Raw genomic sequence first — 276,170 nt, 5'->3', positions numbered from 1 at the left:
TACCATGTATAGAGCTTTGAGTGCTTCTGTGAGTTTTTCACTATATATTTTCTCATAATTCCTTTTGTGGGGGTTTTGATACAGAAATAAAATAAGGGTTTGCATTACTGCAAGGGTCATTTTCTCTTTGGCTCCATGTTCGGTGCTCTGCAGCACCAAAATATTCTATATTTCATCTGTTCTATACCAATGTAAATCTTTTGCTCATTTAAATCAGCTAATTGGATCACATAGCTGTATCCAGCATTTTTCAAATGTAAGGTATATCGATTGTGATCAGAGCTATTATATTTGGCCTTCCAATGTTCGATTTCAAGGTTTTACTTTCAGTTGGTACGTATGCATATATAGGAAACAAGGCAGAAGCAATTATTATCTCAATATTTATCAATACCCTTTTTTATCAACAAAGAGTGATTGGAGGAGATTTTGTTCAACAAAAGAAAAAGGTGATTGGTTGCTACATATTTAAGGTTGAAGGGTGCTGATGCTTTGCATAAGCAGGGTTTTATACGCTATTTTATTAGTAATAGTAAATTTTAGAGATATTATTACGAATAGTATAGGTGATATTTGAGCTGTAAAAATGTTAAAGAGTTATTCGTTATGTATCATTTAAAATTAATTATATTACAAATAAATACTATAGTAATTAATAAATTAATAATTCACATATCATATTATAGATTTTAAGTTTAAATATCATATTAAATATTTTTATTATAACTCAGAGAAACAAAATCATATCTCTACCCCTAATTTTTAAGTCGGAACAATTTATAGGCCCATCAGACCCTCATCCGTATTACTAAGTGGGCCAACCGTTAGCCCGGATTTTTATTTAAAAAAAAAAAATCAGGAAACGTTATGCGTATTAGGTCTCAGGCCAATAAATAACTGCTTCCTCCATTGCCATGCACTGCAAATAAAATTTCTTCCTTCTTTTCATCTTTCCAGAAGAACTTGGACGTCATTCGTTCCGTTTTCTTTTTGCATTTTGCCGTCAATTTACTCAAGAAACTACTTCAAGATTGTTCCTCTCCTGGATTGCCGTCACCTGGTTAAAGAAACCCTCCTGGATCACCCAGGGGTGAGGCAGTGACAGTTACAGTGACAGTGACATTTGCTCGGTTTTAGATAAAGCTAGCGATGGAGATAACCCCTTCCATATTAAAGCTACTCGAAGAAGAAGAGGTTTCTTTTCTTTTCTTTGATCATCTCTCCACCAAATATCTATGGAAATTGCTTAGAGATTGTTTATCTTTATTTCTAATTTTGGTTTGATAAACGAATGATAAAAAGGACGAGACAATGCATTCTAAAGCTGACGTGGACGCATACCAGGCCGCCTTGAATGGTGATATACAAGGCCATACCTCCATTTCTGAGCCGTCTCATTCAAATTCCGGTGATCATTCTCAATTTCTTTTTTTTTTTTTGGGTTCTTATTCATTTTGCAAATGTAAATTAAAGATTTTTTTTTTCTTGAATATATAGAAAGGGCGTACGTTTTAGGAATGATGAAATATTATTTAGAAGAAAATTTGAGTAAAAAAGATTCTTTCTTTTTGTTGCTGTTTGGCTTTTGTTTTTTGTTTTTTGTTTAAATGGGTACAGTCTTTCTCCTGGAAAATCCATGAATGCTTGTGATTTCAACGTTTTAAAATTAGAGCGAGTTTTGTCTCAAGGAAACCATCAAACCGTTGACCAAGATGGAAGAGCTATCAACTTACATAGTCAACAAGCTCTTCAAAGTGCCCAGCAGAGACAGCAGAATTTGCCGGAAATGGAGCATGTGCCTCATGGATCCATTCCTGAGAATCTGCAAAAGCAACCAATTGATGTACCTGAAGGACTCAACTGGCTCTCGATACAACAGAAACAATCCCAAGATGCAGGACAAATTGCTGGTCAGGTTTCTCAAACTACTGGGATGCTGACTTCTCAATGGAATGCTATCCAAACACCTGTATCAGACAATGAATCACAATGTTTAAAATTACAGAAGGTGGGTAACCAGGAGACAATTGGTGGAAAACAAGTATCTTTTGCTGTATCGATGCCTACTTCACTGCCCCAACTTGATAAGGACAGAGCCATGCACTTGGACATCGAATTTTTATTTTTTTACAAATTCTCATGTTTACTTATATAAGTGATGCAATATGCTGGATGAATTTGTATTTTCCTGATTATTTTAACTACTTTTTTCTGCTAGAGAAAAGAAATGAAAAAAGAGGTATTTGTTCGGCCAATGAGTGATATTGTAGGAAATGAAAAGCTGAGGTTGGCTGTTCCTAACAAGCTTGTATAAGCAGGGACATGTTTTCATTATGATGAAAATTGATGCTTGGTAGATTATACATGAGTGTCAATATCAAGCTAAAAAATATCCATGATCTCAGATGAGTTCTAATCAATTTCTATTACATTCCAGGCCTCAGCACAGCAAAGAAATCCGAGGATGCCATCGATTACTGGTGGCATCTCACAGATCGCTGGTCATCATTCATTTTCTCAGCTGCAAAAGAAAACCCTCCAGGCCTCAGCACAACAAAACAATCCAAGGATGCCATCGTTTACTGCTGGTATCTCACAGATCGCTGGTCACCATTCATTTTCTCAGCTGCAAAACTACCCTGCCAACTCATCTCATGCTCACTCACCAGTGGTTTCTGTGCTGACTGGTTCAAGTTATCCATCATTTGTAAACAATGCTCAAAATTCTCGAGAGATGGATAACCAATCAGGTTCTCGCATTGGAGTACTAGGAAGCCAAATTTCTTCTTATAGTTCAAGCGCTGCAAATCAAGAGATAGATTGTGCTTCAATTCCTGGGCAAGGAGTTCACAAGCAGCAACAACGACATTTGGCTTCCTATTCTGAAACAGATGTGAATACTTCAGGATCCTCTTTTATGTCACAACGTCATGATTCGCAAATGAGGCAACTTACTCATCATCAAAGCTTGTCAATTCCTGTAAGAGGGCCAATGCAAGCCATGAACATGATGAATTGGGCAAAACATGAGAGGCAAAACTCTATTAATGACACAACTAGGTTGCAGGGTGGTTCACTTAGTCACGTTTCAAGCAATCCGTTTCCTTTTCAAGTTTCAGGTAGTAAGGAGCTGAAGAATAGCCCTTTGTCATCAGTGGCATATATACAGCAGAAATCTGTTGATCATGGTGCTCAGCTGCAGCCCAAGTTGCATTTATCTGCGCCCCAGAGACCATCTGTTGCACAGGTTTTTCAAAGAAATGCAGTTCCAGCAACTTCAACGGATAAGCCTTTAGAGAAGCAGCTGATTAATTTTGGCAATATGATGCCCATGAATTCAGTCTCTCCTTCATTGTCGTCTCAGCTGGACCATAATGTCCTGGCACTCTTACTTTAGCCTTTGCTTTTGTAATTATGATGTCTTGATGAATGATTCTTTATGTTTTATTGACAAATTCCCTTATGTTTATCAGTTAAGCTCTCAGAATCTATCAGTTACCTCTCCAGCTGATGCCAATGCTAGAAAACCTAGGAAAAAGCCTTCTGTTGGCCAGAAGAAACCACTTAAAACTCTTGGTTCATCACCACCTCTGCCAAGGTTAAACAAATCCTTCTGTTGTTGTATGATATCCTGACTCCTGAGAATGATTATCAATGGTCAATTGAAAGCTATTTGATCCATCCTTGATTTTAACCATTGGTACATCATTTTTCATATATATTTAATCGGATTCCCCACAGTAAAAAGCAAAAGGTATCTAGGGCCTTTTCTGACCCGAGTATTAAACAACTCAATGATGTCACTGCTGTTAGCGGAGTCAATCTTCAGGTATGATGTCTGATGGTCATCTCTGCTACTCTGCATATTGAATTACTATCTAGTTACAAAATATCCAAATAGGGAAGTTCACAAAATTTTGACATTCTGCCCAAACATAGGAAGAGGTGGAGCAACTATTTTCTGGGCACAAGGCGGACGGTCAAGTTTCAGAAGCATCTAGAAGGGTTGTCCATGAAGAAGAAGAAGAAGAAAGAGGGATTCTATTGAAAACTCCTTTGCGGATTAAACTGACTGAAATTAGTTAATATTATTATACCCTTCTTGTTGATTCATAAGATCCTGCAATTTCATGTGTTTAGATTCTGCTTTTTTTTTTTTTTAAGCAATGTTCAACATTTTGTTGATATCTAGCTTTCTTTGTCTTCTGTTGATAGTTGCCAAACATGGTTTGAAGAATATAAGCAATGATGTGGAGCGGTGCTTATCATTGGTGAAATGCTAGTAACTTGGTCCTTCCTTTTGTTTGTAATGAATTTATACACTTTCTTATGTAATTGAATTGTTAGAGTGTCAAGGAACGAATGCGTGGACTGCTATGCAATTTAATCAGACTTTCAAAACAGGTCAGCTTCGGTTCCTCTCAGTTTAGTGTTCTTTCATATGATCTTTCTGATTTTGAATGTATCTTTATAGAGGGCTGATGCTGAGAAGCCTATGCACCAGAAGCTTATCACATCAGATGTTCGGCAACAAGTCATTAGATTAAACTGCAAGGCGAATGAAGAATGGCATAAAAAGAAGGTTGAAGTGGAGAAGCTCCAGAAACTTGATGAGGTGGATGCTGTTTGTGTCTGATGATGTAATATCCATGATGCAGAGAAGAATCCACAATGCACACACAAATAGACATGCATGATGCTTGTCTGCTCACTAATTTTTTACATAAAAGAAGTTTTTAATTCTTTGGTGCTATCCAGACAAACAAGAAGGATGATGACAAGATGATGGCCACTGCTGCAAATGTTGCTGCACGTGCTGCTGCTGGGGGAGATGACATGTTGTCAAAATGGCAACTTATGGCTGAACAAGCCCGCCAGAGACGTGAGAGGGGAATAGATGCAGCATCCAGTTCTCAAGCAAGTAAAGATGTGAACCATAAGTCTTTCTCAACATCTAGAATATCTGTAGTCAATTGTTGAATTTATTTAGCTGGTTAATATGGTATAAGGTTTATCTATTTCTATTGTCACTTTAGATGGAAACTAGCTATATTTCCCCACGGAATTAATTCATTGAAATGCCCAAATTATTATATGCTGTAAAGATTATTTTCTTGTTTTAAGGTTTGTTCCCTTCACTTAGTTAATCAGTCCTATGCAACATATTGTTCCCTGTATTTGCATTCTTTTTTACCCAACTTTCTTTCAACAGGAGCAATTAGAAAATTTGGCCAGAACCAAGTGATCGTGGCTCGAACTATTTCTGTTAAGGATGTAATTGCTGTATTGGATAGGGACCGCCAAATGTCTAGGTCAACACTGAATTATCGCTTGCATGAGAGAATCCGCTCCATGGCTTCCGATTAGGGATCAAGGTGCTTCTTATGCTGTATAGTCTAATGTTTTCCATCAGGGCTCCGATTATGGAATTGGATTGGGATTTCAGATGTCTTAGCTTGCATGCATGCATCTTTATTGCAGGAAAATTTGATACAACAGCTGGATAGCTAAATTCAAAGGTTTAATGTGGAAACCATTAAGGTTTTCTAGTCAGATTCTTTTGGTTTCTTGAACATGGGATCTAATAGTGTTTGTTAAGGTGTGCTGTAAGTGAGAAGTGAGAACCCTGGCAATTGGCCTTTTGCTCAGAATAATGCCAAAAGGAAAGGAAAAGATACACAGTAGAAAGAGGGTAAAAATATTTCCTCTGCAACTGTTAATCGTGGACTGCCTGACTCGTTAAATTAAAATTGGTTAGCAAATTACATGCAGTGTGAGCCTCGCCTGGACAATGGACATAACCACTCAAACAGAGTGATTTAACGTTACCCTTTGCCCCTTCCCTTCAAACTCTTTGAATGCACAAATTAAAGAAAGAAAAAAGAATGAGGCCAAAAAAAAGAAAAAAGAACGGACACATACAACCAAAGGCCAATTTTAAGTATTAACATTTTAATTACACTGACCCAGAGTAATCCCTCCTAAACGAAGAACATCAAATCCAAAATTCACGGGGTAGCAAATCTGAGAATCAATACATTGCGATTTGGCAAAACTACAACCAAAACCCATTATCTATACCGAAAACCCATGTCTAGCTCGTGACCATACATCCCTTGACTATGGCCAGCCGCCCCGAAAGGGTTAATCTGCTTTGAGTTTGATCTGAGTTCCATCTCAATAAGCCTTGGCAATGCCTCTGGATGATGGCTCCCACTGCCGATGTCATGACCTGAAGATCAAGCAAAAAATGTGCATTATTGCATATAAAACAATTTAGATCTAGATGGAATACAAAGAGATGCAGCAACATGAGTGCAGGGAAAGGCCCTCCATCATTGCAATCTTTTCTTTTCATTTTTCCAGCCAAATAGAGCAATAGAGTAAACAATTCAAAATGATGCGCAACAAGTTTTGGCATGGGGGCATTATCACACTTTTTAAATTACCTTAGGCCAACAAAACAGTCCATTACATCAATTGTAGATATTTCCAAGAATGAAATAGGGTGGGCCGGTTTTACAAAGTTTAAACTGTCAAGGATAAGAAATAAACGTGATATATATTAAGTACTTTACCTGGAGGCATTCCAAGACCAGCAAAGTTGGGCTGGGGCTGCCGGTGACCATGTCCAAATGGAAAACCATGCATTGGATTCACTTCCTGTATGAAACCACTCACCTGATTATTTGAATGAGGCAGTGGTGGACCTCCGTGAAACCCTCGCTGCAAGTGGGGTGGAGGAAAGTTTCCAGGCATAGGCATTTGTTGTAACATAGGATGAATAGGGTGATGCATTGGAGGATCAAATCCGGTTAGTTCACTGCTAGGGTGATGGAAAGGAGGGCGAAGCATACTTGCAGGAAATTGATGATTTGAAGGGGCATCATGATGGATGATACCTTCTGGAGCGATGAACTTCAACTGAGAATTGATGTTAGAAGGATGAGAATCGAATGAATGAATCAAAGGACCTCCGTGATTCAATTGAGGATGAAGCCGTGGAGAAGACGGCTGCACATTTTGATTATGAAATGGAATATCTAGCTCTCTCATATCATAGGGACCGGGAAGAAAAGGTGAACCTTCTTGCCCTCCTACAAAAGGTCTTTCATCCCGGAGGACAGCCTTCAAAGCTGCTAGTTTCTCAGCAACATCAATCGATGTCTCTTGGGAGGCCAATAGCTCTGCTTTTACTTTAGCAGCCATGAAGTTCTGGAGTTCCACAGGATTACTGACACCAATCAAACCATCCTCTTCAGGAAGCTGAATTTCAACAGATCCGTCAAAACCACCGAGTTTAGACCCGAATTCAGCTTGGAGATGTGATGAATTCACTGCAGAACGAGCATCATTATAGCCTAACAAATGCTCTTCAATGCCATCAGATTTGATCTGGTCTCTTTGAGTAAATGGTAAAATATTTGTTTCAAAAGTAGTCCTGTTTGGCCCAACGTGAACTGTGGATGGAAGAAGACCATCATCTGTGACATGAAGGGGAAGCCTGTTAGATTCCAATACATCAACTCTTGCAGACTCTACTGAGCCCCTCTGAACAGAAGCTGGTGCTCCAACTGATTGTAGTTCCTTCATGAAAGCACTTCCAAAAAGTGCTTCAAGAGTTAGACTCTTCCCTGAACTGGAAGCATTTTCTGCATTTGCCTCTATTGAATCATGAGGTGCAGAGTCAACACTTGTTGATTCAATATTTTGTACTCTTTTTGAAGACCTAATATCTAGATTGGTAGATGATACTATACTTTTCATACTCGTTTTGTTGTGTAACAATGACAGAAGGTGCTGGGAAGCATGATCATCGATATTAACTCCTTGCGTATCACTTTCAGTATCAACAGTTTTCCAGCCTTCAACAACAGGAGGCAACATTGGATCATTTTCAGTACTTTCTGACAGAATGGACTTTTCAAGATCCTCACATGTGAGGACAGGTGGAACTGCTGCTGGTTTGTTAACATCATTAATATTGCATGATTGTTCAGAGTTTTCAATTCCAGAAGACGTCAAATTTGAAATAACATGCCTGTCTGCAAGTTCAGAGAATTGGAATGCAAAGTTTGAGGCTATATGCTTAGTAGCTATCCTATCAGAAACAGGGGAACCACCTTTGTCACCACCCTGAATTAGTGAGAGTAAGTCTTTTGGCCTGCCAGTGGAGAGATCATCTATTGGTTTCTTCTCTGCAATAACAATATAAAAAGAAGAAGAATATCAGCTTATACTGTATTACTTGAGACATAAGCAGATTCACTTAATGCAAGATTAGTTGTAATGAACAACAACAAACCTTCATCAAGAAACAAATGAGCAAACTTAGAAGAATGGGAAATGTCGGGGGCCCATGTCTCATCTGCTTTGCTGTCATTAAGCTGAAGAAAGAACAAGAGATATTAAAGGCTATCAAATATTTCATCAAGGAAAACGGGAAGTGAAAAGATTAAAATAAAATACCTAGATAAACCACACATAAATAAGATATATAGTTCATTGAACAACCTAGTTTTAATTACATTAAGGGAATTAGAAATGATTATTTAACTAAAGTCATTCAACATAGGTGTCTTCTATATACATGTGTTTGAATGCAATGTCGCTAAAATCAAAATAATACCTCAGTGAATTTAGTGGAGCCACCTCCATTCGGAGTTAAAGCACTACCTAAAAGCTTGTCTAGAATTGAAGTTGAACTATCCTGGTTGATTTCAGTCAAAATTGTATCTGGTAGCAGCTTCTTGGAATCAAGTTCTGTAACTTTACTGGTCCCTGGGGCTTCAAAGGCTTCTGAGAGACTAGAACTCTTGTGTAACTCAGAATCCACACTTATTGCCTCATTAGATTTATCTAAAGCTGATGAGAAATTCAAAGCCTTCCCACTCTTATTATTGGCTAAAAGGTGAATGCCTGTACTTTCAAGCTGCTGCTCACTCAAAGTTTCCTCTCCATACTGTTTAGACTGTTTGCCCAAAAGATCATCTTTAGTCCCATTCAACAGAAGGCTGCCCTCATTTTCAGAACCCCCAACCTAGAGAAGCACAACAGAAGAAATATCATTAATCAAGTGTAACAGCCAAGAATGTGTGCGACAAATATGAACTCAACATTGGTCTTGAAACATGCTCTATCCTAATAGCATCAGCATTGAGTTACACAATATATTCAAAGTACAACTACTGAGTGAAAACCAAATGCAAGCAACAACCGCCAGCTAACAATACCCTATCTTTCAGCACTCAGAAGAATAACGTCTCTTTAAAGCAGCACATAATGCAACCTTATAAAATCTATTGTTCCAATAAGTAACATTCAAAAAGATATCATCTCCGTTAATGTCTCAGTTATGCATGTGTACCATTGGGAACATATATAGACTTCTATTAAGTATAAAACTATAGGTGTCTGTGCCAGTCAAATCCAAATGAATGAGAAAAAGAGAAATTTTCCCCCAAAATGCTCCCACTGAATCATTTATATACAGATGGCCACTTTCATGCACTGATCTTAAATGATAAAATTGTTCCTTTCTCCCCATTCCAACCAAAATAATGGAAAATTCCATATTGCCTTCCATTACATCAACTGATTCCCAATTTATTCCTGTTACATTACAAATTGAAAAGCAACCAAATTTTAATGGTAAGGTTGCTATTAGAATAAAACTGGAAGTAGCCAGTACATAAAGATTAAATAGTGGTAACAAACCAAGATTATGCGATGGCAAAAAGATGGAAAAATTGTGAACCAATGATTGACACTTCCAATCAAAATTACATACCAAAAGGTACAAACAACATTATAAGGGGTGTTTTAAATTCTGAAAACAAATGTAAGAGTTACCTGTGAAGAATAGGAGTGCATTGAAGTTTTGGTTCCAAAATTCCGTTCCAAAATTGTGCTTGCAAAACCTGGCGGTACAAGTGGTCTGGATGCAGGAGTTTGTGAGGGAAGAGAAGATTTGTCGGAATCAATATTTGATGCTAGCATAGGTTCATCTGATTCCTTGCTTTTATTTGGAAGTCTTTTATCATCTTTGGAGTCCGCTAGCAATTCAGAAATATCAAAGTTATCTTTACGCCTTTCTGGATTAATCTTCTTCTCTTGAAATGCTTTCTGCTGTTCCTTCCTCCATGACTCAAAGGAAGCTACAAGGGAAAGTCATCATGCCTTAGCTTTGATTTATTGATAACAAAAACAGAGTAGAGGAAGAAGATAAAACATAAACAAAATAAACAACAATCAGCAGGCAGTCTTCTAGATCAGAGAACCTACCTCTTCTCTTTCTTTCCTCTTCTGCCCTATCCTCACTAGTGCATTCAATGGAACCAAATGTTTCATCATTAAATGAGTCATTAGTTTCCTTCCTTGAATGTGGTACAGCCTGAAAAAAAAATCAGCACACATAAATGACATCTATTAAAATAGTATTTCCATTGCTACTGCATCATTTTGCAATTCCCAGTAAATATAATTTTAGCATGAGATGCATTTCTACACTAAATTGAATATAGCTGCTGTTGTGGTACTGCTCCCAAAATTGTCCACAAATGACCACTAAAAGCAAAAGAGTACCTTATAAGGGCGTGGTGGATGGTAAGGCTCATTACTCCTATTTAGATGGTATTGATCATTAGATCGAAACTTTGGAGCTGATGTTCCTGCTACATATCCAGATGGTCGAGGAAAAGAACCACTCCCCAGAAGCCCATCATGCTCAGGACCTTGCCAAGACCGCCGGGATTGATAGCGTCTTCCAGAATCTGTATATTCAAAAGAGTCATTCAATTTGCAAAATAATACAATTTTTCGGTTGCTCTACACAACACAAAAATGAAGTGGATAAAACCCAACTACAATTGTAGCCAAAAAAATACTAACTACAAGAATGGCCTTAACAGACATTCTTGAGGAAATGAAGTGGATTACCCCATGCTTTAACAGAAAGCACAACGCATAAAGCACTCCATATGAGCAGAAAATATAAATCAAACTATTGATAGAACAAAAGAATCACAAACATTACCCGAGTCCCAATCAGATTGGGAATCGCTGTCTCTATCACTCCTTCCACTAGAGCGACTGTCCCACCGTCCATGCGTTCCCCGAGAATAGTTACCTGAATCCCCTTTTGTAGGCGGTGATGAACCATATTCAGTACGCCTTAAACCCAACAAGGTGCCGGGAATTCTTTGCCGGTCTTGCGATGTATCCTCCAATTCACTGCTCCAACCATATAATTAGGCAATGAATACCAAAAAGATCTAAGTTTGACTTCATCTTTATAATTTTACAAAAAAATACGTACCCCATGACCATAAAAAAGACAATCTCACCTCAAAAATGATTGATTGAATCCAGGAGGTAACTTCTTGCAAACATCCAGTTCACTCAATGATAGCAAAAAATCTCTGGTATACGAAATTTTCGATTTCCTGAAGCATTAAAAAACAAATTGGTTATCAGCCTCACTCAATCAAAAAAATAAGCAAAACACTAAAATAAATAATTCTTCAGCCGAAAGAAGTGATTACTTTTGAGAATCCTTAATGGAATCCGAGGGCTGATCTAACGAATGTTGTTCTTCATTTTCTAGGCTCATTTCTGCAAAAATTTAAAGAAGAGTATACACCAAATACTCTTTTAACTCTAGCTGCAACCCACGAAATACACTACTCAATGACTCAAAACTTTGAATCCGCTAAGCAATTCTCATGTATCTTATCACCAACCAATTTCTACAATGTTCCCTAATCACTGCTTTACCATCATTAATTACCAACTAATCCAAAACTCCCCCAGCTAGTATAAATGAAGATAAATCCGATATTAGGCTATTCCATTCTTTGATCCACCTAAATCTACAATAAGATCCCAAACACTAACAAAATATTACAATATACGCCCCCAAAAATATTCTATCCCGGAATTGCCAAAATCAAACACGATCCTTTTTCTCAGACCTGGGACCAAAAGTATATTTACTCAAAAAGTAGCATCTCCCGAATCTAAATCGATCCAAATATTGAATCAACGAAAACTCCTAATTGAGATCGAAAAAAAATAATTTCTAGGGTTTTGTGCTAAGCTGAGGAACTTCAGGAAAAAAAAAACTAGGATTTTGTTTTTTACATGAGAAAATAAAATTGAAAACAAGCTGCTTGGATCGAAAGAAGTGTGCAGATAGAGAGAGAAAGTTAGGGTTTCGATCTGTGACTTTTTTTTCTTTTTGTTTTTTTTTTTTTTTTCAATCGATCGTTGGGAGAGAGAAAGAGAAAGCAATTTGATTCTTTTTTTTTTTTTGAGAGAGACTGGCGATGAATCTCTCTATTTTACTGTTGCATAATGACGTTCTTCACCTTTCACTTCGCTAAACAAACGAAAATTAAAAAAAAAAAAAAAAACCTTTTGAAAAAAAAAATAGAAAATTCCAAGTAACCCAACGTGTAATAATCTCTCGTATTCTACACGCTCGAATTTAATTGGATCTCCTATAGAATATAGATTTTGTAGAAGAGTAATATTCTTAAGGCGAGTGGGAAGATAAAATTTTTTGATGAATAAGATAAAATAAAAATGAAATTTAGAAGCGTAAAAAATAAAAATAACAAAGGGGTCCTTTAATTTTCAATAATATACAGACAGGTATGCCGTTTTTGTCAATTAAATAAAATGATTTTATTTTCTGTTGGCAAATCATGGTCGTCAGCTGTGTTAAAAAATTAGTACAGTTTAGTAATAATTAATAATTGGCTAAGTTTAAAAATAAATTTTGAATTAGAATTAAACAATTAAAATAAAATTTTATTTTTTATTTGTAATTAATTAAATTTTAAAACATATATTTTGTTTCAATTAAATCTTTATTGATTGAAATTTTGTGAGAACTTAATTATATGAAAATAGATATTTAAATTTTTAAAAAAATTTTAAGAATTTAGTTAAATAAAAATAAATGTTTAAATATTAATAATTATAATAAATTTAAAATTTTTTGAATAATTATTTTATTTAATTCTTTTTTTTTTTACATTTAAAACTTAATAACTAATAATAATGCATAATTTCCATTTCTTTTTTATTTCTTTGATTAGCTGAAGGTTTTTTATTTGTCTTCTTCGAATTTTAGCATTTTTTTAAGCTATATGTAAATTTAACATAAATTTATATTGAAACTTATAATTATATTTTGGTCGATGGTCACTATGATTCAATTTAATTCAAGAGATTAAAGTCAAAGCATAATTTATTTTTATTTTATCTAAAACATTTCAATATTCGATAATTATTTTGAATCTCAATTATTCAATAATCAAATTAAATTAGACCTATAATGAGAGTCAAGATTTTTTAACATCTATTTTCTCAATTTATAAGATTCAAAATAAAAATTTTATTTTAAAAAAATTAAATTTTTTATCGTTCGAATCAACAAACGTTGATAAAACACAATTTATTTAAACATTAATCATTGTCAATGACCCGAAAATAAAATATTTTCTTACGGTGAATTTTTTTTCCAGTATGATGATTAATATCTATATTTACATGGGTGAGAGCCTACACTTGTCACTTTTTTTGCATTTTTTTTTTATTTTCTTTCCACATTATTTTCAATACATAAAATAAAACAAATATATATTAAGTTTATAATTAGCAAATGTAACGTGTTCGTGTTTAAATGGTTTAACGTGCAATAATTCTACGTGAATAACAGTAGGTTATTTAAAGAAAAAACATATTGTTCATGTTGAAAAACTTTTTCTGCAACCTCAAGTAAAGTGAGAGTGCATTGATAAGAAAGCTGATTAGCAGTTCAATCACATAAATAACAGTATATGGTTGATATTATTATTGGTAATAAAGATCTGCTGACCAAACTCTTTTTATTTAAAGGTAAAATGGAAAGCGATAACTTTCAAATGGAATAACAATCAACAAGATCTGAAATCTATTTTTTTCCTTACTTTATTGCTGTTTTTCTTTTAAAATCATGTCCAATATATGCATGTGATGCTTAAAACTCAAGTTTTCCTTTTGTAAAAGTGATGATTTTTTTTTTTTAAAGGTGAAGTTTTCTTTTTTTTTTTTTTCAATTGTAAAAAATTGGAAACAAGGTATGCATTTAATGTCACATTATTTTTAGATAAAATTTATATTTAATACATTATTAACATATAAAATTTATATATTATAAATGAATCAAATGATATCATTATATTAATAAAACGAATAAGATAATATCATTTTATTTTAATGATTAATATTTATTTATTAATGATATATTATTATTTGATTCATTTATAAAATATAAATTATATATATTAACAATATATTAAATATAAATTATTTTAGATAATGTCAAAGTTTAAGAAGATAGATAAAAAATTAAGTTGGTAGAGTTTCAATCTATCCAATTAAAAGAAATTTTGATATTAAAAATATAATTTTGTATTAAATAAATATTAAATGCATCAAATATTTAATAAAAATATATATTTTATTCAATGAAATAATCATTGAAGAATAACTTAGTAGTCGAACCTGTTCAAATTTACAGTTACTAAACCCAACTTTATTTGTAACAAAGTTGAGCTTTCAGCGATTGATAGAACAAAGTTTGAGTGTGTTTATAATACGTTTGGGGTTTTGGATTATTTGTGCGTACTGTTTGGAAAAGTGCTTTGAAATGCGTGATATAAAATATACCTTATATATAACAAGGAAAATGATGTTAGCTCTATTAAAATAAAATCGATTATCAAATATTATTTTCTAATTTAAACCTTATTATATACATAAAAAATTAATCTTATCAAATTTTAATTTGAAATTAAAGTCTTGACTTTTTGAAGTTTAAGATTGTCACCATGTTCACTTGTTCTGACTTCGTCGTCATAGAAAAGGATTTTATAAACTTATTTTGATTAGAACAAAATAAGAATCAAGTCGAGGAAGGAAAAAGTTGGGAAACTTTTTTTTTAAAATAAAATGAGAAAAAACTCATTATACTTATAAAAAGGATATATTCGATCATAAATGAACTATCATTAAACATTTATTAAATAGATGTTCGTGCGTTATTACATGTTAAATTTTTTTTTATTCATTATTTTTATTAATTTTACCTACTTTAAAGGTAAAAAATAATTTTTTATTGGTATATGATCCACGTAATATCAAGTTTTTTAAAAAATACATTTATAAATAAAAAATTAAATAAATAATAAAATATATACATTTATATATATCAATGTAATTTGAAAAAAAGCATTCAAAAATTACTTTTAATCCATCTACGTTTTATTTAAAAAAAACTTGACTCTGATTGATTCGATATTTTTTACAAAAAAAAAATCATACCATATCAAGAAGAATAAAAACTTATTTGATATTAATTATTTTATCATATTTATTAATAGTTTCATTTTGTTGTAAAATTGATTTAATTAAAAAATTAAATAAAAAATGAAAACAATGAACAAATGGAGATGCTTTGTGGAGACTTACCTTAAATTTGTTTAAAAGATTATGATTTAATTAAAAATTAATAAATAAAAAAAGAAAAAGCAAACATTTTTTAAAAAACAAACCGAATGGGATTGAAACAATAAAATACAAATTGTTTTACGTATCAATCAATTATTTTTATTGGAAGATTTATGTAATTAAAAAAATAAAACAACATAAAAATCAAATTAAGGGTGCCTCAATCGAGGTTTTTTAAAAAATAAATTTATCTAAATAAAAAATAAATATAAGGTGTCCCAATAATATATTGAATGAGAGTTAAACAATAACCAAAATAAATAAAATTTATAAAATGAATGGATTGTATATTGTATAAATATAAAATTTTTTTATTAAATAAAATATTAAATAATAATTTTATTAATATAATATATATAAATATAAAACAAAATAAATAAATATCAAAGTAAAAAGAGAAAAATAATGAAATAAGAAAATAATATATATTTTCAATAGTTAGATCACATGAGTCCCATTTTAACAAAAGTTTTAAATTATTTTAAAATATTAATCTAATAAAAAGCAAATAAAAAATGTAAATAGAGAAAAAAAATAACGTGACACTGATACACCTTTAATATTAAGTGGGTCAAAAAATTAAGATATAAATAATTATTTATTAAATATATAAAAAATAAAAAAAACATGTAGCATATCATTGATATAAAAAAAGATTTAACACAAAAATTTATTTTAAAAAAATTATTAAATATTTTTTAAAAAAGTAAAAATGAAAATTTTGAAATCAAATGAATTTCATAAAAAATAATTAAAAATATTTATTTAATATAAAAAATAAAAAGTAAAAAGTAACAAAAAGACCAAAAAAATTGAAAAGAAAAATCAAAGTACCAAAAGTTTTTAAAAAATAAATCCACAAAAAAAAAAGACGACGACAATGTGGAACCTGGTTACATTAAAAAATTTTAAGTAAAAAAAAAACAAACATTAAACAATTTATTTACATTTTCACATTTGTTCATTCCGTCCTCCTTATTTCATTTATTGCCCCCAAACTTAGCAGTTTTGGCTTCTACTTTTTTTCTTTTTTTTTTACTTCTTATCCACTCTCGTTCACAGAAACCTCAATTCAAATAACCGCCCTTCAGCTTCCCCCCCAAAATTACGAAAAAGGCTAAAACTCATACCAAGCACTTTCAATGATTGGCATTCTCGTAAATAAAATAAACATAGATGACATTTTCCAGCACACCAAAACCCCTTGCGGTGAAGTTCCACATATAATATAATCGCCCAATGATGGCGAAAAAAACCAATCCATTCTTTTGTCATGGCGTGTCCTTCGCTTCTACAATCTACAGCGTCCTCGTTTCTCGGCCATTCCCCTTTCTTTTCGCCTTCTTCGTCGGCGCGCCTGCCGTACCGCAACCGCAGAAATGGATACGGCGGCGTCGTTTCCGTTAAGGCGGCAGGCGAGATTGTGTTGGTGGAGAAATCGGAAGCGGAAAAACCCTATCGTCTGAAAACTGCTTACCTAGAAAAAATTGTCCCTTTGCTTAAAGAAGAGTTCAACTACACCAATATTCACCAGGTAATAAATAATGATTTTAAATTTTTTTTTGGGGGTTCGATTTTGGTTTACATACTAATATTTTTGAGTGGGGATTCTGGGTTAGGTTCCAAAGATTGAAAAAATAGTAGTGAATTGCGGGATTGGAGATGCTGCCCAGAATGCGAAAGGTTTGGAAGCGGCTATGAATGAGATGGCAATGATTACGGGGCAAAGACCTGTGAAGACGCGAGCTAGGAATTCTATTGCTACTTTCAAGATACGGGAAGGCCAGCCACTTGGAATTGCCGTTACGCTTAGAGGAAACGTATGCAAGCTTGCTTTATTTCCCAATATTTAAATATGAATTTATATATATATATATCCTCTGGAGTATTTTCGTTTTTTTGATATGTTTCTATTTCACTCCTCTAGCCGATGGGAGTTATGTGATTCAATTCCTGTTTATGTGTCGAAGATTGTGTTGGTCGTGAGGTAATCCCCACATGAATATTGTGTTAGTGATTTTACAAGTATTAGTTGGTGGTAAGCAATAGCAGTAGTGAACAGCTGATGGTAATTGCAGAATACATCAGGGAAGAGCAAAATTGACAATCAATGAAAGAATTTATGTTCCGTTTGCTTAAAATTGCTTTGGAACACTGGTACTGAATGGCTTGGAAGATATTTTGAATTCTTTAGGTGATAAATTGTGGATATTATCATGACTGTGATCATTCATATTCGTCTACGTCAGACACATCATAGGAGGGGTAAAAAAGAAATAAGGAGATCATAACTATGCTATGCTTCTTGATTTAACCTACCTGAAGATGCGGTTTAAAGACTTTGTTTCAGTTATATATTTGTGTTAATTGCTAGCCATTGCCACCAGAATATCGAGATTTCAACTTAGTTGTGCTGGTGTGGTTCTCATTGTTGCATTGCCAATTTGCTATGTTGGTATCAAATTACATCTACTCCTTTTGCACATTTAAATACTGATATCTTTTGCTGTATCTTTGGTGGTTAATTTGTCAGGTGATGTATTCATTCTTAGATCGGCTCATTAACTTGGGGCTTCCTAGGACTAGGGATTTCCAAGGTTTAAATCCTAATAGTTTTGATGGACATGGAAATTACAGTATTGGAATTCGTGAACAGAGTGTCTTCCCTGATATCAGAGTTGATGCAATTGGTAAACCCAGAGGAATGGATGTTTGCATCAAAACGACGGCCAAGTCTGATAAGGAAGGTCAGAAGCTATTGGCCCTAATGGGTATGCCTTTTAGAGAAGGAGATGGTCCTGTAGTCCAACAACGCAAGAAGAAACTGAAGCCTCACCACTTTCAGAAGAAGGGTGGCAAGGGCCGGAGATGAGAGTTTTCCCTGCTATAAGGCAGAGGATCTTTGTACCATTTTGTTGTAATTGCATCATTGTCAGAAGGTAATGCCCTAAAGAATGATGTTAAATAATGCCAGATAATTTGGTTGTATTGTATCATTAGGGAAGTTTCAGTCAGGATTCAATTCTGTAGTCTTAACCTCTGAATTCAATGTAAAAGAATATTTGTCAATTTTTTTGGTCTCATTTCCATGGAAGAATGGTTTCAGCTGAACTTCAGGGTGCTTTTCCTGTTTTTAGCCTTGTTTCTGTTCCGGTCCAATTTCAATTAATGTTGGTTTGAATTGTTCCAATTTCAATTAATTTAACTCAAATCCACCCCTTAATTGCAATTGTATAGCTTGAATTAGGAAATGCCATTCTTTCTCTGTTGTGTTGAGATTAAAAAAGAAAAAAGAAAAAGTTGAAACAAAAGATAGAAAAGGGTCAAAATGAAAATTTTAAAAGTCAAAAGGTAGAAAGTACGAAGATTTAACCCAAGAGATAGGACCCACGGTCCTTAGTTTCATCGCCGTCTCTCGTAATCGTAATCATCGCTAATCAAAGTTAATAGACAGAACAGGCTGCCGTCGCTAAATTTCGTTTTTTGTAGATTGAGTGACGCTTGAATAAAAAAAGGACAGGATTCGCTTTCGCTGCTTAAAAACGGGGAAACGGGGAAACGAATGAAAGAGCTTATGAAACAAAGATGGTTTGCTATTATTATCATATAGCGGCGTCCGTTGGGGCACGGTTTTCGATGGCCAACCCTTCGGCGTTGAGAGCCGAGCATTCCATGGCTCCTGATCTGTCCTCCGACCATTCCGTTTTCCGCGGTGGTTCCTCCTCCTCTCCTATCCGCCGTCGCGATCTCGTCTTCGTCGTCAATCCCCGAGGTTTTTCTTCCTCTTGTTTTTTTTCTCTCTTTTTACTTTTTGTTTGTTTGTTGAGAAAATCTTTTCCCTACCGAATTCTTGCGCTTGTTTGAATGATGAATTTGGAGTAGGTGCTGATGGGAGAACCGGTAAAGAGTGGAAGAAACTGCTTCCTTATCTCCGATCTCGCCTGGCTAGTGATTATAGCGTGAGTTTGCTTTTTCTTTTCGATTAATTTTTGCTCATTTAATTGCGCAATTCATTGAATCGTTCCTTTCTTCTTAGATGCCGTTTGGCATTAATTCTTTTTTTTTTTGGTCAATGTCTTTTAGTACTCAAATGAGAGTTCAAATTATATTCTCTGTTTCTTTTTGGGGTGAAATTTCCAGCATGTATTCCAAATCTCTGTAAATAAAATTGCTTAAACCAGGTTAGTTTATGTCGTGAAACTAATAAGAATATTTTTTTGTATGTTGTGGCAGATATTTGAATCTTTGACTTCGGGTCCTTCTCATGCAATTGATATTACTAGGGAGGTAGGAATTAAGGGCCTCTTTTACATTTTTTTCAATTGAGACAATGATATTGAACTTGGTTTAGGTTAGCTATGGAAGACTTTGAGTTAATAGTCCCTATATTTATCGTGTAAGTTAATAGATAATGGTTTACAGGCTATAAGGGAGGGCGCTGATGCTGTGATTGCAGTTGGAGGTGATGGAACTCTTCATGAGGTGCAGATTTTTTTTTTTTTTTCATTTTAGCATATATAATCAAATATGGTTCTGATATACCACCAGTAATCTTATAGTATCTTTTATTTTCTCCTTTTTTTTTTTGTGTTTGCATACTTGTTTTAGAAGAGCAAATGATAAATTGACTTATCTATTTTGGCTTGTGATAAGCAGGTTGTTAATGGGTTCTTTTGGGATGGGAAACCTGTTGCTAATCAGAAGATAGAGGCTGTTCATTCAACTGCACTTGGTGTATGAATTACCATTAAGCTCTTTTTTTAAGCATCTCTCTCTCTTTTTGTTAGGATTGTGGTTAGGCTCTGATGAATGATAATCTTGAATTTATGTATTTCTTTCTCTTTAATCTTCATTTGCAAGCTGGAATTCTTTTTTGGATTGCTATTTTTTGCATTTTTCCAAAGAAGATATAACCATATTGTACCTTCTTGCAGCTCATTCCCTTGGGGACTGGGTCAGATTTTGCCCGAACATTGGGTTGGTTAGTTTGTGCTAATCCAGTCTGGATTCATTTGTTACCAACTTTTATGATAAGATTGCTTTGTCTCAAGTGTTTGTTGTTTTATCTTTTCTCAGGAAAAATGACCCCTGTGAAGCCATAGAACGCATTGCTAGAGGTATTTTACATGCCTCTTTCTGGATCCTTTTCTCCCCATGTTAATTTTTAGTAAATGCAAACTGGAGAAGCTTTTATTTTCTTAGGATTTGTTGATGCTGCTGTATCTTAGGGGTGAGATCACGAATTGACATTGGTATCATTAGCAGAGAAGGGGAAGCATCTCATTATTTCATAAATGTTGCTGATATTCATCTGTAAGGTTAACTTGGTTATTTTTAGAATTAAGCCTCGATAAAACATAAGCTCATCTTTCTAGCATCACTGCTGTCTTTTGTGGAGTTTTGCAGGAGTGCAAAGGCAGGTTATTATGCTTCAAGGTACAAGAAATTTGGCAACTTATGCTATGTTATTGGTGCATTGCAAGCTTTTATTGGGCATCATAACCAGGACCTTAGAATCAAGGTCAGCATTTTTAGAGGTCTGAAGATTAACAGTTCCACTTCTGAAAGTTTTCTATTTGCTGATCCACTGGGTTATGCTGTAGCCCTTATCATGATTATTTTCAGATGAGAGCTTTAAGAGTTTTGACTTCATAAAAATAATTTCACATCCAGGTGAATGGGGGTGAGTGGCAAAAATATTCTCAAGTGACAGCCCTCTGTATTGGAAATGCAAAGTACTTTGGTGGTGGCATGAAAATTACACCAAATGCTGATCCTCACAGTGGAAGTTTTGAGGTGAAATAGTTTTTCTGTTCATCTCACAATTTGATTTCTGGTTTTTGATAATTCTGAGGTGCCATGATGGTTTTTTTAAGTTTTGCTTTATACTTTGCAGGTAGTCATTCTTCAGGACTTCAAGTGGTATGACTTCATTCTAAAACTGCACAAGCTATACAATGGAACACATTTGTCATTGAAGAATGTGACATCAAGAAAGTAGGCGCTCTATCTTTTTGGTCTTGCTGCATTATTCAAGTATCCTTTCCACATTTCTTTTCCCTTTTTTCTGATTTAGGTGGGTTCTCTTTCAAGTAACTCAATTGTTCATAATCTTCTCTAACATTCTTTTTTCATGTTGGAATTATTCTCCTCCTAAACACTTAATCACCATTCTTGTTAGATGGTTTTCCACTCAAAGGTTATGGAGTCACAAAAAATTTAATTACTATATCAAGGTGTCAATGGTCTTTGCACGAAAGGAGCAAAGAAGGATTATATGCCGTCTGTTGAATTTGAACTGGAGCTTGATGTCATTTAGTTTTTTAGGCGGCAACCATCAAGAGATGGTATGCAATATGGTTGCTTACCATTGAAGCATTTTTCTTTTGTTGCAGCGTATATACAATCGAAGTAGATGACATTTCAGGCGGTGGCAGCATTTTCATTCAGTCTGATGGGGAACATTTAGGATTTCTTCCGAGGAAGTTATCTATTCTACCTGCTGCTATTGAGATGATATGCTGACATGAACCCTGGAAAAACCACTGTTCTTGATCCAAAACAATCCATGTTACCAATTTACTCTAAAATTATGCATCTCCATGCAAAAAGTTGAGTAGGACAAGCAAATAACGCCATCAACATAGTAACGGAGATATATGGGACAGAATACCGGCAGACAATGATAGGGATGAATCATTGAGTGGGTTCCTTTTCTTTTTAGTATCTTTCCATTTGTTTACATTCAGTAAATTTTGAGACAAGCACAATCACTTATCGGTGCCTGGGAACTTGTTTTACATTTGTTTCGTGTAATTTGTTGTCTTGCCAATGTTGACATCACTTTTGTTACAATGATGTGCATTTTTATTACCGGGAACTTAGGTGCCTATAATCAAAAGTAATCTCAAAGGAGATTATAGTTGATAATTTCCGCCACATTCTCAATAGATAAATAGCCAAGAAAAGATGAATCCCCATGGGTGCTTCTGGTGGCAAGGGGTGTACTCTAGCATAATCGAGCATATACAATTAGAAGTTGAAGGTTGAATTTGATTTGAAATTCACTATTTGAAATTCGATCAAATTTTGATTGACTTATAATTTTCAAACTTGAGATCAATTAGAGATAAAAATTAAGCGATTTAAGTTTACTAATTAAGGTTTTAAATTTGATTATTTGTATTTAAATTTGAATTTAAATTAAAATAAATAAATAAAAATAAAATAATAATTTTTTAATATAAATAATAAGAAATATATATTAAAATATAAAAATTCTATTATACTCATCAATTACCTAAATTAAGTATTAAGATGTTTTAATTTGATTTATTTGATAAATTAAATTTCTTAAATTTGAATTTAATTTAATATAATTGAATCGAATTTAAATTTATTAAAGATGAATTTAAATAACTTATAAATATAAATATTGATGTATTATTTTAGCCCTTGGAACTAACCCGAAATACGGAAACCAAGCGCCCAAGCCCTTGATCCATTGCCTTTAACGGTTTGAATTAAAAATAATTTCTGTTTACTGTCGTAATGACCTTTGTATTAATATTCTTACAAATTATTTTATTAGGGAATTTTAAAAATATTTAATTTATCTTTAAATTCTCTTACCATTTTGCGTTTAATCTTTCGAACCCGCATCTTTCTAGTCTACTGTCATACACGTAAAATGATGGTCGGGTCAAAGCGGGTTTTAAAACCCGTACCCGTCTATCCATTTATATGTTGCCGAAGACCGTAGCAAAACCCCTCCTCTCTCTCTCTCTCTCTGGACTCGGCATTCTTCATCGATACGACATGGCGTTTCCGTACATGGAAGCTGTTGTTTGTACGCTCTTCTCTTTTTTATTCGCTTTTAAGCTTGAATCTACCCCTTTACTTCACAGATTTATTCTTACTTTTCTTGCTAAAACCTGTTTTTTTTTTTACTATTTCTCACGATATTAAAAGTTTCTGCTTGCTTCTTTTTTTTCTTAATTTTTTTCTGGTTTGGATTTTAATTATTCAAGGTTTACGCTGTCATCTGGGTTTTCCATTTTTTTTCTTTTGTGTTTTCCTATTTATAAGTTTCTCCTGTTGTTCTTGAAATGAACTGCAAAGCGCTTCTTTTTCTTTTTCTTTTTTTTTTTTTTGTTAATTTTCATAGATTAGTTATAATATGCACACGAATATATTTTCTACTTGATTGCTAGTGATTGAAAAATCTAGGTTTTGAAGCTGGATTCTAAGCATCTTTCGAGTTATTTTTTTAAACATTTTTATACAAAGAGAATATGCGGAAATGAGTTAAATTATATCCACAATTTCGGTAAAATGTTTTGTTTAGTGATTGATGGTAGGGGCCAGGGTCGATCGACTAACCAAGTAGCTTACATGTTGCAAGTAACTGTACAATTATGATGATGAAGCTTTTCCTATGAAAGAATCAAAATATGTTACTTGCACTTACGCCATGTTGAGACGTTTTATGTATTGAGTTCTTGGGTTTTAGAAATGATTGCATGCTTGTGTTTGTCTTGATATACTTATTTTGTTTGTATCTATTTCTTTACCGTTTATCTTCCTGTTGGTTGGTAAAAAACCTGAGGAACAGAAGTAAAAGGACAATTCCAAATCTTTAGGCTTATCTTGTTGCTGGAAACTGAGTGTTGAACTTAAAACTCATTGGTTATGAGGTCCAATGATTTGTAAGGGAAAAAATTTCAATCTCTGAATATGTTTTCTTTTCTTGCAGTTCTCTGCAATGCAATCTGTTTGGCTTTCACTTCTTCTGTTTGTAAAGGCATATGTTGTGAGAAAATACATGGCATAGATTTTGAGACTTTTTCATGTCTCATTTATTTATGTTTTCGAAGACATTTGGCTTCTTGTGCTTTTCAGCCTGGTTGTTATGTCATTTAGAGTTTGTAAAAGTTCTCTGTCTCACTTAGCCCTGTTGTTTACAGGTTTTATGATATTAATGTACTTCTTTGAGACTTATCTGGATCTGCGCCAACATGCTGCTCTCAAACTGCCGACTCTTCCAAAAACATTGGAAGGAGTAATCAGCCAAGAGAAATTTGAAAAGTCTCGAGCCTATAGTCTTGATAAGAGGTTGGTTTTGTTATTTCTATTGATAATTTACAAGACTTAATATCATTAGGGGACAGTCAAGCTTCCTTTTAACTTGACTCGACATTGTCCATGATGTCTCTCTCTTAAATTTCAGCCACTTCCATTTTGTTCATGAGTTTGTGACAATCTTGATGGACTCTGCAATTTTGTTCTTTGGTATATTGCCTTGGTTTTGGAAGGTGAGTGGCTAGGTGTTTAAGTGGATCCTCCCGTTTGTTGATTTTTTTTTATCATATTTGTTTTTTTAATTGTTTTTTACTGCAGAAATCAGGAAATTTCTTGCCTTTAGTTGGTCTAAATGCAGACAATGAAATACTGCATACCCTTGCATTTTTGGCTGGTGTTATGATATGGTCACAGGTAAATTTATGATATTACCTTTGACTTCTGGATCCTCTAATACATATTCATTGCATTTGTGCAACTAATGATTTTATGTGATACTCCTTTAATAGTCAGATCAATTGCATTGACTGTTTCTTTTGTGATTTTTATTATGCAGATCACTGACCTGCCCTTTTCTCTCTATTCAACTTTTGTAATTGAGGCCCGACATGGTTTCAACAAAGTTGGTATTCTTAATCATAAATCTCTTCCCTTGCTGTTTTGTTTCGTTGATCACATTTTGTTTTGGAATGTTTGTAATTTTAAGATTACACTTATCTCGCTGTTCGTAACTATTTTCCAATGTTTTTTTTTCAGCAAACAATATGGTTGTTCTTTAGGGACCTTATCAAAGGAATGTGTCTTGCAATTGTACTTGGTCCACCCATTATTTCTGCTATTATTGTGATGGTACAGGTAAAATTGGTTACATTTTTAGCATTTGGTCTCTGTTGGAGAATATTACCGGTATTTGCTATAAGAAATTGAGAGTAATTGTTAGCTTAACTTAACTGCAAGTTTTTACTGCCTTATTTTCTCTCTGGTCTTTTTGCTATTATGTAATCCTTTTGTCATTATGCTGAGTCTTAATTTTTTTGATTGCAGAAAGGAGGTCCGTATCTGGCTATCTACCTTTGGGCATTTATGTTTGTCCTTTCTCTTGTGATGATGACACTTTATCCTGTTCTGATAGCCCCACTCTTTAACAAGTTCACTCCTGTAAGTATTTCTAAATCAGTGTCTTAGTTTCATTCAAGCATCTTATTTTTCTGAAATCTAATGATTTTTGTTTTGTCTGGTATGATGTTGTGAGAAATAGCTCCCTGAAGGAGAGCTTAGGCTTAAGATTGAGAAACTTGCTTCCTCCCTCAATTTTCCTTTAAAGAAGTTGTTTGTTGTCGATGGATCCACAAGATCAAGCCATAGCAATGTAAGGATTCCACTCTTGTATTGTACATCTGTTGGTTCTCTCTCTGGATTCCTTTTTCTTCTCTACGCCCTTTTGATGTAAACTTTGGAATTTTTTTTTCATATTGTATCACCTAGGAATACATTGTATCCTTCCTTTGCAAAAACAAGTTATGGAAAGATTTGAACTGATAGTCTGGTAGTGATTACTTCACTCTTCTTACTTTAAACTCATGGCTGCTATATATACTAGGAACAGTATTGTCATGAATTGGTTAATATGGTGGATGACAGTAAGGGATGCAACAAACTATATATATTTCAATTTGATAATATTCATAATTTCAATCGCATTGAGACTGATTTGCAGAAGTGCTTTCGTCATCCCATTTATGATTCATTGTTTTAAACATCATGCAGGCCTATATGTATGGGTTCTATAAGAACAAGCGTATTGTCCTTTATGACACATTGATTCAGCAGGTATGGATCTAATAATAAATACAATTTTGTTGTCATCTATTTTGCTTATCCTTTCCTTTCTTTGGTAGTTGTTGCAACTTATCAGTGTCTTTGTGTTTTGATTCAGTTGGACGGTTAATATTATTGCCTATGTGCCTTGATAATTTTCTTCATTGTGAGGCACACAAGACCTTCCCAGAAGATAGATTTTTGTCTTCTAATCTTCAGTTCAGGGTCAATTTCTTTGCAATTCTAAACCTTATTTCTTCTCCTGTTGAACACAATGGCTTTTATGAGTCTGACCGTAATTTGTGCCTTTTGCGTTGTGCATGTTTTATTTTTAGAACAAGCATATTGTCCAACAATCTCAGGAGACTTGCAGTTTATTTTATAAATAATCTAATGCCTATGCTAGTAGATTTTCTCTCACAGCAAACAACTTTAGTGCTTATATATGACATTATATGTAAGTCAATAACATTTGTCTTGATTTTGATGACTCATTTTGACTTAACACAGAAAACTACCACAGAAAGCATTTTTTTCCAATTTATGGAGGGAGCTGTGCAAATGATAAATTATCTCCTAATTGCCTGTTTAGTGGATGCTCCCTTAACACTTAGGAAAGGTCTTATGTAATCAGGTATTTTTTTCAGTGCAAAAATAACGAGGAAATTGTAGCTGTTATTGCTCATGAGCTGGGGCATTGGAAGCTTAACCACACAATGTACTCCTTTATTGCTGTGCAGGTATACTGTGGTTGTTCTCTTGTAAGCTTTTCTTCTATGGAGAAGAAAAAAAACAAACTCTAAGCACTGTTTTTTTTATTTATTCTTTGAATGAGTGAGGACCTTCTTATGACTATCTTATAGTATGTGACTCTTTGTTCAGGTTATAGTGTCACAGCAGGGTGTCATTAAACATGATTGATAAAGCAATTTTCTGTTAGAACATAATTTTTTGTTATTGTAAGTTTGAAGAAAAAGTTGTTTAGGTGTTCTTGGCGGCTAAGCTTACAGTTACTTTGGGCTCTGAGGTTGAAGCTCTCAAACCTTGTGATAGTGCTTGTCAGCAAGATGATCCCATATCCATTCTCTGGCACTAATAGATATAAGGAAGATGAAATATCGAGACATGTCAATGAGTCACAAGTCAACTGCCTAAGCTGCAAAAGTAGCAATTTGCTACTTAATGTAAAACATGATCTATTAGTGGCCTGGTTGTCATGTTATGCTAGATTTGTCATATTTAATTAGAAGTGGGTGTTTCTAATTTCTTGCTTCAGCGACTAGTGTCTAATGCCCTACCTTTTTTTTTATATGTTTATTTCAATTGCAGATTCTTACATTTTTGCAATTTGGAGGCTATACTCTGATCAGGAACTCAACTGATCTTTTCCGAAGTTTTGGGTTTGACACACAGCCAGTACTAATTGGCCTTATCATATTTCAGGTACTAAAATATCAAAACAATGTACTGTCAATTGAAATACCTAGTCTAATAATGGAATGTGCTCCATGCATAGCTAATCTCTTATCAAGGCTGTAGACACCTTGTTTAATCTGTTCCATGTAAATAGGATTGAAGGCTATGATTCATTGCATTGTTATTCTTTTATCATGGAATGGAAAAGAATCGTTTGCCATATAGCTGTTAACCATTTTCTCTGACCTTGTGATACGCAGCACACTGTAACACCAATCCAACACCTTGTAAGCTTTGGTCTTAATCTTGTAAGCAGATCATTTGAATTTCAGGTAACTTCTCTTTGCAGAGAATGATTGGTTTTTAGTTTTGGTGCGGTTCTCTCTCCCTTTCATTAATCTTCTTTAGATTGATATTAATCTACTGTATTTTCTTTATGTAGGCTGATGCCTTTGCTAAGAAGCTTGGCTATGGATCTGCTTTGCGTGCTGGTCTTGTGAAGCTGCAGGTGAATTTCTAGTGATTTTAACTTTCCTTTGAATTGGATTCTGCTACGCTATTTCAAATACAAAGTGTGCTTCATTCCCCTTAACTTCGTGCGAAATATTTCTAATAATAATTAGTAACTAGGACACGTAATTTGTGATATACAAGTATGCGAAACATTTCCTTCATCAATTCTTATCATTCCTACTTTCTTCATACTTGAGTTTCATACATTTCAGTTTTGTGATGGTTCCCTTGTTGCTAACTGATATTACATCGACATGTTATACAAGTAATATGCAAGGTTACTAAATTAGAGTTTTTCGTGTCTTTTTTCAGGAAGAAAATCTGTCGGCTATGAATACAGATCCGTGGTACTCTGCTTATCACTATTCTCATCCTCCCCTTGTGGAAAGATTGGCTGCAATTGATGAACATGACAAAAAGGAAGACTGATATGGAGGAGAAACATCTAAACTGGCTTTGGATTATTTCATTTCACTGTAATATTTCTTGATCTGTATCGAGTTGCATCCAGGCGCTAAAAAGCACACTTGTTAGTCAGAAACCTAGTTTACAGGAACTAAACAAAATAAAAAAAGGGAAGAGAAAGTGGTTGGAAAAAACATGGAATGCAACAAAAGCAAGCTTTGACTAATATGTTGTGTTCTATTTCTCCAGTCTTAAGAGTTTTGTCTGATCTGCAGGTCTATTTGAAAGTGGGAAAAAAAAAATCATGTTTTGGGGGAAATACTTAATGTATTATTACTATGAAAGTTGAAGCTTAATTGATGGTTTAAACCACTTGTGTATTTTTAGTTTCCTATGATAATTTGATTACCGTCATAATTAGACTTAAAATTTTGTGTACTTTTGTTATATAAAATATTACTAATTTGCGTATTCTTACATGATTTTTTTAAAAAATATTTTATATAAAAAAGGTATTATAATATTTTGTTGACATAAAAAATATAAAATATATTTTTTATTTTTATTAAATTTATATATAATTTATATTAAAATTTTAAATTATATTATTTTTTTATATATTTTTTCAATCATTTTTATATTATATTATTGAATTATGTTTTAAATTATTAAATATAAATATAATTATACGCCTCTATTATTGTTGAATAATAAAATCATAATACTATTACTAAAAGGCCTTTTTACGTGATTGTGAATGATAGATTGATAGTGCAATAATGGTGCGTTTTCTTTGTTCCTAAAAAGCTTCTTAAAGAATACTGTCTTTGAAGCGGAAGCCCCACACAAAACACTTATAATAAATCATTTTCGAACCATTTTAACAGAGCTTTTTCTTAAACTAAGGTATTTAAAAATCTTTATTCTCAATGTGGGATACTTTTATTCTTATTTCTTGAAACAGGATATTTTTATATTTAATTGCCATATAAACCTTTGACTTCTCCCCTTACCCTGTTTTTCCATCTTTTTTGTCTTTTTTCGCCTGCTTTTTTACCCAGACTGATAAAACCCAAAAACATGCACTACTTTTATTAGATTGCCAAATCCTTCACAAAGCCAACCTTCAACACAATTCACTAAAAATTTATTAAATCTCACTTGAATCTAACTATCCTTTTCAAAATCCTCTCCACTAAACCACCCAAAAATGACAAAAATAATTCTAGGAATGATGGTTGGCAAACAGCTTGGCCCCCTGACATTTCTCTCAAGAATAGAGCCAAAATCATCTAAATAGAAGTAGAAAGAGGAAGCAAAAAATGAGAGGAAAAACGATGGTGGTGGTTTGTATAATTTGAAGAATTTGAAGAAAGACTATAGGTTGAAGAAACAGAGAATCCATATTGAGTTTTTAGTTCATGTTGTTATTATTTTTTTTTAACTAAATGGGTTAAACTTGGAAAATACATTTTTCCGTGTCGATCTTTATGTTAAAAAAGTGCAGTTGAATTGTTGTGCTTCATTGCTTAAAAGAATGTAATTTGTCAATTGACTTTAGCTTGAAGGCTCAGCTTTGGTTTAATCTGTTAGCAGTGTTTGAGTTGTCAAACGTAAAATTAAGACTAAAGTTCAATAGATAAGGCAACTGAGAAATGAAAGAAAAAATGGAAGGAGAAAGAAAACCCTTCAGCGAGAAGTCAAGCACATTTACATGGCAAAAATTATCCTTTTTTAAGAAATAAGAATAAAAATAAAGATTTATAACCACCTGCATTTATAAGAAAAAACTCCATTTTGACATCCCATTATGTAGTGCTTGAATCTCTACTATTTTTCTTCTGTTTTCCTTCTCATCATCGAATTTCTGAACTCCTTTTACGTGGGTCCTACTCAAGGTTGCTTCGACGCACACGCCACATGAAGATCTGATTATTTCGAATTGATCTTGAACGTTTAATGACATACACCCCCTCCTTTGAAAAGCTTAATACATCTGCATGTGTCCTATAATTTCCCTTTAACGGTCATCGCCGACTCAAATTTATCCACACTTTTTGTCCAAAATAGAAAAAAAGAGAAAACAAAAGGACAATCTCGTCATTTCAGTTGATTACACAAATCTGTAATCCAATTCCAGCTAGACAATTCACAGTAACATTTTAAATTTCCATTAATTTAAGGAAAAAAAAAAAAAAAACAGAGGCAATCTTGTTTAAAAGTACAGAAGATAATAAAAGAAGAGTTGCAGTAGTGGCGAGCATAAAAAAAAAAAAACACTCTCTTCTCTTTCTCTCTGTTCCCATTTTGCTTTAAATATTCTTTTGATTCTTTTTTTTTTCTCTTCCTGTTTTTGATTCCGATTAAAACGTCATGTTCCCGGCGAAGCTTATGTAGCCGGAATCTTAAACTGTTTTGGAAAACGGAGAAAATCCCCCTCCAAAAAAAGAAATGTCTGTGTACGACGCGGCATTTGTTAACACGGAGCTATCAAAGCCGACGTCGATTTTCGGGTTAAGACTATGGGTAGTGATAGGGATTCTTCTTGGTTCACTCATAGTCTTGACTCTGTTTCTTTTCTCACTTTGCCTCACAACACGCCGCAAATCTCGCAGACATCAACACCTAGACCCCACGCCACCAATCTCCAAAGAGATCCAAGAAATAGTCCAACACCCGCCCCCACCAGATCTCCACCATAGCGCCCCTCCGGTGCCGGAGATTCAAGTGGACTTGGGAAAAGTGGAGCACAGAGTGGTGTTCTCCAGTGGGGAAAGTAGAGGGCCAACGAGTGCGGGTGCGAGTGTGAGTGAGACGGCGTCGTTTGGGAGTGGAAGTGTGGGGCCGGAAGTGTCTCATCTTGGGTGGGGAAGATGGTATACTTTGAGGGAACTAGAATTAGCCACCAATGGATTGTGTGAAGAGAATGTGATTGGTGAAGGTGGTTATGGAATTGTCTATCGTGGCGTTTTAACCGATGGAACTAAAGTTGCTGTCAAGAATTTGCTTAATAACAGGTGCCCCACTTTTTATTTTATTTAATTATGGCTTTTTTGGGTTAATAGGTATGCGATTTTAAGAAATTAATGTTCATTTCAGGATTCTCTATCTTTGATTTGGTCAGTTTTGTGTTATAGTAATTAGTTTCAGCTTAATTTGATTGCTAAGAAACTAAGATCTTTTTCCTATTATGGAATTGATAAATTCATGCAATAGTTAGCTGCTTCATTGGTTTTTTTTTTTTTTTTTTGTGTTTAAAATTCTTGCCTTGTGTTGGTTAGAACTTGTGCTGTAAAGTGTAAATAACACTGCTTTTTGAGGCAAAGAACTCATAATTAGGCCTGGATGATAATGTTTTCTGTTAGACTTTTGTGGAATCTTTTTTTTTTGTTTTCTTTATTACTTTTTTGTTATAGATTTACGTTTCATCAAAGTAATCAATCGATCTTTCAGGGGTCAAGCTGAGAAGGAATTTAAGGTGGAGGTGGAAGCAATTGGGCGTGTACGACACAAGAATCTTGTGAGATTGCATGGGTACTGTGTTGAAGGTGCATATAGGTAGTGCAATAATCTTCCACTTTGAGATTGAGGGCTTCTTTTTTCTACTCTTTTATGAATAGTGTAAAGAGAAGTGACTTATCATCTGGGTTTGCTGTTCAGGATGCTTGTATATGAGTACGTTGACAATGGGAATTTGGAACAGTGGCTCCATGGCGATGTTGGGAATGTCAGCCCTCTTACATGGGATATACGTATGAATATCATATTGGGAACAGCAAAAGGGTACATCTGTTAGAATCGTATTCTTTAGTTCATGTATATTTGTTTATAAATTCTCTATTGATTTGTGATGGTTCTCATTCTGGTTGTTTTTTGCTTTATTGTTGCAGTTTAGCTTACCTTCATGAGGGTCTTGAACCAAAGGTTGTCCATCGGGATGTAAAATCTAGCAACATCCTACTTGATTGCCAGTGGAACCCCAAGGTTTCCGATTTTGGGCTTGCTAAACTCTTGTGTTCTGAAAGGAGTTATGTGACAACTCGAGTGATGGGAACATTTGGGTTGGTTGATTTCCACTTTGCAGTATTGCACCTTTTTTTTCTTTAATTAAAGAGTAATCATTATGAACGCATACATGTTCATTAACTGATGCTGTGTAGTTTGTTAATCTAAAGTGGGAAAATCACTATTTTTTTCTTAATTTCCAGCTATGTTGCTCCAGAATATGCTTGTACTGGAATGCTGAATGAGAAGAGTGATGTCTATAGCTTTGGTATTCTTATTATGGAGATTATTTCTGGGAGAAGTCCTGTTGACTATAGCCGACCACAAGGAGAGGTTAGATTTATTAAATTTCCTTCTTCAGTAGTCTAGTGTCACAGCTTCTAATGTTGCTAAGTTGGAAATGACTGAATAATTGCAGGTGAATTTGGTGGAATGGTTAAAAACCATGGTTGGAAACCGAAAATCTGAAGAAGTAGTTGATCCTAAGTTACCTGAGATGCCTTTTTCAAAAGCACTTAAACGTGTACTATTGGTTGCTCTTCGATGTGTTGATCCTGATGCAACAAAGAGGCCAAAAATGGGGCATGTTATCCACATGCTTGAGGCTGATGATCTCCTCTTCCGTGATGTAAGCACCATTTGCATACTATCACATTATTTTCTTCACAAAACGATCTAAATTACCTTTATCTTGTTTTGTAGGAACGTCGAATTGTAACAGAACCTTCCAATTCACATTCCAGTGATCAGCAAACAAATCGCATTGCTAAAAAATTAGGTGATAGACAATTTGATGGGGCCTCAGCTTCCGATACAAGTGAAGGTGATAGCGGGAGGAACCATCACCAGCCATCTAGGTGGAGATAAAGCTATCAACATTTGGTGACTAACAAATTTAAGCCTCTTTTAAGTTTTTGAAGCTTTTTTTTCTTTCTTTATTTATTTTTCTATTAGTTCCCCAGTATTTTGTTGTATCTCCAATTATGAGAAAAGAATAATCTGCATTTATTTTATGTTTGGATGAATTTGTATAAATTGATGAATTCATAACTCTTATACCAATTGTAATTGATTATCTTGATTTGTTTGAAAGTAAAAAACTTATATTAGGATCACGATAAAAAATTAGTTTTCCTATCAATCTTTTCTTCTGTTTGAAGATCAGTTAGATATTTTTTCCCCCTAAAACTTTGCCATGGTTTTTGCAATGCCTGGCTTTCCAATTCTCAGCACCATCATTGTTAACCCTCAAATCAGATGGCATAGTGGTCGTGGACCATTTATTCTGATATTTGCATTTGCATCTGCATCAGTGCCAATTCCAACATCGGATGGACCCAGCGACAGGCTAATTTGATGGAAACGGCCGCTTTATTCATGTGGCTTTTTCTAATCCCTGTTGCCTTGGTGGAATTAGTCCGGCTTTTTCTAATCCCTGTTGCCTTGGTGGAATTAGTCCATCTTGCTACGAAATACAGGATGTTTGTGTTGGCTTGTTAGATTGGTTTCACCGTCAATGCCAGAGCATGCTTTCGACCATAGAGCCTAATAACGACATTTGGCATGATGGAGTTAAGCTGGTTTTGCATGTTTCTGGTGGACCCCTTTGCCTTTGGTGGCATTTCGACAAATCTTGGTTGGTTTCATACTTTGATCATCTCTCGGGACCTGGTCTTATCCAAATGTTCTATTGAACCTGTCTTCTTATCCTGTTTAATCACAACTATTCGACTAGTTGTCCTTTCGGCTCGTTGGCCCCATTCTTTTATCAAGTAATGTTCTTTTGCTCTGTTTCGATTCTTCAGCCCATCTTCCACAGCTAAAAACTAAAACCTCCTTCATTCCCTCGACCATGTTACGAACTGACACTTTCTCATTTCATAAATCTTATTCGGTTTAAACCATACTTTAAAGTCGAAACTTAAAAAAAAAAAAAAAAAAAAGCTTATTATAATGATTAAGATATGTAGGGTTTGCGGGCAGTTATGGTTAAACAAAGTCTTAAATTACTTGACGCATTATCTAGCTTGTGATCTAAATTTGGTGTGCTATCATGTGATGTTTGAATGGTTATGGGGAAGCGTATTATTTTGCCTATAAACAATTATAGGGACGAGACAACGATTTTAATGTTCAAAACCCTTCGCAGGAGACATAGGCAGAGCTTATCTGATGAATTATGGGGTTATTGTCTCTGACTATAATCTATTGATATTTGCATCCAAAAAGGCATAGATTTTCATTTCTTGTTCTTACTTTTCATAGTTACTGATCTTAATACTATAAATTGCCATTATTTTATACAGTAAGTTTAGAGTTTAGATACTAATATGCATTGCCAATTCAGGCAAAATTCTTTGGATAGTAATTTACGCATTCAGTGGAACTAAAATAAGGGGTTCGTTTTAAAATTTTACACGTGATTGTGTGTACGGCAAAAATTGGTTGTCGATGGATGTAAGTGACAAATCTTTCTTGAAATTCACGGCTTAATTTGTACAAAGTCTTTTTTTAATTTGATTTTGGATCTGCTGATAGAAAAACTTCCGAATGACTGACCTTGAATTAAGATTCGAATCATCATTTTATTTTAAATGATTAGTTGAGTTAAATTATTCATTTTTAAAGTTTAAATTCGATTTATAAATTTAATATAAATTTTTGTTGAAACATATGCTATATTTTTATTATAAAATAATGTAACTTTTTTATTTAAATTTTTTCTTATAAAAAAATATAAAATAAAGAGTTATGCATCAATTATTAAATAAATATTGGGATGCTTAAATTGTTTTTCCTTCGTACTACAATATTATTTGTATGTTTTCAACTGAGCAATTTTCAAACGGCTCTAATCGAAATAACTTAAATTTAGCAATCAGTGAGTATCATTCTTCTTTGTCAAGATAAAGGTTACAGTTTGAAATACACTAAAAATAAAGTGACAATGAAAGAATCATTGATTAAGGGAACGAAAATGATAAAATGAAAAGAATGCTCTCTTTGATTGCTTTGTTCTTTAGAATCTTCACTGTGGATTGTCGTTTCATCCTTTGTAAATTCGTTTATGATTTGTGAACAAAAAGAAGAAGGAAAAAAAAAAAAAAAAGGTAGAGACAAGGTGCGGCAATCCTGACTAAAGCCGTGCTTCAATGGCTAACCCAAAATAATCAGTATCAAAGAACCTACTCCAGCCGCTAAGCTTCACTTTCAATTTTGAAGCAACCCATAAAAGCGTTTCGCTACCTCCGTATGTACAGTACTCTTTAATAATAATAAATTATAAGCTTTTATTAGAGTTTCCACGGCAGCTTATTTATATCCGTTGGATTTGTGCCGAGTCCTGATTGATTTTTGGTCGTTGAAATAGTAAACGGGTTATAGGGCTGACGTCTGTGCCATTGGAAAATAAATCCAAGCCGACCGCGCTTTAATAATGTAAACGGAATTGACAAAAAGAAAGACGAAAGAAATTCTGCTATCCGTTATCTAATGTTATCTAATGTCTCCATTCATCGTCCTCCACGTATACATTCTGTGACCGAAAGCCCGTAACAGGCAGTGAATCCATCAACACTCTCCATCTTCACCTACTCCACAAAAGGAGAAAGACAACCTAACCGCACCTTCCAGATATGAAATTTCAACGCAGCCCAAATACACCACACGTTTGAAGCATTCACCGAAATTTCCCAATCCCTTACGGGCGCTAAGTTAGGTACAATCCCTTCATTTCTACCTTTTCAAGTCGCCGATCTTTGTGCGATTCTGAAGAAAACCAAATCTTTTTCACTTTTTTCAATAATATTTTTTATTTTTATTTTTGTAGATGGAGATTATTAGTTATTGATTCTTTTTTAGCTTTTGATTTGTGTTTTTATCTTCAGTTCTTAACAATCTGTGGAGAATTTTTGTCTCTGCTTGGTTTCACCAGTAGTTTGCTCTAACGATCTAAAATTTAGGTAAGTTCTTTTTTTTTTTTTTTGGGTATATCTACTTTTAGATTTGTTTGACTTTATGTCTTTTGATATCTTTTGTTTTAGATTCTGTTCAGATTCATCAGATCTGGTTTTAGTTTATGTGTTTTTCACTTTGGATGTTAAAGATTTGTGTTTAAAGATGTAATTTTTAGTGTTTCTTTGAAATTTTAGGTTTAGCAATGATTTTAATTTGTGTCGAAATGACTTGCCTGTTTCTCTGTATAAAGTTGACCTAATATTCAAGGAGAAAATCACGTGGAATTAAAGCAAAGATGGAGTGGATAACCGGAGAGGAAATGAGGGCAATTGAGGAGATCTGGGTATACTGCCTAGATTGCTTTCTTTCCATCTCTCCTTGATTTTTGGTTACATCGAATGTTTCACATGTATTCTCGTGATTTTGGTGTTGAATTTATGTCCTTCACTGCCGTCAATCATTTGGTTGAAAATTCAGCTTATCTAATCTATATCGATGATTATGAGGTATTATTTGGTTAGATCTGCTGCGTACACTATTGGAAAAGTGTGCAAGTTAATTTCCCTTTTGATTAGAAATGAGAGGAAGATATAGAGAGGAACACCCTAGATATTGCATATTATTGCGGGGATGATAATTTTAAAGCTTTGCTGTGTTTTTGTATGTTATAAAGATAATTACTTATGGAAACTTCAGGGTGTTTGATGTCTGTCATAATCCATGGAATTCTTATCATGATTTATTTTTGAAGTCTGGATTTCCTGATGATTTTTGAATTTGTTCTTCTGGATCTTGCAGTAAATACATTAAAATGAGTCGTCCTCAGGAGCCACATCGCCCTTTCTTTCATTTTGGAAATCTTTTCCGTAACATATCACCCAAGGGTTCTCAGTTGTCTCCTAGACTTCTTTCTTTATTGAACGTGTTTGAGGCCACCTTGTCAGAGAGGCTGCAAAAACTTGTGCCAAAAGACAAGGATGACATCCTTAGCTTGTCATGGATGAAACTAGCCATGGAGTCAGTTTCTGAGATACACTGTGACATAAAAAACCTGATAACCGAGCTTGAGCTCCCTGTGACAGATTGGGATGAGAAATGGATAGATTTGTACCTAGATATCAGTGTGAAGTTGCTTGATATTAGTATTGCTTTTACCTCTGAGCTCGCACGGCTCAGCCAAGGCCATCTCTTGCTTCAGTGTGTCTTGCATAAGTTGGAGTCAAACTCCCCGGAACAGTTCATGCGATCTTGTTCCTTGCTTGATAGCTGGAGACAGCACATTGGCTCAAAAAATCCAAGAGTTGAAACTTGTCGGCCAATCCTGGACAACCTTGTGGAATCATTAAACTTGCCTAAGGTTAAGAACTCTGCTAAAGGAAAGGTGTTGATGCGTGCAATGTTTGGAGCTAAGGTGGCCACTGCATATATCTGTAGCGTCTTTGCTGCAGCTTTCTCTGGTTCTGGCAAGAATTTGTTAGATTTAACTGTTCCTGATACGCTACCATGGGCACAAGTTTTTTCTCATGTGCAAACTACTGTTAATGCAGAAATTAGAAATATATTTTCCTGCGGAAAATATACAGTTCTAAGAGAACTAGATTCCGTTGATGGAAGTGTCAAGAAATTGTATCCTTTGCTCCAAGATGGGTTGGGTCCTATTGAAGGGGAATCATTCAAGAATTCTGTTTCAGATCTGAGAACAACAGTAGAGAAACTATCGCTAGGGCTAGATAATCTTTCAAAAGTAGTAGATGGCTTTTTCAAAATAGTTTTGACTGGGCGTGATGCTTTGCTTTGTAATCTTAGAGCGGGTGGTGATGTCCCAAATTTAATGCTAGGAAAAAATGTAGAAGAGCAAGTTGTAAGGTCATGAATATAATGAAGCTAAGCTCCTCTCTATGCATATGGTTTAGGTATGAGTTCTGACAGGTAGACATATACAACCATGTTTGGGTTATGCTAGTATGTGTTGTGTGTGTTGTAAGGTGTGTTACAATACTGAGTTACTTGGTTGTACATGTATTCGTAATATCCTTTGTCAAAAGTTATATATAAAGGGCTCATATTTGTTTGCAAATGTTCAGTACTTATCAATGTAATCATTATCAATTATCATCCCCCTAGGATATCAGTTATTGATGTTTAGAATATCTTTTGTGTGTCTATTGCTACTCTTAAAGTGGAAAAACATTGATGAATCTTTCTGTATGATTAAAGATAGGATGTGGGTTGCAGGAAAAAGTCAATTCCCATGTGTTTTCCCGTGCAGTTTACCCATCTGATATGGATTCGGATGACCAACCAACACGTATGATGGTAACTAAATCTTTTATAGTCAGGAAAGTCGTTGGAATTTCCAAATTTATCAGATTTGATGAAATTTACAATTTGATGTTCAATGTAGATGGTATCGTGGAAGTGGCAGGTGAAGCGAGAAGGCATTTTCGTGGTACTGTTATTTACTTTAATCATAGACTAACCACCGTCCATGACATGGTGCCTAACGCTTATTGGTCCTTGTCTTTATGCCATCGGCGCATGGCCTTCTGCATCGAGTCAAAAGACTCGGAGCCCAACTTGGATGCTATTATAAGGCCTTGGGTTTGTGGCTGTGGATTTAGGAGTGGCTTCCGATTTTGGAAGAACTTGTAAGGGCCCCAGAGACCCAGCTTCCATGACATCTTTTCAGCTCTACTCTTTTCTGTTACGAATTTTTTAATCGGAAATTATCAAATTACTAATATTAAAATTATTTTACGATTATTTGCAGAGGAAGCTTTTTTGCAGGACTGTTTTTTAGAACTGATGCTAGGTAAAATTGAAGGCCTTAAAGTGAATATTTAACCTTAAAATTTAAGTTTTAATATTAAGATATCATTATAAAAAAAATATAAATAATTTCAGATTCATCATCGAAAGAAATTCGAATATTATTATAAAAAAATATAATTCAAGCTTTAACATTTGAATATCATCGTTAAGAAGATACAATTAATTTTGGATATCGTTACTAAAAAAAATTTGAATATCACCATTGAAAAAATACAATTCAATCTTTAATGTATAGATATCACAACCGAAAAGATGTAAATTATTTCGGATATTATCATCAGAGAAAACTTAAATATTGCTATCAAGAAAATATAATTTAAGTCTTAATACTTAGATATCATTATCGAAAAGATACAAATAATTTCAGATATCGTCACTAAAAGAAACTCGAATATCATTATTGAAAAAATGTATTGCTATCAAAGGAAATTCGAATATTATCATTGAAAAAATATAATTCAAGTTTTAATACTCGGATATTACTATCGAGAATATGTAAGTAATTTCGGATATCGTCGAAGAAAATTCGAATATCAACATCGAAAAAATATAATTCAAACTTTAACACTCGAATATTATCACTAAAAAAAATACAAATAATTTCAGATATCGTCACAAAAAAAATTTAAATATCACCATCATAAAAATATAATTTAAATTTTAATATTTAAATATCATCATAAAAAAAATGTAAATACAGCAAACAATCAAGTTGGTATTAGTGTCAAGTAAACTATTGCACAAGCGTGCAACCGGCATGACATGGTCGAAGTTGGTCAGTGACATCAGGAAGAAAAAAGAGTCATTGCTCTGGAATTGGACTTCCTATATTATGCCAGAGCCAGACGTGGAAGAAAAAACTAAAATACAAGTATGATCCAAATTCCTTTACTTTGCCAATCTGCCTCCACTCAGAATCGCTGAGAAATTGCCTCCACCTTCTTCCTGCAACTTTTCTGCGTTCACCAGGCGCTGAGTTTTGAAGGCCATTTTTTTTAAAGGAATTTTAACTATTGATTTGCAAGACTTGACCCAATATTTCTGTGGAAAATGATTCTAATGAATTCGAGAATAACTTTGACCATTAAGACTTAGACAAATCTTGTCAACAAGTTTTCTTAAAGCAGGTTTGTTCTGCAAACTGATAATTAGAATGGTCAAAGCATGCTAGTTATCATATTTCATAAAAAAATACATTATGAATGATTTTTGAATTATAATGAAATATTTAATATAATATTTAAATATTTAAAATTTTTAATATAATATTTGAATAATGAATATATTAATTAGAGAAGAGATTAAATTATAAATTTTTTTTATAATTATTATAAGTTTTAATTAGTAATTTTAATAAATTTAAAACAAAAGAGATAAATAAAAAATAAATTAATTTAATTTTTTAAATTTATTAAAATCAATAAATAAAAAACATGATATTAAAAAGTTTTATATCATATAATTTGATTTTTTTATTAACTAATGATATTTAAAAAATTATTTATTATCACATATTATTATTTAAAAAATATCTTATCAATTAATAAATAAATAATTTTAATATTATCAAATATCTCATCATTCGTTACATTAACAAATTGAATTGGCAGTTGAAGGATTCATTTGGCTTCCCCTGCCATCATCGAGGGGCTAGCCACCTTGTTTCTATCTATCATCTACCGACTTCAACGGTTCGACCCCGCATTATTATAATGAATAATTCCAACTTTGAATATAATAATTTAAATCTGACACATCAAGAAGTACGAAATGGGCCCCCACAAGGAAATTTTCCACCTCGTAAAAGGATTAAACATCAACATTCTACCATAGAAAATTCACAAAATTTGCCTTGGAGTTTCTAGTTTCTAACGTAAATCCTAACTTCTTGACTTGGAGTTTTGTTTTGTCCCAGGTCCACCAATCGGAAGATACTCCGAAATTTTGAGGGATTTCATATTAAAAGATGAAAATGTTATGCTTTACAGCATGGCTATCTATCAGAAAGAAAAAGATAATAGTAATGCTAGTTTCAGTTCTAGGTCAAATATATTTGTTAAACCTGATCTAACCGTCATTTTGACTAGGAACACGAGATCAACAACAACTTTGACTATGAAAGGTTTAGACAAAATTCACATCTTATCCAGAAAAGGAATTCAAAATTTTACCATGGGCAAAGGCAGGCGATTGCTTAGAAACCTGTAAGAATCCTTGTAGTTTCCTTGGAATATTATAAAATACCCGTTTCTCTTGAAAGCCATCAACAGAGAGATTAGAGGGAAATTTAGAAAGAAAATGAAAGAAAAGAGAGAAGGTAGGTGTATCTGAAAGGTGGAATCTTCACGGGTGACTCAAGCTTTTCCAGTTCAAAAGGTTCACACTCATCTTTGAAAATAATATTACAAGCAAAACCCAAGACGAAATTAAAAAAAGAAAAAAGAAAATAGTAAGAGGGGAACTTTACACCTACCCACACGCTCTCCCAAAATTTAGCCCTCATTTCCTTGCCCTTTTCCTTCTCTTTCTCTCTGAATTTTAGGTGTTATTATTGCAGAAAATCTTTCTTTGTTTCGGGTTGGAGTTGGGTCCGGGTTATCCAAAATTCGGATCCGAAAGCATGTCAATAGAGTCGAGCTGTGGGTCTGGGGATCACAGCATGAAAGGAATACCAACTCATGGTGGACACTATGTTCAGTACAACGTTTATGGTAACCTCTTCGAAGTTTCCAGAAAATACGTCCCTCCTATTCGCCCCGTTGGCCGTGGTGCTTATGGTATTGTCTGGTAAGATTTTTTTCTTTTTTCTTTTTAACTTCTTTTTCTTTTGACTTTGTTTCGATTAAAGTTCCCCTTTTGATTTAGTTCTTGTTTATTTCATGATCTGAGTTTGTCTTAGTCTTGAGGTTCTACATGATAGTTTTTCAAGAATTCAAGATATGATGTACATTTTTTTGTTGTTGTTAGATTAAGTTTCTTGATTTTAATAAGTTATTTACGTGTTTTGATTGGAACTTGATAATATTAAGGCCTGTATTTTTAGATTATCTTTTCAATTCAGATTAAAGATTGTTATTGACTAGGATGATAATACAAGCTAGGTAGCTGTTCTTTGTTTCTGTTCTGTTTTTTTCTTTGTTTGAGCGCATTGTAATCACACTTCCTGGTGAATTTGTGATTGACCTTTGCATTTACGGCAGATAGGATTGTGAGTGATTGATACTTGAGTATGGCTGTCATTAGCATTTTTAGATGTATTTTGCTTTGTGATTGATTTAATTAAAAAATTAAGCTGCCAAATTTAGGGGTCCCATTGAAGTGAATTACTCTAGGGCCTAACTTCCTTCTGAGGCGATTGAAATAATGTGAAGCTAAGATATGATCCCCCCCCCCCCCCTCCCCTTTTTTCCTTAGTGCTGCTGTGAATTCAGAGACACGGGAGGAGGTTGCTATCAAGAAAATTGGTAACGCATTTGACAACAGGATTGATGCCAAAAGGACATTGCGAGAGATCAAGCTTCTTCGTCACATGGATCATGAGAATGTAAGTTCTGTTAGCTTAAGTTGATAGACCCCTAATTATTAGGCTCCTTGCTTACCACAATGGTCAGGTTGTTGTGGCCCTCTAAACAATCCGTGGAAATGGGACAGTTCCTTTCTTTCCATCATGTAAGGCTTTGACCATCCTTTAGAAAGGGAAAAAAACAATACCATTTTTTTGTCCCAATTTATGTAATTATAGGAATTTGGGCTAACCTTCCTGTTGATTTGAGTTCCTTGGGAAGATCATCTTTATACCCAAGTAACTTTTAACCATTGAGCAAGGGCCAGTCATATGATATTGTGCGTAAACCTTCTATTCATTTGCATGTTAGAAACTCTATCTAACCCAACTTTTCCTAAATCTTGTAGAAAATGTTGTTATTAGTCTTTTTATTCTTTGATGAAATTGGTGGGCATTTGATTTTGCCATGTGAACATGACCAACTAAATTTTCATATTAGATTTTTTTTTATTAATGCTTTTATCATTGCAACCAACAGAGGACAGGTTTTGTGTTAGTTTCTTACTCTTAGGCTTGGGTAATAAAGTTCCTCCGCTTGGTGTATCTGCATCTTAATAATGACATGAGATTCTTCTAAAGTAGTTAATCCCTGATTGTGGAATTATAATTTAATCGGTCCTTTTTTTCTTCAGGTGATTGCCATTAAAGACATCATACGGCCTCCACAGAGGGAGAACTTTAATGATGTCTACATTGTTTATGAACTGATGGACACTGATCTTAATCAAATCATACGATCCAACCAATCATTGACAGATGATCATTGTCGGGTTGGTTTCAAATGCTTTTCCCTCATGTAAAATATGCTGGGATTTTCCTACTGTTTGTTGTCCTGTTTAATTAGAAACATAGTATGATTTCTGTTTAGCATCTTTGAAGCTGGAACCATTGTTGATTATGCAGTCTACTCTTGCAGTACTTTCTCTATCAGGTTTTACGAGGGCTCAAATATGTACATTCAGCAAATGTTTTGCATCGTGACTTAAAGCCCAGCAATTTGCTTCTGAATGCAAATTGTGACCTTAAAATTGGGGATTTTGGGCTTGCAAGGACAACATCTGAAACTGATTTTATGACAGAATATGTAGTTACTCGTTGGTATCGGGCACCAGAATTGCTTCTGAATTGTTCTGAATACACTGCTGCAATTGATATTTGGTCGGTGGGTTGCATACTTGGTGAAATGATGACTAGACAACCCCTCTTCCCTGGCAAAGACTATGTGCATCAGCTGAGGCTTATCACAGAGGTATGTTTTCTAGAATTTTCTCACAAGAAACTAGCAAAAAGCTCTTTAGATGGCCCATTGCTGTTGGCCTTTTCATTGTGAGATTCTTAGATGTATTTTGCTTCCTTAGTGAAATTGCATAGTCTTGACTTCTAACAAGGAGGTCAAACCGGCAATATTCAGGGCCTTCTAAGACATGTTACCTCTGAACAAGTAGGTTAGATGGTTCAGCATTTAGGCTGTAAGGTCTAGATACAAAATCAAAATCTCCCCCCTCGTTTTGACTCTCCTCCCTCTTTTACCTTTGGTTGGTTAGCTGTTTGTAATTCTGTAAAATTGACATGGACTCTGCATTCACGTGCAATCTTTATTTGCTTGTTCTTTTATTAGTGGTATTCCGTTGACAATCGTGTCCTAAGAAATACTGGAGATATTTTTCCTATCCCCAGAAAACTAAACAGAGTTCTTCTCGATGCATAGAGGTTTTGCTTATCTTGATGGAAGTTGAATGAAGTATGCTAAATATGTACATAATTTCCTTTTCCTTGGGATAGCTTATAGGTTCACCTGATGATTCCAGCCTTGGGTTCCTTCGAAGTGACAATGCCAGAAGATACGTTAGACAGCTTCCACAATACCCAAGGCAAAATTTCTCTGCTAAATTTCCTAACATGTCACCTGGTGCTGTTGATTTACTAGAGAAGATGCTTATTTTTGATCCCCATAGGCGCATTACAGGTATAATTAGTTGCTGATTTCTTTCTGCTACTTCACAGTAACTTGTGATACATTTAAGATTCCGATAGTTCTAAGTTTATTTTAAGAAAAAGTTGCTATTTTGTGCTTAATTTTGAACAACCATTGGGATATTTGCATGGTGCTTATACTTTAAACCAAATCACCCTTTCTGTCCACCTTTCCCTACCCATTTTTTTCTTCTCCACCACCTTAAGATCCCTTTTCTTCATTTGCTAACAACCTTATATTTGTTTGTTGCAGTCAATGAGGCTCTATGTCACCCATACTTGGCACCTCTTCATGACATCAATGAGGAGCCTGTTTGCCCAAGGCCTTTCAGTTTTGATTTTGAGCAACCATCTTTTACTGAAGAAAATATCAAAGAGCTTATCTATAGAGAATCTGTAAAGTTCAATCCAGGCCCAATTCATTAAGGATTATGTGTCCTATATACCTGGAAGTGTAGCCAGTGGCTCTAGTTTGCTGCAATATGTGTAGGACGCATCAGTCCCTTTATTAGAAAGATAACGACACTCTTAGAATACTTTTTAAATAGAATGAGAGTTTATTCAACTTTCATTTCACATCTCTTGCTGCCTGCAGCATTTGAATTTGTGAGGACTTATAGCGTGATATTCCCTGCTCTTCAGAATGAGCTTCAACCTCTAGTCGGATGGGGCTCTTCCTTTAACTGTAGAGAGATTATTTATTTGAGCCAATGATACTGTTTTCAAGCAGTTTTACATCCATATACGAGAGTGCATTTACTTTATATAATATAATGCAACCCTTCATAAGATAATTAAGAAACAGAAACATTGAGGACAGGCTCAAAAGCTCCCAACTACTAGAACTCTGACTACATCTAGTAACAAGCTTAGTTTTACTTTGCTGGTATCAGTCACTAATAATTCACCCTATAAGTGCAACTTTTGAGCACCACCTTATCAATGGACAATTGCTCTGCCGGAAAGTCGCACTCTCTGAGTTTCTCCGGCCCTTGATCGGGTAATAGGTCACATGGCCGAGGACTTACTCCACTTGTGATCCCCTCAACGTCAGTGCAAGTCCATTGCACCTTCTTAGCCTTTGCTGCCATTCCAATTGTGGCATTGGAGATGCAGATTTGGGTAAATGGATCGCCTTCAATTCCTTCCAGTCTGGCCGCCATTGACACATTATCCGCTACAATGTCTCTATAATTGATCCCCTGAATCACCGGCAATGCATTGGGATCATAGTGATTATCAGCATGTGCTTTATAGTTTCCTGTCATCCAAAACACCCATTTCATGGTATGCAGAGTCATTCTTTTCACGTATATGTCTTTAACGAATCCACCTCTTCCTCTAGCAGTCTTGATCCTGACCCCAGATTCTGTATGGACTGCAGTGATGTCTTCTGCTCTCACATCCTGGATTCCACCTGACATCTCGCTTCCCAACGCAATGGCTGCGCTGTATGGAGAAATGCATGACAGCCTCCTGATGACTAACTGTTTGGTGGGCATTCCAAATGAAATTCCATATTCATCCCAACCACTCTTCACTGCTATACAGTCATCCCCTGAAACTATGTAGCTGTCCTCAATTCTAACATTTGTGCAAGAATCTGATCACCAAATTTAAACAAACAATAATTAGAGATCCACAACTTTATGTTCTTGAAAATCACTGTCGGCTTGAAATAAAAATTAATACCTGGATTGATGCCATCCGTGTTTGGAGATGTGATAGGAGCGATGATAGTGATGCCTTGTACAAGAATATTACTGCATCATCAAATAAACAAAAACCATGAATTAATCATGTCTCTCTCTCACTATTGTTTTCCACGTGGACGGATGTGATTGAAGAGAGCATAAAATCTTTACCTGCTATATACTGGATGAACATTCCATGATGGGGAATTAAGAAGCGTTACATTGGAAATTTGAATATTATCCGAGAACATGAATTCGATCATGTAAGGTCGGGTGTATTTCAATTTGCCCTTGTGGAAATTTTGCCACCAGAATGCACCTTGACCGTCGATTGTACCATTGTCCCCTGATAATTAAGCACGATTATAAATTTAGGGCCCATTAATTTGCTAAAAATTACAAAACTTTGTTATTATATACTTATTATTATAATTTTTTTAGAATTTACATTTAATCACTGAAACTCTACCAATACACGCCACCGTTTGCAATTATTATTATGACTTTACGAGCTTGAAATCAATGCTGAGACAAAAACGTTGTTTAAAATTTTACCTGTAACAATGACGTCAGTGAGATTAGTTCCAAATATGAAGCTGGTAAACCTCCCAGCAGCTGCATCCCTTCCTCGACCATACGATGGTAAAGGCTTCAAAACAGGCCATTCGTTCATATCCTAACCCATTTGGTTAGTCATAAAGAGTTAGTAAGATTGGATAAAACATGGACCAAAGCTGTTGTTTTCAACTTTGCTTTTTTTCGTTGTTGTCTGGACTACCTAATACTATCATAATTCAAAATAAGAAAAAAAATACTATCATAATTCAAAATCACCTACCAACTATTGGTAAGTAGAAATTAGTGGAGCGTGATTTTCGTGCATAGAATATGTTTATAGCACTCATTAAATTGTGATAATTTAAAATTTAATTCAATTAATTTATATAATTATTATTAAAAATAATATTAAACAAATTTAAAATTTAAATTTCAGCACTTTTATATCATTTTTTCCTATCTCTAGTTTACTATCCTCTTTGTAAAAAAATTAAATTAACATTCAACAAATTTATTCAAATGTGTTTGTAACACTAATTAAGTGAGCGTGAATTTAAAACTTAAATTTAGTCGGTTTATATTGTTATTATTAAAAAATAATATTTAATTAATTTTAAATTTAAATTTCTATACTTATAATTTTTTTTTATTTTTAAGTTGCCCTATTTTTTTTATAAAAAATAAAATAAAATAAAATAACCGAATAAAACTGTCTATGTTTTACATTTCTGAGTCTTCGCTGGATGCAAGTTCACTAGACTAATTTCAATTTTTATACTAGTTGATCTGCCAATTTTAGTTGAAGTGACACCTGGTAAGATACCAATATCTTTGATGCTTTTGAATCTAAACAGAACCTTATATCCCAGCAAGAAGGAGTACATCGGACTTCTAGCACGTTTATAACAAAATTAAAAGCATAGGAGGTTAAAAACTTGGAGCATGAAGTTTAATGCAACTTTAACCCCAAAAAAATGATGTAATAAATCAAACCTGAGAAGCAAGAAGAACAGCATCTTTGTGAATATAGAGAGTGAAATGGCTGGTGAGGCTAAAGCTCCCAGTCAGCCATTGTCCTGCAGGAACATATAGCTGAGCCCCGCCATCAGATGCATATTGGCTCAGATTATTAACTGCATCCTGAAATGCTTTAGTATTTGATGTTTTCCCGTCACCAACTCCTCCAAAATCTGTTATTGATGCAGTGTGTCCTCTGCAACTTATAGCTGTGTACTCGAAGGAATCCAGTACCCTTCCTTTCCTGGCCTCAGCAGCTCCTCTTAGACCCAAGTTTAGTGCCACTAAAACAAGAACTGTGGCTATCCTGGTCACCTGCAAGGACAAGAAGGTAACAGGGAAGAGACAGTAAGTACCCATTGGAAAAACTCATGAGGAAATGAAGAGCTTATTAAATTGTCTTGTATGAATTTTATTGTTAAGGGGAAGTTAGAAGCTTGATTATGAACAAAAGGGAAAATGGCAGTACAAAAAGGAGCATCTCATGGAACAATGACTATTTTAGATTAAAATAAAAAAACATGGTAAAAAGACCAGAAACAGCTTTCTTTTTTATTCAAAACAAGAATATATGGAAGCAGAGAAATGGACTGTCGAGTGATAAAATACCACCTGGAATCTATAACTCTAGTACATTGTTTTGATTTGAAAAAGCTAGAATGCATTATTTGTCTTGTTTGAAAATGAATGGAGGAAAGAAAAGAAGAACTGGGGAAAAAGGTGTGGAGGGAATTTACTTGAGTTCTCATTGGACTCATCCCTAACAACTCCATTGTTGGAAAATGAAGAAGACTAGAACTTGCTTTGTGAAGTGCTAGAGAGACAAATGATGTCTATATAAGGTGAAAGTCCAACTGTTGAAATTTGGATAGGTTCACTTTTTCGGCAATTGGGTTTCTTGTCCTGCTTCAAAGTGAAGCATTGTTTATCATGGTTGTTCTCTTAAAATTGTTCTGCTAATAAAATAAAGAAAGTAATTTCTTAAATATTTGATTATTTTCTTAATTTGAGAAAGGAAGTTTGTGGATAGTTAAATTTGGAACACCATTTTCTTCATATGATTTGTAGTTGATGGACAAACATGGAGCACTCTTGTTAAAGTCATTCGCCTCACTAATTAGTACACAAGCATAATGAGGGAGTGAGAAAATTGTCACCAATTCCCCACACCTAAAATTTGAAGTGACATAACATTCCAAATTGTTGTATTATTTATTATTATCATCTTTGTTCTTGCCTGCACTATACCTTTATCTTCACGGGGTTAATCTAAGTTGCTGGCAAAACTACTTATATTTCCAAACATGGCTGATTTTCTGTACTCAAAACTCATAGGTTATTCAATTTCTTAAAGTTTGTCTCTTTAAGCATGATAGGAATTAAATAAACATCAGTCACTATCCAATTCCATCTACCCTTACCGCCCTACCCAACAAACACAGCGCTAGGGAAACAATGATGATAGACCCATCGAGGAAAGCGCGGCTGTAATTGGGGCTATCATAAAAAAATGTTTACATAGGCTTGTGACTTTTTTTCTTATCTTGTGGGCACTAAAAGGGGTCGTTTTTTCGCTGCTTGGCCAGTTCTGTTAGAAAGTAGTTAATGGGTCCCCCTCTTCAGTTCACTTTCTTGATCTCGTGATCCTCTTGGCCCCTCCCTCCATCGCCGACCCACTTCACGGGTCAAAAAGCAATGAAAATATTGGTGGGTCCCTTCCTCAATCTCTTCATCATTACTATTAACCCAAGAATATACCATCTTTCTCGTTTCCACTTGGATTTCGTTGGTTGGTGTCTCTAGTCAAGTGGAGGTCTCCGACGTAAAAGACACCAGGTGAGTGAGAAATCATGACTTCCTAATTGTTAAGTAGACGATCGAAGAATTTCATATCAATAAGTTGACGAGAATGTTGATAAATTGAGTGGAAGAAAATATCATGATTCAATTTTACATAGGATTACGATCAGATAGAGGTAAAGAGAGAGTCGATTAATATCTTAATTTAAAATATTATAATAAATTTTGATAACATAACTATAAAAATTTTTAATTTCTTTGTAAAAAGTGAGCAATTAACGAATTATTAAGTTATTTCACCAATTAAGGTACATATTGAATTATTTATTTAAAATTATTTTTTTGATCTTGATAATAATGATAAACTCAATATTCTTTTTATAATCGTTGTAACTTTTTTAATATTAATAAAATATATACATATTTTTTTTAGAGGTATAAAAAATCAAACTTATGTGTATTTATTATGTCTGAATATTTTATTACCTATCATCAAGATTAATTTATGATTTGCTTATTGTTTATTTAAATATCAAATTATTTTAATTGATTTATGTGAAAGTATCTATTTAAGTGTCACACGAGCTATTATTCTATCAAGAAAAAACTTAATCCGTAACATGTGATACTTTATAATAAGTATAATAATCTCAGGGTGTCATGGTTCAAGTTCCTCTTCCTTCCAAGTTTCATCCGACTCACTTTCAAAATGTTGTTGATTATTGTTTAATGCAGTCGTATAAACAAAAAATTTGTATTGCTTTCACGTAAACATACAAAAATAAATGGTTTCGATTTTCATTATTGTTGTTAAAATTTGCTTAAGTGAATGTCCCTCCCCTCAAACTTATGAACAAGAATCCAATTAGTGGGGCTCTAATGGCTGAAAAAAATAGCCCCTTTTGGCCTCTTCTTATATAAAAGCGCACTTCACATGAGTCCCATTCTGTGTAAGAAATGCGCTAGTCTCTTCCAAGAAGCAGTTTCTTTTTCGGCTTATTTTGGCCCATGTTGAAAACTAAAGGGGTGTGAGCGGCAATTAAGTTGCTATTATCCTAGGCATGTGACTGGCAATGTCGGATGATGTTTGGATTTTGGAGTTTTCCGATCCAATCAGCAGACTAGGAATCATTTGAATGTTTGTTGTCCTGTCCTACAACAGACGACCAATCAGGGGACGGTATGTCTATATCTTTATTAAGGACTATGGTTCTTCCACTGTAATGAGATTGATGGGACTTAAAAGTTTGAATTGAAAATCTTATCATTTATATAATTTTTTCATAATAATTATATAATTTGTTGATAAGATATTAAATTCGTTGATAAAGTCCTGTTTAAAATGGCCAGAAATCTTCATGTAGTGATGCTACCATGGTCTGCCTTAGGGCACCTGATACCATTCTTTCAACACTCAAAACCCAGGCCAAAGTTGGTGTAAAAGTCTCATTTATATCAACCCCAAGAAACATCCAACGACTCTCTAAAGTTCCTCCAACTTTAGCAACTCTAATAGATTTAGTGGCTTTACCATTGCCAATCTTTGATGAAGAGCGCTTGCCAGATGGTCCAAAGGCCACGAAAAAATTCAATACATAAAGATTGCATATATATGATCTCCTCCAGCACCCGGTCAAGCAATTCATTTCACATCAACAACCAGATTGGATACTCATTGATGCAATTCCTTATTGGGTTGCTGAGGTTGTCCGCGAGAAGCAAATCCCTGTCACTAATCTCTCTGTTTTCATTGCTTCTACATATGTCTTCTTTTTGCAACATAAGTTTACCGTAGCTGATGCCCCAGAAGGAATAGAGCCCTCTCCTAAAAGTTTGACAACACCACCTGAGTTGGAAAAATGTTTTTCTCGTTAGCTTATCAGAGCTTGGAGGCAACTACAATGTACGAGGTGTTGAGCAAAAAGCTCAAACTCTATCAGACATCCAAGCCAATAGAAGAAAAATTAAACAATTAATTAATCACAAAAAAAATAATAAATTAATATGATTCGATTTAACTGATTTACGTTTACAGATAAAAAATTTATTAATTATAAAGAATTACAAACATACAATTAAATTAAACATTCACAATTAATATTTATAAACCCTTTTAATCTCCTCTAATCTTATGAAGTATTTTCAATCCAAACATACACATATCTATGCGCACTTATATTTTAAATAATTATGTTTGAATAAAAATAATTATTATATAATAAATGATCATAATTATTTAAATATAAATAAATTATTATTTATGAAGGTTATGATTATATAAAAAGTTATAATTATTTGAATAAAAATTTATGTTTGTTCATTCATTATAAATAGATATTTTAGTAAAACAATTTTTATTGCTTTTATTTGGAAAGTTTTGAGTCTTTGTTGTATATTAAATTTATAATTACCTTTAAAAAGGTATTCTTTATGCCTTAAAGTTAAAATTGTTTTTTATTATTTATTTTTTCTAATAGAGAGAAATGATGATGGATCATTTTGCAGCGACGGCATAGCTAAGGCTCTATGACTGGCCATGGTATCCAAAGAATGAGAAATTATATATAAGGGTCCAAGCTAAAGAAGCATCGGATTAGACTTTTGAGAATCGAAACTAGCAAGATATTTATTTTGATAGTATTAAGATATTTTTAGATCCAAAGAGTAAATTGATGTTTTTTTTTATTAAAAATTATTAATAGATAATTAAAAGCATTTTTCACTTTTGAGAACGACTTGACATAACATATACAATGTCATGTCAATTCGGGTACATTATTATTATATCCTATAAACCTTTTAAATGGAGCTACAACTGATCACAAGCCATAATAATCTTCCAAAGAAAAAAGATTATGAGCAGTAAATTTCTTTATCTTTTCAACTATTTGCAAACTTTAAAAAAGTAATGCTGCATTCAATAATCAGCATGTGCCAAGCCTAAAGAGTCAAGTGTGTTACAAACTTATTCAAATAATTAAGGTTTGGTTACTTTTGTATTGGACTAGGTAATAATGTGTACCTAATGATATTTAAAGGCTTGTAATTATGGTTTTAGGTTGAGTTTTTCATCTACAAAAAGATTTAAGTGAAGATTTTTAAATAAAATTTCTGAAATTTTTTTATTAAAATCAATTAAATAAAATTTAAAAATTAAAATTGATAGAATGAAAATTCTTATTACATAAATCAAATATGTAAATTTTAAAAAAATTTTAATAAATTTTGATATGTTTTTTATATAAACATTTTTAATTAAAATTTTATTAGAATTTTTATCATTAAATAAGTATTGATTAAATTTAATTATAAATGGCATTTTCGATAATTTTTTTTTACATATTATTGATTTTCTTATTAAACTCTATCAATCTATTGATTTAAATTTTTTATTAAAATTTTTATTAAATAATTTTTAATAAAAAACTTTTACAAATTTTACTCAAAAAATTTCATATAAAATTTTCCCTCCTGTCTAATAAAATATTAATCGTAACACTTTTTAGCTTATAATATGGAAGTTTGATCCTATTTAAATTGATACATATGATGATAATTTAATTCAAGTTACTATTTAATTATTTATCTTAATGTGTTATTTTTTTTACAAAATTTTTTGGTTAAATTATTATAGTCATAAAAAATACTATTTTATCATCATAAGATTAGTTCAATTAATTAAGTTCGATCTAATCATTATATAATATGTAAATTTGAATCCATTAGTTGTACATCTTATCTTGTTTTCAAGTCGAAATAACTTATTTTTCTCAAAATTTACATAAAAAATAGAAAATACTTATGATAAGCTCTTGGTAGGTTTGAGTGTTAATTCACATGAAAAGGACACTAATTATCATATTTCTAAATTATTGCCGAATTGCTGTCGCTTGTCCAAGGCCACGACTTGTCATTGCAATTGTTATATTAATTATTTTTCTTTTTTTCTTTTTTTTTGCTATTTATTTGATAAAAAGTTGATGATTAATGGAAAGTGATTTAATGAATAATTAAAAATTAGGACATTTTTTAAAAATAGTCTTTCCATTTTGAAAAGGATAATATAATTTAAAAAAAACTATTTATTAATTTTGTAAAGATAATTTTACTCAAACTAAAATTTGAATATAGTTTTTTTTTTTTTTTTATCTCGGATTCAATTTGATTTTGAAATATTACTATTAATACAAAATTATTCAGTTTCATTAAACTTAAAATATTAATTATATTAAAAGTTGTTTAATATTTTAATTATAAATATTTTATAATTTTACTTAAATCAAACTTTAGACATAATTTTTTACTTTGATCTTAATTTGATCCAATCGTAACTATTATTATATTAATAAAAAATATTTTTATTTAATTTTAATAAAAAATTAAAATATTAATATTAAAAATATTTTAATAATGTATTTTATATATTATTAAAAATAAATATTTTTAAAATTTCAATTAGAAATAGTATTATAATTTTACTCTAGTCGTAAAACAAACAAGACTAAATGTTTCTGGTTTCTACTTTCTAGTACAATTCCGAAGCAAACAGGGCAAGACAAATAAGCATGACTCGCGTTCGTTTAAGAGTGTGTTTTCTTTACATTGGTTTCTCAAATCCTTGGTAGAGATGGCTAGTGATCTTCATGTGGTGATGCTTCCACCGTCTGCTTTGGCCATTTGATACCATTCTTTCAACTCTCTGTAGATTTAGCCAAAGCTGGAGTAAAAGTCTCCTTCATATCAACCCCTCAAGCATCCGAAGACTCCCTAAAGTTCCTCCAAATTTAGCAACCCTGATAGACTTTGTAGATTTTCAATTGCCAAACTTAGACAACGAACAACTCTTGCCAGAAGGTTGTGAGGCCACGGTGGACATTCCTTTCGAGAAAATTCAATACCTGAAGATTGCATACGATCTGCTTCGACACCCGGTCAAGCAGTTCATCTCAGATCAACGACCGGATTGGATATTCGTGGATGTAATTCCTTATTGGGTGGTTAAGATTGCCCAAGAGCACCAAATCCCTCTCATTAATTTCTCAGTTTTCTCTGCTTCTGCTTATGCTTTCTTTGGAAATCCAATGTCCATCACTGGTGATGGCCAAAAGAGAATGAGGTTTTCTCGAGGGAGTTTGACATCACCGCCTGAGTGGTTTGATTTTTCTTCTTCATTGGCTTACCCTAGATTCCTAGCGACTGGCATGCATGAAGGTATTTATGGAAAGAAGCTGAAAGGTTTGCTTAAATTATTCAGGCCTCTAAAGCTTTTGCTGTCCGTACTTGTCCTGAATATGATGAAACAGAATAATTGAACACATTGGAGAAGACAATTGGCAAATCAGTGTTTCCTATTGGCTTGCTCCTGCCAGAAAAACCTCAAGGAAGAAGAATTACCAATGACAAGTCATGGACTGAAATCTTTGAGTGGCTTGATGTACAAAAGCCTAAGTCGGTTGTGTTTGTAGGGTTTGGAAGCGAGTGCAAGCTAAGCAAAGAACAAATTCATGAGACAGCATATGGACTGGAGCTATCAGGATTGCCATTTTTATGGGCACTGAGGAAGCTCGATTGGGATCTTACTGACCTTGATGCTTTGCCTTCAGGATTTAGTGAGCGTACTCATGGAAGAGGAGTTGTCTGCCTCGGTTGGGGACCACAGTTGAATATATTGGGACACCCTTCAATTGGGGGCTCTTTATTTCACGCTGGATGGGGTTCTATTATAGAAACATTGCAGTTTGGGCATTGTCTGGTGGTGCTACCATTTATGGTGGACCAACCCTTGAATGCAAGGCTATTGGTAGAGAAGGGTTTGGCTGTAGAAATAGAGAGAAGTGAAGATGGATCATTTAGCAGGGTTGGTATAGCTAAGGCTCTAACACTTGCCATGGTGTCCGAGGAGGGAGAGGGTTTAAGTGATAAAGATCACTACAGCTCTGATATCATTTGTTGGGTTAAAAGCCTTTAATCCAATTACATCAACGGAAGTAAAATCAAACAATAAATCAAACATATAAGAAACAATAATTTAACGTGATTCGATCCAATCAACCTACGTCCACAGATGAGAAACAAGATCCACTAATTGTAGAGAATTATAAACATACATCAAATCATCAACCTCACTTAACAATCAATACTCATAAGATACTCTCAATCTACTCTAGTCTAATGGAGTATTTTCAATCCAAACAAACACAAACCTAAACCCTTGTGCACCCTTTCAATATAACCAAACACATACTTATATGCTATCATATATCATACCTATGTGGACCCTCTCAATATCTTCTAATCCACTCACAAACAAACATACACACCCATAAGACGTAGAGTCCCAATACTCTTATGAAGTGTCTATATCATAAAACCCTACAATTCTCTTACATTTTTTTCTCATACTTAATCATGTAGAGACTTCACCTATTTATAACCATACAAACTTACTCATTAAGAATCTCTTTCCTCTTAGAATTCTTTTCATGTAAGTCAAATTTGCCTAAACTTGCCTATTAAGAATCTTTTTTCCCTTATAATTCTTTTCTTATAAGTCAAACTTACCTATTAAGAATCATTTTTTTTTTAGAATTATTCTTTTGCAAGTTTTTTTGTCCATCAAGCAATATCTAACAAATCTCAAATAAATCTCTTATAAAATTTGAGTCAATATTACCAACAATTAGAGTCCGAGCTAAATCATAAGCAGTTGAAGTTTTTGGGAACAGAGACTTGCAAAATTATTACTTCAATGGTTTTGTCGAGTATCTAAAGAAAAATGGAGCTGCAAACCAAAGGCCATGATCCTCCAAATTAAAATAAACAAGGCTTGGTTCAGTTACAAGCAAGCTTTTTCCCGTTATTGAACTGTTAATCTAGAAACTTTCTGTAAGTAGATGACAATGTATGGTTTTTTTCTATTTATTTCAATGTCTACTTAAATAATTAAACTTCGACTTATTTAAATTTACTTTTAGCAAAACTCCAAACAATTTGGGATGATCCCATCTATCTTTTATTTGGGTGGTGGGTCCAGGAGAACCATTTTTTTCTTGATTTACTCATTTGGATAAAATGTAGTTAAAAATTAAGAAGGTAGATGGTTTACAGGGGCAAAATCAAACCACCAACGAAGAAAATCCAGACAAAAGCCTACAAGAACACAGAAATTATGTTCTTATGAGAAATGCAAGGAATTGGACGCCTTCAATCACTATTGCACTATTTGTTTTTGGTACAATCATTATTTATTTTATTATTATTGCATAAAAATTAAATTTAACAATAATGATTTTTAAAAATATGCTATTAAACTTTTCCTCAAGTTGTCCTATGTGATTCGCATTTTCTTTAATGGCTGCAGCCAGTAGCAAAGCCGTTTAGTCCAGTGAAGGCTTAAGCTCCATCGGAGGTAAAATAAAATAAAATAAAATAAAATAAAAACGAAATCATGTGTTCTAATTATAAATAAAGCTAAAAAAAATCTCATTGGTTCAATTTATTTGTTGTTGAAATTATTATTGATTTTATTCATTGTTATTGTTATATTAAAGAGAGTATTTTCTGCAATTAACATTTTGAAGATTCATTTGAATAATCAAATTGGAGATCAATGGTGGAATGATAGTTTAATTGTATAATTAAAAATTAGGGTTTATTTTCAAAGTATTGTCAGTTATAAATTTTATACATTATTAGTTAATTGAATTATATTATTTTATTATTGAGGTGAATTGGATTATATCATCTCATTAATAAATAAAATTTTTAAAAATTTTTAATTTTTTGCATATTTATTTTAAATGTTGATATTTATTCATTAATAAAGTGATATTATATGATTTATTGATAGTATATAGAGTTGATATGTTAATAAATTTTATATACTGATAGTGGATTAAATATAAACTCTTGAAAAATATGTGTTCAAAAGTATTAATTACAAAATTATTGTGCCATCTTTTCAAAATATAAAATCATGTCAACAAAAATTGTTTTTTTATTACTTTTATCATTATTGTTAATATTGTTATTTTTGTAATTTAGTATATTTGAACTATCTCTTGAAAAGAAAAAAGTATATTTGAACTAAACACCATTAGATAAAATTTTGGCTTGGTCAGCAGGCAACAATGGCACGAAATTAAACTACACCAACTATATGGTTGCCCAAGTAGTAATCCAGACTAGATTTGCAAATCTTTATCTCACCCACTTTTGGTGGCGAGTTAAGGCGAAAAATGAAATATGCATGGGAAGGGAATATTATCCAGTTTGTTTGCATTGTTTCTAAACCTTAAAAGGAAAGAAATACGCTTGGATTTTCACTAAAATGGAAGTGCAACTAAACCAATTATGGCAAAATTTATAAGTTACCAATAATTCATAGTTTAATATCAATTGGTCAAATTCGTTGGCACAGGTAAAGGAGAGATCATCTGCATTATTTTCATTCCTTCCAAAGATGCTAGCACAGATGCACTGCCTATACTTTTGGCATGTTTAAATAGATGTTCAAAACTCTCGTAGAGGGAAGCTCTAACGTTGAGAAACAAAAATGGCTAAAGATATTCCCGTTGTTATGATCCCATGGTCCGCCTTTGGGCACATGGGGCCATTTTTTCAACTCTCGGTTGCCTTGGCCAAAGCTGGAGTTAAAATCTCCTTCATTCAAACCCCTAAAAACATCAAAAGACTGCCGAAAATTCCGCCAAAGTTAGCCACCCTCATCAATTTGGTGGAGCTTCCATTGCCTGCATTGGACAACGATGTCCTACCAGAAGGCGCTGAGGCCACTGTTGATCTCCCATTTGAGAATCAGTACTTGAAAACCGCATATGATCTCCTTGAAGAACCTTTCAAGAAATTTGTGGCTGATCAATCACCAGACTGGATATTTGTTGATGTTATTCCTTATTGGGCGGCAGAGGTCGCCGTAGAATATCAAGTTCCGCTTGTGTACTTCACAGTTTTCACTGCTTCCACAGACGTTTTCCTTGGCTCACCAGATTATCTGTCTGGTGATGGCCAAAAGAAGCTACGTTCATCTCCAGAAAGTTTGATGTCAGCCCCAGAATGGGTCACCTTCCCTTCTTCTGTTTTCTTCAAGAAACATGAGGCTGCGGGCAGTTTTGGTGCCATTTATGGATCAAATGGTACCGAAAAACCTGATGCGTATCGCATTAGCAAAGCCTTACAGTCATGCCAAGCTGTGGCAATACGTAGTTGCAAAGAGTTTGAAGGTGATTACTTAAGTTTACTCGAAAAAATGCTCGGAAAAAAAGTGATTCCGACAGGTTTGCTTCCACCTGAGAAACCACGAGAAAGAGGCATCACTAATGAGACGGGTTAAGATTTTTAAGTGGCTTGATGGGCAAAAGCCCAAGTCAGTTGTATTTGTGGGGTTTGGCAGTGAGTGTAAACTGAGCAGAGATCAAACCTATGAGATAGCTTATGGCCTAGAATTATCTGAAGTACATTTTTTGTGGACACTGAGGAAGCCATCTTGGCCTAAAGATGATATTAATGCTCTGCCACCAGGTTTTGCGCAAAGGACCCAAGGCAGAGGCGCACTTCTGTTAGATTAATTTTAAGTTGTATGTTTTGCCTCATGGTTTCCTGATTCTTTTTTATTTTTGAGATTTGCCCCTCTTCAGTGTTTTCTATTTCGGTCGAACTACCAATCTGCTTTCCAATCCTCCTTTTCATTATTACAACATAACATTGTTGTGTCATAGACTAGTCTCTCTTAACCTTTTCAACCCCACTAGGTGTTGAGAATTTTACTTTTAGATGGAGAGTTAAGCTTATAAGTTGTATAACAGATTGGCTAGGTCGGCCTAATATTATATTGTAGGTTGATAGGTCATCCATAACCATAAATTCTATGATTAAGGTGATAATTTTTGGTTCTATCCTCAAAAAAATCAACAGCTTGATAGTTTATTTCATCGGTACCTGCTCATTTTCAAATCCCATTAGTGTTATGGTGATCGGTTACGATTGATCTTCACCAATTCTTATTTTTTTTTATAGTGCCATAGTACATAATGCTAGTCGAGCTCCCATTATCAAACAAAATTCTCTTAGCTACGTAATTGTACACTACAGCTATGATTACTATAGCATCATTATATAGGTACTGGATTGCTTTTAAGTCTTTCGGGCTGAATGAAGTCGATAAGTCTTTTCAGTCTTTTTCTTTTTTTATCAAAATGCCTATAGCCATGACCATGCCTGAGTTAAACTTTCTCTTGGTTGAGATTAAAAGTTACCTTTAGTGATCATATTAATTACCCTAGTGATCGGCCTATTGTTATTAATTCAGATTTCTTATTGTCTTAACTTATCTTTTAGGACCTACCTTCTTTCATTTTCTAATTTTCTTTTTTTCACCCTGGGTGGGCTCTCTTCAATTTTGTCTATAGTTCATTATGGGTTGGCCTTGTTTTCATTGTTTTACAAACCTCTTCAACTAACCTCTTCGTATCAGGGCTTTAATCTCATTTTTCAAGTCAATGTAATCTTCAATATTATGGCTTATGTCTCTATAAAAGGCATATCTTTTTGTCGGATCCCTCATTGTTTTTTATCTCAGTGGCTTTGGTCATTTGAGGTTCAAGATATCTTTCAATTTGCATCAAAATCCTCCTTCAGAAGGTATTCAATATAGTGTAGTTCTTTTCTCCGATAGGATTTCTAGCCCAATGTCGTCTCCCTCTTGAGGGAGGATTATAGAAATTTTTACCTTTCTTATGATCGAAGAGGGGGGATAAGCCTATTTTATCTTAAACCTTGATAAGGGGGATAAGTCTCTCTCACCTCAGTTGTTTTTCATCGTAGCTTTAGCATTTATATATTTTTCAGTAGTCAATAAGACATCAACTAGAGTTTTAGATGGTTCTAGCAACACGGTTAACTTCAAGCGGTACTCTTTATTATTGAGTCCACTTTTCAAGATGACTACAATGATCGTTTGCTTTAGGCCTTTAACCTGCAAAGCTTTTACGTTAAAACGCGTGACATAGCTTTTCAATGATTCATTGCAATCTTAGTGGATCGACATCAGACTCAAAGTTATCTTTTTCATTCTTTGACTATTTATAAATCAAGATAGGAAAGAGTGGTTGAGCTTTTTGAATATTGTGATTGACATCGGTTTCAAGCTGCTATACCATGATCGAGTTACGTCCCTTAGAGTGGTGGCAAGGCCCTTACACATTAGAGTTTCGTTTACACCTTGCATTATCATGTTAGTCCTATAAAGTTTTAAATGATCGAAGGGGTCAAAAGTACCATTTTATGTTTTTAAGGTTTGTATTTTAAACTCTTTGAAAGGCATGGCTCTGTCAATTTCTTTAGTGAAGGGCGAGGAACTTAAGTTTATCCTCGAATGCCACTGCTTTTATTTTCAGCTCTTTCTTCATGGGCCGCATCCGAGCTTTTAGGTCCTTATTTGGTTGGGTTTCGATGTTTGTCTATTTGGATTTTTGGATTGTGGCGTGTGTCAAGTTGTGGCCGGGGGTAATGATAAACATGTGTGTTATGCTTATCTTTTCTAAAGGCCGAAGAGGTTTCCATCTATTTGTAACTCTTTTATATTATTGTGGCTTCTCAACCAGGGGTGATTAGGTTAGGCACTTTCAAAGCTTGCAATGGGATTATGGTGTGCAACATTTGTTTAAGGGTCTAGATCTTCTCTGTGAATGCTTGGAATTATTTCATGGTCAAGCCTATCTGTGGAGGGGGAGGTTATTTTGAGTGTTAACTATTATGCGTTTCTCCAGTCGGGATGGCCGTCTCTCCTTCCTCTAAGGTTCTCTTCCTTGGTGGCATTGTTTCGTGCTCGGCTAATGAGTGAAAAAGAAGGCCCTTACCTGACGCACCAAATGTTTGTGCTGAGCTATGATCTTAGGGTACTCCTAAAAAATAAAAGAGAAAAATGATTAAAGGCAAAGGCAGGGAGTGTTTCTTGCGTTTGCACTTCGACATACAAATCAGAATAGGTGAGGTTGGAAAGAGAGTAATAAAAAGAATTGAGAGTAGAATGAACTTACCTTAATGGTACTTAGATTTTCATATTTATAAATAAGTGACGGGAAACTATTAGGGAATAACAAGGACAATGCCGAGTTGATGTGACATTGAGTATGTTAGATCAACCTGATATGTCATATGAACACAAATATTAGAATTATGCCTAATTGTCTATCGAAGGCTTTTAACATTGTCATAACGTTTAGATCCGGAGATCTATCGCTAGACATTGATTTAAGGGAGTCGCCACCAATCTTTTTTATCTTGGTGGGATTGGCCACCTATGGAATCTGTCCTTTTAGGGAACATCTAAGTTTAAGGGTTCCTAAAAGAATAGGTTTAGGTCTACTAACCAGAACAGGGTTCGAGAGTTCGGTTACCTGTGAAGAAGGTTATAGCACCCTCACAACATCCATCAAAAGATGGTACCAGCTGAAATTTGTGTTAACCAATGAGCCTTAAAATTTTACCAAGTAATTAATTATTAGAAATTATTCTCAATTGACTTTAATACTTTTAGCAAAAAATTGAAAAAATTTCTTTACCTCAAGAGTATGCAATAAAAACTACTATTTCACTTGCAGAGGCTCTGTCGTCAGATTATTTAAAGAAGAAAAAAAATAAAAATAAAAAGGAAAAATAATTGTTCTTATGCAGGAAAAATTGATACTTTCAATTTTTCCTCAAAAATTGATTTTTTGAAAATGATTTTTTGAAAATTTATTTTTAAGAAAAATTGATACTTTCAACTTTTCTCAAAAATATTTTTTGAAAACTTTGATTTTCAAAGAAAATTGATACTTTCAACTTTTCCTTAAAAAAACTTTTTTTTGAAATTTTATTTTTAAGAAAAATTGATACTTTCAATTTTTTTCCAAAAATATTTTTTGGAAACTTTGATTTTCAAGGAAAATTGATACTTTCAACTTTTCCTCAAAAAACTTTTTTTTGAAATTTTATTTAAAGAAAATAGAATAATAAAACAAAATAAATGTAAAAATAAAAAAATAAATAAAAATAATAACAAAGAGAAGTAAGACAAAAATAAAAATAAAATAAAGATAAAAGAATATTAAATAAACCTAATCTAATAAATAAATAAAATAAATAAAATAAATAAATTCAAAAAAAAAAACCTGGAGCGGCTCGGAGTACGGCTTGGTTCGGCTCGACTCAAGGAAAAAAAATGGCTCAGGAAAGCAGCTTGAGACGTCGGCTCGGCTCGGCTCATGGCTCGGGGAAGTAAAACACGCGCGAGTCAGGAAGTAGATCGACGCTCGGATCGGATCGGATCTCGATAAAATGCGAGGATCCTCTGGGTCACTTAAGGCAAAAACGACGTCGTTTTGGAAAAGTATATAAGGCTGTTTCATTTGTTTTTCTGTAGACACCTTCTCTCCTCTCTCTCTTCCTTTTTTTTTTTCTGTCCCTTTTCTCTAAAACAATCGAAGAACTCCGATTGAATTTCACCAGATTCTAAAATTTTTCACCAGAATCTAGGTTTTTCACCGAAAGTTCATCGAAAAGTTTGTCGGTTTCTAGGATCCTTCACCGAAAACTGGGCAGCTCATTGAAAACTTCAAAGTTGGCCAGAATTTTCGTCGAAAAAGTCACCAGAATCTGAAAATTTTCAAAAACTTTCCAGAAAAAAAATCTCCAAAAATCTCAAAAAAATTTCTGCTAATTCCCAGAACACTTCTAAACCTTTTCTTAGCCTTCTATAATTTTCTATCCCCCCTTTTTCTCTCAATCAGTAGCTTTTGCTCACTATTTTTCTGTGTGTCCGTTCTTCTGTTCCAAATGGTCCCTTTTATAGAGATTGATAAGAATAGTTTTTGATCAATCCCTATTTCGTTTTGGATGGGGATTCAATCTTTGAATCCAATCTGGATTCTAATTGAATCCCCATTCACGGTAGGATTCTTCAAAGATCAATCTCAATCCAAAAAAAAAAAATCTGTTAAACGAAAAAAAATTAGATAAACGAAAAGAAAAAGAAAAAAAAGAAAAAAAATAACAGATAATTAAAAATAATAATAAGATAAATCAAAGGTATTACAAGATAAAAAAAATAATATAATAATAAATATATAACTAGATAAATAAAATACATATATAGATAAATAAAATACATATATAGATAAAAAATAAATAAATATAAGTATACATATATTAATACATAGTAATAATAAATAAATAAATAGCAAATACATAAAATACAAAGAAAAAAATATAAAATAAAAATAAAAATAAAAATAATATAAAATACAAAATAGAAGCCAAATTAGGCTTACCCATTTGGACCAGGCCCAATTGATCCGGGCCTGGACCAAATTGGGTGTCTACAGCTGCCCCTCTTTGCTCATTTTTTGTGATACAAAAATTGTGCACAGACGTAGACCCCCCTTCAAGACTCAACTGATTTTTTTTTGCCCATTTTTTTTGCTTTTTTTTTTTTTTAAATTTTGATCAAAGCTCCTCTAAGCAAAGGCTCAATGATTTTGAGAAACATAAACAAAGCTCCTCTAAATAGAAGTAACTTTTTTTTGATTTTTTTTTTAAATTTGATCAAAGCTCCTCTAAACAGAGGCTCAATAACTTTGAGAAACATAAACAAAGCTCCTCTAAATAGAAGTAACTTTTTTTTATTTTTATTATTATTATTATTTTTTTATCAAAGCTCATCTAAACAGAGGCTCAACGACTTTGGAAAGTAAATTGCTCCTTTAAACAGAGGAACCACAACTTTGAAAAATAAATTGCTCCTCTAAACAGAGGCACCACGACTTTGAAAAGTAAATCGCTCCTTTAAACAGAGGCACCACGACTTTGAAAAGTAAATCGCTCCTTTAAACAGAGGCACCACGACTTTGAAAAGTAAACTGCTCCTCTAAACAAAGGCACCACGACTTTGGAAAGTAAATTGCTCATCTAAACAGAGACACTACGACTTTTGAAAAGTAAATTGCTCCTCTAAACAAAGGCATCATGACTTTGGAAAAGTAAATTGCTCCTCTAAACAGAGGCTTCACGATTTTGGAAAATAAATTACTCCTCTAAACAGAGGCACTACGATTTTGGAAAGTAAATTGCTCCTTTAAACAGAGGCACTACGACTTTTGAAAAGTAAATTGCTCATCTAAACAGAGGCATCACAACTTTGGACAGTAAATTGCTCCTCTAAACAGAGGCAACGAAACTTTGGAAAGTAAATGACTCATTGACAATCATGTCCAAAGGAGTTATAGATCGTGATTGAAGAAATTTTGTAATGGGAACTGAAAGATTCATAATTTGAGTTTACATTCATAGGTTCAGATTCGCAAGAACCTTTCAACTTCGTAAGAATTTACTGAAATTTAACTTTTAAAATTTCAGTTTCATTCAAATTTGCAAGATCTCAAGATTTGCATTTGTAACTTGCAAGACTCACATTAAAGTTCCTCATTTGAATTTTGGAGATTCACATCAAAAAATTCACGACTTTTCAAATATTCTCATTTGGCAAACTTGGAATTCATATCCAAAAATCTAAAGCTTTTCATTTAAAATTTGGAGATTCACATCTAAAAATTCAAAGCTTCTTATTTGAGTTCAAAGGCTCACATACAATAAACTTAGAGTTTCACATCTAAGTTCAAAGGTTCTCATTAGAAATTCATATCCAAAAGGTTGAAGCTTTGTATTTTGGAGATCCACATCCAAAAGTTCAAAACTTTTCATTTGTTCGAAGATTCACATTTGATGAACTTTAGGGTTTCACTCCTTAAAGATTCTCATTTTGAAACTCAAAGATTCTCATTTGAGTTCTCAAAAATTTTTATCAAAATATTCATAATTTTTTTTTCAAGTGACTCAAAAATTTGCATGAATGAATGTTATGACCAAAGATGCAGATGCCTTCTTAATGATGTAAATGCAGTAACCTATATTCTCATAGTGCCATGCATATCTAATCAAATTATGTGCATGTATTATTCAAGCAATGATGCCCCCATGATGCATGTAATGCAGACGTCAATAATGTCATGAAATCTTAAATAATTATGGTAATATGGCTCTCAAAACTCCATCATTTTGTATGTCTTCCTTGTTCAGTTTTTCAATACTTTGGAATAAGTTTCATCAATTGATCATCACTTGAACACCATTCATAGAATTCTTAGCACTAAAAAAAATTTTAGAACAAGTTTCATCCACCATTACTAAGTCATTACTTATAGGTGTCTCAGTATTAATCATTCCAAAATAAACTTTGTCCACTGATTGTTTTCATCATTCAATCATAACTTGTAAGTCATATCGACCAATTCATCCATGTACTCATCACTTGATTATACCACTTTTCAAGATTTACCCCATCATATTCTCCATTTGGTCACATCATATATCCTTTCAAATCATCTCTTTTAGGTTTCTACCACCATCATCTTAGATTTTTTTTCAAATGAATGCAAGACTCTTTTAAGCACATATTCATTCATTCATTATCATTTCAATTCTTGATAAATACAATGCAATCAAGCATTTTCTCAATTCATTCTAGGGGTGTAACAATAAGAGAACACAAGGTGAATTATAGTAAAGATAATCAATGAAGATCTATTTTGGTACAAAACAAATGGGAAAGGAAATAAATTGGATACATGTCATTGGGATGAATGGTATGTCCAAATGATGAATATTCAGATAATTTTCAACATTAATATAGGATTCTTTTTTAAAAACTCATTCCATTTACTGTTGAAGTCATCTTAAGCTTGGCGAACTTTGTCCTAATTTTTGAAGGATCTTCAGATGTCTTTGATCTTTCATTCATGTGAACCATTTGACCTGGATCTTTTTCTACTAAAATCACCCTTTCAAGTTTTCAATTTGAATTTCTTTTTTCATTTTTTCATTTTTTTTCTTCTTTCTTTCTTTTTTTTTTTAATTTTTTTTCCATCATCTTTTTTTTTCTCATTTTTCATCCATTGTTGATATCTTTCATACATCAAACCTTAGAGCAATGTAGCATGATTCCATTACTTCATCATGAGCATATCTTCGTTCAACATATGATCATTCAAGTTGAGTATTCACACTTAATCCAAATGAACTTTTCAAGGTTGTAATATAGGCCAAGGTGAAGGGTCATAAAAAAATAGATATAATAGGCTTAAAACATGTATTAAAAAGGTTCAAAACCAAAGGATCATTCGATACAACTTGACATTTTGCCCCCACATCGTTTCATTACTTTTTTTTTTCTTACATAAAGGATTCTCATTACTTTACCCCAAGTCATGTGTGGCATTTATTTTTTTTTCTTTTCTTTCTTTTTTCATTCTTGAGACCTTTTATGATTTTTTTAAAAATTGCCCCCCAGTGTAGAGGGTGATCCTTGGTTGGGGTTCCTCAGAAAAAAAATCATAATAGGTTCAAAAGGATAGCAATAAATGGTTTTTCGAATGGTAAAAGAAAGATGGCCATTTTTCATCTTAATTGTGAATATTTTTCTTGAACATCATCTATTGAACAAAGCTCATGATCCTGTATAGAAGATTATATGTCTTCAAGACATATCTCTTTCACTTCTGGTAATGGCTTACCCTTTTTTTTTTGGTCAAATCATTTTCTCATATTAATGTGGATGAGTTCTCAAAATTAAATCCTAGAATTATTGTTATCATTGTCTAAATATTCATCATCTGAAATTTGAGAATGGGAGTATAAGTTATGAAAGGTAACAGAGCATGGAGTAATGGTCAAATGAAAGAGAAAAATGTAATGAAATGTATTAACTTGTCTTTATTAAGATGATAACAAGTGAAATTGTATTGCAAAAAGAAATCTAACAATTACTCGAAAAGAAATCCTAAAATGACAAAAGAAACCTTCAACCAGCCTTATCTTCATTCTTTAAAATTATCCCCCTATGCGATCAGGTGAAGAATCTCTATTGACATCTTGCTTTTCAATTTATTGTGACTTTTCAAATTCTTTCTGTTCCTGACTTTCACTCAGAATGCTAACATTAGGTGTTATTACTTTTTCTTGATCAAAACTTATCATTCCATCATTGATCAACTGTTACACCTTATGCTTTAAAGCAGTGTAATTTTCAGTAGAATGGCCAGTAATTTCATAATGGTAGTCGTAACGGGCTGTAGGATCATATCACTTTGGATAGGATAGTTTAAGTGGCTCTACATGGTTGAGGGCAATCAAATGGTTATTATAGAGTTCTCGATATAACTCTGTATAAGTCATAGGGATTGGATCAAATACAAGTTTTTTTAAAGTAGTCCATTGTTCTTGTGAATCACTTGCTGGGTTAATAAGGCAAATTTGGATTCTTGCAGGAGCTTGAATGTTAAGGTTATATGTAAGATCTTGAGGGCTAAAAATTGATCGATATATAGATGAATAAGGTGGTTGTAGAGCTAGCTAGTATGGGTAGGATGAGGCATTATTTATAGCAGGATAGTATGGAGAGTAACCTTGGGATGGATAGGATTGATAACCCCTGAATTGTTGTCTATCAAAACTCACAGCTTGAGCTTGAGCTTCTTTTTTTTTTGATGCCTTCTTGGTTTCTCTTCCTTTCAACTTGTCATTTTTTATGACACTTTAAATAATTTCTCCAGAGATCACCATATCGATGAAATTTTTTGTTGCATTCCCTATCATCTTTTCATAATAAGGAGACTTCAAAGTGCTGACAAATAACAGTGTAATTTCTTTCTCAGTCAGAGGAGGTTGTACTTGAAAAACAACATCCCTCCACCTCTGGGCATACTCTTTAAAAGACTCGTTTACTTTTTTCTCCAGATTTTGTAAAGATAAACAATCAGGGGCCAAATCGATAATATGTTGATATTGACTGATGAAGTCATGTGCCATATCGTTCCAAGAGTGAATGCGAGTTCTGTCTAGCTGAATATATCATCTGGCCGTAGAGCCAGTAAGGCTATCCTGAAATACATGCATTAAGACTTTTTCATCATGAGCATGAGCTGTCATCTTTCGATAATACATGATGATATGAGTTTTGGGGTACTTCATACCATTATATTTTTTAAATTTTGGTACTTTGAACTTATGAGGGATAACCACATCAGGGACTAGGCAGAGTCCAGCAGCATCAATTGACCCATAAAAATCAAATCCTTCCACAGCCCGTAGCCTTTGCTCTAACATACTAATCTTGGAGCTTTTCTGAGTTTCCACATTTACCTTTTTTTTCTCCTTCTCTTTCAGACCATCTAGATCAGAAATTGGTTCTACTACCTTTTCAGTAAAGACAGGATTTACATAGCTATTATAATGTCCTGGGTTGGAAGCTGACGGTATTCCCAGATATGTTGGATATGTGAAGTGTTGCGGTGGAACCTCTTGAGTAGATTGAGCTTGAGGTGGGCTAAAACCTGAAGGATATAAAGGGTCAGCCACTTTTTACAACGAGAAAACTTGTTGGCTTGTATCTTCTTCAACTCTTTTTCCCTTATTCAGCTTATTAAGAGTATTTAGAATCTTACTCAACTCACTTTCAATCTTCTCTTGTGCTTTTTCTATCTTTTCAAATCTATGAGAATTTTTTTGCTCCATTTGTCTTGTTCTGGATCTTGTGTTATATCGATGGGCAAGGTTTTCACTAGATGGAGCTATCCTTGAACTTTTAACACCACAATTATGATTAGAAATGTTATGCTATGCTTTATGTATGATGCTTTGATACATGAATGAAATGCATATTTTCCTGAATGAAATCTAGTATGAAATGGATGCAAACGTTAAAACATGATCATGAAAATAATGCAGATGCATACAATCAAACAAACAACATAGTTAGTTTCATGGATGAAATGAAAGTGATGCTGATGCATAATGTTACATATGATATGAAAATGATACACAAAGTTAAACAATCAAAATGATTAGATAAATACCTTTTTTATGTCTTAATTTCAGGGTATATCTATCATTAGGTAGAAAGGGCTCTATCATAGGTTTAGGCACTCTTAAGGTTCACTATATGCGATTTTAAGGTCAAAGTCTAAAGGTCCTCAAATTGTTTCTTATATCATTGTCCATCACAGACTAGTAAGACACCCTAATCCTCACCCATTATAGGCTACAAGCGAAAAAGGTTTAATTTGAATAAGAGTATTTCGCTAGCCACTGCGGAGGTATTAGACCTCATGAAAGCAATAGGTACTTTACTCCCTCCTAGAGGGACGGAGCTCGGTTGTAGAGCTCATGTTATGCACATGCATATGAATGACATAATTAACAAAGCAAATAAACATGAATGAATAATAACACATATATACAAAAGGTTCAATTTTATTAGGCTTTTGGATAACACAGATTATTTGCCGGCCTGACTCTCAAATTCCCCAGTGGAGTCGCCATGTTGTCATAACGTCTAGATCCGAGGATCTATCGCTAGACATTGACTTAAGAGAGTCGCCACCAATCTTTTTTATGTAGATGCGATTAGCCACCTATGGAATTTGTCCTTTTAGGGAACACCTAAGTTTAAGGGTTCCTAAAAGAATAGGTTCAGGTCTACTAACCAGAACAGGATTCGAGATTTCGGTTACGTGTGGGGAAGGTTATAGCACCCTCACAATGTCTATCAAAAGATGGTACCAGCTGAAATTTATGTTAACCAATGAGCCTTAAAATTTTACTAAGTAATTAATTATTGAAAATTATTCTCAATTGACTCTAATACTTTTAGCAAAAAATTGAGAAAATTCCCTCACCTCAAGAGTATGCAATAAAAACTACTGTTTCACTTGCAGAGGTTCCGTCATCAGATTATTTAAAGAAAAAAAATAAAAATAAAATAAAAATAAAAAGGAAGAATGATTGTTCTTGTGTAGGAAAAATTGATACTTTCAACTTTTCCCTAAAAATATTCTTTTGAAACTTTAATTTCGAGAAAAATTGATACTTTTAACTTTTCCTCAAAAATTGATTTTTTGAAAATTGATTTTTAAGAAAAATTGATACTTTTAACTTTTTTTCAAAAATATTTTTTGAAAACTTTGATTTTCAAGGAAAATTAATACTTTCAACATTTCCTCAAAAAAACCTTTTTTTGAAAATTTATTTTTAAGAAAAATTGATACTTTCAACTTTTTCCTAAAAATATTTTTTGAAAACTTTGATTTTCAAGAAAAATTGATACTTTCAACTTTTCCACAAAAAACCTTTTTTTGAAATTTTATTTAAAGAAAATAGAATAATAAAACAAAATAAAAGTAAAAATAAAAAAAATAATAATAAAGAGAAGTAAAACAAAAATAAAAATAAAATAAAGATAAAAGAATATTAAATAAACCTAATCTAATAAATAAAAAAAATAAAAAATAAATAAATAAATAAATAAATAAATTCAAAATAAAAAAACCTGGAGCGGTTCAAAGTATGGCTCGACTCGGCTCGGCTCACGGCTCAGGGAAGCAAAACACGCGTGGGTTAGAAAGCGGGTCGACGCTCAGGTCGGGTCGAATATCGGTAAAACGCACGGATTCTCTGGGTCACTTAAGGCAAAAATGACGTCATTTTGAAAGGGTATATAAGGCTGTTTCCTTCATTTTTCAACAGAAACCTTCTCCCCTCTCTCTCTCTTCCTTCCTTTTTCTCTCCCTTCTCTCTAAAACGATCGAAGAACTCCAGTTGAATTTCACCGGATTCTAGATTTTTTCGTCGGAATATGGGTTCTTCATCGGAAGTTCGTCGAAAAGTTGGTCGGTTTCTGGGATCTTTCACCGAAAACTGGCAGCTCGTCGAAAACTTCAAAATTGGCCGAAATTTTCATCGAAAAATTTAACATTCGTCGAAAAAGTCACCGGAATCTGAAAATTTTTTAAAAATTTCCAGAAAAAAAACTCCAAAAATCTCAAAAAAATTTCTACTAATTCTCAGAACACTTCTAAACCTTTTCTTAGCCTTCTATAATTTTCTATCCGCCCTTTTTCTCTCAATCAGTAGCTTTTGCTCACTGTTTTTCTGTGTGTCCGTTCTTCTATTCCAGAGGGTCTCTTTTATAGAGATTGATCAGAAGAGTTTCTGATCAATCCCTATTCCTTTTTGGATGGGGATTCAATCTTTGAATCCAATCTGGATTCTAATTAAATCCCCATTCACGGTAGGATTCTTCAAAGATCAATCTCAATCTCAAAAAAAAAGAAAAAAAAATCTGTTAAACGAAAAAAAATCAGATAAACGAAAAAGAAAAAGAAAAAAAGAAAAAAAATAACAGATAATTAAAAATAATAATAAGATAAATCAAAGGTATTACAAGATAAATAAAAAAATAATAAATTATAATATAATAATAAATATATAACTAGATAAATAAAATACTTATATGGATAAAAAAAAATAAATAAATACAAATATACATATATTAATACATAGTAATAATAAATAAATAAATAGCAAATACATAAAATACAAAGAAAAAAAATATAAAATAAAATTAAAAATAATATAAAATATAAAATAGAAGCCAAATTGGGCTTATCCATTTATATTAAACCCAATTGATCCGGACCTGGATCAAATTAGGTGTCTACAAACATGAAAAAAAATTACTTTACATTTATTACCACTAAATGCCCCCGACAAAATTCTTGTTGTATTTGACGACCAATGAAGCCAGAAATGAATCCACTGGTCAGCTGAGCCAATATCTTTACCACGTCATAACCATTTCTTCACAAATCCATGTAATGACAACTCTCCCGTCCCCCAACAACACAAAACATGATATCATTCTCAACTGAAAATGTTAGACTGATTTGTGTTGCATGATTTATGTCTCAAGATATATTCAAGTTGTAAAACACTTCTAAATATGTATATCTCAGTCTCTGTGGAAAGGATTTCATACTCCATTTGCTGCATCACCGACTGGCTGTACCCTGGAATGCATTGCCCAATGTAGCACCATGCTTCTTAATAATCTGGACTGACTGCAGTAGAATATCTTGTTGTGCAGAGTATAATTCATCTTTGCTCTGTAATTGCATATCAAATACCAATGTGGATATCAGTGAAATGACAAAGACAAACAGGAGTCAGATTTTAAAATGATTAATTTTGGAAAAGAAGATGCTGTCGAGCATCCGGCACTCGAACAGAGTCACAGAAGAGAAAAACAATATCAGTAACTCATGGTTGAGGGCAAGGTCTTTTAAATTCATTATTGCAGCATATGCAAACCACATTTTCACATAAGTTTTGTCCAGTGGGATTCAGTTTCAATGTTTTAATATGAAACTCACAACGATCAGAGACACTTGAGATCAACTGAGCATCTGATAAAATAACAATGGTAGACCTAGCCCATAAAAGATACATCCGAAAAAAGAACCGAGGAAGATAGATTACCATATTTTTGAGATTGCATCCAACAGTTAGTTCTGCATAAGAACATTCTATATAAGAAAGGAACATAAGGGGCTTCCTTTCCCAAGAAAACTTTTGAGTTTGATCGCAGCATGCTCTTGATGTCATTTGATATCTCAGGAATCTTGTCCAGATCTTCAATTTGCAAGGGAATTTTGGTCACCACTGCACGCCATTGGGCTCGTGACTTGTTCACAATAACGTAAAATTTTACATGGGTATGACTTGTAAACAATCAAGACAGATGGTTTTGGGCATTACTAGTGTGTGTAACTAAGCAAATAAGCATACGCTCAGTAGACTCAATGAGTTGCCAAGAGATAATCCTACACTTTCTAACAGAAGAAAAGAACAAAGAAAAAGCAACCTGACTGGAGAAGAGTGAGTTTGGAACCAGAACTGGAAATTTCTCAGCATTAAGTAATGTTGTGCTTGTAAGTCCCATTTCCACCACCTGACCTTCTATAGATCCTGCCTGCAGTAAGAAAAGTTTATTATTAATTCGTGCACACAAGAAAGAAAGTAAAAGAACAAACCTAAACTTGTAAAAATCACAAGTGGTAATCATAAATTATCTGCTACCACCAAAATAAATGGCATTCAGATTATATGGGCACAGTTCCCAGTATGATGAAATAAATAACCGGACATCTCCACAAAGGTCATCATTGCCGAGGTACCTCGTATGTAAAGAAGCATATATCAAATAAACACCAATTAACTTGAGAGAAATAACTTCAGAGTCAGTCAATAGTGGAATTAGGAAGGACAGAGTTTGTTGAACAGAAATATAAGCAATACCATTGGATCTAAGTAGCCAGTTAGGTCTAACTTGAAAGAAGATGAGTGACTGATTCATCAAAAACAGACAACAGAAAATTAGCCAGCAAGAATAATAAATTAATAAGTACATTAATTCAACCATGCACAATACTTTGAGAAGCTGGATTCCTGACAACCTAAAATAATAGAAACTTCAGCAGATACAGCATTGAGAAAATAAAGAAGAAAACAACTCCTTTTTCTCCTTATGGTGTGTGACTATGAAAAAGCTTATTGGATCCACTAGTATCGGAAAGAAAGAAAACCTTTTCCTGCTCTAAAAGAAAAATATATGCTCATTTATGCGTTACCTTTATGGTATCACCCAATGAAAAAGGTTTCCAAAACTGCATAGACAATCCACTGAGCACATTTCCAAGGATGTCCCTGACAGCAAAAGCAGTAGGCACTTCTATGAGGAGGTTGAATTGGTTACATGATTATTTTGAAGACCATAAACAAGTAATATGTACTATGCCTTCAAATATGAAGTTTCAAGAAATAGCAGTTAGGCACCATTTCATTTTGGTTTGGCAACAAAACACATAAAAACTTCATGTTCCAAACCATTGCATATTCTTCAAAATCATTCTAACAAATGGATAACAGAAAATACTAAAAGTAAAGTCCTATTTGAGCTATCACATATAAGAGCACTTATGGTTTATACTGTAAATTTTAACCAACCGAGATATAATTGGACTTCACATAAACTCATTATGGTACAAGCACATGAACAGCAGGGTCAGAAAGGTTAAAGAATATACTGTTATAGAATTCAAGCTAAATTGTATTTATCAGAACACATCACCAAGAATATAGCTGAAGTATAATTTCTACTATAAATGCAGAATGAACAAAACATTTAAAAACACACAGAATCAGAAATGCACATGCATGCACAAAAGAATGTAAGATGGAAAATAGTAAGTCAAAAGTTTATGATAACAGATCTACTACAAAAGCAAGAATATGCTGCTGTAAATTCAAACCTAGTGAGACATGCCAACAAACCTATTACCATCAACATGAATTTGAAAATGATATCTACATCAACAACAATACTATTTGGCATTAGATTTCATTATCATAAATGAACTGGAACAGAATAGAACATATGCATTTAGCCCAAAAAAAAAAAAAAAAACCCTTTTGTCCACTTCTTATATAAAAGTGCACTTCACATAAGTCCCATTCTTTGTAAGAAATGCGCTAGTCTCGTCCAAGAAGCAGTTTCTTTTTCGGCTTATTTTGGCCCATGTTGGGAACTAACGGGATTTGAGTGGCAATTAAGTTGCTATTATCCTAGCAATATCAGATGAAGTTTGGATTTTGGAGTTTTCCTATCCAATCGACGGACTAGGAATCATTTGAATGTTTGTTGTCCTCTCCTACAACGACGACCAATCAGGGGACAGTATGTCTATATTAGCTTAATGACTATGGTTCTTCTACTGCAATGAGATTGATGGACTTAAGTATGAATTTTAAATCTTATCATTTGTATAATTTTTTTTATTTTTAAATTTAATTTTTTATTAATAATTATACGATTTATTGATAAAATATTAAAATTCAAATTTTAGTGATAAATATTTAATTAATGACAATCTCAAAATTAAAAAAAAAAAAGAAAAAACATGATTGGTGGATTTTGAAGAAAAAAATTTGTAGAGAAATTAAATTAGAAATAAGATAATATAATGGAGAAGAGGAAAGCTTTTTTTTTTTTTTAAAGGTTTGGCGAGAGTAAAAGTATATATTTTACTTGAATTTAAAAGTAGAATTGCATTGTTTTAAACTCTTCTGATACAAGAGAATCGAGTGACAAACATAAGAGACATTTTGTGAAGATATATGTTTCTTGGTTTTTTTAGACCCATAAACCAACCTATTGAAAACGGGCTTAGTGTGGTTTGACTTTGGTATTTGGGTTGTTATTGGCCTTAGACAAGTTAAAGTACCTACAAGCTTTTATTTTAAATTGGGCTTGCTTCAACAGATTCGAGAGGACCATTTAGGGGCTTCACCGAACTCTGCCACAAAAATGAGCAGCATTGTTATTGAAGCTTCTGACCTTTTCATAGCACCATCACATTCGTCAAAGGCTCAAAGCTGATTTTACCAACTATCCAAAGATGCTCCAAAGTGCGGTTTATTCAAACACTAATTAATTATTAATTAAATAGGATCCAGTTTTAGTTTCTATTTCAACATTTCGTATTTGTCTTCTGCCCATTAACTTAATTTTAGGACTAACAACCGGATAATTTAGTCAAATATGATACATCATCAGCATAAATACAAATTTAGCCCTCAACCTAAGCACACTAATAATTTTTTTTCATATATTTTTTATTTGGATCAATTTGATCTTTATGCTTTCATTTCTAATCAATTTGATCTAATTTAACATTAATGTTAAATAAAATTGACAATTTGGATATTGAATTTAGACGAAATTACTAGTAACGTTTCTGTTTTTTTAAATTCAGACTAAATTTAAAAAAAAAATTGAAGGAAAACCAAATTGACTTTAAAAAATGATATAATTTGCATAATTCAAGGCGTAATTTTGTATTTACATCTTCGTCGCTTAACAGTGAGATTAATAATTGGACATCAGTTCCTTTCCATAGATGTTGAATATTTAGGGGTTTGTGGCATCAATCTTTGTGAAAAATGGCTGGATTTATTCATGTAATGATGCTTCCTTGGTCTGCTTTTGGACACTCGATACCCTTTTTTAATCTCTCTGTAGCCTTGGCCAAAGCTGGAGTAAGGGTCTCCTTCGTATCAACCCCAAGAAACATCAAAAGACTCCCTAAAGTTCCTCCTAATATAGAAAATCTAATAGATTTGGTGGAGTTCCCATTGCCAATCTTGGATAAAGAACTTTTGCCAGAAGGCTGCGAGGCCACGATGGACGTTCCTTCCGAGAAAATTGAGTATTTGAAGACCGCGTATGATCTCCTCCAGAATCCTGTCAAGCAGTTCATTTCAGATCAACGACCAGATTGGATATTCATTGATTTCATCTCTTATTGGGTAGCTGAAATTGCCCAAGAGCTCAAAATCCCCCTCCTTGTTTACAGAGTTTTCTCTGCTTGTCAATTGGCTTTCATGGGGCATCCAGAATCCCTTGTTGGTGATGGCCATAAAAGAAGGAGGCCTTCCCCGGAAAGTTTAACTTCACCACCTGAGTGGGGAGATTTTCCTTCTCCTGTAGCTTATAGGAGTTTGGAAGCCATTATAAAGGATTTTATGAACAGAATGCTTTTGGTTTCAGAGATTCTGAAAGGCTTTATAAATGTATTCAGGCATGTAAAGGTTTTGCTATACGTAGCTGCTCTGAATACGAAAGTGAAAACTTTAATATATGTGAGAAGATAATAGGCAAGCCCGTGATTCCTACTGGTTTACTCCTGCCAGAGAAACCTGAAGAAGGAAGAAGAATCACTGACACATCATGGATCGAAATCTTTGAGTGGCTTGATGGTCAAAAACCAAAGTCGGTTGTGTTTGTGGGGTTTGGCAGTGAGTCCAAGCTAAGCAAAGAAGAAATTCATGAGATAGCATATGGACTGGAGCTATCAGGATTGCCATTTTTGTGGGCACTTAGGAAGTCTGATTGGGCTATCAATGATCCTGATCATATTTTGCCTTCCGGTTTTACTGATCGTACACATGGAGGAGGAGTTGCCTGCAGTGGTTAGGCACCGCAGTTGGAAATATTGGGACACTTATTGTCGAATCATAATCGTATAGATTCGTAGATCTATTGTTAGATATGAATTAGAGGAATCACAACCAATTTTTTTTATTTAAGTGTGATTAGACACTTAAAATATATTATGATCCATGAAACTAGATTTTAGGTTCGAGAGTATGGTTATACGTAGGAAAAATTATAATACGCTCACAGTGTCTATCATAAAATAGTACGAGTTTGATTTCAAACTATCTAAACCTAAAAAATGTTTATGTTTTACCAAAATATTTAGTATTAAAAATTAATCTTTAAATTATCGCAATAGTTTGATAGCAATTTAAGATAATTTTCTCATCTCATGAGTATTCATGGAGACTAGTGTCTTACTCTGAAAAAGGCTCCGTCGTCCGATTTATTATAATATTTCAAAAAAATCAGTAAAGTCTCCCAATAATTTGATAGGATTTACTTTGAAGCAGATATCCTAATAGTTTGATAAGATTTTATTACCAAAAGATTTTTAAAAATTTTTAAGAATTTCATTAAGTCTCATAATAATTTGGTATGACTTAATTTATGAAGTAATACTCCAATAGTTTTGAGGATAAAAATTATTTTTTATTTTTTAAAAAAACTAATTTATGAAAATTTTTAATAGTTTGATGTATTCCATTTTAAATATTAAATCCATGAAAATTCTCTAATAGTTTTGGTAGAATTCATGAATTTATTTTGTAAAGATTTTTATTTAAAAAAAATATTTTTTTATTTATTCTTTTAAACTTATTTGAAAAAGGTTTTTTTTGTTTATTTCATAAATAAGTATAAAAAAATCATAATAATAAGTAATGTATTTTTTCAATTTAAAAAAGAAATAATAAAAGTAAATAAAAATAAACAAAATTAAATAAACAAAATAAGAAAAATAGAATCAAAACAAAAAATGGAGTGAAAAAGGGAAAGAGAGTACCTTCAATCGGGTCAAGTTGTGAATGGTAAAACACACAGATTTAGATGTTTCAAATTTTAGACTTTTCTTCAAAAGTGTTTGAGTATGTCTCTTTTTCTAAAATAGTTGTTCTTCTGTTTTCTCTATAATTGATTTTCAAAAATTGACAAATAAATCTCAAAAGCTAATAGAGAATTTTCAAAAACCCAACAAATTATCTAGAAAACTAAACCCAAAAATCCCTAGAATGCAAAATCCTATAGAAATTCAAACCCAAAAACACCAAATCCTAATTCTAAAAAATCTAAACAAACCAAACCCAGAACTTAAAACCTTTTGGTTGCTAAACAAATTTATCTCTTTTTCTTTCAAGAATTTTTGCATAATCTTTTTTCTCAATGTCTCCCACTTGCTTTGATCATAGATTTATATAGGAATTCACGGTCAATCAATTCTCCTTAAATCTATGATTTTATTTTAGTTTCGTTTTAATAAGAATTGATTCTGAAATCAAATCCCAAAAATCTCTCCTTATCATTTTAATGTGAATTGATTATGGAATTAAATCACGATAATCTCTCTACGTCATTTTTAATGCCAATTGATTTTGGAATTAAATCTAAAAAATATTTCAATTACGATTAAAGCCTAATTCCAAAAAAATTTTCGGACAAAATGAGATGTCTATAGCTGCCCCTATTTGTGCATTTTCTGTGGAACAAAAATTGCACAAAAATAAAAGACATCCATTTTGTTCGGGTCTGAAAGTCGAGATTTAAAAAGTGATCAAAGTATGACAAAATGATCAAAATTAAATTGTAAAATAAGAAATAAAATGATTTGGGCTGAGTCGAGATCAAAATAAATGACCGGGACTAAGTCGCAAGTCAAAAAATAAAATAATCTGGACTGAGCAAAAATTGAATGACTGGGACGATGCCACGAGCCTGAAAGATAATCTAGACCAAGCCAAGATTGGATGACCGAAATGAAACCACATCTGGACCAAGCCAAGATCTGATGACCGATATGAAACCACGAGTCATGAAAGATGATCTGATCTGAGCTAAGTCAGATGACTAGGATGAAATCATGAGTAAAAAAGATGATCTGGATTAAGCTAAGATCGGATGATTAAGACAAAATCACGAGTCAAAAAATAAAGTGACCAGGACCAAGTCACGGTTAAAAATAAAATACTAGAATGAAACCACAAGTCATAAGAATTGAGACAAAATCATGAGTCAAAAAATGAAACAATCAGAACTAAGTTGAGGTCAAAAATAAATGATCGAGACGAAACCATAAGTCATAAGAAATGATCTAGACTAAGCCAAGATCGAGTAACCAGGACGAAACCAAAAGTCAAAAAATGAAGTCACCAGGATCAAGTTAAGGTAAAAAATAAATGACCGAGATGAAACCACGAATAATAAGAAATGATCTGGACTGAGCCAAGATCAGGTGACCTGGACGAAACCACAAGTCAAAAAAATAAAGCACCAGGACCGAGTCAAGGTAAAAAATAAATGACCGAGATGAAACCAAGATTCATAAAAAATGATCTACACTAAGCCAAGATCGAGTGACCAGAATGAAATCATGAGTCAAAAAATGAAATGATCGAGATGATGCCGTTAGTTTAATAAAATTTCACTCTAAATCCAAAAATTCACAATTTAGACATTTAAAAATTTGTGAGGTTCCATAACAAAAGTTGAAAGATCTTAAAATCGTAAAAATTCAAGATTTGCAAAGATTTTCATATTCGCAAGAATAAAAGATTCGTAAGATTTCATGATGCACAAAGGTTCTAGATTCGTAAATATTTTAGGTTCACAAGGATTTTCAAATTCACAAGAAAGAAATATTCGTAAAGATTCCAAGTTTGCAAGGATTTGAAGATTCGTAAGAATGAAAAGATTCATAATATTTCAAGTTTCACAAAGGTTCTAGATTCACAAAGATGCAAGGACTTTCAGATTCACAAGAAAAAAAGATTCGCAAGATTTCAAGTTTCATAAAAGTTCTATATTCACAAAGATTTCAGGTTCATAAGGACTTTCGAATTCACAAAATGAAAGATTCACAAGAGTCCAAGTTTCATAGAAGTTATAGATTCGTAAAAATTTCAGATTCACAGGAATAAAAGATTTATAAGATTCTAAGTTTCGTAAAGGTTTTAGATTTGTAAAGATTTCAAATTCACAAGAATGAAAGATTCGTAAGATTTCAAGTTTCGTCAAGGTTCTAGATTCGTAAAGGTTTCATAATAATTTGAAAGAGTCAGAAAGATAAAGCAATCAAGACCGAATCGAGATAAAAAATGAATGACTAGGATAAAATCGTGAGTCAAAAAAATGGTCTAAATCAAGCTGAGATCGAAATGAATGATTGAGATTGAATTGTAAGTCAGAAAATAAAGTGATCAAGATCGAGTTGAGATAAAAAAAGAATGATCGAAATAAAATCACATGTCAAAAAATGATTCGGACTGAGCCAAGATTGAATGAGTGATGATGATATTGTAACGATGTATGTCCTATATGAGATGCAAATGTAATATATGTAGTATTGATGTCATAAAATTTCAATTGTGATGATAAAATTCTCAAGACTCTTTCAGTTCTTCTTAGCTTCTCAGTATTAATAGTCTTAGAGTAACTTTTGTCAACTGATCCATGTCATTTTTCTCATCTGGTCAATACTCACAAGTTGTATCAATCAATCTATCATTGAATTCATCACCAAGTCATCTTGTTTGCTCTCTTATAAATCTTTTTTTCATGTTTTTTTTTCATTTATCTCATCCTAGATTTCTTTCAAAAGAATGAAAAACTCTTTATAAAAAATGTCATTCATTTATTTGCCATCATTCAAATCAGTGATAGACATGATACATTTTATTGGTTCATTCAGGGAATGTTCATTTGGTGAAAGGTAAAAAAAATAGATATTTATTATTGAAAGAACAAAATGTAGGGTCAAAAACAACTCAAGGGTGAATAAAGACAAAATGCTATGATTTATTCAAATAGGACATTAACGTCCAAAATAATGATTGCTCAGATAATTTTGAACTCAAACTCAAGATCTTTCAAAAACGCATTCCATTAATATCTTCAATCTTTAAGCTAAACATTATCCTCATTCTGGGGACTTTCACATTAACTTATTTTTTTCAAGTTTTCATCTTCACTTAAACTGCCTTTTCGGGTTTTCAATTTAAGTTTTCCTTTTTCCTTCATGTTTTTTTACTTTTTTTTTGTAATTTTTTTTGTAATTTTTTTTGTTTTTTTTCACACTTTTTTCTCATTTTTTCTTTTCATTTTTGTTTCCCTTTTATTCATTAATGACACTTGAATCAAAGCTTCAAACAATCCAAAGGCAAACCTACCCTAATTCAATTCATGATTTTCCAAATCAAGTATTCACATTTGATCAAAATAAACTTTTAAAGGACGAAACGTAGGCTAGGATAAAGGGTACCAAAGAAAAAGATAAAACATGCTCAAATTGTATTTAAAAGGTAATCAAACTAAGGATTTTTTTTTATGTGGGGCACTTTAGCATTTTTCTTTATCAATTTTTTTTTTACTTTTTTTTTTGTAGAGCACATTAACATTATGCCCTATCAATTTTTGTTTGTTTGTTTGTTTTTTTTTGTTTTTTTATTTTTCAAGAAAATTTGAACATAACAGAGCTTTGCCCCTGAAATTACAAACTTCTCGACTTTGTCCCTTAATGTGGGGGTGATCCTTGGTTAGGATTTTTTGAAAAAAAATTTCAACAAGCTTAAATGGGGTAGCAATGGATTTTTTTTTAAAAAAAAAGATAAAAAAAAAAGATCATTTCTCATTTCAAACATGAATACTCTCAATGGAGAACATTTATTGATCAAAAGCAGATTCATGAATGAATATTGCAAAGATCATACGTTGCATCACTTTCAAAATTTTTTTTTTATATTTATCTTCTTTTTATTCAGCAGTTTCAACAATCTCAAATTTATTAATCAAAACATCATGAATGATTTTTTAAAGTCAAATCTTAAATTATTGTCATGACTGTCTGAACATTCATTATTCGAAATCAAAAAAATGGGTAAAAAAAAAGGTATGAGATGGTAAAAGTAAATGATGGGTATTCACACAAAAGAGAATGTCATAAAAATGTATCAAATTTGTCACTTTTATTAAAATGATGAAAAATAAAATGAAATCTAAAATTATAGGTAGTTTTAATCAACATTCTCAAAATTATACCTCTGGATGATTGGGCAACGGGTTACTACTGACATTGAATGCCATGTTTTCACCAGTACCAAAATTTATTAGCCCCTCCTTGATCAAACTCTGCATCTTATATTTCAAAGGGATACAATTTTTTATGGAATAACCTATCACCCAAAAATGGTAGTCACAGTAAACAGTGAAGTCATACCATTTAGGATAGAGAAGTTCATGTTATTTTGTAGGAACGGAAGTAATCAAATGGTTCTTGTAAAGCTTTTGGTATAAATCTATGTAGCTCATAAGAATAAGATCAAATGTAGGCTTTTCTCAATTTCGTAATTCTCACGCACCATTTGTTGAGGTAATTGAATGAACAGAAAACTTAAGTGTAGATGGATAAAAAAGTTGTAGAGTTGATTGGTACACCATAACAAAAACATGGCTTACGAAAGAATGATATGTAGGATAGATTGGCTAAAGATAGTTTTTGGATTACTGCCTGTCAAAACTCACAGCTTGAGTCTCACTTTTTTTAGGTATTTTTTTAATAGTAGATGACTCTTCATCTTTCAATTTATCATTTTTTTATTATATTTTCAATGATCTCCCTTGAAATCATTATATCGATAAAATTTTTAATCGCATTTCCTATCATCTTCTCATAGTATGGCGATTTATGAATGCGTACAAACAGCACTGTCGTCTCTTTCTCTTTTAAAAAAAATTATACCTAAATAGTAATATCCCGTCACCTTTAGGCATATTTTTTAAAAAATTTAAAAGTTATCTTCTCCATTCTCTATAATGAAAGGTGATCTGGGGCCATGTCTATGATATAATGATATTGGTTAATGAAGGACCGAGTTAGATCATTTCATGACTTAATGTGCTCTTATCCAACTGGACATACCATCTTGCAGTAGACCCGATCAAGCTATCTTGAAACACATGCATTAGTAGCTTTTAATTATTGGTATGTGTTGTCATTTTACGATAATGCATTGTGATGTGTATAATGAGGCACTTGGTATCATCATATTTTTTAAATTTTAGTACCTTAAATTTTAGAGGAATCATAACATATGAAATCAAACACAGGTTAGCAGCATCCATGGATCCATAAAAATCAATGCCTTCTATCTCTCATAATCTTTTCTCAATCATACTTATGGCTTGATCAGCTTTAAAATCTTTCAAAGATATAGCCATTTGCAATTTCACTTTTTTTTGTCTCATCCATTTTAGGAATTTGGATGGGTTCATCGATTTTTTTAGCAAAGACAAGACTGGTATAGCTCTAAATATTTTTTTGATTAGATGTATAAAGGATTCTGTTACTCGAGAAAGTGGTCTTTTTTGGTTAAAGACTTGGAGTAATTTGGATTTGATGTGGACCAAATCCTGGTGGTTATAGTGATTCGGTAATTTCATGTGAACCATCTTCTTCCACCTCTTTTCCTTGGCTTATCTTTTTAAGAGTGTCCAAAATTTTGCTTAATTTTTCCTTAAGTATCTCTTGGGCTTTTTTTATCCTTTCAAGATGACTTGCATTATCTTGCATCATTTTTTAGCTCTAGCTCGAGTGTAATACTGGTGTTGAACTATCCTTAAACCTTGATTTCCCATAATTATGATACAAATTTAGAATAATATTTATGGAATAATCAAATTATGCATGAGAATGAATGCAATGATGCATGAATACATGCATACACAATAAAAAGGGTTAGTAAGTATAATATGCAATCTGCATGTATGTTTATGAATATGCATAAAAAGAAAAGAAAAAAAAATTGATTAGTCACCTCAATAAAAAAAATAAAGAATAAACACTAGCAAGTAAAATAACAACATGACCCTAAATTTTAGGTTAACTATAAAGGGTGGAAGGACATGGCCCTATCTATGGTTAGGTTCTTAAAGTTAACTATATACAATTTGAATTACTTTTAAAAGTTTTCAAATTATTCCTTACTTCATAGTCCATCACAAACTAGTAAGGCATCCTGATTATTGCCCATCATAGGTTTCAAGTGAAAAAGGTTTAATTTGAGTGGAAGTATTTCGCAGGCCCATACGGAGACATGAAATCTCATGAAGGTATAAGTACTTCATTCTCTCCTAAAGCTAGAGCTCAGGTGGAGAGCTTTATGTTATGTATATGCAAATGAATGATAGATATATACAATAAATAAATGAATAACTAAAAAATATAAGTAATAAAAAAATAAATAAGAAAGAGAAAAAAATTTCAAATTTATTAAGTAAGACTTGGATAATAAGAAATCGTTCATTGGCCTAACTCTCGATGTCCTCAACGGAGTCGCCAAACTGTTATATCACATAGATCCGTAGACCTCTTGCTAGACATGAATTAGAGGAATCATTACCAATCTTTTTTATTTAGGTGTGATTGGCCACTTGAAGTAGATTCTGATCCATAAAATTAGATTTTAGGTTTGAGAGTACAGTTACGCATAGTGAAGGTTATGGCACCCTCACAGCGCCCATCTATAAAATGGTATCAATTTGATTTCAAATTATCTAAGCCTAAAAAATGTTTATGTTTTACCAAAATATTTAGTATTGAAAATTAATCTTTAAATTGTCCTAATAGTTTGGTAGAATTTAAGATAATTTTCTCACATCAAGAGTATTCATAGAGACTAATGTTTCGCTCTGAAAAGGCTCGGTCATCATATTTATTATAATATTTTATTCAAAAGAATCAGTAAAGTCTCCAAATAGTTTGGTATGACTTACTTTGAAGTAAATCTCCTAATAGTTTAGTGAGATTTTATTACCAAAAGATTTGTAAAAAATTTTAAGAATTTTATTAAGTCTCTCAATAGTTTGGTAAAACTTAATTTATGAAGTAAATCTCCAATAGTTTAATGATAAAAATTATTTTTTATTTTTTAAAAATTGATTTATGAAATTTTTCAATAGTTTGGTGGATTTCATTTTTAAAATTAAATCCATGAAAATTCTCCAATAGTTTGATAGAATTCATGAATTTATTTTGTAAGTATTTTTATTTTAAAAAAATTATTTATTCTTTTAACCTTAATTGAAAAAGGTTTTTTTTATTTATTTCATAAATAAGTACAAAAAATCATAATAATAAGTAATGTATTTTTTCAATTTAAAATAAGAAATAATAAAAGTAAATAAAAATAAACAAAATTAAATAAAAAAAAAGAAAAATAGAATCAAAACAAAAAAATGGAATGGAAAAGGGAAAGAGAGTATATTGGTCGAGTTGTGCATGGTAAAACACAGATTTAAATGCTTCAAATTTTAGGCTTTTCTTTAGAAGTATTTGAGTATGTCTCTCTTTTTAAAATAATTATTCTTCTGTCTTCTCTATAATTGATTTTCAAAAATTAACGAATAAATCCTAAAAGCTGATAGAGAATTTTCAAAAACCCAACAAATTGTATAGAAAGCTAAACTCAAATCTTTAGAATGCAAAACCCTAAGAAATTCAAACCCAAAAATATTAAATCCCAATTATAAAAAATCTAAACAAACCAAACCCTAAACTTAAAACCTCTTGGTTGCTAAACAAATTTCTCTCTTTTTCTCTCAAGAATTTTTGCATAATCTTTTTTCTCAATGTCCCCCATTTGCTTTGATCACAAATTTATATAGAAATTCATGCTCAATCAATTCCTCTTAAATCTATGATTTTATTTGATTTTTGATTTAATGAGAATTGATTCTGAAATCAAATCTCAAAAATCTCTCCCTATCATTTTAATGTGAATTGATTATAAAATTAAATCCCGACAATCTCTTCACGTAATTTTTAATGTCAATTAATTTTGAAATTAAATCCAAAAAATCTCTCAATTACAGTTAAAGCCTAATTCTAAAAAATATTTTCGAACAAAATGGGGTGTCTACCCTTATAAGTAGAAGGCTTCTTGTTTCATGCTGGATGGGGCTCCATTACAGAGACACTGCCGTTTGGGCATTGTCCTGTTGTGCTACCGCTTGGTATTGACCAATCCTTGAATGCAAGGGTTTTGGTAGAGAATGGTTTGGCTGTAGAAATAGAAAGAAGTGAAGATCATGGATCATTTAACAGGAATGTCATAGTTAAGGCTCTAAGAATTGCCATGGTGTCCGAGGAAGGACAGAGTCTAAGAGTCCGAGCCAGATAAGCGGCTCAAATTTTTGGAAACAATGACCTGCACGTTTCCTACTTTGATAGTTTTGTCGAGTACCTGAAGAAAAATATTGGAACTGAAAATGAAAGGGAATAATCTGCCAAGTTGCAAGACAAATGAAGGACCGCTTTGTTAATTAACAAGCAATAAAGCTCAAATAGAACCTTTTCAACCGGTGATCTCGAAAGAAGATTTCATACAAACGACGACTAGCTTGGTTCCTTAAATATTATTTTAATGTCTATTTGATGATTATTTAATGATTCTAGTTGCTTTGGGTGGTCCATTAATACCAATAGGTAACCATATTTGTGACATTAATAAAAGCTAATGGTAATAATGAATTATTACCACCCAAGCATCAGTTTCACTAATTTTATTATAGTCTATAATTGTATATAAAATATAGTACTATTTATCATATGAAAAATGCATCAGGTCTTATTTATCATATAAAACCCATTTATATTTTACAAATCTCACACAAATGATTAATTTGGATGGATGTGGTGATTCATATTGGAATTAAAAAAAGATATCCATGGCAACCATAACAGAGCTACATTCATGTTTTAGTTTTTTTTTTTTTTTTTTTGGAGAAATTACCATTTTTTGTGAATATGTCATGGATAAAAAAGTTGATCTCACTATAAATTGGGAATCAAGCAACGCCAAATTTTGGATATGAGATGTATTTATGCTAACTAAGCAATTTTCATTTGGAGGTTATTTTGCAGTTCTTTTGTAAGACTATTTTGGAACCTGATTGGCACATATAATAGTACAAACTGAAATTATTATCTTGCATGTAATTTGGCAGAAACCATGTGTTTCTAGAACCACAAATTCTGGTAAACAAAGTATTCATCCAAAAAATAAATAAATAAGTAAATGAAGGAATAGGCTACCGTTCAAACAGTAGGCCACATGAACTGCAATTAAAAAGCGACATGGAATTGACCAAAAAAACAACATAAGCAAGCCATTTTACTGTTCATATAACGCTTGATGATTTCCGAGCAGGAAGTACCACCTCAATACTCATCAGTCATCTTTATCAATACAAAGTTAAGGTTCAGGACAAGAAGGTAACAGACGAGACGGTAAGTACCCATTGGAAAAACTCATGAGGAAATGATGAGCTCATTAAATTGTCTTGTATGAATTTTATTGTTAAGGGGAAGTTAGAAGCTTGGTTATGAACAAAAGGGAAAAATAGCAGTACAAAAAGGAGTATGTCATGGAACAATGACTATTTTAGATTAAAATAAAAAAATGGTAAAAAAACCAGAAACAGATTTCTTTTTTATTCAAAACAAGAATATATGGAAGCAGAGAAATGGACTGTCGAGTGATTGAATGCCACCTGGAATCTATAACTCTAGTACATTGTTTTGATTTGAAAAAGCTAGAATGCATTATTTGTCTTGTTGGTAAATGAATGAAGGAAAGAAAAGAAGAGCTGGGGAAAAATATGTGAAGGAAATTTACTTGAGTTCTCATTGGACTTATCCCTAACAACTCCATTGTTGGAAAATGAAGAAGACTAGAACTTGCTTTGTGAAGTGCTAGAGAGACAAATGATGTATATATAAGGTGAAAGTCCAACTACTGAAATTTGGATAGGTTCACTTTTTCAGCAATCGGGTTTCTTGTCCTGCTTCATAGTGAAGCATTGTTTATCATGGTTGTACACTTAAAATTATTCTGCTAATAAAATAAAGAAAGTAATTTCTTAAATATTTAATTATTTTCTTAATTTGAGAAAGGAAGTTTGTGGATAGTTAAATTTGGAACACCATTTTCTTCATATGATTTTTAGTTGATGGACAAACATGGAGCACTCTTGTTAAAGTCATTAGTCTCACTCATTAGTACCCAGGCATAATGAGGCACACCTAAAATTTGAAATGACATAACATTCCAAATTGTTGCATTATTTATCATTATCATCTTTGTTCTTGCCTGCACTATAACTTTATCTTCACGGGGTTAATCCAAGTTATTGTTAAAACTACTTGCATTTCCAAACATGTCTGATTTTCTGTACTCAAACTCATAGGTTCTTAAATGAAGGATTATTGATTCAATTTCTTAAACTTAGTCACTTTAGAAATCAGAAGAATTTAAACAAACATCAGTCACTATCCAATTCCATCTACCCTTGTCGCCCTACCTAACAAACACAGCGCTAGGGCAACGACGATGATAGACCCATCGAGGAAAGCATGGCTGTAATTGGGACCATCATAAAAAAATGTTTACATAGGCTTGTGACTTTTTATCTTATCTTTTGGGCACTAAAAGGGGTTGTTTTTTCGCTGCTTGGCGGGTTCTGTTAGAAAGTAGTTAATTGTTCCCCTCCTTCAGTTCACTTTCTTGGACTTGGCAGGAAAATTTTGATCTCGTGATCCTCTTGGCCCCTAACTCCACCCCACCACCGCTGCCGACCCACTTCACGGGTGAAAAAACAATGAAAATATTGGTGGGTCCCTCCCTCAATCTCTTCATCCTTACTATTAACCCACCTAGAATAAACCATCTTTCTAGTTTCCACTTGTATTTAGTTGGTTGGTGTCTCTAGTCAAGTGGAGGTCTCAAAGTAAAAGAGACTAGTTGAAAGAGAGATTATGACTTCCTAATCTTTTAAGTAGAAGGTCGAAGAATTTCAAATCAATAAGTTGACGAGAATGTTGATAAATTGGGTGGAAGAAAATGATATGAATCAATTCTGTATAAGGTTATGATCTGATACAGGCGTAAAGAGAGAGTAGATCAATATTTTAATTTAAAATATTATAATAATTTTTCGTAGCATAATTATAAAAATTTTTAAGTTATTGGAGTGAGTCAATTGACGAATTATTGAGTTATTTTACTTATTAAGATATATACTAGATTATCTATTTAGGGTTATCCCTCTAACTTGATAATGATGATAAACTCGATATTTCTTTTGTGATTATTGTAACTTTTATAATATTAATAAAGTATATTTATTTTCTTTCAAAGGCATAAAAAACCAAACTGGTGTGTACTTATTATGTCTGAATATTTCATTGCTTATCATCAAGATTAATTTGTAATTTGTTTATTATTTGTTTAGATTTCAGAATATTTTAATTAATTTATGTGAAAGCATTCATCTAAATGTCGTACAAAATGTTATTCATAAAAAAAAATTAATCTGTAACACGTGATACTTTATAATAAGTATAATAATCTCATGGTGTCATGGTTCAAATTCCTGTTCTTTCCAAGTTTCATCCGACTCACTTTCAAAATGTTGTTGATTATTGTTTAACGCAGTCGTATAAACATAAATTTTGTATTGCTTTCACGTAAACATACAAAACTAAATGGTTTCGATTTTCATTGTTGTTGTTAAAATTTGTTTAAGTGAATATCCTTCCCCTTAAACTTATGTACAAGAATCCAATTAGTGGGGCTTCAATGGTTGAAAAAAATAGCCCTTTTGGCGTCTTCTTATATCAAAGCGCACTTCACATGAGTCCCATTCTTTGTAAGAAATGCGCTAGTCTCGTCCAAGAAGCAGTTTCTTTTTCGGCTAATTTTGGCCCATGTTGAAAACTAACGGGATGTGAGTGGCAATTAAGTTGCTATTATCCTAGACATGTGAGTGGCGATGTCGGATGACGTTTGAATTTTGGAGTTTTCCGATCCAATCGACAGACTAGGAATCATTTGAATTAAGGATGTAAATAATACATTTATACTCACAAACTATTCGGATTCGATTCGAAAAAAATTCGAATTCGACTCGATTATTATCAAGTCGAGCTTGAGCTCAAGTAATTTGATTTATCGAGCGAGCCGAGTTCGAATATTTTAATACTTGACTTGAGTACTCGCAAACTTATTCAAATTTTTTTATTTTAAAATATATTTATTAGTTTAATTACATTTTTACCCTTAAAATACAAAAAACCTAAAACTAAAAACCCAAAATCTATTCTTTTCCTCTTTCACTCTCAGCCTCTCCCCTCCCTCAAACAACGCTACCTCTTTACTCATTCCTCCTCCCCAAATAATGCTTTCTCTTTCACTTTCTCCTCTGCTCTTTTTTTGCTTTCTCTAAATCTCCATTGTCATGTTCCTATTCCAACTCTTGCAAGAAAGACCATCCCTACTACAAACTATACTCAGAGGATTGGTGATAACTTATAAGAAGCAAAGATACAAATCAATCGCATATGCTAAGTCAAAATCTCGGTAGGAATAACCATCCTTTCTAGCATCTCTAATATTTATTTTTTTTCCTAGCTTTTTTATTTGTTTTCTAGGTATTTGTGGTATTTCTAGTTTTTTTTTTCTAGGTATATATAGTATTTGAATCTAGATTGTTAAATTATTGATATTATCTTGCGATTCAATGATTATGTAAAAGGATGGTATGTGATTTTATTTTTCTTCTTTTATTTTGTTCTTCTCTTTAAATTGTTTTTATTGTTTTGAATTTTTATGCTTTTTTTTTCATATATTTGGAATGATTCACAAAAGATTTTGCGGTTTTTTTTTTGTTATTCTGATTTTTGTTATGTGGAGAATGAATAAATTACAAATTTTCTATTATGATTCGAGCCAAGCAAGCTCTTGACTCAAGTTTTCCCTCAAGTATAGCTTCGAGCTTTTATTTTTGAATCGAACTCGAGCTCGAGCATTTCAATGTACCGGCTCGGCTCGACTCAATTACACTCCTAATTTGAATGCTTGTTGTCATTTCCTACAACATCGGAAAGTTCAAATTTTCTAAAAATCATCTACAAACCCAAAATCTGGCAACCACAATACTCCTCTGGCCATTGTGTATTCTACCAGAAATTTCAAAAATTCAACCTAAAAATTTCATCAAAAACCCAAATTTTCATAAAATTAAAAAACCTTCCTAGATCCTCCTAAATTAGGATCAAACCCAAAAATTACAGCCTAAATTCCAAATAACAATATCCCATGGATTTTTTAAATCAGATCCAACAAATATAAAAAAATTGAGCTTAAATCTCACAACCCCAACGAATTTAGATTTTCCAAAACCAAACCCTAACTTTTAACCCCGACTTATAGAATCCAAAACCCGATTTCCCTTAAAAAATAAAGATTCTCGATTAAAGAACAAGCCCAAAAAACCCAAAAAGAATTTGAAACCCTCCAAAATTTATAGAAACCATTAAAAAGCCTAAATTCCACCCATTTCTTGAAACCATTTCCTTCTTTTTCCTTATGTGCTTGATGGAGATTTTATAGGGTTCTTTTTAACAGATTTTTAAGGATTTTAAGAAAGATCGAATCTATCATTGAATAGATTCGATCCAAAAGATGGCTTAATTCTTAGTTTTCCAATTGATTTTGTTTCCAATTTCAAACAATTATTATTTTTGAATTTCTAAAAAAAAATTTATTCTGATTTTGTTTCCTTTTTTTTGTTTTTTAAACAAATGAAATTAAATAATAAATAAATAAAACAAATTATATTATATTAAATATTTTCCTATTTGGCCCGAAGTTTCCTTATCGGGCCCAATTAATGGCTTAAGCCTGTTTTTCATCCTAAAAAAATCTTGGACAAAATAGGATGTCTATAATTATCTCACTTTGCATAGTTTTTGTGAAACAGAAATTACGCAAAGACAAAAAACATCCATTTTGTTCAGGTCAACTTAAGGATCCCTTAAACAAAGGTATAAAATTAAAAATAAATAAATCAAGAAATGGGCTCTTCTAAGTAAAAGCTAAACAACTTTAAATAGGAAATGAGCTTCTTACAATAGAAGTTAAATCGCTTAAAATAAGAAATGAGCTCCTCTAAACAAATGCTAAATAATTTTAAAATAAGAAATGGACTCCTTTAAACAGAGGTTAAACAACTTTAAATGAGAAATTAGCTCCACTAAATAGAAGCTAAACAATATTAAAATAAAAAAGAGGTTCCTCTAAATAAAGGCTAAACAACTTTAAATAGAAAATGTGCTTCTCAAAACAAATGCTAAACAACTTTAAAATAGGAAATGCGTTCCTCTAAACAGAGGCTAAACAACTTTAAATAGAAAATGAGCTCTTCTAAATAGAAGCTAAACAACTTTAAAATAGGAAATGAGCTCTTCTAAATAGAGGCTAAACAACTTAAATAAGAAATGAGCTCAACTAAATAGAGGTTAAATAACTTTAAAATAGGAATATGCTCCTCTAAACAGAGGTTAAATAACTTTAAAATAGAAAATAGGTTTTTCTATACAGAGATTAAACAACTTTAAAATAGAAAATGGGACTGAAATGTAAGTCAGAACAAAAAATGATTTGGATTGAGCCGAAGTTAAAATTAAGTGATCGGGAATGAACCACAAGTCGAAGAAATAAAATCCAAAATTTTTAGCTTGAAATTCAAATATTCATAACTTGGAAATTCAAGGATTTGTGTCAAAGATTTACAAGGTTCCAAAACAAAAATTAAAAGATTTCAAGACTCTAAGTTTCACAAAAAATCACAACGATTTCAAAATTCACAAAAAGTCAAGCTTAACAAAGGTTTCAAATTCACAAAGATTCCAAATTTCGCAGAGGTTCCAATTTCATCAAAATTTTTTATTCTCAAGAATTTCATGTTTACAAAAACTTCAATTTTATAAGAATGGAAGATCACAAAAACTTCAGATTCGCAAGAATTTTAGATTCGTAATAGTTTTGTTTTGTAAGAATTTTTATCATTGTAAAAATCCACAAACTGTAATTTTCAGACAATATTCAAAAATTTACATTTGAAAGATTTAAAGTTTTTAATTAAAAATTCATGGATATTCAAATATTCTCATTCAAAAATTTTAGAGATTCATACCCAAAAGTTAGAGATTTTCATTCAAAAAATTTAAGGATTCACATCCAAATTTTGTACTTTAAAAATTTTAGAGATTTACATTCAAAAGTTAAAGATTTTTATTTGAAAAACTTAAAGATTTACATCGAAAATTTTACATTCAAAAACTTTAACATTTTATAACCACAATTTCAAAAATTCTCATCCAAAAAAAGTTCTAAGATTTCACGTCCAAAATTTCAAGGTCCACAACCAAAATTTAAAGATTTTTATTCAAAAAATTTTAGGATTCACATCTAGAGTTTAAAAAATTCTCATTCGAAAAGTTTTGGGATTCACATCCAAAATTTCAAAGATTTTCATTCGAAAGACTTTATGTTTAACAAATTTTGGAAAGTTTTCCTTGTAAAAAAAAATATCATCATGAAAGATTTACCTCATTCAATGATTCAAAAGTAAAAAATTCTCTCCAATCAAACTTAAATTTGTTATGCAATAAATGCCAATACAAATATCTTCTACATGTTACAAATGTAACAATCTAGATTCTCACTAAATGATGCAAATGCATGTCTTAAACAATAATGCAAATGTTATACTATGATTCAAATGTTCTCTACATGATACAAATGCATGCCCCAACCATGATGAAAATGCAATTATCAAGGATTTAAATACAATGTAAACACAATGCATGTAATACAAATGTCACTAAATCAATGTCATAAAATTTCATTTATGGTAACAAAATTCTCAAAAGTCTACCATCTTATATATTCTTTCTTAGCTTCTTCACATTACTGATCTTATGACAAATTCCATCATTTAATCCATGCTATTTTCTCCATCTGGTCATAACTTACGAGTTATGTTGACCAACCCATCATTGTATTCATTACTAAGTCACCTTATTTGCACCTTTCAAATTATCTTTTCAAGCTTCTTTCATTTCTGTCATCTTGGATTTCTTTCAAAAGGATGAAAAAATCATTTACGAATACTGTCATTCACTTATTTATCATCATTCTAATTTATGATAAATGTGATACATTTCTTCAATTCATTCAAAGGATGCAAACTTGGAAAAAAATAAGAAAAATGAGTATTCATTATCGAAAGAAAATCTGGTCAAGAATAAATCAAAGATGAATAAAAGCAAAATAGTGTGGTTATTTAAATAGGATATCAACATCCCAAATAATGACTGTTCAAACAATTTTGCACTTTAATTTAGAATTCTTTCTAAAAAACACATCCTATCGATATTCTTGATTTTTGAAAAAAATCCATATCCTAAGGGTATTCAAATGAAGCTATTTTCTCAAGTTTAATTTTTTTACTTAAACTGTCCTTTCAAGTTTTTAGTTTAAGTCTCTTTTTTTTATTTTTTTTTTACATTTCTTCTGTCTCTTTTTATTTCTTTTTTTTTTTGATCCATCAATGACATTTTGATCAAAATCTCAACAATCTAGTAACAAACCTGCCTTAATTCAATTACGATTCTTCAATTTGAGTATTCACATTCAATCAAAATGAACTTTTAAGGGACGTAATATAAGCTATGGTGAATGGTTATGAAATAAATGGATAAAATAAATCCAAATTGTATTTAAAACGTTATTAAACCAAGGGTTATTTCTTTTCATATAGAGTACCTTGACATTTTACCTCGTCAATTTTTCCTTCATTTTTTTTCTTTTTTTTTCTTTTTTTTTCATCATTTTTCAAGAAAAATTTGAGCACAAAAGGTCTTTGCCATTAAAATTACTAAGAATAAACAAGCTTATAAAACTTTGCCTTTAGTGTGAGGGTGATCTTTGGTTAAGGTTCCTCAAAAAAAAATTTAAAAAAGCTTAAATGGGGTAGCAAAGGATAATTTTACTATTTTTTGTGAAAGATAAAAGAAAGATGGTCATTTCTTATCTTGAACATAAATACTCTCAATGAAGAATATTTATTGATCAAGAGTAAACTTGTAAGTGAACAATTGCAAAGATCTTGTGTTACATCACTTTCAAAATTTTTTACCAAATTTATCTTTTTTTTATTCAACAATCTCAATGAATCAACAATCTTTATCTATTAATAAAATCATCATGAATGATATTTTTAAAATTGTTTTAAAATTGAATCCAAAATTATTGTCATGATTGTCTGAACATTCATTATTTGAAGCCAAATAATAGATATAAAAAAAGATATGATAAGTTAAAAGTACATAATAGTGATTCACACAAAAAAAATGTCATGAAAATGCATTAAATCTACTACTTTTATTAAAATGATAAAAAAATAAGATGAAATCCAAGTACATAAAAGACATCCATATTTTTAAAAAATCCTAAGATGATAAGTAGTTTCAATCAGTATTCCCAAAATCATGCTTCTAGGTGATTAAGTAAAGAGTTTTTATTGACATTTAATTTTTTTGACTTGTTGAAGCTCATCGAACCTGTTTGGTTCAAACTTTGTACCTTGTACTTAAAAGTAGGACATGTTTCTCTGGACTCACATTTTCATTATGGTAGTCACATATGGCATTAATATTGTATCATTTAAGATAGGGACATTTCAATGGCTCCAAAAAGACTAGAGATATCAAGTCATTTTTTATCAATTCTGGAAATAGCTAAATATAGATTATGGGGATAGGATTAATATGAGCTCTCTCTTGGTTGCATCTAGATTTTTCCAAACTACTCTCTTGATTGTAATGCCTTGAAACTAGCGTATTGACAAAAATAAGCCCATATATAAGTGTTTGAAAGGCTGGTTGATAAAGACCTAGAGCAATGTTGTTCATAGTTGGGCAATAAGGCTGGTAAGGGACTTGTAATATAATTAGTCGTCAGATAGTAAGTAGGATTAACATATGGTGGATATAAAGTATAACTTCTTAATTATTGCCCTTCAAAACTTATCGTTTGAGTTTCAACTTTTTTTTTATTATACATCCCACCTTTCTTAGCACTACTGGCCCCTCATTCTTCAAGCTTATCACTCTTTATGACATTTTCAATAATCTCTCATAAGATCACCATATCAATAAAGTTTTTTGCTACATTCCCTATCATTTTCTCATAAGAAGATGCTTTTAGAATGCTAACGAATAATACGATTGTTTATTTCTTAGTAAGATAAGGTTGAACTTGAGCAGCATATCCCTCTATTGTTAGGTATATTCCTTGAAAAACTTTATTACCTTTTTCACCATGCTCTGTAAAGTAAGATGATTAAAGATCATATCAATGATATTATTATATTAGTTTATAAATACCTGAGCAAGCTCAGTTAAAGAGCATATGTAAGTTTGACTAGCTGAACATATCACCTTGCAGTTAAACCAATAAGATTATCTTCGAACAAATGCATTAATAGCTTTTCATTATTAGTGTAGGCAGTCATTTTTTTACAATAAATGGTGACATGAGTTGTTAGACATTTAGTATCATTATACTTCTTGAACTCTAAAACTTTAAACTTTGGCAGGATTACAACATCTGGGATAAGCAAAGGCTGATTGCATCCATGGAGCCATAAAAGTCAATACCTTCAATGGCTCATAATCACTCATCCAACAAGTTCATCTTATATCAAGACTTTAAGTTTTCTAAACTTTCAATCACCTTCAATGTCAACTTTTCATTCTCTTTGAGGTTATCTGAGTTAGGGATCAAAATTGACTCTACTGCTTTTTCAATAAATACATGATTAACGAAACTTTAAAGTTACCCCTGAATTGATACAGATGGTATTCCTGTGTAACTATACCCTATAAGGAATGTTAACTACTATTATGATGTGTCTTGAGTGAATTGGGCCTGATATAGGCTGTAGCCAAAATGATACAAAAGGTTAACAATATCATACAATGGATGGTCTTTAGGTCCAGCCCTTTCTTTTACAGTTTTTCCTTTGTTTAGCTTGCTTAGCTCTTTCAAAATTTTACTAAACTACTTTTTAAGCTCTTATTGGGCCCTCTCTAACTTCTCAATGTAGCTTGCATTATCTTGCTTAATTTTTTTGGCTTGGACTCGAATGTTATACTTACAGTGAATTGGTCAAGCTATCCTTTAACCTTAATTTACCATAATCAGGATAAATATTTAGAATGATGTTCATGAAACCATCTAATTATGAATGCAAAAATGCATGAATGCAATAAGAAGAATTTTTGACATAACAATTGTTAACAAAAGAAATCTTTATTGAACTAAAAGTTATTTTTAAATAAATCCAATATTACATCTATGAAAAGTCTAAAGTTTATTAAAAAAAAAATCTCTAATTTATCGATACTAGCTTTGCACTTCATTAAAAAAATCTAACAGTTCTTATCCATGTGCTCCTACTGGTGGCACATTCGTCTTTTAGTCTTTAACCTTTTCTACCATGTCCATGGCTTTGTAAATAGCCATAGTAATTTGGTCAAGTAAAGACTCTAATTAATTTCTCACATATGTTTCCTTTAATTGCTCACACTCTTCATTCACAACTCATATTTGCATTTTAATTTTAACCACAACTTCATTCAGCATTTAGATATACCTTTGTATCTTATTATTTTCTTATAGCTCAACTTGCAACTGTTTATTTTTTTTAAAAGTTAGGTCAATTCTCGATTGATGGATGACCAAGTTGTGTTAAGGTTGGCAAACAAACTCTTCTTTTCATTCTTTTCTTGTTCAAGTACTTGAACTTTCCTTTTTAGCCTTTTGTTTACAAATTTCAACTTTTTGAACCCTATTTTCATGTCAATAGAAGACTTTGCTAAGCTTTCCATAGATGCAATTAAGACTTTTCTTATTAAAATGATTTTATGACAATTACTTCTTATGATAAATCTAATGATATAGATGCGTGCATAGAAAAAAAAACAATTAGTATACACATAATATATACAAAGAATAATAAATACAAAGAGCAACCTAAAGGATTAGCATGCAAATAATATATACGAAAATAATACTTAAATTTACGAACAAAATAAACATCCTATCATATACCCTATTTAGGAATTTCTAACATAAGGGAAAGCATAACTCTAACTTAGGTTCGAACCCTTAGGGTTTATTTACATGTCAGGTTCAAATATTTGACAATCTAAATATTCTTAAATTGTTCATTACATCATTGTCTATTATAGACTAATAAAGCATCTCATCCTCACCTATTATAGATTACAAGTGAAAATAATTTAATTTGAGTAAGAGTTTTTCACTAGCCTATGTGGAGACATAAAATCTTACGGAGGCACAAGTACTTTACTCCCTTCTAAGGGATAAAACTTGGGTGTAAAGCTCATGTTATACATATGTAAAAATAAATGACATATATGTAAAATACAAACAAGGAAGAAAAAGAAAAAAATCTTAAATTTATTATGGTTTGGATAACAAAAAATCATTTACTGACTTGAATCTCGATGATCTTCAGTGGAGTTGTCAAACTATCATAACATCTAAATTCGTATACCTACCACTAGACATAAATTTTAAAAGTCACCACCAATCTTTTTTGTTTAGATGCAATTGACCACCTAATTGAATATGTCACATTTAAATACGAGTCCCAAGATTAAATTAGGTATCTTTAAATAGTAAATTCTAATCCAAAAAATCGTATTTTAGGTTCAAAATTACGATTATGAGTGAAAAAAACAATAACATCCTCACTCCGCCCATTCAAAAAATGATATCAGTTTGATTTCAAATTATCCAAACTTCAACCATATTTATAATTTACCAAAAAATTTAATATTAAAAATTGATCTTAAAATTACTCCAGTAGTTTGACAGTAATTTAAGATAATTTTCTCACCTTATAAGTATTCATGAAGACAAGTGTCTTACTCTGAAAAAGCTCTATCATCATATTCATTAATGTATTTTTCAAAAAATAATTAATAAAATCTTTCAATAGTTTGGTAGGTTTTACTTTGATGCAAATTCCTTGATAGTTTGATAAGATTTTTTTGTAAATTTATTTTTTAGAGATCGTACTAAATCTTCCAATAGTTTGGTATGATTTAATTTAGGATGCAAATCCTCCAATAGTTTAGTAGGATGAAAATAGAATATTTCATAAATAATAATTTTTTAAAAAATAAAACTGATTTGTGAATTTCTTCAATAGTTTGATAGAATTAATAAAAATTTAAATTCATGAAAAATTATCTAATAGTTTGATAAAATTCATGAATCTATTTTAGAAATTTTTTTATTTTTATATTTTGTCTTTGAATAAAAAAATAAAATTCATAAAATGATATATTTGCTCAATTTAAAATAATAAATAATAATAAAGGATAAAATAATAGTAAAATATATATAATATAATGAAAATAAAATAAGGAAAATAAAATCAAAATCAAAATTGAAAATTAAAAATTGAAAATTAAAAATTAAAAATTAAAAATAAAAATAAAAATAAAAATAAAATGAAAAAAGTAAAACCTACAATCGGGTTAGGTTTGAAGCCGAGTTATGCGCGAATCCTGTTCCAATGGCATGCGGACTTGGGCCTACTCCAAATCAATGTTGTATAGAGCTTATATAAATATTAGCCTTCAGCCCTTTTGTCATCAAATTTTAGACCTCTCTCACTCTATTCTTAAAACTCTCTATGCCCTATCTTTAGAAGATTCAATCGAAATCTTCAACCTTCTCCGAAAATTGACTAGTTTCCTAAATGTCGGCACTGAAAATTTCAAAAGGGCACCGAAAAGTTTAAACTTTCCAAAAACCGTCTACAAACCCAGAATCCAACAATCACAAAACTCCTCTAACCATCATGTATTGCATCAAAAACTTTAAAAATTCAACCTAAAAATTCAATCAAAAACATAAAACCAAAAAATTAAAAAACCTTCCCAAATCTTCCCATATTAGGATCAAACCTAAAAATTATAACCCAAATTCCAAATAACAATATCCCAGGGATTAAATTTTTAAATTAGATCCAACAAACACCAAAAAATTAAGCTTAATCCCAAAACCCTAGAAAATTCAAATTTGCTAAAACCAAACCCTAACTTTTAACCACAACTTCTAGAATCCAAAACCCAATTTCCCTCCAAAATAAAGATTCCCAATTAAAGAACAAACCCATGAAACCCAAAAAGAATCTGAAACCCCTAAAATTTCTAGAAACCACTAAAAAACCTAAATTCCTCCAATTTGCTAAAACCATTTCCCCATTTTTCCTTGTGTGCTTGATGGAGATTTATAGGGTTCTTGTTAATAGATTTTTTAGGATTTTAAAAAGGATCGAATTTGCCATTAAACAAATTTGATCTAGAAGTTGGCTTAATACTTGGTTTTCCAATTCATTTTGTTTCCAATTTCAAACAATCATGATTTCTAAATTTCAAAAAAAAAATTATTTTGATTTTGTTTCCTCTTTTTTTTTTTAACTTTGACCTTTTTTTTTACTTTTTTTTAAAACAAATAAAATTAAATTAATTAAATTAAATTAAAGATTTTCCTATTAGGCCCGAAGTTTCCCAATCGGGCCCAATTTACGATTAAAAGCCCATTTTTCATCTCGAAAAAATCTCAGATAAAATAGGTTGTCTACATTATTCATATTTTAAATAATTATATTTGAAAAGAAACAATTATCATATTACAAACGATTATAACTATTCAAATATAAATAAATTATTATTCATAAAGGTCATGATTGTACAAAAAGTTATAACCATTTGAATAAAAGTTTATATATGTTCATTCATTATAAATAAATCTTTCAGTATGACCATTTTTACTACTTTTACTTAGAGAATTTTGAGGTTTTATTATATCCTAAAGGTATAATTGCATTTAAAAAATTGTTATTCACACTTCAAAGCTAAAAATTTTTTCTCTTATTTTTTATTCTTTTGTTTTTTTTTTTTTTGACAAAAAGAAGTGATAATGGATCATTTAACAGCAATGGCATAGCTAAGGCTCTAAAACCGGCCTTGGTATCTAAGGAAAGAGAGAATATATATAAGGGTTCGGGCTAAAAAAGCATTAAATTAGACTTTTGGAACCAAAACCAGCAAGATATTTACTTTGATAGTGTTAGAGGTATTTTTGGGTCCAAATGATAAATTGGATTTTTTTTTCCTTATTAATGATTGTCAGTTGACAGTTATGGTATTTTCAATTTTTTAAACCAATCTAACGTGTACAATGCCACATCAGCTCAACTACGGCACTATTCTACCCCACCTCACCTTCCACCTTTAAATAGAGCCATTTATGTACAATCTATCCATTTGATTATTTTCTTTACTTCTTATTTTTCCTTTCTTTCTGACTTTCCTTATTCCAACCTCTAATTTAAGCATTGAAGTGTAAACGCAAGAAATACCTCCTATCTTTACTTTTAACTATTCTCTTTCTCTTGTGAGATTTTAGGGTTTTCACTTTCAATTCAAAGCTCAATACAGTTAGATATATTTGTTGAGTACATAGAGAAAAAATAGAGCTGCAACTTATCACAAGCCATAATAATCTTCCAAAGAAAAAATATTACAAGCAATAAATTTCTTTTTCTTTTCAAGTATTTAAAAACTTTAAAAAAATAATGCTACACTTAATAATCATCATGCGCCAAGCCTTAAAAGTCAAGTGTGTTACAGAATTATTCAAATAAGTAAGGTTTGGTTACTTTTGTATTGCTCTAGTTAATAATGTCCATCTAATGATATTTAAAGGCCTGTAATTATGGTTTTAGGTTGAGTTTTTCATATGCAAAAAGATTTAAATGAAGATTTTTAGGTGAAATTCATGAAATTTTTTTATTAAAATCGATCTAACAAAAATTAAAAATCAAAATCAAAATTAATAGAATGAAAATTTTTATTATATAAATCAAATATGTAAATTTTAAAAAAAATTAATATGTTTTTTATATAAACATTTTTAATTAAAATTTTGATATAATTTTTATCATTAAATAAATAGTGATTAAATTTAATTATAAATAGCATTTCAAATAATTTTTTTACATATTATTGATCTTTTTATTAAACTCTATCAATTTATTAATTTAAAGTTTTATTAAAATTTTTATTAAATTATTTTTAATAAAAAAATTTCACAAATTTTACCCAAAAAATTTCATATAAAAATTTTTCCTTTTGTCTAATAAAATAGTAATAGTAACACATTTTAGCCTATAGTATGGAAGTTTGATCCTATTTAAATTGATACATATAAAGATAATTTAAGGCAAGTTGCTATTTAATTATTTATCTTAATGTTTTTTTTTTTTTACAAAATTTTTTAGTTAAGTTATTATACTGTCATGGAAAAAATTTTGTCAGCTTTCTCATTTAATTAAGCTCAATCTGATCGATATATAATATCTAAGTTCAAATCCAATAATTGCACGTCTTATCTTCAACTCAAGTCAAAACACCTTATCTACCTCAAATTTACGTAAAAGCAAAAATGAAATAGAAATTTCAATTATTGCTCAATTGATGTCGCTTGTCCAAGACCACAACTTGTGATTGCAATTTACATATTGTATTTTTATTAGGCTATTTACTTGTTAAAAAATTGATTGATTAATGGAAAGTGATTTATTGAATAATAAAATATTATGATTTTTTTTTAAATAGTCTTTCCATTTTGAAAAGGATAATATAATTTTTTATAAAAGAACTATTTATTGATTTTATTATTTAATAATTTCGTAAACATAATTTTATTCAAATTGAATTTTGAATATAATTTTTTTAAATTCAAACTCAATTTAATTTTAGAATATTATTTTATTAATAACAAATTATTTAATTTCAATAAAAACTTAAAATATTAATTATATTAAAAAAATTTAATAGTTTAATTATAAATATTTTATAATTTTCCTTAAGTCAAACTTTAAACATAATTTTTTTATTTTTATCTTCAACCCTAAATATTATTATATTAATAAAAATATTTTTATTTAATTTTAATAAAAATTTAAAATTTTAATATTAAAAATATTTTAATATTAATATTTTAAATATTTTATTTTATATATTATTAAAAATGAATATTTTTAAAATTTCAATTATAAATAGTATTATAATTTTACTCTAGTCGTAAAAGAAACAACCCTAAATGTTTCTAGTTTCTACTTTCTAGTACAATTCCTAAGCAAACAGGGCAAGACAAATAAGCCTGACTCGCGTTCGTTTAAGAGGTGTTTTTCTCAAATCCTGGGTAGAGTTGGCTAGAGATCTTCATGTGGTGATGCTTCCATGGTCTGCTTTTGGCCATTTGATACCATTCTTTCAACTCTCTGTAGATTTAGCCAAAGCTGGAGTAAAAGTCTCCTTCATATCAACCCCCGGAAACATCCGAAGACTCCCTAAAGTTCCTTCAAATTTAGCAACCCTGATAGACTTTGTAGATTTTCAATTGCCAAACTTGGACAACGAACAACTCTTGCCAGAAGGTTGTGAGGCCACGGTGGACATTCCTTTCGAGAAAGTTCAATACCTGAAGATTGCATACGATCTGCTGCGACACTCGGTCAAGCAGTTCATCTCAGATCAACGACCGGATTGGATATTCGTGGATGTAATTCCTTATTGGGTGGTTGAGATTGTCCAAGAGCTCCAAATCCCTCTCATTAATTTCTCAGTTTTCTCTGCTTCTGCATTTGCTTTCTTTGAAAATCCAATATCCCTTACTGGTGATGGCCAAAAGAGATTGAGGTTTTCTCCAGAGAGTTTGACTTCACCGCCTGAGTGGTTTGATTTTTCTTCTTCATTGGCTTACCCTAGATTCCTAGCGACTGGCATGCACGAAGGTTTTTATGGAGAGAATGCTTCTGGAATATCTGACGCTGAAAGGGTTGCTAAAATTATTCAGGCCTCTAAAGCTTTTGCTGTCCGTACTTGTCCTGAATATGAAAGTGAATACTTGAACACATTGGAGAAGATAATTGTCAAACCAGTGTTTCCCATTGGCTTGCTCCTACCAGAAAAACCTCAAGGAAGAAGAATTACCACTGACAAGTCATGGACTGAAATCTTTGAGTGGCTTGATGTACAAAAGCCTAAGTCAGTTGTGTTTGTAGGGTTTGGAAGCGAGTGCAAGCTAAGCAAAGAACAAACTCATGAGATAGCAAATGGACTGGAGCTATCAGGATTGCCATTTTTATGGACACTTAGGAAGCCTGATTGGGCTCTTACTGACCTTGATGCTTTGCCTTCAGGATTTAGTGAGCGTACTCATGGAAGAGGAGTTGTCTGCTTTGGTTGGGCACCACAGTTGGATATATTGGGACACCCTTCAATTGGGGGCTCTTTATTTCACGCTGGATGGGGTTCTATTATAGAAACATTGCAGTTTGGGCATTGTCTGGTGGTGCTACCATTTACGATAGACCAGCCCTTGAATGCAAGGCTATTGGTAGAGAAGGGTTTGGCTGTAGAAATAGAGAGAAGTGAAGATGGATCGTTTAGCAGGGTTGGTATAGCTGAGGCTCTAACACTTGCCATGGTGTCCAAAGAGGGAGAGGGTCTAAGAGTCCGAGCTAGATCTGAAGCAGCTGAAGTTTTTGGGAACAGAGACCTGCAAAATTATTACTTCAATGGTTTTGTCGAGTATCTGGAGAAAAATGGAGCTGCAAACCAGAGGCCATGATCCTCCAAGTTCAAACATTAAAATAAACAAGGCTTTGTTCAGTTACTAGCAAGCTTTTTCCCATTATTGAGCTGTTAATCTATAAACTTTTTATAAGTAGATAACAATGTATGGTTCTTGCTATTTTATTTCAATGTCTACTTAAATAATTAAACTTCGACTTAAATTGATTTTTAGCAAAACTCCACACGATTTGAGATGATCCCATCTATCTTTTATTCGGGTGGTGGGTCCAGGAGAACCAATTTTTTCTTGATTTACTCGTGTGGATACAATGTAGTTAAAAATCAAGAAGGTAGATGGTATACAGGGGCAAAATCAAACGACAAACAAAGAAAATACGGGCAAAAGCCTACAAGAACACAGAAATTATGTTCTTATGGGAAATGCAAGGAATTGGACGCCTGCAACCACTATTACACTATTTGTCTTTGGTACAATCATTATTTATTTTATTATTATTGCATAAATATTAAATTTAACAATACTGATTTTTAAAAATATCCTAATAAACTTTTCCTCAAGTTGTCCCATGTGATTCGCATTTTCTTTAATGGCTACAGCCAATTAATGGCAGAGCCCTTTAGTGTCCACTGAGGGCTTACGCTCCATCGGAGGCAAAAAAAAATACGAAATCATGTGTTCTAATTATAAATAAAGCTCAACAAATTCTCGTTACTTCAATTTATTTGCTGTTGAAATTATTATTGATTTTATTCATTGTCATTGTTACATTAAAGAGAGAATTTTCAGCAATTAATATTTTGAAGATTTGTTTGAATGATCAAATAGGAGATTAATGGTGAAATGATAGTTTAATTGTATAATTAAAAATTAAAGTTTATATTTGATATGTTATCAATTATAAATTCTAAATATTGTCAATAAATTTAATGATATTACTTCATTACTAAGATGAATCAAATTATATCATCTAATTAATGAGTAAATTTTTTAAAATTTTTTAACTTTTTGTATATTTAATTTAAAGATTAATATTTACTCATTAATAAAATGATATCATTTAATTTATTGATTGTATACAAATCTTATATACTAACAAATTTTATATATTAATAATACATCAAATATAAACTTTTGAAAAATACGCGTTCAAAAATATTAATTACAAAATTATTGTGTAATTTTTTCAAAATAAAAAATCATGTCAAGAATAATTATTTTTATTATTTTTATCATTATTTTTGTAATTTAATATATTTAAACTATCTCTTAAAAAAAATTATATTTGAGCTAAACTGCATTAGATAAATTATATAAAGCGGTAGGCGGTGGAGTGTTTAATGTTTTAATTATAAAATTGTGGGTGGTCTCTATTTCTATGGCTCTTTATAACGTCAAGCATATTCAAATTCACCAACCACAATCAATGTGTACGAAAAAAATATTTTTATTTATAAGGACCGGTGGGCTATAAAGAGCGTTTTAATTACAACGTGCCGAGATTGTCTGGAGTCTATTAATTAGATTTGATAATTTAAATATTTATAATTTTTTTATATTTATCATATGTAAACTATAAATATTATTATCTTATAATTTATGTTTGATAAGTTTAATTTAATGATAAAATATTTTTTTTACTAAATTTATATATAATTTTTTAAAAAAATTTTAAATCATATTAATTTTGTATTTTTTTTATATAGTCAAATTTAAATTTATTAGATATAATTTTAACCATTCAAGTATTGAAAAAGGGGCAGTAGAGAGATTTTTAGATTTTTGGTGAATTATTTGAAGGTTGGGATATTAAACTTCTTGGAATACTTGTCGTATTGGGATTACTTGAGAAACAAAAATGGCTAAAGATCTTCACGTCGTTATGATCCCATGGTCCGCCTTTCGGCACATGGGGCCATTTTTTCAACTCTCGATTGCCTTGGCCAAAGCTGGAGTTAAAATCTCCTTCGTTCAAACCTCTAAATCCTAAAGTGATAGGTATGAAGTAATAAATATAATAATATAAAAATAATATATCATAATAAATTTATAATAATAAATAATAATCAATAATCAATAACGTAAGAAAAATTAAATACACTAAAATTTATATAAAAAATTCTCTAATATAAAAAAAATTTTATATTATCAACTAATAGATGTATAAAGTTACCCTCTAATTAAAATTAGAACTAGTCCATAACTAAAGAGATAATCGAAAAAATCATACCAAATAGGTGACTCAACAAATACACATTATTTTTATTCTTAAAGTGCTTCAAACTCAATATTTATCATTCAAAATATAAAACTCTAAATCATAAATCTGTTGATAAAATTTTAGCTCAATCGAACCACAAATCAACTTTCGTTCAACTAACTCTCTCTTCTCTCTTTTTTTTCTATTTTTCTTGCTTTGTTTTCTTTCTATTCAACACTTCACACTCTGTTTTTTACCAAAAAATGCAGCCTACATTTCCTTTTATTACCTAAGACTCTCTTAGGATAGCCTAATACACATAAAGCTCATGGCCTTTGAATGGTAAAAACCAATGACATGGGGCTAAACCCCACATATTCTTAATAATCTCTTCCTCCAGCCCCATTAAAAGAAGATTCATCACCATAACATTTTTATTCGAAACTTACCTTCGTCAAAGAATCAATTTCGGCCAAGTTACTACAAAGCTCATGTTTTTCCTTTGAAAGTGTCTTAGTCAATATATCTATTATATTCTTATCAGTATTAATTTGTTTCAACAGCATTTGTTGTCTCTCAATCACCAAACATAACCAATAATATCTAACATTAATGTACTTTATTCTAGCATGGTATATAATATTTTTACTTAAATCTAAAGCACTCTAGTTATCACAAAATATTACATACTCTTTTTTTATTCAACCCCAATTCAAAAAAAAAATGTTTCATCCAAAGTATTTCTTTACTTGCTTCGATTGCTGTAATATGCTCAGCTTTTATAGTTGACAAGCAACATATTTTTGTAACTTAGACTGCAAAGATACATCTCCTACTACAAAAGTGAACAAATATCTTGAAGTAAATTTCCTATCATTAAGATCAGTAAACCCTTTTAGAACTAGTTATAAAACTTCATAACTCAAGCACATTTTTGAAGTGTCTCAAATATCTGAAAATCTATTTCACTACTTCCTAATAAACTTTTCCCAAATTAAAAAGAAATCTGCTCATTACACCAACTGTATAAGCAATGTCAAACTGTGTGCAAATCATAAAATACATTAAAAAATTTATTACAGAAAAATAAAAAATATTAAACATAGCTAGTTGCTTTTCTTTAGTCACCGAACAAGATTTTTTACTCAAATAAAAATGGTTGGAAGTGAACTGTTAACTAATTTAGTATACTGCATGTCAAATCTATTAAGCACCAATTCAATATATTTTTATTGTGATAATCACAACTTTCCAAGTCTCTTATCCCATTTAATACCCATATCGAGAATTTGTTTGGTTGAACCTAAATCTTTCATGTCAAAAGACTTAGACAATTGTTCTTTTCACTTACAAATCATACTAGTATTTTATCCCATAATCAACATATTATCAACATATAATAAGAAAATAATAAAATTATCATCAAGAAATTTTTTGACATACACACAAGAATCAATTACCGTTCTTTTATAACTATAGCTCACCATAAAATAACCAAAATTTTTGTATCACTATCGAAGAGCTTGTTTCAAGTCATACTAAGTATTATTTCTCTTTCACTTCAAAACTTTCAGGCTAATTCATATAAATGTTATATATATCATTTCATTAATAAGTAAATTTTTTTTTAAATTTTAATTTTTTGAATATTTATTTTAAAAATTAATATTTAGTCATTATTAAAGTGGCATTATATAATTTAATGATAATGTATAGGCTTTATATACTAATAAATTTTATTTACTGATAGTGTATCAAATATAAATTTTTAAAAAATATGTGCTTCAAAGTATTGATTACAAAATTATTATACAATCTTTTCAAAATATAAAATCATGTCAAGAATAATTTTTTTAATTACTTTTATCATTATTGTTAATATTGTTATTTTTGTAATTTAGTATATTCGAACAATCTCTTGAAAAGAAAAACGTATATTTGAACTAAACACCATTAGATAAAATTTTTGGCTCGGTCAGCCCGCAGCAATGGCACGAAATTAAACTAAACCAACTATATGGTTGCCCAATTAGTAATACAGACTAGATTTGCAAATCTTTATCTCATGCACTTTTGATGGCGAGTTAAGGCGAAAAATGAAATAATTGTTTCTAAACCTTGAAAGGAGAGAAATCCACCTGGATTTACGTTTCTGAAAAAACTCTTACTAAAATGGAAGTACAACTAAACTAATTATGGCAAAATTTGTAAGTTACCATTAATTCATAATTTAATGCCAATTGGTCAAATTCATTGGCACAGGTCAAGGACAGATCATCTGCATTATTTTCACTCCTTCCAAAGATGCTACCACAGATGCACTGCCTATGCTTTTGGCAGCTTTAAATAGATGTTCAAAACTCTGGTAGAGGGAAACTCTGAAGCTGAGAAACAAAAATGGCTAAAGATCTTCACGTCGTTATGATCCCATGGTCTGCCTTTGGGCACATGGGGCCATTTTTTCAACTCTCGGTTGCCTTGGCCAAAGCTGGAGTTAAAATCTCCTTCGTTCAAACCCCTAAAAACATCAAAAGACTGCCTAAAATTGCACCAAATTTAGCCACCCTCATCAATTTGGTGGAGCTTCCATTACCAGCATTGGACAACGATGTCCTCCCAGAAGGCGCTGAGGCCACTGTTGATCTCCCGTTTGAGAAATATCAGTACTTGAAAACCGCATATGATCTCCTTAAAGAACCTTTCAAGAAATTTGTGGCTGATCAATCACCAGATTGGATATTTGTTGATGTTATTCCTTATTGGGCAGCAGAGGTCGCCCTAGAATATGAAGTTCCGCTTCTGTACTTCACAGTTTTCACTGCTTCCACAGACGTTTTCCTTGGCTCACCAGATTATCTGTTTGGTGATGGCCAAAAGAAGCTACGTTCATCTCCAGAAAGTTTGATGTCAGCCCCAGAATGGGTCACCTTCCCATCTTCTGTTTTCTTCAAGAAACATGAGGCTCCGGGCAGTTTTGGTGCCATTTATGGATCAAATGGCACCGAAAAATCTGACGCTTATCGCATTAGCAAAGCCTTACAGTCATGCCAAGCTGTGGCTGTACGTAGTTGCAATGAGTTTGAAGGTGATTACTTAAGTTTACTCGAAAATCTGCTGGGAAAAAAAGTGATTCCAGCAGGTTTGCTTCCACCTGAGAAACCACAAGAAAAAGACATCACTGATGAGATATGGGTAAAGATTTTTAAGTGGCTTGATGAGCAAAAGCCCAAGTCAGTTGTATTTGTGGGGTTTGGCAGTGAGTGTAAACTGAGCAGAGGTCAAACCTATGAGATAGCTTATGGCCTAGAGTTATCTGACGTACATTTTTTGTGGGCACTGAGGAAGCCAACTTGGGCTAAAGATGATATTGATGCTCTGCCACCAGGTTTTGCTGAAAGGACGCAAGGCAGAGGAGTGGTGACTCTTGGGTGGGCACCACAAATGGAAATTTTGGGACACTCTTCAATCGGGGGCACATTGTTTCATTGTGGTTGGAGTTCTGTGGTAGAGACTCTACAATTTGGGCACACTCTGGTGGCGCTGCCATTTGTGTTTGACCAACCTTTGAATGCAAGATTGCTTGTGGAGAAAGGTTTGGCTGTGGAGATTGATAGAGGTGACGATGGATCATATGATAAAAATGATATAGCCAAAGCTTTGAGGCTAGCAATGGTGTCAGAGGAAGGAGAAGGCCTGAGAGCTCGTGCAAGAGAAGCTGCAAAGGTTATTGGAGATCAGGAGAAGTACATCGTTCAGCTTGTTGAGTTCCTGAAAAAAGGAGTGGTTAATAATAAGGGTATTAATGATTAAGTTTAACATGCTTATTCTGGTCGCAATTCTGCAATAAAAAAAAATGGAATAATAATGAACCTTTTGAAATCATGATTTTGGATATTCGAGTATCCTTGTGTGATTACTGTTTTATAATATATCGGAGTGTGTAAAAGAAGATCTCTATATAACATATTTCATATAATTTAGAAATTGCATTTCTACTTTTTTTGGATGCTAATTTCAATTTTAAGTAAATAGTCAAAAGGATGCATTTCTGTTGATTCTTAAAAATTTTCAAATTAAAAAAAAAAAAAAAGACAAGAATTGCTAAGAAAATTCTTGTTGGATTGACAACCAATGGACTTAGAAATCAATACATTGGTCAGCTGAGCCACCCTTACCACGTCATAACCATTTCTTCACAAATCCATGTAATGACAACTCTCCCATCCCCCAACAACATAAAAGCATGAATCACTGTAAACTGAGAATGTTCCACTGATATTGTGTTGCATGATATATATCTCAAGATATATTCAACTTGTAAAACACTTCTAAATATGTATATCTCTGTCTCTGGGCAAAAGATTCCATTCTCCATTTGCTGCATCACCGACTGGTTGTACCCTGGAATGCATTGCCCAATGTAGCACCATGCTTCTTAATAATCTGGACTGACTGCAGTAGAATATCTTGTTGTGCAGAGTATAATTCATCTTTGCTCTATAATTGCATATCAAACACCAATATGGATATCAGTGAAATGATAGACAAACAGAAGTAAGATTTTAAAATGATTAATTTTAGAAAAGAAGACACTACCGAGCATCAGGCATTCCAACAGAATCACAAAAGAGGAAAACAATATCAGCAACACAAGGTTGAGGGCCAGGTCTTTTAAATTCATTATTCAGCATATGCAAATCACATTTTCACATCGATTTTATCCAGTGGGATTCAGTTTTACTGTTTTAATATGAAACTCACAACTATCAGGGACACTTTGAGATCAACTGGGCATCTGATAAAATAACAATGGTAGACCTAGCCCATAAAAGATACATCCGAAAAAAGAACTGAGGAAGAGAGAGTACCATATTTTTGATATTGCATCCAACAGTTAGTTCTGCATAAGAACTTTCTATATAAGACAGGAAACAGTAAGGGGCTTCCTTTCCCAAAAAAACTTTTGAGTTTGACCACAGCATGCTCTTGATGTCATTTGATATCTCAGGAATCTTGTCCAGATCTTCAATTTGCAAGGGAATTTTGGTCACCACTGCACGCAATTGGGCTCGTGACTTGTTCACGATAACCTAAAAGTTTACATGGGTATGACTTGTAAACAATCAAGACTGATGGTTTTGGACATGACTAGTGCGTGCAACTAAGCAAATAAGCATACACTCAGTAGATTCAATGAGCTGCCAAGAGATAATTCTTCTCTCTCTAACAGAAGAAAAGAAAAAGGAAAAAACAACCTGACTGGAGAAGAGTGAGTTTGGAACCAAAACTGGAAATTTCTCAGCATTAAGTAATGTTGTGCTTGTAAATCCCATTTCCACCACCTGACCTTCTATAGATCCTGCCTGCAGTAAGAAAAGTTTACTATTAATTCATGCACAAAAGAAAGAAAATAAAAGAACAAACCTAAACTTGTAAAAATCACAAGTGGTAATCATAAATTATCTGCTACCACCAAAATAAATGGCATTCAGATTATACGGATACAGTTCCCAGCATGATGAAATAAATAACTGGACATCTCCACAAAGGTCATCATTACCAAGATACCTCATATGTAAAGAAGCATATATCAAATAAGCACCAATTAAGTTTAGAGAAATAACTTAAGAGTCAGTCAATAGTGGAATTAGGAAGGACAGAGTGTGTTGAACAGAAATATAAGCAATACCATTGGATCTAAGTAGCCAGTTAGGTCTAACTTGAAAGATGATGAGTGACTGATTCATCATAAACAGAAAACAGAAAATTAGCCAGCAAGAATAATAAATTAATAAGTACATTAATTCAACAATGCACAATTCTTCGAGAAGCCGGATTCTTGACAACCTAGAATAATACAAACTTCAGCAGATACAGCCTTGAGAAAATAAAGAAGACAACTCCTTTTTCTCCTTGTGGACTGTAACCATGAAAAAGCTGATTGGAGCCACTAGTATCGGAAAGAAAGAAAACCTTTTCCAGCACTAAAAGAAAAATATATGCTCATTTATGCGTTACCTTTATTGTATCACCCAATGAAAAAGGTTTCCAAAACTGCATAGACAATCCACTGAGCACATTTCCAAGGATGTCCCTGGCAGCAAAAGCAGTAGCCACTCCTATGAGGAGGTTGAATTAGTTATATGATTATTTTTAAGACCATAAACAAGTAATACGTACTATGCCTTCAAATATGAAGTTTCAAGAAATAGCAATTAAGCACCATTTCATTTTTGGTTTGGCAACAAAATACATAAAAACAGCATTTTCCAAACCATTGCATATTCTTCAAAATCATTCTAACAAATTGATAATAGAAAATACTAAAAGTAAAGTCCTATTTGAACTATCACACATAAGAGCACTTATGGTTTATACTGTAAATTTTAACCAACCGAGATATAATTGGACTTCACATAAACTCATTATGGTACAAGCACATGAACAGCAGGGTCAGAAAATTCAAGCTATATTGTACTTATCAGAACACACATCACCAAGAATATAGCTGAAGTATAATTTCTGCTATAAGTACAGAATGAACAAAACATATAAAAACACACAGACAATCAGAAAAGCATATGCATGCACACAAGAATGTAAGATGCAAAATAGTAAGTCAAAAGTATATGATAACAGATCTACTACAAAAGCAAGAATATGCTGCTTTAAATTCAAACATAGTGAGCCATGCCAACAAACCTATTACCATCAACATATATTTGAAAATGATATCTAAATCAACAACAATACACTTTAGTATTAGATTTTATTATCATAAATAAACTGAAACAGAAGAGAACATGTGCATTTAGCAGAAAAAAAAACCCACCTCCTATGCCACCAACTGTCAGAATAGATTGCACAGCTACACCACATGCCTCTGCTAAAGCCATTAACCCAATAACAAATAAGCCAACAGATGAAAACTTGTCCATGGCTAACAACTTCTCCCTATCAATCCCTGCTAAATTCTGAGCAGCCAGTGCACGACCAAGTACATTTGTTTTCCAACGATGCAAAAACCAGACCAATGAAAGGATGGCTGCACCCCTCCATGCCTGGGCAATGTATTGTGATGCAATAGTAGTTGGTGCAACCATCATGCCACTGCAAGTCAATGTACCTTTATTCATTATACATTGACCCAAAAAAAGCACAAACATATGAACAAAAGGATGACAAAGAGTTAATATTGAAATTCACAACCACTAACATTTGAGAGAATGCCATGAAGGTAATTAGATATCTCACTGGATCCTCCAAAGCTCCCCAGAAGCCTTTCTCATAGGGCACTTGATCCCCAAGTAAGCTTACAGATGGCAGGACTGAAGTTTGCATTGCATAATTGTGAAATCTTCTCAAAAGCCTGGGCAAGACCACCCAAGCCAATACAGTGGCAGTCAAAGTAAAACCAACTGGAACAACCACATCTTTAAGATACGGATGGGCATCAAGCAACTGTTCAAGATGTGGCTTCAGTTCGATAGAGGCTTCTTTAGCCTTTTGCCCAGTATAACCTATTGCATCCACAGCATTATGCCAGGCATCTTTGACTTTATCAACCCAATCACTGGCAATAACACCACTATTACTAACATCTACTTCCCCTCCACCAGAAGCAGCTGAAACTTCAGATTCCACAGATTTATCTGCCTTGCTACTGAAAGACAGGGAGCATGACTGATGTCTCAACACCGGACTTATCGAAACAAAAGGAAACACACTCCGGAAACGCAAAGTTGATGAAGTTGAGTATAATGCAGGCATGGGATTGGTTTTATGGAAACAGGTATCAGCCAAAGAATCAGACACCAAAACCTTAATATGGGTATTCATAACCTTTGCAGCAGATTGGGATTCTCTTTTGTTGTAAAAACTATCGAAAGAAGCATAAAATGGCCTAACATAGTTTTGATCAGCAATTCTTGTAAGTTTCAAGTATGAATTGTATGATGGCAATGATGTTGGTTTTGAAGATGAATATAAGGAATTCAAAAGTGACCTAAGTCTTGAAAGCCTAATTCCAGCCATTATAGAAACTAAGCAAACGAGGTGTTCTCACATAGTCCAAAAGTGAATATCTACAAATTTCTGAGTAGCCAACTGAAACCAGAAGCAATTCTAAATCTGCCAATAGGAAATTTCAACAAATCATTATCACTTGCCGATGCCTCACTAAAAGCTAAATTCAAAAAAGTCAATTACAATTTCAAGATAAGACATTTGACAAGAATTTGAACATTGGAATAAAATTTAGACACGTTTAAAACAATAAAAAAATAAAATATGAATAAACCCTGAATCGATGTTTGGACGCTAAGAAAATGAAAAGGGGGAAAAAAAAGAAAAAGTTAAAATCCAACCGTTTCTATCCCAAATTGGTTTTAGGTGATAGGTAATTCAAAGTCAGATGCATAACCGTCCCGAAGGTCACAGATTCGCTCGAAATTTCAAATCAATTAGTATATTTTTTCCCGCATTTTCTCTTCAACCAAACGAAACATAAATTTCTTTTTGAATTATTATCAGGAATCAGTACTAAATTACTGATAACTACTAAGTTACTTTACTAACCTTGAACGGTCGATTCTGGAGGCGAGTCAAGCTTTGAATGATAAAATTTTAAAAGAAAATAGAAAATTGAGCACAGACTCTAAACTCTTCTTTTGCTTGGGAAAGAAGAACGATGATGCCAGAGAGGCAGGACTATACATAAAAACTATTACTGTATGAAATGTGTAGATTCTCCTTATCATACAAATTGTTTTATGTTCGTCCGATTCTCTGATGGATTAAGTAGTACTATGATACGGTTGAAAGCTCATTATTCGGTGGGCTATTATAAGGCCCTTTTTTTTTTATCTTTTTCTTGTCTTTGACCGCACCGATCAATTGACTTTTCCTTTCCTTCGTATCAAGCTTAAATCATGAACGATTTTAGATTTAAGTGAATTTTGTGTTCATTAATAAAAATATCTACCGCTCATCTTTTTTGTTGCTCTGTGTATTTTACTTAAAGAATTCACTTTTTGTTTAAATAATCATATTATCTCTTTGAGATGGAAGAAACGGAATAGTTGAAGAAACGTTGCTTCTTGATTAAATGTTAGTGTTAAAACACCCTAGCTTAAGTAAGTAAAAATGCCAGGTCCAAAACAAAATAAAATAAAATAAAATTTGTTGAATAAAACAATTTTAAATAAAACATGTATAATATGTTTTTTTTTGTAAAAAAAAATTCAATGATAAATAAATTACTCAATCTCTCATGTCATAACAAAATGTGTCATATTTGATAGTTTAAGATAAGTAACTGCAAGTTTTACATTTGAAATGATCCCAATAAGTGACTACTGATAAAATTCAAACTTAAAATTTTTTCATCGAGAATGATAACTTTAATTAATTGAACTAACAATTTGTTGCTATATAATATGTATCATGTGAATGATATGAGAGAATTATACTATCTCATTGCTTTCAAACTAAATCCTTCATCTAAATGAAACATTAATAATCGATGTATCTTACTTTAAAAAGTATGATTTTAACCCTATTTTTCAAATTAAAAAAAAAAAGGAATTTCTATCAATTTCTTGTGTGATTTGCCTATTTACCCAAAGAAGATGAAAAATCATCTATTACTTTTACCATGTATTGGTGCTTAAAATTTAATACTTGCTGATAGCTGATAGACTTAATAATCAAAATCAAAACAAACAATTAATTTATAGAGTAAAAATTATAAAATAACTTTAATAATTTAAGATAATGGTCAGACTACTATATAATTACCTGGTTTTAGCAATAGGATAGTAAAATTAGATAATGGTTCACTTTCAATTACAATTGATAAAAAAAAAAAATTACACATAAATGTTAAAATTTTGATGCATTCACTTCACTTGCTAATTAAAAATAATAATAATAACAACAACAACACAACCTTAACCAAAGATAAAAGAAGAAATTTAAATACCTATAAATCCAATTAATAGAATATTGCTCGAGATTTTTAGTTTTTTATATATTTTAAAAGTTAAAAAGTACTCACTCTTATTATAAATGAGGATGGTAAGCATTTAAATACATCATTATTGCCAGTGTTAATTAAGTTTAACTAACCTAACACATTAAATTTCTTGAAAAAAACTTAAATGAATATTCATCTATACTATCCCATCCAAATTCATCTCAAATATACTAAAAAACAAAAGAGAAAAGTTTAGTGTAGCAAAAAAATTTTTTTTGAAATACATCAAATCGATTTTGAATCAAATTTAAAATTTAATTCGATTCATATAATTATTTTAAAAAATTATATTTAATTAATTTAAATTTTAATAATTATATTTTTTATTTTTAAATTATGATTTTTATTAGAATGAGTCATCAAATCATTTGAAAAATAAAATTAAGCTTGGACAAACTTTTAAAATGTTGCATTAAAAAACTGAAGAAAGATTCAGAAAGTTTGATGAATCACGTTAATTTCCACGTGAAGTGCATCAAAATCGTACAAAACCGTTTGTAATTACGTTATTCTACTGTACACTTTGCAATTGGAAGTATGTGATTTTTTTTTTATCTGAAATAAATAAATTTTATGAGAACATATCACTAAAAATAATTATAGTACAATTAATTATAATTTAAAATTATGTGGACCGATTAAAATTTTATGTGAAATTCATATTTATAAGTGTGGACCCATACATAAATTGTTATTTTGATTGAATAATTATAATATTGTAATAAAAAATTTGTAAGTGATATATTCTCAAAATTTTTACATACTAAACTAATAGGAGTAAAAGTAATTATAGATTTAAATTTTGACATTTTGACATAATATTTTTACTTTGGGAAATCCATTCATAATTAACTTCAATTCTCATGCAAAATTTGTTGGCACCCCTTTGTTTATTTTTTCAAGTTACCATTTTGTACGCAATTTATGTCACATTCAAAAAAATTTTGCTATTGAATGCTTTAGAAACATTCTTTTAATCTTTAATATTATTATTTTGAGTAATATATTTTCTTAATTCATTGAAAATTAGCATATTAAATATTAACTATCACATTGTATGAAATAATTTTATTATAAATAATATAAAATATAAAAAATTATAATATAAAATAATTTTAATTTTAAAAAATACTTTACAATGATTCATTAGTAAAATCCATATTAAAATACAATAAAAATTATGAATCCAAATTTTAACTTAATTAATTAATGTAGTTATTTTTTATAAAAAAAAATTTAATGAATTTGAGATTTAAAATCTAACAATTACGATTATTTTTTTTTAATCGTGGCTTTTGTTATACTTAAAAAAAAAAAAGAGAAATTTTTATAAAGTAAAAATATATACTTGAATTTAATAGTAACAGTAGATATAACCTAAGTATAAAGTGTAAACTTTAATAAATACTGTATTTCCTTCCTTTTGGTCGCTTGTAATTACTGTATTTCTATTAATTATTAAAGTATCATTTTCAAATTAAAAAACAATCCATGTAAGCATTGATCTTGCCGGCTTGTAATATTCTACCCGCGGGAATTTGGTAATGCCTTTTGTTTCCTTCCTAAACTTCAGATGAGAATCAAACTCCCAACCTTTTAAAAGCTTTCATCCCAATCGTCTCTTATCCCCTAATATCACAGAAATTTCAAATCCCCATGTTTCATTTGCCTTCATCACTAAAAAAATTTAAGCACTTGGAAGTCAAGTAGTCAATACTTGGGATTTAAAATTTGGGAATCTAATTACAACAAACTTTAAATTTTAAGAATCTCATCATAACCAATTTAAATCGAAATCTGCCGTTTTGGCTTTCCTAAGGTTCCTTATAAGCCATCCTCTGTTACTTTTAGCTTTAATGTTTCTCTCCCCTTTCCTCTTCTCCTTCTCTCCCTCTTTAATTCCTATGCACAATTTTTAGATGGAAATTAAATCCCTGTTAGAGCTGGGAATCTAGGATTAGGTTCGCACAGTCTCCAGCAATTTTTCTTCCACTCTTTTCTTTTTCTGGCATCTTTTTTTTTTTTTTTTTTTGCTTTTCTCTTGAACCCAGAATCCACCCAGACCATGAAAACCAATCCAAAGGTTGAAGAAAACTTTCTATGGGATCAAAACATGAAAACCCATTTTACCATTCCTTGGATCTTCACCAAGTTAGTTGTTTCTTCCATCCTTTTGGTTTCTATTCTCTGCATCGTCTACACAGTAAGCTTCTCGAATGCTTCAAACTCATCTAATCAGGAGCTCAATATCATCAAAGCCATTCATGTTATTGACCAAGAGATAGCGCCACCTGTTCCATCCCCAAAACCGAAGCCCCCAGAAAAAACAACCCTTCATCATATAGTTTTCGGCATTGCAGCCTCAGCTCGCTTATGGGATCACAGGAAAAAATACATCAAACTCTGGTGGAAACCCCAACAAATGCGTGGCATCGTATGGTTAGACAAGGCTGTCAAAAATGGAACTGACGACCGTCTTTTGCCAACAATAAAGATTTCAAGTGACACTTCCAAGTTCAAGTACAAGAACCCAAAAGGCCAGCGTTCTGCCATAAGGATATCCCGCATAGTTTCCGAGACTCTACGGCTTGGTTTGGAAGATGTGAGATGGTTCGTTATGGCAGATGATGATACATTTTTTATGCCTGATAATTTGGTTAGGGTTTTGTCTAAATATGATCATAATCAGTTTTATTACATTGGGAGTTCTTCAGAGAGTCATTTGCAGAACATACATTTTTCCTATGGGATGGCTTATGGCGGTGGAGGTTTTGCCATCAGCTACCCTTTGGCTAAAGCTCTTGCAAAAATGCAAGACAGGTGTATACAAAGATATCCAGGATTGTACGGTTCTGATGATCGGATTCATGCTTGCATGGCTGAGCTCGGAGTTCCTCTCACCAAGGAACCAGGATTTCACCAGGTTTGTCTGTTTTTTACTTTAATTTTACTGAAAATTTAACGAGGAAGAAGAAATTAAATGATTCAATTGTTTGAATATTTTGTTTTATTAATTCGAACTTGTTTAATACTACTAATCGGTTCCTTTTTGGGTCCAAACTATTGATTGTTTTTTATTCTTCTATGGGTGACACGGTTTGGAAAAGTTAATAATTTCCTCAGTACTTTACTCTTCGTTAACTTATTTAAAGTGAGTTGTTCAAATCGACCTTTTTCTTTTGGATGGACAAATCTGCCATCTTAAAAATTTATAAAAACCTAATCCACCAATAAATTGAATATGGAGCAGCCGATTTGAACTTTTATGGGTTATTGTCATGATGTTTGTTGAAGGATTTTTTTTTTTTTCATTTTCTTTTCAAAATTGTCCTATTCCCGTCTGTATATGCTTCTTTATCTCGCATATCACGGCATTGATAGGCACAGCTTTCTACAGCTTAGCGTGTGTTTTATCCACATGTTTCAGCATCACCGTCTATTCCAACGAATTTGTTGACGACCACTTTTCAAAACCAAAGTCTTAGACGGTGGAACCTAGGCGAAGGCAATGCTAGTACAGCTCAACCATTTGCTATTATTATTCTATAAATGTTTCGGGTTGGAGCTAGCATTTGGAACCACGTTTTCTAAAACTTTGGACCACATCATCACAGTTGTCGCCGCACGTTAACGTTTTCGATCTTACTCTGTCTGCCGTAGTAACTTTTTTGTTTCTTAAATTACTAATAATGTTCCTCTTCACCCACGTGGACGACGAGATCTCGATCTTAGTCGAACTCAATGTCTTCGATATGGACACGCGTTCACTTGAAAAAATGTGGTTTGACTTGGTAGATGACCCAAATCAAACATTTTCAGAACAGATTGATGGGACTTCTGGTTGGTTTTTCAGTTTTGACTGTTAAACAATCTGTTTTCCCTTCTTCTTTTTTTTCGAGATTTTGATTTAAGTATGGCGCATTTTCAGCTACCATTATCCTTTTTGTGGCATCAAACTTGACGGCTTAGGCCATAATTAGCTCCCTAAGTTGTTCATGTAATCATCCACCATTACTTCGTAGGTAGGGCCCTCTCTTTCTAAACATAAATCCACTTTTCAGAGTAACAGAACTGAGATAAGGTAACCCAATCGTAAAATTGTTGAAAGAAATCAAATAATTTATTTGTTAGGATGAAATCTAAATCTAAACAATATAAGAATTCATTAATGATCCCTAACAAACTCTCTATTATGCTGGTTTGTTTTTTTTTTTTGTTGTTGTTGTCAGTATGATGTGTTTGGTAGCCTCTTGGGCCTCCTGGCAGCGCACCCTGTTGCTCCTCTAGTCTCTATCCACCACCTAGACGTGGTTGAGCCCATATTCCCCAACGTGAACAGGGTCCAAGCCCTGCAACGTCTCAAGGTTCCAATAAATCTGGACTCGGCTGCAATCATGCAGCAATCCATTTGCTATGACAAAACCAGGAGCTGGACAATCTCGGTCTCCTGGGGCTATACAGTTCAGTTATACCGCGGCATATTTTCGGTTAGAGAGATGGAAATGCCAGCTAGAACTTTCCTGAATTGGTATAAGAGAGCTGATTACACCAGCTTCTCTTTCAATACCCGTCCTGTTAGCAGACATGTTTGCCAAAAACCATTTGTGTATTACTTGTCTAATGCATTGTACAACAAGATTACAAATCAGACAGCCAGTGAGTATGTTCAACACCGAGTTCCAAGCCCGGAATGCAAGTGGAAGATGGCAGATCCTTCACGGATTGACAGAGTCGATGTTTACAAAAAACCTGAACCGAATTTATGGGACAAGGTAAGTTTTCATGCATTGCAATTTTTGGTCATTGTGCACAAACAGTTTTTGATCGCTTGGTAATGGATAAATTTCTTTGTGGTTTTGAGCAGCCTCCACGAAGGAATTGTTGCAGGGTTTTGCCAACCAAGAAGAAAGGCACCATGGTTATTGATGTAGGAGTGTGTGGAGATGATGAGGTCATAGAATTAAAATGAACAGTTTTGTTTTTCCTCCCCGCTCTTGATCATAATTGATTTTTTTTTTTTTGCTCTGTTTAGTGAATTTTAGATGACATAATATCCATAGCAATGGAGTTGAATTTCTGTTTATAGAAAATTGTTACAGCAAAAGGAGCATCTAAATTTCTTATAATTAAGCCAAAAAGCAATTTCAGTTCATTTTCTTGAAAGTTCAACCTTATTTGTCCCTTTTGATGCATCTGAAGCAATAATCACAACAATACAGAAGCAATAGACAATAATCAATAATAAAAAACGCAAGAAAAATAAAGCACATCAAGATTTACATGAAAAACCTTTAGTGTAGAGGAAAAAAAATCACGAATCACTAGAAAAATCTTCACTATCAAATAATAGGTATACAAAATTCTTCTCTAGCTAAAACTAGAACTAGACAACAACTAGAGAAACAATTAGAGAAATCTCATCAAATAAGCGGCTCAACAAATACACCCTGGATTTGTTCTTAGAGAGCTTCAAACCCGATCTTCACTGTTCAGAATGTAGAACTCTGAATCATAAACTTCCTGATAAGGTTCCAACTCAATCGGACCACGGATCGACTTCCGTTCAACTAACTCTTCCTTCTTCTTTTTCTCTCTGTTTTTTCTGGCTTTTTTTTTTCTACTTGGTTTTCTACACTCCCTTAAAATAACCCCACCTCTTTTTTATTAAGTAGCTATGGCTCTGTGTAAAATGAAAGATCAAGGCCTATGGCCTTTACTTGGTCTAAAACCACTTACATGGGGCTGGACCCTATTTTTCAAATAATCTTCCCCTCCAGCCCCATTAGGAATAGATTCATCACCATAGCAGTTTCATTTGAAACTTATCTTGACTAGGAAACTCATTCCGGTCAAGTTACTGTAGAGCTCAAGCTTTTCCCTGAGAAGTATCTTAGTCAACATATCTACTACATTCTTATCAATATGAATTTTCTTCAACAGCATCTAATGTTCTTCAATCACTGAACGTAACTAATAATATCTAACATCAATGTGCTTTGTTCTAGCATGATACATGACATTCTTACTCAAATCTAAAACACTATAGCTATCATAAAATATCACATACTCTTTTTGATTCAACCCCAATTCAAGAAGAAAATATTTCATCAAAAGCATTTCTTTACATGCTTTGGTTGCTGCAATATACTCAATCTCTGTAGTTGACAAAGCAACACACTTCTGCAACTTAGATTACCAAGATACAGCTCTTCCTGTAAAAGTAAACAAATATCTTGAAGTAGATTTTCTACCATCAATATCGTCTACCATGTCAGCATCAGTAAACCCTTCTAGAATTGGTTGTAAAACTTCATAAGTTAAGCACATTTTTGAGGTACCCCTCAAATATCTAAAAATCTATTTCACTACTTCTCAGTGAACTTTTTTCGGATTAGAAAGAAATTTACTCACTACATCAACTGTATGAGCAATGTCAAGCCTTGTACAAATCATAAGATATATTAAAGAATCGGTTGTAGAAGAATAAGAAATACTAGACATAGTTAGTTGCTCTTCCTTAGATACTAGATAAGATTTCTTACTTAGATGAAAATAGTTGGCAAATGGACTGCTAACTGATTTAGAATGTTGCATGTTGAATCTACCAAGCACTCGTTCAATATACTTTTTCTATAACAATCACAGCTTTTCAGCTCTCCTATCTTGGATAATGTCTATACCAAGAATCTACCTTGCTGAACCTAAATCTTTCATATCAAAGGACTTAGACAATTATTCTTTCAACCTGTAAACCATACTAGCATCTTGTCCTATAATCAACATATCATCAACATATAATAATAGGATAATGAAGTTACCATTAGAAAATTGTTTAACATACACACAAAAATCCATTGCTGTTCTTTTATAGCTATGACTCACCATAAAAGAATCAAACTTCTTATACCACTGTCGCAGAGCTTGTTTCAAGCCATACAAGCTTTTCTTCAATTTGTAAACTAAGTGCTCTTTTCCTTTCACTTTAAAACCCTCAGGCTGATTCATATAAATATCCTCCTACAAATCACCATGTAAAAATACAGTTTTAACATCAAGTTGCTCAAGCTCAAGATTCAAACTAGCTGTTAATCCCAGGACCACTTGAATAAAACTCATCTTTACAACTGGAGCAAAGATCTCATCAAAATCGATGCCTGGTTTCTGAGAAAAATCTTTTACTACCAATCGAGCTTTGTACCTCACTAGTTTGTCACCATCTTTTTTCAACTTGAACAACCATTTATTCTTTAATGACCTCTTCTCTTTTGAAAGTTTAACAAGATCATAAGTATCATTCTTTCGTAATGACTCAATCTCTTCTTTCATTACTTTTAATCAATGTTCTCTATCCAGAGTAGCTTACACATCTTAAAAACTTTTCAGCTCTCTTTCACTGGTAACTAAAATAAAATATGAACTTGGATACCTAGTAGATGACCTGCATTCTCTAGTAGATTTCATGGGCTGAGACTCTACTTCACTTGATGTCGAAGGTAACTCCCACTGCTCAACACTCTCAAGTAGAAAAGATTACTCCTCCTACTCAAAATTAATTACATCTGGCTCATCACCAACTGTGGTTGGCTCATTCATATCCCTAAGTTTTGTTTCTTGCTCATTTTCACCATTTGTGGCTCTTTCCTGTGAAATCTCTGTCGATGTTGAAACATCACACTCAACAGTAACTCGTGTAGTCTTCTCATTTTTTTTAAGGTCTGCTATGATTTTTTTCATGAAAAATCACATCTCTACTTCTGATTGTCTTTTTCTTTACTGAATCCCATACCCTGTAACCAAATTCTTCATCATCATATCTTACAAACATACACAGTGTGGCTTTACTGTCAAGTTTTGATTTCTGCTCTTTCGATACATGAATGCTTTACACCCAAAAATTTTTAAGTGAGAGTATGAAGTATCTTTTCTCGTCTACACTCTTTCTGAAATGTCAAAGCCCAAAAAAACTGATGGTGACCTGTTAAGTAAGTAACAAGCTGTGTTGACTGTTTCACCCCATAATGGCTTTGGTAATTTTGTCATCTTTAACATACATCTGACTTTTTTCACAATGGTGCAATTCATTCTTTTAGTTATACCATTATGCTGTGATATTTCAAGTTTTGTCATCTCATGCCTGATCTCATGCTTTGAACAATACTTTTTAAAGCCTTTAGATGTGTATTCCTCATAATTATCAATTTGAATACACTTCAAGGGTAACCCTGTCATCTTTTCAATCATGGCATAAAATTTTTAAAAATATTTACAGTACCTGACTTTTATATTTTAACATATACATCCAAATCTTACGTGAAGCATCATCAATAAAAGTAATAAAATATATGCTACTACCTAATGACTTAACCTCAATAGGACCACATACGTTAGAATAAATTAATTTCAATCTATTTTTTTTTCTCTGAAAACTTTTACGAAAAGAAACTTTATGATGCTTACCAAACAAACAATAATCACATGAATCGAGAGACATATCTTTGGTCAAGGGAATAAGAGACTGTCTTACCAAAACTTGTAACTTTTTTTCACTCATGTGTGCCAGCTTTTGTGCCACAAGTTTGTTGAAGCATCATTTTCAATGATATTTACCTGGTTATCGTTTAATTGCATCCATGTCTTATACATTATGCAACATAGTTTTCATCTTGTAACTACTATAAATCTTTTGAGAAGCTTTTACTGTCCATTATTTTGTCGACTTTTATATCCCTCCTTATCAAGAACATTAATAGCAATCAAGTTCATTCTCATATCTGAAATATGTCTAACATCCCTCAAAGTCAACATACAGCATGTACTAGTTTGTACAATAATATCATCAATCCTAATAATCTGTGATACACTCTTATTTTTTATCTTGGTACAACCAAAGTCTCTTGTTTTATAAGTTGTAAACAACTCTTTCTTAAGAACACAATGATATGTCATTTCTGTGTCAACTATTCACTCAATACCGGGATCACTAACATGATTACAATCACCATGTGTATAAATCAAAGTAACTGAATCATTATCTGAATTTACTGTTGTAACACTGCTATCATCTAAACTCTTTTTTTTCTCATCTTTTCGCTCTTGCTTCAAGATTTTATAGTTTCATTTTATATGACCTGTCTTACCATAATAGAAACACTTCACTTTACCTTTAGACTTGGATCTTTATTTAGACTTACCATGACCTTTTGAGTCCTAACCTCTGTCGATGCTTCTATCTCTGTTTTCTATGATCAGAGCTTGATTCTCAGGGTCTACATCTTTTTGTCTTACTTTTTCATTAAGCATACTGTCATTTATCATCTCTAATGTCACTTTATAATCATGAGCTGAATTAAGAACAGTCACAACTAAAGTATTCCAACTGTCTAGCAATGAACCTAAAAAAAATAACGTATTCATTTCATCATCCATCTTAAGCTCCACGGTAGTCATTCGATTAAATATATCTTGAAAATTACTCAAGTGCTCTGTAACAAATCGTCCATCCATGTACTGTAAAGTTGTAAGCTTTTTAACAAGCATAACTTTATTCATACTTATTTTTCTCTCATACAATGCTGTCAATTTTTTTCAAATAATGTGAGCATCTAACTCCTATGCTACATGATGAAATACACTGATATCAATCCATTTTTTTATTATAGCCAACGTCTTCTACCTAGCTTCTTTCGGCTTTCAGTTTTCATCTTTCATATCTGTTAGTTTAGCCGAATCACCCAATACTGACTCATACAAATCTTTACAGTATAGATGATCCTCTATCATAGGCTTTCAAATTGAATAATTTGATGCTATCAATTTTATCATGAAATATGTATCACCTTTTATGATCTCAAACAAAATTTACTTCTATCATAGGTTGTTTCTGTATTGATGTCTCAAAATAACTCTCGCTCTGATATCACTTTGTTGCGCCTGAAGTAATAATCACAACAATACAGAAGTAATAGACAATAATCAATAATAAAAAACGTAAAAAAAATAAAGCACACCAAGATTTATGTAAAAAACCCTCCAATGTAGAGGAAAAAAAATTACAGACCATTAGAAAAATCTTCACTATCAAATAATAAGTGTACAAAGTTCTTTTCTAGCTAAAACTAGAGCTAAACAACAACTAGAGAAACAATTGAAAAAATTTCATCAAATAAATGACTCAACAAATACATCATAGATTTATTCTTAGAGAGCTTCAAACTTGATCTTTACCGTTCAGAATGTAGAACTCTGAATCATAAACCTCCTGACAAGGTTCCAATTCAATCGGACCACGAATCGACTTTCGTTCAACTAACTCTTCTTTCTTTTTTTTCTCTCTGCTTTCTCTGGCTTTTCTTTTTTTTCTACTTAGTTTTCGACACTTCCTTAAAACAATCTCACATCTTTTTTATTAAGTAGCTAAGGCTCTGTGTAAAATAAAAAATCAATACCTATAACTTTTACTTGATCTAAAACTACTTACATGAGACTTAACTCATTTTTTCTAACACCTTTTTGGGTAATATAATATGTAAAGTGCAAGTTTTTTTTATTTTTTTGCTCCAACCAATATCGACGACAGCAAAATTGTCATCTTGGAGTTAACCTCAAAACCCACAAAGGGATAAAAACATTTGCAGCACACTTGGAATTAGGTAAACGTCTGGTTCGAGTAAAATGTGAACAAAAAAATTAAAAGAATAGGATGTAAAGTCTTTTTCAAATGAAGAATTCCATGGGTGGTGTGGTGTGAGGTCCACACGCACATCGCTTACCCCTTCACGAACGCGTACTTCACAGGTAAAAGATGTAAAGAAAGTAGAATCTCTCGCGTCCTGACAACTGTCTTGACGCATCGACTTTCGCAACCTCAAGTCGTCTCCTTTGATTCAGTCTCAAAAAACACAAGCTCAAAGTCAATCTCTTCCCCCATTTTGCCTCTCTTCTTCTTTATCTTCATTCTCTTCATGTTCTTTGACCTGTAACTCTGTTTTCTCTCATGGAAACTTTACTTTCAAGACGTGCCTTTTCTTTCTTCCTTCTTTATATCTTCACTTTTTATGATCTCTCCTTATCTTTCTCTCCAGTGGATAATTATCTCGTCAACTGTGGCGCCTCCCTGGACTCCACCGTAGACAATCGTCGCTTTGTTTCTGACTCTTCCGATTCTTCTAATTCACATCTCCTCTCTTCAGCTCAGACCTTCTCACTCTGTGCTGGAACTATTCTTCTGGGTCTGCCTCAAATCTATCATACGGCCAGGGTTTTCAAGGCACCGTCAAAATACGTGTTCGATGTCAAAGATCCAGGGATGCACATGGTACGTCTCCATTTGCACCAGTTCAGTTCATCAAAATTGAATCTTGGTGACTCTCAATTTCATGTTTTGGTTAATGGATTGGTAGCTTTGACCAATTTTAGTGGTGGGAATTTGGTGGGTCCTAAGGTTTTGGAATATTTGCTGTGGGTTAATTCAGAAAAGCTTGAAGTTACTTTTGTTCCTGCTAAAAAATCAAAATTTGCTTTTGTTAATGCAATTGAAGTGATATCTGCACCTAAAGATTTGATTCTGGAAACTGCTCAGTCTGTGAATGGTGATAAAGTTGAGAATTTCGATGGTTTAAATAAACAAGCATTTGAAGTTGTGTACAGGGTAACTGTAGGAGGTCCTAAAGTTACTCCTTTTAACGATTCTTTGTGGAGGACTTGGGTGCCTGATGATGAGTATTTGAAATCGAGTGAAGGATCAACTAAGGTGTATTTTGCTGGTAGGATTAAGTACCAAGATGGTGGGGCGAGTCGTGAAGTTGGTCCTGATAATGTTTATGATTCTGCTCGGTTGATTCAAAGCAAGAATGCTTCGATTCCTAAATTGAACCTTACTTGGGAGTTTCCGGTTATTGAGGATTATAAGTATCTTGTTCGGATGCATTTCTGTGATATTGCTAGTATAGCCCTTGGATTGTTGGTTTTCAATGTTTATGTCGATGGGCATTTGGCATATAAGGATTTGGATCTCTCGGCTGTTACAAATTACTTGTTGGCTTCTCCATTTTATGCGGATTTTGTGGTTGATGCTGATCATTCAGGGGTGGTGACTGTAAGTGTTGGACCTTCAAACAAGAGCATGGCATACACGGTTGATGCTATCCTAAATGGGGTGGAGATCATGAAGATGAATAATTCTGTGGGTAGTCTCGATGGTAAGCTGCCTGCAGAGTTGGTTTTGAAGTGTTGGCCGAGAAGAAGTGTTGGTATTCTGCTTCCTTTGATTGCTCTTGTGTGTTTACTGCTGAGCTTATCAGCGATTATGCGTAGGAGGAAAGATAAGGTGGACTCTGTGCCATGGTCAAAATTGCCTGTGGATATCCCTGAAATTTCTCCAAATCAAGGCAAACAGCAATTGTCAAGTAAAGTATAAATATTGTTAAGGATCCACTGGCTCTGTGATATTCTAATACAAGTAGCTAGATGGGCATACCACCATACTATTGGAGGCTAGTAGTTCCCACGTATTAATGGTTTGGTTTCTTTGAGTTTGAATTTGAAGTCTGTGAAGAGCTTTGTTTCTGATCAGATTATTGTCTGGTAATCTGTATGTAACCTGTATTGACATAATATAATGTTATTTTCAATACCTATTTTGCATTTTGTTATCTCTATATTACGATGGTCATATTTGTGATTTTGAATTGTGATGCTGGATTTTGATTATTTATGCTGGTTATTTTGTTTATATTGGTAGACTGTTTGGAACACTTGTGGTTAGTCGGTTTATAGAGTATAGTCTTGAGATGTTTAAATCTCATTATTTAACGTTAAAACTCAGCAAGTTTGAAGACAGTGTTTCCCCCTTAAGCTAAGCACTAAACCCTTAACCAAGTAGTTACTGATTGCACAGACTGATGCGTCATACATCTCCTACTCCCCTATAAGGAAAAATTAAAGGATCCATTATTTGTATTTCCATTTGGAGTGGCAGAATTTGAAATTGACAACTTTTCTTTCAAGATGAGTTTGGGTGCATGAGTATTAGGTCTATAAGATTAATTTTACCTTGTTAAAATTACCATGATTTAAACAAATAATGTGTTCAATTTCGTACAACAAATCATCACAATCACCGCTAACCAACTCGAGGAAAAAAAAAAAACGAAACGTGAGAAATGATCCCAACTGCCTGCATGTTAAAATGGGTATTGGGCTTGTGGCAATGGGCGTAAACTTCCTTGATGAGCTTGGACCTATATTGCTAATGGACTTAAAACAATTGCCTCAGAAACAATACATTAGGAGCCCATAGATATTTCTCTCAATGTTTCCCTGCCTGACACTAGTCCAGCAATATCTTTCTCTTTTATAAAAGAAACTTGATATTGAGTTCCTTGTAATCTTTTTTTTTTTTTTTTTTTTTTTTTGTAGCGAGAAAAAGGAGGGAGGGCATTGAATCTTTCCATGTGCCTTTGTTTTGGATTGGAAAAACATATCTTTCATTAATGAAGATGGATTTAGCCCCTCTAAAACAGTATTGTCAATACCTCATTATATCCCAAGTTTAACATAGTTCTAAATTTTAAATTTAACTTTCCTTGGTTGATATTATGCACCAAAGTTCACCATCTGAATCATAGCCAACTAAGGGTCTATTTGAATAACTTCGATGAAATTAAAAAATAATATTAGAAGTGAGATTGGTTATTATAATATTAAAATTAAAATTTGAATACATATTTAGATATAAAAACAGTAGTGGCAATAAGATAAATTAACTATTAAGAACATTAAAATAAAATATGTATATAATTAAAATTTTAAATTATTTAATATTTATAAAATTTATTTATTATATAAAAGTTGCTAATAAATAATAAAATTTATTTATGATATTAAATTAACAAAAAGTATTTCAAGATTTTTAAATAAAAAATAAAAATAAAAGAAAATAAATCATAAAATAATTTTGGTATTATAATATAATTTCAAGAATATAAATAGAAAGAAAAAAAGGAATCTATAACCGATCATTAACTGACCCAAAATAACCAACTGAGAACTAAAATTTTAACAAACGCACCATTGAATCATTTGAGAAAAAAAATAATAATTCAATGAACATGTCTACGGTGGCAACTGCACCTCACCGGTGCTTTAGTTGCTTCCAAAGGGGGCCTAAGGGTCCAGCTCAATATAGAATGACATCAGCAAGGATCCCATGCACGTCAGCCACTTGGCACACCAAGCCCACGCTCGAAACACACGAAGGCTCGTACTACAAGTCGTACGGACACGAGACTCCATGCACTGTATTTGTATTTCACCACACACTTTCACTTCAACCGCATGCAAAACTCAAATTCACCCCAATATTTTCCGGGAAATTCAGGAAAAAAAATAAAAGGGCTTCTACTTCTCTCTTTTCCAATTATTTTCTCAAATTTGGGTTCAAAACACCCTTAACTTTGTAATCAATTTGTCTAAATACACCACAATTATTGGATACTATATAATATTACACATGCATGATGATAATGGTATGAAACTTTGAGCTTGGTACATGGTAAAAGCAACAGCAACAAAACCTGTCTTTTAAAGCGTAAATTAATTTGGCCGGTTGTGTTCCAAATCAATGTAAAAAATTTATGAATCTTCAAATTGTGAGTAAAATTGAGCTGTTAGGCCATTATTACTCATTAGCTGAATGATGGAACTATGTTTGTTGCATGAAGCTTGCAATTGGAGAGACGTAAAGTCATCCACGTGTCCCAGTCATCACTTGAGTTGACTTTTGAGCGGCCTCAACTTGCACTCCTCCGCCTGATTTTTGCCACGCCATTTAAAAATTAAAGAAAAAAAGGAAAATCAATTCCAATCTTACGTACAATTCCCCCAAGAGCCAAGACGCGGATCATGCTTTTTTTTTTTTCCTCAATAAATATTTATCCTTTCCTTAAATTTTGGATGAATTATTTAATTATAAATAAATTCTTCTCTACATATACTCATCATTCCACTGAAATTCTCTCAAGAAAATACTCAAAAACTCCCCCAAGATAGAAATGGATTCCAGGGTGGTACGGGCAGCAATAAGGGTGCTATTGACTGCCATATTTCTTGGGATTTGTATGATGTGGATCTTGGTACCAACAAACACCTACAGGCAAAAATGGAGGCCTAGCATTTCCAAAAAGGTTGTTTCGACATATTTTGGAAAACAAGGTAATTTGCCTGATTCTGAAACCAATGTTTTGATCCATTTCATAACATGTTTCCGAGGTTTATATAGTTTATCATAACATTGTAAGTACCCTTACAGGTTTAAATATGTTGATTTGGACTTTTCCTGTCCTCCTCGTTGCTACTTTGGGCTCCTTGTACCTTCACTTGGGAAAGAACTTGACTGAAAACGTTTCACAAAGGTAGAATATAAAACATTTTCAATCACTTTACATATGTTAAACGTAAGATCAAAAACCCCATTTTAATGGTTTTTTTTTCTTGGATTCTGATGAACAGCAATGACAAAAAACATCGGCTGGCGGTATGGAAGAGGCCCATTTTAGTGAAAGGTCCCCTAGGGATTGTTTCAGGAATAGAGTTAGCCTTCTTGATCATGTTTATCGCTCTCCTGATTTGGACACTCGGAATTTACTTACACAATGGGTTGCCTACCATCACTCCAGAAGTAGCAGCAAAAGATGGAGTAAAAGTGTAAGAAATTAATCAATTAACGTTCATAAATTTAATCCAGGATTCAATTACTTTCATTTTAAACGTTTCGAAATTCAAACATTTAATATGGGTTTGGTCTTGGATTGGATTTGGCAGATGGCAAATGAAATTACACCAGGTTGCATTGCGGATAGGCCTTGTTGGGAATATATGCCTAGCGTTTCTCTTCTACCCCGTGGCTCGTGGCTCATCGGTGCTGCCGCTGTTCGGTCTAACCTCGGAGGGCAGCATCAAGTACCACATATGGCTCGGACACATTACCATGGTTCTTTTCACAAGTCACGGAACTTGCTACATCACTTATTGGGCTGTTACGGGCCACATATCTGAGGTAATTAATGTCCTTCTGGCCTGATAACTAATCAAGATTTGAAAAAAAGAAATCAGTTTTATAGCTCTTTTTGAACCGTCTTATATTCTTGGATTAAAAGTTATGTTTTCTTCCTTTTCCATCACTGTTTAAAATTTGCACGTAAGTGAGAATGAAAAAGATAGAGAAAAAAAAGGCTCATTGTTATCTGGTTTAAGAAATTTGTTATAAAAAGGAAAAAAGAAGATAATTCCACGTGGGATTAAACAGAAATAATGGCATAGAATCAAAGGTTGTTTTCAAGGTTCGTATAAGAACAGTGGAACTGGTCCAATTACAATGGAAAAAGAAACATAAAATATGGTTGTCTTTATCAAATGGATTTTTTAGTTTGTTGGTTTGCAAAAAAAAGTTTTAGTTATATTTTCGTCATCTCATGCGGCTGTGGCATTTCTTGTGACTCTTTCTTTCATTCATTCAATTCTTTGCTTTTGTAGTACTGTTTTTGACACCTGTTTTTCATACATGAACATGGTCGGTGGGGGTGCACCAAGGGCAAAAGTCCACAAATCTAGTGGTTAGGATAATCTGAAGGGTTTGACTTATGGGTTTGGGAATCTGATTAGGGCCCATTTGAGATCTAGATGACAAGTGTTGGGTAAGCCATAAGATAAACTGGGCCTGACCCATAAGCCCAAAACAGGTGCGTTTAACATTAATGGTGTTTCTGATCAAGATGCAACAAAAGAAAAGAAAAGAAGATGTATCCATTAAAGTCAAAGATTGGTACGTGTTAAATGATCCAAATTTTAAAATAAAAAATAAAATATAAATGATATATATAAGATATATCTATTTAAAGATAAGTATATAAATATCTCTTATTTAAATTATTGAACTTATATGGATTTAAGTTTAGGAATTTGTTTGGTCATTGAAAAATATTGCAATTTCTTCCAATTATTTCCTATTATCTCATGTTTATATAACCAATATCAGTATATTTGCTAAATTTCGAATGCATTTCACTTGATATTTTTATTACAATTTTTAATTATTCAATCATAATAAATAATTTTTATCATTTATAAATATGGATTTTTTTATAAAATTTTGATAAATTATATATAATTTTAAATTGTGATTGACTAATTATAGTACAATGATTATAAATGATATTTTTACAAATTTCATTGACCAAAATTTAATTTTTGACTATTTAAAATATTGAAAAATTAAAAAAAAATTCATATTTATATAACTGTGATCATTTCCAACTTTCTAAATATGCTTATTGCGATGTTGATCCAATAATATTTCAGATGATAAAATGGAGTTATTCCGATTTATCAAATGTGGCCGGAGAGATATCATTGCTGGGTGGCTTAATCTTGTGGGCAGCAACCTTCCCTCAAATCAGACGAAAAACGTTTGAGCTCTTCTTTTATACTCATTACCTTTACATAATCTTTGTATTCTTCTTCATCCTCCATGTTGGCATTGGTTACTCCTTCATTATGCTTCCTGGATTTTACCTCTTCATCATTGATCGTTACCTGAGATTCTTGCAATCTCGAAGGAGTGTTCGCCTACTTTCTGCTCGAGTTTTACCCTGTCATACTCTGGAACTTAATTTCGCCAAAAGCCCTGGTAATTGAGCCAACCACTTGCCTAGTTCTTTGTTTGAGTTTAACCCTTTTTGACCCTACTGTTGATTTGTAAATAGTTTTTTTTAACTTAGGTTTGAGCTATAACCCGACAAGTATTATGTTCCTGAATGTGCCTAGCATTTCTAAGCTGCAATGGCATCCATTTACAATCAGTTCAAATAGTAGGTTGGAGCCAGAAAAACTCAGTGTGATCATTAAAAGTGAAGGAAGTTGGTCGACCAAGCTCTACCAGATGCTGTCAGCTCCTTCTCCAATTGATCGTCTTGACATCTCTATTGAAGGACCTTATGGACCTGCATCAAACCATTTCCTAAGGTTTGCAATCAAGAGACAAAAAGTCAAGCCCTAAAACTTTTTGATGGAAAGGTTATTACTATAATAATAACTCCGCCAAATATTTGTAGGCATGACACCCTTGTGATGGTGAGCGGAGGAAGTGGAATAACTCCATTTATATCCATAATCCGAGAGATCATCTTCTGGAGCAAAACATCTCAACGCAAGACACCGGATATCATCCTAATTGCTGCATTCAAGTGCTCTTCGGACCTGACCATGCTAAACCTCTTGCTACCTATGGCTGGTTCTCCATCTGAAATTGCTAACCTGCAGCTTCAAATTGAAGCTTACGTAACAAGGGAGAAAGAACCAACAATTGATAACTCAAAACGAGTTCGTTCCATGTGGTTCAAGCCCCATCAAACAGATATACCTATGGCCGCCATTTTAGGTCCGAACAGCTGGATCTGGCTCGGTGCCATAACATCATCTTCATTCATCATTTTCCTTATCTTAATTGGGATCATCACCCGCTACTATATTTATCCGATTGATCACAACAAAAATGAATTCTCAAGATCTAAAACAGCTGTGTTGAATCTGTTGGCTATATGTGCCTCCATAGCTGCAACAGCTAGTGTAGCGGTTTTTTGGAACAAGAGACAGAATGCCAGGGAAGCTAAGCAGATACAAAACATGGAAGGGCAAACCCTAGAAGGATCAAATAACTTGACGCTTTATAATGCTGATAGAGAATTGGAAAGCCTTCCTCACCAGTCTGTTGCAGAAGCTACCAAAATTCACTATGGACAGAGACCTGACTTAAAGAGTAAGTTCTTGCAAATTGTCTAATGGCTTAAATAGTGCTTGTATGCTAGCAACTAGAATTTACAGAACCTAATTTGTCAGTCTTTCCTTGCAAACGCCAACCTTTTTTTTTCTCTTTTTTTTTTTTTTAATGGTTTGGGACTTTGGGTGCAGGAATGCTTTTTGAATGTAAAGGATCAAGCATTGGTGTTCTTGTTTGCGGTCCAAAGAAACTGAGGCATGATGTTGCAGCAATCTGCTCATCTGGTCTGACAGATAATCTGCATTTTGAGTCTATCAGTTTCAGCTGGTGATTACTGTTTTCTATCCAGTGTTGAAATGGTCTGCGTTGGGAAGATTTGTCGTGTTTATTAGTAATTTGACGCTCAGCATTTGTTCTAAGATTGTATGGGTTTCTTTCTAGTTCGTATACGGCCATTTTGGATCTTTCATGCAAATTTTCTTGCCACATGAGAGTATGGTATTCTACATTAAGTTGTTAATGAATAACCTGCTCAATCTTACTTTTTTTCCCACTTTGAATGGTCAAGATTTTTTTTTTTATAAAAAAAAATTAAATTTTATCATCTTTTCCACCTTATCAAATTTAAGGATTTCAACCTCATTCATACCAACAAAATATCCGACTTTTTATCCTTTTAGTGATGAAAATGAATTTTACATTATAAGTATGAAATAGATATAATTTTAAATTTTTGTTAAGTACGAATATAAGAATGAGTAATATAAAACCCATACTGTATACTATATATATATATATATATATATTTCATAAATAAATTTTTTATTAAATAATATAAATTATTATTTTAAATTAATTAAAATTAATATATTTTTATTAAAAAAATATTAATATATAATTATAAAAAATAATCTAAATATATAAGTTATAAATAAAAAAAAATTTAAAAGATAAATTTTTATTTTTATTTTAAAAAAAACTGTAGGTATTAAAATTAATTATACTTATTAAATACGAGAATGAGGATGAAAATAAATTTAAAATATCTTGAATATGAATATAATAATAAATATAATATAAAAATCCAAAAATGAAAATGAAAAATAATGTATCCTACCTACCCATTATCATCTCTATCATCTCTAGTCCAATTCCACTTGAGTGGATACCGCCGTAAATGTTTACCCTGGTCTCGGCTAAACTGCTGCATCTGAAAATTTGTGAAATACGCAAAAAAAAGGGAAAAAAAAAGCATTATTAATTTGTTGAAGGTGACATGCATTTCTGAAGCCCGTTTCTTTCAGGTTAATATGACTTGTCAGGAAGGAGAAAAAATCCTAAAAATACTAAACCGTATATCTGATAATGGAACGCCCTTGAAATTTATCATAAATATCACAAGAAAGTTGGGAGAATTTTCTACCAATCTCAAGCTCAAATACAGGAATATATAAAGTGGTTTATTTGGATAATTTTGATTTATTTATATACATGCAACTGGGCATGAAATCCCTAAGAAGCTTAACCTCTATATCTACAAAGAACAATTTTGTGATTCTAATGAGATACAAGATTTACTCTATAATTCAAATCATTCTCAAGACTTGATTTCCTTCGGTCATCTTTCTGCTTAATTGAACAAATAAATGATGCATGCTTTAAATGAAATTTGTTACTCAGGTGAAAATAGGCATCTCCAGAAAAATTTTGTTTCGGTTAAACTTGATATCTACCTCATTTATCTTCTGAAATTGCAATGGATGAAAGTTTCTCTTCCAAAATGTCAAGCAAATCATGGTATTCAGCAAATGAAGGATGAGACTGATACGAGAACATTAAGAGAGTATGGTAAGAAAGTCGGACTAGGATTTGAATATTGTGAAGATGATCAGAGATATAAAAGCCACGTACCTGCAAGGTCATACTATATGCTTTCCACAACCGCATATCATGCCGGAAAAGATCAAAGAGAACCTGCAAAACCCCGCAGATAGATGGTTATTGTGAACCCAACTCTGCAATGAAAAATAACTTAACCTAGCTTTTTGATGTCAAAATGACCTAGAAATCTAACAAAAACATCTTTTTGAACTCCAACAGTGTCCTACTCAAGACCACCTGGATCTCAAGTAATATTTGCATGCACCATTCTTAACTTTCCGTTCATTGTTTTCCAAGTTAAATTGTAGATAAAATTTACACATCTTTTAAAGATAAAATTAGAGAATGTAAACGTCAAATAAGAAGTTTAAAGATAAAATTTACAGAGATCTCTAATTCTTTGATAAATGAAATTACTTCATTTATCCGAAAAAACAAAAATGCCCCAGAAAGAAAAAGTTTTAAGATCTCAATTTTGATATAAACTTCCACCAAATGGTTCCCCTTTAAGATTCAAACCGAAGATGTTTTGAAGTTCCAGTTGCTTTTTTGTAATGAATGGTTATAACTATTTAAAAGGGAAGTCTAGAGCAAAATGTTGAGACCCTTACGAGCCACCCATTCTTTAAAGAGGGAGAAGGTATCATAAGTACATCAGTGATGCTAAAACTCAAACTATCATTAAAACCATATTTTTAATGTTAGACGAGGAAAATTATACCTCAGATCGTCTTAAAAGTGTGGCAAGGACAACTATCCACTCCTTAAACTTGACAGAGCACATATGAGCCAATAGGAACTCAGCATCCAACCTGCTCTGCAATGTACCCATTTGCAGCTGGAGATATATTTAGAAAAAGGGGTTTCAATCAGCACCTTACTCAAAGTGTAGAGTGCTCAAAAAATGAAAGAAAAGAAAATTGCGGGAAAAGAATGGTAGTCATTTTTATGATTTGAAGTGTTCATGGTTGGTGCCTTCAGCCGCCTGAATAGATGCTTTTGCAACAGTTTCTTACAGCACGCATGATGTCACGGACTTAAAGAAGAGTCTTGAATCCCACTTCGAACATAATAAGAGGGTTACTGGGCTATAAAAGGGTTCACACCACCTCTGCCTTGTGAGACGGCTTTTGTAGGACAAAATCGTGAGGTCAGGGGAGCCAGAGCGGACAATACCTCACAAGGGTGTGAACCGTGGTAGGTAAGCTGATCTGGGACGCCGGATGAGTAGATGCTCGAGTCCCGAAGCTGCGCGGGTTCGGAGCTTAAGTCTCAACCCGTGACATATTATAATACAACAAAAGAGCAAAGAATATAGACTATAACAAATTTCCAAAAAAATTTAGCACCTTTTGCCCAATCAGTTCAAGTCCTGAAGCAAAATTCTCCAACCGAGCAGAACCATATCTTTCTCGTTGAAGGTATTCCTGCAATGTATTGTTTAGTAGAACAAATGAAAAACACTTCACCAAAGCCAATGGCATCTTGAACAAACTCTGTTTTTCTTACCACTAAATCAAACTGAGTGCCTTTTACAAATGCAACAAGTTTGGAAAGTTCCTTTCCCAACATCAAATAGCTAGCATGATTCTCCAATATGTTCTTGACAGGAGCAATATGAGCACTCTGCTCTTTGAATGAGGTACTGGTTCAAAAAAACGTTTTTAAGTGAGTATCATTTTGAACTTATAACATAACAGACATAATGTAAAAAAAATTGATGTAAGTTATTACCTTTTATCAAGTGATGGCCTCCTGTAACTAGAATGAAAAAGAAAATAGCCCAAGAATCTTGGAGCTAGTCTGTCAGAATCTGTAGATGCCTGCTCATAGTCTCTTCCTGATCTAAATAAGAACCTCACCTAGGAACAAAAGAAAAGAAAGAAATCAGAATCCAGAAAGAGTCTAATACCAAAAAATTCAGTTACAGAAACATATAACCGTGGCAAAATTGTACCAGCTCTCCAGCAAGTTCATATAATGATTCGTCTAGTGTCACCTGCATAGGATTTGACAATGTTTCAATAGTCGTGAAAGGCGAAAAAAAGCAAAATACAGGTAAGAGGAAAGAGTGAGAAATAATTACATATGAAACTATTACCAAAGACCTACCTGCAATAACCGCAGAGCACAATACTGACTAACAGCAGGACCTTCAAGTTTAGCAATTACCTGCACCATTTATGAAACGAACGGATCAATCAAACTATTATGTAGCACAATAGATGATGACTTCTATACTCTCTGTAACTGTTGAAAACCTCTCATAGCATTTTCTGACAAGGAATTCACATGCAGTAAGAAAGCATCTTCCTCACTTCTCATACATAGCTTTCTAATCACATCTGATGACATCTGATGAGGAAGAGAGCCACACAAAATTCTTGAAAGATAAACATACTCTATAAATTTACTTGGGATGGGTTAAATGTAACTACTAAACTGCCTCAGCACCCAAAGCATGCTTTAAAACAGGGCTATATGCATATGTTACAAGCCGAGACTCAAGCTCCAAGCTCGTGCGGCTTCAAGACCCGGGCATGAACTCATCCTACATCCCAAATCAGCCTAATTGTCACGGTTCACACAAATTTGTGAGATATTGTCCGCTTCGGCCCCCTTGGCCTCATGGTTTTGTCCCACAAAAGATGCCTCACAAGTTAAAAGTGGTGTGAGCCCTTTTATCCCATGACCAACTCTAGTACACAGCCGATGTAGGATTCATGGCTCATCCCCAAGACCGTGACATCCTCCTCCACTCCAACGAAGGCCCATCGTCCTCAGTGGCACATTGCTAGTACCCTCAAAGCTGGCTTTAATACCACTTATCACACACTAAAACTCAAGCTCCAGGCTCGGGTGGCTCTAAGAGCCGGGCATGGACTCATCCGGTGTCCCAAATCAGCCTAACTATCACGGTTCACACCAACTTCTGAGGTAGTGTCCGCTTCGGCCCCTTTGGCCTTACGGTTTTATCCCACAAAAAGCACCTCACAAGTTGAAGGTGGTATGAACCTTTATATCCCATGAGCAACTCTAATATACAGCCGATGTGGGATTTACGACTCCTCCCCAAGACCGTGACTCATGTACTAAGAATAATTTTGACCAGTGGAACTCTAAAAAGAGGAAATATCTTTGTGCAAAATTGGGAAGGACAACAGCAAAAAACATGATACCTTCATTACAGAGTTAAAAGTTTCAAAGAAAAGATGGTTCTTACAAGAATGTAGCAAGCTGCAGTGCGGTACCATCTCCGTTGGAAGCAGTCTTCAAACAACCTTTTGCAATAAGATTTGTGAGGGCAATTTTTGAAAGGAAAAAGGATCACAACATGCTAATAGATACAATACATGGAATGATAATGCAAGTGATGCCCAATGATTACTAGGTTGTAACTATTACTCTGTGGAAGGAAAGGTCAAATCTACCCAAACATCTTTAATCAATATAGAAGACCAGGTAGAAGAATATGATTCTTAATTCTGCTCAAATCACAATTTTGTTGAAAATATAGATCAGGATTCACATATCCAGTTTTGTCTAGTTTTATACAAATATCAATACAGATACACGGTATGTATATAACAACACACATAATTGATTAGTTAAATCTGGACTCATAGATATGTTCAACATCTTCAAACATGTTTTGCAACTGTCAACTGGAAAAACAAAATCAAAAGGAGAATTAAGGAACATACTCCGTTGATCTTCCTGCAGCAGTGAACAAATCAGCCCAATGTCTACCATCAGTTTTTCTTGCAACACTCACAACAACATCAAGATACTCTGGGAAATTCTTGATCAGATCACAGGTCTTCTCCAAAAGAGAGACATTCTGTTTTGGGACTGAGATCTGGTTTTTATTCGCATTTTGCCTGCAAGGTAATAAAGTTTATAGTTATAGATAGTATAAGCATGATGAGATACAGCAAAAAGAGAAGGGGAGAAAAGAAAAATACATTAAAATCTCCAGCCTACCGGTGAAAAAAGAGAGATCAGGATTGGTCCATGAAAAGGTTCAAGCAAAACCAAAGAAAATTACACTAACCAGCAACTTATAAGGAAATTTATACTTGTCAAGTTTAATAAGCCAAAAGCTAAAAACTGCAACATCCAGACCACATCACAATGCCCTCACATACGTGCATATTATGACACAACATGGTCATTTCAAGCTCTTGAGCTACGTCTTAGAGTTTAAACAGCAATTGTATGCATTAAAACTGATTAGCCTCTAGTAACTTTCAGTTTAATGAAGATAACTTGCAAAGTCATTTATCCAGTTAAAATAATACCTTGAAATCTCAGCATCAAATACAGTGAAAAGAAGCCACTCCAAACAATGTGAAAAATGTGGCTTCTCTGCTGATATTTGTGCCAACCGTAAAGCCTCCTCGCTTTTGTTCCTCTGCAAGATGCAGAATCAGAAAGACAAAATATAACCTAGGCAACAGCATTGTGCTTTAAAACAAGTGGGACCAGCATTTAGAGCTGTGACATCCTAAATGTGACAAAAACAACATTCTTTATGCTACTCAGAGAATAGATACCTCCTTACAAATAACTTAATCATGTTCCAAAGTAATAACATTTTTAGGTCTGGCAATAATAAAGTTTTATCGTTTGTTGCAAGTTCTTGGTAGGAATCTTCACATTTATCAGCTAAAAGTGGCAAATCTACAACAAAAGAGAAGAAAAAATAAGTTGAACAAAAAGAGGATTTTCACATTCACTGCAGGCAATCTTGAACAATCAACCTACAGATCCTGCCATTCTTTTTGGCAGAAAACTCACTAAGCTTTGTATAAGATATTTCCTAAACACCATTAAATCAAAGAATAAGTGCCCTCCTGATGGAACACATAGGTTTGACAAAATAAATGATTAGATAGTTCCAATATCATAAAATATAAAAAAAGAAGTAAAATCCTTGCTAATAAACATAGGAAATTTGTTAGTAAATTTCACCAACCACAGGACTTTAAATTAAACAGGCTTTTGGAACTCCTAAGGAAAGGAGGAGAATGACAATGATACCTGAAGGAGGTGTCGGAGTAGGCAATGCAATATAGTTTGAGCTTGGGGAGTTGGCTTAAAACATGGAAATTCCGTGCATGCTGAAAATGACATTCTTTGTGAAACACCAACAACAACCCCAGCATTTGGAAGAAGCCCCAGAGGGTACACCTCACGGTCAAATTCCAGCTCTGGATCCAACTAATGAATAAATGTTGAACTCAGTAGATACACCAAATAACCAGATGAAGTGCCTAATATAAAAGAGATTATAATGTCCAAAAGTTGACTGAATAGGGAAATAATGACTACCGACAAGACAACAAGAAAAAGAAACAACCAGATCAGACAGAAATCACACTTTCAGTTGAAAAAAATCTCAAATCCCAAAATACTATGAATAGTTTACCATAGAGGGCTTTGAGCAATAATACCTGCAAAAAATCCTCCTGCTTAAATGAGCCAACACCGGGAGATGGATACCAAACCTGTAAAAATGAGCTTCCAAACAGATACTATATCAGACTAGTAAAAACTAACGAAGATACATAAGAAATCAAAAAAAGCCAAATGTAGTAAACTATCAACTTTAACAGTAGGTTACCTGCATTCCTCGGTGGCCATAGTCCAACCAAGAGACGTCCTCTATTAGATTTGTTTTCTCTTCTGATTGACCACATGTAACCCAAAATAATTCAACAGAATCAGTGAGTTCCCTTTCCCGACCATCATCCAACTCAAGTAGTGAAAGTTCCCCACTCGCCCTCAGTATCAGACATCTAGAAAAGCAAGTAATTACCAGAGGCATGCAATGTCCAGAAAGTTCTATTCACTGTTTCAAAGGTAATACCTTGCAGGCTCTCTGGCTAACAAGTTTGAAGAAGATGAAATACGAGCGTCAAGGGCACCCTCTCTTGGAATTTGATCAGGAATAAAACGCATCACTGCAGGATGGCTCTTTGCAGTCATGATTGAGAGTTCTCTTACTGTAGAAAGCTGTTTGTCATTTTATCACTTAAAAACGTATGAAGGATAATTTACACACCATCTTAAAGCACTACCGCTTTACATATTGCAATAAAAGACTTAAAAGCAACTAGATAACATTCCTTTACCTGTAGGTCTGGAGTACTTGAAGGTGTCAATTCACCTACAAATTTCACATGGAATATGTGCACATCAAAAGGGCAATAAGTGACTAGTATATAATCTTCATAAACATCCATAACCATTGGCTTTGCAAGCAATGGTTTACGGCAAAGTAGTGAGCTCTGATCAAGGTGATATCGAGGATAGAATAGCAACTCATACCTGCAATCAATCAATTACTTCAACCACAATAAACAACAGTTGGTCATGAAATTTAAACGAAAAATCATAATTCATAAGAAAATCTTTATTAAAAAGAAAAGACAGAAAGAATAGGAACTAGCTACCAAAAGCTTAGAAATGAACTGGCTAATTGCAAAGGCTTGTCCGTGTATTTTAGGAATAAAAAATTATTAGTATTTGGACAAACTAGACAAGTTCTGCTGAAGTAACTAAGGGGGCATAGATTCGCATCTCACATGTTAGAAGAATTGATATAGTTGCAGACAACAACAATCTTCCCCAGCCAAAACAAACCTTTGCACTGAATCTTTTGTTCTTGAGAAATATCTCCAAACACTCACCACTTCTTCAACCTTATATCATATAAAATCAACCCATGGAGACCAGCAACTGCTAAATACATCCCATCCTTGCTCGCTGCTACATGTTGAACAGGCCAATTTTGGAAGATATAAGAAACCTGGACCAAAGCAAAACCACATTAGAGACACCCATATTTTAAAGAAAACATAATGAAGGCAGACAGTTATCACAGTTGTGATTTGCATATTAACTGGAAGGTTCAAATGTAGCATCTTAAGCTCATCGGTATCTTCTGACTGCACGACAAGCAACCTATCTTCACCATAAATCACTTGACGTACGTAAGTCATCCCCGAAACTCCTCTGCTCAAGCAACATTTTCCAAAAGAAAATGCAAGAATTCTCTCCCACGATCCTTCCTCAATAGCATAAAGCCTATATCCATATTCATCCCACTGCATTAGTGAGGTACCACCCATCAATGGTTCATATTTACAATCCTGGTTTGGCTTAACTATAGGAGAAGAAACAGAACTCAAACCAATTTGACGGATAGTTGACATCAAACGACATCCAGAAACAGACCAAACAGTAAGTCCTCTTAACTTCCACCCAACAGCAAAAGCAGAATTATCAGGTGTCCATGCAAAACAACTGACAGGACCAGTGTCATCCATCGAATATCTGCCAAATAATAAGATCAAGAAGTAAAAATCCTTCATCCTTAACAAATGAAAGCCTAAACCCAGATAAACATAGGGTTCAACAACTAGTACATTTGAATCACGCAAGAAAATACACATAACCAAGCAATTATTAAAGTGCAACAGCTTGCTAACATAGGTAGCAGAAAAGAAACTAAGTAAACCACAAATTTATGAATCTACAAAAGCTCATGTCCTCGTATAGGGTATACTAAGGCTTTATTCAGCCTCGTTGTAATTCTTGATCACTAAACATTCATTCCGTCTCTGAACGTAATGTGTTGCTTAAGATTGAAGTATCAATCCACAGTTTTTGTAGATTCTACAAGTTGACAACCAAAAGGAATGGGATTCTACAAAACACAGATGAGGCAAATACACTATTTGCATGCGTTGCAGACAAATAGAGTAATCAGTTCACTTAAAAACTAAATGAAAAAACATCACATTATACCACTAATTTCCTAGCTTTTCCAATAAATACAAAGCTTACCCCCAGTCATATAAGCAGACTTTACGAATGAGCGACCCTGATTCAGCCAAGTCATATAACTCAACAACTCCTTTTCTGGTACCAACGGCAAGGATCTGTTGATCTCCAGCAATGGAAGTACATACAGCATCACCAGATCCCAAAATTTTTTCAGCTTTAATGGATTCAACTGGCTTTAAACCTCTCTTGCTCACAGAGCATGACATGAGTTGTCCATCAGAATATAAGACTAATAGCAGCCTCATTGCAACACAAAACTCCAATTGGGCTATACTAGACTTCTTGGAGACTTTATAATTCGAGACAAAAGCTCCTTGAGCCTCTCCAGAATTAATACCATTGACTAGAGAATGTGGTAAAGTAGTAACTTCAGTGCTACTATGTTGAAAGGAATCAAGTTCAAAAGCTCCATAAAACTGTAAAGAAATTGCAAAAATTAAGTTATGTTCAAAGGAAATACAGAGACAGGAATAAATTGCAACTACATGTTATCTATGGATTACCTCCCCCTTCCAGGAGATACTATACAAACATCCATCAGAAAGCCCCAATAACATATGTTTGTTATCACTCACAATATTGCTCCTGCAACAAAGAGGTTAAAAGGAAACGGTAAATATGATACTGAGAACTCAAATTAAGGTCAACATAACTGCAACAAACAAGGAATGCTTACACAGACAAAATCTTTTCCACAAAAGGGACTTGTTCATTCAGAACACAAGTTATTGTTGCCAGAAATAAACCAGAGGGTTGCTTCCCTCCTATTTGTACTTTTCTTTCCGTGAGCTGGACCTTGAAAATGTGAAGAAAAAAAGATGATGTCTGCAACACGGAAAAAAAAAAAAGATTATGAATTCTATAACAAAGAAAATTATGCATTTAAATATCTAAAGAAGCAAGACGTTGAAACAAAGGAAATGAAAATGGCGGTTAACAAGCATTATCTTTTTATCATTGATTGATGTTTCTTTATTGATCAATCCACCATCGTAAAGTGAAACTCTATCCATCATTCATAAACCCTAAAATAAAAGTAATGAAGCTAAATAACATTATCAAGACAAATGCTGCATGAGTTGCTCCTCTATTTCATCTTAATTTAGTAACTCACTTTAGTCGTTAACTCCAAAATGTTATCAACCTTATACTAAACCAACACTTAATCCAACAAATTAACTAAAACAAAATTTTAACCTGTCTTGGTATAGTAAGCAAAATCAATTTTCCCGGGAAAATTTAACTCACAAGAACGGCAATCAATTTGGAGTCAGGGCTCCAAACGGCCTGCAAACTCTCGCCTTCTCGTTGCAACGAATCCGCATCTCTCTTATACTTCCCTAACCTCACTCTATGCTGCAATCACAAACACAATAATTCATCAAAAAAATCATTAAAAAGAAAAACTAATCTCCAACAAATGCATACAAATATTTGTAGAGGAAATACCTGAGAGGAGCTCCAGAGCTCGAGATGCGAAGGTGAAACGACAAGCAAGAGTCGATTAATGAGTTTGATATAAATGACTTTTTGCGAGGATGGACACTGCCCTTGCTCTAATGGAATCACCTGCGGATATCCATATGCCATGTACATCTTTCTTCTTCTTCGATTACATTAATTTTTTTTTTCTCAGTTAGGGATCTAATCTAACTCAAGAAATATATCTGAAAGAGTAAAACATTTTTTTCTTTTGAGAAAACAAAAAAAGTAGATCCAGAGAGGAATGGCATTTTCTGTATTTTTCTTTCAATGTCAGTTGTGTTTTTTACCCTTTTTTTTTTTTATTTCATTAATTTCTCTCTCCGTTTGAAGATGAAATGCTAATAAAAGGGATTTTGATTTTATGGTTATAAAAAAAAAAAATTAAATTAAAAAGACGTTGTACCATAAAAGCGGTCCCACCTCCTTTTGGGTCCCTCCTTATTTACATGAACAATGGGCCAAAGAGAATAGAAAATTTACATGATCCACATCGCTGTATGAGAGATGGACCAGCCCACCTTTAAGCCCAAATTAAACCCAGAATTTCACCACTACCCAACGGGCTGACACATGGAGATTTCGGGTGGTTGGAAATTAAAAGTCTTGAATTTTTTTTTTCCCACTAATTTTATAATTGGACAACTCAAATGAATAAATTGAGAGTGCTTTGGACACCGGCTTAGAAGAACCCGGTCCTAAGTGTGACTTCTGATAAGAGATCAATAATTTTATTAACAGCTATCTAACTAAACTCACTATATGGATAGTTTCTGAGAGAGAAATATAAGAGAACAGGGGAGCAAGTTGTTGGTAGAGTTGAAAGGACGCAGAAATAGAGACATGTCGAAATCAAAAAAACGAGAAAACCAAAAGAAAAAAAAAAAAAAAAAAGGGCAGTTTAAAGACATGGACTAAAGAGAAGATGAAAACCACCAAAAGTGAGTTTAGCATTAGGGAAAATCCAAATCAAGAGTCAAAAGCAAATGGAAGCCCACATGGAGGAGTGAAGATAATGGTTACAATTGAAGCCCGTGGGCGATCAAGCACGAGAGAGACAGCGAAAGAGGGAGACATGGATCAAACATTTTGGGTTTTCGATTGGGTCCCTTCACATGTTGCTTATGCTTAACCATTGCTGTAGCCTTTTTCCTTTCTATTTGAGCTTCGACGACGACAGAGATTATTACCAAAAATACGTTTCTTCTCCCTTGTATTTATGGTGCACGAGCCAACTGGCAGTCTGGCCCCTATACTTTCAAGTTCCATTTCATCTTATCTAAAAGTTAATCAGCAATTAGCATCCACATGAAAAATAAAGAATTTCCTTTACCGAAAATAACCTATACTTGAATTTGTGAATCTTAGTTAATCATTGGAAGTATATACTAATACATGAACATTCAAATTCAAAATAATTTATTCAAGTGATTTTTAATATTATCACATCATATATTAAGATAATCATCATTTATATTCAAATTAATTAATTATGTTATATAATAAAAAATAATTTTTTTATTTTATATTGTTAAGGTTTAAAGCTTAATCAATAAATTAAAATCTTGCATTCTATTCATAAATTATACGACTGTTAATAATAAAATTTTATTTTCAATAACTCATGTTCGGTTCAAAAATGTTAAGAGTTTAAAATGTAAATCCACTCTCAATGTAGATAAAACAATATAAATTATTTGCCCGTTTCCATTAAAAAAAAAAAAAAAACAGATTCCATCTACAACGATTGGAACTAAACGAAGATTTTAGATATCCCACGAGACATGACATCCATCATTCAACATGTCATGTTCTGAATTGAACTTGATAAGCATATGATCATGTGGCCTCCAATGAAAAATTGATTGTAAGAACTAGTAAGAAAAACAGCTCAAAGGTTTTGCTACCGCTAAATGCACTAGCAACCCATCTCGCACATAATTTAGATTGTTTCACGTAGAGTTATAAATGATATATTAATACTCATAAATTATTCAGGTTCGATTCGAATAACACTCGAATTCGATTCGATTATTATCGAATCGAGCTCGAGTTCGAATAGTTTGATTCATCGATAAAACTGAATTCAAGTATTTTTATATTCAATTCGAGTAATTCATAAACCTAATCGAGCTTTTATATTTAAATTTTTTATTATTTTAATTAATAAAATATTTCGAATTCAAATTCGAATACAAATAATCGAGCATTTGTCAAGTATAAGAATCAAGCTTATTTTTACATATTTTTGAATTTAATTAAACAAGTTCGAATAGCTCGAATTCGATTATGAATCGAGTTCAAGTTAAAAAAATAAAATTCGATCGAATTTAAATCAAATATCGAATCATAAATTAAGAATCAAACTCAAACTCAAATTTTTCATTACATCGATTCGATTCGATTCGATCATATCCTAATTATACGCGCACAGATTTTGAAGTATCATTTTATTTTTGTTCGGATTGTACATGATTTTTAGCCGAAGGGAAGGGTTGATGAGATAGGTACGTGACTGAAAATAACGTTCGAGGCAGTCGGGCCATGGATGTCTCGTCCAGACCACGTACACCCAAGACTTGGCATTTCAATCACTCTCCGAACTTCGTAGCGCACCCTTTCACCGATTTTACTTTCGAAACGACGGTCTCCTAATCCACCAATGATTCCCTGTTGGTTGGCCAGGGTTCCTGCCACCGACGATTTTTTATTTGTCAGGCCCCCTTCTCTTCATCTGCCCTACCACCCCTCAAAGTTTCCATGGGCCTCTCATCAATCTACAATGCCCCACAGGCCACAATGCGCATTTTTATTTATCCCTTCCATCCCCCCATATGTTGTTCCATTTTTATAATAATGTTATTATTCTCAACATTTTTTTTCAATATAGTAAATATTTTCTTAAATTTTATTGTATTTTTATTTATTTTTCAAATGATTTTAAAGACCGCCTTACTCTTCGTAATTGACACGAAATAATCAACCAATTTGTGTTTTAAAACTCGTTAGAAAAAAAATTTTACCCAATATTGCACTGCTTTTACTTTTTTATTTTTTTTGGTCCATAAGCAAGCAACATAGTGTGGGTGTGACATGAAGTTAATCTATAATAGTTTTCATATAAATGTTTCTTTATATAGGAGACATAAACTAGAAAAAAAATGACCAGAAAAAAATATAGATATTATAACCATATAAACAAATGTTTGTGGTTTTTTTTTTTTTTTAAGAGAAATGCTCGTATATATATATATATATAAAAAGGAGATGATGGAATTAAAATTTACGTTTGCATAATTTTTTAAAAAAATTTTAATCATTAAATCAAAAAGTAAAAAACGGTTGTGTTAATCATTATGTTGTACTCCGTAGGCTTTTCATTTGTGTGAGTACTTGATATGATTAATTTGAGTGTAAATTACTCTTTCAATAAAGATCCAAATTTTTAGATAAAGCGTGTTTGTTTCAATTAATGAGTTTTATTTTAACTTCCACTCACTTTATTATTATTTCTAATATTAAGCACTTAGACATTGGATTATTCAATGATTTAATAATGATTAACAAATTTTTAAATAAATGTCACATCAATAGATATAATTTTTTTTCTCTTAAAATATGAAAGAAAGTTGCTTAAAATAAATAAACTTGCAAATATGTGAAAAATTATATTAGATATTTTCATTTAAATAATAATAATAGAGGTAGTGGATCTTGTCACTCATAATGAAAAAAATGAAAAAAAAAATCATAATCAATAATTAAGATTTGTCAGCAGTTATATAATTTATTAATAAGGAACTAGATATATAATTTTAATAATTATGACTTAAATTAATGACAATTTTATATGTAAAAAAAAGAGGCGTGCAGACAATGATTAGTGACGGAGATAGGCAGTTTCCAAATGATAAAAATAATTGTGATTTGCATCTTTAAGTCCTTGTTTTATGAGAAATAAAACTATTGCTTAACTGCTTTTGAAGTAATTAATTTAATGTGAGTAAAGACAATGGAACCACTAGCTAAGGCTGGGGTAGGTTTTCTGCCTCATAATGCATGGGGGGTCCATTAATATTTTTGGGATTAAAATATTCAATCATTTAAAGTTAGTGTACTCCTTACTATTTACTGCCTACCAAATTTGATAAGTACATTGAGCTGTAATGGTACATTGAGCTGTAATGGTTGCATAATTAGTCAAGTAATGGTTGCATAATTAGTCAAATAATAGTTGAGGTTTAATTCGTCTATCCGAATGCAACTTGCATTAGTTAAAAACAAAGAAATTAAACCAATGTTTATTGATTCGAACGATAAAAAATTTAATTTTTTTAAGTAAAATTTTGATTTCGATTTTGATAAATAAAAAAAATAAGTTTAAGAAAACTTATTTTTTTTATAAAATTTGATTTGGTTTAATATTAAATTAATTTAAATTTAAAGTGATTATCATACATTAAAAAATTTAAAACAAAAAAAAATCAAATTTTTGAGAAGCAGTAAGTGGATTTTAGTTGAGTTTTTACAAAATTTATTTATTTATTTTTTGAATTTGAATTATATTTAATTAAAATTATTATTAAGTCTAAGTTATTTGGAGTTTAGTAATTTTTATGCAAAGACAATTAAGAAAAGAGATGATGAAAAATGAATCTGAATTTGTTAATGATATGATGATTGCTAGTTAGGCGTCCTCCGCGTCTCGCCCCAGTCTTCCACTTCCTCTCTCCTTCCATTTACACCACGTGACACGTGTGCCATTTTCCCAGAGATAACCCACTTTTTAATAATATTTTAAAGAGTGCTCCCAAACGCAGCCTTCCTTTACTCATTATTTCATCGTCACACCCACACCAATGCCTGCCTCACCCACCAATCAAAACCATACATCTATGTCACAGTCAGTGACGGAATAGCTCACATTTAGTATGCACACTATATTAATTCCCATACTCACCCATGGTTGAACGCAGAAGCTTCATCTTCTCAGTCACTCGTTTTCCTCTCAACTCACTCTCTATAAATACGTAAACAAAAGATTTCTCTTTATAATTTCGATTTAATTTATTTTCTTTTGTAAATTCTCTTCATGGGGTTTCCAGTTGGTTATACGGAGGTTTTCTTACCAAAACTCTTTGTTCACACACTTTCGTTTCTGGGTTTCATCCGAAATCTAATTTTTGCCCTTTTTAACTACCTGGGACTCTCCGATTTCCTTGAAACAGACACGGTCTGGCCGGAAAACCCGACCCGAACAACAACCGAGAATCCGCCCGTATCCGCTCTCCTTATCCGGGAAATCCTTCCCGTTATTAAGTTCGAGGACCTTGTCGTCGTGGGGGACCCACCAGAGAGCTGTGCCGTTTGCTTGTACGAGTTCGAAGGAGGGGAAGAGATCAGGTGGTTGAGGAACTGTAGGCACGTTTTTCATAGGGCTTGTTTGGACCGTTGGATGGATCATGATCAGAAAACGTGCCCGCTTTGCAGAACACCATTTGTGCCTGATGAGTTGCAGGATGAGTTCAATCAACGGCTTTGGGCTGCTTCTGGGGTCGGGGATTTTTACAGTGAGTACAGTTCGGTTCCGGGATTGTAGATTTTTTTAGGGGGGTGAAGGGGGTACTTGTTTTTTCCTATCCAATGGCTCTTTTTGTAATGAGCTTAGTGAAATTTGTACATATTACATGACAATTTGGCGCATAACCAATAAAAAAAGAAAAAAAAAAGATAAAAGTTTTCTATATACAGTTTTTACAGTTTGGATGTTACAATCGAGGGTTTTATGTTGTTTTTTTTTTTTTTTTTATGTTAAATGAAAGAGTAGAATCCCGCACGTTAAACAGTGAATTGAGATTGAACAGTGTTGTCATCAAAGGTGACGATGCTTTGTATTTTGGTTGGATTATTTGCTTATTTTTAGTAAAAGGTTTTTGGAATATCAAAATTATTAGTATCAACTCAATTTTGTGGTGTTGGAGTTTATTAAGGTAAGCAGATAGAATATCAAAATTATTAGCATCAACTCAATTTAGGGGTTTTATCTTGTCACTGAACAATGAACATGAAACCGATGACCCTAGGTTTTAAGAAAATGATTTATAATTTTGCTCCAAATTTATACCTTGTTCTTTTCTCACTTCAATCTGGGGAACTCCGAATTCACAAAATCTAATTCTGTTATTTTATTATTATGGGCTGCTATTTTTTTTTTAAGCTTTTAGGTTTTAGTTTAGCCCATGGAATCAAAGAAAGACTTCTGTTTTAATGATTTCCTATGTGGGTATTTGGAACAAGTTGTGGAAGTTGTTAATGGTAGAAACTTCGGCAGTGATGAATTGTTTTGTTGGGGTGATGATCAACTGTGGGTTTTATTGTTTTTTCCTGCTGATCTGTTAAGAATAGTGAAAATTTTAAGAGAAATAGGTAGGATATGGTTGCAGATGCACTTAAAGGTGGTGCCCGGTTGGGGGTTCATTGAGAACCTTTTTTCCTGCTTTCCCATTGCTTTTTCATATGATGATTTTACTGAACTTGGATTCTATGCATCTTTTTCTCAGGCTCTGTTTAACTGCTTAAATCCCAAGCTGGCTCTGTAACACTGTCACACTGTAAATAGTGACACCAAAATGCAAGGGCCCCCTTCCTGCGATCTTCGTTCTTCCAAAATACAACAGGATTAACAGAACTCAGGGAGCCCCTTTTTGTTTCAACTTCCAAGGAGACAAAAGGAAATTGAAGGGTCCTAAGTGAATCTGATAACTTTATTTATCTCACCTTTTCCTTTTTATTAAAGAGGAAAGTGAATCTATGAAAATGATTTTGCCCAAAGCTCAGATCCTTAACTTTATTATGACAACGATCTAATTGTCTATTTTTGCTCATCCTACATATAATCTGGTCGTGCAGCTTAGCATTGGCTATTGTTGGGCTTCTTCAAACAAGTTCAATAAGTTATGTTTAGCCCAATCTGATGCTAAACTCAAGTCTAAACTGTCACCAGCAGAGGCCCACTCCTAGCTCCAAACCCAGTTCATTTTAAGTGTTCAACCTCGATACACGTGAACGGTTGACTTGGCATACTTCCTTTGATCCAATACCCTAATAAATTGGATCATGCATTCTTTGACTTCCCAAAGCTTCAGTCTTCAGTGAGACGGTGACCAATAAAAGCTTCAAAAATAATACTACTGCTAACTTTCAAAACTTCCATAGACAGAAAACCCCTCTGAATGACTCTTAATTTTTAAACAACACGTACTATGACAGTTTCAACTTCACTTTCATGAGCTCTCCAACTAACATCCATTTTTTCCTTTGCCTGACACACCCTTTGCTTAAACCCTAAGGCTCTTTCCCGAATCTCCACATTGCATTACTTCAAAACTAAAAAATATGAAGAAAACTTACAAGCCTCTTTTTCTCATTCTGATCCCTCTTTCCATCTCTGAATCTTGAAATGTCCAACAGTAAAGAATCTATGCTTATAGCTGTCGTAGCGATCTCTTTGTTGTTTGGATCATTGAACGTGCATTCTCTACCATGTGAAGACAGCAGATGCAAAACTGGGTCATGCAACAGAACTGGTGCTTGCATTTGCAATCTTCCGGATCCATCGACCATCTTGGATGGTGATCGTCCTTTCCTTGGGTAACATACTATCTGATCTGAATCTCCTTTGTGTTTGATTATTAGGACATTTCTTGGTGAATTCATCAGTATACATAGTTCTGATTTCTGATAAATGGTTCTGCTGCTATTTTCAACTACAGGGGAGAATTCTGTGACACAAAAATGACAATGTGCGACGGGACTAATTCGTTTTGGTGTGAAAATGGTGGGATCTGTGAGGAGATTGTTCAAGGTGAGGACTACTCCTGCAAATGTCCTCCAGGATATACTGGAGAGCGTTGCGAGCACCCAGGAGCTCCTTGTGGTAGGATATTCTGTTTTCATGAGGCTGAATGCCTGGCCGAAAGTGACGTATGCCAATGTCCTCCTAACTGGCAAGGAAGTGTTGATTGCTCTCTCCCAACAAAGAACACAACAGGTCAACTTTCTCCTCCTACCTCGTTTTTGATATGATTCTCTTTCTGTTTATTTTCTATTGTGTTACTTATCTTAAAGAGCGTTGTCTCAATGTGTTTGAAAGATTTGGATACCAAATTTACTAAGGCCTTATTACATTTTGAACAGTACTAGGTGCTACATGAGTTCTGTCCTATAAACAGAGTTCATACTCTAATCCATTTGGTTGATAGTTTTGTAAACCTCTTGCTCAATATTGTTCACATTTGAATCCTGATCTACCCTGTTAAATATAAAGTTTCAGATTTTATCAATTTATTATAATTGAAATATGGATGAAATATTACAAAATACAAAATACAAAATACAAATCCTTGCAGATTCCTCTATGGATTCCATTACATCTCAATTGCCTCATTGGAGAAGCAGTAATAGTAGTACAAATGTGAGTATGATTCATCTCTCCCTAAGTCTATTGCCGTTTCTTTTGCTCATGAGCAGGCTGAATCTAATCTATGGTTTCTTTAACAGTGGATTGTGATGGTCGTGGCCATTTCATTCTCAATAGGAGCAGTAGCAGGTGGTGCTATATATGCCAAGAAATTGTTTGGTAAGAAGGAAACCGCTCCAAAATTTCAGCAGCTATCACGAATGAAAAGTCTTGGGATTTTGGATGATGATGATGAGGGTGATACCATGGTTCCAGAAATGAGTCGTAATGGTAATCAGCGGCTTTAATTGACAAAGCACTAGCCATCTTAGAAAAGATCTGGTCGTTTCAGTGTGAGGCATTATGTAGTTCATGAGTTGTAATTCACAGTTCACGGTACCAATAGAAACTTTATCTTTCCTGTTTGATCTATACCAATAGAAACTTTATCTTTCCTATTTGATCTAATGTTCTAAGATGCACTGGATGAAAATTTATCAAAGTATGCATTCTAAAAAATAAAAGATTAATAATGTTTATGTTAATTCCCTTTTCCCCTTTGAGGGGATGGTATTGACAAATTAATGTAAAACAATAGAGAAGACGCTATAATAGGTTGCTACAGGACTAAAGCTTCTTCAGATTTGAATCTGATAGAAATAGAAAGAAAAATGAACATAACATGCATGTTAAACAATCATATATTATTTCCACCACAGGGCCGGGGAAAAGACTAGCAAAACTGACCATCTTTTTTCCATATTTATAGTTAACATTTCTGGTGAATATATCATAATGATTCAGGATAGAGTGATGAATGAACCAATCCAAATTTGAACATGTATTAGTATCAAGGTCGCTTATAATAGCATTGAGGATGAGGAGCGGGATATCCACCAGAACGAAAATTCTGAGTAGGTGGCGGGTATCCAGCAGGAAACAGAATCAGAAAAGCAAATGGAGGGAAAGGGAGAGAGTAAATAACTATGTATTTGCAGGGAAGATCAGCTTGCATGGTGTCCATGAGACTAGATTTGCAAAGAAACTACATTGTCGTGAACAAAAGAAAAAAAAAAAAAAACTGCAGAGAAGCTACACAACGTACGAGAAATGGAAAACACCAAAATTAATCAAATACTAGATTTTATTGTCTGTCGCTCAGTGAATATATCTATAGCGTGAAAACTGAAAACAGAAAAACACCAAGTGCAGCATGGAGAAAACGAGAAGGAACAAAAAAACGGAAAACGTTTCGAGCGGAATGAATTGGTGTGGTGTTTTTTTTTTTTTTTTGATTTGAACTTTATTTTTTCCCACGGGGGCTTTTAGTTTTAATGGATTAATAATGTTAATCATAATTGTTAGTCACGTTTTTGTTAATTTCTGTTGGGTTGGAAACAATTTAGCTGTATGTTAGGTAAATTTTGCAGTAATTGGCTGCTTACTTTCTCAAACTATCATGTTGCATTTTGGATGTAATTATGAGATGATTTCTCATTAAACTTAAGTATTTATTTTTATTTTTTATTTTTGGTTCAATGATAGATATATGTGTTTTTGCATTTAATAATTTGAATGTAAATCTCTTAACAATTTTATTTTATGAGGTATTAGTTTTAAAAGCTCCAAATTCATTTATTAAAATCGTCGTTAAAAGAATCCTAAACGAATTTCATATAATGGAAATTTGTACTACTTGGAAATAGAATGAACAAAGTTTGTCCGGATTTGGTACGAAGTACCGAAGAGTCGGTCGAAGGAGAAATGGAGGATGAAAGAGTGTAGGCAGCCAATCCTATCTTCACCCGACAACAAGATTCAATGAGTTTCAGTACGTCCGATCAACAACGTACAGCCTGATAATATATTGACCTTTCCCTACCTACAAATTCAGCACAATTAGGTTATATTTATTTTCAAGATTTTATTTTTTCTTTTTTTCATGCAAATCAATCACATTTTAGCATAATTGTTTTCCGCTTTTTGATTTAACGGTAAAAAATTTTTTAAAAAAAATATTAGAGTTTGGGTTTTTGAAGAAAGTATTTTTTTTTCTCTTTTCATATAATAAGATATTGTCCCCTTTTGAACCAAAAAATAAAAAAAAAATAGCATAATTAGGTTATATTTATTTTCAAGATTTTCTTTTTCCCTTTTTCATGCAAATCAGTCACATTTTAATTTATATATGTATAAATTACATGTAAAAAAACTTTAGAGAAACTTTAATAAATAACTTTTCTTTATTGCCTTCAAATAAATAACGTTAAAAGTGGTTTTGTCAGGCGCAAAGGGAAATATATATGAACAAGTTTTACTGTTATTAACTAAAAAAAAAAAACTGCATTATATATAACATTTAAAGCTCAATTCTAGATATGATAATGAAAAGTTTTGTATATTATTTTTAATATGACATAAAAAAGATGGAAGAGAACCAAACTCATACATATTTCATTTTTGATATGACAATACAAAAATATGTCCATTACATGTAATTTTTCGTGTCAAATTTGAATAAAATTTATTTTTAAAATTTATAAAAAAATAAAATTGACATACTTTAAGTAAGGAAATTAACCTCAAGGCACCTCTGTAATTAGTAACTTTGAGCCAAAGCACTATTATATGCTCACTCGAAATGAGAGAGGAGGAATAAAGCTTTTTTTTTTGTTATCCCAATCAATTAATGTTACATATTAGTAAATTTTGGAAAAAGGGTTTTTTATGCAAAATTAAAATTTGAATTGTAATAATGTAGAGGTTATTACCAAAACCTACGGGATTATTATTACATCATAAAGCTTATCAATTCCACATGCCAACAAAAATTTTTGTTGACAATGTTTAAAATTCTAATAAACCAATCAAAACTACAAAATTCATACTTAGCACAATATACAAAGTGTCATGTTTAAAACTCATTGTATAAGTCAGTGAAACCCATCAAATCAAGGGAAAAAATTTAGAAATTTTATTTTTTTTTATTTGTAAAATTTATAAATTTTATAAATAAAATTAATAATATGATACATATTTTTTATATTATATTAAAAGATAAAATATATGTCAATCGTTTAAATTCTACTTACAAAATTAGACCTTCACTATATATAAAAATGAATTCAAAAAATTTATGTGCATTAGAATATAATTTATCAAAATCGATAGTTTTGGTTGGTTTTAAAAAAATTTAAGCACAAGAATCCCACAACGCCACGTCACCCAATCCGTTAAAGATCAACGCAACCCGTTGGAAAAAAATCGAAAAAAATAAAAACAGGTTCGAAATTACAAAACCGCCCTTACATTTCAGACATTTGACTAACTTACCCCGTTTTGGTCCACGCGACTCACACGCAACAATATCTTTGGTACTGACAGGTTAGCAGAGCAAACTCTACTCTCACCCACGACAAAACCCAACATCATATAAAACAAAAACCACCCAAAATTAAATTACTTAAATCTAAAACCCTAAAAATATAAAATAAAAACACTTGAACTTGCCATAAAAGAGAAAACAAATGAAAAATACGGTAATCTCAACACATTTAAACACAAAAGGAAATGAAAAAAAAAAAAAAAAAAAAACAACAACAACAACAACAAAGAGAAGGGAAAAGAAGCCCAAACCTTTTTTTTTTCCTTCACATTAGGGACTTCAACGATCTTGCTTTAATGGGCTTCCTCATTCGTTTCTTGCCACTATCTCCATTCTTGTCATCCTCATCATCATCATCATCATCTTCCTCATCATCGACATAATCAAATTCTTCATTATTATTGATTTGTAAAGAAGAAGACAGCGTCGTGTTGTTTTGAGTAGTGACAGCGCTGCTATTGTTTTCAACTTCTTTAGCCTCAATAATATTCTTGCTGATTTCGCCTACTCTATCGCTGCCGCCTCTTCTTTTTCCCCACAACGGCCCAAACCCAGAATAATAGTAAAATTCATACGGATTCGATCCTGATGACGACCCTTTCTTCGCTGCTCGGGCTCGTCCACGGCGGCTCCCCGTTAGCTGATTATTCTTCTCAGCTTTCTTGCAGGGATTATTTCCACTATCGCAGCTGTTGTTACAAGATTTCAGCAAAGCCTCTTGCTTAGATTCCTTCTCTTCCGCTTCGCATTGGCTCTTAAACCCAAATTGTTTGCCTATTTTCAACTCATCTTTATCGTCATTATCGTCAATAACCATGCCTTCCACTTTCATAATCGCTTTCTCTTCACTCTCCATCATCGAAGCTACGCTGCTTTTCGAGTAATAACCGCAACATTTTTCAACAACCGCGAGAAAAACACAAACTGGGTTTTCAATAACTCGCCAACCCATCAACAAATTTTTGGATAATTATTCGACTATTTTAAAAATGAATACCAAAAACCCTAATAAAATACAACGACACCAATTGATAAAAAAGAATCGAATCGAAGAAATATGATGTAGATTACCTCTCAACAGCACCAATAGAATCGCCTAAGCTCCCATTTCCATTAAAGCTATCTTCAGCTTCGAACTGGGTTTTTTAAAAAAGAAAACAATAAACGAAGCTAGCAAACAAAGAAAAACCCGAACCAGAAAATAATACACAGAAATGACAAACACCCAATAACCTAAATCGACCATTTGGAGGAAAATACACGATAAGGAGAGAATTTAGGGTTTTGTTGAAACCCTAAAATGGGAAAAACCCTAAAAGAAAAGGAGGGATATAGATAAAATGTCAGGTGAAGGAAGATAAAACGGAGGCAAAGGGTGAAGGAGGAGTAAGTAGATCTGCTATAAGAAACGAACCAATTTATTTCAAAGAGCAAGAGAAAAACAAAGGGAAGCAAAGATTTTGTTACCTGGTGATGAGGAGATGATGATGATGGGTATGGTTCTTGAGAGAAAGGAATCACATCCCATGGCGACTGGTTCAGTTGGCACACGTGCACACTCTCAGGCCTCGAACCTTGCGGGTATATCAGCGATGCTAGCTTCGCGTTCTTCCGAATCCTCATATTTTATTGGTTATCCAATAATAATAACCAAACAAATATGAAAAAAAAATAGCAAATTATAGGAGGAGGAGGAGGAGACTCACAGATAAATAGAAAAATAAAAAAATAAAATCTACGAAACTGAAAGCCAAGAAAAAAGAAAGGAAAAATAGATCCAAAAGGGTGTGTTTTTATCTCTTCCCAGGCAGTCAATCTTTTCTTTCTTTGTCTCTCAGAAAGAGGGAGAGAAAAAGAGATGGGGGGCTTTGGCAGTGGCTATGGTGTTTTTTTAGCAGATCTCACAGAACTCGATAATCAGGGTTTTCTTAACTTTCTGTTGCTTTCTCGGCCCTTCATATGTTTCGATTTGTTTTTTAATGGACCATTGTGTCCTTAGATTTTTTATTTATTTGCGGAAATAGGTTTCGGGTGAAAAGAAAGCTGCCGCTATTACACGTCATGATAGATGGTTGTCCAAAGTTAATTTTTTTTTCTATTATATTAGGAAAGGCGTTAATGATCTTATACGGTTGCCCCCACGTTTGGCTCCGGTGGGGTCTCTTTACATTTTCCAACAGCGGTAATTTTTAGGGGTGTTTGGGTCAATTGAGATAAATTTTTTAAAAAATTATAAACGGATAAAACCTAACATCTTTCACTCCTAGAACAGGGGGATGGACGAACGGGGTGGGGGAGGGGAAGGGAAAGGAGAGTGATGCAAACGCGCTGCAAGCCACGCGCGGGTGACAGGAAGTGGCAAACACTTCTGACCCACTAGAAAAATGGATTTGATGAGTGTACTTGGGTGGGTCCCGCTTGAGATTGGAAGGCTGTGATGAAGGGTTACAGGAAGACTGACGCTAAAAGCACAGAATGTGATACCCAGTTATTATTATTATTATTAAGCAGCAGTGAGAAGCTAGATATAGCAGCAACAGCAGCAAACTGTTGATTGGGAAGACCCACCCCCGACCCCAACCCCACATGTCAATTTCTAGCAGATTTTGAATAACAATTAACTAAGTTGGTTTAATTACTTGATTAATTACGATTAAAATAAATAAGGAATATTAAAGTTAAAGTAATTAACGTTGGAATCTTGATTGTTTAAATATTCATAAACGAAAAGGAAATAATAATATTATAAATAACTATATATTCTCCAAAATTGTCATTTATAATCTTAAAATTATGCTTACTAATTCATGCAATCTTTGAAGCGGACCTACCATTATATGGTGAGATAGAGGACCGTGGAATCCAGATGGACCAATATTATCATCCTTCCTAATCCTATTGCTTAATATATATAATTATACCAATGCTCGTTAATCTGAGTGGCAAAAAATTTATTTTTTAAAAATAAAATCTTTATTTTAAATTTTGTAAATAAAAAAATAAATTTAAGATAATTTATTTTTTTTATGAGATATAATTTGATTTGATTCTGAATTAATTAGAATTCAAAATGATTATCTAATATTAAAAAATTTCAAACCAATATATATATATACACTTATGTGTTGGCTACTAGTTTAATAATTGTTCTCTTAAAAAAAAAAAAGGTTCAATTTTTTTTTGTCAATTTTCAAATACTAAAATTATTTCGTATGAAAAATTACAGATACCCAGTTCTTTTTTGTTGATATAGTATGGGAGTAGCAGTATAAGATTTGTTTGAAATGAATTTTGTATCCTCTTGCTGCCTGCCAATAATGGGGAGTATGCTGTATTGCAAAGTAGAAGTTGATCTAATAAATAAATACTTCTAAAACCGGTTGGAGTAAATAATAGAGGAGTTAGCTCCAATACAAGGGCTTCGGATGTTTTTTTTTTTTTTCTTCTGTTCTTTACAGTCGGTAGCAGTTGCTGCAGGGAGCCCATGTTCTACTCCCCCACCCACAGTTTGACACATGCATCACATACAACACAACAAAGAAAAAAAAACAAAATATATATAGTAAGAAAAAGAAAAAGAAAGACATATAGAAACAGGGTTGCTCTATTTAGATGAAAATCTATAAAATGACTAAGCATGAATGTTGATGTGGGGTATACTGAGCTAGGGTTACAGCCATTTCTCTACCATATTTTGGTTAAAAAAGAAGAGGAATTATTGATCCAAGCATCTCTTACTTTCCCCTCTTCTTGTTTTCCAAAATCAATTTTCTTATTACTAGAATTTAGTTACAGGGCTTTCTTTTTCTGGAACATTAATGTAAGTCCAATTGGAAAAGTCCAGAGATCTTTGATCATTCCGCAATGCATCACCGAACCATAAAAAAAGTAGAATAATATCAATGGAGGCCTCTGTTTACGGGAATATAAACCATTTTCGAGCTGTAGATAGTAGATACGTCTCCAAGAACTCAAAAGCATAAAACAATCATTATGTTAGCATTTGGTAAAAAAAAATAATAATAAAAACTTCTGAAAATTGGATTCCATCACTTCATTCCAAAGTATATATTTGTCGAAAAAAAATCAGTATCCAAGGAAAACTAGCTAGCCACATGGCTTCTCTTAAGGATTCCCTCTTTTTACTTTTACAATTTTTTTAACCCTTTTAAGTGAAGTAGTAGAAATTTTGTTTTCTTTTTGTTGTTGCAGTGACATGAATATAAACAGTTGAAAAAAAGAGTCCCCAATAAAAGAGGCTTTTTCCTTCAGCATTTTCTGTCATGCTTTATTGTGTGGCATGGCATGATTGTCTATTACTTAATTGACAATTATTAGTATTATCAATTGAATGGAGATATATGTTTATTAAAGGAAGAAGAATCAGTTTTTGTTAATGCCATGGTTAACACTTAACAGGATATTTATCATACTACAGTTACTTTCTCAGGAAACAAGAAATTTGCTGCATATAAAAAAGTGTTACAATATGTTTATTGAAACATTCAGGATTCTAACTCTTGAGCCATATGTTTTGTTCAGATCAATTATTCACATTACATTGATGTTTTCCCATAATAGAATAGAGCGGCTCTGATTTGTCTGTTTTCTTTCTACATCTTTGACTGGATATGGTTTGGACTGTTGCGGCGATTCAGGGCTAATTGTCTGGGTTTAGTTAACGTCAAGTAGTTCAGTCTTGAATCTCCTATACATTGCCTTAACCCTCGACAATATAAAGGGCTGCAAGAGAAAAAAACAATCTTTGAACTCAGGAACAAGGTCAACAGAAAAACAGCACGAAAATACTCACGTTTGGTTGCTGAGAAACCCAAAACAGCAAGAAAAACTTGAATGTCTTTCATCTTCCTGATAAATTTCTCATCAGATATAATTGAACCGGCCGATCAAAGGATCCATAAAGGGAATCAAATTTGTCAGATTTCCAGCAGATTTGACAAAGCAAAGCAGACATATCATGATCATCATTTGCAACTCAAAATTTGAGAAGCAGAGTAGAAAAAAAATAAGATAAAAGACTGGAAATTAATAAACCAAAATTAACCTAGATAGCAAACCAAGAAGCTTCAATGTTAATTTCAAACAAGACAACGATGCTACAAATTATAACAGAGAAAACCCTCCGTCATCTCAAGAAGCCCTAAATATCAATCATATTAATTCGCCGTGAAAATTTTATGGATACAAATCATCTAAAGACACTTTATGTAAGAATAACTAGCTTCGTCAAAACGTAAGAAAACAGATATTCTTGCACAATATAACAAGCAAAATCTGGTCGAGATTGGAGCACTTAAATAACTAAACAATCCACGAACTTTGAGGCTTTTAGTTAGGGTTCATAACCCCAAATGACGATTGTCGAACCCGTAAGGCAGTAACCCTAAGGCCCTAAACCTAATAACCATGTGCATTGCAGTCAGATAATTAAACTGGCAGGAAAAAAAATAAAAGAGGAAAACAAGAGAGATAATTAAAGTTCGATATCAGCTTCAAACCAGACAAGAAGAGGAAAAAAAAGGGAAAAATTAACTTGAAAATACGGAGTTAGTGTTGAAAACGCGTGAGTCTGGGGTGTTTGGAGAGAAAGAAAATGAAGAAAGATTTAAACATGAAGCATGAATTAATTATCATGTGATTCAGCTGCATTTCGATCTCAGACTTTCTGTGCTTAGAGTTGGTTTCATTCTAACCAGTCTAAGCTTAAGCAACCTTGGGTTGTGGAGATGGAGTAGGGGTCAACAATAAATAGACCATTAACATTTTTCAGAATATGGATGGTAGAGAAACTAACTTCCTCTGGTTCATCGATCTTTTTCCTTACAAAACACGGGCATAACCTCACAGGAACGGTGAAAACTGAGAAAACAGTAAAGCTTTGTTTTTGAATTGACCCATTTACTACTATGTTTTGACTGACCTTATCTGACTTAATGCCTCTTCCACATCAGCCACCATTGATGCAGCTCTAGCACCTTTATTTTTTGCTTCATGCTGAGAATTTTTCCATTTTTTTCTATTTAAAGCAACTTTTTTCAATTATATATGAATGTGACGTTTGTATGAACAGCAGGTAAGCACGGAGTAGTGATCGCACAACCGACGAGGGTGCGCTCGATTAGTAGTTTTCATGACCCTTATTGATTGTATGTCTGACTCTGACTCTTTAATGGATCTTTCTCTTCTGCTTTTTTTTTTTTTAATCTATTCTTTCCTTTCTTTTTATTTGTGCCCTTCAAGTGCTTTTAGGATTATATATATATACCACGCTTGCTTTAATTTATTGCTTAAATATTGTTTAAAATATTTTTTTATTAAACTATTTTATTTATGTTGGATTTATATCTTCTTAAAAAAGAAAAGAAAAGAAAGGACCGTTATTGTGAGAAATCATCAATTTTAGTGTTTATTATTAAAAAAAATAATTAACTATAGGTTACAGTTTTGCTTAGAGAGTTTTTGTAAATGCTTAAATATAGGTTATATTTTTGGTAAATTGAATCTGATAATGCTCTCTGTTTGTGTACCTATGTCGTTTTTTTTTTTTATTTTAAACTGGTTAATTTAACCTCCAATCTCACAAAAATTAACTATTTTTAATTAATTATATAAAATTATAAGTATAAAAATACATTTATATAATTAATTAATTAATTAATCAATCAACAATTCAATATATAACCGATCTCAAGATTTTAAATAATAAAAAAAGAACTCTCAATAATATGTTAAAAATTGTTTTTTCATTCCTTCTTCCCTTTCTCACTTTTTTTTTATTGAAAATTTTTTTATTCTCTTTCAAATATTGTTGTATTTATCTACTTAATAAGGTCAATTCTTATAATCCTCAAAGTCAATAAACGATTGCCTTTCAACTTAACTGAAATTATTAAATACAATCTATATTTACTTGAAATCATTAAATATATTTACTTGAAATTATTAAATGTAACTCATAATCATTTAAATAATCTCTCGTCAAGTTCTACATGAACTTACTATTAATTGTTTTAATATTATCATCATCCCTTTTCTCATATATAATATAAAAAAATGTTTGAATATGGTATAAACTAAGAATCATTTCTCTTTAAGCTTTTAAAATTACTTACAATTTATTTTCTCCCTCACTTAAATCCTAAATATCTAATTGATTTAAGTGTTAGAGCACATCCCGAATATTAACTCTAGCACCCTCTAGCCATGCTCTCTTGTTGCAAGTCCAAGGTGTCTTTTGTATGATCACCAAGTCACCTTCCTTCCTACCAATACCCAAAACACCACCAACAAACAAAAAATCAAATTTTATAATCTATAATAATTGTTATGGATTTATAATTGGTATCATTTATTAATGAATAATTTTTTAAAAAATTATTAATTTTTTACGTATTTTAAAAACTAATATTTATTAATAAAATAATATCATCTAATTTATTAATAATATATAAACTCATTATACATATGTATTTTTTTTTGTAAAAAAAATTTGGGATAGATAGACTGTTCAGTTTTTTAAATTAAAATAAAATGTATAGTACTTGACAGTTTAAAATAGATGATTACAAATCATGCATTCGAAATGATCATAACAATTGATCACCAATAAAACTTGAACTCAATTTTTTCGTTAAAAATGATGAACCTTAATCAATTGAATAAATTATTTATTGATGTATATATATATATATATGTATATATATGTATTCGCTTGTTATTATTGGCTACTTTTGAAACCTTTTCGTTGTTTGGCCAAAAAATTTTTTTTTCATTGGGCGCACCTATGATCCGATGGATTACAGAAGGTTACAACAAAGCACAGAAAAACGACGCCGTTGTTTCCAGATATCCGCACGTATTTGTAGCCTTTGTCGCCCAACTCTTTTTTTGTTTTTAAGTCCCTTGATTCCTACTGCCTAAACATTTAGCAACAACATGCGGTCCCACCTAAACATCAATATTGTTAATAGTAGCAGGCACTCGTCAAGCAATTTCAAAACATGCCAAAGGAAAAACAGATTATGAGGTCGTTTCTTTCTTGTCACATCTATCAATAAATTGGAGATAATAACTTTTAAATAGTGGCTGATATTATATTGTCCCGAGATTCCATTTCGTGTTTGGTACTTTCATAAATTGAATAATCTAAATTAAAATTTTTTTTTAATTCAATTGATTCATTTATTTATTAAAAAAATATAAAAAAAAAACCGAATTTATAGTTAATAGATTTTATTTTGATGATTACTTTTTAAAGGTGAAATCGAATATATCCCATTTGCAGCGAGTGTGTGCCTTCAAACATGAAGCGTTGCTGGTGGAAGATTTAAACTCCCAAGTCCCAAGTGCTCATTGCAATAGAAAAATCGATTGGTGTTTTATGATTTTGATGATGGGACAATTAAAGAAGCAGATAGTGACGGCGCTACAGTAACAACCCAGGTGCGTAGCAATTTCAAGACATTTGTATGGCTTTGCTGCAAGTGCTGCAACATAGCATCCAAGACCAATATATAATCCTTTTGCTATAGTTTTTCTTTTTCTAGTCTTGGGTAATAATAGTAGTGGCAATAAAAGAATAAAATACTTCATGACAGCTACAACCACCTTGGTAAGCCCGTTGCAATATATTACTACACTAATAAACTTATCATTTATCAAAAGGAATAATTGAGGGAAAAAGAAGAAAAAACAGTTCATTTGGTGGCAGACATAGGTTGCAAAAGGACACAGTCAAATGCCCCTGCTGAAACAATAATAATAATAACGGCATGATAGGTTTAAGCTCATCCAGACCTTGGCTTTGCCGTATATAAATAAAGACTTTTATAGTGCAAGTACACTACTACACAAACAAAAAGAAGCAAGTAGTTACCGTTCGGTCCGTTCCTTGTACCAGCTCTAGACTTCTACTTCAACATAGGCAACCTAGGTTACTATGTTCAAATTCGCATGCGTGAGATACTTTTGAATAGTTTCACAAGTTTTTTTATTTATTTATTGGTTTTCCATACCTAGCGACAAAATGTGCGGTTCATAGGGGTAGCCTATCTGCCACCAAATGGATGCTGTTAGTAGCACTTAGCTGTATGATGTGAAACCCTTGGGCATTACGACCAGGAAACCAGATGGAATTAGTGTTCAACATTACGCACGAAATTAATACATATAAAATCTCGAGTTACAGAGATCATCTATATACCACCAGTAAAGTGGACGGTCGATTCAAAATCCATACAAACTCGTATACCAGCATGGAAGAGCAAAATCGTGGAAAGATTTGTCTCATTTCAACACACTGCAGCAGAGAATAACTGATCTCAAAATTTGTAGCAATAATAATAATTTCAAGGTAAACCGAACAAAGAACACGAGAGAAGCAAAGGTGTAAAATTATCTTGGTGAAGTTGAAGAATGGTAGTTTTATAAATTTTCAACAAATTACCATATGAATCAAGCTAAGAAATAAAAACCTTGGGCAAACATAACCTAGAGAGCAGCTAGAGTTTCAAAATGCAGTAAAAAACATCGTGGCCAATCCCAAATAGTTTGCAATAATTTTAGTTGAGCTTAATGGGGGTATGTGGGAAGCAACTAAGCAAATGTGTTAGTAACCATAAAAAAATGATGTTTCATTTCTCTACATGCAACAATTTTCAGAATAAAAAACAGGAACACGCAAATTCTCAATGTTTAGTAGTATATAATTGAAGTAAACTAAGGAAACTTACTTGTATAAATAGGCAGCGATTCCAAGAATTATACACAAGAGAATGATATCAATGCAAAAGTTGCGACTTGACCTCAGCTGAACAAAATCAAAATACAGTGAAAATTAGGGAAGATATAGAAAGCAGCTTTCATCCAAAACCAAAATATGAAAGGCTGTACAATTTACCTGGTTAACAGTATCCTTAAGTCTCACATTTGTGCTTTTGAGATCTGAGGCTGCCCTATCTACCTGGAAAATATCAAAACAGTGTTCTAATCTGCAGAAATTTTCAGATCAAAAAAGAGAATGTTCCAACCTTTTCTTTTTACCTCACACAGACTAAACATCAATTACTTGTTAGTAATTTTTGGATTAAAAAAAAAAAAAAGAAAATAAAACTAGCAGATATAAAGTGTTTTTCCGATGTAAATTGGCAGACTACTTTCAACTGATATAATTTACCGTGACTTTACTGGCCCCTTTTCTCTCTCTGTCTCGATTATATGGTTAACCATTAAAAGGCTTCAGATATGAATTAACATTTTCCAAAATGCTATCAGCAAACTAACAGAAAAAATTTCCATGTCTTGACAAGCAAAGGAGTATAACAAGAGGCAGATCAAATAGAGAATCACCTTCTCATCTATTTCATCCATCAGTGGCATTTGTCTGTCAAATTCCTGCCATAAGGAAAAAAGATAGTATTTTTAGAACAAGAATAACCAAAACAACTATAGCATAAGTTCTCACTGTTTAATATTATGATTTATAGCACAAGTAAATAGAGGATATCGAGCAAACTACTAACCTCATTCATATCATGAGCCATGTTTTTCAGGGTGTCCAAACCTTCAGCTATAACCTCCAAACCTTGATCCTGTATAAAAAAGAATACATATCTTAATTGTAATAGCTTAAATTTAGGTAGAAACGAAGATGAATTACTATAATCCTCCAAAACACCGCCGCCATTATAGGAATAAATGATAACATAAAACGACAGGGAGACAGATCATTGGAATAGCAAGCAAAGCAGAGCTGAAAATCTCACAGCAATGATAAATCAAACAACAACAACAACAAAAAATTATTACCTGTTTCATTCGGCGCATTTCGTACTCTTGCCTGAAGCGGTCAGACTCTTCAGTTTTTTGAAAGTACTCATTTTCGAAGCCCCCAACTAATTCAATCCAATTCGCATCGTTAAAACTTTTTATCATTGATAGGTCTCTTGATATAACAATAATCCAACATATAAATGATTATTACCTGAAGATGAGTCAATTTTAATGGCAGCATAAGAAGTCGAAGTTGCCCAACCACCACCTCCACCGCTTTGCTGAGCTGCAGTCGTTGATCCATCTGGTATTGCTTCAATCCTATCTTTCAGTGAAGAAACCAAGTCGTTTCGAGCCTCAAGCTCTTCTCTTGAAAGCCCCTTTACCTACAACCCAGAGATTAATACTACCACTTAATAAATGCTTAGTCTAATTACTATTAAGGCAATCAATTAGCAACTTCAAGAAACAATAAAAAAAAAAAAAGGAAAAAAACCTTTTTGAGAGCGAGTCGTTGTAATTTGGGGAGTTCTTCAAGCAATCGAGCTTTTGTTCGTCGAATTTCCGCATTCATAGCAACCGCCGCAGCCCTTTTCTTTTCCGTTGCGGCAGCTTCTGATTTCTACGTGATTTTTTTAATTTGAAAAAACAAAAAGTCAGAAACTTTAACGTTATAACAAAAACCCTAGAGAAAGGAGAGGAAGAAGAGAGTTACACCTGGAGAGCGGCATCGAGTTCGGACTCAACGGTGCCGTAAAGGCGAGCGAAAGCGTCATCACCGGTGACGTTAGCCTCTTTTTGCTTATCGATATCGTACTTTTCGTATTTCTTGCAAATCGCGTCGACTCTCGTTATCAAGTCTATCACCGTCATCTCCTTTCTTTCTCTTTAAAACTACGCCGTTTCTTTCTCTCTCTGTGGAAGTTCCTTTTACTTTCCGAGCGGGGATTCTGTTTCTTCAGTTTTTGTTTTTGGAGTTTTGAAGTTGAAGAGCGAGATAAACGAGGACGAAGACAGCTAGAGTCATAGACAAACGAATCACGGAAACAATGTTTCCGTTTAGATTATGTACCAAAATAGAAGGAATGATTTCGTTGGATTGCTGCCGAGTGGAACAATATGAGATCTACGGTTAATAGAGATGGAAAGAAATGAGCTTAGTTGCAGAGGATTACATCTCCATCACCGACTGCAATCCCAACGGAAAGTGAAAGCGAAAGTCGAAGGATATATTAACCATGAAAATGATTCATAAATTATTTAAATTTGATTTAAATAAAATATAAAATCAGTTTAGTTGTTATTAAGTTAGGTTGAATTTAATTATTTTTATATTTAATTCAAGTTATTTGTAAATTTAATTAAGTTTTTATATTTTAATAAATTTTAATTATTTTATTGATAAAATATTTTAAATTTAAGTTTGAATTTAAATATAAGTAATTAAATTTTTATTAAATATAATAATTTAATTTATTTTTATATGTTAATCGAATATAAATAAACGAATTTAAGTAATTTTATTTTTATTTTAAATTAAACTTAAATTAAAAAAATAAAATTTGATCGAATTCGAATTAAAATTTAAATATCAAATTTAAAGTTTAATTCAAATTCAAATATAATATTATATTAATTTAAATTCAATTGATTACAATCTAGTAATAAAATTTAAAACTTCTTAAACATCTTTATAGAACGGTTATTGACAGTTCAAAGAAAAATTTTTTATTTTTATTTTTTATTTATTGAATATGTGTTTGTTAAATGAAAACGAAAATTATTTTTTAAAAAAGAAAGTAAAAGAAAGTATGAAAATGTTATTCATAATATATTTTGTGTTTAAAAAAAAAAATAAAATTATGAGTTTATTCTTGGGGTCCACCACCATGGCTATAAAATATTTTTGTCCAATTATATTAGAACAAATAGACATTTAGAACTTAGAAGAATGAAATCATGCTGCCAAGATAAAATGCTTTTATACTTGTTTCTGGTTAGTCTTGGAACTCGGGTTATGGACGATGTTGGTTAGCGTAATTCACTTCTGCCGCATTTTTATATTTTTTTATTTTCTGCTCAACTGGCTTGAAAACATTAAAAATAATTTTTTATTCTTAAATTTGAATTTTTTATTTCATTTTTTAAAAATATATTTTCCCCAAATATCCACCGAACATAACTTCACTTATGTTTTTTATTTTTCATTAAAAAAATTTTATGCTTTCTTAAACTAACCGTACCATTATTTCTTTAAATTTACTTTCCCTTAACAAAAATAAAAAAACCTTTATTTTTGTTAAATTTTCATTAAAAACTTACAATACCCAAATATGTAAAGGAGTAAACGAATCAAATAAAAATACTTTTTTTGTATTCATTATTTATTCAATTAATAATTTTTAAAATATTATTTATAATTATTTATTAAATTTAATTAATTAATTAATTAAATTTGTTTACAAATTATTTGTTAAATATTTTATTGTTTATACTGGAATATAAATAAATTAAATATTAAAAAAATTTATTATATTTATAATTTATTTATTTAATTAATAAATTTTAAAATATTATTCATAATAATTTATTAAATTTAATAAAAAACATTAAAAAATAAAATTCAAATTTATTCATGAATTAAATTGGTTTAAATCCAACAAATATATAATTTTTTCTATGATTCAAACTTTTAAACAATAACAGAATCATGATGATAAATTACTGTTGTAATTATATCGTAATAAATTATTGTCACGAGATTTTTTTTTTCTTTTCTTTAAAGAGAAAGGCTCTTGAATTGGAAAAAGCAAAAAGGAGAAAAAAAAAAAGGTTTGAAAGCTGGTTAAGATGACATCAAATTCTTGTGGTTTTTCCAATCAAATTAAATAATATTGGTTAGCTAACATATGTTTCTAGAAAAATAAAATTCCAAAGAACAATCTAATCTTTGTTTGGTTTGAGTATTTAAGTCTACCTAAAATTTGCTTTCTTCATAATTTAATACTATTGGCTTTCTAGAACGAAGACCAATCGCCAAACAGTTCCTTTGAACCGGTGGCGCGTTTCCGGCACGTTCCTCTTGCTCGAGCGTGATCTTGTTTTCTATTTCCTTCGCTTAAGTTGACTCCCACCACGGCAGCAGCAGTCAACAAATAACCTCTATTATAAACAAGAAAAATAAACAATGTCTGCTGAATTAAGGACTGCAAACAGCAGCCTCCAGGAAGATCTTTCAATGCTTTTTTAATCACTACTAAACCAAACAACCTTTGTGCTTTTAATTCCTTTATAAATTATCTTTTTATTTATTACTATTATCATTGTTTTTGGTTCCTTCTAAGAATCACCCCAAAAATGGCAGAAAATTCGATTCTTTGCTGGGTTTCTAGCTTGATTCTAAGTCTTTTCACTCTCTTTTCTTGTTTATTTGAGCCCTGTAATTCAGTTGAGCAACTTGGTGGATATGACACCTTCACCATATCAAGCTTCAAATACCCAGAAACCCAGATCAGGCCTTTTGATATGCGTTATATAAGAGGTGCGTAAAACTAATTTTAAGGTCTTTTTGATTATTCATTTTGGATGAATTTGCGGTGTGTTTTTCTTAATGATGTAATTGTGGACTGCTCTGATGAATGGGTAGTTGTCAAAATGTTAACTTTACTAATGAATGCGTGAAATATTTTCATATTTTTCTACTTTTGTTAATTTCAATTTTAAAAGTTCAATTTTTTTTTTATCTTAATTGTCTATTTTCATGATGAAAACAAGATATTAGAATTTTTCCTTGTCAAACTTGATTGTTGGTTCAACTTTTATTCCCCTTTTAACTCAGATAATACATCATATTTACATATAGCACTGTTTCAGCGGGGACGAAGGTAAATTAGTTATAGAGACATGATTTAGAACTATCGAGTTTGAAATGCTTCTTTCTGTCATGATGATTATTGGATTGCCTTCCTTTTCTGGAAAGCCTCTTCAGTACTGTTGTCGTGGAAGTGACATTACCAGCAACTTGAATTCAAGAGAGAAGAAAATGTTAAATATTTTCCGCTATTTTCATTCTTGTCTGTTTTTATTTGGAAAACTGGCAAAGGTTCAAAAGTTATGGTGATGAATTAGATTGTATTATTGTTTGAATTATTTTATTGTGTAATGACTCACTGGGTTTACCATTTGCCATGTCTCAGTTGATTTACCCCCATGGTTCTCTTCAATGTCAATAGCATTGAAGTCAAGTGTGGACCTTGTAAGTATGCTCGTCCTAGTTAGTTTCCAGGTTTAGCAGCTTTTTTATTATGCTGATTCTTAACTCGAATTTCTTTTGTTTGATCATACTACATTTCTACACTTCTGTTGCTGCAAATCATGAAAAGATTTTCCACACACTTGTCATTTCACTGATTTCTGGAGTTTAAACATTTGGTAGTTTTCCCAATCATTCTCGCTTATCTCCTTTGCTTATGCTTTAAACTGCTCTCAGGATATTAAAAGCATTGAAAAAGTTCCTAAAAGTGTGCTGCCGTTGATATGCTTCAGAGATGGCAGCCTCCCATTGCCGGATGTCTCAAACACTTCATTAAAAGGTTTTCTGCAAACAAACATAAAATATTATTTTCTTCTTTCAATCACTGACCTCGTGAACCCGAATGAATCTAGCAGTTTTAAGATATTTTTCTCTTGTTGCAGCTCTAGTTACACTATCTAATGGATCTTTTGAAGGAATACAAGTACTTCAAAATACAGAGCAGTGCTATCCTGTACCAAGAAATATGACAATGAAGTTGACAAATGAGCAGGTTTGCTGTCATTATCTAATGTATTTTATGTGGATGAAATGTCATTCCTTACCTTCTTAAAAAATTCGGATCATTGAGTAATTTGTTTAACTGAATTCTTAGGCAAGTATTACAAGACATCTTCCATTTGGCATATTTTAACCCACAATCAGGGGTATGGGGTGGGTGGGGTAAAATGTTTAGTTTGATACATGGATTATTCCACACCTTCCTTATTTTTTCTTTTATATGTTTTTTAGAGATTCAACTGTTGGCATTGTAACTTAAAATTCTGTGTTCAGATATCTGCCAGGGTTTTGTATTTTGGTCTTTTCAATGGTGTTGGGCCTACAAGAACACAGTCAAAGATGGTAAGATTACTAACTCCTCTATTTTTCTCCTTATACACCACTTTCTTCATTGTGTTATTGTTTCACATTTGTGTCTTGTGCTTCTGTACAGTTCTCACCCACTTCAAGTGGTTTGGCATTTTATTGGTTGATCATAAATGTGTTGTGTAATTCACTTCAGAGGAAAATAATTGGGTTTTCTTTACTCCTGGAATCCTTTGCACAAAGGCAAATAAAGATGCTTGTAAACTCCTAAAGAACCACATATAAAACTATGTTGATAGATTGATATTCTAATGGTAGTTGTTGGTTGGTTATCATAAAGGCAATATCCAGATTGGTTTGTGATGCCATATAACAAGTTTTGTCAGCAAAAAAGTATATCTTGCTTGCATTGTAGCTGGTGGAAATCTTCTGGTGAAAACCCTTGACTTCTTGTTTGAAAAATGTTTGCTTTTGCTCCTATTCATCTAATTCTTGTTATGTTTTCTTGTTCTTACCTGTCTGCTTATCCTCTTCGAGGAGAGGTTTTGGTACGTATGTTCCTTTCATTCAACTAGAAATTGAATTTTCAGCTATTGTTCTGGATTGCAGATTGTTCGAGGCCCTGCTTACTCCTTTGCAGCCAATATTAGTGTGGAAGGATGTATAACCTCAACAATGCAGGGACAGTACTGCAACCAAACTGTTGAAATGCTTTCATGTGGTCAATCTGGCAATATTTCTGGAAATGGTTCAGTGTCTGGGTTCTTCAATCAAAGCATGGTTTCTTGCAGGAACAATTTTGAGACGTCTTGCCTTGGAGATGGAGAAATGAAAATATACTCCTTAGAGATACTACGAATAGCTGAATTTTTAACCATTTCAGCACAAAATGTAAGGTTAAGACCTCTGAATAGCACTGGAAATAGTAGCAAAATTGACTTAATGTGCTTTGCTCGATATGGTGCTATGCCTTCAGCTACTCTACATGATTATTCTGGTAACTTAAATAAATCCCCTCTGGTTATTCCCTCCCCAAAGGTTGGTAGCTGGTATATTTCTATTCTCTCCCTTAATCTTTCAAAGGAAATTGATGGGGCCCAAAGTAATGTTTCAAAAGTTTGCTATTCTCTGGAACTGCAAGAGCTTGAATGCCCTTTGGGGAAGGCTGGGCCAAACTGTTCATCCGAAAGATACATGCTTCAGGTGGGCATTGTCAACAAATACATTATACATACTTCATTATAAGTTTCATTGATTCATTTTATTTTGCATTATGCTTGGTGTTTGTTATCTTTTAGTTTTCTATTTTGATGCTATTAATAAATTATCGGCCTATGTGAAATTCAATACATTAAATAATGTGTACCCATTCACATTTGTGAGGATAAAGTAGGTATCTGGTTTAGAAAAGAAGATATAAATGATTTACTTGCTTGTTAGTGGTGACATAGAAACATACAAAACTAAGGATGAGTAGATGACAGTATGAATTTCATTTGTAGGTGACTGGACACCACTATCTTGACAATCTTAGCCCAAGGGCTGAAATGGTGAAATTTTACCAACTGATTTGCAATCTTTAAAAACTGAGGAATCATTGTTATAAGAAGTAATTATTTTGAAGCAAACAGGGGCCAAATTTGGGTTCAAAAATTTTACCTGAGTGTTCACTTACACATCGAGTAATGGGATGCAACCATAGATTTCTGATTTCAATTTTAGTTTTGTTATTATTTTTAATTAGATTTATGAACAGTTTTATTACCACATTATCTTTTCTTTCTGTTGATGCTTGAGGAAACTCATTCGCAGGAGTAATTTATTGACAAGCTGAGAATGGTTGTCTGCAGACGGTTCTCAGGAAAGATTCCACCCCTTTTGAATCCTATTATTTGCCAGATGGTGAGAAAGTGATGTCAGATGCTGCCAATTTTCTTCTTGAGCCCCTTTTAAGCAACTACTCATTTGGAGGAGGACTAGATACCTGGACTTATTTTCTTGTGGACATTCCTCGTGGTGCAGCTGGTGGAAATCTACGCATCCGGTTGACATCAGATAGGAAGATAAACTATGAAATATATGCTAGAAATGGTGCATTGCCATCACTTGTTAACTGGGACTATTATTATGTAAACAAGACAAGCAGCAGTCATGGCTCCATGTTTTTTGTAGTGTACAATTCAAGTGAAGAAAAGGTCGATTTTTACATCTTATATGTTAGGGAAGGAATCTGGAGTATTGCATTAAGGCATCTAAACAGCACTGGTAGCACTTCCGATGGCCAGACTACTATGTCTATTTCACTTGAAAGATGCCCAAAAAGATGCTCCTATCATGGTGATTGCAAATCTGCTCTTGATGCCAGTGGATTAACATCATATAGGTATTATATTTTTCAGCCATCCCCATCTTTTTTATATTATTTTTATCTAATTTCCTATTTTTTAAAAATATTTTATTTGGTAGATAAAATGCATGTACGATGGGATGAAGGTGTAAAGTGCATTTGTCATTGCCTTGTAACCATGTTATTTTCTGTTTCTCAGCTTTTGTGCCTGTGATCGGAACCATGGAGGTTTTGACTGTAGCATTGAGATTGTATCACGTCAAGGTAAATGCGTTTTAGGAGTTGAATGCAGAAATATGGCTGCAATCCTTGCCACTTTTTCACTGACAATGTTGTTTATGGTTCCAAAATAGCTATTTATTCTCTCTTCAAAGGCAGCTACTAGTTTGGAAACATAGTTAGACCGTACACATACTTCATGCGGGATTTTTGTGTTTTTTTTGGGAGGGGGGGTGGGTTGGCAAGGCTGTAAGCACAGTCTTAGTCTATGACTAACTTGAGTTTATGATGAAGAGCTATAGCCTTCAAGTTAAGGTCTCTAATCTGTACTCAAGTTCCTGAGTCTTGAGTGTCAAAAATTTGCATATGCTTTTTGATGGGTCTTGTATTCTTATGCTTTAGAAGAGATTTATTTGCATTTGAAACGAATTCTAGGACTTGGTAATGCTATAAAATCAAATTTAGCCAATCCTCTAATTGGAAACTGCTGCAGGACACATGCGGCAATCAATTGCTCTAATTGCATCAAATGGTGCAGCTGCGCTTCCTGCTTTTTGGGCTCTCCGGCAGAAGGTAAAACTTCATTTATGTCAAGGACTCCCTTGCAGATGATTTAGATTTCTGATGGCAAAGAGTGCTAACCTTTTGTGAAGAAACTTTAGAGGTTTCTCAAAATTTCCAACTATGTCAATGGCATGCCTAACCATCAATTGGAAGGGTTATTAATTTTCCAAAAAATTCTGACATGACCACAGTATATTGATGATATTTTTTATATCTACCACCTTATGTGCGGTGAAGGAACTTTAAGCATTGGAATTGAGCTTTGGTAATTATCCAACATGAACTTTTTTAACTCATTTTTTATTTAGTCAATAACTTAATTAGTTGTTTATATGCAGGCATTTGCAGAATGGGTGGTCTACACAGTGAGCGGGATTTCAAGTGGATTATATCATGCATGTGATGTGGGCACCTGGTGTGCGTTATCCTTTGGTGTCTTACAGGTATATATTGGTATGAATTTTTTTTTCTTAAGAAGGATGACATTATTCATCATGAAAAACTTGGAAAAGGCATATAGTGGAAGTACATTATGGAAAACATGAATCCAACTTATATAACATGCATCATCTCCATTTGCGTTTCATTGTTGCTTAAGTTCTCTATCATATTTTCAGTTACCAGTTTGAACTACTATTGACATGTAAATCGGAAAATTTTCAGTTTTTGGATTTCTGGCTCTCTTTCATGGCTGTGGTGAGCACCTTCATATACCTCACTACAATTGATGAAATTTTCAAAAGGACAATCCACACTGTGGTGGCTATCCTTACTGCCCTGATGGCCATAACTAAGGCAACTAGGTATGTGGATCTGGTAGCATTGTGTTAATTTGAATTTATGACCCTGTACTAAAAGATACAGAAGGTGTTTGATGAATCTAAATTGTGCAGGTCATCCAATATTATTCTTGTGATGGCAATTGGGGCGCTTGGTCTTCTTGTTGGGTGGTTGATAGAGTTCTTTACCAAGTATAGGTCACTTTCCGTTTCAAGAGATTTATGTTTAAATTGGCTTGAGAGGTAAGTTTCTTTTCTGTACAATCATGAAGTTCCGTGCATTTTTTTTTTTTCGGCTCCTAATGCAAATAAAATGCATACTCAGGATTTTGTACAGTAGCACACAGACCGCCTTTAGTTATTTGTAATTAGTACAAATGAGAGTTAAATCCTTTTTTTCTTTTCACTTTTTAATTATTGTGCTGACCATGCCTTGAGTTGGTCAAGGGACACCATTGTCATTATAGTGATATAGCATCAAGCATTTAGGTTCAAGATTTCGCCTGAAAGCTAATATTCTAAGATACACAGGGAACCGTGCTTTGTCATTGGAGAAGTTAATTGTTAACAGAAAACATCGCCCTATAGTTGGAATTATTAAGATTGTAGAAGCATAACCTGGTAGATAGATTGTGGACTAAGTAATAGTACCTGAAGATAATGCATTAGTATTTACTAGATGAAATATTAAACTCTCTTCCATGAAAGCCGAGTATGTATTTTAAATGTAGATGGCGAACCAAAGAATGGCTGCAGAATCTTGTAAAGACTTTATTGAAACGATTTCAATGGGGTTTCGTAATTGCTGGTTTTACTGCACTCACCATGGCGGCAATAAGCTGGAAACTTGAAAACAGTCAAAACTACTGGATTTGGCACAGGTTGGATTTCTCCCTCCTTTTTGGTGTATAAAATTGTTTCGATCTCCTCTCTATCTCTCCACGTCTTTGATTGTAAAATTTCCATGCAGTGTTTGGCATGTCACCATATATTCATCTTCTTTCTTCTTCCTCTGTTCAAAAGTAATTACCATAAATACGGGGAATGAAAGACCCACAGATGGAAGCTATCAGTTAACTCGGCAAAATTCTTTTTCAAGGGGTGCATAGGAAGAGGGAAGATTTCTCATAGAATTTAAGTTCAAATAAGAAGGAAATAAGTGGTTAAGACATGCAGGAAAAAATTTCATCTGCCGGAAAGTAGATTGTACAACCAAAATAAGACTTGACCACTTCAGTAGCTTTTTTTTTTCCTGAAAATTTGCCCATTTTCCGGGATTATGTTTTATTTTCATTTTGTAAATGTGTGTACACCAATTGGTAGGGAAAAGAACCGAGGCAGTATACAAATATGATCCAAAACCCTTTAGCCTTTAGGGGTAGCAAAGCAGAATGTGAGGATAAAATGCTGCTATTTCCATCATGCAACTGTAAACTATATATATATATATATATATATATATATATATATATACTTGGATAGTGTTCAACATTTTTCATATTAATTTTATGTATCAATATGATAATTGAAGTACTTTAGAATGTGTGATTATTACAACATTTTTCATGGTATTAAAACATTTCCCAGAAAAAAAATTCAAGGATGAAAAACTTGTTCATGTTTTCCTTTGTGAAAACATTATTGATCAAACAGGTGTTCTACACAGTACAAGGCAAATCATTTTCATCAGGATCAGAAGATAGGGGACATCAAGGATTAAGGAATAAATCCATGGGAATCTAAATCTGAAAGCTTTTTACAATAAATCAAATACTTTACCATGAATTTCGCCTGCTTCTGCATGAAAACTTGAGCAAAATTAGTCAATCAACAAGAACAGAAATAAAGAACTTAATAATAATCAACAAATTGAATAATTTCCTATACACAAGCGAAACCAGACGAACACATTTCCAGCACAATCATACAAAAACTTAAGCTTGTTTAAGACCGATCATGACATCCGGTTCTGGAAAATTTATTTGCTTTCTTATGACTCGTTGCTGGCAGTTCTCAATTGGTTGATCCTCCAGGAACTGCGCTCTGTTTTCTGCTCTAACCATTTGGACCTTGCACGTTTAGCTTTAACAACACCGATAGAACAAACAACACTTTTAGGTTGCATCTAAGCCCTTCGTTTATTTTTCTCTAACTGAAGCATTTCTCTGTGAAGTAGATGAAAGAGAGCGAAGCTCTAAAGCTGATTGCTCTCTATAATCCTTACGGATGCTCCATAAGATCTCCCCACAACTCTTCATACTAGGCCGACTCTGTCTACGGGGAGCCATGCACCGTAAGGCTAGTTCAAGAATCTTTTCGAGGGCTAAGTTAGTCGGAGCAGCCAGTTCTAGCCTAGGGTCCAAGGTTGAAATGGCTTCACCATCATTAAACTTCTTGATTGCCTGCAATTGTAAAAACATATCAGTAGACTAACAGACAATAACCATCTTTTAAAAAAAATAATAATAAAAGAAAATTGCTGTCCTCCAACGTTTTTTTTTTTTTCCTCTTCGTTGGTCATTCTCTACATGATCTGAGTAGGCATCATTCATGAAGGTAGTTTACTTATTCCAACTAGTCAAAAGGGATGAACTATGGCAGTGGCACACATGCCATTGATAATAATCAACAATAACAGAATGGAAAGAACATCACACCCATCTCGCTGTTATCCGCTCCTTGAGTTCCCGTTTCGGTTCAATGGGGCGCCTGCCTGTGACTAGTTCGACCAATAATACTCCAAAGGAATAAACATCACTCTTTTCTGTAAGTTGATAGGTTCTCAGGTATTCTGGATCCAGATAGCCGGCAGTTCCTTTAACCTGGGTAGACACATGGGTTGCACCAGAATCCGTGTCAGCAGCCAGCCTAGCAAAACCAAAGTCAGCAACCTTGGCCCGTAACTTTTCAGTAAGGAGAATGTTGGAAGATTTTATGTCTCTGTGGATGATTGGGTGATCTGCATAGAATTCAATGCTTGATCTAATTAATCTGTCCCCTCCTATATCTCAAAGAACAGCAAAGCTCTTTTTTTAGATGAAAAATCAAAAGCAAACCTGTATACATATGAAGATAGGTGATGGCATGGGCCACATCAATAGCTATATCAAGTCGTGCAGCAAGGTCAAGAACTTTCCCATGCACAACTGCAGCAATTTTTCTCGTGTTTCATGTCTCAAAATTCCAGCATAAAGAGGGATCAAAAGAAAAATAAAACCAAAGAAGAAGTGAACCAGAATAACAAGAACTCACCATCCAAGTGTTCCCTAAGAGTTCCATTAGGCACATACTCCACAACAACAATTCTTTCATCCCCATGCTCTAAATACCCATAAAACTTAACCAAATTCAAATGTTCCACTTGTGCCAGTGTTCTTATTTCACTTTGGAATTCCACACCCAAATGCTTATCATATACACTCTACAAACAAACAAAAAGTCGATCAAATCCTTAGCTAAGTTAAAGCCAAAAAAATATGACCAAAGAGGAAAAAAAAAAAACAATATTTCAAGTAACTTTCATAGTTCCAAATCCAACCTTTTTAGCACGCTTGATAGCCACAAAAGTTCCATCATCAAGTCTTCCTTTATAAACCGTCCCAAACCCACCTTGTCCAATCTTGAAAGCAGGGGAGAAGTTCCTTGTGGCCTTAAAAATTTCTTCCATCGTGAATCTCATGTTCCCAGGCCGTCTCTCCTTTGTTGAATTTGAATAAATCCCTCGATTCGAACCCCTCCTCTCGCTATTCGTTCTTGACGTTTCCGGTTCAACTACAAATTAACTCATCTGCTTTTATCATTTTAATTGTCTTTCTTTTCCATTACTACATTATTGGAAAGTTTAGTAAGAATGTAGGTTTCATTACTGTTATCAACGAAATCTATGATTACTTTCTTTGAACAAAAACTAATGACTAATTCAACACTAACTATAAATTTTATGCATAAAAATCGATCAATAAAAAAATTTGGGTTTTTCTTTTTTTTTTTTTTTGGTACTCCAAAACTTGAGTACTTGACCAAATAACTAGTAGCAGAGCCGGTAGGTTGTTTGGTTGCCGAGAAAATGTCAAGACAGAGAAAGCACCAGTAAAAAAAAAAAAAAAACAAAGAAAACATTTACATGGTCAACTAACGCGTAAAAACTTCATTTTTACCGTTTCTTCAGATCCGAGGATCGAAGCCGGAACTCAGCAAATTTACATATCCAAAACTCGAACTCAGTAAAAGTTTTATAAGAGAACTACTTAAATCCGATTAAAAAAAAAAAAGCTGCCTTTGTGTCGTCATCATCGTTTAAACCAAAAAGTGAAACAGAACATACCGGGAGGATCTCTAAACTCATCGGACACTCCAAAACTCTTGCTGCCATCTGTCTCGGGAGGTGTAAAACACGCGACAAAAGCTCCAGCAATGGACCGGGCGGCAACCTTTACTGGATTTCGGCCTGAACCGGATTTCCCAGAGGCAGCTGATTCAGAGTAGCCATGGCTAGGAGAGTAAGCAAATCGGTCCGGCGTTGACCGCACGCCAGAGCTAGTGTTCCGGCTTCTTGAGCTGGTGGTGGAACTGGTCATCACGAGAAAGCAAAAGGTGAGAAATTGTGTGTACGAAATGACGTAGAAATGGCGGGTCGTTGAGAGATGTAAATATATAAGACAGAAGAGTCTTTTGATTCTATAAAAGGTGGGTGAGGCTAACATGCGCCACATGTTGAGGTTGTTAAAACGGAGCTTTTATGTTTGATGATTACGTGATAAAAATTAAAAATCATTGCCCCGCCTTTTGGGTAACGCATAAATCTTTTTTCTTACTCCTTAGCTGGATTAACGTGTCTTGTATTGGCTTCGTGTTTTTTTTTTTTAATTCAAAATTTTAAAAGTAATTTATTTGTATTTTTAAAAATTTTGAGAAAATTAAAAGAAATAACAATTGGAGAATAAGAATTATAAATATTAAAATTTTAAATTTAAATTTATTAAAGATTCCATTTGAATTAAATTTCAGACTTATAACTTTTGAAATTAATTATTATAAAATTTAAATTTATATTATTATTTTCTAAGATCAAAGTCAAGCATTACTCAAAAGAAAGGCCAAATAAACCAAAGAAGATTCTTTATAAATCGTTTAAAACAAAAAAAAAAAAAAAAATTCCTTTACATGCTAAACGAAACAAAAGACAACAACGGGTAAACGTTAATTGACAAGTGTCAGTTAATGGCGACGGCCAATAACAACTACTTGGCTATGCCGAAAAATAAGTTCGATCAAGTCAAATGTCGGAATCAATCTAAGTTTTCCCACCAAAACACTGAACTACAAAGAAGTATAATGGTAGGTTCCATCAAGGATTCTTGCAAACAACTACTAGCTGAAAACAGCAACCTTGGATCAAAAATGGAGGTTGGCAGGTGTCCTAGCCCAAGCTGACCCACTACTTAAACCGCATTGACATAGATAGAATACCTTCCACTTCATGTCTGCAGATATAAGGCAGCACGACATAACACAAACAACATCAACAACATTCTCATCCAACCGTACATTGAGCTTTAAACTGCTGGCTGGTGTAAATGGTTTTCATCAATCCAGAAAGGGGGATGCATGTTCATCAACACAGATCATTATCTGCAAGGCCAGATGGTAATAAGAATGGACTTTAGACATTTCTGAGACTGGCCTGCAATCTTGCTAGTTCTTTTAAATCACAACCCTTCACACCATGCGTATAGAACTTCCATATCCAGAAGTCAAATCCATGTTCTTCCAATGCATGTTGTTGTCATTGTGACCAGGAAGCATACCTTTATCACTAGAAGTAACAAGTCACCACAAGACCCAGACCACCTGGTGGATAGATATTCAGTTTTCATCCAAGCAACCGTGTCAAATAATAATTCTCTGGAGATCTTGAAGCTCTTCAGCCCTCCTTCCCGCAATTTTCTGTGCACAGCTGGGACATGACAATATAGAATATGAAAAAAGTAATGCAGTTTCTTTTTTTTTTTTTTTTTGAATTTATACACCAAAGTTTACCATATGAATTAAACCAATAGATCTATTACTTATTAAATGAAAAAACCAACAACTACAGCAATCCTGAACTCATATGATAAATACACCAATTAAGGTTCCATAAAAAATATGCCAAAAGTTAAACTCTGAGGATTTCATACCTACTTGCAAGCAACAACTCTTCACAAACATACTACGTAGAAAAGGAAAGCATTAATTGTTCCTCAATTCCAGTAGGAGTAAGGCATTTCCCCATAGATTAGAAGTCAATCATCTCTGTTCTGCAGTTAGGATGAAGATTGTCAGGGTTTAAACCAATGATTTGTGGTAGAGTTAGATAGAAGATTGACAGAGTTCTCTAGTTAGTTGAAAGTTGCCAGACTTTCAAGTAAACCTTCCAATCAGCACCTCTGTTAGATGACACATAGTAAATAGACTACTACTAGACACTACTAAACCATATACAAAACTTAAACAGATGTATTCGTTCAATTCCATAATGGTAAAAAACCATTGGCACCTATCAATCAGCATAAAATTGTTCATCAATTGGACAAAAAATGCCATATGAAACACATTTCTAAATAGATTATTCGAAATCATACCATAGAAAGATTTGTTGACTCATAAGTAGATCATGCCAGATCCCATTTCAGCTAAGTCAGCGAAAGCTTGGTTTGCCAACTGCGTATGGTGAGATTTATTTTTTGTTTGTCAACTGTACAGGAATTCAGTTGACCTGTACAGCCCAACTTGGCCTAGCAAGATGAAACCAGTCTTACAACCACAAACTAGCCATGATGATAAAGTCAGCAAATATTTGACAATGTTCTTATTCTAGTTTATCATAGATTATGGTGATTTACTCATAGAGCTCAATTACTTGAAGGTTAGTTGGTGACCAACATTTAGTAGCAAACAATTAATAAAAAAGATGCAGAGAAGTAGAATTGATGCAGCCATGTAAATTCTCTGTTATGTAGTGTCAGCAATTTAGAAAGTTCCATATGCAGGGGCGAATCTAAAGTTTCAAGTTAATGGAACATGCAGATTCATTTAGAGTGGGCAATCCTTACCGCAAAATGATAAGAAAATGATTTAAAGAGCACGCTCATCCATATTGCTGAAGCACGTATCCTTGGCAGTCAAAATGCTATATTCCTGCTTCATTAGACCAGATAATATAGTGCACATGTCTAAAGTTTTAGGATGAGATTTATCACTTGAGGCAAACACATTAACATCACCAGCAATCTCCATCCAGCTACAACCAGGAATTTTGTAATCACAATGGTCTTTCATCATTTTTCTGACACTTTCCACATCTAACCATCTCCCTTTAGAAGCATAAATGTTAGAGATAAGAGTATAATTCTCAGGTTTGTTCGGCTCCAAGACAACAAGCTCTTCTGCTGCCCACTTGGCCAATGTTATGTTGCCATGGATGTTACATGCCCCTATGAATGCTCCCAAGGTGTCCGGTGTACATGCAATGGGATGAGATGTTAAGACATTAAAAGCCTCATCAAGAAGACCATATCGACCAAGCAGATCAACGAGACAAGAATAGTGCTCTGAATCTGGAACGATTTGATAATCATTCATCATTATATTGAAATAATGAAGCCCCTCATTCACCAGCCCTCCATGGCTACAGGCAGAAAGAATACCAAGAAAGGCAATTTGATCTGGCTTTACACCAGTAGCTAACATTTTCTCAAAAACTATGATACTTTCTTTTGAAAGACCATGGAATGAATAAGCACCTATAATTGATGTCCATGTAACAAGGTCAGGCTTTGCAACTGAAAGAAAACATTGAAATGCACCATCAATGCTACCACACTTGGAGTATGCATTTATTAAAGCATTTGCAACTGATAAAAAGGACTCAAACCCATTTTTAACCACATAAGCGTGGACTTGCCCCATTTCACCAGAGTCGGATAAAATACCACATGAGCAAAGTATGCTTGCCATAGTTAGTTCATCTGGACAGAAATTTTGTAGCCTCATTTCTCTAAGGAGTTCCATAGCCTTCTCCACACCTCCGTACTGCCCATAACCTACAATCATAGTATTCCAAGACACAACATTTCTAGCAGTCATCCCATCAAAAGCTTTTCGGGCATCATATAGATTTCCACTCTTTACATACATATCAACAAGTGCACTTGCCACAGGAACGTCTAAATCAAAACAAAGTTTAATAATGAGATCATGAACCTGCCTCCCCAGCTCATAAAATCCCCAACTACAGCAAGAACTAAGCAAAGAACAAAACGTATAACCATCCCCTTTAACACCTTCCGTCCTCATCAGATCAAAAACCTCAAAAGCCTCTTCTGTTAAAGAATTCCAAACATAAGAAGAAAGGATCACATTCCACAATACCAAATCTCTACAAAACACTTGATCGAAAACCCATCTCGCTTCTTCAACTAAACCACATTTCCCATATAAATCAACAAGAGCACTGCTCACAAAACAATCAAATAAAAACCCCAACTTCACTATAAAACAATGCAATTCTCTACCAAAAACGACATCATTTAGCACAGTGGAAGCACGTAGCAAAGCGTTCAAAGTTATATGATCAAAACCTACGTTGTTTATCAACATTTTCTTAAAATAAGAACAACCCAGATAAAGACTCGAGTTACAAATCATTGTATTCCACGTCACCAAGTTTCGCAGACGCATTTCATCAAACAATTTCCCTGCGTCCGAAAAATGCTTGCATTTAACGTATAGATTTAGCATTTGTACTTCCAAAGACAGTACATTATTCAATCCTGATTTTATTATGTGTGAATGTAGTTGTTTCCCTTCGTGAAGGAGACCCATTTTGGCTGAGATTTTGAGGGCGTGAGAGAAGAAGCGAGTCGACTCGGGATGCAGTGCCGAGTTTACTAGTGTACTCGATGGGAGAGATGGATTCAGTTTCGGCCTCAAGGTGCGTAATTGGGGGGTCTTTTGAGGGAGGTTTGGTGAAGAAGATAAGTGTCGCTTGAAATGGACAGTAGAGATCGAAGGAGTACGGCATTTCGAAAGCATGTGAGTGGAGGATGCGTAGAAGACCGTTATACATATCCCGCAGCCGACATTGAATTTTTTTTTTTTTTTCCCGAAGCCGACATTGAATTCAAACATTTCTTTCTGGTGGTAATAAAACTTATTTTTGGTACGCTACAAAACAAAATACTTTTGCTCAAATATTTTATCTACTTCAACTATAGTATTTCTTTCGGCCAATATATTTAAATCGCAGTATAAAAGTAACTGTTTATATGATATGTAATATCTTTATTTTATAGTTACATTAATAAATTATTATTATATTATTTTTACAGTTATTATATAATATATAAATTATATAATTTTTAAAATTTTAATTTAACGATTAAAAATATTTAAAGAAATAATAAAAATTTGATTTTAAATTATTTTTTTTATTCGTATTAAAATTTTATCCTCCTCATATAATAAAAATATATATAAAAATTATATAACTAAAATTTAATTAAACAAAAAAATGATAATATAACTTTTTTAAAAATAAGATGGTGTAATGGACTTGCAATTTATACTCATTTTTGCTTTATTTTCTTGATAATATTTTGCATTTAATATTATAAGTGGACAAAGATTTCTCTTTTTTTTTTTAAATGACGTGGATAAGATTTTTAACATATAGTACTAGAAAGTTTTATAAGACTTCTCTTTATTCTTACCAAAAGCCTTCTAAGATTCTTTCCATTCCGAAGTATAACCCCGGACTTTGACTTTTTTTACGTACACAGACAGAGAAAATTCTTATACAGTTTTGCCGCACAAGAATCATTGCGCTCAATTAAAATTATTTTTAGTTCTTAATATTAAAATTAATTATTAAAAGAATCATGAGTGGAACGCGTAAAACTATGTAACAACGGACAAAAATCCAAGAATACAAATAAATATTAAAAACGAAAACTTTTTATTTTTCTCGGCAACCTATTCGTCCTCACCTTCTTTTCACTCTTCCAAGTCGAGAATTTTGGCTGGAATTCTCTGCCTCTTCTCCCCTCTGCCGCCGCTTCAAAAGGTAAAATTTTCACTTCTTTACTTTTCTTCACCGATGAACTTGTTTTTATTTATTAAAAATTATTTCTTTTTTTGTATGTTGCATATCACTTTTCGCTTTTCTATTTAAGATTACTCGAATTAGGGTTTATGAAATTGATATGACTTCCATTTTTTCGTTTGTATGTGGATTGTTATTTTTGTCGTTTGTTGTTATTCATGTTAATTTATGATTAATTTCGGATTTTTGAATCTGAACTGTTTTGCCGATGTGGTTTTAGCTTTAAGGTGTTTTGATTAGCTTCTGATAATCATGTTTTGGATTGTCTTTACAAAAGATGTATGTCAAAAGTGTGAAATTTGTAAATTTTTTATGAAGTTTGCGAATTTCAGTTCTTTAGTGTCTCGTTTATGGTGATTTTCAAGACCTTATATTCCATTTTAAGATAATCTGGGCTTGTGGCACTAAGAAGCTGAATCTCATATTTTTCAACTTGTAACCAACTGATTTTAGCATGAAATGCTAAAATTTCATTAAAAATATTCCTTTCATAGGCCAAACACGTTGAATGACGTAGCCGCTCGGGTCATGCTTTGTATCTGTGGCATTATTTTGTATCTGTTTGTTTCATTCTCGAGTTGTGCATTGTCTGCTAATGCATACATCTGTCATTATGAGCTGTAAGGTTATAATGTTTACACCGGTGCTTTTGTTAAGCTGCTAACTTGTTATCCCCAGCTAACCAAAGACTGGGTATGTATTGAAAATGATGATTGTCTGAAATTTTTCACTTCTCGCACGTGAACTGCTTCTAATATTTGTTGATAACTTAGTCTACCGCCATGCTCTTTTTACAAAGAAAGATAATCATCATGATAATATTTGTCTGAAGTTTTACATTAAGCTCATTATGATAATTTTCTTATTAATATTTAGTGTATTTGTATATAATTTGCCTATATATGGGGGTAATTTATTTGTTAGTATTCAGATTTGCTTATGTTCACATTTCTGGTCAGCCATGGTTAGTAGGGATTTGTCACATTTCTTGTTCATGCTTCTTGAAGCATGATTCTATTTCGGTTAGTATGTTACATGTTTTGTCTGGATTGCAAGTTGGTTTTTTTCCCCCTATGTGTGAACCTATTATATTCTACTTGTCTTTTGATGTCAAATAACAGGGGAAAAGGCACCAAGCTCCCTTTGCATTGGGTGGATGAGAAAGATAACTGTGCAATATGGGAGGTTGCTGTTGTTCTTCCAGGAAACCTCATCTGCATGGGACGCCTGTTTATTATTATGTTAGTGATATGCTCAGCTTATAAATATGTCTAATGCCTTTAGTATCTTGTATGACTTTTTCTTTCTTCATACTTGAGAAATGGAAGTTGTTTGTTCAGAATATTAGAAGTACTCACCATTATCCACGATAGCAGGTGGGAAATGGAATGGAAAAGGAAGAAGCAAAGGAGAATGAAAAGCAGAATATTTTGAACTACCCTTAGTTCACTCCTTTTTTGTAATTGATTGTTCAATGAAATTGCTATTCTTCTTAAATCCCTTTCATTCCTTCTTCCTTCACTTGAACTGATTGTAGAACCTGTGATCTGCAACTGATCTTTTGGTCTGATGAACATTGGAAGCTTTTTACAGACTCTAGGATTTTCTGCCACAAGTCAGAAGCTCGATTGCTGTTCTGTCATCTGAATAGAGATGTCAGTTTGTATGCATGCTTGAATTTTTGGAAACAGTTATTGTGATTTCTGCTTCAACTTACTTGATTCTATATTGTACGTAAAAAAAAAATGAAAACAGCAACAAAAAAGAAAAAGAAAAACTGAAATTTTGGTATATGAATCTAACAATCCCCCTAATTTGAAAACTCCATCCTCCAAGTAAAAAAAACTCATGTTGAGACAGTGTGTATATATTTGTGCGAAGGATAGGGCTCTTGTGTTGTTGGTTTTTGGCTATTGGGCTAATATAGCAGCTTACCAGGTGATTTGTAATTTGTTTAGGTGATCTCCTTTTATCTACTATCTTGATAAAAGGGTTTATGAGTATCTCTGTCTATTATGTATCATTCTTTGAATTTTAAAACCCTTTCCACAGTGTCCACCAGCTTTGGAAGAGAATGAGTCTTTAACACCTCATGATGGGTCAGCCTCTGCAATGGCTGCAGGACTCCTGGTTAATTTGGATCTAGAAGTACCTGACACGTTTAGGCCACCCCCAACACCTTTGCCATATGATGTGGTCTTGGGATGCCCAGAGTCAACTGATTCAGAGTCTTTCAGAGAAACTATCAGTGGGGGTAGTTTTGAGACACTGCCAACATGTGAAGATCTTGAGGAATCAGACTGCAAAACACTGTCTAGTTCTTTGCGCCTTTCACCAAGAAAATCAGAAGTCTCAAAATTAACTGAATCTAAGGAATCAATGACAGAGGAAGAGGATGCTTGTCCTATTTGTCTTGAAGGTACTGTACTCTTATTTTCTAAGGCATTAATTGCTAGTAGTTCAAGATTTCAACACCATGTTTGCTGGTAACTAATTAATGTATGTTGACAATAATACCATTTTCCTTGTTAATCTAATATCTATAGCAGCTCATAAGTAATGGCTTGTGTATGGTATTTGCACATGCAGAGTATGACACAGAGAATCCAAAACTTATCACAAAATGTGAACATCATTTTCACCTCTCATGCATTTTGGAGTGGATGGAAAGAAGTGAAACCTGCCCTATATGCGATCAGGTTTGCCTCTTTCAGGTTGCTACCAATTGTAGTTGATTACCTGTGTAAGTTTAGCCTGGTTGTAGAGGATTAACTTGGGACGGGGTTTACACTAACACTTGTGGGTGCAATTTACTATACCAACAATATGGACTCAAACTTTGTCTGTCTTGCGGGTGGTGGAAGTACTTGGGCTTGACTTGGAGTTTCTTTATTAAAATGGAAACAAAAGAAAGAAACTATAGTGTGATATTTTTATCTAAAATCGCATGAATCAACGGTGTCTTCTAATTACCTGTGCCAAATCTTGCACTTTACATCACCTTGCTGGTTTAATATGTTTATACCTATGTCTACAAATCAGTGACATGTTCTACTTTTTTAATGTTATAGGAAATGAATTTTGACCAGACTTTTGATCAATAACTCTTTATTGAAGATGGAATTCTTTTGTTGTGTGAGAGCAAAGCTTGTCACTCTGTATGCTGCAGATACATATTAGTTTTTGGTTGTGCAGCTGGTCAGATGGTGTGCCCACAAGGTTGAAGGTTACTTAATTTCTAGCTATATAAAAGGTTGCATGTATTCAGGCTGTCAATATTTTCATCAATTCTTCAAGGTTACGACTTATGGGAGTAAAGAATCAAGTTGACACAATATTATAACACAGCTCAGGATGTTAATGCCCCTCTTCTGTGGTTAAATATTTTGTCTTCAGTTTTCAGATCAGTGGCAGGAAGGATGATGTAAACAACAAGGTCATTGGAGGGGATCTGAATCAGATGCAATGGAGGTTTGTTTTTTGAACAGAATGAGCAATTGTCAGTCTGCCATGCTTCATTTGATGATAATCTAAGTTTTACTTGTACATGTTTTCATATCATTTCCTGTCTTTTTGTTTCTATTTTTGAATTTGAATGTCGTATGCTGCTTATACTCATCCTTTTCCGCCTTTCCTTTTCAATGGTTTTGTCAGTCATATCTGTTTTCCTATTTAGATGGATTTATGATGGAGGATGTTGTTCAATGTATTGAAAGCAAGGAATGATTAAGGGAAATGTCTATGAATTTAGATCAAGCAATTTGTCTATAATCTACTTTGTTCTTGTACTGGTGTCGGTTTGTTCTGGTTCAGCTTGAGAGAATGTATGATCAGGACAATCATGTGCAACATGTTTCTTGTCATTTTTCAATTACATTGTAGAATGGTTATGGGTCAGATTCAAATAGTGGTGTAAAATTGAATGTAAAAAGAAAAGTCTATGCCTAATTTTGGCAGATTAAGAGACCATTTTGGCAAACCACCAGGAAAACAAACGGTTCCATCAAATTAAAACAGCTAGGTCCCTCCCCATTGTTCATTTCTCAACTTGCAAAACAATTTTCAAAACTTTGTTTTTCTATCCCATGAAAATGACTGCATTTAATCTGTGGCTTGAATTAGTGAATGATGTATGTTTTAAAATTGAATCAATCTTTTTCAATTAGCTTTAAAAAAATGAGAACCACTCTATTTGAAATTCAAAACGTCACTTTCGTTTCAAGCTGTTTCACATTGAAAATTTTAAACAACCAAGTGCCAATAATAATCGGCAATTAGCATTGGTGGGGCAGTACCAAAGCGGGATCCAAAGCATGTCCAACGCCATGCCCCTGGGCCCCGGGCTCGAGCCCCGAGCTATCAACCTGAATTAGGAAAGTCTATTAATATAAACCCAATATTTTTTAATCGAAAATCCATAAATTTGACTTTCACTATGTATACCAGATGTCTAAAGGTCGGACAATGACCGATAGGTTTAGCCTAACTTGAGCCAATTTATATTAAATATTTTAGTCCGACTCAATTTATATTATTATTTAATTAATAAAAAATTATTTTTTATTTATTTTTAAATTTAAATATATATTTAAATTTTTAATATTTTAAAAATATTCAACCTCTCAAGATCAGTAACTAAATTGAACCTTGAACAAAAATTTTGAAAAATTAATGAAATCTAATCCGTTCCAAATTCTATTGCTTTTGATTTTTCTAAAAAATTGCGTAAAGAACTGCAATATTTAAGGAAAATGGAGGTTGTTTATGATAAAGAAAATTTGTAATATTTTTACAAGTTTATAACTCACAGCTTTCTAAATTTTATAAACTTTCATCTTCCAGTAAATCAAAGCTATGTTTTCGGAAATTACATACCCATAACTCATAATTCAAGAAGAATGATTCGATTTTAATGCTACTATTAAATCAGAACTTGGAGTAATATTTTTAGCAGAGTAGTGGATTTAATCCAAAAAGGCCACCTAAGCCCCTCGTGCCATGGACTCTAGAGCCCCCTCCCTCAGAGTTCCACTTTTCCTTTTTCCACAAATTTTAGTAACAAAAACAAAAAGAGAGAGAGAGAGAAAGTTTAAACAATTAACTTTTATTTACTTTTAACAACCCTTGTTGAAAACCGAGGACCCTGTGAGTGGACTGCACCACAATTGTCTGCCACACCAATCGTTCTCTTCTTAGACTTTTCCCTCACCTACGCTTTACCAAAACGGCCTCCTCCTCCTTCTCCTACTGCTTCATATATGATAATGCAGGGTATTTCATGTTTGTTACTAGGTAACAATTTAAGTAATTTTTTCCTGAATAATTACGAAAAGTTTTCATCTTTTCTTGGTTGTGCCCATGAATGGCTGCTTTTACAGATTTCTATAAGAATTATTCTGTTTCTTTCTCTCTCTCACTTGAATAGTTTAATGCCTTGCTTCAACCGTTTCTCAGATTCCACGTTTCCATGTCACCTTACAAGAAGAAACTCACTTCCGGTCAAACCAATAGTCCAAACAAAACACTCTCTCCCTCCAACCAAACTAATAACTTTAACCTCTCTAATTGAGATGTCATTGTTCACTTCCCTTCTTTCATGTCTTCTCTTTGTTTCCTCCTCTTCCTTTTACTCCTTTCATTTCACACGCAACATGCAATCTTTGTCACTAAATCTCCACCGTATGAGCCTTTTTCAGGTTCCAGCATTGATACTACTTCAAAATTTCCCATTTCACGTACTGAAACATTCAAAACCCATTCCATATCCAGGGAGTTGGAGTCCACCAATGTTATTATCAGAGGAAACGCAACTATTCGTAGCGTTAACGGTACTTTCGAAATGGGTTTCTTTAGCACAAATGGGGAATCCAATTGGTATTTAGGAATCTGGTACTCTTCTATCCCTACTCAAACACGTGTTTGGGTTGCCAATCGTGAAAAACCCATAAAAAATATCACTCAATCTTCACTAGAAATCACTGAAACAGGGCAGTTAGCAGTAAAGGAGTCGCTAGATTCAGTCGTTTGGCAGAGCACCAACAGGGAAATAGCAAAAAAGTTTGATCTTTTAGAGAGTGGAAATCTGGTGCTGTATTCATCAGAAGGGTCAAAAATATGGCAAAGCTTTGATCACCCAACGGATACGTGGCTGCCAGGGATGAGCATCACCGCCCAACGATCTTTAACCTCTTGGAAGAGCTTGTTTGACCCATCTCCAGGACATTTCTCATTAAGGCTAAAACCCCAAAAGTTCAACGAGTTTGAGCTAGTTTATAATTCAACCAATGTGTATTGGTTCACAGGGAACTGGACGGGGACAGCTTTCGCCAAAGTGCCACAAATGACTATCCCTTATATCTACAAGTTCCATTTCTCTGACCCTTACTTGCCGACAGCGTCGTTTTGGTACACAGAAAGAGCGCTGGATAACGGATTGGGACCGCCTTTGACAAGGTTTCAGATTGATGTTAACGGGCAGCTGAAGCAATTCACATGGTCAGCACAGGCAGAGAATTGGAACATGTTTTGGTCAGTACCGGAGGATAAGTGCAAAGTTTACGGTTTGTGCGGTAATTTTGGGTCTTGTGTAAGTACATCTTTAAAACCTTGTGTTTGTCTTAATGGTTTTAGGCCTGTGGATAATGAGGGTTGGAACTCTGAGGATTTTACTAGTGGTTGTAGACGAGAAAGTGGTGATTTTTGTGAGGATAAAGATGGATTTGAGGAGGTAGGTGATGTAGGGTTTGATGGAGGGACTGCGGTGTCGTTCCAAGGTACTAGGAGTACTTGTGAGAAATCTTGTCTGAGTACATGTTCTTGTATTGGGTTGTATCATAATGGGAGGACGAATCTGTGTAAGAATCTGTATGGGTCTTTGTTGAATTTGAGAAATTTGAGCTATGATTGTATGAATGACGGTGTCTTTTATATTAGGGTGCCAAGAGGAATTGTGAAGAAAAATGTGTCTAAAGCCATGGTTTTGGTTGGTAGCATTGTCGGGTCTATTGCAGCTTTAGGGTTCATAGGGGCGATTTTGTTGCTTTTGAAGAAGAGAAGTGAGAAGAAGAATGGGAAGGATGAAGATGGTGTTTTTCCAGGATTGAATCTCAAGGTATTCACTTACAAAGAGCTAAATAGTCTGACTCGAGGGTTTTCAGAGAAACTGGGACATGGTGGATTTGGTGCGGTCTTTCGAGGTGATTTATCAGATTCTACTCCTGTTGCTGTTAAACGCCTTGAAAGGCCGGGGAGTGGTGAGAAAGAGTTTCGGGCAGAGGTGCGCACAATTGGCAACATTCAACATGTCAATCTTGTGAGACTCAGAGGATTTTGCTCTGAGAATTCTCATAGATTACTGGTTTATGATTACATGCCCAATGGTCCACTGAGTGCATACTTAGGCCGAGATAGTCCTAATTTGTGCTGGGATGTTAGGTTCCGGGTGGCAGTTGGCACTGCAAGAGGTATAGCATATTTACATGAGGAATGTAGGGACTGCATCATTCATTGTGATATCAAACCTGAAAACATTCTCTTGGATAGTGATTACATGGCAAAGGTATCAGATTTTGGATTAGCAAAGCTAGTTGGCAGGGATTTTAGCAGGGTATTAGCCTCAATGAGGGGTACTTGGGGCTATGTTGCCCCAGAATGGATATCCGGTCTGGCAATTACACCAAAAGCTGATGTTTATAGCTATGGGATGACATTGTTGGAATTAATTGGTGGCCGCAGAAATGTGGAGGCACCACAATCTGCAGTAAACGCCAATGCTTTTGGTGAGAACGGGAATGGGGAGAAGTGGTTTTTCCCTCCATGGGCGGCACGCCAAATAATCGAGGGAAATGTGGCTGCAATTGTGGACAGTAGACTTGATGTAGCATATAATGTTGAGGAGGCTGAGCGTCTTGCTTTGGTAGCAATCTGGTGCATACAAGATGAAGAGGAAATGAGGCCTACAATGGGTATGGTAGTAAAAATGTTAGAGGGAGTGGTGAAAGTGACCATTCCTCCACCACCAAAACTGATACAGGCAATAGTTGCCGGAGAGTCTTATCATGGGGTTAGAATGGATTCTGGCGTGTCTACAGCTGGTGGATGCTCAGACTTTAAAGTTGGATTTTCAAGTGCTGGTTCACGGTCATCTCTTGGTAACCTCTCTTCCCCGTGGGACGAGAATTTGGAAGTCTAATTGACAAGAGTATTAGTTGAATACAAAGTCATTGTATCTGCTTCCCTATCTATTTTCCAATGTTTTTTTTTTTTAATTAGCCTTTTATTTTCAATCTGCTTTCGTATGTTAAAAATATACGAGGAGATGCTAATGATCATCATGCAGATGAAAATCGAGTCACTGCTTCTGAAAGTTCTACCATCATGGGATTTCAAAATGATTTGAAATTCTTCTCTATTTAAAAGCCCAATCAATGTAGTAGGAAAAAAACAAAAAAGCACTGCTCTTTATAATTCTTTTACATGTCAAAAACTTTAGGCTTACACAGTTGATCTGTGGAGAAACCTTGACAATGTGGACATGTTAGTTGGATTGAGCTTCTCTTCCTACAGAGCCAGTTTTTTGGTCTCAACCCAAAAAAACACTCTGGGCTTGCCCACACGTTTAATCGTTCAACCATAATCTTTTAGATACGAAATGTCATCCATGGGAGATAAAGTGAGAATGGACCATAAAAGGAAAATGCTCATGTTCTTAAAATATGGCTGGGAAGCAAAAATCCTTACCTCCGAATCAAGAGGTCCCACCGGAGGGAATTCACCCATGTCACCATTATTTCATGGATTGCGTAGCACCAGATCCGGAACCCCTCGAGCAACAGAAAGTAACTATATTAACTGTAAACAAACAAATTGAACAATGCTTGTCCTAAGGCTTGAGAGGCTAAGACTCAGCCAACTCCCTTCCTTATGTTTGAAGCAGAATTTTTTTCTATGGTCATCCTAGTTTATAGCCATAATCGACCATCTGCTAAAACCCTTGTGTACACTTCCACAAAAATTAATATATATATATATATATATTCAATAAATTAAAAAAAAAAAAGAAAAGAAAGAGAGGGATTGATTTTTCTTCATATTGACTCGCTTGAATTCAGAGAATCAAAGAAAAAACAGAAGAACCAAAGGGTTCATTAAAGGCGTGCCAAAATTGCGAATACGAAAGAGTATGAGCTGCAAAATGCAGAGGAGAAAATCAATCCATCCTCTGCTGGATCATCACCTACACAGCATCTTATGGAGAATCAACTGTACAGTACATCACCAGTGATCTCCTCCTTTGAAGTTGCCGAACTCCATCCTGCACCTTCAAGTTTAATCAGTGAGGGAGGAGATTATCCTCCTATACAAAGTTTTGCAGATGCAAAAAACATATGTTTTATTGAGTCCTCCAAGCTATGGGCAATTGCTACTCCTATTGCATTCAATATTTGGTGCAATTATGGAATTAACTCGTTTACCAATATCTTCGTTGGCCATATTGGGGATATCGAGCTTTCAGCTGTTGCCATTGCTCTATCTGTCGTTGCAAACTTCTCTTTTGGCTTTTTGGTCAGCTTTATTTGTTTCTTCATTTATTTACTAACATAACATGATCATTCATATATATCAAGAACAATTTTCAAGAATAAAAAACCCATCGAGAATTTTCCTGATCTATTCTGCTTTTATTTAATTCCAAAACAGATGGTATTTTGGGATTGCTTAAACAAGGAAAATATAAGCTAATGTGCCTGAATTCAATGAAAAACTATCATATTTAGCAAATGTTGCAAGATTCTTGGCTACCGATCTTCACACTGTTCATTAAACTGCAGCTTGGAATGGCGAGTGCACTAGAGACGCTATGCGGACAGGCATTTGGTGCAGGACAAATAGACTTACTTGGTGTATACATGCAGCGATCATGGATAATCCTATTCGGAGCCTGTTTTGCCTTGTTGCCTCTCTACTTGTACGCTACACCAATCCTAAAACTCCTTGGACAAGAGCCTGATATTGCAAAACTTGCTGGAGAATTCACCATGCAAGTTATACCCCAAATGTTCTCATTAGCTATCAATTTTCCAACCCAAAAGTTCCTACAGTCACAGAGCAAGGTTGGAGTCTTAGCGTGGATAGGTTTTGCGGCCTTCATTGAACACATTGTGATACTACATCTCTTTGTTAATGTGTTCAAGTGGGGTACTATTGGTGCTGCTGCGGCTTATGACATCTCAGCTTGGGCGATTGCCGTGGCTCAAGTTGTTTATGTGGTGGGTTGGTGCAAGGAGGGCTGGACGGGATTGTCTTGGTTAGCCTTTAAGGATCTTTGGGGTTTTGTCAAACTTTCTGTAGCTTCAGCCGTGATGCTTTGCTTAGAGATTTGGTATTTTATGATGATAATTGTTCTCACTGGTCACCTTGAAGATCCCGTCATAGCAGTTGGGTCTCTTTCTATCTGGTGAGATCAAAATCACTAGTCCGAGTCTCTCAATTCTGCTCCTTTTTGCATTGTTTTTTTTTTTTTTTAATTAATTTGAGTTTTATCCAATTGATTGTTTCAGTATGAACATCAACGGCTGGGAAGGCATGTTATTTATAGGAATAAACGCAGCTATAAGGTAACAAAAAAGGGGAAATTTTATTTTCTCTCTTTAGATTATGATTTTTTTTCATTACCCTTTGGAGTACTGATGTTGATGTTGAGGTTGCTTTTTCAGTGTTCGAGTCTCCAATGAGCTTGGATCGGCACGTCCGAGAGCTGCAAAATATTCAGTCTTTGTCACGGTTGTACAGTCTCTTCTCATAGGAATACTTTCTGCAATCATTATCCTGGCAACTAGAAACAAATTTGCTATCATCTTTACAGATAGTAAAGAGATGCAAAAGGCCGCGGCTCATTTAGCTCATCTTCTTGGCATAACCATGGTTCTAAACAGTGTGCAGCCAGTTATATCAGGTGAGCAATTGGAGCATTTGAAAGTTCCCAAGCACGGGATTTTTATGAAATAATGGTGCCACCATTGCAGGTGTTGCTGTGGGTGGAGGTTGGCAAGCCTTGGTAGCTTATATAAACTTGTTCTGCTATTACATTGTTGGTCTCCCACTTGGGTTTCTTCTTGGTTATAAAATCAAATTAGGGGTGGAGGTAAAAGTATCATACTCAATGTTTCTTTTTCCCATTCTTATTATCTAATATTAATGGGGGGCTCATTGTTGCAGGGAATCTGGGTTGGCATGATTTTTGGGACATTTTTGCAGACATTAATCCTCTCGTATATTACCTACAAAACTAACTGGAACATAGAGGTGGGACATTCTTGTAAACATTAATGATTTTTATGAGCTTAGATCCAATCTAAAAACAGGATTTGATCATTTTTTTTTTTTGGTACCATTGAAATGTTATTACAGGTTGAACAGGCATCCGAAAGAATGCGGCAATGGGGAGCAGAGCTGCATGTCGGTCATGGATCGAATTTGACCAAGTAAATCTGGATCTGCTTTGAACAAATTTTCTACTCTTTTTAGAAATGCCGGGCTTGGCATTTTTGCTTTTTTTCTTTTTTTAAGAGCTAAGTATAGTTTTCTACCTTTTAAATTTAGCCAAATGCAAGACCACCAGCCAACACGTACATAGCTAGCTTGGCCACAAAAAGAAAACACGATAGAAAACAATTTGTAACTATATACACTAGTAAAAATTGCAAGTAAATTATCAATCAATATTATTTCCCATGATTGATTTTTTTTTAATTATGATTTGAATATAACTCATAATTAAATTCAGTTAATTTATGAATTTATTTTTTAAAATTAATACTTAATAAATTTATTATTCAAATCTTAATATTTATAATTTTTTTATTTTTAAACTGTTTTTTTTTTTACAAAAATTTATGATATAAATCTATCTTTTTTTATTTAGTGACTATGAATTTTTTTTTTGAAATCTGAATTTTTTAAAGTTTGAAATATTTTCTTGTGTAATTATAAAGGTTCTATTTATTTTGTATTTTAGTTCTTAAAATAATATTTTACTATTTTTAAAGTTCATTTAAACATATAAGTTTTAAAAAAATCATTTATTAATATGTGATGATCAATCTTTATACCAAACGAAGTTCAACACAATATTAAAGAACCGCCTCAGCAAAGTGGGACCCACCGCCAGTCTGTTGTGCTAGATTTGGATATATTATATTTTGACCCCTATTCTTTCTGTTTATATCTTTTAGAGAATTGCATATTTGGACCCGGTTCCATCTTTTTGTAATTATGTTTTGAGCCAATAATTAAACTTTCAAAATTTTTTAGTTGTAGCATTTTTGTTGATAATTGTGTGATAAATACATATTTTGAGTTTTAATTTTAAGGACTTGATTTATAATATATTATTATCATTTTTATATAAAAAAATCTATCAAATATTTTATTTTACTTTTTATGATCGATAAAACATGTTTTAGAAAAATAAAAATATATTAATAATTAATAATAATTTGGTCAATATGTAATTTTCATTAAGCTTTAACAAATTTAATGTAATTAAAAAATATATAGGTAAGACATGGTCTTTTTTTTTATTGGTCCTTGAATTGTTTGATTGTGCAAATTTTTCTATAACGTTCAAGATGGATTTAGACTTTAAATTTTAGTCCGAATTTGACGTGGAAGCTTGGCTAAAATATGAAGCCCAAGTCTTCCTTTTTTTTTACTAATACGCATACATGTATTCAAAGTAGCATTTGATATTTTCACTACTTAAAGTAAATTTTAATGTGTTTTTCATTTTGTCAATTTTAATTTCTTTATGAACTTTTCAATTAAGATGATAATGGTTTGGATCATATCAAATTTAATTTGTTATTTGGATAATACATAATATTATAAATTTTCAAATTTTAATTTGAATTTGAATTGATTTTTTCCTTTAAACCAATTCAATGTGAATCGAATTATATTGATTTAGTCTTTTATTTTTATTTTTTTATTTTTACTTATTATTTTAGTATCATTTTTAATATATTTAAATAGATTTATATATGAAATAATTAATTTTATTTTAAAAAATTTTAAAATATATAAACCAATGTAAATATATAATTCAATTTGATTCATTTTATCAATTTATCTTTATTTAATATAAAATTTGATCATAACATAATTTATATATTTAATATCTATATTTAATTCGAATCAAATAAAAAAATTAATTTGTATCAAACATTATTTTTTAAAATTAATTTTTAATTTTATCAAAATTTTCTCTTTCCTACTTCCGACTAAAGATATAAAAGTTTTTTATGGGACTTATATTTGGACTTTAAAATCTATATTCTAACTCACTACTAATTTTGAATATTTTATATGTTATTGTACTATTTATAAAGCCTTAATTGAGTTTAATATCTCAAGTAAAGTGATAGCAACTTAATTAAAAATATTATTCAAATATCAAAAAATAAAATAAATATATATTTTCTTAATGGTGTTTAAGTATTTTTATTTTTATTTTTAAATATAAACCTAATTTAAATTTTAATATTTTTAAACTTTTTTTTTGTGCTTATTGGTTATTATTCTCACTTCTAAATAATTGCACGTTCACCTACACTTGTCTTTCATATTTAGATAACTATGTTTTTTTTTTTTTTTCACCAACATAATAGGTGTGCATAGATTAGTATTCCAAAATAACACTATTAATAATAAGATGAAGAAAATTTGTTTTGTATGTTTATTAAAATAAATTTTCAAATCAACTAAAGGTCTTGAAATATTTATTCAAATTTGGTTAGAAAATTCTGTCAAGTTTTTTATTATTATTATTTTAATTTTTTATTTTAATAAATTCAAAATATAAGAGAGACAAATAAAAATTAAAAAAGATGTAATTTTATCATTCAAATCTATTGAAATCAATAATTAAAAAATATTTAAAATTAAATAAGTTTTAGATGATATAAATTTATCTATTCTCTTATTATTATTATTATTATTATTATTATTATTATTATTATTATTATTATTATTATTTCAAATTCAACTGAATATATTTTTCGGTCTATACAAGCCTTTAGACTTATGGACACTTCAAGTACTCTTGCCATTAAAGTTTTGTATAAGTTCATCAAAATGCAAATTTGAAATATCCTATTTTATAAATATTATATATGTTTAAAAAACTAATAGATTCAAACTTTACTATAAAAATGTTAAAAAAAGAAAAGGAGAGGAGCAAGTTTTTGATAATACGATCATAAAATAAAAACAATGGTTAAATGAAAATTAGAGCTAAATATCAACATAAAAAAATTTAGAAATGTTTCTTTAAGTGTATATATATAAGAAAGGCAATATAATAGGAATTCGATGGGTTTTGACTTGACCTCTTAAGGTTTTTTTTTCTTTTTAATTAGGTATCGGGTCAGGTAATATAAGAAAAATTTTGATGTTAGGTTTTATATAAACCCGATTGCACCCAACTTGATATATATAAAAAAATTATTTTTTATTTTTTATTTTTTATTAATTATAAATATTTATTTACTTAATTTTATATTTTAAAAAATAATATTTTATTAATTTCGAGTTAGGTCGAGTTCAAGTTTTATATATTTAATCGGGTTGGGTTCAAGACGAGTAAAAACCCATCCCGATCTGACTCATTGCCACCACTATATATATATATATATATATATATATTATAGTGAAAAAATATCATCTTTACAACTTAAAAATCAATGAAAATTTTTATTATTTCATTGAAAGGTGATAAATGAATTTCAAACTAAACTTACGACTGAAATTTAATAATTTTAAATTAATTAAAAATATAAAAATAATTTAAACAAATATTCACTATAAATTTAATTAAAAATATATTTATCACTCTTAGATATAATGAAAATTTACACTTATTTAAAGGAATTGAGAGGGTACTCTCCCTCTTAGAAAAACATCTAAAAAAATATTTAGTGCCACTTAAAACCACAACTAAATAGTCCATGGATCAAATAGCTCAATCCAACTCATGATCTTGGCCCATCTTAGGTGAGTAAATGCCTGTCTTCAAAGTCCAAACATGATTATATAGTTGATTTAATTTTTTATCATACAAATAATAAATTTATTAAAACTTAACCAAAAATTATACACACGTATGATTAATGATAAAGGACATCTTTGTTCAATATATTTTTAAGTTGTCATTTTAAATATTTTAATAAAATGTTAATAATATTTATTTAATTTGTAAATAAAAATTATAATTTCATTAAAAGTTTTTTGTTTATGATGGATTTATTTGATATATAAAAAAGTTAAATTTATATAGAGTTGTTTTATTTTCAAAGTTTTAATTATATATTAACATTAAAAATAATAAACTATATGTTAATTAATTATATATTTTTAAAGTCATGTTTGGTGTATAAGACGACGGATATGATAGTATAATAAACATTATATATTATATTTAGTTTATATTTAATTGAATGGAATAAAATTACAAAAAGGATTATCATTTTTTTGTATAAGATGATTCTATGCTCCTAAAGTAGAGAGAATTATTTTTAATTTATGGGATAAACTTATATGTTCTATTATATTTTTAAAAATTATATCAATAATTTGAATGAAATGATAATTTTGACTAATAAATAAATTATCACATTTAATCATTGCACATATCAAATATAATATATGATGATATTATTTAATATAATATTATCCTATCATAATATTGTGTACAGAATATGACCTTTACGCATAGTATAAATTACTTTACATGTTTATGTAAAATTCGATTAATATGCACTTAATGAGTTTTAGTTGTTTGTACAACATGTTATTCTTTATATATTCAATATATAATTATTATTTAAAATTCGATTAATATGCACTTAATGAGTTTTAGTTGTTTGTACAATATGTTATTCTTTATATATTCAATATATAATTATTATTTAAATATAGATAAAAATAAGTATTAATGTGCAAAAGTTACTACTTATTGTATAACAATATTTATGATTTTAATATTACTAGGTTTATTATCACACAAGTTGCACATGAAATATTTATTTTAAATAATAATTATACAATGAATATAATTGTGCATAAATAATTAAATTTTGCATATTAACAAAAACTTATATTAACATGTTTGTAACATTTATATTGTTATTATTATATATTAAAACTTTTCCCAATAAAACTTATCAATCAAATAATTCATTTGATAAAAGTCTTTGAATGGAATTAAATTTTTTATTTATAAATTGGATAAACTTTATTAATATTTATTTAATATAAAATATTAAAAATATAGTTTACAAACATAATGACAAAAATGTTCCTCATGAATTCAAAAGTTTTTCCACATTTGTAATATTATATATACTAGCATTTGTGTAAGGACTATGCAAGTAAATACTTTTTATTTTATTTATTGTTAAATAATAATTAGATATTGAACACATAATTAGATATTGTACAAATATTGGATGCATATTAACCTGTAAAGTTTGTCCTATGAGCAAAATACATCATACTAACATTAAGTTTATTGTTTTTAATCTTAGTGTAAAATTAAATTTTTGAATATAAAGTAATTTAGTACAAATATCATTTAATGGAAATAGAATTTTTATTTATAAATTAGATAAATATTTACATGTATGTAAAATTCACATTGAAATATAATTCTTGCTTAAAAATTGGATAAATCTTATTAATTGAATAAAATTTTTGATGAAATTAGAAATCTTATTTACAAATTTAATTAATTTTATTAATATTTCTAACATAAAATATTTAAATGGTAATTTAAAAATACAGTGAACAAAAATATCAAATTTTATCAATTCAAAGGTTTTCCCAATATTTGTGTTTCTATATATACACTGTAGATTATAAATATTGTGTATATATATATATATATATATATGTATATATGTGTGTGTAAGCATTAAGGTAATGATAAAACTAGATATTTAATTGGATTTCTAAAATTTTTCTTCTTATTTATAAATAATAGTCCAAATTGAATAATCTATATTTGGGTTGGACTTAATTACTTTCGTATCTATAATTTATTATTTTTAATATATTCAACATCATATTAATATGTGTATGATCTACACATAAGATTTGAAAGAAGGATATCACCTATAATCATTATATTACAATTAATAAATTATATTTTTAAATTTTATGAAATTTATGAAAATTTTATATGAAACCTACATTTACAAGCGACAGATTTTTATATAATTATGAATTGTGATTGGATAATTACAGTATTATTGTAAAAAAGTAAGTGAAATGCAACAAATGTGAAAGTCATACTTATGAATGTTAATAATTAAAGTTGTATTAAAAAGTAATTGATGAAAAAAATAATGGAATATTAGTTCTATGCACACCTACTATATGAGTGAACAAATGAAAAATGTAAGTGAACTTGTAGTTATTTATAAGTGATAAAAATAGGCACAATAATGAATTTAAAAAATATTTAAATTAAATTTATACTTTTAAAAAATAAAAACTTAAGTACCCTTAAAATATATGTATTTTTTTAGTTTATTTTTTGGTCTTTAAGTAATTTTCATAATTGAGTTGGTGTAATTTGATTTATGACACCAAATTCAATTAGAATTGTTATAATTTGTATAGATTTAAATCATTGGTTGGATTAGTATTACAAAATTTTTGACATCTATTATACTGATAAAATAAAAAATAAATAACAATCATAATAATATGCTAACCATTTACTTAACCTACAAATAAAGATTGGGTCCAAATGGATTGCATTTGAACTTTTAAATTTATCTTAAATCAATTTTGTCTCCATTGTCTTCATCACTTTCTTTCTCCTACCCTGCTATCCATTTATCTAATATCTTCATCAGACATTATTCTTTTTTAAGTTTACAAAGGGAAGGATGGAAAAAAAGTTAAGAAAACCACAATTTATTAAAAAAGTCAAAGACTAGCTTAAATAAAAGAGAAATTATTTAATTTAATATCAATGGAGCTTTTAAACTTCATAAACAAAATTAGCAGATGACACACACTTTTAAAATTATGTTTGTTGTATAAAATGATAAATAAGATAAAAGTTATCTTATATCATATTTTATTTGTATATAAGACTGTAAGAAAGATTAATTATTTCATTGACTTAAAAAATGATTTAATCATCTCTAAATAGAGAGAATTATTTTTAATTGATGAGATTGACCTTACATGTTATCTTAAATTATATTAATAATTTAAATTGTATAAATTTTTAAAAAAATAATTTTGACTAATAAATAAAATTGTCTTATTATAATTATTATACACGTCAAATATAATATAAGATGATATTATTTAATTTAATATTATTTATAATATCATCTTCTATTATCTTATCATAATTTTATACAATAAATATATCTTTAAATATATATTAAAAATATAAAAATTAATTAAAAAATGAGACTTTTGATAATCTAACTGTTGGCTTTTTCCTAAAAAATCATAAAATGTTATCTTTTAAATTTCATATTATCATTGAACACATCAAAAAATAATTAAAATTAAAAATGTTTTTAAATAATAAAATTATTTAAAATTAAAAAACTTTCATTTAAATCAAAACAAATTTATGATTGGACACAAGAGTAGTTGTAAATCATTAAACTTCCCAAAAGCCAGCCTTACTTCAAATTTCAACAAATTGAATATATATAAAAACTTTAATTCCATAAATGCCCTTTCTTTAAATCAATAATTATAAAACCCTATCCTATGTACCCCTTCAATCTCAACCATGGTTAATAATTAACCTAGGTTAACAAATCATAAAAACTAGTATAAAATAGAAGGTTTGGGATCTCTCTTTGAAACCCTACTCAAACTTCTCCATACTCTTTTATTATTGTTTTTTCTAACCCCTTTTACTCTCACCAAAAAGCCCTTGAAAAAGGAGTGGGAGAAGGGAAGAGGGTGAAGTAACCACAAGACAAAAGGGGGCTTATTGAAAAGCCCAAAAGGCAAGGGTGGAGAAGAAGTATTTAGGCAAAACAAAAGGGGCAAAGGGAAAATTCAGGAAAAAAAAAAAAACCCAAAGGCAAAGAGAGTGTAAGGAGGGACTCTCATTGGCACCCACCTCCAAAGGAAAAAAATACAGGTATGTTTTTCATTTCTTTTCTATTCTCTCTATTTTTTTTTCTTTTATTAGTATGGAATTTGACAAAAACCCCAAAATTGTATTAAAATTTTTGGATTTTTCAGCGAGGGTCTGTATCTGTTCAAAACTTGTAGTTTAGTCCCTCAAAAACTCTATTCTTTTCTCTCTCTCTATCTGCAATTAAGAGGGAGAGGAAGAGGGAGAGGGAGAGGGAGAGAGAAAGCGCGGGAGAAAAGGAAAAAATTTTCATGGAAAGCCAAAGCCAAACCCAAAAAAATGGAAATCTCACTCAAAACCCTAGATTAGTCATTTTCCCGCCAAAAATTCCATTCTAACATGCAAGACCCAGATGTTTAATCGTTGCTCTTTATTCTTATTTAATACTAAGTAATTCTATTATGCCTTTTGAATTATGGTCCCAATTTTTTTTATTTGTTTTGTCGAAGAATGAAAGATTATACATAGAACTATTTGCTTTTAGGGTTTGAATTGGAAATCCATGGCAGGGTGGTCGATGAGAGGTGATGGGTCTTCACTAGATTGCGCAAAAACCACAGAAAAGCTTGAGTCTTTGAGCTCTTGGATCGATCTCGAGCCCTTTCGAGAAGGGTCTTTTTTGAAATCTGAACCTGATAAGCTTAGGTTATGGTTTAACAAGTTTCTTGGGTCGTTTTTAAAAGAGATCTGTGCCAAAGGAGGTTTTTGGCCTCTTCCTCCAATGCTTGGAGATGGTCGGCCTGTGGATTTGTTTAAGCTTTTTTTGGTTGTAAGAGAGAAAGGTGGCTACAATGCTGTTTCAGAAAGTGGCTTATGGGACTTGGTTGCAAAAGATTCCGGGTTGGGTTTAAATGTAACTTCATCAGTTAAGTTGGTTTATGTTAAGTACTTAGTTTCACTAGAGAGATGGTTGGAAAGAATTGTTCAAAGTGAGGACTCGAAGAGCGAATCGAACTGTAGTGGTCAGTTGATGGAGTTGGGAGCTGAGCTTAAAGGGTTTTTATTGGAATCAAAGAAGAAAGTTATGGAGTATTCTCAAGTGGAAGAGAGTGTAGTAGCAGGGTCGGATGGAGGAGAGAAATGTGTAAAAGATGAGGAATCTATGCATATTGATTTAACAAAGAGGGTTTTGGATTATGATGAAGTTGAAAAGTTGCGGAATGATGATGATCTAAAGAGCATGGTGGCAGATTCAGATGGTGACAAGAAGTGCATTTATGTCGATGAATATGAAGGTACGCCTTCAGATATGGCAAAAAGTGTGGTCAACTCAATGTGTAATGAGGATGAGGATTGCGTTGAATGTAAAAAATGCTCAGACAGTGATGATGATGATGATGTTGTGTTATTAGATTCAAATGACATTAAGGAAAATTTTTCATCTCATAAGAGGAAGCGGGATTCTATGTGGGGAATGCTTAATTGGGTTATTGAGATTGCGAAGGATCCATGTGATCCGGTGGTTGGTTCATTACCAGAGAGGTCTAAGTGGAAGTCTTATGGGAGTGAGGAACTTTGGAAGCAGGTTTTATTGTTTCGGGAAGCTGTCTTTCGCAGAAAGGATGATCATTCAAGTGTTGACCAGTCCATTTGGCTGGTATATACCCATTGCAACACTTTTCTACCTTTTAGTCATTGATTCAAGTGAGAGGTCAATGTACTTATTACCTGTGCCTATGAAAATTTATTGTTAATATTGGTTTATAAATCCTAGAGTAATTTACATTATTATTGAATATCTTTGATTGCTGTGGTGGTAGTCTGCATGAAAATGTTCCATTACGCATTTTTTGTTTCTAATGAATACTATGATCAGCTGCATCACAGCCATCTTGGTGCTGGAAAATAAAAGAAGCAAAATTAGCTATAGATGGAACCATTAAAGTACTATCACCATTCTTCTAAACATATTATCCATTATTCTCTCTGCTTACCCTGAGATTTGGGTTGTTTATATGAGATATATTTCATCCTATTCAAATAGGACCATTACATCATTATGTTGTGTACTATCACTTTCTCTTTATGCTCCTCCTTATGTCCTATATTTGGTCTAAAGTTCCAATGCTATGACTCAGTCACATGGCATTACATATTCTCAAAGATGACCTGCATGAAAGCAATAATGATAAGTCTCAAGATATCTTAAATAGAATGCAATGGCTTAGTAGATCCATGCAGCAGACCCTTGTGGTGGGAAAAGGCATTGTTGTTGCTATTGTTTATGGGGCTATGTATTTAATGTTTTTTTCCTGGTACAGAACTATACTTTGATAAGGCTACCATTGTTTTTTTTTATCATGATCATAATTGTTTTGGATATTTGTATTTGAACATTGAAATTCCTGGCTTTGCAGTCATTCAAAAGCTATACCGTACTAAATATTTTTGCTTGGGATAAGGTTTCAATTTACCACTCTATTTAGGATGATGGATCAATTTTACTACTCATGATTGCAATTTTACCATTTTAGTTTCTAATTTGATTAAAAAATGATTAAAAGTTAGAAAATTCTTTTATCAGACTTTTGACTGCTTTTGAACCGTATTCAAAAGTACAGAGGTAAAATTGCATCTGTTCAAGGATGAGTGGTAAATTTGATCCATCACCTAAGTAGAGTGGTAAATTTTGGACTTCATCTCTTTTTGTTTTATTATCTGTTATTGGCATGTTTGGCTTCACCTCTCTTTCCTTTAATCATAAAAGTTGGGATGGGAGTTGATGCTCTCATTTGTTCTTGGAATTTAAGCTGTGTGAAGTTATCTTTGGTGAGATCTTATGCATAATTTATCATTAGTAATTTTCTTCTTAGTAAATAAGGATTGCAGATGATCTGGCTTGACTTTGTTTAGAAAGAGTCTTTAACAAGTTTAAGTTTGGCTATATTCTTGTTTGACCTTGGCTTTTCTTGGTGATTAACTGGGTAAGTTCCTTTTCCTGAAGTTAACAGTGAATAAATTGAGCCACTTTTGCACTTTGGTTAGCATTCTAACCATGTCGAATGAGTAATCTTAAGCCAAGACCAAGCTACCCGCTTGTAGCTTGTCTCCGTAGTAGCCCTATTATTTAAGATACTGGTTATGATAATAATGCCATTAGCCAAAATCAATCATCATTTTTGCATCTTGTCCTTTTGTCTGCTCTAGATTGTTTTCTACTTCCTGCATTTTGTTTATTAATTTATTTTTCTTAAAGAATTAAAATGTTCAGGGTCATCTAACGTGCTTGAAGATGTGTAGTTCTCACCAAAAAAAAAAAAAAAAGAGAAAAAATTAGTGATGTGTTGAACTAATTGAATTTGATATGGGTTGTTGCTGTAGTTGTAATATCTGAAAGGCAAGCATTACAAAAATGTTCTGTTTTAGCACTATTCCAGTTGTTACCCATTTAAGACTCCTAAAATATTTTGTGTTGAGCCGCTTTTAATATATTTGGGTTCAAAGAATTAAGATGATTTGAAACTTTACCTATGTTTTTCTTGTTGGTTGTGTATTGTGCTATTATTTGTCTCCATAGGCATTCATTTATTTCATCATATTCCTGTTATATGTTTTTTCTCTTTTTTTTTTTTTTATGTTATAATAATTGTATGATGATCTCACTTTGTAGAAAAATCAGAAGATGCATCCGTGCATGTATGAAGATCACACTAAATTTGGGTACAATCTCAGAGAGAGGTTGAGTTGCACGAAGAAGCTCCTTTTTGGGAAAATGGCGTCCAAGGGACAGGATTGGTCACAGTCATCCTCCTCAGGGAATCATAGTGATTTGGACAGTTCTATGGTGGGGATTGACAAACAGTTGCATGGAACTTGTGACTCTGCAACTCCTGGCTCAGTGTTCAACCATGATGTTGGCATTCAAGTTCCTATTGGGCCATATTTTCAAGTTGAGGTACCGGACTGGACAGGGGTAGCTTCAGAAAGCGATGCAAAATGGTTGGGGACTCGTGTTTGGCCATTGGAAAAAAAGGAAAACAGGTTTCTGATTGAAAGGGATCGGATTGGAAAGGGAAGACAAGATTCCTGTGGTTGCCATGTTCAAGATTCTCTGGAATGTGTAAAATTTCATGTTGCTGAGAAAAGATTGAAAGTGAAGCGTGAGCTGGGTTCAGCTTTCAACCAGTGGAAATTCGATAAGATGGGTGAAGATGTTGCTTTTTCTTGGAAGGAGGAAGAACAGAAGATGTTTTCGTCTATAGTCAAGTCAAATCCTCCATCACTAGAAAAATGTTTCTGGGATGAGATCTACAAGTATTTTCCTAACAAAAGTAGGGAAGAGCTTGTTTGCTATTATTATAATGTCTTTCTTTTGCAGCGTAGAGCATACCAGAATAGGATCACTCCGAGCAACATTAACAGCGACGATGAGGAACCAGAAGCAGAAACAGTTTCTAAAGGCTTTAGGAATGAAGCAGTTAAGTCCTACACCTCCATCTTAATTTCCCCAAAGAAGTCGCAAAAAAAGTCAAGATACTCTTCCTCAATTAAATACTGAACTCTTTGACAAAAGATGTAAAGGCTTGGGTTAGCTGTGTCGAGTTTTCAATTAAAAGAGATAGTCCTCTTGGTGTACCTCTGACAAGTGAAAATTTTAGTGGTCAACGATTTTGTTTTAAAGGGGGAAGAATTGATCACACACCTCTAGTCTCAAGCAGCATGGGTGCTCTTGAAGTCTTTTTGGTTCATGCTTTTCAGTTTTTGAGGTATATTCATGTCCATTTATCATAACTATTAGTAACATCAAATACAGGTATTTTATCATCCTTTTCTTCGTTAAGTTTTTTATGGCAAGGCTGCTCCTTTTAACTTAGCAGCAGCCAACAAGGCAGTGGGTTAAAAGGAAAAATATAGCAAAAAGAAAAAAAAAAGTAATTGTAATCTATCAGAAATTCATGATACATCATGCATATTGCATGGTTTAGGATTTTGTTTGTTACGCAAGAACTGGATTTTTTTGCCAAGTACTGTCTTTGACAAAATTAAAATCCTGTCTCAGCAGGTACAAGACAGTTTGGCTTTTCCCATCTTAATTCAAAGACTCTGGTCTTTTATAGAAGTTTAGAACCGGAAATGGGTCCCCAAATAGATTTATCTTCCAAATCCAACACCTCTAAGGTCCCAAGGAATATTTTTATGCATTTCCTCATTTGTATTATTGGCTTTTGCTATTGACATCCAACAACCACGTTTTCTTTATCATATAGGTAAGTCTTTTTGTCAAACCATAGCCTTAGCTTATGTCGAGCACATGCGGGTTTGAACAATAACTATGATGTAGTATTCAACTTTTACTATCTCATCTACTTTTATTTGAGGGTTACTAAATATCTTTCCCTGATATCAAAATTTGGAAGCAAACCAAAACAGGCATTACGCCCGTGAACCATAAAGTGGAATTGCCTTGGGTTCGGTTTCCAGCTTAGTTATGGCTTTGTTGTGGTGGATGTCAAAAATGGTCCCATCCCAGCCCATGAGAAGTGGTCGGTCGATTGAACGATAAGGATAATGATCAGAATATTCTACTCAACTTACTCAAATTGAAAGGTTGCAATGTGCCTGACGACAAAGCAAATAGGGTGATAAAAAAAAATACACCCCCATTTTTGGAGAGGATGTTTTATTAACCATTAAAAACTTGAAGGGGGCTTAATGAAAATATTCCCATTTTATATAATTCCTTCAATTTTTATTTATGGGATTTTTTTTTTTTGGTTTGCTAAATTTATATTCGTGAAAAGGGAAGGGAAAAAAAGATTCTTCTTTTTCATCCAATTAAATTCGTACTATAAAGAGTTGCGTAATCGCAATGAAACCGAAAGAGGTGAGACAATTTTAGTATATTCTTACAAAAAATTATGGTCAAAGAAATCTGCTTCCTTCACTTTTCTTCGTAACACGTTGGACATGACTTGGATTCCCATTTCTTTAATGGCAGTTGAGAATTTTGATTATATCAACAAGTAAGCCTTTTTCCTATCACCTTATTACGTGAGCCATAGATTATCCAAATCTAAAACTCCCTGGTTTTGGTTACAATTTTAATATCATAAATTTTGATAATAACAACTTTAAATATGTTGTTTTTTACTTCTTGATTTAATAATTAAAAGATTTAATAAAAAATATGTAGATGTAAGTTTTAATCATGTCATTCTTCTTCCTCTTATACGAACATTTGCCTTTGTGTAAAAAAAAAAACTTCAAATATCCCATGAAATAAACCACGAACATGCTTTCATGAAAAGGTGCCGTCAAAGTTCACCTTCCCTTTCCTTTCCTTTTTGGTATTCTTTCATTTGTGATTGAAGGAGTGTAATTTACAAGAATCTCTCATCGTGAAAGAAACATACCTAGATAAATAATTATTTTTTCATCCACTAGCTTTTGAATATTAGTTATTCTTTTTTCTTTCTTAAATATTACTACTATGTTTGAAGAAATATTTGCACCATTTTGACCGAATCATGAAACAATCAAATTATTTAACGTCTTTTTCTGTTGTAAAAAAAAAAAAAAACTCGATAGGGTTTAAAAGAAATAATATATCAATAATTACAAAATTTACTGTTAAAATATTAAATATTAAATTTTATCATATAAAAATAAAAATAATGATATATTGGGTAGAAAAATAATTATAGACAGCCCACCAACATCGAAAATTTCATGAATGATTCACCCAAATTTCAACGGGTTGGTCCAGAATTATTATTATTATTATTATTATTATTATTATTATTATTATTATTATACAAATGTAATGATATGACAATAATGACGACATATTGAGCAACCTATCATCAAAATTTAACATTAAAATAAATTGTTAGAACAAAGTATAATAATGTTCGTAAACCCTATCAGCATCCATTTAAGATTAGATTACTTTGGACGTCTCATCATTGTTAATTTATTTTTAAAAATTATTAAAATCGCCTTTAATATACTGTTTCAAATGGAGAAGGAATCTTGGGAAACTGCAAACGTACAAGGCATATACAAACAAAACCTTACTTAATGCAGGATAGATCCATTTGTTTAGTTAGAGTGTTTGTAAATATCTTTAAAAATTTTTTAAAAATAAATATGTTGATAATTTATAAGTAAATATCTTTAAAAAAATTTTAAATTCATCACTCATCAAGTGTTCCACATGAGGGGAGGGCATGATTAAAAATTCTCCAAATTAGAGAAAGGAATCTTGGAAACCGGAAAGTACGTGCAAGGCATGTAATTGGATAATACTCAATTATTAAGGTCCTTGTAATGAAATTTCTCCTTTTTATCTTCCGAATATTAATCATTGATGTCTGAAAGGAGCTTTCTTTTACAGGCTGCTTAGTTCAGCTCGCCCAAACCAATTACTCAATCTCACCAAATCTTTTCTGTCTCTCTCTGGGTCCGAAACCAGAAGCAAAGAAGGAAAAAGAAAAAAAAAATTAAAATAGAGGAAAGTGCTGAAGAAAAAAAATGTCTTCACCAAGCAAACGTCGAGAGATGGACTTGATGAAACTGTTAATCCTCTAATTCAGTTTTGAAGTTTTCGTCTTTTTTTTTCGGTGGGGTTTATTTTAACTCTCAGTTGTTCTTTTTCTAGGATGATGAGTGATTATAAGGTGGAGATGATCAATGATAGCATGCAAGATTTCTATGTACATTTCAATGGACCCAATGATAGTAAATTTTCCTACTCAATTTCCTTTTTTTCCCTTCTGTTTTAAGTTGTTTTTGTAGGAAATTATTGGATATTCATTTTCAGGAGAATTGATTTTTTTTTTCTGGATTTTAATAAGCTTTGACTATTCCCTTCCTACCCTCTTTGATATAGATCGTCTTCCGGTTGTAATTAAAAAGATTATAGTTTTCCCACTGTGTTGTAAATTTTGCAACTGCTGTTTACCTTTGATTCCTTCTTTTATTTGTTTTTGTTATCCTTGTAAAGGTTTATTGAAATATTTTGCTAGATGGTTTGTTTTTAAATCATTCTTAATGGCCTTACTAAAATTTAATGTTAAACTGGAAAAAGGGTGTTTCTGTTTTGGATCAAAAATAGAAAATTTTATCTTTATGCTTTATATGATATGACTATGGCAGGTCCTTATCATGGAGGTATATGGAGGATAAGAGTGGAGTTGCCGGATGCTTATCCATATAAATCTCCATCAATAGGCTTTGTTAATAAGATTTACCATCCAAATGTTGATGAGATGTGAGTAAAAATGACAGTTATGATTCTTTAATTTTCTATATTGGGTAGTTCATTCCATTCATCTTCTCTAAGAGGAATCATGTGAAATTTCAGGTCAGGGTCAGTTTGTTTGGACGTTATTAATCAGACTTGGAGCCCCATGTTTGGTAAAAATACCTATTGTGCTTTGTGGATGCAACTCGAAGCTGCTTTGTAATAATAATATTTTAGCTTCACGTGTTGGTGTCCCATGTTTTGCAGACCTGGTAAATGTGTTTGAAGTATTCCTTCCACAGTTGCTTCTCTATCCCAATCCTTCAGACCCATTGAATGGAGAGGCTGCAGCACTGATGATGCGTGACCGAGGTGCTTATGAACAAAGAGTGAAAGGTACTGACATTTTTCCAAGGTTTTTAATTTAGGAGGTACTGTTAGTTGTGGCGTTGTTTATTCAAATGCCATGTTTCTCAGTATAAGCCTATAGTAGATCACAACTGTCTTATCATGCAAGTGTTGTCCTTGCTGCTTGCATGACAAGTTGATAAGAACTTTACATGCCATTGTTGCAGATAAGTGAAAAAATTTTTGGCATCTGTGAGATCTAGATTTTATTTTTTTTTCCCTGATGCCCGAAACTAGAGTTACTCAAATGTACCTGCTGGATTGAATGACGGATTTTGTCTTGTAAAAGTACTGCTTGAGTGATGCCTATCTAATGATTCTCTGCAGGTTTATCTTGATGTTATATCAGAAGGGAAGACGTAAAATATGACATCCAAATCCTTAAACTCCCATTAATGTAGCTTTAACTAGGATTTCATTGTGGATATTGAGTGTCATTAGTTGTAACGTAGGTGGGTTTGTGGTGAACAATAGAAAGTATTCTTAGTGTTGCTGAATGAGTGGGTCATGTTGAAAGCTACTACGGACTGATCTGCTCTGCTGTAAAAAGGAAAATGCTAGCATGATCTCTAGATGATACAATTAGTCTTTTAAGTGTCTCGACTAGTTTCTCGTATCACATGTAGACGACTGCCAATTCTGTTAAGTATTAACCTGTCAGACCCAGGCATTATGATAGGTTTTTGAACCTGTAGTTGGAAAAATGGAAAATTCTGTTGTCCTGAACATAACCAAAAATCTTGCGTCATTTTTTTTTTCTTCTTCAATGGTTTGCCATGAATCATTGTTTGTGATGAACTTATATGCCTCAATTACTAGGAAGAGATTCAAATATTCCCTTTAGGCAGTTTTTATTAGCATACAGTTGATGTATGAGCTTTGAATATTTTTGGGCAAAAGTATTACTCTTTCTAACACCGGTTGATCACCTAGAATACTGTGAGAAATATGCCAAGCCAGAAGACATAGGAGCTGTCCCAGAGGAAAAATCCAGTGATGAGGAGCTGAGTGAAGAAGAGTATGATTCTAATGACGATGCAGTAGCAGGCCAACCAGATCCATAGTTGTCTATCCTTAACCTCTAAACTTTCTGTAAAATCTGTACATGATGCTTCTGATTGTTTTAAGCCAAATCTCAACTCAAGATATAGACTTGTTTGTGGATGAGGAAAGATTTTCCTCTTCCTCATTAGTTCCTGCTGTCATTGTAAATAAATGTCCAATTATTTTCATACGGAAACTATTTGTCATGTGCAAATTCATGCAGTAAAATACCAAATGCCTTAATAAGGTATGGAAGGCCTGGGGCCGATGGGTTCCTTCAATCAGGTCGGCCAAACAAAGATTTAATTTCATGTCAACGTTGATTACCTAGAAAAAGTGTTTGGCGCGCCATAGATTCATTACAAGTTCAGGTTGCTTAATTCGAGTAATGCATATACTCTATACTAGCAAAATTTGGTTCAGGTTCCTTGTGCCAATGGCAAAAAGCAATCACTCTTAAATCATGATGGGATGATGATATTAAGATGAAACGTAGATGTACTTGCAAAAGTCAGCTATCAAATAGATAATAATACCCGCAAGGTGCAGATATTAAAAACTATTGCATTGAAACCACAGAAAGACCCGTATACAATGAGGGGATCAAGGAACCTACACTATATTAATGGTGTGATCTAATTGCAATTTTACAGGCCATGAAGCCACAAAATACACTCCGCACTTGCACTCAATGGCAACAATTTTCTTTCATTAGCTAATATTCTAGAAAGTCATCAATGGCTTGGCCGCCTTTTACCTGCATCTGTTCTCAATTTCTTCACAGGATTGGCCCAACCAACACTCCCAGCACCACCACCACCACCACCACCATTTGTCGGATGAGCAGGCTGGTTGGGCCAACCTTGCTGATGGGTGGTCTGCTGGGTCAGTCTCGCATCCTTAGAGACTGATGCTGCTGCTGGACTCCTGACACTGCGACCTATACTTGGTGGTGAAACAGGGCCAACTGATCCAGTCCTAGGCTTCACCATAGACTTTTCCCTGTCTTTCCTCTTCTTCTTGCAAATAACCAGCTCCCCTGGATGAGTTAGAAGAGAATCATCCTGTTGATATTGCTCCCTGGTAATGCCACTTCCACTCCCAAGCCTCGATTCCTTTTGGGGCGTGTGCACTCTAACCCTTGTGTCCTCACCAGCATGAGTGGATCCTCGTTGCAATGACTTTTGAGTGAGGCCTGAATCAGATTCTACCTCATTTATCGGCTTCTGTCTCTTGCCAACAGCTACCTGTCTAGAGGAGGGACCTGAGGTGGAGGTAGATACTGGGCTAGAAAATAAGAGAGCATTTCTAGCTTCTTGGAAATCTGTATCTGGAAATGCAATCTTCAACAAGTCGAAAAACAGATCATGTACTTTCCTTGCTTCAGACCTAACCTGAGAATCCCAATTACGTAACCAAAGTAGACAGATCAGGACATTAACTACAGAAATACATATTGGAGTTCAATTGGTGGGAAGGAGATTCGAACATTTGCTATGTGATAAAAAGTTTCTAGTCACTTAAACATATAACTACGATAACTTCTTTGAAAAGCTTTCAAAGTAATTGCTTTCAGAAAGACTATCCACTGCAAAAATCATGAGTGATGCAAACGTGAGTTAGTGAATGAACATCTTAAGATACTGAAGGTCAAGTTAAAATGAGACATTATACCTCATGTGAAAACCCAAAACAATGCATTGCACTTTTTAACACTAACTGCACATCTGAAACAAGTTCCATAACTCCACTGTACTCTAATCTGTCAACACGCTGATCAATCTTTCGTAAATCCAAATGATTACTTCCGCTTCCACCCATGTAACCAGAGTTTTCAATCCTCTTCCATAAATCTGTTAAAAGTGGTACAATTTGTTGACCCTCCTTATCTATTCTCCTCTGAAGCTTGCTAATCACATTTTTGCACTGGAAATATGAGAATTTTCTAGTCAATTATTTGATTCATAATTAGCATAAAATAAAATTTAATACATGAGCAATTAAATAAGGTATTAAGGTCAAAGGTGAAAACTACTCATTTCTAAGGTAAGATATTTTGATAAACAAAGCTTCCAATTAATCACCATATGCAAAGCAGCAAAATATCAATGACTTCAAGACTAAAAGAACACAAAGACCAATTCCAAAAAACTCAACACAGATGAACACGGCAAAGCAATCAACCAGGTAGAACAAATGATAAAACATATTATAGAACACATAAAGCTTTCTAAATCTCAAAAAGAAAATTTCCATCATACATAAAATACACCCCAATTATATAAGTGTCTGTCCTAGCCAAATCTAAACCCAATTTGTTGATGAGAGAACACTATGCTGCAGTATTAAAAGCAATAGAAAGGATCCAAACGAAGAAAGCAAAGAACTTCAGGAGGACCATAGCTATGGCGACTGGTGAGAGCCTACTACAAGCAACACCAACAGGCAAATCAAAATACTAAAGCAAGGTTTCCAAATCCACCTTATCATTTATGGCCAGAAAAAGAAATCCATGATAGTTGAAATATTTAAGGTAATAAACAGATTCACAATCCACGCACTAGCAGAATTACAGTCACTTCAAGTATACCTTCCTTTGGATGACATCAGACATCTTAGCACCAAAATTCGAAGACCCACTTGTATTAACCAGTTTACTGTCCCAACTCTCCCTGGAGGGTTCGCCAGAATCTTCTGCAGTAGCAGACATGGAATTCATCCTACCAGACTTCATTGATGCATAAAACTTTGATGTATTGACTCTTTTTCTTGAAGGTAAGTTCCTCCTACTTTTTGAAGATGAATCATTTGAATCATGCTTGAAAGCACTGCACTCACGAGTTAGTTTTGTTTCAGGATCAGTCCTTAGTTGTGATCGGTATTTTTGGTCCAGCTGGAAAGGAAACAAAGATGAATCTCCACGTTGGAGATGAGGTACTTCAGCGACAGATTTCTCCTCTGCCTTTTCCACAGTATGACGAGGTCGAACCCGAATACTGCGCTTTCGTTTTATCTTGGGTTGGACAACTTGTTCATCTTCACCTTCATCACGATCATGAATCCAACTTTCAGATTGTTGGTGGTCCATGTGAGAATCTCCAGATACTGCAATTTCACCTTCCTCTAGTTCATCAGGCTGCCAAAATTAACATAACAAGATGAGAAAATAGCAGAAATCAACAAATGCCATAATAAAAAATATTATAGGAAAGAGACATACCAGCCTTCTTGCAACAGAACCAGGCCTAGCATCTAATGCAGAGAGAGATCCAAATTTCTGAGGAGAAATAGGAGACACCATCTGTGTAGGTCTTTGACCGTCCAATGATGATCCTGAAGAACCACCTTCTTCAAGTATGTGATTGTTTCTAATGTGTTCTGAAGTCTGGGCATACTCATACCCATCATCACCAAGTGGGCCATCTTCTTCTGACTGGTCCTTATTTATAGATGGTGCCCCAACAGCACCGCTAAATTCATCATCTTCAAATTCTTCAATTTCTCCCTCTTCCTCATTCCCAGAATAACCATTTCTTTCATCAGAACTTGCTTCGGAGTATTCCCCATTCTCATCATCTATTTCCTTATAGTTAGGATGCTTTTTCCCCTTGGGTCGCCCCCTTTTTCTCTCAGTCTCCATTTCATTGGATTCAGCACCAACACCAGCAGTAAATAAAATGTTCTTTGATGGCTTTTTTGATAAAGTAGCTACAGCAGCATTCACTTCTTTTATACTGGCTCGAAGCCACTTAGGTACCTGTTCATGACAAGTCATCTCCTCCGTCCAATCCAGTTCTTCATCCATTTGATCAAACAACTCAACTTCTTCCTCACTTCTTGCTATCATGCAGTTTACCTGGTGCAGTGAGGGAACATCATGGACAGTTTCTTGATACCTCTCCTCATCATGCAATAAAGTTTCTAAAGTCATGCGTCTCTCTTCATGTGTTGTTCTCTGGTCAAAACGTCCAGCATTGATTACTTCATCAGCCATGTCGATTTTATACTGTTGAATGTTATTCCTTATGAGGCTCTCAATAGATCCCATATATCTATCCTTACCTGCAAAATCATCCTCAAAATCAACTGTACCTCCACTCCTTAGTTCATCCTCCTTCTGCTGACTAGAGATTTTGTCAACAACTGCTTCCATGTAAATAACTTTGACTTCCCTTGTTTGTCCAATTCGATGAGCTCTAGCAACTGCCTGTTCCTCATTTTTAGGATTTGGATCAGGATCATATATAACAACAGTGTCAGCAGATTGAAGATTTAGACCACGTCCAGCTGCACGAATACTTAGTAAGAATATGAAGCTTTCAGAGCCAGGGCTATTATAGTCAACAATAGCTGATTCACGATCCTCCAAGCTAGTTGTTCCATCAATACGTCTGTAGACAAGCCTCCTCCATTGCAAGTATTCCTCCAAGATATCCAGAAGCTTCGTCATGGTACTAAAGAGTAATACACGATGCCCAGTTCTCTGCAGTTTTATGAGTATCCTGTCTAGGATCCACAATTTCCCACAAGATCTTACAAGGAAATCTTTGGAGAAGTCGTTGAAATACGGGTAATTAAGCAAAGGATGATTGCAAGTTTTCCGAAGCTCCATACACCGGTTATTTAAAGTTTTGTACACCTTAGCCTGATATAATGGATTTTTTTGAATCCTGCGCTTCTCATCTTCAGGATCAACTCGAAGAGTCCCAGTTGATTTTATCCAATCATATATGGCACTCTGAATAGCTGACATTCTGCATCTTAAAACTATTGCGATCTGCAATCAACCAATGATTGAAAGAATCATTAGAACAGTGGTATGATAAGTTATTATTAAAGCTGGACTGCAATAACAGCTTACCTTAGGAGGAAGTGAACCTTCCACATCTTCAACACGACGTCTAAGCATAAAAGGCTCTAGAATTTGATGAAGTCGGTGGATGATGATAACCTTCTTCTCCGTCTCAAGCCAATCATCCTCTGCATTATGTGTAGGCCCTTCCTTTTGAAATGGTTGTGAAAACCAATCATGAAATGCCTTGCGATTATCAAACACTTCGGGAAGGAGAAGATTTAACAGTGACCAGAGTTCTTTCAAGTCATTCTGTGGAACAAAAAAAACGGTTGTTCAACTAATCAAATAAATAATAAACACAAATATTAAAAAGTGAGTCTAGGGGTAAGAAAAAGGTAAATAGGCTTATTACTAAAATGCTTCAAATAAGCCACACTGTGGGATGTATTTATGTATAAAAAACAGGTTAACTAAATAAGCCACAATGTAAGATATAAACTAAAGAATGGAAAGCGGTTCTGTTAATTTTTGCCAGCCGAAAGATGGTTAGTAAAGACCATTAAAATTCCAAACATGACTCATAAACAACATTGTAGGACATAAGTAACCAAGTGGTAGCTCCTTTTTCATTCTCCACATGGATATTTAGTGATGAACCAATTACAAAAGACACAAGGCAAACTTAGTATTTGGAATTTATCATTTCTAAAGTTATGAGACACTTGTTATAGAGTTAAGCCTACCCCTAAATGCGCAGGTGTCTGCATGTGTGTGTGTGTGTGTGTGGTGTGAACCTGGGCATATGCAAAAACGTTGTCAACAAATAATGGTGGTCATACCAGTTCAAGTAGATGCCAGTCATGGCAGTAAAGCAAAAAAGTTGTTCAGAGTTTTTCAAATCTGCATGCATGTATATGTATGTGTATGTGTATGTGTATGTGTCTTAACTTTTATCAATTTCCAATCATATCATAAAGCTGCCTTAACAGACCTGTAATGGTGTCCCTGTAAGAAGTAAACGCCTCTGGCAACGGTACCTATCAAGATCACGAGCTAAAACAGATTCTCTGTCTTTCATTCGCTGTGCTTCATCAATTATGATGTACTTCCAATCAATTTTAGAAAGTTTCGAACGATCGTACATGATGAATTCATAAGTTGTCACAAGGACATTAAATTTCATTGCCAAAACCTCCTATGAAACAAGTAAACCAAAAGAAAGTTTCAGTAAATTTTGACACTTGAAAAAACAACTAAACACAGAAACTTATATTTCTTACTTGAGAAAATAATTTTGAACGTTGATCTTTTCCTCCTACATAATAGATGCATGACACAGATGGCAGCCAATTATGGAACTCACTCTGCAAAAAAGGACCATAGTTTACCAGATGGCGGCCATACTTACGTTCAAAGATATTGGAAAAATCTCATAGTCATCAATATAAAGCAAAAATAATACTAACCTTCCAATTTACCAGAACAGCATTCGGAACAATTATAAGATGTGGACCATAGTTTCCTTTAAATTCCATCAAATAAGCAATCAATGACATAACCTGCACCGTAAGGTAAAACCTAAATTGTTAACAGCCCAACTGTATCATATGATTATCTATCAAAAGAATAAAAGCTCAGACTAATCCAAATACCTTGTCTAACTCCCAAATAACATACAAAACTGCAGTGTTACTTGCAACTAGAAATTTTAAAAATAACAATACCTGAACAGTCTTCCCAAGACCCATCTCATCAGCCAAGATACCATTTAGTTTATTATTATACAAAGAAAGCATCCACTGCAAACCAACCTACAAAATAAAATACACAGATATCATAAAAATTTTAACTTGCTATAATAAATAGTAGTAAATTAAAAGGGACAAAAAACAACAAAAAAAGGTAAAAAGGAAACCAATATTTTAAATAAATCAACCTACAAGCTGATAGTCTCGTAATGTTCCAGCTCGTAGCATCGACGGTTGCCTTATGACCCTTTCATTCACAGCATGAGCAAGATTATAATACCTGTCGATGACCACAAGAAATGAAGAATAACTAAAATTGCCTAAAATTCAGTGGCATCTGAGAAAGAAATGTCCTTAGAATATACAAAAACATAAGCGCTCAATCTAAATTGACCATAGATGATAGTTATTGAACTAAAGAACATGAGAAAAGTTACCACATAAGCCCCATCTGACTGTCAGAAAATTTACACCACATCCCACTCGTGCTTTGAGACACAAGCACGATCCTGTATTATCAATAAGTCCTATGGAATGAACTATGATCTAATTAAAAACATAACTTACTTGCTAACAGACGAACCATCCCTGGGTGCATTCATTTCCATAAACCGATTTCTTATCATTACTTCCTCTCCGGCACAAGCTGCTGCTACCCTAACTTCTTCTTCCGATAGACCCTGTTGTCAAGAAGTAGGAAACGAGAAAATAAGTAACATGGAATCTACCTAAAGCATACGGATGAGGAAAGGAATCTGAATTTTTTTTTTTTTTTGCCTCAGAATTCAGTCCAAAATTTTAAAGGAACTGAGAAGGGGAAAAAACCCTAAAAGACAACCAGAACAAGGTACAAGAGAGGGAGAGTCCAAGAAATCATGCCTGCAACCGTGCAGCAACAGCAGCAGCATTTGCTGCCTCCTCTACTTCCTGCTGATTCTTAGCAGCCGTTATCTTACTTCCCAGTTTATGAAGATAGTCTTCAGTCTGCGTCAAGAATGATGAAAGAACTTCATATCTCTCTGCAGCATCACCAGGGATATTCGTCTGCTGCTCAATTAACATCTCCCTGTACCTTTCAACATCATTATTCTTCAAGGCCTCCATCCTTTTATTCCTATCATCATCCTTCCTTTTTGAAAACTCCCGTAACATTCTTTCATGGTATTTGGCAACTCCCCTATTGCGAGCAGTTCGTGCATCACGGATGGCCCAGTGAGCCTCCAGGAGCTTCTTACGCCACTGAAAGATGGATTTCAATTGCTTCTCTCTCAGAGCTTTTTGAGTGGCTTGTACTTGTCTGGCCAGCTCAATACGCTGACGCTCACATAGGCGGACAAATTTTCTGTATGGCCTGTCAGGCATTGCCATTATCTCTTGTTGCTGCTGGTCAACTTCATCCCTCAAACGAGCCTGCAGATCTATAAGTCGAAGCTTTTTTTCTTCAATTTGCAGTCGCAGAACAAGATCTGGCCTAATCCTTTTCCTCTCCAAATTTACTGCTAGTAAGCCACTAATCTTCCTCAAATTTTCAGATCGTTTCTTGCTAAGGACTTCCATGCCTTCCTCAAAAAGTAGATCTTTGACATCATATGCCAATGTTAGATTATTATTGCTATTAGGCATTGCTGAACCAAATGAGTCATGTTTCCTAGTGAAGAAGGGAAAATCAAACAGTGGTCCATGATACTTTCTGGCAGAGCCAGGATCTTTTGGCTGGGGAGCAGAGTTTGCTTGCACGGGTTTCTTAACTTGCCCTCCATCAGAAGCAGCAACTTGTGGTGCAACAGCCTTTCCCCTATCCACACTTAAATCACTTCTAACTGAAGTGTTTGGAACACAGCATTCTACTTCTTGGTCTGACTTGGCAGAAAAGACAGAACTTTTCTGCTCTTCTTTTCCAGCAGGTAACGTAGATGAAAATTCCTTGGCTGCAGCTGACACAACTTGCATTTGAGCTGTTAAAGCAGTTGCTTTATCATCTCCAGCATAAGCTTCCTCTTTAGAAATTTTCTGTCCATTGGTAGATGGCCCAGCCTGTGGAACCTTCTCCTTTGATTCCAAATGCTTGGATTGATCTTCTACAATCTTTCCACCATTTCTGTCCTGGTTATTTCCACCAAGAGGAGGAAATTGTGGCTGCTGCAGCTCAAATGGTGGGGGAACAATGGCTCGAAGAAGCTCTTGGGGAAGTGTACCTTCTCCTTTCTGTTAATGAACACAAAATCAGCATGGTTCATTCAATATTCCTTTAGTAAACTTCATGCAATTGGTAGAAAGCAAGGAAAAATATAAAAATGGTCAGAGAGGTAAGGATAGGGTAAGGAGAGAGAGATTATACCTTCAGCCGCCTAAATGCAAGTATTTGTGCTTTGAGAACATGAAGTTGTTGTTTAGTAAAACCAAAATGTTGCTGTGACATCTGAACAGCAGCTCCCCCTGGTGATGGTAAGTTGTTAACTGATCCTCCACCATTACCAGAAGCAGCAGGCTGTGGAGAAGATCGATTTAACTGTTTAAAATACTGCATCTGCACTGTTTCTGTGCCACCTATTGAATTTTTTGCCATCAAAGATGGATCAACACTCTGGCTAATATTAGAAGATGATTGTGGAGGATGCATAGGAGGCATCCCATTTCCATGCACAACTGGCTGCCTGGGTGGCACTTGGTTATCTCGGCCATGAATAGCCAACTTCTGCATTGCTATGTTGTTAGCATTGTTAACCACCCCAGCACTGGAAGTTGAGCCAAAAGGGCTAGGCTGAACTGTCGGCCTGGTTTTTGCAGAGCCAGATTGACCAGATATATCACTTGATGAATTAGCAATGGGAGAACTCTCACTTGGGACTGATGGAGAAGTAACCTGTGGCTTGGACAGAGGCACAGGTGGTGACTGAGAAGCCAAATTGCTTTCATTTGTTTTTTGCTGGGCAGCCATTCTAGACTGCATGAGTGGAATGAGCTGTGCCATCAAGTTGGCATTTGCAGGTTGCGACAAATCAATATTACGCTCAAGTGCCCATGCCTGCAACTGTGCAGCCATAGCAAGTTGATTGTTTCCCATGTTTTGAACATTTTGCTGAGCTTGTTGTGCTTGCATGGCCCTTAAAACATTTCCTGGCATTAATTGTCCAATAACTGTTGCCTGGGCAGGTGCCTTGGGCTCATTTCTTTGGTCAGAAGCTGATTGTTGTCCTTGCATGGCCCTTAAAACATTTCCTGGCATTAATTGTCCAATAACTGTTGCCTGGGCAGGTGCCTTGGGCTCATTTCTTTGGTCAGAAGCTGATTGTTGTCCTTGCTCCATCTGCTTTTCAACACGGCCAAGTTGCTCAGATGTGTTCTTAGAGGATGATGCCTGAGCCTGATTAGCTGCCTGCATGGACATGAGTTCCTGCATTTTTAAATTTCCAATTCGCATGTCCTGATCCTTAACAGATGCAGAGCCCAACATTGCCATCTTAGCTTGCTGCTGGGCCAAAAGTGTCTTCTGTTGCTGAGCAGCCTGGTAAGCAAACTGATAATAAGCTTGCTGAAAAGGACTCAGCATTTGTTGATCAACACCTTGACTCCTATTCTGGCTGTCCTGGGCAGAAGCATGTTGTTGAGCCAGATCAAAAAACTTCCTGGACTGTTGAGGTGGTTGCATGGAGCCTGGAGAGGAAGGAAAATTGCTTCCCCCCATCATACCTTGAAGACCACTGGCTTGATATGCTAAGATGGCTTCATTTCCTTCAGGTTTTCTAAGTAGTTGTTGTTGTAATGACTGCAAGAACAAATATAAATGCAAAAAGATAACACATAACCTTCTCAAACAAATGCATAATCTTTAACTGGTATCCAGATGCATTAATGACTCAAATGACAGGAGTTGAACAACAATAAGGGGCATATCATTGTATGTTGTTCAAGTAAACTTCAATCCTATGGCAGGGCACGAAAGTTGTGATTGTAAGAATATTATAGAAGTTGTAGCCCACTAGGTGAATTCAACATAAACAAGAGTGAACGTACAAACCACCCAAGCTTCAATTAGGGTATGACATCCTTAAAGAAAGTAAAGAAGAAAGAATAGTAGTCTCAGTAGGTTATCTGCTGTGATTAGAACATCTAGGAGTTAAGGCCATAGACATTTAATGCGTACTTTTATGCAAATCAAAAAAGAAATTTATGGAAGGGCATACAATTCAGGTGTAGGATTGCTAGTTTCCATAATAATGGTAATCAGAGCAGTAAAAACAAGAAACAAAAGGAAAGAGAATCCCCAATACAACCAGTGAATAACACAAGGAAAATAACAAATTCTTAATCAATTCCTAATGGGCAGAAGAAAAAAAAATGGAGACTAGGCTCTTCTTTTACAAATCGTCTAGCTAAACAAAATTGAGAGAATTTCAGGTCAACTAAACAAATTGAGGTGGTATTCATGATAATCGCATAGATTCTACAAAAAAAAGGGACTACATATGACGTTTAAAAGTCATTGTGGAATGGTCTTCAAGGAATCAAGAACACTTTTACCAAGCCTCAATAACAAACTCATTGCCCTGAGCCTTCAACCATGCATCTAGATTCATTAATTCAATAGGAGAACCTAAAGAACAATTCCATATCACTATATCTATCTCTCTCTCCTTCTTCTTCTTCTTCTTCTTCTTCTTTTGAGAGCAGGAGTGCTGTGTGGGGAGAGGGTTGTGAAAACTAAATACTTAAAACAAAAAATTCAAATGTTTTTTGTAGTCCTTCTAAAATAAAAGGATTAAACATAGCTACACTTTCACTTGCACCTACATATGGGGATATACAAAAGAAATTCTGCCTTACAGCTTGAATTCGAAGGCTTTTATTACTCTTTCTAAGACCTAAGAACTGAGTACAATTGATTCCTTTGACACTTAACGAGCTCAAGAGTTTAATGCTACGAACTACAACCCTCCTCTAAACAACCCCCCCCCCCAAAAAAAAAACAATTTAATTACCAAAAATTAACTAATCAACCTTATCTACTAACCTTATGTACTAACCTAGTTACATCAGAATTGCATTTATTACACCAAATTAAAATCCCAAAACCCGCCAAATTCAACAACCGTTACTGCCCATTTGCAAAAACATTCTGAGTTCAAATAATCAGGTGCCAATTCAACCAAATTTTCATTACACAAACTGAAATTTCATAAACCCTTTACCTGCCTAGACGCTATTTGTTGCTGCTGCTGTTGCTGTTGCTGTTGGTGTTGGTGTTGCTGCTGCTGCTGCTGCTGCTGCTGCATCGAATCAAATCCCAAGTGAGGGGTTGAAACGGCCGATGACGAGGAAGAGGGCGAAGCTGCGGACGATGTGGATGCGGCCCTCCCCACCGGACCCACCCCCGGGTTCCGGCTGGGCCCACCTCCGCCACCACCACCAGATTGCATAAAAAACTAACCCCAATTTTCTTTAACAAAAATTCCCCCGCAAATTCCAAATTATTACAACAAAAATTCAAAAAAGAAAATACCCCAGCACTCTTACAACTCGAATCCCTCCAAAAATCTTTATTGGTTTTTCAAAACCCCCTTTTTGCCCCCTGATCCCAACGTTCAAAAGGAAATTAAAAATAAAAAATTTAACTAAAAACAAAAACAAATAGTTGAAATTTGTTTTTGTTTCTCTCTCGAAATCCGAAAATTACGGTAGAAATGAAAGGTAGATCATGATGAGTTGAGCAAGAAAGCGAACGTGACGGAAACCGGGAAGAAAAAAATCGTTGATTCCACTCACTGCCCACTCACCACAAATCTCTCTCCCTCTGGCTTTTCACGCAATTTCGCAATTTTCCTTGCCTTCTCTGGTCAAATCAAACCCTAGTGAGATCATTTTTTCAAAATATTTTTTTGTAAAAATTTAAAGAAGGGTTAATTTTTTTTTTCCTCTCTTGGAATGGTTGGTTGCGAGGAGACTTTATATTTGCTTTTATTTATGCTCTGCTTTACCTTTGTGCTTAGTGATTAGCTTTAAGGTGGGGTCCACCGGGCTGTGCCTACAGTTACGAATAGGGTAGAGCATGTAAATGTTAGCCCTATGTTTTTATGATATTTACAGGAGAGACCTCCTCTTATAGCACGAAATTCGAAATCAAGCGTAAAGTGCCAAGAAAATATCTGAACGAGCTCAACAACTTGTAATTCAAGAAAGAATTTAACCAATGGAAGCCTTACACGTATCCACTAAGTTAAGCGTATGATTTTTTTTTTTTAAACTTTGTGGTTTATACTTAAATAATTTATACTTTATAGCACATACTCTAGTGTTAAAAATTAAAACTAATGTTAAATTTATATAAAATTAAAGTTTTTTCTTAAAAAATAAAATATTTAATTTAAATAATGCATTTTTATTGACACATATAAAATTTTAAATAAATCTTATTTATATTGTATTTAATTATTTATTATATTATAATTAAGTTATAATTATTAAATATTATGTAAGAAACTAAAATATAATTAAACAATCAAATTTATATATGATAAAAATTGATCATAGGTCGATTTTGATTAAATTTAAATCATATTCATATCTGTTATTATTAAATTATATGTTTGTCTAAACTAATTTCATTAAACTCATTTTATATAATAAAAAATTAAAATATTTTTTTAAAAATAAAATTTACACAAATATTTATATAATTATAATAATTTAATTATATTTATGTTATTAGATTAAAATTCAAGTTTTAATTTTTATGTTCAAAGTTCAAACTAAAATTTAAATAAATTTAAAATTTTGCTTAAATTTATTTAATAAATTTTAATTTTTTATTTAAATATTCTTAAAATTTGAACGAACTTTTAAATTTTGATGAACAATCTTACTTTTGAACAAATTAAAACATAATAAAACTTTAGCTTTAAGATACTAGGATTTTAAGACCATCTTTTTTACTACTAAACTAAAGCCTCGTCAGCTTGTTAATTTTATTTATAAATTTCTAGATTTAATGTAAGAAAATCAATTAATTTGATTTTTAAAATAATTTATCTTTGTACCCAAAAAAATACTGATTTATTATTCACTATGCTCCACACGTCTATTTAAAGGTTATTTACATTCAATATTTATTCAAATTTTTATAAAATATATAATCAATAATATGAAATTCAAAAGTGATATTTTTAATTGATATAATATTTTATATTTTTTTGCTTAAAAGAATAACTCAAAGTCACAAAGAAAATGAAAATAAATTACGATAGAATCACATCAACAGCATTTGTTTGTTAATACGTAATTAGATAAAAAAAATAGTTGATTTTCAAAATAATTAAGTAAAATAATTTTCATGGATAAACTAAAATCAAATATCTTTAGTCTCTAATTTACTTTAAAAATTAGTTGATTTTCGTTCTGCTGAGGCAATCATTTTTAATTTTTAATTCATAAATAATTCGTGTATCGCAAGTAATTAAAATTAATATTAATAAATGATAATTTATGATTAAGATAATGTAATTTCATTAAAAAGTGATACTCATAGTCTGACAAAAAAATTAAAATTAGAAAGGTTGGTGAAGGGCATATGATGCCACGTGGCAAAGGTGAGTCTGGCTTTGGTCATTTGGTATAAGTGGGGTCCTTCCCACTAAAGGCAATTAAAGTTTTTGATCTAGCAAAATCAAAATTAAATTTGAAAAAATTAGGTTGGGTAAAAGATTGTAACTTGCGGGAAAAGATTAATTCCTAAAACGTTAGTATCATGAAGAGTTGTAAAAATATTATAAAATATTTAATATAATATTTAAATTCTTTGTTAAATATAAAATTTAAATAATAAAAATTTTAATATAATATTTAAATTATAATTTTGTTAATTATTATCATATTTAGAATTTGGAAAATTTAGAAGTGAAAAATATCCGACCTGCCGGATTCGAACCAGCGACCTAAGGATGACAGCTCCGGAAACAACTACAGTCCTCCGCTCTACCAACTGAGCTAAGGTCGGCTGATGGGGAAAAGATTCCATATTTTGATAATAAGAAAATTATTTGGCCGAATTCAACATCTGAAATTTCGCTGCTCGTGAATTGTGGATGAGAACTTAAGCAAGCAGCAGCAAACCTACTCTGCCTCCCCTGTTTGCAATTGTACCAACAGCCTTGTCTCCTGGAGAAGCGAAGAATCATTGCATCACGTCTCTTGTTTATGGTTTGCTTTTGGATTGTGTTTTTTAAGGCCTTCATGTTATTTAGATGTATTTTGTACAAGTATGTGTTTCCCTATTGGCTTTCATTTGAACTATTTTTATTGTTTTTAAAAATGTCGTTTGTCTTATTTTGAAAAAAAAAAAAAAAGTGGATTATTTTGAAGGATGTTAATTTAATAGCACATTTAAATTGATATTCTTTGATCAGATTAAATAATGAATCTTTTGATTATTTGTTATTTCTTTTGATGCGTGCTTAAATTTAAATTTTAAATTTATTTAATGTTAAATTAATTGTATAAATCGACTGAATAAACTCGATTTTTGTTGCTTTTTAACTTCTAAATTAATGAATATTTTGAATTTATTAAAAGATAAAATAGTGCCCTTCAATGCAAATTTCAATTATTGCCGATTTCATTTCACATAGAGTTCAACAAGTAATTTGAAACAATGTTCACAGTAGATTCATGATAACGTTGAATACCAATATTACATCTGAAACATTTGGTATACCAGAGAGAGTTTCCTTGTAACATGAAACATTCGGCTTCAGAAGAGGGCTTCCTAACACGTGTCATTAGGCATTGAACATCCATGGCCCCTTAAAAGGCATTTAGTCAACTGCCACTGGTTGCATGTTTTCAGCTTCTTTCCTTAGTTCTTGGAACAGGACTGATGACAAGTATCGCTCCCCAAAACTTGGATGAACAGTCTGATTTCGGAAACAAAATAAATAAACAAATAAATAAATAAAGAACACTAGGTGAGAATCAGTATTGATATCGCAGTACAGGATAAAGAAAGAAAAGTTTGATATACTCTCAAAACTACAAGCCTTTGATTATCAAACTTAAAATTCCCCAGACCAATAGTACAATTGCTACTCAAAACATGCTTACACTGCTCAAATCTCACCTTATCTAAAGATCACACGAGTCATAAAAAGAACAATCATATAACAGAAAATGTCGGTAATTTTATAGTCTTCATGGGAAATTGTGGAGAAGTGCTTACCACAATCAATTTGCCTTTGTTCTCAGGCATTCTTGCAAGCCTGAGTGCTGCAACGGTGTTGGCCCCGGATGATATTCCAACCTACATTCCACAAAGTCAATATGATTTGAAAAGAATAATTTTGGTTTATCTCATGTGAAATTGTAAGCAATAACAAGATATTACGATGTATAAAAGGAAGCACCGACAAAAGTGAATCGAGATATGATTTGGATTATTACCATAAGCCCCTCTTTCAATGCCAATTCCCTTGCCATATTTACTGCATCTTCACTGCTGACCTGTCATACCACATCCCAACATAAGCCCTAAAGAACCAGATACTCAACAAAAGATACTACATCCTTATTCCACACCCTCTCCCTCTTCCATAAAATATATTCCTCACACTAATGAAGCATATAGGATACTGTTTACCTCAAGAACTTTTTCCATTACATCCATGTCCAATATATCTGGCTTGAACCCAACTCCATTGCCAGTAATATGATGAGGACCTATTGTAATTGACAATATTAGAGACTGCAACTTTTACAACAAGGATTTATATTAAAAATCAACTAATCAAGTCATTATTTTTACTGTATCCTGTTTGTATCCTGTTTATCAGTCAAACAGAAAAGTTGCCTGAAGGAAAAACAACATAGAAATAATATCAACACAAAGTTTACCCGGTTTGCCACCATTCAGTATATTACTTTCTGCTGGCTCCACTCCATATATCTATCATTCAAAGAAATGCAACAATATAAAAGAAAATTCTTGTTGTTACAAGGACTAAACTTGGGAAGAAATAGTAATTAATTACCTTTACATTGGGATTTTGGGATTTGAGGTACTGTCCGACTCCAGAAACAGTACCACCACTGCCTATTCCCATAACAAAGATGTCAACTTTACCAAGAGTATCCTCCCATATCTCAGGGCCTGTAGTTTCAAAATGCACCTGTTTTCCAGTTTGAAATAACTCAAATAAGTCATTTATCTACATTTGGAATGCAGGAGGTTGAGGACAGAGTCGATGAAGATTTCGTTATCAATTCAAAAAACTTCTACAGAAATTTATATATTGCATAATAATAAATTATTAGCAAAATGCATTGTTTACACCATCATGATTTAGAAAAGCTAACCCAAGTTTATATCTTAACATCTTAATAAAGCGGAATTGAACATCGGTATAAGAGTATACCTGAGTGTTGGCAGGATTTGAAAATTGTTGCAACATGAAAGCATTCGGTGTAGACTCCAAAAGTTCATAAGCCTTCTTCACTGTTCCTCCCATTCCTTTGGCGGGATCAGTGAGAATTAAATCAGCTCCAAATGCTCTCATGGTCACTCTTCTCTCCAAGCTTGTGTAAGAAGGCATAGTTAGAACCATCTTATAACCTTTCATGGCTGCCATAAATGCCATACTTATCCCCATGTTACCAGATGTCGGCTCTATCAGAGTTGTCTAATATAAGGTTGAAAATATGTGAGGGGAAAAAAATCAAAGCAATCCAACACCTAAAGTTTTCCAGGAGAAATTAAAAAAAGTCATTTAGCAAACCTTTTCGGGAGAAATTAAGTTTTTCTTTTCTGCATCATTTATCATGGCGAATGCTGGTCTGTGAAAATAACAGTGTCCCATTAGTTTCCAGTTGGTCTATATCACATGTTCTACATCTCTAAAACTTCAAACTAGTACTAAATCGTAAAAGTTCCGAATTCCATGCAGGGCTCTCAAGTAACTAATACCTGTCTTTGATGCTAGCAGTGGGTTGCATCATCTCCTGCTTCACAGCAATATATGCTCCACAGCCTTCAGTTACTTTATTAAGAAAAACAAGGGGTGTTCTTCCAATTAGCTGAAATATGAAGAATTAATTATTAAAGGATGAACTTCATTTAAACAAGAACTTTAAAATTTAAAGGATTAAAAACATGCTCTGGCCATGACCATCCACATACTGATTAAATAACATTGTTTATGCACAATTTTAAGATACAATTCTCTCTCTCTCAAAAACAAAAAAAAAAAAAAAGAAAAGAAAAGAAGACCAACTATATAAGAAATCAAGTAAATATATATATTTAGAAATGCAAAGCAAAACCAACAAACACATGAGATTATTTTCAGCTGAAAGACAGCTCAGTGAAGTAAACAAAATGCATACGTTCTATACGTGGCACTTCCTGAACGATCTGTTTCAAGATGAAAGAAAAGAAACTTTCATTTTTTAATAAAGAGTAACTTTTACACGGATTGAGGAGAACAAAACAAAAGGGAAAACTGAAAAAGAGATGAAGATTTCATAAAAAGAAATTAAAAAGAATTAGCAAAATTAAGCATGTAAGAACTTTCTCAGATTATTAGATAAAAAGCCAAAAAGAAAACCAATAGAACATATAATAACAAAAGAAAAGAGAAAAAGAAAGAATTAATTCAACAAACAGAGATTCAAGAAAATTACAGAGATTACCTGAGAAACTTCCCTCTTGATTTTAGTGCCAGCAAGATCCTTGGGGAGATCTCTAAGTCTTTGAGCAAAAGGAGGAGAATCAATGATGGGTTTGGTGGAGACCAACCTCCTCGTCATCATCAGCTCATTGCATGTCAAAGATCTTTTGTTGAGAAAGCTCCTTAGAGCAGCCATCAATGGAGGTTTCTAAATGACTTTGCTGAACTCTGAATCAGAAATGGGTGGCAAAAATTTGGCAAAGCTTATGTTAACTGGTAAATGATCTAAAATGAAGACAGACCCATTTTTATACACTTTTCAGACATAAGGTGGAAGCCGCGACCCTGCTGAAGATTCACTGATACTGACTAGTAACGTATATGCTAATTTTGTCACCATTTAACGTTTTAGCACGGTAAAAATTTTCCTTTTCCCTTGAATCTTGTGCAATTCTAATACTTCTTAGCAAGAATAATTCTATTAATAGAAATGATCAACCGATGAGTAATTGATTCAATTAATTAAATTTTATTTTTTAATGAAAATTTTTAAATTTAAATTTTATTGATAGTTATTTATTTAAATCATTTTAGATATATAATTTATAATAATTTATTTTAAATTATTATATACAAAATATTTTATTTTGATACGAAAAATTAAATAATTTATTTATTTTTAAACTTTTTTTAAATACCTTCTTATTAGTTTTGGTTTTCATAAATCTAAAACTTTCATAAATCATCATTTATAAAAAAAAATTAAATATTTAAGATTTAAATTTTAATATTTATAATTTTTTTACTTTCATTTTTTAATGAAAAAATCTAAAATTTTTTCCATTTCCATTGTTTCATATATTTTAGATGAGAGTATAATGATTTAGATGCTAAACATTGAATAATTTGCAATCTATGTCGTGTTAAATTTTACTAATAAAGAAAAACAAAGAGAGCAAATATTTTTTGGACACGAATGTCTAGGTGCATTGATTCTAAAGCCAATGTAGAATCACATGGGCAGCTCAGTCAAGACACGAGTTGATTTGCGAGATGACTAAATTGAAGACAACGTCCTTTTTCTTTGAATAACTTTAACTTAATTATATAATAATATATTACATATTTCTCTTCTTACTTCCAAGCTAGGCTTACCAAAATGCCTTTTTCCTTGTAAAAACAGGTAAGGAAAACCATGGGCTGAAGTTGTGCATGCACTTATGGAATGACATGTGAATTTGAATGATCCAATGATACCAATAATTTTAAATAAGATAAGATAATATAATATAAAAATTATATAGTTTAAATTTTTAATAAAAATTACAAATAAATTTAACAAAAAAATATATTTTATATTTTTATGTGAATGTAAATTATAACGTCTAATTTTTAAATAAAATATGATACAAATATATAAATTATCAAAATTTTATACAAATTTAAAAACATGAATTATCAAGTATACTAAAAATACTAAAAAAAGAATAATCTGAAAACAATATAAATTCATATTATGTGGATCTAATAAATGGGTTATATATATATATATATGTATATATGTATACATGAAAGGATATGGATGTAAAGAAATGGGTGGAGTGGAGTGGTGGCTATTGGCTTTGCCTGATGAGGCAATTGAGTTGGCCCTTGGCGGCAGCTAATGGTCAAAACTCAAGACTTTAAACGTGGAAGATATTTGAATTCAAAAGGAACTGCACCCTCAACTAGCACAAAAAGCCACGGAGTATAATATTTGTTAAAAATAATGATTTAAATTTTATAAAAAATTTATTTGAGATTTATTATATATTATTTGATAGATAAAAAAATTTATAAAAAAAAATTTTAAGAAAAAAAAAATTTTAATAGGTAAGTTTGATTTATAAGAGAATAATTCTAAAAGAAAAAAAATTTTTAACAAGTAAAATTGACTTATAATAGAATAATTATAAGAGGAAATGGATTTTTAATTGGTAAATTTGTATGGTTATAAATAGGTGAAGTCTCTACAGGATTAGGTATGAGAAAAAAATGTAAAAAAATTATAAGGTTTTGTGGGATAGATACCTCATAGGAGTATTGAGACTTTACGTCTTGTAGGTGTATATGTTTGTTTGTGAGTGAACTATAAGAGATTGAGAGGGTCCACATAGGTATGATGTATGGTAGCATATGAGTATGTATTTGATTATGTTGAAAGGGTGTACAAGGGTTTGGATTCGTGTTTGTTTAGGTTGAGAATACTTCATAGGACTAGAGGAGATTGAGAGTGTCTTATAAGTATTGATTGTTGAGTGAAGTTGATGATTTGATGTAAGTTTGTAATTCTCTACAACTAGTGGATCTTGTTTCTCATCCGTGTATGTAGGTTGATTGGATCGAACCACGTTAAATTATTATCTCTTGTGTGTTTGATTTATTGTTTGATTTCGCTTTCGCTGATTTGATTGGATTAAAAGTTTTTAGTCCAACAAATGATATCAGAACCGTGGTGATCTCTAATAATACTTGACCAAATTGAGAAAACAAACTAGACCGACTGATACCCTTATAATTAAATATATAATTTATATATTATAGCAATAATTGATTCAATTGATTAAGATTTATTTATTTTTTATAAAAAAAATTTAGATTTGAGTTCTGTCGATGACTGATTATTGAGATAATCTCAAATACACAACGTGCAGTCATATGTTTTAAATTATTAAATATGATAAAATTTATTTTAATTTAAAAAATTAAATAAATTATTTATTATTAATTTTTTCTTTAAAAAAATCTACATATTCACTACATGCATAAATTCTATATATTTCAATTGACATTATTTATACGTCCAATCCACTCTGAATTCTGATAAAATGTTCAAAAATCTTGTTATCATGCGACGAAACTTTTAAGGTTCCATGCATTTCCAGTGAGAACCATGACAAAAGAAAGGATTATAATCCCATTCTCGCTACAGAAAAAAAGAATTTTATGTGACATTTTTTTTGTGGCGTTTACGAGTAAATGCCTCTAAATCCTTTTATTTTAAAAATTAACAGTGTTTTTGTAAAAAAAACGTCACTAATTATCTATAATTCAAGTTCCTTTGTCAAATAGGGGACTTTTCGTGGTATTGATCAAGTTTTCAGTCAGTTTTTCAATAAAAACGACACTGCATCCAATCGCCTTCAAATCAAGGGCGAGGATGAAGAAATCCAAGCTTGTTTAGTCACTTTACCAAGATTTTATGAAAGAGAGCAAAAAAATTAATTAAAAATTGTTTTTGGGAGATTGCAAATCCATCATTATCTAAAACCATGAAAAAGACAAGACTACTATAAAATTAACCACAACTGATTAGTTACCTAGTTTACTAACTATGTTCTAATTATCTATTCGGTTAATGAATTTATTAACTAAACCAACCATGATTAATAAATTCGTTGGCACACGAAAGAATATAAATATATAAACTTCAATATTTCGTTTCATTTATTTATGGCATAAATTTTTGTTGGTGTTAGCCAGAAAAGAAAAATTCAACTGTGGGGTTGCGTCATGAAATGTCGAATTGTTGAAGGTCCATGTTGCGGTTGATGCTACATTTCGCCAATCCCTGAGGTTCTCTTGAAAAGAAGCTTAGCCAAGGCATTGAAAACTATTTAACTCATAAAATAAAACAAGATGATGGGGTGGGCTTAATTAATAGAAGGCATCTAAAGTGAAGATCCAACAAGTTTTCCTTTTTCCTGTTTTGCCCAATGGAAGGTTTACAGGCTTTCCTATTCTATTATCTTCCTTTAATACAAAGGGACCATGAAGTGATGCTGCCTGCCTCGTCCATGAACCATGGTCAGAAAGGGTATAGACAAATAGAGAAAAAGTAAGTAACCCCACACACATTCCAAAATTGAGCCACGGCCGACAAAAGCTGAGCCAATGCTGTTTCCGGTTGGTGGGACTGCCCATTCTCTGGACCTCTTGGACTGTTTGTTAGGCTTTACTCCAGGTCTTTCAAAGTGACCGAGTAGCTCAACAGTTTATGAGCCCATAGGAGACTATGAACTTACGAACTGGCATTGTTTATGAAAAGGGACTAACAACTCAAAGGATATAGCATATGAGTGAACATCAAAAGCCCATTGTCTATTTTTTTTAACAAACGATTTCAAGTAAATTTAAGAATCACACAGACATTGATTTGATAATCCCATTCACCACCCAGCCCATGTCCAAGTGTATGGAACCTCCTCTTATTTATAAATACTTAATTTAAATAAATTTAAAAAAAAGCAAGAAACTTTGCTATATTTAGCCCACACAAAGACCGACAGAAACCATTCCGATGACGTTACGCTCTGCAAAAACTATTTTAGTATATCCAAAGCCGGTCAAACCTCTTCACTCTCGCACACAAAACCATGCAGAATAATTATCCCTCTATTCTCCTCCTTCTCCTTGTAATTTTGCCTCTGGTTTTCTCCCCAATTGGAGTGGAGGGAGGCAAGCGAAGGATTCACATTACCGACGATCTCGACGACGTCATCGACGACGAAGAAGATGAAGACTGGAAAGGATGGGGTAAGAAGAAATTCTCTCAAGAATTCGATCCCCCACCATCTGACTTCGACAAGATGGAGGTTTCCCAGATTCAGGAGGAAGTTATGAAGCGCCACATGGGCCCTGTTTTCGGCTTCGTTAAGCTCCGCCTTGGGATTCCACGGAATCAGGTATCGTAATTTTCATTTGTATGGATCTGCTTCCATTTCATGATTGGTAGTTAATGGTTAATTGGGGGAATTCTTGGTTTCAGGACATGGTAGCTGAAATTGCTATGAAATGGACCAAAGTTTTGAGAACGGGAGCGCTTGGGGTGAAATTCATGGGGATTGATTTGAGCACAATCATGTTCAACATGGAAGATGGCCAGAAAATATTAGAGGTTCCGTTTACCTTTCTTTGTCGCAATGATTCTTTATGCTTCTACCAATGCCCTTTTCTTGTTTAGTCATGGAAACTTCATAGAGAATTGCTGTCTTTCTAATTACAGTTAAAGGAGTTCTTACTGAGCCAGGACGAGGCCTACGAAATCAAGATAGGGGATCAAATTTTTAGAAGACCAGGAGATCCGCCGCTGGACGAGGTCGCTGAGCAACTTCGCCAATCGAGAAACAAAGAGGTTGATGAGCATCTGAAAGAAGAGCTGTGATTGGCTGTAATCCTCCTGACTATGTTACATTCAAGATTAATTTAATTGCAGGACTAGTACATTATACATTGACTTTGTAATGTTAAAATCTGGTTTGACCTAGAAACCTTTGCTAGGTATCGGATGTTGACAATTGACGGCTTCTCTGTTTACATCTTAATCCTATTTTCTGTCATTCAAAAGTATATTTTTGCATCCTAGTACCATATATAATAAACTTTAAATCCTGTCGCATCGTCCATGAACTTGAATAGACGAAAATATCTGAGAATTTTCTTAAATAAGTTTCAGAATTACACAAAGAGGAGATGGAAAATTTGTCTTAATCAAAGCACGTTTAGTACTTCTAGTGTCATCCGCAGCAATAAACCAATTGGTAACTATATTGGACAAAAGAAAAAGATAGCGAAGCCGATGACTATTTGAGCTTCTTACTAAAGTCGGAGAGCTGGAGTAGCCGAATTCTGGGAATGCTAGCTGCTTCTTCTCTCTCTTTTTGAGTGTTATATCCCCAGTCCCCTGTTCAAATAATCAATTTTAGCAACCAAGATGCATAATACTTTCGAAATGAAACAACAGACACCCTTGAGAAATAAGCCACATTTTTCTCTCCTTCCAACCCCATATGTCATCAACTAAAAACTCAGAACTTGAATGATAATAAATGATATACCTAGATACAAGTTCCATCCATCTAATTCTGGCTCTCTGATGACATTCTTCAGGGTTGCAAGCCGATCTTCCACAAAGCTAGTAAAATGAAAGTTGAACTAGTTTCAGCATTTTGAAACCAAATAGGCAGAAAAATTGCAAAGGTAAACACAGCAACTGCATAGTCGGTGAGGGAAATAATGATATCATTATAATCAGGGAATACTGATGAACAATGGCAAGCAATGAACATACTGTAGTTTCATCCCCTGGTGTTCTGGTCTCAGTTGCAGTTGCTTCAGAACTTTCACCTTGGGCCTGATAAGATATTCAAAGACCCTCGTCATGGCAAGCAAAGCAGGAGCAAAATTTAGAAGGAGCAAAGAGTGGTGTTGCTCTCCCCAGTACTAATCAGATAATACTAACCCAGTTCCCAAGCCATATATCCTTTCAGGGGGGATAGTTACTCCTGCAAGCTCTCGTAATAAAGCATCTGCAAATCGGCTCTGAAATGAGGCAGAAAGAAAAAGAACAGTCAAGATGATGAACAACAGAAACATTTATTAATAGGTGAAGGAAGAATTGACTTGTAGAATAAATAATGAATCGAGGAACAAGAAAAATTAGAGGAGTAAAAATTCAAATTTTGCACTATCTATTAGTTGGAGACTGGAATTAAGAGAGCTTAAAAAAGACTTGTATTGATCTCAACTTTTTGATGCTTCCACGCATTCACTGGTTCCTTTCCCTTTTTTTGCTTTGCTTTTCATTTCAAATTCCAGAGAATGGGTCAAGCTACATATATATTAACAACATTCGCATCTTCTTATTAGTAACAAAATTTTCCTCTTTTCTCATGTGTGTTTGCGTGAGAAAGACAGAGAGGGGAGACTGGGGGACAATCAGAGTAAAAGAAACTCGGTGCACCTGTTTTGTGGTGACTATATATATAGTTGAGCTAGCAAATTTAAGGGCATCAGGAACACCTGGATAAAACCTGTAGGATAAGCATCTTCTATTAATAACTGAGGGTCAACTCAATGTTTGATGCAAAAAATGCCAGAACAAAATTCAGAGTCTTAAAGTATGTAAAATAACTGGCTTAACATTTGTTGCTACCATTTAGGCTATCTTTTGCTTTATATTTGAGTCATCACTTTATGAATTTGGTCCGTTGACAATTTCGATATACATATTCACATCAATTACTTTAGGCTCATTGATCATGCCTACAATAGAAACATTTCATCTCTGGCCTAACTTAAGAAGCTTGATTAAGATACCTATTTGCACCAATCCAAGTTGCCAAGTCCTTATCCATCCATTCATCCCTAACCCTTCCAAAAAGATCAATTAAAGCGTCCCTGTTTTCATTCCATTCTTCCATGATTACTGGCTTTAATTTTGACCAGTTTTCTAAAATTCTCTCAACAGTTAGTCCCTCTGCAACCTTGCAAAAAGAACCACAGACTTTAGGTCCAGACCAATATTATAAAGATAAATCTAATTAAGAATAAAGTAAACGAAAAATAGTGGATCTTAGATACTCCATATCCGAAAAATAGCTTCAAGCCAGAGTTATGGGCATATGTATACACCCACCGAAGATTTCCGAATAGAAGGTATTCTAGTCTCCAGCAACAACCTCACAAGTAGCAGATTCTCATACCCAGTTTCGACCACAGGTCGGACCTGCCACATATAAGTCATTAGCTTCAACATAGCTTTCTTTCAAAAATTTCAATTTTTAGCTCAAACATGAACCATCACCCAAAAAAATGAAAAACAATTCTTTTTAGGTTACATTCATCTGTAGTTTATCTCTTCTCAGTTTAGAGGTATCTTTAGTAGTTGTTGAACCTGTAAGATGAAGTGCAAAAGGATAGCTTCTCTTAAACTTGATAACCTATGACTTTTTCCTTTTTCTGAGGTGTAATGCTAGTATTCAAATATGCAATATAATAGTTGATATAAAGGCTATTTAATTTCTATGTGGAATTGCATGCACAATGCTTCATATAAGGACAACGTAACACACTATTGTGGAGATAAACCTTCCATAAAAAGTCCAAAGAAATTGAATGAATTGATAAGAAAGTGACTAGCACCTTCTCTTCCGATAAGCACTAAGCAACAAACAATCAACCATGCCATGATAGCAACCATTCAGATTGGCTATAACAGTAGGCAACAACTGTAAGACTAAGACTTCCAAGATAGAGTTAAAATATTTGCGTTTCCATGTCCCTCTCAAAATTCCCACACAGCCCCAACAATTATTTTATGGGTATTGCCATGTTAATTTAGAGTTTCAATTTCAATTTCCTCGAGAACCGAGAGCAATCAAAATTGAAACCAAATTACTTTAATTACAATTGGCAAGCACCGTTAGATATAACTAATTAATGAAGAAATCAAGAGCTCACTATGTGCATCTGATCAACAATCCAGTCTTCCACGAACGAATCCACACCGTCAAATAAACCCGGCCATCTCACTTTGGCAGCCTGTAGATAACAAGAAAATGAAAATTAAAAAAAATAATAAAAAGAGGTGAGGGGAATTAGATAAAATTAATCGGTAATTTGTTTTTGAAAACCCTAATGTATCAAATATGCAAACTAAGAATGGGTCGAATGAGCTGATGTTGTATTGAGTTTCGTACAATTCCGGTAATTTATCCAATAAAACAAATAGAGAAGAAGATAGCAGAACTGAGCTTACCTTGACGGCGGAGAGTGAGCTCTCTCCACAGCTATCGCAGAGAACTCCATCGAAGTCCAAAGCGTATATATCTCCCATTCTTTCTTACGCTTTCCTCTTGCGGGGAATCTGCAGATAATCTACAATCAAATCCCTTTCCACCGCCCGCCTCTCATCTCCTGTTTATAAGAACACAATGCAGGGGTTGCTTCCTATCCAATTATAATACGCCACGTGGCAATATCAGGTGTTTTTTTGTTTCTCGTTTTCTTTCTTTGATTTTCTTTCAAACTAAAAAAATTTATACATGCAATGGATGATAGCAATAATTACACTTGGATTTTTTTTTTAATAATGAATAATATTACATATTTTTTAAATTTGATTTAATTTTTTTATTATTTGAATCAAATTTTATTAGTTAGATTTAATTTATTTGTTTTTTTAAATTTAATTTTTTATTATTTTAATATAATTTTTAATATATTTAAATAAATATAAAATTTTAAAAATTATTTATTTTTTAAACAATAATTATATAAGTTAATAAATATATATTTCGATTGAGGTAAGATATTTTTAATTTTTTACTTTTCAATCTAAAATTTTATCTAAATCAAATTAAAAATATTTAATATATAAATTTAAATATAACTAAAATAAAAAAAATTAAATTAACACTATAATTTTAAATTAATTTTAAATTTTCTTAATTTGTTTCTCAGCTCCTATAGAATGAAATGAGATATTTATTAATTTCTACTCTAATGAGTTTTTTTTTTTTTTGGGGGATTCAAAGTATTTGAAGTGAAACAAAAGAACAAATTTTTTTATAAAATAAATTATAATTTATGGATTAATTAAAATTTAAAATTATTTAAAATTATTTTTTAAAAATAATTATATAAATCAATTAAAATAAAATTTTAGTATAAAATACAAAAGAGTTATTTCAAACATATAGGGCCAAATGTTATAAAACAAACATGTCATCATGGGGACCAAAAAAATGGTGCAAGCACGAATATGGGTGGGGTCATCAGACGTGACGTTCCCTTCTTTATCAATGCAGTACTAAAAAAAAACCATTATGTTGCATCATGCAATGCATACAGACTTCTATCGTCTGCTCTCTTGTTTGTGTATAATTATCTCATTGTGTGTCAAAATGCTGGTGGAAAAAGGGAGAAAGAAGCATACAAGTACATTCGTGATTAAAGTTTTTGGCCCACAGTTTGACATCAAACTACTGCATCATGCCCCCATGGTCCATTCCCTTGTATAAACAATAATACTACTAGCATTGATATTTACTGTAATTTGGGTATGATAAATTCCATAATTAGGTTAAAGTGATTAATAGAATCTTTTCCAAAAAAATAACCTCCTAACCAACGAGGCATTTAGAAATCAAAATCAACATTTAATTTCAGCTAAAAGTAGTTAGGAACCGCCCTTTGTTTTGTACAAATCAAATAAAAAAAGTAAGACAAGCAAAACCAATTTGGTTTGGCTCAAACAATAGAATAAAGTAAAGTTAAAATTAATCAATTGATCGATTTTATCAATGTAATTAAACTAAATTAAGTTAATTCATCATCATCAAATTAATTTTGATTGAAAAAAAATTTGAAAGAAATTTTTTGTTAATTAATTTAATTATCTAAAATATAAAAATTTTTAATATAAATTAAAAATACATAAAACGTATTGTTCATTTTATAAATTATTAGATTTTTTAATTGAAAAATTTAATATTTAATTATTGTGTTAAATAAATTGATTTAATTTATTTTAAATATGAAAATTAAAAATTAAAAATATAATATAACTTAAATGTATTATTATTAAATTAAAATTAATTCAAAATTAATTAAATGAGCATTTCTATAATAAAATAGTAATTGTTTCGTGTTAAAAATAAAAACGCCAGCGATTTTTTTTTTTTCAAAATCACATTAAACATTTATGCAGAAATAGTCTTAAGATTTGATTTGATCTTTGTAGCCGGGGAAGGGGCTTGGTATCCGCAAGCGAGGCGCACGATGTCCCACTCCACACGCAAACTCAAGAACCTTTGCTTACCGGCTTTAGCGCATTGTTTCCCCCTCTGTATGGATAACGACAAGATATTATCTTACTGTGGCGATGCTATGCTATTTTACCTACCACAGCCGGTAACACCACCCTTTTCAATTCTATAACAGCTTACAGTTACCGGTTCCTCCGGTTCATCACCCTTGACCACCCCCAACCTTTCTCGAGATCTATAAAAGCTCAGCCCGGCCCACATTTCTATGTTTATTTCTGTAGACAATTAACGCAACCTAATTGTAAAACGTGTCGTTTCTAGCTCCGGCTGATCTCGTGCTCGTTCCTTTAGATCTCTTCCGGTAAGTATTTGCCCTGAAGTTAAGGTCTTCTTTTTTCCTTTATCCTTTTAAATTTCACAAAATCAGAACCGTTGATTATCGATAATTTTTTGATTATCTCTTGATGATTAGTCTTGTCTTATTTTCTTGACCGGTGATGCTTGACCGTTTCTTGTAAATCGTCGGATGGCCTTGCTACGGTTGATAGGGTTTTCTGATCTCTTTTTTCTTATAATTAACATTTTCTTTGAAGTTTGGTTCTCATGTATATGAAGTTTGGTATATCTGCATGATTAAGGCTTATTTTCGTTGATTTAGTTGGATTGATTTGAATTGTTGGTTGAAATTTGAGATTAAGTTGATGGAACTTGTTTTGCAATTAGATGGAAAAAATTTTTCCTTTAACTGTTAATGTATGTGTAATAACATGATATTAGGGTTTGGTTGAACCGATTGACCTGCTTATGCTGGAAAAGTTTCTTGGATGCAATGATTTTTTATTTTTTGGCCTGCGTTTCTCGGATGCTGTTTCAGAAAATTTTTGGTGAAGGAAATATAATCTGGAAAATACTTTGTATTCTCTTTGATTGAGGAAATTAGGTCACTTAAAATGTTATTTTCATATTATTTCTTAGTCAAACTTGGGTCTGTTTATATTAATAAACATGGAATTGCTCTGAGAATTGTTAATTTTGTTAATTTGTGGTTTTATAGTTTCTTCTTATTTTGCCATTTCTTAATGAACTGTTTTTATATGGATTTAACATTTGCTTCCTTTTAAGCGTCCCCCACATAAGGTAAAAAAAAAAGTCAATGAAATCCTTTATTTTCTTTTGTCTGTTTGTTTAAGTAATTAATATGATGCATGTGAATGAACTCTAGGAAGCATTAAGAAGTCCTGAGGATGGCGGATAATGAGGAGGGAAAGGAAAATATCCCACGTGGGAATGAATGGGAAGTTGTGTCCCTTACTGCATCTGCATATGCGGCTGCTCCTGGTCCTAAAGAAGTTGAAGTGAAGGATGATAGCACAGGTGATTCATACAAAGCAGAGGAAGCAGAAACTTCTCGTGCTTTATTCATGTCTGGTCACTTTGTCTTTCCCCCCAGTGAGCATGAGAATTTGCCACTGAAACCTTTGGAATCTGATAATAGTAGTGAACATGTACGGAAGGATGTGGTCCCTGAACCAGGTGTAGAAGAAGGTGGTAGATCTAGGACAAAGGAAGAAGAAGAAGGGCCTTTGAAAGGGTTGAATGTACATGATGAGTTTCCAGGTATGCAATTTTTTAATAAAAAGCATGGTACAGAGTTTGAAGAAGGCGCAACATTGCCAGGGATGGACTTGATTAACAAGGGCCAGAGTTTGTATAGTGCAGCTACATTTAGTTCTTTCCATGGTGAGGAAGCACTTGGTGGATCAACCACCTTTGGTGAGGATACACCTGTTTCTGAACTTGTTGAAGCTTCTGAGCAAGGGTTAGATTTTCCTGCTGACATCCCTCAGTCCCCAAAGCCTTTACAAGAGGATAAATGTGATGGCTCTGACCTCCCTTGTGAAGCTTGGTGGAAGAAAAGAGCAGTTTCGTTGTATGCTCATGCAAAAGAGGCAAATGCATTCTGGTCCATTTTCATTGCAGCGGCTGTGATGGGTCTTGTGATTCTTGGGCAGCGTTGGCGACAAGAAAGGTGGCAGGCATTGCAACTTAAGTGGCAGCTCAGCATGAACAATGAGGTATGCTGATTGCCAATTGATCCCTTCAGATTTAACAGTGATGCGCGCATTTACTTTTCTTTTTGCATTCTGTAAACCCTTTAGTTTGTGAAGGAAGAGGTTTTGAAAAGGCAGGTGCTATTTTTTTGTGTGATGTTTTCATATTGTGATGTACAGCTCTGGCCAATATGTGTGTGTTTGTAAACACAGATATGTATGGAGACTTCTGAATTGATAGGAATTGATTTAGTAATCCTACTGCTTGGTTAGACTAAGTAGGGATAAATTAAAGAAAAATTAAGAAAGAATACAAGATCATATTATGTGTATCTGTTGATTGCAATGACTTGTTTGCTAATATTAATTGCTTTAGAAAAGATGACATTTGCCAATTGTTTATTCAATAATATTGAAGTTTTTGGAACTTGGACTGCGCAAATGTTGTATTTGTGTTGTTTTAGAATTAAACTTTCCAGTCTTGTGGATATTGAGCATGCTGCCTTCTTAATTCTGCTCTCCCTTGATTCCTTCCTTCTTCTTCTCTTTCTCCCCTACCTGACTGTCTCTTTAGATATTGAAATTGCTTTTACCTTTTGAGTTTTGGCAGAAGACTGGTCGGATGCTGGGTTCCATATCTCGCCTTAAAGATGTTATTGTTGGTGGCCATCGCCGGGGTTCTTTTGTCAGGGGCAGCTTTCCCAGTGACAGTTAAAACTTGTGATGATGACGAAAAAGCATAGTGAGCGAGTGAGATGGAGATTGATTTGGGTGTTAATATGTGAATTTGCTGTTTGGTTAACTTATTTGTCTTATCTCTTATGAAACGCTACATGGCTGCATGTTAAAAGTTTATGTGATTTGTGTTTTTATTATTGGCATTGTTTGTTACTCAAGGGATGACAGTAAATGCGTCCCACATATACCCATTGATATTATTATCTGCGTATGTCAGGTTGTAAAGTTGGCATCACACCCCAATTTGAGGGCCCACTTTGGCCATTGGCCACTATGATGCATCATTCATCAGGCATAAAAGCCGAGAAAATTGGAAGTTTATTGATTTTCATTTTCTGATATGTCTTCTAATGGGGTTGATATGGTTGTTGTGGATGGATGGGATGACTTGATAGGGCTGCCATCATGTTTGGAAATGATATTCCGTAGCAAAATGAATTACTTGAATGTCGATGGTACAGGCATCAACAGATATGTGCCTAAGAATTATTGTATTTTCATTTAAGACGGTAATCTGGTTGCAGCTGGAAAGAAACCGATCATGATTGATTAGAGGGATCAAGTTTTAAAGGTTTTTGCACCAAGAAATAACGACGTTGGAATAATTTAAATTGATCAGTTAACGGTTAATAGGAAAAGGCAAGAATGGCATAGATATACATGGTTAGATAATTTGGGTTTGGCATCTCTGTCACTTTTCGATGCGTCTTTAGAGTTACCATAATGAGGTAAATGTATTGAAAAATAATAGAAAAAAATTTATACTAAATTGAGGAGTCAATTTTCATCCAAGGTTCGTATCTGAAGATGCCTTTGAATGCTGCTTAGTAATATGGTATGGTAGAGAGTAGAACGAAAAGGGTGGAGGGGTGGAAAAGCGGAGGTTAAGGGAAAATATTGGCAGCCCATTGTTTGTGAATTTTGGCCCAACCAAAACCATGTAAGATCTCACTCTCGCTAGTTGGCTGCGCGTGTTCTTGTTCCTTAGTGGCAGTGGCGGGAAAACATATTCCTCGAAATTTTTTCTCCTTTTTCTTTTCTCACCACCAAATCCGGAATCCCACCCAATTTAGGGTTTCGAATCCTCTGATTAATTTGAGTTTGGACGCTTCTCTTCCGTTTGTTACTAATTCCATTCTCTTTATCAGGTATTATTCCTTTTTCTTTTTTTTTTTCTTTAAACTTTTCCATTGCTTTTTCTGCTTTCTGAAACTGAAATCTCCCCTGTTTGGTTGCCGACAAAACGTATAAAAAATAAATAAATAAGAAATGCACCGTTTTCTTAATGAGCGAAAAACTGAGAAATAGTTTGCTCAATTTGTTTGGCTGAAAATTTAATTTCTCTTTCTTCCTAACTTTGTCCCAATTCACACCTTTATTTTCCATTATTTCTCTGCTTATTTTATATAGTTATTAATCTTATCAGTTCTGATTTCTCAAAATGAAATTTTCTTTAATGCATCAGTGAAACTGATTCTGTCAATGGCGAAAGAGGAAGGCCTGCAAGTTACAAGAAGAACAACTAGATACTCTGCTTCCAACAATGCTGTAGAACCAACAAAACCCACTGAATTCTACAAGCCAACACTCAATGACCTTGGATTCAGACAGCAGCCCCTTAGTTTCGAGGATCTCTTGTCTTGTTTCCCTGGTAGAAGTACTCAAGTTCTTGAGCTTTTGCGCCTTTTGGGTCCCTTGAATTCCCCCATGTTTCCGGTTTTGGTCTATGGAGGTCCTTCTACTGGGAAAACCGGTGTTACTCTCCAGGTATTCAGGCATCTAAATCGCCCCTTAGTCTATTCCAGTTGTGTTACATGTTACAGTCCTAGGATCTTGTTTGAGTCCATATTGAACCAGTTGTGGTTTCATAGGAAGAACTCAGGACATAGTTATTCTAGCGTAAAACGTTGTGAGAGGCCATCTGATTTTGTTAATTATCTTCGTGAAGCCTTGGAGAGTGTGATTGATAATCTCAAGGGGAATTCAGGGAAATTGAGTTCTAAGGTGAGTGGACAGCCTAATGGAACAATGGTTTACTTGGTTTTTGATAATTTGGAGCGTGTTCGAGATTGGGATAAAAGTTCTACTATATTACCCTTTTTATTTAACCTTTGTGATATTTTAAAGATGCCCGAGGTCGGTTTGATCTTTATTAGCAGCACCTCACCTGATACATATTACTTGAACATTGGTTATTTGGAGCCTATACCTCTTTATTTTCCTGACTACACAGAAGATGATCTTCGTCAAATTTTTATGGCAAATCAAGTCAACCGCAAGTTGTATACCTCCTTTCTTGAGTAAGTACCAAGACCAGAAGCCAATGAACTCTTCTTTGGTGTGCTTCAACTAATGAATCTCTTTCTTCTTTTATGTCACAGTGTTGTGCTAAGACCTTTCTGTAGAGTTACCAGACGAATAGATGAATTATCTGCAGCCTTTTCTTCATTATTTAAAAAGTATTCTGAACCATTAAGTGACATGGAAGTTGCACCCAATGAAGACATGAAGAGAAGGCTATTTACTCATCTTCGGCCACATATTACAACTGCTCTGAATGAAACATTCCAGGTTCGATCTCAGCCACTTCTCAAAGCTGAAACCAACCAGGAGACAAAGAAAAAAAACAGTTCAAGAATGTCAGGAATTCGTGAAGACTTTGATAAGATGGATTTTCATATGTCTACTTCTGCAAAGTATCTTCTTATTTCAGCTTTCCTTGCTTCGAGAAACCCAGCTACTCTTGATGCCTCATTATTTGATTCAACTGGGGTTTCTGATAGTCGCAAACGAAAGAGGAAGTAAGCAATAAGCAAAATTAACCTAATTTTCAGTGTCTCTTATAGGAATACGCTTCTAGGCCTTGGAGCTACAAATGACTATGGAAACAATTACTATGATACAGAAATATAGCTGTCCATAAGAGATCCCTTACCCTTCTGGCGTGGTTTTCTGTTTGGGTATTCCTATTCTCTGGAAAGTACTACAGTTGTGCTAAGAGCCTGCTATTATCTTATTCTGGAAATATATGGTATAAGATTATATGATTTAGTCATATTTACACAGCTGATGGAATGAAATTGGCATTATGTTATATGAGCTGCTTTTAATTCTCTATAGAATTTTCCTTTTATTGATGTTGGACTGGCTCTTAACTTTTAGTGAATAGAAATTATCTTTTGACAAAACTGTTTTGTGCTGCAAATTTATTGCTTGGATACTCCATGCTGTGGAACAACTAATAGTCTCATCTAACTTTCTGTATGCATCTTGATTTAATTGTAAGTATCAAGTAAATCTTGACCAAACACTTTTTCTGTAGGGCCTCTGAAAAATCAATGGAGCAAAAGGAAATGGCAGAGCAGGAATTGCTTATGAAAGGGCCAGGAACTTTTCCATTGGAGAGGCTATTAGCCATATTTCAGTGTATAACGTCTTTGGCAGAAGATTCGCTTGATGAAGAAGGAAGTGATGAGCTAACAATTGAAGGAGGGAGTGGTGGACTCATGTCTGATGTTCTATTGCAACTGTCCAGTCTATGCAATGCTAATTTTATCATTAAAGGAGGAAGCTGTCCATTAGAGGGGTCAACTCGATATCGTACTGCAGTAAGTGAAGATTTAGCTTTAAAGGTACTCTCTTCAACATCTGTCTTGTAATTTCACAAGAACTTTTTATCTAGGTTGTTATGATCTTTACTCCCTTTACATATCTAGTTATGCTGTGTATACACAAATCTTATTCTATTCCAACCGAATACAGGTGGCCAGGAGCCTTAAGTTCCCTTTATCAAAATACTTATACAGGAGATGATCTGGATGCAAAGAGATGCTTTCATATCATCATTTCAATTTTCTGTCTCGACTGATTACGGAGGGGCATCTGGAAATTTGAAGGTGATAATTCCTGTTTAACATGCTTCTATTGTGAAGCATGGTATGTGAATATCAAGTTTGTTAACCTAATGTCAGTGGCACCAAATGAATGAATTGCCACTAGTAGTCCATCGCAGTCTGAACTTGCAAAGGCATTTGCAGAGGAATACTGTTTAGATCTGAGAGAAAATCAGTTTCTGAACAGTCAATAGTTGTATCTTGCTATTAGTTTTCTATGTTACCATTATGATTATTTAGGGCTCTAAGATGCAAATATTCTCTTATAATTTTCTGAACTCTGTTTCCTTGAACTCATTGGTTCTCTAATCTTCTTGTTTTTAAAGTTTCTTGCCTTGTGTTTAAGGTTCTCATGACATTCCCTAGCAAATAATGGGGTAGAAGATGTGATTGCACTGTGGTTCCCTTGTGTTCTTTTGTTTCTCCATTTGTTTTGATGAACATTTTTGTACCCTGAAAAAAGTGGTTCTTGAATGAATGCAAACGACAACTAGCATACAATGTGAAAAAGCTTAAGCACCAAAATCTCTAGAAGCCTACAACCAGAAAATGGCTTTCGGAATCTAATTGTGAATAATCAATCTCTCTCACATGGAAATGGACTGTCGACACCCTCTTTTGCCATCCATTAATTAGTCTATAGACTCCATCAGGGCATTCATAATCAACTTTCCATGCACGTGCTGATGCTATACAGGAAATAACTACGCAGACAGAAAACATTCAAAGAAGGAAGAAAAAAAAAAAAAAAAAAAACACACCCAAACACATCAAAGTGAATGATTTTGGTATTTTTTTTGTCGACAGTTTCTCAGACGGCGGAATTTGGAATCATAATATTGACCAATATTGCCTATAGACAGACTATAGGTTTAGAATAGGTCAAGAAACCTAACTACTCCCAACCATATTGGGCCGTCCACCTAAATTTAGCCAACCTCTCTTAAATATTTTTTCCCTGGCCCTCAATTTTCCAATGGAAGCCATAGTCTTTACTCCTAGGAATACTTGGGGGATAGCCTAACAAAATTCCTGCAATATTTTAAGTTTTTTTTTTTTTTTTTAATTTAAAGTTATCAAGAGTTAACTATTGGTTATTAAAATAAAGAGTTTAATATTGTACTAATAAATTAAGGGATTAATCTAAAAGGATTTTGTGACATTAATGTAAAAAGAGAAAGAAACTATGATTAATTAATTAGCTATATATCAACTTATTATCACATACTATTTTTAAAAAATAATTAAAATGTTTTAGTAATCAAGTGAAATTCGGGTTTTGTAAGATTCTTAACTTCATTGTCGAGAAGGTTTAAAACTTAAAAGCCGTTTAAAACATACCATAGAGTTTTAAGATATCCCGCCAAATACTCTATTATTTCTCAAAATTTTTAAACTAAAGTGTATAATGAAGAAGAAAAGAGAGAGAGACAAGTGTCAGATTCAATAAATTCGAACAACAAAATCCTATTCCCAGTTTTCTTTGCCCCCAATTCTTAAACTATGCCCACAGAAAGTGAATGAATCATATTCAATATTGCTCGACAGTTGACCCCATTGTATTCAATACCCCCATCGATCAAACGAGCAACTTGTGGAATTGGTTAAAAGAAGAAAAAAATTTTTTAAAAAAAGTATATATCTATATATGTGTCTGTGTATAGTTTCACAGGTCCCCTCTACCATTTATACAAGTTATCTCCTTTTTATTTTCTTTAGTTAATTTTGCAACATGACCCAAAAAGATTAATAGATTTCAAAACAAAGATGGCAGGAAGAGCTATTTTTATATATTAATCTAAAATTAAAAGTTAATATTGTCTAGCAGGCAAGATAATATAGCCTTTGAGCTATATATATATCCCATAATTACGTAGCCCTTAATACATCAACCACAAGATATAATTTAAGTGATAACACCAAGATTTTTACATATGATTTTGTACAAATTTCATATTGAAATTATTTATGCATGATGATCGAGATAAACATGAAACCAAGGTGGGAAATGAAACCTTTGGAGTATAAAAGGCCCTCTTCAATCATATTTCTTTCAAAAAAAGGAAAGAAAAAACAATCGAAAGCCACCTGTGCTCTCAGGTGTGTGTGCCGATATGCATTTGACTTTTTCTCATTTACCAGCAGGATATGTAGCACCGTAGCAGATATCAAAGGCAACGGGCACAACTTTTTTTAACATACCAAGCATTTACAGAGACAGGGTCAAACTTGGATGATCGACTCTCAAGAATTTGTTTGTATTTTTTTTTATTTAACCTAACCTTGCAGGAACTGGATAAAGATCGTCTACATATACATACATGCTAGAGATATAAAAGGAGGACAAAAAAGACAAAAAGAGAAGAATTGAGAAGAATGTTAAAAATAAGCCATGCAGCTGCTGTAAGGGAGCGTTATAAATTATTGGTGGTGGGTTGCTCACCCAACCCTAACCAAAGCCCACATGACTGAACCCATTTTCATTTATGACTCCCACTCCCCCTTCCCTTAAATTTATCACTGTATATATATATATATATATAGTGAACCAACAATGGGTTATATAATATATATATATATATATATGAATCCCAGACACGAAACTACAACGACAACCCATAGCTATTAACCCTTTAAAAGACCAAAAAACAGACTGTGTTTATCTTTCGTGTTACTCGTTTGATTATTTGCTTTTTTAGCTTTTGTTGTTGTCGTGGTTTTTTTTCTTCTTTTTGTGCTTCTCTCTGTCTTATAAGTTCCTCAACTAAACTCATTTAACTCTGTTCATTCAATGCTTGAATTAAAGACCGTCTTACCTTCCCTGCAAAAATTAGGTGAAAGAGAAAGAGAGAGAGAGAAAAGGCTGAGTTAATTTTGAGGTTTTGCTACTTTAAGTGAAAGGTTACGACTCTCTTGTTTTCTTCTCTTTTTTATTTGGTAAGCTTTAAGAAGTTTCAACGACCTCTTAGCACATTTATGGTGGTGCATCTGATGGTTAGACGCTAGAGAGAAACGAAAAAAAAAGAAAGCAGAGATGGTGCAATTCAAGGGAACAGTCTGTCCTTATTAATTGCTTCTCATTATAATTTCACCTATAAATCCTCTTTCTATACTCCATTGTGTACTATCACTCACCTTTTTTCTTCTTCTTCTTTTCTCTTTATTCTTCATTTCCTTCTCTTTTTCAGATCCTCCGTAGCCCTCCATTTTTCCTTCCTGATGAAGCAGCTTTCATGTACGTAAAACAGAAAAACAAACCAAAACCCTCATTTTTTTAATGTAAAAGTATCTCATTCAGGGTTTCAAGTTTTCACATTGCTTTTTTATTAATACCCATTTTAGAGGTAAGTTCCTGTTCTTCTTTCAACTTTTCCTGGGAAAAATAAAGTTTGTTTCTCGAGAAAATTTTTGTAGTAGGAGCTGGGTGGTTTTGTTATAGCTGTAACTATGGATGTATCGACTGCTTTGCTCCTTTTGGCGGCTATTACAGCTTACCTACTGTGGTTCACGTTCATCTCACGGTCGCTGCGAGGTCCACGTGTCTGGCCTCTATTGGGTAGTCTTCCAGGCTTAATCGAGAACTGTGATCGCATGCATGACTGGATCTCGGACAACCTCCGCGCGTGCGGTGGTACGTACCAGACCTGCATTTGTGCTATACCCTTCTTGGCCCGGAAACAAGGTCTCGTGACGGTCACGTGCGACCCAAGGAATTTGGAGCACATACTCAAGACCCGTTTCGACAATTACCCCAAAGGTCCCACGTGGCAAGCTGTGTTCCATGATCTGCTCGGTCAAGGCATCTTCAACTCCGATGGTGACACGTGGCTCTTCCAAAGAAGGACTGCCGCACTGGAATTCACCACCAGGACTCTTCGCCAGGCCATGGCTCGATGGGTCAATAGAGCCATCAAGCTCCGTTTCAGCCCCATTCTTGAGAAAGCTCAAAACGATGGCGAGCCGGTTGATCTACAAGACGTATTGCTTCGGCTCACCTTTGATAACATTTGTGGGTTAGCTTTTGGAAAGGATCCACAAACATGCGCCCAAGGGTTACCAGAAAACGGCTTCGCTTCAGCTTTTGACCGAGCCACGGAAGCCTCTCTTCAAAGGTTTATTTTGCCAGAGGTTTTATGGAAGCTGAAGAGATGGATTCGTCTTGGCTTAGAAGCGAGTCTGAGCCGAAGCCTTGTCCACATGAACGAGTATTTATCCGACGTCATCAATTCACGTAAGCAAGAATTGCTGAGTCAGCAAAAAGTTGGGAACCCACACGACGATTTGCTCTCAAGATTCATGAGGAAAAAGGAATCCTACTCAGACGAGTTTCTCCAACACGTGGCACTCAATTTCATCCTAGCTGGACGTGACACGTCAGCCGTTGCTCTCAGCTGGTTCTTCTGGCTCGTCAGCCAACACCCAACAATTGAGGGCAAAATCCTACGTGAAATCTGCACTGTCCTAATTGAGACTCGTGGCGTTGACACGTCAACGTGGCTTGATGAGCCCTTGGGGTTCGAAGAAGCTGACCGATTGACATATCTCAAGGCAGCATTATCAGAAACACTAAGGCTCTATCCATCGGTGCCGGAGGATTCAAAGCATGTGGTGGCTGATGACGTGTTGCCGGACGGAACATTTGTTCCGGCAGGGTCTTCGGTGACGTATTCGATATATTCAGTCGGGAGAATGAGGTCAACTTGGGGTGATGATTGTCTTGAGTTTCGTCCTGAGAGATGGTTATCAGTTGATGGAAAGGAATTTATCATGCATGACTCCTATAAATTCGTTGCATTCAATGCTGGGCCAAGAATATGTTTGGGGAAGGGTTTGGCTTATCTTCAAATGAAGTCGGTGGCGGCGGCGGTGCTGCTGAGGCATAAGCTGACGTTGGTGCCTGGCCACAAGGTGGAGCAAAAGATGTCACTGACTTTGTTTATGAAATATGGGCTTAAAGTAAACGTGCATGGGAGAGATTTGGGAGCAATTGTTGAAAAGATTATTAGTGAAGAGAACTCGCATGGTAAATGCAATGGTAAATTGTGAAAGGTAGCTGGGGAGGGGTTGTTTGTGTGTTGGTGAAATTGGGTGAGGATATTTAATTTAAAGCATGGTGGTGGTCGGGGAACTCACATTGGAGGCGCGTGAGGGGGCAGGCAAAGTTCAATTCTTTTGGTTTAATTTTTAATTTCGAGTAGGGAAGAACCTGAGGGGGTGGGAGTGGGGGCTATTGAGCAAGGAATAATGGGATACATGAGCGTGGAAGGACAAGCTTAATTTCACAGAGGAGGTTTGATTCATAACCATGGCAAAACTTTTACAAGCTTCATCATTCACGTGAGAGAGAGAGAGAGAGAGAGAGAGGCATTTATTACAAAATTTAATTCACTCTTGCTTTTCCTGTAGGGAGCCCTTTCGAAATTATTCTATTAAATTCTTTTATCTTCTTGTCTGTTTATAATATGTCTAGAGTTGGTTTTAGTTTTCAGTATTATTATAATTGATATTTTGTGTAAGCTTCTGTGATGACAAAATTGATCATGCGAATCTTGATTCAATGAAATAATTAAGTTTAATACTTTGAATATATATATTATTGACTGATGATTGAATTCATACATCATTGTTCATTGCTTTCCTTTTTCTCGCCTTTTTTTTTTTTTTTTGAACTAGGGTGACAGCATTATCCGTTTATAGGCCATAACAGGCCCACGTCTTCGCTTGAAGCGTGGCCCAAATGCTTCCCGACGAAAAGTACAAGTGCTACATGAAAGCAGTGTCATAAATGGATGCACCCAACTTCTAATTATGACATCAATGATACATTTGAGGATTGCTGAGAATGACTTCTGCCTCTCCTACAATGCCATAAGGCCCACCGTGTTATCGAGCTATACTGCCGGATTTAGCGCCGGGCAATAGATTTGGATCATCAGCCATAACATGGTTGTACTTCAAAGCACAGTCAGCAGTAGCATGTATGGAACAAACTTGAAGTTCGTTTGGCTGCTTTAGGAAGTTTGATATATGAATTATGATCCGTGAGCAACTAAGCATTTTATGGGCAAAGATGTTTCATGGGCTGCTACAAAATATTACCCATAAAATCATACACTAGAAACACTTAAATGAACTAAAAGAAGGAACTTTTGGCCAGAAAACATTTTTCCGGCCAACTCAAATGTTTTTTTTGAAGTGCACGGGGCCTTTTAACAACTTACAAGTTGGTAAAAAGATTTTAATCATGGGCGTGGCATTCAGCTGGGTTTCTTTCACTCACCTTGGAATGCCTGCTCCTATTGCTTTTGAAGGTCGTCCTCTTTTAGTTATGTAGGATTACATTCTTTCCTTGTATAATATTTTCCTAGTCGAGAACCTTCTCTCCAGTTGAAAATAAGTTCCAGACTAATGTGCCTATGATGTATAAGGCAACCGACACCTTAAACACATCATCCCAAGAGCCTGCAAATGTGAATAATAAACTTGATACGAGGAATTCAAGAATAAAATCAACATCAAGAGAAGCTGAGCACAGTTTCAGTCATACCTCGTTGGAGTATGTAGCCAGTAGCAGCTGTACCAAAAACACCAGCCAGCACTCCGGCTGTGTTTGACAGTCCTAATAGAACTCCCTGTGATCGACATTACCAGCTTACTTTCAGAAAAAAGAAAAATACCATTGGAGACAAGAAACATTATAGATTAAGGAAGTGTTTGGTATAAAAGATTATAATATGATAAAATAAAATGATATTATGAATAGGATTAGATTAATTAATGTCATCCTGTCTTGTGTTTGATGCATGTAAAAGGATTATGATAAGATAATTTATTTATATGTCAAAATTATCCTTCCTCAAAGTTCATACAATTTAAATTATTAATGTAATTTTTTAAAGGTATAATAGAAAATATAAATTTAATTTTATGGATTAAAAATAATTTTCTTCACTTTGGGAGGATTGAATCATCCTATACCAAGAGGATGATTAATCCTCCTAGTAATCCTATCTCTTTCTTTAGATACTAACCAACATAATAGAGGATGATTATCATTCTATCCTATCCATCATCCTATACACCAAACATGAACTAAGGGAATTATTTAAAGTAAACTGCATAGAGAATTTCTCTTACAGAAAAAGCCTCAATAATTATATTTATCTTGAGGGTGATCATAATTTCAATAATCAATCTGTTGTTATTAGTTATAGCTCTTATCAGACACATCAAACTGATTTTACCAATTATAATAATATGTGTTTGGAAATGTTGCTTGCACCTTTCATGGTTTTACAGAAATACTAATATATCACAAGTGCAGTAGAAGCAAAAAGTACTGAGATATCATAATCACAAGTGACATCTCCTTTAGTTATAAATTATACTGTATTTTAGGAAACTTACAGCATAACGTGGGCCAATGTCTTGGTGGTTGGAATAAAGACCAGACTGAGAGAATGCATCAGATCCCTGTGAAGAAAAAAGCATATATGGATCAATATTGCTGCCAGATTTGACAAATTAGTAAGTTGCATCTGACTTTATAACCTCAATAAAAACCAATTACCTAAGACAGGAGTTTTTATTTTTATTTTTTTTTTTTTTGGGGGGGGGGGGGGGGGGGGGCGGAGGTTCAGTCTAAGGCATGAGTTTACTGTACACACTGGTTTTTATATAAACTAAAGGGAAGTTTTGGCGGATAAGAAGCTCTCAATTGGAGAGGAATAAAAATGTTATGACAGTGCCACAAATCAAAGCTTAAGTGAAATTGAAATCAAACAACATGATACCTGACTACATGCCATGCAAAGCACCGCCAAAGCAGGTGTCCTGACATGGCTTAGCTGTGTAAGGAAGAAGGCCGGTCCAAGAAAACCTATGGATTGCATGATCTGCAAAATTAATAGGTTTCAGACATGATTACATAAAAGTAGTACGAATCAAGTAGCATTACCATCATTTGACCAACACTTTTACTGAACTACTAAATTCCTTTCATCTCATCTGGGAAGAAGTTCAGGTTGAAATGCCAAGAAAAAGTGTAAGACTTGCAGTGTATATATAAAAAGGCAGACTCCTGCTTGTAGTTTTGTGTTCATTCAATAAGTCGGTTAATCTTTGACATTTATAAAATTTATAGTATGGTATAAGTTGTTTGTGACATGATGAGGATATGATGCTTGCAGGAAAGATGAACTGGGGATTGAATTTAAATATGAACCAGAGGGGTTAGGTTATAACCAGAGTGATTAATTAAATACCAGAAGTTGGTGCTCTCAAGCATTTAATAAGCCTTTGGAATAAATTAAATTTTAAGAATCAAAGAATAATTAATTCTTGCCTTACGAACTGCTGTTATGGAAAGACCTTTGCTCACAAGTGTGTCTGCGATCCATCCTCCTATATTTGCAAAGGCAGCCATAGTCAACCATGGCAATACACAGAGGAGTCCAGATTCAGTGAGGTTGAACTTCAAAACCTGTGAGAACCACCATGGCTATCAAAAATAAACGAGAAGGCAAAATCAAGATTCAAATATAATTTTGCAGTTGCTAGCTTATATTTGTAAAAGGCTAATGGTAAGATAGATAAGCAACGGTAGTGAGAATGCAGCAATTAATAATCAGTAAATATAATCCCTAGCACTGCTGGACTGCATTTCTGGCAGGTTAAGGTGTATGCCATGGAAAGGCATGGGCTGCAACAGCAATACAGCCTGCACAGGAGCAGGGAGCCATTACACTGCATGACTCATATCCAGCAAGGCAATAAGTGCTAAACAGAGCCTGCCAATTCTCTTCACCTTAACACAAGTCAGTGCCAACATCTGATTTTCAGATTAATGAAGATAGCAAATGCAAGTGAAAATGTGAAGCAAAATAAGACCACGTCCTGTAGCTGATATAAACTGTAAAGTTGATATTTGTTCATTGAACCATGTTTCAAATACCTGATTGTAGTATGTAGGCATCCATGTCAAGAGAATAAAAGTTCCCCAATTATGGCAGAAGTGAGAGATTATGAGAGCCCAAACAGGAGCTTTCGATAATATTAATCGCCATGGAATGACCTTAACAGGTTCCTTTGATATGCTGCCTCCCATGATCAGTTTCTTTTCTTCTTTACTAAGCTCTGGGTCTTCCTTAGGGGAGCTATATGCCTAAGAAGCAATCATAAAGAGGCAGAAAGAATTTTCAAAGTGAGTACAAAGGAGGGACATCAATATGCAAGTACATTAATTCAATCACTGATTCAATCACTGCTTTTACACAGAATATCCAAAACTACTTGCTTAGAGTGTGTGATCCAATGTGAAAAAAGTAAGCTTGGAATCAAAAACTTTTAGTAATAATGGGAGCAGAAATGGCTGGCCTTCTAACATGTCTGATAGGACCATGCTATGAACAGGTTCAGTTTGTTTTGACATCATATCAAGCATCATTTATTCTAATCACTTACAAATGGTGAGTTCCAAAGGAGAGATTTCTACGTTGATTTTTTTTATATATTTTGAATAAAAGCTAAAGGAATCAGCAACCCACTTTTCTCAGCCATAATGCAAACCAGATGCTTCCAAGGGAGCCAAATGAGAAGAATACAGAGGGCCACCCAAACTTGTGGATTAAGATAGGAGATAAAGCCAGCCCAGTAACAGAACCAAGATACATGCCGCTGTATACAAGTGCAAGTGATCTACTTCTCTCTGACACTGGAATCCACTTAGAAAGTAGGTTGTTCATTGCTGGCATAGCCACACCCTGCAAAGAAAACATCAAACAGATGAGGATCCTTTACATTCTCTTTCTAGGAAGATGGGAAACTGTTGGGTAAGGAAGAATTGACAGAGATCAGATCAAATATGAATTATAACAAATTGAAAGTTATATGGAGTAATAATAGCATAAAAATCTAATCCATTAAACTTTATGAGAATTATTCGTATTCTTTTTCTGTCATTCTTTCATCAACTTCCAACTCATAAGTTAGTTAACATTTATAAAAAAAAACCTTCTACATTCTTAGCCAGTTTGTAAGGAAGAAAAAGCTGCATCAGTAAGCATGTGAATTTTGGAGGTAATTAGGTAGTTAAACACAAGCCAGTACAGGAAATTAAAAACCAACTAGCAAAGCAGGGCCAACCTCGCCAATTCCCATAAAAGCACGCATAATAAGCAAAAATGGAAGTCCAATTCTGGCAGCAATAGGTGTCAAAATTGTAGCTACTGACCACCAGATAACTCCAAAACCCAGGACAAGCTTTCCACCAAATTTATCTGCCCATATGCCTCCTAGAATCTATGTGATAAAAGAAAAGATCAGATTAAAAAGATTAGAAGAATTTCTAGCATCAACAAACACTGAATTGAAAACCACATAGATGTTAAAGTATGCAGCAAACTTAGAAGATTCGAATATGCATAAATACTAGAAGCTAGACACATTATATGCTGATGTAATGGACATCCTAAACAGAAACTAAATAATACTGCATACTTTGAACATATTTGACCCAGACCTGAGTGAGCAGGTAGCCCCAGAAAAAAGACGACTGAATCAAACCAACCGTTGCACTGTTCCAATTAAACTCTTTTGACATAGGAAGTATTGCAATGCTCATGTTGACCTGCAAAAGGCATATATAAGATACAGCTCAGTCAGCATGCATGTAGAGAAGCATTGCAGTGCAATTGTTCATGAAGAGAATTACTCACACGGTCCATGTTGCATAAGAGAAATGCTGCAAAACAGAGCAGTACAATAACCCAGCGCTTTGGAAAATTTTGCCACCAAGGGACTGCTTCCTGCATATCTCTTTCAACCAGAACAGCTTCATTGGTTCCATCTGGAGAAGGCAAAGAGTCCACCTTCGCTTCTGTTATGTCATACTCCTCAGATTTATAGTAAGCACAAGTACTGTTTTTTCCTATTCTATCCTTGTCACCTGGCTCAAGCCAACCTCCGGGCAAGGGACTTGAAAAAGAATAGCATCCCAAACTTCCTCTACTTCCTTGTTGAGGATAAACTCTGTGAGACTTCTCACAATGGCGCAGTGACATTGAAGAAAAAAGTTGTCTGCCATTAGGAGAAACTGACATAGGTTTCAAAGTCTTTTCATCTAAATAAACAGTAGTCCGAAGAGATGGGCCATATGAGCATCCAGATACAAAACCATTTATTGTTTGACTCCATAACTTTCGATAAAACATGTTCCCATGCACAACAGCAACAGCTGATCTCTCTCCCTTGTGAAGCAAGATGGCTTGCTCCCCTCCACATACTTTACCTGCCATCATCATAGTTATACTACAACTCACCTCCGAACTAACAAATTATGGAAATATTCACGATGCAAGGGATGCTTCAATTGTGTGCTAATTTAGCATAGAAATTGCCATAAATCATAATATGGACAATGAACCTAATAAGGAATCTCCAAATGGGAGAAATAAAGTAATTAAAATCCACGCTAGAGCCGTTGCGTATAATACACGTACATGATAGATAGAGGAGAATCACGGGACTACGCAGACAAGGCGGATTCCCCAAAGCTTATTAAACAAAATCGTCAAAGGAATCTAGTTGCAGCATCATTTATAACTCCACGAGTTAACTTTGGAATACAAAATTAAACAGGAATATTGCATGCAATCAATTTTTCATCTAAATTTCATAAAATTTCAATGATTCCAGGGAATCTAAGCTACTCTTGTTCACTTCAAAGTAAAATACAAATCCAAATAGACCGTACTTTAAAAATAAATATAAAACATGATAACTTTTAAGGAAAAAAAAAACATTAACCAGGAGCCAATAAATTAGGGAAAAATGCAAGTAATGTAAAAAATTGAAAATTCAAAAAATGGAGCTAAATATTAAGTTCAATAAACTATTGAAATCGTCTCCGAACAGGATTGGCATTCAATAGAGGACGTAAAACAATACCTGAACAGATAAAAGAACCGAAATTCCGATTGGAAATCAGACCGCCGATAGCCATTGCTGAATCACAAGTTTTACAGCGAAAGAGTCTGAGGCTAAATAGCTAATTATACCATTTCAGTTCAAAAAGAAAGCTTAAAAATCTAGAAAACGACACCGTAATTAGCTCTTAGTGCCAACGTCCTCTGACGCTGGAACGGATAAACAGATGTTTCTTTCTCTTCTTTTTCTTCGATAGAAATTTGTTGTGGAGGTTTAATTTTTATTTTTATTTATTTTTTCAAAGCGGGAAAAATCTCAGTGGTTTTCACATACCGAAGCAAAGGAGGTCGAGAATGTGACACGCTGCATATCATCCTCTGAGAGATAAAAGGTCCGCAACGGAGAGCGACCGGATTAAGGAAATACCCCTCCATGCCATTCGAATTACTGCGGGATTTGTGTTGTAGTGATGGTAAATGAGTGGTTTTAAAGTGAGGTTTTTTGGGAATTGAGATGAGGAAAACTCAACGGTTGAGATATTTTGTGTTACGACAAAAGCAACGCCGGAAAAGGTCTTGAGGGGATACTTAAAGTAATGCGATTTTCAGTAATTATTTTTTTCTATTTTGAAAAAAATCATTCGTGGAATTTCGCATCGTGACAAGTGGAAATTGTTGCACCAAAAAACAAAAGAGTGGAAAATGAGATTTATAATGAAACTAAAAAAATTAGTGATAGAAATACTTCTTTTTTTTTTTAAGATATTGTTTTGGGGAAAAAAATCGTGCAAAACATTCATGTGCAAAAGCCAAAAGTCACTTATTCGAAACAACAGCCTACTAGGGGAGCAAAAAAAACTTTAAACATACTATATCATTGCATTATGAAGATGTTAAATAACCCATCAGACACTACCAGAATTTACATTAAAAAAATCCTAAAGTCTAAAAAATTATACATTTAATAAATACTTCATAAACCCTCCGTGACATTTTTTTTTTAATAATATCTCAACCCAAATTAGTTGTGACCTTAGAAAAATACCAAACTAATTATGCACCTAATTGTCCAAATCCAAATGTTCAAAGAAAATCCCTTATCACAACAAAATGCGACAAACCCAAATTATTTGTTGGCATTGTACATTGATTCAACCCTACCATCATTTCCCCCAAGCAACATATATTTATCCTTCCTAGTCAATCCAGTGCACTCAAACCCCAGGACATCACCCAACACCTTCTGCACATGATTCGCCACCTCAATCGGTGATTTCCCTCCGGCCTTCACCGTCATCTCATCCGGCAATCGGTCAAGGAAAGTGACCTCGTATGTTGGCCTTGGATTCATGAAGAAAAAATAAGGGTCCCAAAATTTGATCCCTCTGACGGTTGTCCCGTAAAACATGCTCTGCTTGCAATTGACCGCCACGGGTACGATCCTATCGCTCATTTCTGCGAACAAAGCACTGAATCGCAATAAGAACTGCTCGCGACACGTGGTCCCCTCTGGACACACCACGAGATCACCTTTTTGCAATAGTTGTGATATTCGGGCTGCATCAGCCACACGATCACGAGTTAAAGCAATGGCTGGGATTGGGGACAGGAACCTTGAGAGGCGGCTTACGCTGTATGTGACACACGAAACTTTGCGTCCGAGTGCGATGGCAATCACAACTGGATCAAGAACTGAACGGTGATTGCAAACGAAGAGATTGCCAGGGTTCCTAGGGGATGGTGGGGGTGGTCGCTACCCACGAATCACGAGGTGGATACCCAGCATTTCGTATGTGTAGCGTACGATACGCACCGGTAAAGGTAGATTGAAGTAGAAGCGATAGATGGATAGGATGAAGCCAAATGGCAACCAAATGTAGGTGATCAAGGCATTGAGTGGGTCCGGGCGCTGGACAAAGCGACCATCGTGGAAGATAACGCGGCTCTTTAGGCGATTGGGTGGTACTGGTGTAGCTGATTTGCTAGGGTGCACCATGTAGCCCTCCTGTTGAGAGACATTGACCAATAATTTATCACAATTCAGTTCCAATTTTCCATCAAAATTTGTAAATTATAAATGCGGTGAACCGGCCAGCAGCTAATTTTGCTGGCGGGCCGTTGACCGATGTTTAGATTGTGGGTCCAAACGAATTCAATACATGACCCTAACCTCAGTCGTTTAGTCTCCGCTACTTCACTATAATTTGACTTAAGTAGTAGTAATTAACAATTTCTTGCACCGAAATAAAGATATAGGGATATTAATGAATAAAATATAGGTAGGGTAAAATAGTTTTTATATTTATATTTATATTTAACTAATATTTAAATTTATTTATATTTTTATTTTCATAGATATTTAATGTGCATGGGGATCCATACCCATCATTTTAAAAAATAAAAATTAAATTTTATTTCTTAATTTTTATCATATATATTTAGATTTTTTTATAAATATATATATTAATTATATTTTTAATAAAAATATATTAATTTTAATTAATTTAAAATAATAATTTATATTATTTAATAAAAAATTTATTTATTAAATATATAAATATATATGTATGATACAAGTACGAATAGATATTATATTACTCATTTTAATTCAATATTCAATAAAAATTTAAAATCATCTCATTTTTTATGTCCATTATATAATATCTATAAAAAATTAATTTTTTTATTAAATATGGATAAAATTGATATTTTTAATAATATTTACTTTCTTGTGGGTAATTAAAGTGATTTAAGGGTGACAAATTAACGAAAGCAACGAGCTATTCAATATATTAATCAAGTTTACACCAACCTTAAATTTAATGATATAAATAAATATGTTTAGCAAGGTTATCACGTCAATTCTTCACTCCATACAATCTAAAGATTTTCTAAATTTTTCAGACTTAATATAAATTAATGAAAACAAAGGTTTCTTAAATTTTCTCAAAATTAAGAATTAGTAATTAGTGATTAAGGAGACAAACCTTGCATATCGACATGAAATCTTGATCGGATTCACGGTCTCCGATTCCAATATCCGGTGATTCGTCACCAAACTCCTTTAAAATGGCCAATCTCTTCAACTTTCCTACTAAAACCCCGGGTTTCTTTACAAACCCAGTCGCCTTCTTTGTTTTAGGGTTCACTTCAATTTCTGTGCCTAAGACCTTATCTCCGCAGAGAAAATCCTTCACAAACGGCTCCACCATGAGCGTTGGATTCGCCGTCACCACTACTTTCCTCTTGCATCTGTCAAATACCTCGAAACTTTCCTTCCTTACATTCGCAGCATAAAATCTATCCAAAATCATTAACCAAAAAAGAAAAAACTCAGTAACTTAAGCAGAAAGCAATTCTAAGAGCTTAAGCAAAGAATAAAGTTTGATCATCTTTAAAAAGGTTAAGGTTCGAATCTCTTTTGCTTGTGATACCTGGGAAGAACAGCGCGGGAGACGAGTTCGATGTCGCGGATCTTGAGTCCAACGAAGGAGATAAAAATGAGGATTTGGATACCGATAGCTTCGGAAATGAAAAGATAAGAAACAAGGACCAGAGGCAGAGAAAGAAGAAGGATAAGACCTCGAAGGAGGCTTCCCGCTTCGACGGCGATAAGCATGAAATAAGGAAAAGAGCTTCGAGAGATTAAAAGCGTGCCGTCGAGGTCGGCGGCGATCGATTCGTAAGTCGAACCGTGGCATTGGGTTATAGACGGAAAGCTTCGCCCCGCTTTCTGTGGAGCCATTTTTTTTCTCTTTTAATTTTTCTGTTTTACTCGGCTTTGTATTTTGAGAAGAAGATGCGTTGTGGGAGATGAGAGGGAACGTTGTGCTTTAAAAATGGCAGTCGAAGTGTAAAATAACGAGAACGAGTCTAAGATTATGGTGGGACTGGGTCGGACTTCAGAGACGCAAAGTTCCACTGAAGGGACTAATATGCCCTTTTATTCACAATCATACAATAAAATTTAAGTAAAATCATATAATAAAAATAAATCTCGAATAAAAATTTAATAATTATATAATTATTTAATATTTTATTATAATAAATTAAATTTTAAAATTTTTTTATTACAAATCATTTTAAACCTTAAACAACTATTTACATCTAATTAAACTCTTGAATATATATTTCTAACCCAACTAAACTCTTAACTAAATGAAAATTGATGTTGACAATTAATCGATTTTCATTTAATAAAGATTCAATTGATGAAAATAAAATATTTGAGAATTTAATTGATTATAATAAAAAATAAAAATTTGGATGATTATTAAATTTTTATTTGATTTTCTTTTACCTTTTAATCTAAAATTTAATGTAGTTTCTTGAATGTATATTTTAACATCTTTATTTAAAATTGAAGTAATTCATAAATGGTTCTTAAATTATATTAAAATATTTAATATAATATATAAATTTTAAAAATTTTTAATGTGATTTAAAATATAAATTTATTAATTAATATGAAACTCATTTTTAATATAATTAATTTCAAATGATAATACGTGATAAATAAATAAATTTTTAAATATCATATTAATTAATACATACATGATTTAAATATCACATTAAAAAATCTTAAAATTTAAATATCATATAAAATATTTTCATTATAATTGTCATTCATTATATTAATCTTTTAAAATTAAAAGTGCACAACAACTTTTAAAACCGATATTTATTTTTGATTCTCTTCTAGAAACCATTTGTTCCAGGCTGCGTTGAGTTGATCTGGTAAATTATGCTTCAAATTAGGTATTTTTAGATCAAAGATTGGTGGGCTCACAAGACAAGAATTTCACCTATATTTTGTCATTACAAGATAAGCATCAACTCTTGTCTGTTGCAACCAATAAAAAAGCTTCCTTTTTTTTTTTTTTTTTTTGCTTTCCAATACTAGGCAAAACGAATTGCTTTGAGCTTTAGAGTGAATAAATTCCCATGATGGAAGGGACTTGAAGTTGAAGGACATATTCACTGTCTTCACGATTGAAGAATTGAAAAAAAAAGGTATTTAACGTCGTATGGTGATATTAATACGTGAAAAGGAGCTCTTGCTAGAGTGACATGTTGGCATGTGATAAAATTTATTGACTTTTTATCTTTATAATTAGCTGAACGAACAAATTTACGAATTTTAAATATTACTTATAGTAATTTTTGTATTAAATGTGATTGATTGTTAATTTTTTGAATTTTAATATATTAAAATCTTATAAACAACTTAGTGCATGAAATAGGAATGTTGCTTACATGTAGGATAAAATCTTATAAACAATTTTAAATTAAAAATTTTGTTGAAGTTAGTAGGTGGATGCAGTGACCAATAACTTCACCAATAAAATAGGTTCATGTACGGATGCAAAAAGGTTTCTCCAGAGGGAGGTTAACAGAAAGTAGGTTGAAGTGATAAAGAAAGAGAAAAGTTGCTCATAGTAGCAAGCCAAGCAACTTTATACACATGATGATCCTTTCCCCAACTTCAATCTAAATACCACAATAAGGTCAAAATACATACCATTAATATTTAAACACATAGTACTGGATAATGAGTAAAAACCATGGTTTCAAGCTCTGGTCTTGAATGGGATCGCTCGGATGACAATTTGGTGGTATAATGCAGCGAGTGCAGCCCCAATGAAGGGTCCAACCCAGAAGATCCACTGAGAAAGGAATAAATTTCTCATTATGAAATGCAAAATATTATGTGAAGCGTGAATCACAGAAAAGAATATATGTCAATGTGGTTATTTTTTAACTTACATGGTCATCCCAAGCATGGTCCCTATTATAGATGATGGCTGCTCCAAGGCTCCTGGCAGGATTAATGCCTGTTCCTGTGATTGGGATGGTTGCCAAGTGAACCAAGAACACCGCAAAGCCAATAGGCAGTGGTGCCAATATCTGCAATGTCATACAGAGAAATGAAAAGGATCAAAAGATGTCAACAACCAGCCTTCTCAAGCAAACTAAAATAGGAAAACAAAGGAACAGCAAAGAAATACTCACAGGGACATGAGAGTCTCTGGCATTTCTCTTGGCATCAGTTGCTGAGAAAACAGTGTAAACAAGCACAAATGTACCAACAATCTCAGCTCCGAGGCCATCCCCCTTGGTATAACCATGGTTCACGACGTTGGCTCCACCACCCAACACCTCATACCTTGATGGCTGGAATCCTTTCACAACCCCAGCACCACATATTGCGCCAAGGCATTGCATTACAATGTAGAAAATGGCTCTGCTCAAAGAGAGCTTCCTCCCCAAGAAGAGACCAAATGTCACAGCTGGGTTGATGTGTCCACCTATTCAGAGCACGAAGAAGAAAAAAGTTAATAAAAATTACCAGAAAATTCCGAAAAATGTTTCATAACAGTATAAGAATAAGATCTCTGTTTAATTACTAGACAAAAGGTTAAGATTTTCCATTGTGTTGGGGCCTAAGCGAAGCCTAACCTCCATTCTATGACCCAAATGAACTTACCATCACTATGACTATGAGAGTTTGACTCACCGGAGATTTTGCTTGCTTCCATTTTTAACTTTGTAAAATCATGACTATATAACAAAAGGAACCATTTTTTTTCTTCCTTCCGTTTCTCTCAACAATTAAAGAGATTCATTTGAAATCACGGAGGCTCGAACAGAACAAAACCTGAGACTGAAAGTGAAGCGAGAACCTAAATTTTTTTTTCTGGTCTAAGTCTTTCCCTCATTTCTTTCGGCAACCGACAATGGTCAAGGAAGTGGCCAATAAATTATACAATTTTATATCAAAATGATCAAACCCAAAAAACAAGTTTCAATTTTTTTGCCCGAAAACCAAATAACATCTGAAGAAACAAGTTAAATGCAAGAAAAAATTTTGGTTGGTAAGATTTTTTTTCTTTATTTGAAAAAAAAAATCAGCTATACAAAAAAAAGAGACAAAGAGATAAGTGATCTGACAAACCTGAGATACCAGCAGTGCAGTAAACAAGGGCAAAGATCATGCCACCAAAGGCCCAAGCAATGCCTTGGATACCAACGCTGGCACACTTAGAAGGTGCCCTCTTAACACCCATGACAGTCAAGACTGTGATGTAAAGGAACAAGAAAGTTGCTACAAACTCAGCAATCCCAGCTCTCCAAAAAGACCATGACCGGAGCTCACCAGACTCAAACAGTGGAGCTGGCGGTGGCTCCTTGTAGTCCTTGTCTGTCTGTGCTGATGTCCCTATAGGTTGCCTCTCTGAGAACTTGTTGGCTCCCAGCTTAACATCCTCTTCTTTGCCTTCCATTTATGTTTTTTTCTCTGGGTAATGGAGAAACAACCAGGAGCTTGATGGAGTGCGAGTAGGGTTGAAGGTTCTGAAAAAGGTTTTGAGAGTAAAGTCATTTATAGAAGGCTGACACAGAACCAATGAGAGTAACCAGCTGTTGATTAAAAACATTTGAAAATTTTTCGTTTATTAGCTTTTTTCTTTGTTAATGAAAAATCTTTATTATATTATTTTTTGGGGTCAGAGAAAATCTTTATCTACCAACTACGAAGAGTGTTTATGAAAATAATTAATTTATTTCGGGCCAAAAAAACCAGAAAATGGACTTTTTTTTTTCTGTGGGTTAATGAAGAGATATTTTGTGGAAAGTGCCAAAATGTAAGCAGAAAAGGTCTGTCGCGATGTCAGGATGTTGGGCTCATCTTATCTTTTTTCCCCATAATTAGCAAATTAAAGAAAAAAATCCTCTTAGAGAACGACGTCGTATTTACGAGCCCTGATGACTCATGACAACCAGAGAAATAAGCGAGGAATTTGCTTGTGTTGGTTGCTTGCATGTGGATGAGAAGATTTGGCCCGGAGACCCTTGAGAACGTGACAGACCGTTTAGTCAGTCATGCAATTTCGCAACGGCTACACACTCTAATTTGGAAGGACCAAATTGAACTGTAGTACATTTAAGATTAATATCAATGAGGGATCTATTAATAAGATTAAAAATTAAGATGAACAAAGTAGTAATTTCCGAGACATTTTTTTGATTAAAAGGAAAAGAATCTTATCGTTTTAAAGAAAGGAAAAAGATAAAAACAAAAGGACTTAACGTTACGTCTTCAGCTTGCAAGGTAACTTTAAACTTGGGTGTGGAATAATTGCAGTGCCTTTCACGACAATGGTGAGAATGGCTGGTGGTAGGGACATGTGACCTAAGTCACCAGACCAACCCATTCCTCATGGGGCTTGCTGATTGGGGCCCGGGGGTGCATCATCATTTCTTGGACCCTTTCTTCCTTGAGCCAAACTTCAAATTTGTCCTCAATTTAGCATCGCACAATTCACTTGCGTGCACTGGAGGGAAAAAAATAGAAAAAATCAAAATTTTATTTAAAATTATAATATTCAATTTGAATTGAATTGATTTTTTTAATTTAATTTAGATTAAAATTAGATATTGAATATATGTATATATTAAGTTTAAATTAATTTTGAATCAAAATATAAAAATAAAAAAATAAACTAAATCAAATTATATATTTTTATTAATTTTAATATATTTTAAATTTTTATAAAATAAAAATAAATATTATATATATAAATTTATTTAAATATATTAAAATTTTATTAAAAGAATATATAAAAATTGATGAACTAAACTAAATTGAAAATTTTAATTCAGATCAAATCTATTTAAAAAAAAACAATTCAAATTTAAATTAAATTTGAAAATTTCCTAATAATATGTATTAAACAAAAACAAACCGAATCCAATGTTCCCAATCACCGGTAGTGTGCGCACTCTACGCAAATGTAACCTGATGAGAACTGCGGAGGCCCCAGTCCAAATCATGCTCAGGCACCTTCCCGTGAGCCGTCAACTGTCATCATCTGGTGGATAAAATTGTAATATAGTTCCCTTCACTTGCCTTGTAAGCAAATACCGACCCAGGTCCCACTCATGGATGAATAATTCAATATGCATGTTTGAGCCAGATGTGTAAGTTTGAATTAGACGGTTAACTTAAAATTTTTTATAAGAACTTTAAATTTATTTTTTAAAATAATATTTGATATTATTTTTAAAAACATTATGATAATTTAATGATTAAAGTAATTTTAATATTAAGCTAATGTTATCGCTCATTATTTAAAACCCATTTATTTTATTAACAATCATTAAATTTTTAATTATAAATTATTTTATTTTAATACTAAAATAATCATATATATTGTAATATTTATAAGTTAATAATTTTAATATTGTTTAAAGATAATAAATTATAAAATATTAATAATGTTTTGTTTATTACATAATAAAATGTAATTAAATTATTAAATTATCAGATATTTTTGTTTCTATTAAAATAAAATTTAAAAATTTAAAAACACATAGATTATTTTTTAATTATTGCATTGAATATTAGTTTCAAAATATCAAAAGTTTACATTGAATTAATTTGTTGAAATTATGGGCTATTTTGCATTCATTTACTAAAAATTTTTTTGTTAAAAGATACAGATTACGTTTTTAGAGAAATATATATTATTTGTTCGTACCAATAATAAAATTTGTATGTAATTTTTATTAAATATCTACTCTAAAATAATTTTTGCCAACTAAAAGTACCTTGAAACATAAGCAACAATCTAATCTAATATATATAAAAATAAAAATGGGTATAGTATATTTATTTCAATATAGAAAATTTTGTCAGGCAACATCAAACGGCCCATTTCTGGTCAATTTTAAAATGTGTCGAACCTTGTAATTTCAAGATTAAATTGGATTGCTTTGTATCAACCTAAAACCTCACTGTCTGTATCAAACCAAATACTTATGTTTTTCCTTGTAATAAACTTTTCATAGTGACTTAGGGTTCAGTTTCATCCCAAAACTTAAAACAAAGTTATGTATAAATTCGATGATTTATATATTTATATAATATAAAATATTAAAATTTATATATTTTAATGATATTTTATATTAAAATTAC

The 276,170-nt window shown here is 33.2% G+C and overlaps 36 protein-coding genes, 1 long non-coding RNA gene, 1 other non-coding gene and 7 pseudogenes across 101 annotated transcripts in view; 28 read left to right on the top strand and 17 right to left on the bottom strand.

The window, feature by feature from the left end:
- The window catches only part of LOC111304779 (protein REVEILLE 6-like), a 4,083-nt gene extending 3,795 nt beyond the window's left edge, over positions 1-288 (top strand). The window contains exon 8 of one of the 3 annotated variants that reach the window (XM_089750624.1): positions 85-288. In XM_089750624.1, coding sequence (XP_089606750.1) covers positions 85-90 — 6 coding nt within the window. In that variant the 3' untranslated portion in view covers positions 91-288. The other 2 variants (XM_022901710.2, XM_089750623.1) reach the window with 2 other exon arrangements.
- A 460-nt stretch (positions 289-748) lies between these two features.
- LOC111306374 (transcription initiation factor TFIID subunit 4b-like) lies at positions 749-5,505 on the top strand. Its single transcript, XM_089750625.1, has 10 exons — positions 749-2,008; positions 2,438-3,376; positions 3,474-3,598; positions 3,742-3,829; positions 3,940-4,081; positions 4,216-4,271; positions 4,348-4,404; positions 4,475-4,615; positions 4,759-4,921; positions 5,213-5,505. The coding sequence occupies exons 1-10, from the start codon at positions 1,637-1,639 to the stop codon at positions 5,365-5,367; spliced, it is 2,238 nt and encodes a 745-aa protein (XP_089606751.1). The 5' UTR covers positions 749-1,636; the 3' UTR covers positions 5,368-5,505.
- A 414-nt stretch (positions 5,506-5,919) lies between these two features.
- LOC111304778 (uncharacterized) lies at positions 5,920-12,320 on the bottom strand. 2 transcript variants are annotated; one of them, XM_022901708.2, is made up of 10 exons: positions 11,544-12,320; positions 11,346-11,444; positions 11,036-11,232; positions 10,585-10,772; positions 10,285-10,393; positions 9,853-10,157; positions 8,630-9,040; positions 8,306-8,387; positions 6,579-8,198; positions 5,920-6,232 (listed from the first exon to the last, which is right to left on the bottom strand). In XM_022901708.2, exons 1-10 carry the CDS (start codon positions 11,609-11,611, stop codon positions 6,072-6,074), a joined length of 3,240 nt encoding a protein of 1,079 aa, XP_022757443.2. In that variant the 5' UTR covers positions 11,612-12,320; the 3' UTR covers positions 5,920-6,071. The 2 variants fall into 2 exon arrangements, with proteins under 2 accessions (XP_022757443.2, XP_022757444.2); XM_022901709.2 differs by having other exon boundaries at positions 6,682-8,198.
- Positions 12,321-16,807: 4,487 nt separating this feature from the next.
- LOC111304777 (Ribosomal L5P family protein) lies at positions 16,808-18,627 on the top strand. The gene is made up of 3 exons (XM_022901707.2): positions 16,808-17,092; positions 17,178-17,378; positions 18,092-18,627. Exons 1-3 carry the CDS (start codon positions 16,832-16,834, stop codon positions 18,428-18,430), a joined length of 801 nt encoding a protein of 266 aa, XP_022757442.2. The 5' UTR covers positions 16,808-16,831; the 3' UTR covers positions 18,431-18,627.
- Positions 18,628-18,846: 219 nt separating this feature from the next.
- LOC111304776 (sphingoid long-chain bases kinase 2, mitochondrial-like) lies at positions 18,847-22,438 on the top strand. Of its 2 annotated transcripts, none has more exons than XR_016331764.1 (12): positions 18,847-19,330; positions 19,441-19,517; positions 19,792-19,845; positions 19,981-20,040; positions 20,215-20,292; positions 20,493-20,539; positions 20,635-20,675; positions 20,787-20,871; positions 20,965-21,079; positions 21,232-21,354; positions 21,455-21,634; positions 21,954-22,438. XR_016331764.1 is itself a non-coding variant. In XM_022901704.2 (12 exons), the coding sequence occupies exons 1-12, from the start codon at positions 19,144-19,146 to the stop codon at positions 22,081-22,083; spliced, it is 1,098 nt and encodes a 365-aa protein (XP_022757439.2). In that variant the 5' UTR covers positions 18,847-19,143; the 3' UTR covers positions 22,084-22,438. The 2 variants fall into 2 exon arrangements, 1 of the variants encoding a protein (XP_022757439.2); XM_022901704.2 differs by having other exon boundaries at positions 21,455-21,555.
- A 758-nt stretch (positions 22,439-23,196) lies between these two features.
- On the top strand, positions 23,197-29,171 carry LOC111304775 (CAAX prenyl protease 1 homolog). 2 transcript variants are annotated; one of them, XM_022901699.2, is made up of 14 exons: positions 23,197-23,407; positions 24,525-24,672; positions 24,788-24,872; positions 24,958-25,053; positions 25,196-25,261; positions 25,396-25,494; positions 25,684-25,797; positions 25,898-26,008; positions 26,407-26,469; positions 27,105-27,197; positions 27,787-27,900; positions 28,134-28,205; positions 28,316-28,381; positions 28,699-29,171. In XM_022901699.2, the coding sequence occupies exons 1-14, from the start codon at positions 23,302-23,304 to the stop codon at positions 28,813-28,815; spliced, it is 1,350 nt and encodes a 449-aa protein (XP_022757434.2). In that variant the 5' UTR covers positions 23,197-23,301; the 3' UTR covers positions 28,816-29,171. The 2 variants fall into 2 exon arrangements, with proteins under 2 accessions (XP_022757434.2, XP_022757437.2); XM_022901702.2 differs by lacking the exon at positions 27,105-27,197 and having other exon boundaries at positions 23,251-23,407.
- A 1,867-nt stretch (positions 29,172-31,038) lies between these two features.
- On the top strand, positions 31,039-33,871 carry LOC111304773 (putative serine/threonine-protein kinase At1g01540). The gene is made up of 7 exons (XM_022901698.2): positions 31,039-31,808; positions 32,245-32,349; positions 32,452-32,574; positions 32,682-32,852; positions 33,000-33,129; positions 33,215-33,424; positions 33,499-33,871. The coding sequence occupies exons 1-7, from the start codon at positions 31,243-31,245 to the stop codon at positions 33,661-33,663; spliced, it is 1,470 nt and encodes a 489-aa protein (XP_022757433.2). The 5' UTR covers positions 31,039-31,242; the 3' UTR covers positions 33,664-33,871.
- A 2,556-nt stretch (positions 33,872-36,427) lies between these two features.
- LOC111304772 (protein BPS1, chloroplastic pseudogene) lies at positions 36,428-38,830 on the top strand (annotated as a pseudogene). 2 transcript variants are annotated; one of them, XR_016331059.1, is made up of 3 exons: positions 36,428-36,514; positions 36,684-36,758; positions 37,552-38,830. The product of XR_016331059.1 is annotated as a protein BPS1, chloroplastic pseudogene, transcript variant X1 (transcript). The 2 variants fall into 2 exon arrangements; XR_016331060.1 differs by having other exon boundaries at positions 36,658-36,758.
- LOC111304771 (mitogen-activated protein kinase 4-like) lies at positions 36,428-45,865 on the top strand. Of its 13 annotated transcripts, none has more exons than XR_016331058.1 (10): positions 36,428-36,514; positions 36,684-36,758; positions 38,971-39,061; positions 39,158-39,202; positions 42,143-42,372; positions 43,000-43,129; positions 43,783-43,920; positions 44,067-44,399; positions 44,769-45,116; positions 45,378-45,865. XR_016331058.1 is itself a non-coding variant. In XM_089749896.1 (10 exons), exons 3-10 carry the CDS (start codon positions 39,047-39,049, stop codon positions 45,548-45,550), a joined length of 1,248 nt encoding a protein of 415 aa, XP_089606022.1. In that variant the 5' UTR covers positions 36,428-36,514; positions 36,684-36,758; positions 39,023-39,046; the 3' UTR covers positions 45,551-45,865. The 13 variants fall into 13 exon arrangements, 12 of the variants coding, with proteins under 12 accessions (XP_089606022.1, XP_089606021.1, XP_089606018.1 ...); XM_089749896.1 differs by having other exon boundaries at positions 39,023-39,061; positions 44,933-45,116; XM_089749895.1 differs by having other exon boundaries at positions 39,023-39,069; positions 44,933-45,116.
- Positions 45,799-49,326, bottom strand: LOC111304770 (putative polygalacturonase). 2 transcript variants are annotated; one of them, XM_022901688.2, is made up of 6 exons: positions 49,131-49,326; positions 48,370-48,708; positions 47,374-47,494; positions 46,990-47,164; positions 46,817-46,887; positions 45,799-46,727 (listed from the first exon to the last, which is right to left on the bottom strand). In XM_022901688.2, exons 1-6 carry the CDS (start codon positions 49,164-49,166, stop codon positions 46,021-46,023), a joined length of 1,449 nt encoding a protein of 482 aa, XP_022757423.2. In that variant the 5' UTR covers positions 49,167-49,326; the 3' UTR covers positions 45,799-46,020. The 2 variants fall into 2 exon arrangements, with proteins under 2 accessions (XP_022757423.2, XP_089606016.1); XM_089749890.1 differs by lacking the exon at positions 49,131-49,326 and having other exon boundaries at positions 48,370-48,952.
- A 1,801-nt stretch (positions 49,327-51,127) lies between these two features.
- On the top strand, positions 51,128-56,215 carry LOC111306373 (putative UDP-rhamnose:rhamnosyltransferase 1; annotated as a pseudogene).
- A 2,162-nt stretch (positions 56,216-58,377) lies between these two features.
- Positions 58,378-59,890, top strand: LOC111304769 (putative UDP-rhamnose:rhamnosyltransferase 1 pseudogene; annotated as a pseudogene).
- A 12,913-nt stretch (positions 59,891-72,803) lies between these two features.
- Positions 72,804-74,890, bottom strand: LOC111306372 (mechanosensitive ion channel protein 1, mitochondrial-like). Its single transcript, XM_089750586.1, has 4 exons — positions 74,769-74,890; positions 74,003-74,110; positions 73,618-73,770; positions 72,804-73,244 (listed from the first exon to the last, which is right to left on the bottom strand). Exons 1-4 carry the CDS (start codon positions 74,808-74,810, stop codon positions 73,131-73,133), a joined length of 417 nt encoding a protein of 138 aa, XP_089606712.1. The 5' UTR covers positions 74,811-74,890; the 3' UTR covers positions 72,804-73,130.
- A 2,142-nt stretch (positions 74,891-77,032) lies between these two features.
- On the top strand, positions 77,033-78,442 carry LOC111306371 (putative UDP-rhamnose:rhamnosyltransferase 1 pseudogene; annotated as a pseudogene).
- Positions 78,443-104,438: 25,996 nt separating this feature from the next.
- On the top strand, positions 104,439-106,127 carry LOC111304766 (putative UDP-rhamnose:rhamnosyltransferase 1 pseudogene; annotated as a pseudogene). Its single transcript, XR_016331677.1, has one exon. The product of XR_016331677.1 is annotated as a putative UDP-rhamnose:rhamnosyltransferase 1 pseudogene (transcript).
- Positions 106,128-110,064: 3,937 nt separating this feature from the next.
- LOC111306370 (putative UDP-rhamnose:rhamnosyltransferase 1 pseudogene) lies at positions 110,065-112,141 on the top strand (annotated as a pseudogene). Its single transcript, XR_016331144.1, has one exon. The product of XR_016331144.1 is annotated as a putative UDP-rhamnose:rhamnosyltransferase 1 pseudogene (transcript).
- A 114-nt stretch (positions 112,142-112,255) lies between these two features.
- Positions 112,256-116,845, bottom strand: LOC111304765 (Mechanosensitive ion channel protein). 2 transcript variants are annotated; one of them, XM_022901684.2, is made up of 7 exons: positions 116,735-116,845; positions 115,374-116,287; positions 114,990-115,267; positions 114,176-114,276; positions 113,413-113,520; positions 113,026-113,247; positions 112,256-112,654 (listed from the first exon to the last, which is right to left on the bottom strand). In XM_022901684.2, the coding sequence occupies exons 2-7, from the start codon at positions 116,189-116,191 to the stop codon at positions 112,541-112,543; spliced, it is 1,641 nt and encodes a 546-aa protein (XP_022757419.2). In that variant the 5' UTR covers positions 116,192-116,287; positions 116,735-116,845; the 3' UTR covers positions 112,256-112,540. The 2 variants fall into 2 exon arrangements, with proteins under 2 accessions (XP_022757419.2, XP_022757420.2); XM_022901685.2 differs by lacking the exon at positions 113,026-113,247.
- A 2,983-nt stretch (positions 116,846-119,828) lies between these two features.
- On the top strand, positions 119,829-123,370 carry LOC111304763 (uncharacterized). The gene is made up of 3 exons (XM_089750128.1): positions 119,829-121,116; positions 122,423-122,965; positions 123,058-123,370. The coding sequence occupies exons 1-3, from the start codon at positions 120,259-120,261 to the stop codon at positions 123,160-123,162; spliced, it is 1,506 nt and encodes a 501-aa protein (XP_089606254.1). The 5' UTR covers positions 119,829-120,258; the 3' UTR covers positions 123,163-123,370.
- Positions 123,371-128,943: 5,573 nt separating this feature from the next.
- On the top strand, positions 128,944-130,849 carry LOC111304764 (putative receptor-like protein kinase At5g24010). The gene has a single exon (XM_022901681.2). The coding sequence runs from the start codon at positions 129,187-129,189 to the stop codon at positions 130,606-130,608; it is 1,422 nt and encodes a 473-aa protein (XP_022757416.2). The 5' UTR covers positions 128,944-129,186; the 3' UTR covers positions 130,609-130,849.
- Positions 130,850-133,060: 2,211 nt separating this feature from the next.
- On the top strand, positions 133,061-137,547 carry LOC111305943 (ferric reduction oxidase 2-like). The gene is made up of 8 exons (XM_022903826.2): positions 133,061-133,403; positions 133,501-133,603; positions 133,701-133,895; positions 134,013-134,247; positions 135,549-135,876; positions 135,968-136,211; positions 136,301-137,004; positions 137,157-137,547. The coding sequence occupies exons 1-8, from the start codon at positions 133,244-133,246 to the stop codon at positions 137,294-137,296; spliced, it is 2,109 nt and encodes a 702-aa protein (XP_022759561.2). The 5' UTR covers positions 133,061-133,243; the 3' UTR covers positions 137,297-137,547.
- Positions 137,548-137,991: 444 nt separating this feature from the next.
- LOC111304762 (uncharacterized) lies at positions 137,992-148,517 on the bottom strand. Of its 16 annotated transcripts, XM_089750035.1 has the most exons (24): positions 148,150-148,494; positions 147,949-148,056; positions 147,377-147,525; positions 147,204-147,285; positions 146,701-147,116; positions 145,755-146,187; positions 145,542-145,660; positions 144,984-145,179; positions 144,719-144,864; positions 144,473-144,647; positions 144,303-144,356; positions 143,890-144,069; positions 143,148-143,260; positions 142,551-142,727; positions 142,070-142,127; positions 140,959-141,018; positions 140,804-140,845; positions 140,581-140,708; positions 140,356-140,491; positions 140,196-140,273; positions 140,023-140,094; positions 139,568-139,684; positions 138,877-138,939; positions 137,992-138,175 (listed from the first exon to the last, which is right to left on the bottom strand). In XM_089750035.1, the coding sequence occupies exons 1-24, from the start codon at positions 148,294-148,296 to the stop codon at positions 138,083-138,085; spliced, it is 3,342 nt and encodes a 1,113-aa protein (XP_089606161.1). In that variant the 5' UTR covers positions 148,297-148,494; the 3' UTR covers positions 137,992-138,082. The 16 variants fall into 16 exon arrangements, 15 of the variants coding, with proteins under 15 accessions (XP_089606161.1, XP_089606166.1, XP_089606162.1 ...); XM_089750040.1 differs by lacking the exons at positions 142,070-142,127; positions 142,551-142,727; positions 143,148-143,260; positions 143,890-144,069; positions 144,303-144,356 and having other exon boundaries at positions 147,898-148,056; positions 148,150-148,502; XM_089750036.1 differs by lacking the exons at positions 142,070-142,127; positions 142,551-142,727; positions 143,148-143,260; positions 143,890-144,069; positions 144,303-144,356 and having other exon boundaries at positions 148,150-148,443.
- A 4,536-nt stretch (positions 148,518-153,053) lies between these two features.
- Positions 153,054-153,926, top strand: LOC111305942 (brassinosteroid-responsive RING protein 1-like). The gene has a single exon (XM_022903825.2). The coding sequence runs from the start codon at positions 153,275-153,277 to the stop codon at positions 153,779-153,781; it is 507 nt and encodes a 168-aa protein (XP_022759560.1). The 5' UTR covers positions 153,054-153,274; the 3' UTR covers positions 153,782-153,926.
- A 1,391-nt stretch (positions 153,927-155,317) lies between these two features.
- On the top strand, positions 155,318-157,098 carry LOC111305941 (uncharacterized). Its single transcript, XM_022903824.2, has 4 exons — positions 155,318-155,832; positions 155,955-156,232; positions 156,591-156,655; positions 156,742-157,098. The coding sequence occupies exons 1-4, from the start codon at positions 155,642-155,644 to the stop codon at positions 156,946-156,948; spliced, it is 741 nt and encodes a 246-aa protein (XP_022759559.2). The 5' UTR covers positions 155,318-155,641; the 3' UTR covers positions 156,949-157,098.
- Positions 157,099-159,808: 2,710 nt separating this feature from the next.
- On the bottom strand, positions 159,809-161,962 carry EDA8 (Putative membrane lipoprotein). Of its 2 annotated transcripts, none has more exons than XM_022903820.2 (3): positions 161,493-161,962; positions 161,097-161,161; positions 159,809-160,897 (listed from the first exon to the last, which is right to left on the bottom strand). In XM_022903820.2, the coding sequence occupies exons 1-3, from the start codon at positions 161,646-161,648 to the stop codon at positions 160,291-160,293; spliced, it is 828 nt and encodes a 275-aa protein (XP_022759555.2). In that variant the 5' UTR covers positions 161,649-161,962; the 3' UTR covers positions 159,809-160,290. The 2 variants fall into 2 exon arrangements, with proteins under 2 accessions (XP_022759555.2, XP_022759556.2); XM_022903821.2 differs by having other exon boundaries at positions 159,812-160,894.
- Positions 161,963-164,346: 2,384 nt separating this feature from the next.
- Positions 164,347-166,195, bottom strand: LOC149512763 (uncharacterized). Its single transcript, XR_016331498.1, has 3 exons — positions 165,967-166,195; positions 164,839-164,894; positions 164,347-164,768 (listed from the first exon to the last, which is right to left on the bottom strand). It is a non-coding gene; the product is annotated as an uncharacterized LOC149512763 (long non-coding RNA).
- A 2,823-nt stretch (positions 166,196-169,018) lies between these two features.
- On the bottom strand, positions 169,019-172,018 carry LOC111304761 (syntaxin-71-like). Of its 2 annotated transcripts, XM_022901677.2 has the most exons (9): positions 171,534-172,018; positions 171,313-171,438; positions 171,028-171,202; positions 170,853-170,938; positions 170,567-170,635; positions 170,394-170,438; positions 169,945-170,007; positions 169,778-169,854; positions 169,019-169,344 (listed from the first exon to the last, which is right to left on the bottom strand). In XM_022901677.2, exons 1-9 carry the CDS (start codon positions 171,687-171,689, stop codon positions 169,332-169,334), a joined length of 810 nt encoding a protein of 269 aa, XP_022757412.2. In that variant the 5' UTR covers positions 171,690-172,018; the 3' UTR covers positions 169,019-169,331. The 2 variants fall into 2 exon arrangements, with proteins under 2 accessions (XP_022757412.2, XP_089606493.1); XM_089750367.1 differs by lacking the exon at positions 169,019-169,344 and having other exon boundaries at positions 169,774-169,854; positions 171,534-171,841.
- Positions 172,019-173,750: 1,732 nt separating this feature from the next.
- On the top strand, positions 173,751-181,379 carry LOC111304758 (uncharacterized). The gene is made up of 14 exons (XM_022901673.2): positions 173,751-174,357; positions 175,013-175,071; positions 175,306-175,408; positions 175,512-175,621; positions 175,903-175,971; positions 176,545-177,138; positions 177,786-178,318; positions 178,482-178,546; positions 178,995-179,074; positions 179,404-179,508; positions 179,729-179,868; positions 179,959-180,087; positions 180,576-180,725; positions 180,815-181,379. Exons 1-14 carry the CDS (start codon positions 174,174-174,176, stop codon positions 180,951-180,953), a joined length of 2,460 nt encoding a protein of 819 aa, XP_022757408.2. The 5' UTR covers positions 173,751-174,173; the 3' UTR covers positions 180,954-181,379.
- Positions 181,380-181,687: 308 nt separating this feature from the next.
- CRCK2 (calmodulin-binding receptor-like cytoplasmic kinase 2) lies at positions 181,688-184,492 on the bottom strand. Its single transcript, XM_022901676.2, has 6 exons — positions 184,169-184,492; positions 183,383-183,615; positions 183,097-183,265; positions 182,901-182,990; positions 182,502-182,803; positions 181,688-182,246 (listed from the first exon to the last, which is right to left on the bottom strand). The coding sequence occupies exons 1-6, from the start codon at positions 184,419-184,421 to the stop codon at positions 181,983-181,985; spliced, it is 1,311 nt and encodes a 436-aa protein (XP_022757411.2). The 5' UTR covers positions 184,422-184,492; the 3' UTR covers positions 181,688-181,982.
- Positions 184,493-184,947: 455 nt separating this feature from the next.
- On the bottom strand, positions 184,948-189,087 carry LOC111304757 (Pentatricopeptide repeat (PPR-like) superfamily protein). Of its 10 annotated transcripts, none has more exons than XR_016331040.1 (4): positions 186,939-189,087; positions 186,468-186,653; positions 186,024-186,143; positions 184,948-185,800 (listed from the first exon to the last, which is right to left on the bottom strand). XR_016331040.1 is itself a non-coding variant. In XM_022901672.2 (2 exons), exon 1 carries the CDS (start codon positions 189,013-189,015, stop codon positions 186,961-186,963), a length of 2,055 nt encoding a protein of 684 aa, XP_022757407.2. In that variant the 5' UTR covers positions 189,016-189,087; the 3' UTR covers positions 184,948-185,790; positions 186,939-186,960. The 10 variants fall into 10 exon arrangements, 2 of the variants coding, with proteins under 2 accessions (XP_022757407.2, XP_022757406.2); XR_016331039.1 differs by having other exon boundaries at positions 186,468-186,620; positions 186,939-189,086; XR_016331042.1 differs by having other exon boundaries at positions 184,948-185,790; positions 186,468-186,620; positions 186,939-189,086.
- Positions 189,088-189,769: 682 nt separating this feature from the next.
- RHB1A (RING-H2 finger B1A) lies at positions 189,770-193,862 on the top strand. 5 transcript variants are annotated; one of them, XM_022901668.2, is made up of 5 exons: positions 189,790-189,949; positions 191,110-191,229; positions 192,041-192,407; positions 192,578-192,687; positions 193,060-193,862. In XM_022901668.2, exons 2-5 carry the CDS (start codon positions 191,167-191,169, stop codon positions 193,090-193,092), a joined length of 573 nt encoding a protein of 190 aa, XP_022757403.2. In that variant the 5' UTR covers positions 189,790-189,949; positions 191,110-191,166; the 3' UTR covers positions 193,093-193,862. The 5 variants fall into 5 exon arrangements, with proteins under 5 accessions (XP_089606096.1, XP_022757403.2, XP_089606095.1 ...); XM_089749968.1 differs by lacking the exon at positions 189,790-189,949 and adding an exon at positions 190,021-191,010; XM_089749970.1 differs by lacking the exon at positions 191,110-191,229 and having other exon boundaries at positions 189,770-189,949.
- A 1,290-nt stretch (positions 193,863-195,152) lies between these two features.
- LOC111304756 (G-type lectin S-receptor-like serine/threonine-protein kinase SD2-2 pseudogene) lies at positions 195,153-198,378 on the top strand (annotated as a pseudogene). Its single transcript, XR_016331095.1, has one exon. The product of XR_016331095.1 is annotated as a G-type lectin S-receptor-like serine/threonine-protein kinase SD2-2 pseudogene (transcript).
- A 668-nt stretch (positions 198,379-199,046) lies between these two features.
- Positions 199,047-201,721, top strand: LOC111305939 (protein DETOXIFICATION 34-like). The gene is made up of 7 exons (XM_022903819.2): positions 199,047-199,552; positions 199,819-200,444; positions 200,548-200,604; positions 200,704-200,942; positions 201,013-201,131; positions 201,206-201,292; positions 201,398-201,721. The coding sequence occupies exons 1-7, from the start codon at positions 199,238-199,240 to the stop codon at positions 201,473-201,475; spliced, it is 1,521 nt and encodes a 506-aa protein (XP_022759554.2). The 5' UTR covers positions 199,047-199,237; the 3' UTR covers positions 201,476-201,721.
- A 7,485-nt stretch (positions 201,722-209,206) lies between these two features.
- On the top strand, positions 209,207-213,932 carry LOC111304753 (ARID/BRIGHT AND ELM2 DNA-binding domain-containing protein). The gene is given in 3 exon segments (XM_022901659.2): positions 209,207-210,765; positions 212,779-213,638; positions 213,640-213,932. Coding segments are annotated over 3 exon segments (2,016 nt in total). The 5' UTR covers positions 209,207-209,670; the 3' UTR covers positions 213,701-213,932.
- Positions 213,933-216,311: 2,379 nt separating this feature from the next.
- Positions 216,312-219,019, top strand: UBC6 (ubiquitin-conjugating enzyme 6). The gene is made up of 7 exons (XM_089750574.1): positions 216,312-216,397; positions 216,505-216,685; positions 216,769-216,848; positions 217,266-217,380; positions 217,474-217,526; positions 217,621-217,749; positions 218,695-219,019. The coding sequence occupies exons 2-7, from the start codon at positions 216,642-216,644 to the stop codon at positions 218,823-218,825; spliced, it is 552 nt and encodes a 183-aa protein (XP_089606700.1). The 5' UTR covers positions 216,312-216,397; positions 216,505-216,641; the 3' UTR covers positions 218,826-219,019.
- Positions 219,020-219,321: 302 nt separating this feature from the next.
- Positions 219,322-231,299, bottom strand: BRM (transcription regulatory protein SNF2). Of its 2 annotated transcripts, XM_022901654.2 has the most exons (14): positions 230,538-231,299; positions 227,687-229,114; positions 226,228-227,553; positions 225,916-226,028; positions 225,541-225,628; positions 225,325-225,411; positions 225,067-225,159; positions 224,881-224,964; positions 224,592-224,795; positions 223,667-223,909; positions 222,026-223,582; positions 221,396-221,941; positions 220,480-220,731; positions 219,322-220,199 (listed from the first exon to the last, which is right to left on the bottom strand). In XM_022901654.2, exons 1-14 carry the CDS (start codon positions 230,763-230,765, stop codon positions 219,540-219,542), a joined length of 6,909 nt encoding a protein of 2,302 aa, XP_022757389.2. In that variant the 5' UTR covers positions 230,766-231,299; the 3' UTR covers positions 219,322-219,539. The 2 variants fall into 2 exon arrangements, with proteins under 2 accessions (XP_022757389.2, XP_022757390.2); XM_022901655.2 differs by lacking the exon at positions 220,480-220,731.
- A 1,949-nt stretch (positions 231,300-233,248) lies between these two features.
- Positions 233,249-233,338, bottom strand: TRNAY-GUA (transfer RNA tyrosine (anticodon GUA)). Its single transcript is given in 2 exon segments — positions 233,249-233,284; positions 233,302-233,338. It is a non-coding gene; the product is annotated as a tRNA-Tyr (tRNA).
- A 584-nt stretch (positions 233,339-233,922) lies between these two features.
- Positions 233,923-237,281, bottom strand: CYSC1 (cysteine synthase C1). 3 transcript variants are annotated; one of them, XM_022901648.2, is made up of 10 exons: positions 237,022-237,281; positions 236,297-236,406; positions 236,109-236,166; positions 235,749-236,012; positions 235,365-235,502; positions 235,228-235,279; positions 234,974-235,053; positions 234,778-234,837; positions 234,557-234,637; positions 233,923-234,254 (listed from the first exon to the last, which is right to left on the bottom strand). In XM_022901648.2, the coding sequence occupies exons 1-10, from the start codon at positions 237,193-237,195 to the stop codon at positions 234,156-234,158; spliced, it is 1,116 nt and encodes a 371-aa protein (XP_022757383.2). In that variant the 5' UTR covers positions 237,196-237,281; the 3' UTR covers positions 233,923-234,155. The 3 variants fall into 3 exon arrangements, with proteins under 3 accessions (XP_022757383.2, XP_022757385.2, XP_022757384.2); XM_022901650.2 differs by lacking the exon at positions 237,022-237,281 and adding an exon at positions 236,510-236,643; XM_022901649.2 differs by lacking the exon at positions 237,022-237,281 and adding an exon at positions 236,499-236,557.
- A 4,027-nt stretch (positions 237,282-241,308) lies between these two features.
- LOC111304750 (LDL receptor wingless signaling/trafficking chaperone) lies at positions 241,309-242,397 on the top strand. Its single transcript, XM_022901652.2, has 3 exons — positions 241,309-241,723; positions 241,807-241,935; positions 242,044-242,397. Exons 1-3 carry the CDS (start codon positions 241,415-241,417, stop codon positions 242,200-242,202), a joined length of 597 nt encoding a protein of 198 aa, XP_022757387.2. The 5' UTR covers positions 241,309-241,414; the 3' UTR covers positions 242,203-242,397.
- A 58-nt stretch (positions 242,398-242,455) lies between these two features.
- LOC111304749 (ribosomal RNA small subunit methyltransferase G) lies at positions 242,456-245,734 on the bottom strand. Its single transcript, XM_022901651.2, has 9 exons — positions 245,578-245,734; positions 245,280-245,360; positions 244,456-244,545; positions 244,137-244,303; positions 243,781-243,850; positions 243,280-243,359; positions 243,109-243,171; positions 242,876-242,952; positions 242,456-242,721 (listed from the first exon to the last, which is right to left on the bottom strand). The coding sequence occupies exons 1-9, from the start codon at positions 245,653-245,655 to the stop codon at positions 242,621-242,623; spliced, it is 807 nt and encodes a 268-aa protein (XP_022757386.2). The 5' UTR covers positions 245,656-245,734; the 3' UTR covers positions 242,456-242,620.
- A 2,121-nt stretch (positions 245,735-247,855) lies between these two features.
- LOC111304747 (ATG8-interacting protein 1-like) lies at positions 247,856-250,716 on the top strand. 2 transcript variants are annotated; one of them, XM_022901647.2, is made up of 3 exons: positions 247,856-247,949; positions 248,815-249,663; positions 250,250-250,716. In XM_022901647.2, exons 2-3 carry the CDS (start codon positions 248,833-248,835, stop codon positions 250,352-250,354), a joined length of 936 nt encoding a protein of 311 aa, XP_022757382.2. In that variant the 5' UTR covers positions 247,856-247,949; positions 248,815-248,832; the 3' UTR covers positions 250,355-250,716. The 2 variants fall into 2 exon arrangements, with proteins under 2 accessions (XP_022757382.2, XP_022757381.2); XM_022901646.2 differs by having other exon boundaries at positions 248,811-249,663.
- Positions 250,717-250,864: 148 nt separating this feature from the next.
- ORC5 (origin recognition complex protein 5) lies at positions 250,865-254,668 on the top strand. 3 transcript variants are annotated; one of them, XM_022901645.2, is made up of 5 exons: positions 250,865-251,525; positions 251,843-252,677; positions 252,759-253,178; positions 253,700-254,009; positions 254,140-254,668. In XM_022901645.2, exons 2-5 carry the CDS (start codon positions 251,860-251,862, stop codon positions 254,188-254,190), a joined length of 1,599 nt encoding a protein of 532 aa, XP_022757380.2. In that variant the 5' UTR covers positions 250,865-251,525; positions 251,843-251,859; the 3' UTR covers positions 254,191-254,668. The 3 variants fall into 3 exon arrangements, with proteins under 3 accessions (XP_022757380.2, XP_089606941.1, XP_089606940.1); XM_089750815.1 differs by having other exon boundaries at positions 253,700-253,985; positions 254,140-254,342; XM_089750814.1 differs by lacking the exon at positions 250,865-251,525 and having other exon boundaries at positions 251,689-252,677.
- A 2,215-nt stretch (positions 254,669-256,883) lies between these two features.
- On the top strand, positions 256,884-259,836 carry CYP86A8 (cytochrome P450, family 86, subfamily A, polypeptide 8). Its single transcript, XM_022903818.2, has one exon. The coding sequence runs from the start codon at positions 257,718-257,720 to the stop codon at positions 259,314-259,316; it is 1,599 nt and encodes a 532-aa protein (XP_022759553.2). The 5' UTR covers positions 256,884-257,717; the 3' UTR covers positions 259,317-259,836.
- A 5-nt stretch (positions 259,837-259,841) lies between these two features.
- On the bottom strand, positions 259,842-266,757 carry LOC111304745 (ascorbate transporter, chloroplastic-like). 4 transcript variants are annotated; one of them, XM_022901642.2, is made up of 11 exons: positions 266,217-266,757; positions 264,986-265,557; positions 264,790-264,897; positions 264,414-264,569; positions 263,816-264,031; positions 263,224-263,433; positions 262,615-262,752; positions 262,064-262,165; positions 261,678-261,743; positions 260,818-260,902; positions 259,842-260,732 (listed from the first exon to the last, which is right to left on the bottom strand). In XM_022901642.2, the coding sequence occupies exons 1-11, from the start codon at positions 266,269-266,271 to the stop codon at positions 260,635-260,637; spliced, it is 1,806 nt and encodes a 601-aa protein (XP_022757377.2). In that variant the 5' UTR covers positions 266,272-266,757; the 3' UTR covers positions 259,842-260,634. The 4 variants fall into 4 exon arrangements, with proteins under 4 accessions (XP_022757377.2, XP_089606939.1, XP_022757376.2 ...); XM_089750813.1 differs by having other exon boundaries at positions 266,529-266,653; XM_022901641.2 differs by having other exon boundaries at positions 260,048-260,732; positions 262,615-262,770; positions 266,217-266,733.
- A 294-nt stretch (positions 266,758-267,051) lies between these two features.
- LOC111305937 (putative glycerol-3-phosphate acyltransferase 8) lies at positions 267,052-270,170 on the bottom strand. The gene is made up of 3 exons (XM_022903816.2): positions 269,629-270,170; positions 269,182-269,494; positions 267,052-268,199 (listed from the first exon to the last, which is right to left on the bottom strand). Exons 1-3 carry the CDS (start codon positions 269,937-269,939, stop codon positions 267,948-267,950), a joined length of 876 nt encoding a protein of 291 aa, XP_022759551.2. The 5' UTR covers positions 269,940-270,170; the 3' UTR covers positions 267,052-267,947.
- Positions 270,171-271,583: 1,413 nt separating this feature from the next.
- PIP1B (plasma membrane intrinsic protein 1B) lies at positions 271,584-273,549 on the bottom strand. The gene is made up of 4 exons (XM_022901640.2): positions 273,150-273,549; positions 272,207-272,502; positions 271,961-272,101; positions 271,584-271,860 (listed from the first exon to the last, which is right to left on the bottom strand). The coding sequence occupies exons 1-4, from the start codon at positions 273,475-273,477 to the stop codon at positions 271,765-271,767; spliced, it is 861 nt and encodes a 286-aa protein (XP_022757375.2). The 5' UTR covers positions 273,478-273,549; the 3' UTR covers positions 271,584-271,764.
- Between the last annotated feature and the right edge of the window lie 2,621 nt (positions 273,550-276,170).

Source organism: Durio zibethinus, chromosome 21, assembly GCF_047325235.1.
Source record: "Durio zibethinus cultivar Kanyao isolate XHJ-2024 chromosome 21, ASM4732523v1, whole genome shotgun sequence".
In the NCBI taxonomy this organism is placed as follows: Eukaryota; Viridiplantae; Streptophyta; class Magnoliopsida; order Malvales; family Malvaceae; genus Durio; species Durio zibethinus.
Note: the sequence above shows the minus strand (reverse complement) of the source record. Positions and strands in the feature narration are given on the sequence as shown.

Bases quoted from the DNA above. Each gene is read 5' to 3' on its own strand.
- LOC111304778 (XM_022901708.2), bottom strand. From the start codon at position 11,611: ATGAGCCTAGAAAATGAAGAACAACATTCGTTAGATCAGCCCTCGGAT. The intron at 10,394-10,584 runs GTACTCTTTTGC...TTTTTTTTTCAG, and splicing joins ATCCACCACGCCCTTATAAG to GCTGTACCACATTCAAGGAA. The intron at 6,233-6,578 runs GTAAAGTACTTA...CTTGATCTTCAG, and splicing joins TGGTCTTGGAATGCCTCCAG to GTCATGACATCGGCAGTGGG.
- LOC111305937 (XM_022903816.2), bottom strand. From the start codon at position 269,939: ATGGCTCCACAGAAAGCGGGGCGAAGCTTTCCGTCTATAACCCAATGC. The intron at 269,495-269,628 runs GTATCACAAGCA...GATTTTGGATAG, and splicing joins TCCCGCGCTGTTCTTCCCAG to ATTTTATGCTGCGAATGTAA. The intron at 268,200-269,181 runs GTTTGTCTCCTT...GTCTCTCAACAG, and splicing joins ATTTCATGTCGATATGCAAG to GAGGGCTACATGGTGCACCC.
- LOC111304745 (XM_022901641.2), bottom strand. From the start codon at position 266,271: ATGGCTATCGGCGGTCTGATTTCCAATCGGAATTTCGGTTCTTTTATC. The intron at 264,032-264,413 runs GTTGGCCCTGCT...TTTTCTTTGCAG, and splicing joins CTTTTATGGGAATTGGCGAG to GGTGTGGCTATGCCAGCAAT. The intron at 260,903-261,677 runs GTAAGTTTCCTA...TGTCGATCACAG, and splicing joins ACATTGGCCCACGTTATGCT to GGAGTTCTATTAGGACTGTC.
- LOC111304761 (XM_022901677.2), bottom strand. From the start codon at position 171,689: ATGACGGTGATAGACTTGATAACGAGAGTCGACGCGATTTGCAAGAAA. The intron at 171,439-171,533 runs GTGTAACTCTCT...AAAATCACGTAG, and splicing joins AACTCGATGCCGCTCTCCAG to AAATCAGAAGCTGCCGCAAC. The intron at 170,008-170,393 runs GTGATTCTCTAT...GATATTTTCCAG, and splicing joins TGGATGAAATAGATGAGAAG to GTAGATAGGGCAGCCTCAGA.
- LOC111304762 (XM_089750035.1), bottom strand. From the start codon at position 148,296: ATGTACATGGCATATGGATATCCGCAGGTGATTCCATTAGAGCAAGGG. The intron at 140,846-140,958 runs GTAGGTCTTTGG...AATCCTATGCAG, and splicing joins GTGCTCTGCGGTTATTGCAG to GTGACACTAGACGAATCATT. The intron at 140,492-140,580 runs GTAATAACTTAC...TTTTTGAACCAG, and splicing joins AGGCCATCACTTGATAAAAG to TACCTCATTCAAAGAGCAGA.
- LOC111304764 (XM_022901681.2), top strand. From the start codon at position 129,187: ATGGAAACTTTACTTTCAAGACGTGCCTTTTCTTTCTTCCTTCTTTAT.
- CYP86A8 (XM_022903818.2), top strand. From the start codon at position 257,718: ATGGATGTATCGACTGCTTTGCTCCTTTTGGCGGCTATTACAGCTTAC.
- LOC111305943 (XM_022903826.2), top strand. From the start codon at position 133,244: ATGGATTCCAGGGTGGTACGGGCAGCAATAAGGGTGCTATTGACTGCC. The intron at 133,896-134,012 runs GTAAGAAATTAA...TGGATTTGGCAG, and splicing joins GCAAAAGATGGAGTAAAAGT to ATGGCAAATGAAATTACACC. The intron at 137,005-137,156 runs GTAAGTTCTTGC...CTTTGGGTGCAG, and splicing joins ACAGAGACCTGACTTAAAGA to GAATGCTTTTTGAATGTAAA.
- LOC111304750 (XM_022901652.2), top strand. From the start codon at position 241,415: ATGCAGAATAATTATCCCTCTATTCTCCTCCTTCTCCTTGTAATTTTG. The intron at 241,724-241,806 runs GTATCGTAATTT...TCTTGGTTTCAG, and splicing joins TTGGGATTCCACGGAATCAG to GACATGGTAGCTGAAATTGC. The intron at 241,936-242,043 runs GTTCCGTTTACC...TTCTAATTACAG, and splicing joins ATGGCCAGAAAATATTAGAG to TTAAAGGAGTTCTTACTGAG.
- LOC111304775 (XM_022901699.2), top strand. From the start codon at position 23,302: ATGTTGCCGAAGACCGTAGCAAAACCCCTCCTCTCTCTCTCTCTCTCT. The intron at 24,873-24,957 runs GTGAGTGGCTAG...TTTTTACTGCAG, and splicing joins TATTGCCTTGGTTTTGGAAG to AAATCAGGAAATTTCTTGCC. The intron at 26,470-27,104 runs GTATGGATCTAA...TATTTTTTTCAG, and splicing joins ATGACACATTGATTCAGCAG to TGCAAAAATAACGAGGAAAT.
- LOC111304776 (XM_022901704.2), top strand. From the start codon at position 19,144: ATGGTTTGCTATTATTATCATATAGCGGCGTCCGTTGGGGCACGGTTT. The intron at 19,331-19,440 runs GTTTTTCTTCCT...AATTTGGAGTAG, and splicing joins CTTCGTCGTCAATCCCCGAG to GTGCTGATGGGAGAACCGGT. The intron at 20,540-20,634 runs GTTAGTTTGTGC...ATCTTTTCTCAG, and splicing joins TTTGCCCGAACATTGGGTTG to GAAAAATGACCCCTGTGAAG.
- LOC111304777 (XM_022901707.2), top strand. From the start codon at position 16,832: ATGGCGTGTCCTTCGCTTCTACAATCTACAGCGTCCTCGTTTCTCGGC. The intron at 17,093-17,177 runs GTAATAAATAAT...ATTCTGGGTTAG, and splicing joins ACTACACCAATATTCACCAG to GTTCCAAAGATTGAAAAAAT. The intron at 17,379-18,091 runs GTATGCAAGCTT...TTAATTTGTCAG, and splicing joins CCGTTACGCTTAGAGGAAAC to GTGATGTATTCATTCTTAGA.
- BRM (XM_022901654.2), bottom strand. From the start codon at position 230,765: ATGCAATCTGGTGGTGGTGGCGGAGGTGGGCCCAGCCGGAACCCGGGG. The intron at 224,796-224,880 runs GTAAGAAATATA...CTTGTTTCATAG, and splicing joins GTTCAAAATTATTTTCTCAA to GAGGTTTTGGCAATGAAATT. The intron at 220,732-221,395 runs GTATACTTGAAG...TCATATTTCCAG, and splicing joins CTGATGTCATCCAAAGGAAG to TGCAAAAATGTGATTAGCAA.
- LOC111306374 (XM_089750625.1), top strand. From the start codon at position 1,637: ATGAATGCTTGTGATTTCAACGTTTTAAAATTAGAGCGAGTTTTGTCT. The intron at 3,377-3,473 runs GTCCTGGCACTC...TATGTTTATCAG, and splicing joins CGTCTCAGCTGGACCATAAT to TTAAGCTCTCAGAATCTATC. The intron at 4,272-4,347 runs GTGAAATGCTAG...TTGAATTGTTAG, and splicing joins TGGAGCGGTGCTTATCATTG to AGTGTCAAGGAACGAATGCG.
- LOC111304765 (XM_022901684.2), bottom strand. From the start codon at position 116,191: ATGGCTGGAATTAGGCTTTCAAGACTTAGGTCACTTTTGAATTCCTTA. The intron at 115,268-115,373 runs GTTAGTGGTTGT...ATTGACTTGCAG, and splicing joins TTCATGGCATTCTCTCAAAT to TGGCATGATGGTTGCACCAA. The intron at 114,277-114,989 runs GTGGGTTTTTTT...ACCTCCTCATAG, and splicing joins GACAGTTGGTGGCATAGGAG to GAGTGGCTACTGCTTTTGCT.
- LOC111304770 (XM_089749890.1), bottom strand. From the start codon at position 48,753: ATGGGTACTTACTGTCTCTTCCCTGTTACCTTCTTGTCCTTGCAGGTG. The intron at 47,495-48,369 runs GTTTGATTTATT...CAAATGGGTTAG, and splicing joins CTGTTCTTCTTGCTTCTCAG to GATATGAACGAATGGCCTGT. The intron at 46,728-46,816 runs GTATTAATTTTT...TTTGGTGATCAG, and splicing joins CACGGATGGCATCAATCCAG to ATTCTTGCACAAATGTTAGA.
- LOC111305942 (XM_022903825.2), top strand. From the start codon at position 153,275: ATGGGGTTTCCAGTTGGTTATACGGAGGTTTTCTTACCAAAACTCTTT.
- PIP1B (XM_022901640.2), bottom strand. From the start codon at position 273,477: ATGGAAGGCAAAGAAGAGGATGTTAAGCTGGGAGCCAACAAGTTCTCA. The intron at 272,503-273,149 runs GTTTGTCAGATC...TGCTCTGAATAG, and splicing joins CTGCACTGCTGGTATCTCAG to GTGGACACATCAACCCAGCT. The intron at 271,861-271,960 runs GTAAGTTAAAAA...TTCCTTTCTCAG, and splicing joins ACCATGCTTGGGATGACCAT to TGGATCTTCTGGGTTGGACC.
- EDA8 (XM_022903820.2), bottom strand. From the start codon at position 161,648: ATGAGGATTCGGAAGAACGCGAAGCTAGCATCGCTGATATACCCGCAA. The intron at 161,162-161,492 runs GTAACAAAATCT...TAAAAAACCCAG, and splicing joins CATCATCTCCTCATCACCAG to TTCGAAGCTGAAGATAGCTT. The intron at 160,898-161,096 runs GTAATCTACATC...TTACTCGAAAAG, and splicing joins TCTATTGGTGCTGTTGAGAG to CAGCGTAGCTTCGATGATGG.
- LOC111304771 (XM_089749892.1), top strand. From the start codon at position 39,005: ATGTGTTTTCCCGTGCAGTTTACCCATCTGATATGGATTCGGATGACC. The intron at 42,373-42,999 runs GTAAGATTTTTT...TTTTTTCCTTAG, and splicing joins GGTGCTTATGGTATTGTCTG to TGCTGCTGTGAATTCAGAGA. The intron at 45,117-45,377 runs GTATAATTAGTT...TGTTTGTTGCAG, and splicing joins TCCCCATAGGCGCATTACAG to TCAATGAGGCTCTATGTCAC.
- LOC111304758 (XM_022901673.2), top strand. From the start codon at position 174,174: ATGGCAGAAAATTCGATTCTTTGCTGGGTTTCTAGCTTGATTCTAAGT. The intron at 175,072-175,305 runs GTAAGTATGCTC...AACTGCTCTCAG, and splicing joins TGAAGTCAAGTGTGGACCTT to GATATTAAAAGCATTGAAAA. The intron at 179,869-179,958 runs GTATGTGGATCT...TAAATTGTGCAG, and splicing joins GCCATAACTAAGGCAACTAG to GTCATCCAATATTATTCTTG.
- LOC111304749 (XM_022901651.2), bottom strand. From the start codon at position 245,655: ATGGGAGATATATACGCTTTGGACTTCGATGGAGTTCTCTGCGATAGC. The intron at 244,304-244,455 runs GTGGGTGTATAC...TCTTTTTGCAAG, and splicing joins CTTCTATTCGGAAATCTTCG to GTTGCAGAGGGACTAACTGT. The intron at 243,172-243,279 runs GTTAGTATTATC...ATATCTTATCAG, and splicing joins ATATATGGCTTGGGAACTGG to GCCCAAGGTGAAAGTTCTGA.
- LOC111304763 (XM_089750128.1), top strand. From the start codon at position 120,259: ATGAAAACCAATCCAAAGGTTGAAGAAAACTTTCTATGGGATCAAAAC. The intron at 121,117-122,422 runs GTTTGTCTGTTT...TGTTGTTGTCAG, and splicing joins AGGAACCAGGATTTCACCAG to TATGATGTGTTTGGTAGCCT. The intron at 122,966-123,057 runs GTAAGTTTTCAT...GGTTTTGAGCAG, and splicing joins AACCGAATTTATGGGACAAG to CCTCCACGAAGGAATTGTTG.
- ORC5 (XM_022901645.2), top strand. From the start codon at position 251,860: ATGGCGAAAGAGGAAGGCCTGCAAGTTACAAGAAGAACAACTAGATAC. The intron at 253,179-253,699 runs GTAAGCAATAAG...CTTTTTCTGTAG, and splicing joins AGTCGCAAACGAAAGAGGAA to GGCCTCTGAAAAATCAATGG. The intron at 254,010-254,139 runs GTACTCTCTTCA...AACCGAATACAG, and splicing joins GTGAAGATTTAGCTTTAAAG to GTGGCCAGGAGCCTTAAGTT.
- LOC111305941 (XM_022903824.2), top strand. From the start codon at position 155,642: ATGTCCAACAGTAAAGAATCTATGCTTATAGCTGTCGTAGCGATCTCT. The intron at 155,833-155,954 runs GTAACATACTAT...TTTCAACTACAG, and splicing joins GGTGATCGTCCTTTCCTTGG to GGGAGAATTCTGTGACACAA. The intron at 156,233-156,590 runs GTCAACTTTCTC...AAATCCTTGCAG, and splicing joins CCCAACAAAGAACACAACAG to ATTCCTCTATGGATTCCATT.
- UBC6 (XM_089750574.1), top strand. From the start codon at position 216,642: ATGTCTTCACCAAGCAAACGTCGAGAGATGGACTTGATGAAACT. The intron at 216,686-216,768 runs GTTAATCCTCTA...TTCTTTTTCTAG, and splicing joins GAGATGGACTTGATGAAACT to GATGATGAGTGATTATAAGG. The intron at 217,527-217,620 runs GTAAAAATACCT...CATGTTTTGCAG, and splicing joins GACTTGGAGCCCCATGTTTG to ACCTGGTAAATGTGTTTGAA.
- RHB1A (XM_089749967.1), top strand. From the start codon at position 191,837: ATGTTGAGACAGTGTGTATATATTTGTGCGAAGGATAGGGCTCTTGTG. The intron at 191,927-192,040 runs GTGATTTGTAAT...CCCTTTCCACAG, and splicing joins CTAATATAGCAGCTTACCAG to TGTCCACCAGCTTTGGAAGA. The intron at 192,408-192,577 runs GTACTGTACTCT...TTGCACATGCAG, and splicing joins TTGTCCTATTTGTCTTGAAG to AGTATGACACAGAGAATCCA.
- CRCK2 (XM_022901676.2), bottom strand. From the start codon at position 184,421: ATGACCAGTTCCACCACCAGCTCAAGAAGCCGGAACACTAGCTCTGGC. The intron at 182,991-183,096 runs GTGAGTTCTTGT...AAATTGCTGCAG, and splicing joins TCTTAGGGAACACTTGGATG to TTGTGCATGGGAAAGTTCTT. The intron at 182,804-182,900 runs GTTTGCTTTTGA...AATTCTATGCAG, and splicing joins CTATCTTCATATGTATACAG to ATCACCCAATCATCCACAGA.
- LOC111304757 (XM_022901672.2), bottom strand. From the start codon at position 189,015: ATGTTTGAATTCAATGTCGGCTTCGGGAAAAAAAAAAAAAAATTCAAT.
- LOC111304747 (XM_022901647.2), top strand. From the start codon at position 248,833: ATGGCGGATAATGAGGAGGGAAAGGAAAATATCCCACGTGGGAATGAA. The intron at 249,664-250,249 runs GTATGCTGATTG...GAGTTTTGGCAG, and splicing joins AGCTCAGCATGAACAATGAG to AAGACTGGTCGGATGCTGGG.
- LOC111305939 (XM_022903819.2), top strand. From the start codon at position 199,238: ATGGAGAATCAACTGTACAGTACATCACCAGTGATCTCCTCCTTTGAA. The intron at 199,553-199,818 runs GTCAGCTTTATT...ATTAAACTGCAG, and splicing joins ACTTCTCTTTTGGCTTTTTG to CTTGGAATGGCGAGTGCACT. The intron at 201,293-201,397 runs GTGGGACATTCT...ATGTTATTACAG, and splicing joins AAACTAACTGGAACATAGAG to GTTGAACAGGCATCCGAAAG.
- CYSC1 (XM_022901648.2), bottom strand. From the start codon at position 237,195: ATGGCTGCTCTAAGGAGCTTTCTCAACAAAAGATCTTTGACATGCAAT. The intron at 236,407-237,021 runs GTAATCTCTGTA...TTCATATTTCAG, and splicing joins TCAAGAGGGAAGTTTCTCAG to CTAATTGGAAGAACACCCCT. The intron at 235,054-235,227 runs GTAAACTTTGTG...CAATTACAATAG, and splicing joins ACTGAATGGTGGCAAACCGG to GTCCTCATCATATTACTGGC.
- LOC111304773 (XM_022901698.2), top strand. From the start codon at position 31,243: ATGTCTGTGTACGACGCGGCATTTGTTAACACGGAGCTATCAAAGCCG. The intron at 31,809-32,244 runs GTGCCCCACTTT...TCGATCTTTCAG, and splicing joins AAGAATTTGCTTAATAACAG to GGGTCAAGCTGAGAAGGAAT. The intron at 32,853-32,999 runs GTTGGTTGATTT...CTTAATTTCCAG, and splicing joins CGAGTGATGGGAACATTTGG to CTATGTTGCTCCAGAATATG.
- LOC111306372 (XM_089750586.1), bottom strand. From the start codon at position 74,810: ATGCAGTTTTGGAAACCTTTTTCATTGGGTGATACCATAAAG. The intron at 73,771-74,002 runs GTTGCTTTTTCT...TGCAAATTGAAG, and splicing joins ACTCACTCTTCTCCAGTCAG to ATCTGGACAAGATTCCTGAG. The intron at 73,245-73,617 runs GTAATCTATCTT...ATGCAATTACAG, and splicing joins GATGCAATCTCAAAAATATG to AGCAAAGATGAATTATACTC.